This window comes from Geotrypetes seraphini, chromosome 1, assembly GCF_902459505.1.
Source record: "Geotrypetes seraphini chromosome 1, aGeoSer1.1, whole genome shotgun sequence".
NCBI lineage: Eukaryota > Metazoa > Chordata > Amphibia > Gymnophiona > Dermophiidae > Geotrypetes > Geotrypetes seraphini.
The window spans coordinates 338962394-339217489 of record NC_047084.1 but is presented as its reverse complement, the minus strand read 5'-3'; the positions used below and the strand labels follow the sequence as shown (position 1 = coordinate 339217489).

At 41.7% G+C, this 255096-nt stretch overlaps 1 protein-coding gene across 6 annotated transcripts; it reads right to left on the bottom strand.

Moving 5' to 3' along the window:
• Positions 1-25465: 25465 nt before the first annotated feature.
• CDKL2 (cyclin dependent kinase like 2) lies at positions 25466-251963 on the bottom strand. Of its 6 annotated transcripts, none has more exons than XM_033960450.1 (15): positions 251852-251963; positions 220272-220475; positions 219335-219406; positions 185747-185941; positions 182134-182312; positions 172162-172274; positions 148380-148519; positions 125921-126009; positions 84977-85109; positions 47104-47405; positions 42438-42531; positions 37201-37318; positions 35161-35343; positions 28496-28591; positions 25466-25777 (listed from the first exon to the last, which is right to left on the bottom strand). In XM_033960450.1, the coding sequence occupies exons 2-14, from the start codon at positions 220437-220439 to the stop codon at positions 28506-28508; spliced, it is 1872 nt and encodes a 623-aa protein (XP_033816341.1). In that variant the 5' UTR covers positions 220440-220475; positions 251852-251963; the 3' UTR covers positions 25466-25777; positions 28496-28505. The 6 variants fall into 6 exon arrangements, with proteins under 6 accessions (XP_033816341.1, XP_033816336.1, XP_033816365.1 ...); XM_033960445.1 differs by lacking the exon at positions 251852-251963 and adding an exon at positions 251583-251803; XM_033960474.1 differs by lacking the exon at positions 251852-251963 and adding an exon at positions 251583-251801 and having other exon boundaries at positions 35237-35343.
• Positions 251964-255096: the final 3133 nt, after the last annotated feature.

The window sequence follows — 255096 nt, the reverse complement described above, 5'->3', positions numbered from 1 at the left end:
GGGAGGCAGAGAGCCAGTTTGGAGCGGCAGAGAGAGAATTGGGGAGGCAGAGAGAAGGTTGCAGCAGAGAGCAGGTTTATTTCAGGGCAGAAGGGCTGGCAGGACAGTCGGAAAGGATGTGAGCGACTGGTCCCCAGCAGTCGCTTCTTGTTGATCGGCCAGCCCAGTCAGTGTTCAAGATTTTTGTTTAGTGAATCGCTGTTTGCCTACTTTGCATGCCTTTTTCCTTCATTTGCATGCTCGGATTGGAATTGGATCAGCACAGAGGCTAGTGAATCAGGTCGCAGGAAAATCGGGTCGCAAAGCAATTGGTATACGATCGGTTTGCTTAGTGAATCTAGCCCATGGATCTTTACTGCATGCTAAGGCCATTTTCAACTGCTGGAGTAAAATGGTCGAATTTCTTATTTTTTGTATTCATGGCCACACGCTAATTTTGCCATTAGCGTGCAGTCGTTAAAACAGATTAATGCATAAGCCCTTCCTGCCAGTGGCATAGCAAGGGTGGGTGGCGCGCAGGATGGTGGCACAACCATCCTCTTCTCCACCCCCCCCCACCACCACCACATGCACTCTCCTTCCCTTCCCCTGCACCTGGTTAGCATCTCTAATTTGCTGTCCGCGCCATCGTCAGCTCTCCTTCTGATGTCATTTCCTAGTCACAGGAGCTTAGTACACTCTGTTAGCAAAAGGAAATGTAGCTGCACTAACCAACTAGCATAGAGCATGCCCATTCTCTGTCTCCCTGTGTCAAAAAATACATATTTTTATAGCGTGTGGGTAGCACATGCACATGGCAAAATTACCACAGAACCCCTCAACGTGCCTCATAGTATGCCTTTTTTTTTTTTTTTGCTGTGGTCAGTTCCCATTAGCGCTTACTGCAGCTTTGTAAAAGGTAGGGTTACCAAATTTTTAAAGTAAAAATTAAAAGGACCCATGGCTCTGCCTCATTCCGCACCCAGTTACCTGCCATGCCACCCCATCTCACCCGACCCCATCCCATTCTGCCCCCCGTCATGCCCCCACACAGACTGTCATCATCTTCCCTAAACTTGGGGCTGCATCTGGAGGGCTTCAAGTATGCGCAGATGCGACACAATGACATCACACATCAGGCTTTCCAAAACCCAGACATGCTGGTAACCCTAGTAAAAGGCCCCTCTAATGTATGGTTTACCATGTGGTAATTGCTAAATTACAGAAAGCCTCAACACAGCTTTGTACTATCAGCTTCCACAGAAAACAACATGTTATGTGATTAATGCAGTTTAATAAAAGGGCCCCTATGTGTTATAAAATAGGGCCAACACAGGCACTTTTCACTGTTATGTTACCTTTGGTGTGTTGTGCTAAATATTTGACACTGACTGCTTCGCATTGTTCATGTTTTTGTTTCATGAATTTCCCAATTGAAATAAATTAAATACTGGATTTGCTCCTGCCGTGCTCTGTATCTTCATTTGCGCTGCTGTCCTCGTGTTTCATGTTCTCCAATGCCCTTTTGTCTTTTTCCTCCCCCCATTAATTTTTTTTTTAATTTTTAGCAATGTAATCCTACCTGTCTCCCTTTTGTATCCTGTGAAGTTATAGCATATATTCCGTTGTATATTTTATTTGCATATATCAGACCTCTCTGTTTTTAACTTACTTTTACTACTGTATTATGTAAACCACTTAGGAATGTTAAAGCGGTATATCAAGCTTAAATAAAACTTGAAAACTTGAAACTTTGATATACCAGGTTCTAGGCATACAGCATTGTCTATTCCCTTGCTCATGCAATGAAAGGTGTCCATTATGAAGGTTATTTTAGAAACTATTCTTGTTTTGGATCCAGAAAACTGGTATTGCATGAATGTCCAAATCCCAATTTTCTAAAAGCTAGGATATGGACATCTAACACTGGAGGACATCCGCATGTAAGGGGGTGTCATCTGGGAATGTTTTGAGCAGGACTAGGGAGGATCTACAATATGGGCATCTGGCTGCAGTCACAGAAGGGGAAGGGATGTCTAAGTCGAAAAAGATGGATGTTGTTTTTCAGACCCGGCCTTCAAGAACTGGGACAATATTTTAAGCTATCCTGAAGATCGATTACATCTATTGCTCAAGAAGCCTCTGGTGTTCGAGGATTTAGATGAGGACTCTCTCATTGACAGATGGCATGATCTTATTGATCTAAAACATGACATTATGTATTATGTATGATTCAGTATTGTAGAGTACAATGAATGCCAAGGGGCTTCAGGATTCAAAAGGAGTCCCAATTATTCAGGGAGAACAAAATATTTCATGATAAATGTTGTGCGATCTTAAATAAATGCTTGCTGGATCTCATGATCCTACTTATTGAAGCATCTATAGAAAAATTATCTGACTTACGGGTAAATTCAGACAGTAAGCTGTAAATTAGGTCTGCTTCTCAGTTCCTTATGTGAGGGAATCCAGATCTGTATAAAGAGTTCTGTTTTCTCCACTCTCTGGAAGAGAGCTAGTCACAAGAGGTAACTTATCAGTTTTTATTATTATAGAAGGTGTGCAGAGAAACCTATGCGAAGATCCAAGCTACCTTACATCCCAGCATAGACTACCAATTAATTAGGCACCTTCTCCTTAGTTCTCATCAGATGACCTTTCTCTGACCAATCCAGCAATAACACCAATTAGTAGCCTTTCTATATATTTGTGTACCAGCCTTCAGAGAGAGGTGCCTCAGTAGATAAGAGAGACACATATTGATCATGGCAGCTCACCCATCCTCTAACTTTCTCAGGAGCTGAGCCGGGCAGATGTCCTTGACTGAAGAAACACAGAGTTCTTGTAAACAAGTCCAGAATGCACCTTGCAGGCAGCAGAGATGATTTTCTTGCAAAAGATGGTTCATGCTTCTTGACATCAGTGAAAAAGATGGTTCATGCTTCTTGACATCAGGGAGAGGCCTAACCTTCAGATGCGAGGAAGGAACCACCCCTACAATAGATTCCATAACTCCAACTATATCATATGATCCTTGTAGCTATTTCACCTGAATGCGGCAAATAGCACAGCTCGACACAGTGCTATGTTTCGCCAAATCAGTATCTTCAGGAGCTTAAGATGGTCAAGGCTCCACTGATATCATTCTACAACAGATAAATTTTAAAGTCTCACATAATAAATAAATAACAATCCCACTAATTACTCAACCACTACACACTCATTCATAAATATACATCACAATACCTCAGTAATCTTCAAAACATTCATAACGACAGCATTAAAGGATGAGATATTCAAACCAGGATCATTCCTTAGCCCATCGGCTATAGGATCAATTTCCTCTAAACTTTCCATTTTTTCTTACCCATTATACTGTATACTTAAGCCTAATTGTCATAATTCACAGCAGATGCCACTCAATCTCCTTATTCAACCCTCAGGGTTCTACCGTATCCCAAGAGTCAATTAGTTTTTTCTCCTTCTGCAACAAAATCTCAGATACATTACCACCTCTAACTAATTGAACCTTAATTAAAACCACAAATCTTAAATCATCCACCTCATATTTTTGGTGAATCCAGAGAGCCACCAGTGGGAGATCTGCTTTATGCAAATTGCTCATATGCTGAGCAATGAGTAACTTAATCTTTCTTTTGGTCTGTCCTAGGTACCACATACCACACGAGCATGTGATACCATAGATTACTTGACCCGTATTGCAATCAGTCCTTTCATGCAAATAAACTATCCTTTTACTATTTGGAATAGCAATCTGATCAACCTCCAAAGCAAACTGTTACATTTGCGATGACCACCTACATACTGAGTATTTCATTTATTTTCCCGTAGGTTACACCCCCTAGTAAAAGCAAACCTTGGCAAATCCTGCAAACCAGGATGGAGTTGCATGATATGCCAATGCTGTCTGATCACCTGCCTGATTTGCTGAGATTGAAACGAGTGAGGCAATACACAAGTTAAGCACTGGTCATTATGACTCCTATCCTTAGTCAAACAAATAAACCAAAATAAAGGAGAACTCCTTATGTATAGAAAAGAAGACTATCAACCAAAGAGGTGCTCAGAACCTTGAACGAAGGTGATGAAAAACACTAACTGGGGAAAAACCCCTATAAGTGTTTCAATGCTCTATCATTGCATCTTCTCCATTGGAAGAAAGAAATCCGTGAAAAACTTGTGCAAAAACTTAACTGGTGTCAAAAAAAAATATATATATATAATATAAGCAAAACGTATTTCTAATAATGTGCTGAAACTTAGCTTGCATGGGTGGTTAGGAAGCAGGCTCACTCCAGTGAGCCTGCTTCCTAACCACCCATGCAAGCTAAGCACGGCTGCCGACTCCACTGCAGAGAAAGTAAGTCAGAGGTAACGTGACCATTTATTTTTTTCATCAAAAGGGGACATCTATTTAATTGACTGTGTATCCTTTCTTTCATTTCTTTATTTCTGCACTCAGGCTCAACAAGTGTCCCTTTCTATTCCCTCCCTCCTTCCTTCCCATGTCCTTAGTGCCCCCAGTGCCTCCTTCCCGTGTCCATAGTGCCCCCAGTGCCTCCTTCCTGTGTCCATAGTGCCCCCATCCTGTGTCCTTAGTGCCTCCAGTGCCTCCGTCCTGTGTCCATAGTGCCTCCAGTGCCTCCGTCCTGTGTCCATAGTGCCCCCAGTGCCTCCTTCCTGTGTCCTTAGTGCCCCGTGCCTCCTTATGTCCACCCACTACCTTCCAGATTTTGGCCACCCCCAAAGCCAGCATGCCTGTCTACCTATCTCTCTCCCTCCCTGCCGCGCTAAAGCCAGCTAGCTTGCCTGCCTACATCCTGCCCTTCCTGTCACAGAAAAAAAGCGCGTCTCCCCTTCCTTTCCCCCGGTCCACGCCGCTGCAATCTTACCTCCCCCCGCCAAGAAGTCTTTCCGACGTCAATTCTGACGTCGGAGAGGACGTTCTGGGCCAGCCAATCACTGCCTGGCTGGCCCGGAACGTCCTCTCCGATGTCAGAATTGACATCGGAAAGACTTCTTGTCGGTGGGGGGAGGTAGGATTGTAGCGGCGTGGCCGGGGGAAAGGGCAGGAGGACCTGGACCTGGCCGGCTGTACACCTCCCAATGCCGTGCACCCAGGGTGGACCGCACACCCCCCCATGGTACACCACTGCATTGAGCTCCCTGAAAGACACGCTTAATTATTTTCTGTGGATACCCCTTCGGCCAAACCGCTCAATGATATGAGACTGCCGAAAAAAATCAGCTGACTCACTACAGAGACGCTTAACACGCAACCCCAATTGATTTGAAGATAAGAACAGTTGCTGTTCATTTATCCCATTTGGATGGGGGATGCAGATTAACTTTTTACATTGATCTACCTACATGGGGAGGGTTCTGCAATATGTGTTGTGTGAATGATTTGTTATATTGTGTGTTTATTTATTGAGAATATGTATATTTGTTAAGAATGATATATATTGATATGAGTATTATGATATGAGAACAAAAGATATTTAATTAGGAGAATTCATAGTTTCTTTGTATGAGGTTATATAAGTAATTTATCGGGACTATTTATATAGTTGTGATAAGTCCCGCTGGGGCATTGTGTAATGAAAATATATGAGAGATGTGTATGTTTGTCACCTCCATTATATGCAAATGTTTCTCATACATATTCATTAGGGATATCCTGAAAACTATTGACCTTTGGACCCCTTTGAGTACCTCTGATGTAAATAACTAAAAATACTTCCAGTGTGGTACTATTAAAGTACACACACCTTTGCAAAATTAACCTCATAGGGTAGATTGAGATATCTAGATTTTACTTCCATTGAAAGCAATGGAAGTGTGGCAGAAGGAGTTCCTGCCACTAACCAGCAGAGGGAGCCAGAGCAGCAGAAAGAAGGAGCTAGCATGCATAACATTCTGCAAAGGCTGCTGGGAGCTGTCCACTCACCCTGAAGGAACAGAGGTGCTGAAAAAGATAGGTTCAGAACAGAAAGCTAATAAAATTAAGAGGCTCTTTTGGGAGTTAGGCAACCCTTGAGAAGGAAGAATTCTGGTTTCTACCTGCCTGCTAGGCCTTGGGGATTACCAGGAGGGTATCCAAGGGTTGATGACTGGCAGATGGTGGGGGTAGAAACCAGGGGAGTGAATGACAGCAGCAACCTTCCAGAGAGCATCTGAGGAGCTGGAAGAAATCCTCAGGGAGAGCTCTCAGAGAGAGACTAGCTGGGAAAGCATCCTCAGTAAACACATCTGGGAGAAGATGACTGAGAGACTGGGAGAGTCTTCAGTGTGTGCATCTAGAAGAAGATGACTGAGAGAGTGGAAGGGCCTGAAAGGGGTAGCTGCAAGCCTGGAGTCCAGGGAGGGGCTCAGGTTTGACAACCGGTGGTGGGTCTAGTGAAGTTTCCAGGATCTGTGGGGACCCAAGAGGCCAAGAAGTGTAGGGACTAGTGGTGGCCCCACAAGAAAAGCCAGAAGAGTAAAGGTCCAAGGCTGAGGGGGATATGGTAAGCCAGCAGTAGTGACTGACAGAGAGACCAGAAATGGCACTAGAAGCTGTCAAAGAAGCTAAGAGAAAGCAGCTTTTTAGACCTGGGTGAACATTGGCCAAAGGTCTGGTGAGCAACCAGTGTAGGGACCGGCAGGGGCAGCGGTGACTGGCAGAGAGACTGGTAACAGCACTGGAAGCTGCCGGAAGACCCAGAGGGCCAATGAAGAGTCAGGAGAAGACCAGAGGAGTCCAGGGAGGACCCGGAGATGGCATGGAGGGACCTGGTCACAAGTTTTAAGAGTGTATGAATGATGCAATGTGTAACTGTTGTGTTTTAACAGTCACAGTGGGGCAAGAAGAAGACCAGAGGCTGGGGATAGATGTGTGATGGATGTTGACCGCTTGGCCCGATCACATGATCATAGGAGGTAAGGAGGACTGATAGACACACCTGGATTTTACTTCCATTGAAAGCAATGGAAATAAAATCCGGATATCTCAATCCATCCACCTTTATCTGAAGCCAAATGTTAATCCTACCATAGCCTCATATTTTTTCTAAACTGTCACTATTGATGGGAGCTATCATCAAGTCCAGCACTTTTTTCCTCACACCCAGTTCCAAAAAAAAAAAGCAAAGAGAAAAAGGGATAAGGAAATAAAGTGAAGTTGGGACTTTTAAAAACAAGACAGGTCCATTTGTTTTTATTTTGAACCTTATCCGTTTCAACTATTGGTGCAATCTCTTTTATTAAGTATCCTAGATTATTGCAATATAATATACTTAGCAGATTCCTATAAAAATTTCCAAAAGTTACAAATTATCCAAAATTCCACGGTGCATCTGACATTTAATTTGAAGAAATTTGATCATCTTTTCATTATTATTTTTATTATTATTGTTTTTTTTTACCATAAACTACATTGGCTCCCAATATAGACAATGGTATTATTCAAATTGGGATTTGTTTATTATAAGATCATGTTTTATTTAATACATTCTTACTCATATGCTCATCTTTTTTTTTTTTATATACCAAAACAATCTTTGTAAAATATTACTTATTTCGCTTTTCCATCGGAAAAGGAATGCAAGTATAAAAAGATATGTAACCAATCTACTTTCCTACCAAGTGGCCAAATGGGAATCTATAATTTGACCATTAATTTCACTATCATTCTCTTACATGCATTTTAGAAGATTAATGAAAACTTATTTGTTTAGTAAATTTGGGAAATGATTATTGTATGGTTTTAATTGATTGTAAATTCAACAGTTGCATAGGACAGCGAGGTATCTGCAATTCATAAATAAAGTTTTACGTTATGTTTTAAAAATAAGACAGAAGGAATCTACAAACCAAACACAAGTAAAGTAGATAAAGGATGCGAAAGTTATTTCAAGCAAATGAGGTACATGCCTTTCAGCGTTATAAATAAGTAGTAGTACATAGTGAACATGGGACATGTATTGCACTAATTCTTGAAACAGGTTATGTCAACGGGATGTTTATCAAAATGATGGGCTCAAAGAGTAGCCAATGTATTGTAAAAAATATTACAATTTGAGTCTCATTTTACTCATAACGTAGAAATTGGAATTGAGACATCCAGGCTGGAATGTGCTCAATTCCAGTGGTATTTTAGAAAAGAATCAGCCAATCCAGTCTTTTCATAGTAGTACACATAGGGTTGTCAGACATCGGGATTTACTCAGACATATTCTCTTTTTAGAGGACTGTCCAGTCATCCGGACGGCTTTTCTTAACCTGGCACTTTTTCCAGGTTTTGAAAAGCATTGAGATCAGGGCTGCATCTGCGTGCATGCATGTGACATCATTGTGTCGTGCATGTGCAAATGCCCTCCAGACTCATCCCTGAAGAGATGAGTTTTGTTTGGGACTGGGGTTTGGGAGCGGAATGAGGTGGGGTTGGGGCTGGAATGGGGCAGGGCCACGAGTCCTCTTTTTCCAGATCAAAAATCTGGTAAACCTAAATGCATATACATGTGGTGGCATGTACAGCAGGAGCAGCCATTTTACAAACATACATATTGAAAAATGAAAGGCATGAACCCAATAGCTTCCACATGGAGGTGTTAGCATCTGCATGTGTAAGTGACGATTTCACAACTTCCAAGACACCACTTCCACCTTATGAGGTACATAATCGAAATGGAAATACATCTACAAACCCGCCAAAATTGGCACTTGGACAATCAAAAAGACAGGTCGTCCAAGTGCCGATAATCAAAACGGGTTTTAGACGTATCTAAAAACAGCTTAGGCCTTTTCAGTGCTGCTATAGGCCCAGAGTGAAAAGAGGTGTATCTGAAGAAGTGGTGAGGACGGGATGTGGCCCGAGCAATAATCGAAAGTTCAACGAGATGTCCTAGATGGAACTTATACATTGTGACTTAGGCGATCTAAAACCAGATCTAAGTGCCCAGAAGGTATCCAAAGTGATCAGATAACCACTGTAGACACAAAATACAGACCTCCATACAATTCCCCAGTGATCACTGACCCCCTTGCCACACCGCCATAAAAATCAGAATAAAAACATACATACCTGCCTCCAGAACATCGGCACCTGGCAAAAGAAAGCCTAGTAGGATTGCAGAGGTGGCTTATGTAGTCTGGGGGGGGGGGGGGGCTAGTGAACCATAGAGAGATGGACCCAGGCCCATAAACCACTCTAACCACTGCATTCAATGTGAAATCAAAACCCTACTGTACTGCCATATAGATGGCACCTACAGTCATAAAAGCTATTGGGGTGGTAGACAGGTGAGTATAGTAGGTTTTGGGGGGCTCATATGACCTATAAGGGAGTTGTGATGAGATGTTTATGTGGCACCCTTTTTGTGAAGTTCAAAGCAGTACCCTGTAAGGTGCCCCACTACTCTGTTGCCATGTCTGGGTGTCCAGTCCATCACTTTGCTGGTCCCTCCCACATCCAAAAGGTCTTGTTCTAGGCGTTTGGGACTTGGATGATTTTTTGGATAAGAATGGGATATAAAGATAGAGGATTTAGCGGTCTGGATGATCAAACAGCTAGACATCCAGATAGACAATTCTCAAAAAAATATATATTTTGGACGTATTTTTCGAGAATAGACTTTGGACGTTTCCGACTTTGGGTGACTAGCGACTTAGGCCCGAAATTGACTTAGACTTTTTTTTTTATTATGCCGCTCCACGTGTACAACCCTATTTTACAAAGCTACAAGTTTTAAGTGCCACTAATGAAGTTAGTCCACAATTTTAATTCATGATATACTGGAGGTAGAACATGTGTTTAAGGAAAATGACTCCCTTAATCCCTCATATAAAGCCCTGGCTGAAATGAGCACTGTTTAAACCCCCTCCCCCCCAAAAAAAAAAACAACCCAAAACCCCCCAAAAAACAAACAACACCTTATATTCATTCCTTTGAGATGCTGTGGACATTTTTTTCACAAACCTGAATTCCCTTTATAAATGGGGAGCACACATGTAGATTTAATCCTTCCCAAGCCTCACTCAAACCATTCCACATGTAAACTGCAGTTTCTGAAATTGATATTCACATGTATATGTGAAATGCACATGGATATGTTTTTGTAAGCTTACTCCTAAGAACATAAAAATAGCCTTACCAGGTCAGACTAATGGTCCATCTAGTCCAGTATCCTGTTTTCACAGAGGCCAATCCAAGTCACAAGTACCTGACAAAAACCAAAATAGTAGCAGCATTCCATGTCACCAATCCAGGACAAGCAGTGGCTTCCCCCATGTCTGTCTCAACGGCCGACTATGGACTTTTCCTCTATTAACTTTTCCAAACCTTTTTTTAAAACCAGCTACATTAACTGCTCTACCACATCCTCTGGCAACGCATTCCCGAGCTTAATGATTCTGTGAGTGAAAAATTATTTCCTCCTATTGGTTTTAAATGTAGTTCCATGTAACTTCATTGAGTGTCCCCTAATCTTTGTAAATCCTAATGCAGTAAAAAAAAAATCAATCCACTTGTACCCGTTCTACACCACTCAGGATTTTGTAGACTTCAATAATATCTCCCCTCAGCCGTGTCTTTTCCAAGTTGAAGAGCCCTAACCTTTTTAGTCTTTCCTCATACATATAAGAGGAGTTCCATCCCCTTTAGCATCTTGGTCGCTCTTCTATGAACCTTTTCTAGTGCTGCTATATATTTTTTGAGATAAGGAGATCAGGACTGAATGCAATAAAGGTGAGGTCACACCATTGAGCAATACAGAGGCATTATAACATTACTAGTCTTATAGCTCGTTACATTAACGGGTGCTAGAATATATGTGTGTGTGTCTGTCTTTATTTCTTTCTCTCTCTCTCCTTAGCCGCTTTCTTTCTTTCAGTCTTTCTTTTTCTTTGGCTGTCCATCACCACCCCTTGCCTGCTCCCCCTGTCTATTCTCCCTTCCTTTTACCTCCCCTGTGTCCACCACCACCCCTTCACTGCTCTCCTTATGCAGCAGCAGCCCTTCTCCCTTTGTTTTACCTCCCCCTGTCCAGCAGCACCTCTTTCCTTCTCCCCCTGTCCAACATTAGACCTCCGTTCCTTTTTCTTCACCCCCCCTGTCCAGCAGCACCTCTTTCCTTCTCCCCCTGTCCAGCAGTAGGCGTCCCTTCCTTCCCCCCCCATCAGCACCTCTTCCTGCTCCCCCTGTCCAGCAGTAGGCCTCCCTTCCTTTTTATCCCCTTGGCAAAGGATGTTTTCTGCCTCACCCACTCTTTTCTGCTTCTAACAGCTTCAATGTTGCGACCAAATCCTACCCAGCTACAGCCCTACACTGAGCTACTTCAAAGTGCTCAGTTCTTTAATAATTGCCTTTTCTGACGTTTTCTATTGTCATCTCTGTCTTTAATTTTGAAGCTAACTGCAATTGTCTACTCCTTTATGCCTTCTCTTTTTCTCAGTCTCTGTTCTCACTGCTGGTTTATCATTTCAGTGTGTTCTGGTTCTCTGCATGCAGGTCGCTGCCCTTCCAATGTGCTGCTTTCTCCAAGCTCTTGTGCAGGACTTTTGGTGGGTGGGGGCTTTTGTTCTGTTTTGCCTCTGCTCGGCAGTTGTTTGCAGAGCACGCGAGGCCAGCTTTTCAGCCCTTCTCGAGGGGGCGGGACAGGCTGCTGAGGAGCTTCGGGGGCTGCTGCTGTTAGCCCCGGCAGAGACGGAGCTTCCGAGCTGAGCTGGCGACAGAGCCCTCGTGTGTCCCCCCTCCCCGGTGCCAGCGCTGCTCACCCTCTCAGCGGGCTGGTCCGGACCGCGGCTTCTTCGCTCCAGAGCTCGGAAGTGCGGCGGAGAGCGGCCGCAGGGGGATCAGGGCCATGCTGCCAGCAGGACAGCCCCAGCCCTCTCCCTCCTCCCCTCGTGGGCTTGTGGAGGCGATAGGCAGTAGAAGGGGCCGAAGCAGCATATGAAGACTGCTGCACACGCTGCTGGAATCGCCAGGTTTTGTATTCGGACCTGCGGGATAGGAGTGCGCATGCGCGGCTAGCGTTTTATTATATAGGATGTCTTGTTTATCATCCCTTTTCTGATGATTCCTAGCATCTTGTTTGTTTTGGCCACTGCCACACATTGGGTAAAAGGTTTCAGTGTGTTGTCCACGATGACACCCAGATCTTTTTCTTGAGCACCGACTACCAAGCATCCAATAACTATTATTTGGATTATTGTTCCCAATGTGCATCACTTTGCAATTGTCCACATTAAATTTCATCTGCCATCTGGATGCCCAGTCTTCCAATTTACTAAGGTCTACCTACAGTTTTTCACAATCTGCATGTTTTAACAACTTTGAACAGTTTAGTGTCATCTGCAAATTTAATCACCTAATTCGCAGTTCCCATTTCCACTTAATTTATAAATAAGTTAAATAACACAGGTCCCAGTACAGATCCCAGAGGCACACCAAGTTTATTTAGGATTTAATGAATCGCTTAATCAAACTTCAAAGCGATGTACATAGCAAAAATTCATACAACTTTCGGGGGGACAAACATACCACATTTAACCATAAACAAGACTTATGCATAAGGAGGAAAGAGGGAAAGAAATACAATATTTTGAAGAAAATAAGACATTGAGAAAAATGGCCATTTAACCCTACCTTTTGTTTTCTGTCTGATAAACAATTCACCATTGCCTCCTATCCCATGACTCTTTAATTTTCTGAGGAGCCTATCATAAGGAACTTTGTCAAAAGCTTTCTGGAAATCTAGGTACAATACATCAACCGGCTCACCTTTATCTGTATGCTTATTCATACCTTCAAAGAAGTCCAGCAAATTGATGAAACAAGACCTCCCTTGGCTGAACCCATGCTGTCTCATTAAGTCATGTTGGTCTACATGTTTCACAATTTTAATTTTTAAGCTTGTTTCCACTATTTTGCCCAAGGATAAAGAGAAAAGAAGAGGGCTTCTTTATTATGTAATCATCCTACCCAAACCAAGATATAATATAAAGCAAATAGGGTATGTCGTGGCTGACTTGCAAATATCTATCCCAGCATGAGGTCAGGCTTACTGGTCTGTAATTCCCTGGATCTCCCCTGGAACCCTTTTTAAAAATTGGCATAACATTGGCCACCCTCCAATCTTCAGGTACTACAGATGATTTTAATGATAGGTTACAAATCACTATCAACAGATCCACAATTTCATGTTTGAGTTCTTTCAGTACCATGGGATGTATACCATCAGGTCCAGGTAATTTATCACTCTTTAAATTGTCAAATTGGCTTAATACGTCTTCCAGGTTCACCAAGATTTCTTTCAATTACTCCGCCTCATCACCCTTGAAAACCATTTCTGGTTCAGGAAGATTTCTTACATCTTCTTCCATAAAGACTGAAGCAAAGAATTCATTCAGTTTCTCCATTAGGGCCTTATCCTCCCTGAGTGCACTTTTTACTCCTTGATAATCCGTCCCACAGATTCCCTCACAGGTTTACTGTTTACCTAAAAAAAATTGTTACTGAGTTATTGCCTCTTTTGCAAGATGTTCTTCATATTCTTGTTTAACTTTATCAATGCCAGCGCTAATGTTTTTTCTTATTTTCTTCATTGGGATCCTTTTTTCATTCTTTAAAGGATTTTTTTTTTTTGCTGTAATAACCTCTTTCACTTCACATTTTAACCACACTGGCTCTCGTCTTCTCTTTCCTCCTTTTTTAATGTGGAATACATCTATTCTGGGCATCCACGATGGTATTTTTAAATATCCATGTCTGGATTACACTTCTGACCTTTGCAACAGACCCTTTTAGTTGGGTTTTTTAAAACTATTTTCCTCATTTTATCTAGTTGCCCTTGCGAAAATGAAATGCTGCTACAGTAGATTTCTTTAGTGATGCCACTCCAGTTATCAGCTCAAATCTGATCATGTTATGATCACTGTTTCCCAGTGGACCCAACAGTTACCTCCTGTACTATGTTCTGCATTCCACCAAGGACCAAATCTAAAATAGCTCCCCCTCTTATTGGGTCAAGGACCAGTTGCTCCAAGAAGCAGTCATTTATGATATCTAGGAATTTTACCTCCCTAGCCACTCCTTGATGTAACATTTAGCCAGTCAATGTTGGGGTAGTTGAAATCACACTCCCATTGATATTTCTTACTCAATTATTCAATAGCTGAGAACTCCTACTACTTAGAGACACCGCATATATTTATCTTCTGCTCTTAATGTGAAACTTTCACAGCCATAAACTTCATGTAGGGATCCAATGTAGGGATTGGATTTGAATTATTATGGATGAAAGAAACACCACCAGGGTAATCCGTTGCAGTAAAGACGGGGAATGGCAATTCACCATTGACAGCTAAGTGACTGCATTTTTTTTGGCGTTATTTATGTGCCATACAAATAAGTAGATGGCCTTCTCTACAGAGAGCTGTATTTTTGAAAACTTACATTGAATTCGCTACTACAGTAACAGTTTTTTAAAATATAAACTTCATGTGAATAAAAGATGGGAGTTTTTTTGGCCAAATGAAACTGAACTGAGGCCTATTTTCTCCCTCTTTTTTTGAGTTCCATGAGGTTTATGGCTGTGAAAGTTTCACATTAACAGCGGAAGATAAATACATGCAGTGTCTCTAAGTAGTAGGAGGGCTCTGCCATTGAATAATTGAGTAAGAAATATCAATAGGAGTGTAATTTAGAACTTGCTCATTCTCCATAAATTGGGGTAGTAGTTGAACGCACCCATTACTATACTGTTTCCCAATTTGCCAGCTTTCCTAATCTCTGAAAACATTTCTTCATCTGTCTCCTCATTCTGTCCTGGGGGATGGTAGTATAACCTGACCCATATATTCCTTTCCTTCACACATGGAATTTTTATCCATATGGATTCCACTGCTATGTCATGCAGAATGTTTATTTTGTTTGATTCAATTCCTTCTTTAACATATAGCGTACCCCCCTCCAATTTGATCTACCCTATCACTGCGATATAATTTGTACCTAAGTAACACAGTGTCCCATTGATTGTCCTCCTTCATCAGATCTCTGAGATGCCTATTATCTACCTCATCATTCAGTGCTATATACTCTAACTCAGTGTTCTTCAACCTTCTGACACCTATGGACCGGCGGAAATAAAAGAATTATTTTGTGGACTGGCAAACTACCAAGATTGAAATTTAAAAAAAAACCCGTTTCCAACTCGCTCCCCGCAAACCATCTGATCCCATCTGCACAAGCCTCAATTATGATTTTATATTGAATGTATTTTATTAAAGTATAAAAAGAAACAATATTCTGTACAATTGTCATTTTATAAATACAAATACAGAGCAAGGGTCAACAAAACCCCCGTCTCCCCTCCCCTTCACATATATCCCCTCTACTATCAAGAAAACTGAATAAGCCAAATTATTACAGAATGCTACACAGAAATATCATGCTAACAGAATACCGCAATCACACATGACAGGAATAGTGTTAGGGGAATGCAACTAGGGCAACTGGCCCCTGGTCAGAGAGAGTCCTAAGCCAGCTGGAAGCTAAAGAAGCACTGCCTGGTCTTTGAAGTCCCCAGTTATGTCTAACACCAGCTCTAGCAGGATGCATATTTCAAATCAGATTCTAATCGTACAATAGAAATTAAAAAAAAAAATTTCTACCTTTTATCATCTCTGGTTTCTGCTTTCATCTTCTTTTCACTCTCTTCCTTCCAGCATCTGCACTCTCTGTCTCTTCAATCCAGCATCTACCCCTTCCATCCACTGTCTGGAATCTCCCCCTTCCATATGGTATCTACTTTCTTTCTATACCCCTCCCTTATCCATTCCAGCCTGCGCCCCCTCTCTCCTTTTTACAGGATTTATTCCAGCTTCACTGCTCTCATTTTTATCTCTCCACCAGATCTAGCATCTTTTTTCCCTCTCATTTCTCTGCTGACCCCCTTCCCAGCATCAATCTCTCTCTACTTTCATTCTTGTCTCTCCCCTTTCCCTCATCTGATCTCTCCATTTCACCCTGATCCCTTCTCCTCCTCTAATCTCCCTGCCAGCTGTTTCCTTCCTTTTTTCCACCTCCCTTGTCCAGCAGTACCCCTTCTCCCTTCCCTCCTCCCCCTATTCAACAGTAACTCTCCTTTCCCTCCTTCCCTCCCAGCAGCATCTCTCCTTCTCCCCTCTCCAGGTCCAGTAGCAGCTCCCCCTTTATCCAGTAGCTTCCCAGCCTCCAACAGTGGCTTCCTCCCCTTCCCTTCCCTCCACTCCCGTCCCAGCAGCTCTCAGTACTTGCCTGCAGCAGTGATTCACTTAGGCAGCCTTGGGTCCTTTGATGAGCTGCACCGCCTCTGAGGAAAAAGGAAGTTGCATCATTAGAGGCAGTCCGCAACTCATTAAAAGCCCCAAGGCTGCTGAAGTGAATTGCTGCTGCAGGCAAGTACTGAGAGCTGCTGGGAGGGGAGGAAGCTACTGTCGGAGGTCCTCGTTGGCCCTGCAAAGACCGGCAGGAATTTTGTGCACCAATCTCGCTGGCCCTGTGCAGACTGGCAGGAATTTTCTGCAGACCAGCGGTTGAAGAACACTGCTCTAACTCTCCTATTTTATTTTTTAGCCTTCTAGTAATGTATACAGACACTTCAAATTGTGTTTTTTCTTTGTATCTACAGGCTACCAAGAAAATAACAGGATAACTTGACATCTTTACTCTGCTTCCCTCTTAAGCACTCTTGGCTTTCACCATTTTTGAAACCTCTCAATTGGGACTCCCTAAATGTTCTGATTCAACAGTATCCATCAAGGATACTCCACACTGAACCATCTGCTTCTGGCGGAATTCTGTAAAGAAATTCAAAATTATACTCAAAAAATTTCAAAATTCTGCACACAAAATTAGCAAATTGTGCAAGTTTATTTGTCATAATTTAAACAATATTTTTGCAAATTATTAATCCATATTCCATTTAAAACATTTGAAATAAAATGGTTTTCTTCTACCTTTGTCTGGCTATTTTGTTTTTCCATCATGTTGGTTCCAGCTTCTCTTTTCTGCTTTCCTGTTGTCTGCTAATTCTCCTTTAAGCAGCTACTTTCATTTGTCTTTTCTCCTCCCTTACTATTCTTGCCTCTGACATATTAATCATTCCTTTTTAGCTCTTTTCTGCCTTTCTTACCCTTCTCCCTTTTTTTTTTCCACTTTTCAGCTACCTATCAAATTTCCATCTTCTCTCCTATTCCCCATCCCATTCCTTCCCTTTCATCAACATACCTCCATTACTATATTTCTACTCTCTGTAATATCTATCCTCTCATCCATTTCCTTGCCACCTTCTCCTCCCCCAGGGTTCTACCATTTTCAGCATCTTCCTTCGTCCACCCTTATAGCCCATGTTCGCTCTTCCTTCCCTCCCCACCCTAGTAGCCTGACATTTCCCTCTTCTCTTTCCACCTACACATTCCCCATTGTCTACCATGTCTCCCTCTCTTTCCTCATTCCAATTGCCAGGCATCACTCCATCACTCTATTCTGCTACTGGATCCAACATCTTCCTCTTTCTCCCCATCCATCTCCTGTGTATCTCCCCCTCTCTCGCCTCCATCCCCATGTCCAACACTTCTCTCTCCCTCCCTTTTGTCCCTGCCCCCATACAGAATTTTTTTCCTTCTTCTGCCATATCCAACATTTGTCTTTCCCCATCTCTCTCTCCCCCTGCCTTATGCCCTGGGTCAAACCTCTCTATCCCTTTCTATGCACCATTTCTCCCTTCCTCCCCTCCATTATCATGTGAAACATTTCATCCTTTCCCCTCACCATGCATGTCTCCCTCCCCTCCTTCTGTGCCTGCAACTTTCCTTCTTCCCCTCCCCTGTACTTTCTTCTACTCAAAGGTGAGTAGAAACAGCATACATGTCACAAGTACCTGCTGCACTTTTACACAACAAATTTCACTCTGACTGCCATGTGGGCTACATTCCTCCTCACTCAGTGCTGCATCCACACTTCTATGAACCATTACAGCTCCATCACCATGCACTATATTAGCAGCCATGGGACCCATAGCCACTATTCATCAGTACAACCTACAACAGCTGCTAGCACTCCCAATCCAATCCCTCATATGTTCACCCCATGCCATATATTTGCCTCCTGGACTTGCTTCATCGGGTTGTGGTACCAGCAGCGATTCTCACATGCTACCTGCCGCTAACCCAGAAGCTTCCTCTCTGCCACAGAGTGTGGGAATTGCTGCCAATACCGTGATCCACTGAAGCTACTACCCAAGTTCTGCACAGGAAAAAGGGAATTATGTGTGTTGGCGTAGTGAGGGTGAGCAACGCCCAGGGTGGTGGCACTCCTCTCCTGCCTTCTTCCCCATCCCTCCCTCTCCACTGCGTGCACAGGCACCCCTTCCCCATACCTTTTTAACTTCGGAGCGAGCAGCCACCAATTTGCTGCCCATGTTGGCTTCGGTACTCTCTCTGACGTCACTTCCTAGGTGCGGGTCTCAGAAATGACATCAGAGGGAGCACTGAAGCCGATGTGGACAGCAAGTTGGTGGCTGCTCGTGCCAAAGTTAATAAGGTATGAAGGGACAGGTGCACACACAAGTTTCAAGTTTAATAATTGTTTTGATTAATCGCTTTGTCGAATTTCAAAGCGATGAACAAATTAAAATTACAATTTCAGGGGAATAATACAAACAGAACAATACATATTAACTTACAATATTAAAAAAAAAAATATTACGAAAACAAACTTAAAAACACAAGGAAGGAAGGGAGATGAAATACAAATCATTTTAGGAAAGTAGAACAAAAAAGTGAGAATACAAAATGAATAACAAAAAAACAGTGTAATATAATACAATAAAATATTCTAGACTGCAGTAAGTTTCATCAATTATCAAAAGCGTCTTTGAAGAGAAATGTTTTTAAGTTACTTTTGAATTTCTCAAGATTCTTCTCTTCCCTTAAATAAATTGGAAGGGCGTTCCATAACTGAGGTGCCGTAACAGAAAAAATAAATTGTCGTCTTGTATTGATGACCTTAAGGGATGGAATAGTTAATAAATTCTGTTCATTAGATCTAAGGGTTCTGATTGGAGAATATGGTATCAGTAATTTGTAAACAAACGCTGGGGTTTTATTAAGAAGAGATTTGAAGGTGAGTATGCATAGTTTATATGTTATCCGGTGGGAGACTGGGAGCCAGTGTGCGTCTTTTAAAAGAGGTGTTACATGATCAAATTTCTTAGTTTTGGTTATAAGTTTTATGGAAACGTTTTGAATGATCTGTAATCGTTTTATTTCATTTAAGGAGATTCCTTTGAAAAGGGCATTACAGTAGTCAATCCTGGAGATCACCAATGAATGAATTAGGATGTTAAGTGATTTAGAACATAAGAATTTTGAGATTGATCGGTTGTTTTAATAATATTACTAATGTGATCATGAAAATTTAATTTGTGATCAAAGGTCACCCCTAAAATTTTGGTATTACTAACTAATTGTAGGGGAACATTTTTTATAGAAATGGGAGCAGTGAGGGAGAAATCGTCTTTCCAGGGGAAAAGCATCATATTAGTTTTTTTTATATTGAGTGCTAATCTATTTAGGTCTAGCCAACAATAAATTTGATCAAGTTTTTCATTGATCGCTATAATATCTGATGTTTTATTAGCGTCCAGTGGATGTAGAAGCTGGATGTCATCAGCGTAGGCAAAGACCTGGAAACCAACTGATTGACATAAAGTAAGCAGAGGGGCAAGGAAAATATTAAATAATAAAGGGGAAAGAATAGATCCTTGAGGGATACCATGTGCAGACTGTGAAGATTTGGACATTGAATCATTAAAAGAAACAGAGGAAGTACGATTTGTAAAATATGATATAAACCAGGTAAGTACTTGGTCTGTAATGCCTATTGATTGAAGTCTATCCAGAAGAAGTTGGTGGTCAATTGTGTCGAAGGCTGCTGAGAGGTCAAAGGAAATCAATAGAACTGACTGGTGGTGATCTAAAAAGTATTGGATGGAAGTAGTCATACCAATCAAAGAATGCTCTGTGCTATGGTGATTTCTAAAACCATTTTGGTTCGGGTGTAGGACATTGGTTTTTCCCACAAATTCTGAAACTTGATTAAACACGACTTTTTCAGTCAGTTTAGCCAAAAAAGGAATATTTGCTATTGGTCTGCATGGGGGGAGTGGGAAGGGGTGTCAGAGAGGAAGAGGGGAGCCGATGTCTCAAACAAGACAGTACCTGGGGTGGACCGTCCCCCCTTTACTATGCCACTGTCTGCGTGACTGTGCAATTCTGTGAAAATGCTGCATTGCACAGTCATGCAGAAATCTACCAGGATTAATAAACTAATTACCATCAGCAACATAATGATACAGAAAACTATGTACAGTCAACTTTCAATTTAACAGCCCTGATTTAATGGACAGTATATATGTATATATATCAGCACTTGGGACGTTTTTCTCGCCAAAATGTCCAAGTGCCAAGTTTGGAAACCATCTTTTTGAATGTCTTGCAAGGTGTCCTAGCTAAAGAGGGCAAGTTGGAGGCATGTTGTGGGCGGGCTTTGCAGTAATAATCAAACCTTTTCCAAGACATCCTGAATGGAACTTAGACATCAACCCCTCAAATTAACTAATGTCGTTCCTCTGCATAAAAAGGGTTGCAGGGCAGAGGCTACGAATTATAGACCGGTGAGTCTCACATCAATAGTGTGCAAACTCATGGAAACACTAATTAAAAGCAAATTGGACACGATCTTGAATGAAGGGAATCTTCGGGATCCCAGTCAGCATGGATTCACCAAGGGTAGGTCCTGCCAATCCAATCTCATCAGCTTCTTTGACTGGGTAACAAGAAAGTTGGACTTGGGAGAGTCTTTGGACGTCGTGTACCTGGACTTCAGTAAAGCTTTTGACAGTGTCCCACACCGCAGGCTGCTTAGCAAGATGGAATCGATGGGGTTAGGAGAGACACTAACTGCATGGGTCAATGATTGGTTGAGTGGCAGACTTCAGAGGGTGGTGGTTAATGGTACCTTCTCTAAAACATCGGAGGTGACCAGTGGAGTGCCGCAGGGCTCGGTCCTGAGTCCACTCCTTTTCAACATATTCATAGGGGATCTGACTCAAGGGCTTCAAGGTAAAATAACACTATTCACCGATGACGCCAAACTATGTAATATAGTAAGTGAATGCAGTTTACAGAATTATATGGCGCAGGACCTGCTTACATTGGAAAGTTGGTCCTCAACCTGGCAGTTAGGCTTCAATGCTAAGAAATGTAAGGTCATGCACCTCGGAAGCGGAAATCCATGCAGGACGTACTTCTTGAACGGAGAAACTTTAACTAGGACTTCAGCAGAACGAGATTTAGGAGTAATCATCAGAGCAGACATGAAAACTGCCAATCAAGTGGAGAAGGCTTCATGTAAGGCAAGGCAGATATTGGGTTGTATCAATAGAAGTTTCGTCAGCCGAAAGCCTGAAGTCTTAATGCTGTTGTACAGGGCCATGGTGAGACCTCATCTGGAGTACTGTGTGCAATTCTGGAGGCCACATTACAGTAAAGATGTGCGCAGAATTGAATCAGTTCAGCGACGGCCACCAGGATGATCTTGGGGCTCAAGGGTCTCTCGTACGAAGAGAGACTGAACAAATTGCAGCTCTACACTCTCGAGGAATGTAGGGAGAGGGGAGACATGATCGAAACATTTAAGTACCTCATGGGACGTGTCGAAGTGGAAGATGATATTTTCTTTCTCAAGGGACCCTCGGCCACAAGAGGGCACCCGCTCAAACTCAGGGGCAGAAAATTTCATGGCGACACCAGAAAGTATTTCTTCACAGAGTGGTTGATCATTGGAACAAGCTTCCAGTGCAGGTGATCGAGGCAGACAGCGTGCCAGACTTTAAGAATAAATGGGATACCCATGTGGGATCCCTACAAGGTTCAAGATAAGGAAATTGGGTCATTAGGGCATAGACAGGGGGTGGGTAAGCAGAGTGGGCAGACTTGATGGGCTGTAGCCCTTTTCTGCCATCATCTTCTATGTTTCTATAACCTGAATCACAGTTACCGGATGCTAGGGTCCACCTTGGGGATTAGCGCCCAAGAAAAGGATCTGGGTGTCTTTATAGACAATACAATGAAATGTGCAGTGGCAACCAAAAAACCTAGGATGCTAGGAATTATTTAAAAAGGGATGGTTAACAAGACTAAGAATGCTATAATGCCCCTGTATCGCTCCATGGTGTGACCTCATCTGGAGTATTACGTTCAGTTCTGGTCTCCTTATTTCAAGAAAGATATAGTGGTGCTAGAAAAGGTTCAAAGGAGAGTGACCAAGATGGTAATGGGGATGGAACTCCTCTCATATAAGGAAAGACTAAAACGGTTAGGGCTCTTCAGCTTGGAAAAGAGACAGCTGAGGGGTGATATGATTGAAGTCTACAAAATCCTGAGTGGAGTAGAACGGATACAAGTGGATCGATTTTTCACTCCATCAAAAATTACAAACATTAGGGGACACTCGATGAAGTTACAGGGAAATACTTTTAAAACCAATTGGAGGAAATTTTTCTTCACTCAGAGAATAGTTAAGCTCTGGAACACAAGGCCAGAGGCTATGGCAAGTGCAGATAGCGTAGCTGGTTTTAAGAAAGGTTTGGACAAGTTCCTGGAGGAAATGTCCATAGTCTGTTATTGAGAAAGACACAGGGGAAGCCACTGCTTTCCCTGTATCAGTAGCATGGAATATTGTTACACCTTGGTTTTGGTCAGGTACTAGTGACCTGGATTGGCCACAGTGAGAATGGGCTACTGGGCTTGATGGACCATTGGTCTGACCCAGTAAGGCTATTCTTATGTTCTTATTCTGAGCTAGCTCTGTTTAAAAAATATTAGCGCCAAAACTGACTAGATGACCACTGAAGGGATTGTTATACCACCTCCAACACTTTCAGTGGCCACTAACCCATTCTACCCCACAAAAATCTGAATGAAGCAGTACATACCTGTCTCTAGAACAGCAGCATCTGGTATGGGAAAGCCTAATAGAGCATCACACAGGTGTCTTAAGTAGTCTGGTGAGTAGGCTAGTGAGCTTTAGAAAGGAGGACCCAGGCCCATAAGCCACTCTAACCACTACATTTATGGTGGAAAGTGTGAGCCCACTAAAACCTACCAAAATCCTACTATACTGCCAAAAAAGTGCCTCCAGCAGCCATAAGAGTTATTAGGGTGGTAGACAAGTCGGTATAGAATGGGGGAATTTTGGAGAGCTCACCATATATTGTAAAAGGGTTATGGTGAGATGTACTAATGCTACCCTTTATGTGAAGTTCACAGCAGTGCCTTCAAAGGTGCCCCACTGCTCTATTGGTATGTCTATGTGGCCAGTCCATTACAATGTTGGCTCCTTCCTTGTTCAAATGGTCTGGATTAGGACATTTTGAACTTGGGACAGTTTTGAGGTCGAAAATTGCGAATAACGTTTGATGTCTTAAGGTTGGACTTCCTAGTGGCCAAGATGTCTAAGTAGGCAATTTTCAATAACAAAAAAAATCTTATGGTGGTGCCGGTTTCTCCACATCCGACTTTGGATGTCTTGCAGGAATCATCCAAAGTTGGGCTTAGAAGTCCTATCAAAAATGACCCTCTATATATTTCTTAATGCATGATATGTAATGTTCTCACATATAGGAATCTTTGTGGCTTTTAATATGAAAACTGACTGTACTTCACTGCAAAATATAACCTTTAATATTTAGCAGACTTTTAGGGCTCCTTTTACGAAGCCACATTAGCGGTTTAATGCACGTAATAGCGAACGCTAAACTGCCGGCCGCGCTAGCCACTACCGCCTCCTTTTGAGCAGGTGGTAGTTTTTCAGCTAGCGCGGGGGTTGGCATGTGATAAAAAGTCACATGCGATAAAGCCACTAACGTGGCTTCGTAAAAGGAGCCCTTAGTTTGCATACATACTTTTATATGACACATATTCAGGGGGATAATTTGGTTGGATCCTGGACAAAGTTATGAAGCACATATATAGTTTGTATAATACTCCTCATACCTGTGTCTTTATAACCTCAATACAGCTCTTACTTGTCCTCTCAACCTTTGTGACCTCTTATAAAATTATCTCCTTACCATTAGATTCTACATAGCTCGCCCAAAGTTGAGCATCAGACAACTCAAATTGATCAATGGGCACTAACAAGCACCAATTAGGCACTTATTTGGTGTTAACAAGCACTTAAATGGCACCTAACTTTTCTTGCGTGCAACCCAACAGGAGGTGTGGGTATGGGTGGGTCATGGACATTCCCAAAAGTTAGGCATCATGTTATAGAATAATGTTTATGCAAAAACAGAGTGGAATTGTCCTAATCAGAGTGATGTGCACAAATAAAGTGCCTTCAACTCATCTGATAGTTAAAATTTCTTATTCATCCAATAACTCAATGACTCGACCTGTACATGTTTCGGCCAAACAGGCCTGCCTCAGGAGTCTTAAGAATCTTCAACAGTATTATCGAATAGCATTATATGTGAATATACAGTCACTCATATAATTGCTACCGAATAAAAGCTTGTAAAACAGTGCTTGGAGCCCAGAGATGTGCCGGGAGTTCTGCAACTAGTTCCTAGTTGAAGACTCTTAAGACTCCTGAGGCAGGCCTGTTTGGCCGAAACATGTACACGTTGAGTCATTGGATGAATAAAGAAATTTGAACTATCAGATGAGTTGAACGGCACTTTATTTGTGCACATCACTCTGATTAGGACAATTCCACTCTGATTTTGCATATTTGAGTTTGTGGTTTTGTTTCCCCTGTTTTATTCCATAGAATAATATTTAACCATGCCTAATTTTGAGCGCCAGACTTTTATGCCTGATAGAACAAGGCATAAGTCTGATGTCTAAAGTTAGGCGTAACCTGCATGCCAGGCTAATATTCTATAAAGGACAGCTTCCCACAGATCCCTCATGGTGCTGACTTTTGATATCATACACAGAAGTCAGCCCTTAAAGCTGTACTTGGATTTGGAGTATAGTTTACTCTTTCAGCATCTGTACTTATTTTTCTCTGAAATAGCAAGAATCATTTATCTCAGCTGAATAATGCTAATTTTTTTATTCATTAAAATGCAGTGCCAAGGCACTTGCTCAAATCAGAGGTCATACAGAATAAGGCCCCAGGGCATGCCTCCTGATATCCACCCCTACCAGAATGTGCACCATAAGAATCATTATCAACTTGTGCAAGCATAGCTCCCACAATTAAGGACTGGAGAGTTTATTTGAGCATCCGAGACATACAGCACCATTCTCAGGCTCACTGCTTGTGAGCAAACCAACAGCCTACCTATGCTAAATGTGGGAGTCCAATCAGAGAGCCAGTGAGTTTAGAAAGCACACCGACTTTCCTTGATGATCACTTTCCCGTTGACAGATCTGTAAAAAAATGTTTTTTATTAAGTTTCCTAACCATAAATCATTTATTCCTTCAAAATGATTATGAAGGCATACAAAAGTATCAGTTGAGCACAAGTCTGAAGATGGCTCATGTATAGTATGTTCTAAAAAAGCTCTGCTCGTCAGTGCTTTGGATGAAGCCATTTTCCCCGATGTTGATGTCTTTAACTGGGTAACGACCAAAGAGATATAAGTGGATGTGGAACTGTGGGCAGACAACAGAACCACAGAGGAATGATCTTCAACCTGCTGATTGTTCCGCAGCAACACACAGAGATGTGCCAGCATGAACCTATAAGAAAAAAAAATGAAATTAGTTGAGCTTACACATGCTATTGCTTTGATGCAGCTTACCTCCCTTCCCAATCCTTAATGGAATGTTGTTCACCTTGGGGTACTCTGACTGAAAAAGAACATGATCAAATGTGGCAATAAATTAAAAATATATTAGAAGAAAAAGAACAAATATTAACTGAATGTTTGAAAAAAAAAAAATCATTTTTCTTACTAAGAGACCTATTTACTAGGTTGTGTAAAGCAATTAGAATGGGAATTAGCACACACTAACAGCATAGCAGCTTGACAGCATTTGTAAATTCCTGCATAAATTGCCTAATGTAGAATGGTTGGAGAATGGGGCGAAGAATGGGCAAGGATTGCACCTTACAGATTGATTCTGCAACAGATAAACATAGCTACACTTATTGATGTGCACTAACTCTGTTGTACTATCTGCAGTGATATTAATACACAGTAGACATTTCCTCCATGTTGACGGTATGGACAGATGCTGAGAATGCCCCCAATAATTAATACATGGTAACTGCAAAAGCTTTAGTGCACTTTTGTAAATAGGCCCCTAAAATTTTGTAACTAATAGGTTTCTTTTGAGGGACAATTTGTACCCAATCTAAATGATCACAGTGGTTCTGTCTTTTAAATCTGAATATTATAATGTTGACTTTGTTGCTATGTTTGTTGTTTTATTATGGTGGTATACATCACTCAGTGCAAAAAGTGCAAAGAGGGATGTTATATTGGTGAATCAAGGCAAATGCTAAAGACTAGAATTAACTTACATAGATATTATATTAAAAACTGCAATACCAACCAGGCAGGATGTCACCTCTGTCGGACAACACTTTGAAAAAACTGACTACTGCACCAATGGTTTTATAGTGAGAATACTAAAAGGGAACTTTAAGACAATCCAAGAACGTAAAACCTTTGAAATCAAAATGATAAGATATTTTGAGACCAAGGACTTATCAAAGATCTGGGCTTCCTTTCCCACAATAAAGACATTTAAAACTGCTCTGCCACCTTTCTGTTTCTTGCCCAACCACCCACCCTCTCCCTATCCCTGAAATGCTTTCGTATTTTCCTCATGATATTTGTCAACGTTTACTTATTTCTGATCTCTCATCCTCCCCAGTTTAAAATCACCCCCTCTTTTGTCTCAGCCCCTCCCCAGTCCAACAGCATTCCTCCCTCTCCTGCCCCCAGGACCAGCAGCACCCATCTCTGTACTATCTCCAGGACCAGCAGCACCCCCATCTCATCCCTTCCCCAGTTCTGCAGCACCCCTTTCTATCACCCATCTTGTAGTCTGGCCTCATTTACCTGGATCACTGCTACTGCTACAGCTTTGTTAGGCCATGCTCTGCCTCCAAGGAAACAGGAAGATGCATCAAGGAGGTGGTGGTACAGCCTAGCCAAAGGCCCTGAGACAGCAATCCAAATAAATTAGGATGGGGGAGGACAGAATAGGAAAGGGAGTAGCTCAGGGGGGAGAAGGAAGGATGGTGGGAGAGATGCAGCACTTGCATACCCCTCGCTAGTGGTTCAGGAGTATGCGTACAACATGTTGGGATCCTCTGTGCTAAGGCAAACTTCCTTACAGAAAAACTAAGTAAAACTTTAAAAAATGACTCTTTAACTGAAGACTGTCACATAATGGAAATTGAACAGAAAAATGTGCATAAAGATCTAGAAGGAGAAAAAAATCCAGCAAAAATTACTGAGAGAAAAGATCAGCAAAGAATATTATAGGAGATTGAAAATGATATTGAAAACTGCCTTAATAGCATGGAATAAGATCCAAGTAAGGGTTCAGGTGTTTAGAAATTGTATATTTTGGTATTTGCAGTTAATTAGGTGTTCTTTTAGGGTAACTCCCCCCCCCCCCCAGTGTTTAACAATTTTTTTTTTTTTATTAACTACAGGTAATATTGCTGCATATCTTCTCCAGTGGAATCAAATATATACAGTATGTTTAAGTTACCTAGGTAACATCAGCACAGAATGAAGAGGTTGTGATCACCTGGGACATTCCTATTTCAACAAATAGAAAGCTCAGTGCAAAAAAACCAGACAGTGATTGAGGAGAAAAAACATAAGAACAGCACTTATAATCAAATTGTCAAGGCCAAGTGATTATTCTGTACACCTAGAAACCAAGAACACGTGACACAAAGATACAGACAAATTACCTACCTGATTAAAAACAATTTCCAAGTACACTTTGATAAATGGCTTATACATAACATGGTGGTTGGAAAAGTTTGGTAAAAAAAACAAGTTAAACAGCATATTACATCCTATGAAGGAAGTTCTCTTTTGCACAATGCCAGGACTACACTGAGTGTTAGCAGTAAGCTTGAGAGATTGAGATCATCCCCAACAAATTCAGATTTAGCAATGATGTTCATTAATCCAAGTATGCACAAAAACAACCCATTTAGAGACAATCTGAACAGAAAAATATGTTTAAACTATTTTTTAATTAATACATAAAGAATATGTTCATTTGAATTTATAAATAGCCTCTGACTCTGATACCACATGGCATGCTGTATTACATTGTAGTTATTGTATTCTAATGAACTGGAGATCTACAGAATTATTCTTCGAATATCCAAAACAGAAATTCATTTCCCGAAACTCTGTACTTGCATTCAGTATCCAAACACCCTTACCAAAGCACTGAAATAGAGACAGTAATACATACTTGCTAGAGACTAAAGGATGCTTCCTGCTCTGAGCATTAATGTTCCACTCGAGGAAAGTTTGCTTCTGGAACATCTTGCAGTGTATTTCCTGACAGCTAGAAATAAAAATCAAGCTCACAATAAGTGAAATATTACACGAATCTTGACAGGTCAAGAAGACTAGACTGAACAACTCTAGAAAAGAGGAGGGAAAATAGAACACAAGTTTTTCCTGAAACTAGTCTGCAACATATTTTAGATAAAATGCTCCTCATAAATAAAAGGATTTTAGAATTTTAATATTTCATGGCATGCAACATGAGTGAACACTGTAGGAATTAAATATCACCTGTGCAAATACAAATGTCTTTTTCTGTGGAAACAACCATTTCTATATACTATATTTGTCCACTTTCTGCTAGTGCAGTTGTTAGCTATGCTGAATTAATGATTCCCAAGTGCACTTGCATGAATGACAGTCATATTTGGAAATGTAGTTTTACTAAAAGCAAAGTGGATTAAATTATAGAGCAATAAAGTTATTTGGATAAAAAAACTAACATCAGATGTAACTGAGTAAAAGTAGTAACAATTGGTGAAATTATTACTTCAGGAAAAGTAACAAATATTCTGTACTTCTTTACAAGTGACAAAAATTTTACTTAAGTACAGTAACTAATTACATTTACTTACCCCCTTTTACAAAGCTGTGCAGCAAAGGCCCCCAAAGCCCTTTAAATCCCTATGAGCTTCAGGGCAGTTACTGCAGTAGCCTGCACTAAATGGCTTTGTAAAACAGGCCCTTAGTTACCTTAAAACACTGCCACCAAAGTCAGTAAGCCATGGGTTAAGAAAGCTACTGAAGAAAATCACTGTGGGGCCTACTTTTAAAAAAATTACAGAAAACCTCTGGCTTAGACGGGGAAATATTGACTGTTCCAAGTTTCAGTATTATTCTAGAAACGTGGAGGGCCATTTTCGATAGAATCTCTAAGTCCGACTTTGGATATTTCCCGCAAGACATCCACCTGTCTACCATCTCAATAGCCCTTATGCCTGCAGATGTCACCTATGTGGCAATACAGTGGATTTTTGGTGGGTTCACACTTTCCACCAGAAGTGTACTAGTTAGGGTGGCATATGAGCCTGGGTCCACTGCACTGCCCACTAGGCTACTCCAGAGACCTGCTTGCAGCTCTACTAGGACTGGCCATAGTATCTGCAAATGTCATAGAGACAGATATGTACTATTTCATGCAGATCTTGAGGGGGAGGACTGGGGTTAGTGACCACTGGGGGAGAGTGTGTGGGCCACATTATCATCCTTTCAGTGGTCATCTGGTCAGTTTGGGCATCTTTTTGGCCCTTATATGTTTAGATTCAAACATTTTTATTGATGACAAATGGTTTCCACATAACAATCTCAATATACTTGGAACATTACACCCAGAATACAACAACAAGGCTAACAAATGTGTCCAGTCATCAATATATTTTAGCATTAATGTTCCTCAACTCCCTACCATCCTCCCCACTACCCATAGTCCAGTCCTTACATATTAGCAGAAGCAAAATAGAAAATCACTTCATGACTGCAGCACACAACAATCCAGGGCCCTGGTGTCTTATGGTCCCTGAATTGGTGCCACTACAGGATTATCAGATTCTGTGTAATCAAACAAACAAAACAGCAGCCTTTCAACCCAAATCACATTTCCTTCATATATTAAATGATACTCAGTTCCCCAAACAGAATATGCTGAACAGCAAATATTCTCCCCTCTAGTATATTAAATCCCCCCTACTAGTAACCTCCCCCCATCTCCATCCCCAACTCCCCTCCCCTACCCCACCTTCACAATTTGTTACATAATAAACTGTGCCCAGCAGGAGATAAGATATCCAAATAGGGATCCCACACTTTCATATAAGTACATGTTTTTTTATGTCTTCCCTTGGCTTCCCATCCCACCCACCAAAGTATGAAGGGAGGCCCTCCAATGCCACTCGGGTAATTCCTCTGCAATCCAGTGCTGCAAAATGCATTTCCGAGCCATTAAACACATTTTATGACACAACAATCTCTTCTACTTAGGCAAGGCTAAAAAAAGGCTCCAGGTAAATCCAGCACCATTTGTTCCCGTGTAACCACCAAGGCAACCCCAACCACTCTACATATAAATCTAATAATCTCTCTCCAAAAACCCTGAAAGGGTGCACACCACCAAAACATATGTCCCAACGTTTCCGCCTCTCAACTACCTTTCCGGCACGCCCCAGAAAACTGCTCTCCACAATAAGCCAACTGTTTCTGAGAAAGATAGGCTCTATGGAGAACTCTATAAGAGCACCACTCCCCATAAAGAAGTTAGAAGATCCCAAGATGGTAACACCAGATGCAAATCCCTCTCCCAACCCCTGCGGATCAAGCTCACATCAGTCTATTTGTGGGAGTGTGTGGCACAGTGGTTGGAGCTACAGCCTTAGCACCCTGATATTGTGGGTTCAAATCCCTCGCTGCTCCTTGTGACCTTGGTGAAGTCACTTAATATCCTCATTGCACCAGGAACACTAGGTAGAGTTTGAGCCCACTGGGACAGATAGGGAAATATGATAAAGTACCTTAATGTAAACCACTTAGGATATAAGTGGTATATAAAATAAATAATAAATACCTGGGATATACCTATGAAGTTGTTTATATAATTTGGAGACCAATAGATCCTCCCCAGCATCATCTCCAAAGAAAAGTCGTATCATTGCCCCCCATATGTTTACCTAATTGCCCAGGGTCCAATGTTGCCTAGAAGTGTGCAATATGCAAATCTATTCCCCCATCTAACAATTTTTCTGTTAGTGCATTTGGTTCGTAAGCTTACCTTAAAAAAATGTAATGTGTGTAAATTTGATTTAAAAATGTATTAGCCTAAGAATTAACATGTTTAAAGTCAATTTGTGCTTATTTAAAAAATTTATCATGAATGTGTGAAATGAACCAAAATAAACCTTCAAAATTCAGGGAAAAAAAATCTTAAAAATTAGCCAACATTATTTTCCTTCTGCACTCCCTTAATCTTCAGAAATAGAAGACCTTGTTGTTCCCTAAGGACTGAGGCCTGCCTGATAGATCTTTCCATTTTATTTTGTAAGATGTGTCATCACTGGCAGTGGCTAATAAGGTTCCAAATATGAGATGTACATTGTATGTTATTAGCTTTATATTGTGTTGTGTAGTATATATACTGCCTTGGGCAATGATGTTTTTATTAACAAGAATGTGATTTATAAGTAGTTTTAAATAAATACTATACTTTTGAAAATTGAAATGTACATGCCTAAGAGGGTACCAGATCAAAATAGCCCTAACAAAACAGGCCAAACACAAAATAGCTCTGACAATTTATTGTAGTTATACCCTTTTCCTTTCGCATCAGTCTGGTTTGTGAGACTTTGTTCTTGTCTTTATTAGATATTAATAATAATGGGAAGGGGGGTGGGTTATGGGTTTATATATATACAATTGTTGATTTTCTTGATAGATTTACAAGTGATGTTTTCAAGAATATGTATGATATTAATTTGTACACTTGTTGAAAGATTAAAAATGAATAAAGATTTATTAAAAAAAAAAAAGATATTAATTAGCTTTTAATTTTAAGGTGTCTATATTACCCTGGTTTTGCTTTTTATTGTAAAGCTGCTTTGTAATTTTGAAAAGGCGGGATAACATATTTATAATAAACTTGAAACTTGACAACAAAAAGCTCCTGACATATAGCCCCTGACAAAAAGGCTCACCTACAATTTGGCTTCTGATAAATGAGACCACGACAAAACGGCCCGCTCCTGTTTTATCATGCTGCTGCTGTGTCCCGCTGCTGATGGAAGCTGAGGTACTTTGCTTAGAGTCATTCTTAGGTAGACTGTAGGAGGGAAGAGACAGAGACTGGGCTGGGGAGAGATGATAGACCCCTAGATGGAGAGAGGGAGTTATGCCAGACTATGGGTGGGGACAGGGGATAGAGAGGGAGACATGCTGATCCCGGGGTGTGAAAGGAAGGGAAGAGAAGGAAGGGACAGGATTGTTTTGTTCTTAGAGAAAGAGACAAAGTAAAATGCTGGAAAAGGGGTGGATAGGGAAACTAATATGGCAAATGTTGAACAGGGACACAGAGGAGAGATGCTGGACAGGACACATAGGGATGAAGAGAGAAGATGGATGGCTGACATGGAGAGAGAAGAAATATCAAGGGCTATTGTATTACAGGGGCTATTTTGTCAAGAGCTATTAAGTTGGGTGCTGCATAACTGCAACCCCCAACAAACAACAATAATAAAAGTGAGGAAGGAACTGTACACATCAACTACAGATAATATACTAAAATTTATTAAAACAGGTAAAACCAATTTGTATTTCGTGTTGGATCAAGATGTTGAAACCAATCTATGTTACAGACCTGACACAAGTCTGTGTTTCGGCTCAAAAGCCTGCCTCAATTTATTTTTATACATTTGATTCATAATTTATCATGTGAATGGCAAATAATTTGAAATATTAACATTGGTTCTTTAATTAAAATAACACACATGTTGAAATATATGTAAATTTTATTCATTTTTTATGTTTTTGAATGGCATATTTTGATTGTATTGCAAATTTGAGTCTAATATGTTATTAGTGTAAATTCATTCTCATGTTTTTATAGTATTACTAGTTTTTTAGCCCGTTACATTAACAGGTGCTAGAATAGATGTGTAGACTTACAGCATTTCTTTTTCTTTCTTTCTGTCTCTCTCCCTGCCCCCTGTCTGTCTGTCTGTTTTTCTTTCTGTCTCTCTCCCCGTCTGTCTTCTGCTCCCCCCTGTCCAGCAGCACCCCTTCTACTGTCCTTTTACCTCCCCCCTATCCAGCAGTACCCCTTCCCTGCTCGCTGGCCTGCGGTGTACACATGCGTGGTAGCTGCAGCGGTGCCGTTTCCCGGCTCAGTTTGCCAGCTGTTATTCCCCCTCTAAGCGATCGGTGCCGAGAACAACTGGAGGCTGTGGCCGTCTGAGCTGCTGGAAGGGGGAGGAAGTAGCCCGTAAGGGCATTGGGCCAAGGTGAGTTTCTGGGTGGCAGGGGACCGGCATCTGCAATGCCTCTTCCTTTGCCTGTTGCAAGTGGGAAGCTCCTGTTCCGCCCTTTCCTTCCTGAAATGAAATGGAGACCACGGGTACTGTGATGCTGTGGGCTAGGGATTGAGCCTGCATCTAGCTTTTTCTATTGCGGTATTGGGCTCTAGAACTGTGTTTTGGCTCCTTGCGTCCTGAGGCAGGAACATCGCAGTAGTACCCCTTCTCCCTTACCTGCTCCCTGTCCAGCATCTGCTAGGCCGGGCAGCCTCGGGGCTTTTGCTAGGCCGGCCCGCCTCACATTATCGAAGTGGGCGAGTCTAGCAAATGCCCCGTGGCTGCTGATGCTGCTGGTCTGTCAAAAGTCAGCCGGCGTCGTAGATTGGGGCAGGAACGTTGCTGGGGAAACCGCCGCACACATTGCAAACTGCTTCAGGCTCCTACTGTGCATGCGGCACCACGGAGGCACAAATCACGGAGGCAGGGATCACGCCGTTTGAAGTGCGCATGTGCGCTTAGGGTTTTATTATAGCGGATTCATTCTTTCTTTTTCAGTTAGTTTTGATATCAGCATTTAATAGTATTCAAATTTATCATTATTGGTTGTTCTTTAGATGGTAAAACCAGAGGACATAATTTGAGGTTGAGGGGTGGTAGATTCAGGGGCAATGTTAGGAAATTCTACTTTACGGAGAGGGTGGTGGATGCCTGGAATGCGCTCCCGAGAGAGGTGGTGGAGAGTAAAACTGTGACTGAGTTCAAAGAAGTGTGGGATGAACACAGAAGATTTAGAATCAGAAAATAATATTAAAGATTGAACTAGGCCAGTTACTGGGAAGACGTGTACGGTCTGTGTCTGTGTATGGCCGTTTGGTGGAGGATGGGCAGGGGAGGGCTTTAATGGCTGGGAGGGTGTAGATGGGCTGGAGTAAGTCTTAACAGAGATTTCGGCAGTTGGAACCCAAGCACAGTACCGGGTAAAGCTTTGGATTCTTGCCCAGAAATAGCTAAGAAGAAAAAATTAAAAAAAAAAAAAAAAATTAAATTGAATCAGGTTGGGCAGACTGGATGGACCATCCAGGTCTTTATCTGCCGTCATCTACTATGTTACTATGTAAATTATACCCCTGAGGAAGGCTTTTGAGCTGAAACATGGACCGTGTCGGGTCTGCAACATAGATTGGTTTCAATATCTTGATCCAACACGAAATACAGACTGTTTTTACCTGTTTTAATAAATTTTAGTATATTATCTCTGGTTGATGTGTATAGTTCCTTCCCTACTTTTTTTTATTGTTGCTTGCTTACCAACCATGGGGTTTTGTTTCCTTGTTTTGGGTTTATAACTGTAACCCAATTCATTCCATCCCCAGGAATGCCACTTCACGCTGCAGGTAAACTTACTAATGTAGAAGCTCTCCGTACATACATTTACCCACACATTGGGCGAGCAATTTCATTAAAGCCCATTCCCAGGGTAATGCAATATTTTATCCACTGAAATAGCTTTAAAAATCATCTTCCGAGGAACTGAAAGAAAAAAAATGTGATTTTGATGCTACCAGTACATAACCTAATGTTTTCTTGTGGCATCTGTGGATTCCGGCTTTGTAGTAACCTCGACAAATAATATTGGCAGAAGCTGCTACCTGCTGTAAAGCTATGCAGGAATTATGAAGGTCCACTGTGGTAAGTGATGGAATCCAGGACTCAGATGCAATTCTGTTTTCTTTCTTTATCAATTTTGAATTTCGACCTGCAGAGAAACCAGAAATAACTCATTTTCCTCAAAATTCAATTGGTTTCAGCAATGCATCTGAAAGACAGAACATTCTTTCTAACATAGAAAAATGATGGAAGATAAAGGCCAAATGGCCATCTAGTCTGCCTATCAGCAGTAACCATTCTCTCTTCCTCTCTCTAAAAGATCCCACGTGCCTATTCCATGCTTTCTTGAATTCAGACACAGTCTCTGTCTCCACATCTATCACCCTTACTGTAAAAAAGTATTTCCTTAGATTACTCCTGAGCCTATCATCTCTTAACTTCATCCTATGCACTTTCATTCTAGAGCTTCCTTTCAAATGAGAGACTCGAATCATATGGATTTACGCCATGTAGATATTTAAATGTCGCTATCATATTTCCCCTCTTCCATCTTTAAGTTTGTCCCCATATGCCTTATGATGAAGACCATGCACCATTTTACTAGCTTTCCTCTGGACTGACTCCATCCTTTTTTATCTTTTTGAAGGTGTGGTCTCTAGAATTGTACACACTATTCTAAATGAGGTCTCACCAGTCTTATACAGGGGCATCAATACTTCCTTTTTCCTACTGGCCATACCTCTTCCTATGCACCCTGGTATCCTTTTAGCTTTTGTCGTCACCTTTTCAACCTGTTTGGCCACCTTAAAACCATCACATACAATCACACCCAAGTCCCACTCTTCTGTCGTGCACATAAGTTCTTCATCCCCTAAACTGTACCTTTCCTTTGGGTTTTTGCAGCCCAAATGCAAGACCTTGCATTTCTTAACATTAAATTTTTGATGCCAAATTTCAGACCACTCTTCAAGCTTTGCTAGGTCTTTCTTCATGTTATTCACACCATCTGGGGTGTCCACTCTTGAAGATTTTGGTATCATTCGCAGAGGCAAATCTTACCTGACAGCCCTTCAACAATATCACTTATAAAAATGTTAAAAAGAAAAGGCCCAAGAACAGAACCTTGAGGAGCACCACTGGTAACATCTCTTTCCATTAACCACTACCCTATGTCATCTTCCACTCAACCAGTTCTTGACCCAGCCTTTCACTTTGGGGCCCATCCCAAGGGCACTCAGTTTATTTATTAGACATCTATGTGGAACACTGTCAAAGGCTTTGCTAAAATCTAAATACATCACATCTAGTGCACTCCCTCTATTCAATTCTCTGGTCACCCAGTCAAAGAAACTGAACAGATTTGACAAGATCTACCACTAGTGAATCCATGTTGCCTCCGGTCCTGTAATCCACTGGATCCCAGAAACTTCACCATTCTCTATTTTAAAAGTTTTTCCATTAATTTGCTTACCACAGAAGTCAGACTTGCAGGCTTGTAATTCCCTACTTCTTCCTTACTTCCATTTTTGTGTAGAGGGATCACATCTGCCCTTCTCCAGTCCTCCAGTACTACTCCCGACTCTAGAGAAGCATTGAAAAGGTCCCAAAAGTCAGCATTGAAAAGGACCCAAAAGGTCAGTTAATGGAGCCACCAGAACTTCCCTAATTTCCTTCAGCACCCTCGGATGTACACCATCCAGCCCATCGCTTTTTCTACCTTTAATTTAGCTAGCTCCTCACAAACACAACCCTCTGAAAATCTCCCTAAACCCGATGCAAGCAGTGCATGTAGCTTCTAAAATGCTAAGAGCTAATTTGTGTTAAGGGTGAGGATGTGACCATACACGGTCCCAGCAGAACACATTCAATTTAATGTAAATTCACTCAGTTTTGTGCTATGGTAACTTCTGCCTGGGATAATTTAATGAGAGAATACAGAAAAGGAAAAGAAAGGCAAAAGCAAGCAAATGAGAGGACGTGGCAATGAGAAAGAGAGAGACTGTACCATCTGTTCCTTTCAGTTCAGGAAGGTGGCTGTGGTGTAGCCCAGGCAATCGCACATCTCCCCTTGAAAATTCCCATCTCTTTTTATTCGTCTGAGGGAGATTCTTCTCATTTGCAGCCTAGGGCCAGACAAAGTCATTTAAACTACTGATGTGCATCTCCCCTTGAAAATTCCTATCTCTTTTTATTCGTCTGAGGGAGATTCTTCTCATTTGCAACCTAGGGCCAGACAAAGTCATTTAAACTACTGATGTGTTAAGCAAAAACTGTCTACCTCTCTTAGGGTGATAGTTAGAATTACCATATGGCTCCAAAAAAGAAGGACGGATTGAGACATCTGGGTTTTACTTCCATAGTTTTGTAATGTCTCAATCTGTCCTCCTTACTTCCATTGCTTTCAATGGAAGTAAAACCTGGATGTCTCAATCCATCCTCCTTTTTCTGGAGCCATATGGTAACTCTAGGGATAGTTATTAAGTTGTGGTAAAAGCCAGGCTATTACAGAACCTTAATTTGCCATGGAACTGCCAGGGCCGCCATCAGGGCAGTACCACCAGTCCTGCATTCTGGGGCCCGGAGCTGACAGGGGGCCCGGGTTCCCCCAGGGTCCTAGGCCACAGTTCTTCAACCGCCGGTCCGCGGACCGGTGCCGGTCCCAGTGGCGTATCTAGGGGGAGGGGGCGGTCCGCCCCAGGTGCACAGGAGAGAGCTGGACGGGGGACCCGCGGAGTTCAATACATCTGAGCCGCGAGGCTCGTCTTCTGTTCCTACCTGCCCTGCTGCTCACATATAGCCGATCGCAAGTGTTCCCCGATGTCAGCGCTGACATCGGAGGGAGGGCTTAAGCAAAGCATGCCCTCTGACGTCAGCGCTGACGTCGGAGAATACTTCCGGTCGGCTATTTGTGCGCGGCAGGGCAGGCAGGAAACAGGAGACAAGCCTCTCGGCTCGAGCTCCGTTTTGCTGAGAAAGTTGCAAAGATGGGCTGGGAGGCAAACGCGGAACACAAAAGGGGGGAGGGAGTGTGTTTTGACACAAGGCATGAACTTGGGAGAGAGGAAGGGAGGGAAAGAGATGCTGAGGTGGGGGAGGGAATGCGTTTTTGGACACAGAAGGCATGGACTTGGGAGAGAGGAAGGGAGGGAAAGAGATGCTGAGGTGGGGGAGGGAATGCGTTTTTGGACACAGAAGGCATGGACTTGGGAGAGAGGAAGGAAGGGAAAGAGATGCTGAGGTGGGGGAGGGAATGGGTTTTTGGACACAGAAGGCATGGACTTGGGAGAGAGGAAGGGAGGGAAAGAGATGCTGAGGTGGGAGAGGGAATGGGTTTTTGGATACAGAAGGCATGGACTTGGGAGAGAGGAAGGGAGGGAAAGAGATGCTGAGGTGGGGGAGGAAATGGGTTTTTGGACACAGAAGGCATGGACTTGGGAGAGAGGAAGGGAGGGAAAGAAATGCTGAGGTGGGGGAGGGAATGGGTTTTTGGACACAGAAGGCATGGACTTGGGAGAGAGGAAGGGAGGGAAAGAGATAGTTGTGTACACGGGGAATAGAAGGAGAATTTTTGGTCATAGGGAGGGAGTGAGGTACAGATAGTGGCCTTCCCGGTTGGGGCGGTCCGCCTCGCCCCACCCCAGGTTTACGTCCAAGGGGGTGCACAGCTGGCCACCCTCCAGTGTTCTCCCTAGGCCGGCAAACTGCGGCTCTTTAGCCACTTGAGTGCCACCGCCGCTATCAGGAACAGGCCGGCGCCAAGTTCTCCCTGCTTTTCCCTGTGGGGCCGACCAACTCTCGCCACTCGCGTCAATTCTGACGTCGGATAGGACGTTCTGGGCCAGCCAATCGCTGCCTGGCTGGCCTAGAACGTCCTCTCCGACGTTAGAATTGACGTCGGGTGGCGAGAGTTGGTCGGCCCCGCGGGGAAGAGAAGCAGGACGAAATCGGCGCCGGCCTGTTCCCGATGGCGGCAGTGGCAGCGGCAGCATTTTCCCAATAGTGGTGGCATAGGGGAGGGCAGGGAGAAAGAAAGAAAGGGGGGGACAGGAAGCCAGAAAGGGGGCAGGGTGAAACAAAGAAAAATGGGGCACGGAAAGAGAGAGAAAGACAGACATACAGAGCGTAAGAGGGTGTGGAGAGAGAAAAAAAGAAGGGGGCAGTGTGAGAGAAAGAGAAAAACAAACATACAGAAAGAAAGGGGGTATGGAGAGAGAGAAAAAGAAAGAAGGGGTAGGGTGAAACAAAGAAAAAGTTTGGGGAGGGAATGAGGTCTGGAGGAGAGGAAGCATACAGGAGGCTGAAAGAAGGGAAGAAATATTGGATGAACAGTCAGAAGAATAAAGTGCAACCAGAGACTGAAGAAATTACCAAAGGTAGGAAAAATGATTTTATTTTCAATTTAGTGATCAAAATGTGTCTGCTTTGAAAATTTATATATGCTGTCTATATTTTGCACTATGGCCCCCTTTTACTAAACCACAATAGCGTTTATTAGCGCAGTGAGCCTATGAGCGTTGAGAGCAGCGTGGGGCATTCAGCGCAGCTCCCTGCGCTAAAATCCGCTATCGCGTTTTTAGTAAAAAGGGAGGGGGAATATTTGCCTATTTTTGTATAGTTGTTAGTGAGGTGACATTGCATAAAGTCATCTGCCTTGACCTCTTTGAAAACCCGCAGAATATAAATGATAATTAACATTTTCTCTGCGTACAGCGTGCTTTGTGTTTTTAAAATTTTATTGTTGGTAGATCATTTTGACTTGGCCACAAAGGTAAGGGGGAGGGAGGGAGGGGAGCTGCTGAAAGACATCTAGTAATCCTTGCAGGCTTGACTGTGCAGGGAATTATTTTTGTAAAATCATGTTTTGTTATGTGACTGGCATTATTTAGACTTTAATTTCTATGAATGAATAGAATGAAAATGATATAAATTACTTGCTTGTTTTTATGTGCGTGTACTGAAGGAAAGTGGAGAGAGAGTGGGCTGAGGACGCTGAAGGGAAATGGGGAAGAGAATAGGGAGAAGACGCTGATTTATAAATTGACAATTGTACAGAATATTGTTTCTTTTTTATATTCATCCATAGCTGCATGTTAATGATGTGCTCATATGCACTTATTTATCATCATGACATATACATCATCATTAACATGCAGCTGTGGATGTGTAAGGACAGGCTGAGGAGGATGGATGGGAAGGAAGAAAGGTGCACATATCAACTATCGTACATTTTTAACATGCATGATGCAGCTATAGGCAAGCAGAGGATGGGATCATACAGATGTGTATGTTCAGATATGCGCTCAGATGTGTAGTTTTTTCTGATATATTTATTAAGCTTACAGTATTTATAAAAACACATTTAATACTTGTTACAAAAAATATTGTGCAATTGTGATCTACTTCTGGCCTACAAAGGTCAAAAGAAATCCTTAACTGATATTTGACATTCAAAAGTGAATTATAGCTACTAGTACTATTATTTATTAGTTATTTATTATGCAGATGTTTGTTAGTTTGTTATTAGTTCAGTATTAGACATATGTTAGTTTAGAATAGATAGGTATAGATTAGTTTAGTTTAGTTTAGGTTAGGCTAGGGCCCTGCTGAAAGAGTCTACCTTGACGTGGTTGCAGGCTTACAAATCTTTTGGTCAAAGAGTGCGGCGACAGAGAAAAGTATGTGTGTATTCGGCCCATGGAAGAAGGGTGGGGTCGGGGGGGAAGGGGTGCATGGGGGGCGCAATAGGATTGCTCAGTAAGGGGCCCAGAAATTTCTGATGGCGGCCCTGGGAACTGCCAAACCTGAAGTAGCTTAGTACTGCATGGTAGTTACTGCTATGATAGAAGAATTAATGCTGCTTGTGATCAACCTTGAAAGAAGCGTTATTTTACCATCCCAGGAATACTGGGACACAATGCTTGGATCCAGTGCTCCCAGGCCACTTCTACATAAAAGGGACCAATGTTTATTTATTTATTAAAATTTATAACCCACAACATCCTACTATTCTATATGGGGTACAGTAAAACATGCACAGTTAAATACATGCATACATCAAAGACAATTGTTTGTAAGCAGGAGTGCAGGAACTCCCCCCCCCCCAACTCCTGATTGACATCCTCTTGCTCCAAAGAACTTTCCAATGACAACCCCCACTTCCTCAAAGAACCCACTCTCATTTATCCAAAGCAACACACCAACCTCTTGTAGGCCCCCCCCCAGGCCTACCTGTCAACTCCCTGGGGAACTAGTGAGTTTGGGGCAGGTGTGTATACCCATTTGCTCCTGCCCCTTGTGAGTGGCAGGTTCAAAATAGTGCCATCAACCACTACTGGTAGTCTCACAGTAATATTTCTAGGCCTAGGGGGGTCAAGATTCTGTATAAGTACTAAAAGCCTTTATATAGCACTATGATCCCTATCGGAAGGTTTAGAGGAATGCTTTGGGTAACTGAGGAGGGAGAATCTTCACAGCAGGGGGGGTTGTCATTTGAAGGCTCTTGGAAAAAGAGGGCTGTCATTGAACGGCTCTGTGGGGCAGTGGGGGTTTCAATCTACTATCCGGCCTAGGTTTTCATCACTTGCATGACATATAATGAAAGAAGTCAGGAATACTACAGAACTCTACCTCTGGGAGTCGATATTCGGTGGGAAATCCAGATAGGAGAGGCGCTTACCTGGATAAGTCTCGCTGACTGGATCATACCTGGATTTTCAGTAGCACTGAATATACCAGCTGATTGCCAGCACTATCAGGTTTGTACCAGGGCTAGAGCTGTCTCATGGAAGAGTCAGAAGTTATCCAGATACTACCAAAACTCATTGCTAGTGCCTGGATAATTAACAGGGTAGTAAGAGCACATAAAATGCAATCCTAACTATCCAGTCCCCAGCACTGAAAATTGGTGATATTCAGAAAACTTCCAGGTTCTGTTGAGAACCCAAATATTCAGAGCCCATTCTCAGATAAGGACAGGCAATGAATATTAGGGTCTAATTCATCCCGTACAGGGCAGAATTTCAAAAAACACTACCCTCCACGGGCTGCATATCAACCAGAACATTTTTAGGTACCCATCTTCCAAAAGAAAATCTCGATGCATATGTAGCTTGCCTTCTAAAATGACCTTTCTGTATGATCAAACAGAAAATGAGTCATCTGTAAATGATAAGGTATTAATTCATTTCAAATATATCTATATCTATCCCTTCATTAAAAAAGGAGATAAAGAACAATACATACCAATATTGTAGAGCTGATATTATAATGGCTCACAGGAGAGTGCATCTCTTGTTTCTTGAAAGAGTGGACATACTTTTTAGATTTTTCATCAGCTCTAGAATGAAAGAAATTAGCAAAAACACAGCAGTGTGCAAACAGATAGGAGCGTACTGCATGTATTATTCTCTATAGTATAGGTGACAGTAGGTAGAATTTGTCTGGAATATCATTGCAGTGGCACAAGCACTGTTCACATTCTGCAAACTCTGAAAGAATGTGATCTTTTGATCCCCCAGACCTTATGTTGAATTAGAAGACGCAGACTAGTTTGTTGGTGAATAATTAGTCTCTTTATTAGATTAATATTGCTAATCTGCAGTTGTAGCAAGAACCAAAGACAAAAGAATAAAACTACACAAATCACACAAGTGAGAAAAACCAATAGCAGAGATGCCAAAAAATAATCAAAATTTGTAAGCATTGGAATCTTTTTTGACCCAAAACGGGCCATGTTTTGGCTAAAAAGTCTGCATCAGAAGTTGATAAGATTGAGACATCCGGGTTTGAAGTAAAACCCAGATGTCTCAATCCGTCATTTTCCTGGAACCATATGGTAACCCTACCCATGTAGTGCCTTTGTAAATGACCCCTTGCATTTAAAACTTATGCTACTTTTGCATGGACCTTATACTATAGAATAGCACTGACCTGCCTTGCTTCCACCTACTATATGCTTGTCAGCATAACTGGCCCTTAAATGTGGGTACCTTCAAATACATTGCTGCCACTTCTGATACAATTGCTAGTGATATATCTGATAGAAAACTGCTGTTTTTCCAAGGAATGCACCAGAGGAAGGAGACAGAGAAGAGGAAGGGACCCTTGCTGGGAATCATCAGGAGAAAAGAACTAGGAGGGGGAGGGAAAGGTGTGGGAGCTTAGCTATCATTGAGCAAGCCCGGCAAAAGCTGAAACCTTCTGCATGCCAAGGTCTGGCACCTCCCTACCTCTCCCCCCTCCCTGTGCTCAGCTACTTACCCACCCACCAGGTCCTCCATAGCTATAGCCTCAGAGACAACACTAAAGGCTCCCTCTCTGGCCAGTGGGACCTATCCACTGCCACATCCTACATGCTATGCAACTTCCTGTGGGTGGGATGTAGCAGAGGAAAGGTCCCGATGGCCAGAAAGGCTGCAGCTATAGCTGTGGAGGACCCAGCGAGCGGGTAAGTACCTGAGCATAGGGCAGGGGGAAGGTACTCAGTTAAAGCAACAGGCATCGAAAATGTCTGTTTTGTGCAGTGCCTCCGTGGGTATCTTCACCCTCTTAATGAAAGGCTGGCAGCACTAAGGTAAGGATTTGCAGTTACTGCACAGTAATTGCAAAAATTAACGCATGGTAATTGCAAAACTTATGTTAACCGCTGGGAACATTGCTAGAATTTAACAGAGGGCTGCCATAAAGTCACTGCAATAAAGTCATCAGTGCATGTTAACTGCATGGTAGCTAATACAAAATGCAGTTAGCTATATCTCTAGAGGAGGGGCATAGCCAGCCCTCCAATATTGGGGAGCCTAGGGGTAGATTGGAAGAAGCAATGCATACCCTCTTCCCTCTCTCCTTCCTCAATGCATTAAAAATACCTTTACTGGCAGGGGTGCCAATGCCCCAACAGTCAAAGAAATCTGCTGCTGAGCTACTCTCCATCATCTCTTGCTGTTGCAGGAAACAGGAAGTCAGCAGCCAACCTCTAGCCGCTTCCTCCAGGACTTCCCAAGCATGCTCTGTTCTTGCATGAACTGAGCATGCACAGGAATGGCAGATGAAGGCAAGCTAGAGCATGTTTTCTGCAGCAGCAGCAGAAGTAGCTCAGCAGCAAATTTCTTTAGCTAGCAGGGCTTCAGCATTCCCACCAGCTTTTTAATGGGTGCTGCAGATTTGGAGGAGGCCTCAACCCAAGGGCTATACCACTGTTTTAGAGATGCCGTTAACTGCTCTTCATGAACTCTGCACTGCAGTAGATTTATTTTAGCTGTCTACTGTATTAGAAGAGGAACACTCACCATAAATGAATGCCCTTTTAAACTAACAAACGGAGCTCAGAACCATAGATGGTGTGGAAATCACAAACAGGGACAAGCCCTCAAATGTGTTTCCTTAATGTCTATCATTGCTCCATCTAAAGTTAGTTTGAAGGATTTTCTTTTGGTTTCAAAAAGTGCTTGACTATTTAGAAGTCCATTTCAAATGCAAAATAATTTTTTAAGGCTTTTTTTGAAATTAAACTTAAATTCTAAACTTGAATACTAATCTTGAACATATCTGAAGTTGTCTCATTGCAGCGGGTTCTGACGCATTTCGTCAGAACAGCTTCTTCAGCGAACCCACTCGCTGGATGGAATTCAGGAGAATAATTTCATCCTTGCATGACTCTCTCAATTCTCTATCTTCCGGTTTGAATTATTTTGCATTTGAAATGGACTTCTAAATAGTCAAGCACTTTTTGAAACCATAAGGTTCCGGAACTTGGAGGCGAGTAAGATGGCAGCATAGTCTCACTGCTCTTCCCTACCTCACATATTTGAATGTTCTGAAGGAATTCAAAAAGATCCTTCTCTCTTTTTTTTCTGAAGTACGGCATTACTAAAGATCAACTATGGTTTCAGGAAGACAAAATAAGAAGGATGCTGCTTGTACATCAGGAGGAGAAGCTAAGAGGCTGAAAGCTGATCCCTCAGTACCATGTTAAATTCCTCTGCCAAAGGAATCTGATGAACTCCTGGAGCAGGTTATAGCAGACCTACAGATAATAAAAAAAAAACTGCTGAAGGAAACAACATCTAAATTACAGGGTCTGCAGATTGAGGTTTCCAACCTGTCCCAGCAGATGGAAATAAGCAACACCCGTGTTGAACAGCTTGAGAAGAGAATGGAGACTTACTAAATTTATTTGGCTGGGTAAAACTGCTCGAATTGCTTTAGTATCTTTACAAAAACCAATTGCGGAGGGTGAGGTAAATTAAAACCAATTGCAGGGGTGGGGTAAATTTCCCAAACTTTTATAGGTACCATCAAGCCTATATAATGTGCCAAGGTATGTACTGGATCCTTCCCGAGCTTATGGAAAATCTTCCCGATTGGCTGTATTTAGAGTGGCAAATTATGTCCCCGTTGCGATTGTTTCATGTGCTGAGTATCAAGTTTCCTAGATATGCTAAGGACAATAGTATTTTATTTGATACCTGGAAAACATTGAAATTTATTAATAAATTAACAGAGGTTCCAGTAGAGAAATCCACTTATCAATCCTTATGGTTAAACTCCAAGGTTCAAATAGGCAGGTCTGGGATCTTCTGGAAGCACTGGATGCAGGCAGGCATTCGAACATTAGATGATGTTATATCTAATGGGAAACTGCTTGATTTTTCACAACTGCAACAATTATTTGGAATTGCAAAATCTCAAAATTATAGGTGGTTGCAGTTGAAGCAGGCCAGAGTGGGTTCCCTGACTTGCAGACTCTTAAAAATTATTATAGTTTGCAGGTTCTATGCTTCCAGACAGATTTGCTGGGGCATTAATCTGCCTGGTGGTATAAATTAATTTCTGAATTCTTGAATAAGAAACCAAAAAATAGTCTTAGAGACATTTGGAGCACGAATTTGGACTTGGAGGATGAAATGTACAGCGTCAGCATCTATGAGACAAACGTGGTTTTTTCTGTTACATAGATCTTTTTGGACCCCTGTTAGGTTTCACAAGTTGGATAGTTCTAAATCTAATAGATGCTGGCACTGTCATTTAGACACTGGATCATCTGTTGTTATATTGTCCTTTGATACTCAGCTTCTGGAAGTCAATATGGGGATAGATTAACCTCATACTGGAATCAACAATCCCTTTGACATATGAGGCAATTATATGTGGAACATTGCTGCATGTCAAACCTCCCATGGATCGCTAAAAAGGTAGGCTCTTCTTGATTATGACAGGGATAGGTATATAGATGATAACCCGCAATTGGAAGAATTACGATTGCCTCAACTTTCCGTTTTGGTGGGCCAGTTTATGTTTAGGGTACAAATGCGAAAAGATGAATGCAGATATGTTGGGGTATTGTAAATTATTTAATTTGGTTTGGGGGCCGTTGACCTCCTTTGTTAATTCAATATAGTTATCTAGGTTTTGTTTATTTTTATACATGTCCAGGACGGGGAGAGTGGTTGGGAGGAATATTTTTTTGTATTAATTTTTTTGATTAAATTGATGGAGAGGAGGGATGGGATATTTATCTTATGCACTGTTATTAGTGGAATTTAAGTGCTTATATTGATATTCATGTCTGTATAATTTGTGGCACTGTATTTTAGCATAAAAAATCAATAAAGTTAATAAAAAAAAAAAAAAAAAAAGAAACCATAAGAATATCCTTCAAACTAACTTTAGATGGAGCAATGATAGACATGAAGGAAACACATTTGAGGGCTTGTCCCTGTTTGTGATTTCCACATTATCTATGGTTCTGAGCTCCATTTGTTAGTTTAAAAGGGCATTCATTTAAGGTGAGTGTTTCTTGTTTTGTGCCAAGTGATCATACCTTTGGGACACTTGTTTGATTTGATTATTCATCACCCAGTAGTGCGTCAGGGTACTGTATTAGAAGGCCATGATTTCCTTGTCTTCTCACCTGTAATTATGATATACCAGTCCAGTTCCAGCCACAGGGCTTCTGCTCATGTTGGTGGGGATGGCAGAATGGTCAGGAGTGATCGGTGGAATCACAGTGCTGGGATTCCTGAGGTAATCCACATTAGGGTTGGATTCCTTTAGCATGGCTGAAGGGACTGCCTTGGTTGAAGCTGCTCCACTCTCCTGAAGTGAATTCACATTGGGAGACCTGACACGTTTTTCAACCTTCTCTGAGCTGGCTTTCAATAACTTTGTTTTGAATATTTTGGTGTCTTTAATTTTGAAATCAATGTTTAGGTCCTGTTTATAAAAGATAGCTTCAATAAACCAATGATAAAAGTTAGGTGAAATAGTTATATTTGTGAAAAAAAAACATATTTAATGAAAGAATTTAAATAAGAACTATTTTAAGTGTTTGTTAAAAGAAAAAGAAAAAAAAAAGAAAGCACATTTCAAAGGGTTAGCCAGTATCTAAACAAATAAAATCATAGATTATATAGGGAGATGGCTGAACCTAGCTGAGAAATAGAAAAAAATTAATTTCTTCCTGAACAGTGCAAAATATACACAGCAGACATAAATTTTCAAAACTGATACATTTCAATCACTAAATTGAAAATAAAATAATATTCCCTACCTTTGTTGTCTGGTAATCTAATTATCTTTTCCCAGTCTCTGGTTGCACTTCCATCTATCTGTGCTCTTGTGTTTCCAGGGCCTTCTAATCCATTTGCTGTTTTACTCTCCTTCAATTTCTGCCCTACATTCATCTTTGGCATTAACTTTTAACATTCAAGTTTCTTACATTTTTCTGCTTTCTTCTCAAAATCTACTTTTCCGTGTCTTACCTTCCCATCCCATCTATCCATGTGTACCATCTTCTCTCTCTTTCTTCTCCCCTATTCCCATCTATCCCATAAGAAGCATTTCTTCTATCTATCTTTCCTGCCACGCCCATTACTTTGCCCCCATCCCCTCCCTTTCTCTCCTGTGGTCTAACATCTCAGTCTTCCTCCTTACCCCCTAATATGGTCTGGTATCTCCGCTCCCATGGTCTGGCATCTTTCTCTCCTTCCCTCCCCCTTCCATGGTCTAATATCTCTCTTCTATCCTTTCCACAGTCTGGTATCTCTTTCTCCTCTCCTCCCTTTATCTAGTCTGGCATCTCTCTTTCCCCTTCCAGTGGTCTGACAACTCTCTCTTTCTCTCCCTTCTTTGAGTCATCTGTCCTCCCTCCCAGTGTAATATTTCTCCTTCCCTCCTCTCCACCACTATCATGTCCAACAATTCTCCCCTCTTCTTCCTCTCCCCATGTATACCATTTCCCTTTCCCTCCCACTCCATGCACCTATGTATAACAATTTTCTTTTCCTTTCCCCACTGGCAGCATCTTGTTCCTTCCCTTCCCAGCACCCATTCATGCAGCATCTATCCCTTCCAATCCCCCAGCCCATAGAGCATTTGTAATTCTCAACCCCCTCCCAGCCTGAGCAACATCTGTTCTTCCCTGCCTTCGCACCCACCCCCAGCCCATGCAGCATCTGTTCTCCCTGTCTTCCCAAACCCCAATCTCCTATCCCCAGTCCGTGGCATGTAGCGTATACTCCTCTTTCCTTCCTTCCTCCCTCCCTCCCAGAAGGCCCCTGTAGCACGATCTCTTCATCTCCAGACTTTCCCACACCTGCCCCCCCCCCCGGGTCGCTGTTATTTTAAATGTTTTGGCAGCCATGGTGCAGCATCCACAAGATGAGCCTTCTGCCACCGGCCTACCCTGGAACCCCTCATTCAGCAACAGCCCACCTAGGTGGGAACAGGAAGTTGCTGCTGAATGAAGACTTCTGGGGCAGGTGGATGGAAGAAGGCTCATCTCGTGGACTCTGTGCCGCGGTTGCCAGAGCATTTAAAATAACAGCGACCTGAGGTGGTGGGGAGAGCAGGTGTGAGGTAGTCCAGAGCTGAAGAGGTCATGCCTCAGTGTCCTGCTGGGGGAGGGAGGGAGGGAGTAAGGAAATAACAAACAAACATACCCTTCATACCAAAGATTTAAAAATACAACCGCCAGATGAGGAGGTAAGTTGGGGGAGCTGAGCCATCACTAATTGTGGGGGAGGCCACGGCCCTTGTAACTCCCCCATTCTGACTCCTATGAGCTGATGTTCTATTTTGCAAGGTAAATCCTTGTGTACTAGTAGCGCCACCCCCTCTGTGCCCATCTAGTGGTATGATTCTTGCTTTGGGTGCAAGAGGTCCTGGGTTCAATTCCCAGACAAGCTCCCAAAATGTCAGTTTCGTTCTTAGCCCCCCCCCCCCCCAATGTATGGTGGTAGGGGTTAAGTGAAATGTGCACTGACCAACGCCAGGTCCCAGGTTCAGTTCCCTCACAGATGACTCACTAGGAAGTAGAATAAACGAGCACAGCCAGAGGTGATTATATAAAGAATATATTATAGAAATAGGCTTACAGAAAAGCAATATTTATAATCATTACAATTAAGCATTACAATTAAATAAGAGAGCATAGCAGTTTGCAGTTCTAGGGAGAGCCAGAGAAAGAAAGAAAGAGTGAGAGAGGGCCAAGACCGAACCAGAGTGCCAAGCCAAGTGCCAAGAGATAGCTAGATAGAAAGAGAGATAGATTGATAGAGCAGAGAGCAGGCTTTTATACCTTGGAATCTTATTCTGAATAGAGAAAATATTGTATCTCCCAGTATCTTTCTGTTTAGAATTTGTAAACTGTTTGTAACAATGGTTAATTTAATTGCTAAGGAGGGTGTGATACCTGCAAGCATGGTGATGGGATTAGTCTCTGGCTTCTTTGTCCCATTCAAGCAGGCCATTGTCCTAAGCACCCTCTTAATCAGACATTAACACCTTTTAGCTAGTCATGATTCAATCAGGGCATCTTAAAACATATCAGGGATACTTAACACAGTCTCCCTGCCTTACAGAGTCTATCTGCATTCCCATGCCAGAGTCAGATTGATATAATTTCCCATAGGCCTTCGCTGACATAAGTAATGCCAACTAAAAATGCTGAATGGTAGCGATAGCTAGGCTGACACACAGAAGAATAACAAACATCCTTAACTCACAGTCACTGTAATTTCAGTGTTTCAGCTACAGAATGACAGGGGCACATAGTTTGTCCTAAAACTAATGAATTATGCCCTATTGGAAACCATAGGAGGGACCTACCTAGACACTACCAGGTCTACCCACTGCACTCATACAAAGACCCACTCATTCACTTAACACACAAAAAACAAGAAAAAAAAAAGTGGAGAAAAAGCCTCAGTTCATCTTCATATGGCAAAAAACTCCACTTATAAACTACCATTAAGCAAGGTCCAAAATGTATCAGTTCACTGAGCTGCGTCAGGGGAATGATTCCAGCCTACTCCACCAGCAACTGTAGAGGCTCTCCAAGTGCTCCAACTGCTCACATCCTTCTATGCTTGTGTGTGTGTGGATGTGAGCAGTTGGAGCACTTGGAGAGCCTCTATAGTTGCTGGTGCAGTAGGCTGGAATCATTCCTGTGACGCAGCTCAGCGAAACAGGTTTCCCCGTCGGAAAAGAGTGGTTGCGGGGCCAGACAGATTTGCACTTTTTGGATGCATGGAAGACAGCCTGGACACCGTCTGCAGCTAAGTGTTTGTTTGTTTTTCCCTGCTTACCACTGACTGTGTTTGAGACTCATATATGTGCTGCTTGCTTTACTCACATTTTTTGAAGTTTTGTAATTTGGCGTGCTAGATTTTTTTTTTAAAGGTGGTTCCTACGAGGGCTACTATAGTGTTTCTCACTGCTGAGTGAACTGATATATTTTGGACCTTGCTTAATGGTTGTTTATAAGTGGAGTTTTTTGGCATATGAAGATGAACTGAGGCTTTTTCTCCACTTTTTTTCCTTTTTTTTCTTGTTTTTTTGTGTGTTAAGTGAATGAGTGGGTCTTTGTTTGAGTGCAGTGGGTAGACCTGGTAGTGTCTAGGTAGATCCCTCCTATGGTTTCCAATAGGGCATAATTCATTAGTTTTAGGAGTTTTGTATGTCCTTCCTGAGATTTTTTTGGGTAGTTGGACATAGTTTGTCCCCATCCCTCTCCCCCCCTGTCCCCGCAAGGCTCTGTCTCTGTGAGCATTGTCCCTGTCTCTGCCCCATCCTCGCAAGCTCTATCCCTGTCCCTACCCCGTCCCCGTGGACTCTGCTCATGGACTCTGGTCTTCATCATAAGGCATATGGGGACAGACTTAAAGATCTCAATCTTTATACTTTGGAGGAAAGGTGGGAGAGGGGAGATATGATAGAGATGTTTACAGTAAATACCTACGTAATGTAAATGCGCATGAGTCGAGTCTCATTTGAAAGGAAACTGCAATGAGAGGGCATAGGATGAAGTTAAGAGGTGATAGGCTCCAGAGTAATCTAAGGAAATACTTTTTTACAGTACTTTATTAGGGTGGTAGATGCATGGATCAGTCTCCCAGAAGAGGTGGTGAAGACAGAGACTATCTGAATTCAAAAGGGCCTGGGATAGGCACATGGGATCTCTCAGAGAGAGAAAGAGATAATGGTTACTGTAGATAGGCAGACTAGATGGGCCATTTGACCTTTATTTGCCATCATGTGCACGAGCCTTGAACACTTATGATTTTATATTTAAATCCTTTTATTAAAGTATAAAAAGGAAAAATATTTTGTACAACTGTTTTTAAATCATAAATAGAGTCATCCATTTCTATCTGGTTTTGGCACAACCTTCCTAAAAATTCAGTTGCCTATGTCTTTACATCATCTGGGAAGGTATTTGGATTGTATTTAAGACATGGGTGTAGAACAGAACCTAAACTATGTAGTAGATAAACAGGAAAACAAGTGTCTATTACATGTTGGAAATGTTCCTCAATGCCAACAATGATAGGTGAATCTGTTGCAGTAACAGCAAGATGCTTGAGCAGTTGGGCACATGATGGAATGACTTTGCAGTTGGCAGACAAGACACAAATGATGCCATTTAACAGTAGTTTTTTTAAAATCACTAAATTCAGTTGCCAATTGTCTAAGATGTGTTAAGTTTTTACGTATTGATACTAGTCTCAAGTTTTTAGAGAATGACATGGGGACAAGTTTTGTCCCTATCTCTTCCCCATGGGCTCTGTCTCTATCCCCACGGGCTCTGTCCCATTCCAGCCCTACAGGTACCCGTCCCCTGTCATTCTCTAGTTTCAGTCTCTGATAACCAAGTTTCCTGCAAACAGGCAACAGCCCTGTGTTTCTTAAGAGCTGATAAGATTTTACTCCATTTCATAGGGTAGCAGTTCCCAATCTTTTTTGCACCAGGGACCGGTTTCATGCAAGACAATTTTTCCATGAACCTGGGTGTGGGGGTGTGGAGGGATTCAAGTGCATAATCAATAAAGTACATAATATATAATCTAATTATTACACTAAACAGTCCTCAAAATAAAGTACTGTAGTTTAAATAGAAAGAAAAGATAGGATGTTTATACTTACTTTTATTCTTCATCCGTCCTAATGTTCCCTCTCCACCACCACATCCGACATTTCTCCTTCTCATCTCTCTCTTCCCCATGCATCTATACCTCATGCCTCTCCCACCACCATATCCAATATTTCTCAATCCCTTCATATGCCCAACAATTCGCCACTTTCTTCATTTCCCCATATGCACCATCTCTCTTTCCCTCTCTTTCCCTCCCTTTCTATTCCCTCCCCCACCTCAGCATCTCTATGTCCCAAGTTCATGCTCCTCTCCTTTCCTCCATTCTGTGTCCCATGTTCATGCTCCCTCCCTCTTTCTTTCCATCCTTTGTCCGAAGTTTGTGCTCCCTCCCTTCCTTCTCTGTCTTAACGCACCTCCTCTCTCATGTCCCAACGTGCTCCTCTTCATCCTTCCCTCCCTCTATTCTGTGTCCTAAGTTTGTTCCTCCCTCTCGGCGGGTGTATACCTGTTCTGGCCGGCTCCATCCTCCCAGCTGCACTTATCTTCACAAAGCCAGAACTGTGGTTCCTACACGTTGCCCACGGCTGACCCAGAAGCCTAGAGGGTAGGCCTCCGGGTCAGCTGCAGGCAATGTGTAGGAGCAGCTGGGAGGAGGGAGCAAGCCAGAACCTGGGGACTGCCAGTAATATATAAAATGAAATTTTCTGTGCAGCCCAGTTTGGCACAGCCCATGGCCCCGTACTGTTTCGTGGCCCGGTGGTTTGGGATCTCTGTTATAGGGGAAGTAATACTAGGGTTACCAGATTTTACAAAAGGAAAATCCGGACCCATGGCCCCACACCCAGGCATGCTGCATTTCGGCTGGCCAAGGCCCGTTCCGCCCCCAGGAGGGCTCTTAGGTGCCTGAGCCAATCAGAGCATTCAGCCCCACCCTGGTGCATCCCAGGATGCACTGGGAAAGGGAAGACTCATCATTTTGAAGAGGCGGGCCTGCTGGTAGGAGGGAGTAAGCATCCCTCCTGCTGGTCTTCAAGAAATAGGTATGGAGGGGTCGGAGAGGGGGATGGCCTATTAGACCACCAGGCTTGTGGGGAGTATTGTGGGTCCCCGACCCAGCGGCAGGAGAGAGTACGCATCCCTCCTGCTGGTCTTTGCAAAAATGATATGGGGGGTTGGGGGGGAGATGGCCCAGTAGACCACCAGGCTTGTGTGGTGGGAGTTGGGAGGATCATGGGTCCCCGACCCAGCAGCAGGAGAGAGTACGCATCCCTCCTGCTGGTCTTTCCAAAAATGATATGGGGGGTTGGGGGAGAGATGGCCCAGTAGACCATCAGGCTTGTGTGGTGGGGGGTTGTTGGGGGGTGTCAGGGTTCCCAACTCTGTGGTAAGAGGGAATTGTCATCCCTCCTGCTGATCACATAAAAGTACCCTGATGATGGGGGTGGGGGTTATAGGCGCAGCTCTTGTTTGTGTGGTGCACACACAACAGCTGCGCCCATTAAAAAAAAGCAGCCCCTGTTCTCCCCGCTTGCCAGTGCAGGCAGGAGGAAGAGCTGTGCTAGCGATTTTTCTTTTGAGCACACCACCTCCCCTTATATCGGCAATTTTCTGTACACATAGCATGCATATAATTTGAATGCTATTGTGCTGAGAATCGCCTGTAAAACAAAAAATCGCTGCCAGGTGGCTTGGACATGCATGAGGAAGGTTGGGTAGTAAGGGAGCTCCGTGTTAAAAGACCTTAAAAGAATTTAAAAGTCACAGAAAATTAAAGTTTTTGGACTTATTTTATCTAAATAAGGAAATATAGAAGATGGCGTCGGGGAAACAAAACAAAAATGACTTTGCAGTGTCGGGAAGCAGTAAATGAGCGAAGACAGAACAAGAGATGGCTTTAAAAACTGGAGATGTGGAAGTAATGAAGGAATTGAAGGTAATTAAAGAAATTTTATCGACTATAGTAAAAAAGGTTGCTGAGCTGACAGATGAAGTTTCAACTTTAAATAAAAAAATGGATCTGATGGAAATAAAATAAAATTTAGAAGAAAGAATGATAATGGTAGAGGAAGAAGTATGCCATAATAAAACGGAAAGGAAAAAAATTGAGTTACTTACTAGAGAGCTGGAAGATTGCTCAAACAGTGAAAGGAGGAGTAATTTACGTTTGCTTGGCTTACCGGAAGGGGCGGAAAAAGGAAATGCGGTATCTTTTATTGAAAATCTGTTACCCAAAATACTTCCGTTTAAAACAAAGTTCCCTATAGAGGTAGAAAGAGCGCATAGGGTGCCGACAAGAAGATCAGAAAAACAGAAGGGTCCAAGGCCGCTGATTTTTAAATTATTGCGACACCAACAGGTCTTGAAGTATTTCAGCTGGCAAAGCAAAATAAAGGTCTAAAATATCAAGATGCTTACATCCATTTTGTTCCGGATTTCGCAAAAAACACTGCTATTAAACGGAAAAAGTTGTTAGAATTAAGACCGCAATTAAGAGAATTGGGAGCTAAGTTTGGTTTAGTTTACCCTGCAAACATGAAAGTTACTTTAGGAAATAAAACTTTAACCTTTGATGATCCAGAACAGCTGCAAAAATTTATTCAAGATCAAGAACTGCCAATGTCAACATAATTTACATTTTCAATGATATATTTTGTTGTTATGAATCTACTATAATATTTGTTTTGTTAAGAAAGATAACTTTATATTTTCAATTGGAACGTATGCAGTTTTCAAATAGGAATTCTCTCTAACGATCTTTCTACACAGAATATGTAATACAGTAAACATTCTATGTTATGGAAAATGTTTGAATTCAATAAGATGTTTTTTATTTCAAGATAAAATGGAAATCTGTAGGAGGGTTATGATTATTTAGTATTTTGGAAGGAGATATAGGTGCTTTGAAATGGAAGTATGAGTAAAATATTATATTATTTCAGTTAATGGGAAAATTTTTCTAATATGTAAGGAATCTTTATGGAGTTAAAAGCAACGGAAGTATGATGTTTTGATAACTTTCTAGTAGTGAAGTGGATATCCCGATTTCATATACCTAAATTTACAAATATGGGTCTGCTCCTTTGATATATTAAATGTCTAAATGTCCGATATGAAGATGTGATAATAAATGGAATTTATATCCAGTGAATTATATTGGGAAGAATGCGGATTATATGTCCGGGAGTTTTTTGAGGTAGAGCCTCCTTCTCGTGGGGATGGGGCCAAGGGGATGTATGTGGGCTGTGTGTACATGATTATTACATCTTTATCAGTTGATGAAAAAGAGAACGAAGAATGTTTAAAAATTCGTCATAGGAACTGTTGAAACTCGTATTCCCAGAAGTCTATGGGACAGGATATACGTCTTGGGGGGAAAAAAAAGTTACATTAATGAACCGGATGTCATGGAAATAAAGTACAACGCACTGCCATCGGGTGAAGAGGAATGAAGAGAATATCGAGGATTAGAACACTAGTGGGAAAGTTTAAAGAAGAAGTAAGAAAATGAGGAATTACATTGCATATCAATGAATAAAGGAGAAAAGGTTCTCTTTCTTCGTTACAAATCTGGATTGTGGGGGGATGGTGGTGTGCGCATGGCTTGTATGTATTTCTGTGGTGGCGTTCTCATCGGGGGAGAGCTCTGCCTTGAAGACTCTTGGATGTATGTTTGTGTATTCCTGATATGTTACTAGTATACTGGAAATATATAGAGGAAAAATGGGCTCTTACTAGAATGAAGATGATTTTTAAGAAAATATTCTTTATAAAGCATATACATGTAATAAGAGTGGTATGATCAAAGATAACAGAGAGTACAGTTTGAGGGAATATAAAACGGATTAAAATACTTGAAATAGTATATTCAAATATATTTTAAGGAGCTCAACAAAACAAGGAGCTTTCCTTTGATAACTATAGTGAATTCATTAAGGAAGGTTAAGAACATGGTATACGACAGTTTTAAGTAATGGTCTATTTATGATCTTCTTTTTCCTCACATGCTTCAATTCATCATTTTACATGATATAAGCAATACAAATGTGATCCTGTAAGTATAAAGAGTAATAAGAGATGATGGATATTATTAAATATTCAGTGACCGAAATACTTAGAAGGGGTTTTAAAAAGATTTAGACTTCACAGAACAATTTTAATGTGTTTCTAATATAATTATAATTCTATGATATAAGGGGAAAAGATTTGTGTTCTAGATTTGAATTTACAGTGGTTGTGACCTACTTTTAAATATGGAAAGGATTTAAACTGGGAAAAGAAATATAATTTTTTGTGTTACTTAAATATGATTATTATTCAATTTAATTTGTGACTTATTAGAATTTTTTAGTAGAATAAGGTCTTTTTGGAGTGTTCTATTACCTGAACTAATATGTGTGTTGCCAAGTTTACACAACTATTAAATATTTGGGGGGGAATGGGAGGGAATAGGTTATGGGATAGGGGAAATGAAGATTCTAAGAGATATGAATCCTTAAGTAATAAGGAGAGATATCTTAAAAATGTGCTGATGTCTGATCATGATATTTATTATAGAGTTATTTGTCAAAATTTTTTCACAAGTTTAGATGGATATTAAAATTTTCTCTTTAAACGTCAATGGTCTAAATCTCCCAATCAAGAGAAAGAAAATGTTAGCTTTTCTACATAAACAGAATGCAGATATATATCTCATTCAAGAGACACATCTTTCAGTGGTTGAATCTAAGAAGCTGATGGGAGGTTGGATATCTAAATGTTTGTTCGCACCTGCTGTTGGGAAAAAAGCTGGAGTAGTTATTCTTGTAAATAGGAAATGTAATGCTGACTTTCAATTAATAAATTCTGATCCCTTAGGAAGATGGGTACATGTTAAAATGGTTCTGGGAAATACAGCCCTGGATTTATTTAATTTATATGCTCCTAATTCGAGTCAAATGGAGTTCTTCAAAAAAATTCAACAAATACTATTACCACTGGCTGCTTCTAATTTAGTAGTAGTAGATTTTAATGCTGTAATGGATCCGATTATGGATAAAAGGCCAAGTAAAATGATGAAGTCGTTAGGTTTAGACAATTTAGTACAATCTTGTAATTTAGTTGATATATGGCGTATTCTTCATTTTAATGATCTGGAATACTCATTTTGTTCTCAAGTCCATAAGTCTTTTTCACGAATAGATTATATCTTTGTTTCTAATAATATAGCTCAACGTGTGAAGAAGGCTGTTATTGACCTAATTGTAATTTCGGATCATGCTGGTGTGTGGATTGACTTACATAATGATGACCCAGTATATTCTAAATCAATTTGGAGATTTGATAATGCTTTGCTTGTGGACTCGAACTTTCTGGAAGATTTTAAATTAAAAATGAATGAATTTTTTCAAATTAATAATTCGGATGCCAGAAGGATTCTGGGCTGTATAAAGAGAGGCGTAGTCAGTAGAAGGAAGAAGGTGTTGATGCCCCTGTACAGGTCATTGGTGAGGCCCCACTTGGAGTATTGTGTTCAGTTTTGGAGACCGTATCTGGCGAAAGACGTAAGAAGACTTGAGGCGGTCCAGAGGAGGGCGACGAAAATGATAGGAGGCTTGCGCCAGAAGACGTATGAGGAGAGACTGGAAGCCCTGAATATGTATACCCTAGAGGAAAGGAGAGACAGGGGAGATATGATTCAGACGTTCAAATACTTAAAGGGTATTAACGTAGAACAAAATCTTTTCCAGAGAAAGGAAAATGGTAAAACCAGAGGACATAATTTGAGGTTGAGGGGTGGTAGATTCAGGGGCAATGTTAGGAAATTCTACTTTACGGAGAGGGTGGTGGATGCCTGGAATGCGCTCCCAAGAGAGGTGGTGGAGAGTAAAACTGTGACTGAGTTCAAAGAAGCGTGGGATGAACACAGAAGATTTAGAATCAGAAAATAATATTAAAGATTGAACTAGGCCAGTTACTGGGCAGACTTGTACGGTCTGTGTCTGTGCATGGCCGTTTGGAGGAGGATGGGCAGGGGAGGGCTTCAATGGCTGGGAGGGTGTAGATGGGCTGGAGTAAGTCTTAACAGAGATTTCGGCAGTTGGAAACCAAACACAGTACCGGGAAAAGCTTTGGATTCTCGCCCAGAAATAGCTAAGAAGAAAAAAAAAAAAAAATTTAAATTGAATCAGGTTGGGCAGACTGGATGGACCATTCGGGTCTTTATCTGCCGTCATCTACTATGTTACTATGTATATAAATATTGAGATATTATGGGATGCTTTTAAAGCAACAATGAGAGGAAATATCATTTCTTATTCAGCATTTATTAAAAAACAACTTAAAAAACAATTTGTTGATTTGGAAAAAGAAATTAAAGTATTAGAAAATAAATTAATTGAGAAATGGCAACAAGCTATATTACAAAAATTATTAAAAGCAAAAGCAAAGTATAATGAGATTTCTTCTCAATTTGTGAGGAAAGATATGTTCTCTCGGCAAGCTCAGTATTATGGTAATTCAAATAAGGCTGGGAGGTTGCTAGCAAATTTTCTTAAGGCAAAAAAAAGGAAATCTAAGATTGTTGCAATTAAAGATATGCGGGGCAATACACACACTAACACTAAAGATATTTTAATACAGTTTCTTGATTTTTATAAGGATTTATATTCTTCTGAATCTTATGAAAATAAAGAACAAGATGGGTTAAATTTTTTAAATTCACTTAATGGACCAAATATTCCGGATCATATAAAAAGAAGTTTAGAAGGTCCTATATCTTTAAAAGAAATAGAATTGGCATTGAAATCTCTTAGAGTTGGATCCGCTCCAGGGGGAGATGGTTATACTGTTGAATTTTATAAATCATTTCAAAATATTATTTTACCATATATATTAAATTTGTATCAGTACCAAATGAATAATGGGAATATATCAGGTACTACGAACGTGGAGATGATGCGGTATACAAACCTAAGGATTAGATTAGATTAGATTACTATGGCTGATTCTGTAATTATTGTCTTACCAAAACCAAACAGAGATACAACTTTGGTTTCAAACTACAGGCCTATCTCTTTGTTAAATGTAGATAATAAATTGATTGCTAAGGTATTAGCATTAAGATTGGCAAAAGCTCTTCCTTTTATTATTGATGTCCACCAAACAGGATTTATTGCTAAAAGACATTCTTCACATAATACTAGATTAGCACTCCATTCTTTAAATTTAGCAAAAAATATTAATGATCCAGCTTTTCTAGTGTCTTTGGATGCAGAAAAAGCATTTGATAGAGTGGAATGGAATTTTATGTATCAAGCTTTGGAATGGTTTGGTATAGGCTCCGGTTTCATTAAAATGATTCAGACATTGTATAGCTCTCCTGGTGCAAGATTATATATTAATAATAATTTATCAGATAGATTTAACTTGCTAAGGGGGGTTAGACAAGGATGTCCTTTATCCCCCTTACTCTTTGATGTTGTTCTTGAACCCTTGTTAATTGCAATCAATCAAACTAAGGGAATAAAAGGAATCCCATACTCTAATTGGGAATTTAAACTTTCTGCGTATGCAGATGATATTTTACTTTATTTAAGGGAAACGGGGAGTACCATTCCATGTTTACTTACTCTATTAGAGAAGTTTGGAAGATTTTCTGGATATAAAATTAATTGGAGTAAATCTGAAGTTCTTCCAATTAATGTTCATTGTACCGAAGAATTATTTGACTCATATTCATTTATATGGAAAGATGAAGGTTTAAAATACTTAGATGTAATTATTAAGAATACAATTGATGATACAGTGAAAGAAAATGAAAAACTTTTATTAAGAAAAATAACAGAATTGTGTGAGCAATGGAATCCTTTACATCTATCTTGGTGGGGAAGAAGTCAAACAATCAAAATGATGATATTGCCTGTGGTTTGTTATTAAATGAGTATGATACCATTATTTTTTCAGGGGTCATTTTATAAAAAGTTAAACAATATTCTTACAAAATTTGTTTGTTTTGGTAAAAGACCCAGAATTGCTTTAGCATCACTTCAAAAAACAATTGTGGAGGGAGGGGTAAATTTTCCAAATTTTTATAGGTACCATCAAGCCTATATTCTAAGACAGGGTGTGTATTGGATCCTCCCAGATCTCATGGAAAATGTACCTGATTGGTTATATTTGGCGGCTCCAGTTCCCTTTACATTTAGAACATGTAATTAGTATAAAACTGCCCAGGAAATACAAAGATAATAGAATTTTACTTGATACTTGGAAGACACTAAGATATATTAGTAATTTATCACCAGATCCAATTTCTAAATCATTGCATCAATCCATTTGGGTAAACTCCAAGATTAAAATTGGCGGATTTAAAATCGTCTGGAAGCAGTGGACAATTGCAGGTATTAGAACTTTGAATGATGTTATTTTAGATGGATCATTGCTTAGTTTTTCACAATTGCAACATAAGTTTGGCTTAAATAAAACACAATATTTTAAATGGTTGCAATTGAAGCAGGCTATTCAGGTAGGGTACCCTGAATGGAAAGGTCTTAATACTCAACATAGTTTGCAGTTCCTCTGTTTTCAGGCGGATTTTTTGGGACACCAAGCCGCAAAATGGTATAAAATATTATATGGATTTTTGAATAAAAAAAAGAAAACTGGTCTTAGGGATATTTGGAGTACTGAGATTGGACAGACAATTTCTGCCTCTCAGTGGCCACGATTTTGGTCTTGGAGATTAAGGTCTACAAGGTCAGCAGCTATGAGTCAAATTTGGTTATTTTTGTTACATAGTTTTTTGGACCCCTACACGTTTACAGAAGTTAGATAACACTCGATCCAATAGATGCTGGCATTGTAGATTAGAAGTGGGGACTTTAGATCATTTAATTTTCTTCTGTCCATGTGTAAATGCCTTTTGGAAACTAATTTGGCCCCAAATTAATAAATTATTAGAAAACCATGTTGGACTCTCTTATGATACTATATTATTTGGTACAGCAATGAGAGTTCAGAGCCCGATTTCTGCTAATAATAACAAGCTTTTATTAATATTGACAGGGGTCGCCATGCAACAAATTACTCAAAATTGGAAAGATTATACTAAGTTAAATTATACATTTTGGTGGAATTCAGTTTGCCACATATACAAGATGGAAAAGATGATAGCGTTACAACAAGGAAAATTTAATTTAAAAAAAAAAATATGGGGACCATTGACTACTTACTATAATGATCAGATGTCTTAAGCACATGGTTAGTTTATATTTGGGTTAGGGTAGGAAACACATATTATATGGTCATGGGACTATTGATAATAGGGGGGGTATCTATTTTTATTTTATAAGAATATATGATTGTATTTACAAATGATTTGTGAAAATTGTTGTATTATTTATAATTCACTTGATGTAAGATTTAAAAATGAATAAAGATTTATAAAAAAAAAAAAAAAATCGCTCCCACCAAGGTATTTTTTTATGATAGTGTCAGAGCTTAGAAAATCCAGCCCTGAGTCTGACTCAAGGTCAAAGGAAACCCTCCTCCACCAGTGCAGGCTGAGACTTCCCGTTCCTGCATAGGTGGGACACTGCAGAAAGAAGGCTTCCAGGGCAGGCCTAAGGCAGCAGGTTCATGTCATTTACGCTGCTGGCTGCATGAAGATTGAAATTACAAGAGGAGGTAAGTAAAGGGGAAGGCATACTTGACTCCAGGGTGAGGGCTAGAAGCTGAACTGGAGGGAGGGACAAAACCCGGACAAACTCTCCAGTTCAGAAAACCATCCGGACACCAAGACAGTCCTCTAAAAAGAAGACATATCCGGGTAATAATAATAATAATAATAACGGGCGGTTAACAATCAAGAAGGACTGTACAATCAGTGAAACTTACATGTGAACAAGTTAAGACATTGCGAGAATTTTTATCTGACTTGTATAATTTAAATTGGGATGACATATGGTAACCCTACCCCACCCTAGCTGTACTTTGTAGCCTACTTTTTAGGCTCCTAAATTATAAGTCTACTGAAACTAGAAGTTTTAATTTAGGAACTTAGCCCTAGTAAATTTTGCAAAGATACCAATTTAGTCACCTAACTGACAAGATGGGCACTTAAAGCCTTTGAAAACTGGGCCAGGAGTAACTCCACTAGATAAGTTCAGAAAGCAGTAACAAAACAGGGATTCCGTCAAAAATTACAAAGACTAGGGGGACGCTCGATGAAGTTACAGGGAAATACTTTTAAAACCAATTAGAGGAAATTTTTTTTCACTCAGAGAAGTTAAGCTCTGGAATGCATTGGCAGAGGATGTGGTAACAGTGGATAGCGTAGCTGGTTTTAAGAAAGGTTTGGACAAGTTCCTGGAGGAAAAGTCCATAGTCTGTTATTGAGAAAGACATGGGGGAAGCCACTGCTTGTCCTGTATCGGTAACATGGAATATCGCTACATCTTGGGTTTTGGCCAATGTCACACCCCCGGTACCGAGTAGTCAGAATGGCTACCGGGAGGTGTGCAAAACACAGTCCCTGGCGTGCCTTCATGGGTTGAAGGCCCTGCTAGTGTTAATATGAGGAGCAAAATAAAGTTCAGCACAGCCTGGTTCCCCTCAGAATAATAAGTCTTTAATGCCTAACCCAGCTTCCTTCAGCCAGGTGGCTAAGGCTTCAAAGGTCAAGGCAAAACAAAAGAAACAAATACAAACAAAACTTGGTCTTGCCCAAGATTACACTCAGCCTTTCCTCAGGTAAGTATAACAGTCCTTAGTCAGCTTTGAGGACATCGGAAAAGGATAACTGCAAAAACAGGAGTGGATCAACTAGCACAGTCCTTATAGCAGTCAATCCTAAAAGTTCATTGCTCTCAAAGCACACTGTAATTGCCTAGCTGCAATCAGGCCTCTCCACCCAACTTCAGTAAACTGGTGGAGACGGGGAATTGCTGAATCCACAATTAAAGCTGCCAATACTGGCCCCACAATCCCAGCCCAAGGATCTTCTGTGGATTCTCCCCTCAATTCCCACTAACATTCAGTGGTACAGTTCTCCAAACAGAGGAAAGAAAAACAAAACATACTTCCTCTAAAAGATTGCACAGTTCCTCAGTAGTGAGCTTGGTAATGCTCACTCTCCCAGCATAAGTCTCAGCATTCAAAAACAAAACACAGTCAGCAATCCAAAAAGCCAAAATAAAACTTAGCTTAGTTCCATGGGCGCTTCCTCAGGTTCCAGGTAAGTGTCCATCTCTTCCTCAGACTGAGAGCAGACCGGCTGGTTCACCAAGGGGACAGCTTCCAAGTCTTCCATCTCGATCTCATTTGTTGGCCAAGAGTCTCCTTCCACTGCTGGATCCAGACTGACTCTTCCAAGCTTGCTCTGCTGGCTTTGATCAGACCTAAGAAAGCCACGCCCTAACCTGAGTAGGGGATGGGCTGGCTTTTGCTGAGCCTTCTGCTGCTGCTCAATTAGCTTCAGCAGCTGAGTGCTAGCCTGATTAAGAGCCTGCCTACTAGGGTGCCTTTTGCTAGGGGCTGCTTTAGACTTAGGGAAGTTACTAAACTCATCCTGCTTCCCCTCCCCCCAAGGCTCCTGCTCTTGGGCACTCTCATAAGGGCTAGAGTCTGCTGCTGGAAGTGCTGCCACATTGATCAGCTCTCCTAAAGTTTAGGGGTTTTTGTCTTTTTCCTGGCACAAACCTAACTTCAGTGCCGGGTTTGTGACACCAGGTACTAGTGATCTGGATTGGCCACCGTGAGAACAAGCTACTGGGCTTGATGGACCATTGGTCTGACTCAGTAAGGTTATTCTTATTTTCTGAAATCATTTTCCAAAATGACATGTCAGATAGGTGAGTCTCAACTTCCACATCCAGGGGCTGTAATCACACCATGCTGCACCAACAGTTACACAGGGAACTGAAAAGGTATAGACATACCAATACATGTAAGTAATAACATAAGCGCTGCCATACTGGGACAAATCAAAGGTCGATCAAGCCCGAGATGGCCAACACAGGTCATAAGTACCTGGCAAGATCCCAAGGAGTAAAACAAATTTTATGCTGCTTATCCTAGGAATAAGCAGTAGATCTCACCAAGTCCATCTTAATAATGGCTTATGAACTTTTGTTTTAGGAAATTGTCCAATCCTTTTTTTAAACCCCGCTAAGCTAACTGTGGGAGTCAGAAGGAGAAACAAGGGCTTATGCAGGGGAAAGTGAATATAAGGGGGCAGAGGGATGAACACTGGGGCTAAGATGGAGGAAAGAGACAGATAGATTGTGAGCCTGCCAGGACAGACGGGGAAAAATGCTCGAGTACTTGAATAAATTCATGCAAATCGTTCTAAGCTCCCCTGGGATAATAATATAGAAAACTGAATGAATAAATAAAATAAATGAATATTGGAGAAAGAAGTGGGTAGACAGATGGTAGAGAAGGGGATAAGGAAGTGTGGGAGAAGAGGCGATGCAAAGGAATGATGGGGAAAAGGAAAAATGGAACAGGCTGCCTGAATCAATACGTCATGCTCCATCCCTTGTAGTATTCAAATCCAAGCTAAAAGCCCACTTTTTGAAACTGCTTTCAACTCTTAACTCCCACTCATTGCTGCCTGATACCTATACCCACTGTATCATTTCCTCTACCATAATCTCCCCAACCCTGAGATGTACTGTCTGTCTAATTAGATTGTTAACTCTTCTTAGCAGGGACTGTCTATTGTATGTTAAATGTACAGCGCTGCGAACGTCTTTCAGCACTATAGAAATGATAAATAGTAGTAAGCTCAAAGGAAGGGAACAGGATGGAAATAGAGAAGGGAAAATGGGACTGCAGCTGAAGAGATGAGTGACAAGGAAGTAACTGGGGTTGGTATCAGGATAAAAGGCAGAGCCAGGTAAGCTGGAGAGGCAATGAATACAAAGGGTGGAAATGGGAGACTAGAAAATAGGTGAAATAGAGCCGCCAGTGCTGCTTGCAGCACAACTTTTTCCATTGGGGCAGGCAGCCCCTGCAGCAGCCCGATGCTAGCCAGCGTCATGGAGAGGGGTCCTGGAGGACTCCTTAAAAGTCCATCTAACTGCGGTATGTGGCTCGCGGTCACGAGTCTGAAGGGGCGTGGCCCAAAGGGGCAGGCCACGTCCCTTTTGAGCCCCTACGGAGCCTGTGAGTAGTCGGGAGAAGGCACATACTAATCCCTTCCATCATGGGCAAAAAAAAGGTGAAACTACATTCTTTACCTTCAGGAATTGGATCTTTGGACCAGTATCTTTTGGCTCCTTCTTTGCCACAGATGGAAGAGCAGATAACTTTAAGTGTGCAGTCTGTCTCCCTCTCCTACCCAACCATCAACCTTTGCTGGAAGAGTAGAGACACCCTCTAAGGTGGAGTTGTAGCCTCTTCCTCACAATTTTGTGATCAAACTGGACTCTAATGTATTAGATCAGTCTGGGGGTGTGAGATCAAAAGGATTGACTCCTATCCAAATGGTTACGGAGTTAACCCATGATGTTCTCCCCAAGGACAAAGTTATCACTTTAAATGATATACAGTAAAACCTCGGTTTACAAGTAACGCAGTTTGTGAGTGTTTTGTAAGACGAGCAAAACACTCGAGCAAACTGTGACTCGCAAGACGAGTGTTGACTCGATACACGAGTCCTCTAAACCAGTGTTTTTCAACCGCTGTTCCGCGGCACACTAGTGTGCCGCGAGATGTTGCCTGGTGTGCCGCAGGGCCGCCGGGCCCGGAGCTGACAGGGGGCCCGAGGCAGGGGCGCCAGTAGCTCGCCAAGGCAAAGTGAGTCGATCACCCAGGACTCACTTTGTCTTGGCGATCTAGTCTTCTTCTCCCCGATGTCAATTCTACAGTCGGAGAGGAAGTTCGGGCCAGCCAATCGCTGCCTGGCTGGGCGGAACTTCCTTTCCGATTGTAGAATTGACGTCAGGGAGAGCATGCGTCGGCGTTGGCTTTGGGGCCTGTTATCCATTGGTGGATCCTGTTCCCCGATGGCAGCGGCAGTGGCAGTGGCTTGGGGAACGGCAGGGAGAAAGAAAGAAAGAAAGGGGGCAGGCAGGGAAACAGAAGGAAAGAAGAGAAACAGAAAAAAAGAAAGAAAGGTCAGGGAGAGAGGAAGAAAAAGTTGGGGGAGGGAATGAGGTGTGGAGGAAAGCATACAGGATGATAGAAGGGAAGAAAGATTGGATGCACAGTCAGAAGAAGAAAGTGCAACCAGAAATCACCAGACAAGGTAGGAAAAATGATTTTATTTTAAATTTAGCAAAGTGGAGGCAGTATTACCACAGTTTTCAAAGGAATTTGCCCAAATAACTTAATAGTTAACTGGGTAAATTCCCAGAGATGAAAACTTCCCTTCACTTACTATGCACAGTTCTGAATTTATATCTGCTGTCTATATTTTACAATATGGTCACCTTTTACTAAACCGCAATAGTGGTTTTTAGCGCAGGGAGCCTATGAGCGTCAAGAGCAGCGCTGGGCATTCAGCGCAGCTCCCTGCGCTAAAAACTGCTATTGTGGTTTAATAAAAAGGATGGAGGGTATATTTGTCTATTTTTGTATGCTATAAAATCCAAATACAGAGAGAGACTGAGAGCTGTTGACGAAGAGCTACGTGTGTGTCTTTCTTCGATTCCAGCCAGAATATCAGCTTTGTGTTCAGCCAAACAGGCCCAGGTTTCGCACTGAATAAAGTATTTTATAATTTTTATTTCGTAATAAAGTAATTATAAAATACTTTCTTTGTGTTTATTTGATTCCTATTCAAGAGAATTACTTTATATATAGTCAATATAGGCAGAGAGTTAAATTTTTTAACATTTTCTAATGGTGGTGTGCCTCGTGATTTTTTTCATGAAACAAGTGTGCCTTTGCCCAAAAAAGGTTGAAAAACACTGCTCTAAACCACCATCGCAAGTGCAAACTGAACAGCTTCTCTGAAAGACTTATGCGCTGAATTTCCCCAACATGATCAACTCGTAACCAAGGAAACCCCGAAAGATAATGATCCGCAAAAGAAAACTTTACCATCACCCTCCCTCCGAAACCCACCTCCAAATTCTCACGCCCTTCTTTTCAACGGCCTCCGATTGGTGGAAAGCGAGAGCCGGCGTCTGTCCCCAGATGTACCGTAACAGGTGTTATCCAGGGACAGCAGGCAGATATTCTTACGACCCACCCACCTCCCCGGGTTGGCTTCTTAGCTGGCTTATCTTAACTGGAGACCACGCACTCCTCCGTCGGGCGGGAAGGCACTCGCGCATGCGCGGTGCGGCCAACTAGAACTTTCTAGTTAAAAAGGTCCGTACCGGGGCTCCGTCGGTGACGTCACCCATACGTTAAGAATATCTGCCTGCTGTCCCTGGATAACACCTGTTACGGTAAGTAACTGTGCTTTCCGGATAACCCCTCTCTCTGAACCTGTTCATTAACTTATTTGAGGCCTCTCTAAATTCTTCCATTTCTGAGGAGACCCTTTTCAGTCTTAGGAACTGACTCACCGGAAGATTAAACTTCAGATGGTAAGGATGGTAGCTTTGAATGTAATGAGCATAAGTCCCGCATTAAAACTAAATCTTTGCAAGCCCCTATAGTGGAACATTGTATAACATTTGGGCATGAAATAAGTCAATTGAAATGGAGAGTGATAGACCAGGTAGACGTAGGGAGGGTGGGTAGGATAAATTTAGAAGAAAGTTTAAATTACAAGGAACAGCGTTGGATTTACACCTTAAATACAGTTATTCCAAACGGGTTAAATATCGAACTAGAGTGGATGTCTTTGGTTTAATCCTGGTTTAAAATCAGCTAGGGGGAAGAGTCTTAGAAATGATTCAGAGTTACTGTAAGGGGCGGGGCTTGTGATATCAAGAGCCCACATCAGCAAGTGGGCTTGGCTTCCGTGACTTCCCCGGTTATTTAATTGGTAGTACGCTGCCGGCTCCTCTATAGAGTATTCGAGGAGGTTGACAGTGAAAGGGTAAGTGAGTATTTACTTTTAAAGCCTGTTATATATGTTTAAAGTCTGGATATATTTCGGGTTTCTTAAATAAGAGTTGGAACTGAAGTACTGTCTATTCTTTGCATTTCTAATAGGGGTGAAGCCTTGATAAAGCGGTTTCCCGCGAAACATGTCGGCTAAGACACCCTGTTTGCTATAGACATTTACTAAATGAAGAACAGCATACAAGCTAAGTATACTATTTCAAGACTATTTAAAGTTGTTTGAATACTATTTAAAATTATAAATTAAGCTCTTAAAAATAATATAAAATAATACATACAGACCCAGTGACGATTTGCCACATAAAGCTCAGAACAGTGATACGTTGAGTTCTGAGTGGTGACGCTGAGGGTCTAAGAAGATTGTGAATGAGGCTGCTATTTGGAACTAGGAAGAAGTTCCTGTTTCTATGAAACTAGCATATATGAGGTAGCCGTTAGATATTTTTCATGCTACATATTTGATTCATCAATTATATATGGCATTCCTGTGTACAAGAACTTATGTTCAATCGGAAGATGATGTCTGCGCTGAAGAATCAAATCAATGAACAAATGCTACTGAGAAATCCAACTTCGATGCTTCTGCACTTGCTGAGCGACGGTTCAGCTCACCTCGCCATCAACTCCTGCAACTCTGATTTGAACCCGAAGCGCATCTGGAAATCTGTCTCCGTATGTTCTTCAACAGAAAGGTGAACTCCTCCAGGCTGAACCATGTGTAGAACTTCCATAAGGACAGACGCCAATGCTGAACTTAAATCACAAATCTGAACAATACACTCATGAGTCGTCAGCATTATCTCCACATACTTCCCGATGCAAACATCTTGCACAAACATCACTTCATGGGACCCAGTGGGCATCCATCCTGTATAATCATCAATTCAAGGGTTTTAGTGGACATGGCATATCCCCTATGCACGCCAATATGCAAGCAATCACGCAGCTTGACGATGTACTGTGCATAATGTTCCACCACGGTCAAGTCATATCCCGATGTACAAATATTCACAGTCCCGTACTCATAGTCAGTATCATCCTTCATATTCCATGAGATCAACTGTTGTAAAAAAGCTGGTATCATCACAAATTCCTATTTGAATCTTAAAAAAGTCCAAAAGATGGTATCTGGTAAACAGGACATACTTTTTAAACTATCAATCTATTTTAAAAGGCACATATTATAGCCCAATATAAACAACTGGGTATGTTTCAAACAAATGTTCCTTCAGGCTCTTTGATGGCCACATTAGACATTCAGGCTTTATACACCAACATTCCCCAAAGCAGTGCCATCGCAGTGGTGCGTAAATATCTAGATACTCTTCAATTATCACAAGCCAGAGTAGAGTTTCTAGTGTCTATAGCCAACATAGCGTTGCAATATAATTATTTTATGTTTGACATGCAGTTCTACCAGCAAATACAAGGCACTGCGATGGGGGCCACTATGGCTCCATCCCTGGCATGTCTATATGTAACAGATTTTGAGGACACCTTTATTTTTTCATCTATATACATGGCAGACATCTACACTTGGAAACGATACATTGATGATGTTTTTTTAATTTGGACTAACTCTCTGGACAATTTTCATCAATTTTTACATTGGTTGAATACATGTAATCCTCATTTACAGTTCACCGCAAGTATGTCATTCACACATATAGCTTTTTTGGATATCCATATCACCATGAGTGAAGGAACTTTTGCCACAACTATTCATCGTAAGCCTACTGATAGAAACACACTGTTGCACTATGGAAGTTATCACCCTCGCCATTTGAAAAATAACTTACCTGTGGGTCAATTTTTAAGACTCAGGCGTCTGTGCAGCACTAAAGCAGAATACAAATCTCGGGCAGGTGATATGTGGCATCGGTTTAGTGAACGGGGATATCCTTATCATATCATTAAAAAAGCTTACAAACGGGCTTTATATGCCCATCGAGATTACTTGTTACAACCATCGTCTGACCAACGTGACTCCCGACTGGTGTGCACTTTGCCTTACTCCTACCAAGCATTTCACATCAAAAAAATTATTAAAACACATTGGCACATTCTTCAGGCTCATCAGTGTTTGGAACAGCAACCCCTTTTTGCTTTTTCAAGGGGTAAAAATGTTCGGGACTTTGTATCTTCTTCACATTTTGTTAGTTCACCAACCAACATTATGATACATGAGCCTAAAGGTCATTTCAAATGTGGGAATTGTACTGTATGCACACATGCGTTGGAAACTACCTGTATGCAGCACCCCACGTTACCCAAGAAACATGTTCTCCAGCATTTTTCAGATTGTGACACCCAGGGAGTCGTTTACCTTATTTTTTGTCCTTGTAACCTGTTATATATTGGACACACCACCAGAAGCATTAAGACCCGCATAATAGAACATCTGAGCAAAATAAGAAGGGGTGACTGTAATGCCCCCTTGGTTCAACATTGGCAGGCTATCCCGCATCAGCTACAGGATTTAAAATTTGTGGTGTTAGAGGTGGCCCGTAACATCAGAGGTGGCAATTCTCAAGCATGGCTTTGGAAACACGAGCAGAGTTGGATTTACTATTGGCAGACAGTAGCTCCCTCCGGTCTGAATAAAGAAGTCGAGTGGTGGGCGTTCCTCCACTGATTGATTGACATCTTCTTTAGTGCATAAAAAGCCGGGTGCTCAGCTGAGCATTCACGTCATAGGACATTAAAAGATTACAGAAGCAACAGCAGGTATTCCGTCGACAGCGCTGAGAGTTTGGTAAAGTTTTTCGGTGTAGTTATAAGTATAGCCTCTGAAAATTTATAACTTTTCTGCACCTTGTTTCCTTGTGTTGTAGGATTTATATTGAAAATTTGAAAATACAATTACAGTTTGAATGTAAAGGATTGCAAGCGGGTTCTCTGAGGAAGCCTGTGTGGCGAAACGCGTCAGGACCAGTGTTCCCGCTAAGCTGCGCTGGGGTGCGTTGGCGCACAAAATATTACCTCGCAGCGCACATGTTTCTCGTCACAGCGCACACAGTGTAGAGCACAGTTCTTCAACCGCCGGTCCGCAAACAAAATCTTGCCGGTCCGCGAAGGATTCGGTCCCCGCCGCAACGAAAGGCCGGCGTCAGCTGACTTGCAACTTCCTGTTGCAGTCGCTGTGCCGGGACTCCTGCCTTCGCCGGGACTCCTGCCTTCCACCGCGTTTGCCTCCTGCCTGGTCTCCGCACCTCCAGACCAGCAGCGGCAGCTGTGTATGTTTTAACTTCGGCACAGAGCTGCCCATAATCAATAGTTTAGCGCAGTTTCATAAGGCAGCCTCGGGGCCTTTGCTAGGCCGGCCCCCATCGCATCATCGAAGCGGGCCGGCTATCAAAGGCCCCGAGGCTGCCTCATGAAACCGCGCTAAACTATTGATTAGGGGCAGCTCTGTGCCGAAGTTAAAAGCATACAGAGCTGCCGCTGCTGGTCTGAACTCTTGGGCCGCTGAAGGAGGGCAAAAAGCAGCTGTCCTGGAGGTTTCCCTTCCTCTCGCCTTTACAGGTTCCTTTTTTCCACCTTTTTTTTTTTCCTTCAAACGGCAACGGGCCCCAGCATCGACATCAATCAAGTAAGTTCCACTGTTAATCAAGCGGTTCTGCTCGGCCAAAGCTTCCCCTGTGACATGAGCCACCCTCAGGGGAAAGAAAGTGACCCACAAAGGTGAGGGGAAGGGGGGCAGATGATGGAAGTTGGGGGGGGGGAGAGAGAGAGAGAGAGAGAAGGGGCAGATGATGGAATGGAGGAGATGAGAGAGAGAGAGAAGGGGACAGATGATGGAAGTGAGAAGAAGGGAGAGAGAGCAGAAGGCAGATGGATGTCAGTTGAGAAGGGAGAGCAGATGCTGAAGGGAAGTGGGGAAAGAACACATACTGGATGGAAGGAGGAGATAAATAAAGGGGGAAGAAAATAGTAAGATAATGGAGGGGTGAGGGAAAGGGGTGACAAGCTGTGTGTAGACACAGTGAAAAGAGGGAAACGGGACTAAATAGTAAGAAAGAATTTAATTTAGATGGAGGCAGAAAATAGAGAAGGAAGACCAGAGAAGAAAAGGGAAGAGAGAGCAGAGAATGATCAGATCTGAGTGGAGGAAATGAGAAGAGAGATATGCTAAAAACCACAGGGGGGAGGGAAGGATAGAGATGCCAGACCATGAGGGGAACAGAAGGAAGATGATGGATGCTAGACCAAATTGGGGGGTGGGGGGGGGCAGGAGGAGAGATGGCAGGGAAAGACAGACAGTGAATGGAAGGGGCAGATGCTGGACTGAAGAGACAGAGAAGGTTATCATGCTGCTGTACCGGGCCATGGTACGCCCTCACCTGGAGTACTGCGTCCAGCACTGGTACTTTAAGAAGGACACGGTACTACTCGAAAGGATCCAGAGAAGAGCAACTAAAATGGTTAAGGGGCTGGAGGAGTTGCCGTACAGCGAAAGATTAGAGAAACTGGGCCTCTTCTCCCTTGAGCAGAGGAGATTGAGAGGGGACATGATAGAAACATTCAAGGTACTGAAGGGAATAGACTTAGTAGCTAAGGCAGGGAGAACGAGAGGGCACTCTCTAAAGTTGAAAGGGGATAGATTCCATACAAACGTAAGGAAGTTCTGTGGTAGAAAGCAACATATTTATTTGGCTCATAACTTGCTGGCGCCCGATATTTTTAGCTCACAGTGAAAAAAGTTTGCTCACAACACCCGCCCGCTTAGAGGGAACACTGGTCAGGACCCAGCTATTTCATCGCATTCTTTAGATTTCAGCTAAGTGATTTACTTTGGAAGTTCTTAATACACACAGTGAAAATTTTGGATTATCAGTGTTTTGACTTTATGGACTTTCAAGCTTTGAAACATCTTTAACAACTAGGTGCAATGATTGATACCATATAAAGTTTCTCACGGGCTGTATGCCCCGATTGAGTACTTTAAACCTCCATCTTGGAATCTGAGCACCATTGAAAGTTAAAAGACGTTTGAAGTGGTTTTTGTTCCTTTATGTGTTTATACATATTATAGCCCAGCATATCGTATATAAAAATGCATACTGCATGCTTTATGTCACGGTAAACAGAAAGTACTTCTGCAGTAATCTGACTAGGCAATCCAAAAGATAAACATGCATTTGTTATATCTTACTGCAATAAGCAAAGGCAGATAAGATTATTTTGCATGCTGTAAATCCTCCAAAGAGGAATGCTCAATACAATAGGTTACCCCAGGCATTTATAGTGCTTAGAGAACTCAGAATGAAGTTCAAATCCTCACTTTAAACTTGGAAGATTCTTTTACCGTTACATATTAAAATAAAATTTAGAAAAACCAAATCAATTCTTTATAGTATATATACTAAAATAAAATTAAATACAAATTTAAAACATCTGCACAAACCACTCAGTTTCATTCATTCATAAGTTGCTCTCTTTGATTTAAAAATTCCTTAAGTTTCTCAGGGTTATCAAAGCTGAATGTTTTATTGCCCACTGTAACTTTTATAACTGCTGGATACAACAATCCATATTTAGCTCCAATTTCTCTGAGTGACGGACGTAGATCTAAAAACTGCTTTCTCCTCTGTGCTGTGGATTTTCCAAAATCTGGGACTATATGGATCTTGGCATCCTGACACTGCAGATTTTGATTTTCTTTTGCTAATCTAATAATTTCTAGGGCATGCCGATATCTTAACACCTTAAAAATTATCAGGCGAGGTCCAACAAATTTATCAGGTCTTCTGGTTGGGACTCTATGTGCCCTTTCAATTTCAATAGGGTGTTTTGCTTTAACCCTTTCAGGACCATAAGGATCGTAGGCCAATTTTTGTGGTTTTGACGACATTTTTATGGTAAAAAGGGCTTGCAGATGCCAAAAAATTGATTTTTTTTGTGAAATATCATTATTTTTATTTAAAAAATCACACTTCTGGCTTATGGACAGTGTGGCAAGTGAATCTTCTCGTCAATCTGGCAACGACGCTAATGAATGAATGTCGGAACCAGTTTGTTTACATAAAGGCAGTATCATATGGAATCCGTACATATCAAATTTAGAACTGTAGACTATCCCAATCAAAATTTATAGGATTTTAAAGTTATGGGACAAATATGTCCCTTGGTCCTGAAAGGGCTACAAGGCAGGACTTTTATGATGAAATTTTCTAAAAAGGATATCATGTTCCCTTTCTCCACCCCTTCCGGTATCCCTATCACTCTCAAATTCAACCTTCTCATCCTGTTCGAGCAGTCCTCCAGCTCTCTGGTAAGCAAATCAATTTTCTCTCCGTCCTCCTTAAGCTTCTTCTTTATAAATTCAAACCCCTCCACATTCTTTTCTAGTTGGTTAACTTTATTTTCCAAAACCTCCGTTCTTCTATTTAATGTGGATACTTCATCCTGTAAATCGTTTAGTTTTTTGGAGTTTGACAGAACAATTTCTTTGATAGCTTTAATTTCCTTAAACATTTCCTCTTCCCATTTGCTATCCTTCGGCAACGGAGTTTTTGACGGTGTCTCTGGCTCCGGTTTCAATCGCTTCACACTTCCAGCATTTGTTAATGCCGCGTCATTTTTAGTTTATTTCCCGGAGGCCATTCTGACTTCTTAATTTAAAAAAAACTCAAAAAAAAAACAACTTTTAGCTTTTCTGATATTATTTTTTGATAAAATGTCTGTTTATAATGGGAGCTCCTTCCTCACCCGACCATTCGCGTGTACCTCCAAGCCACGCCCTCTAGGGAAAGTTGCTTTGATATACGAGTGCTTTGGATTACGAGCATGCTTCTGGAACAAATTATGCTCGTAAACCAAGGTACCACTGTATGGCTTACTGTGAATAGAATTGAATCTTCACTGCAGAATACTGTTTCAAAACTGTGTCAGTTCTCCACAGACACCTCAGTTAAAGTAAATGAGCATGAAAATCAAATAACAGAGCTAGGAAATAAGGTAGATAAATTGAATCAATCTGTGGGTAATTTACAGAGTACTGCTCTTGCTAATGTTAAAGATAGTATATTGTTTCATGCTAAGATGGAAAGAATGGAGAATTATATAAGAGTTAGGAATCTTCATTTTCTCAATTTCCCTATTACGCACTACCTATCCCCATTGGAACTAGTAAGAATGTATATGAGGAAGATTTTGCAATATGTTAATGTGGACACATTTGAACCTGATAACCTCTATTACATTCCGAGGGCCTCCAAGGAAGAGGTAGATGAAGGGGAAGTTGATAAATTAGTTTCACCTGATAGTTTGGATTTATCTCAATTTTTGGAGTCATCTAAAGACACAATTACAAAACGGGCTACACTCTTGGTAGCTTTCAAAACAGAGCTAGAGAAGCAAACTATTTTGAAGTTATATTTTACTAAAAAAAAGCTCTGTTTTGTGGCCAGCGAGTGATGATTTTCCCTGATATCTCTAAACAGACTCAACTTAAAAGGAAGCAATTCCTAGTGCTTAGGCCTAGAGCTTTAGCTGTGGGTGCGACCTTTTTATTGAAATTTCCTTGTAACAGCCTTATCATATGCAAGTGATAAATATGTCTTCTCAGATCCAGTCCAGTTAGATAGTTTTCTAAAGGATAAATCAGTGCAGACAGTACCTTAGTTTTTTTATTCTGTTTTTCTTATTAGGGAGGATAATTGACGACATATAAAAATATATGCCACACTCTGCCTGCCAAGAAATTTGATAGTTTTAATTTACTGAATGTGATCTGCTAAAAATGGTACTAGTGGCCAGATAACGTAGACTAGATCATTGAATTCTTAGTTTCTTTAGATTGTATTATTGAGCATTTTTTATGCGGCCATTTGTTTTTGGGCTCCCTCACCTTTACCAGCGGTCCACAGAGCCCAGAGCCCAGCAGAGGAGAGGCAGCGTGGGAGCCCTGCTCCGCCCCTCTCCCCGACCTGCGAGGGACCCAACTCCACTTCCCAGCAGCGGCAGAAGCGCGCGGCCATTTGTTTTTGGGCCCCCTCACCTTTACCGGTGGTCCACAGAGCCCAGAGACCAGCAGAGGAGAGGCAGCGTGGGAGCCCTGCTCCGCCCCTCTCCCCACCTGCGAGGGACCCGACTCCACTTCCCACCAGCGGCAGAAGTGCGCGGCCATTTGTTTTTGGGCCCCCTCACCTTTACCGGCGATCCACAGAGCCCAGAGACCAGCAGAGAAGAGGCAGCGTGGGAGCTCTGCTCCGCCCCTCTCCCCGACCTGCGAGGGACCCGACTCCACTTCACGCCACCACAAGCCAGAGATTAAACAAAAAGGTGATTACCTTCACCAGAGAGGTGAGCGAACAGAAACTCTCTCCTTCCTCTTCCATGACAGATTATTATAAAAAAAAAAAATAAATCCTCTCGAAATCACCAACACCATTGCCACAACTTTAACCAAAGAGATACCAGAACCAAAGAATCCTCCACTCCACAAACAAAATGGAAAATCGCACATACAAAATCATACTTGCCCTCCTAATACTCTCACTACTTATTTCAAACTGGCAAACCACAGGATATCACCTATCACCCATCCCAATTCTGACAGCAACCTACAGACAACCACAAACACCCTGAAAAATCCACACCACCAGAACCCTAACATCCTGCCCACTGACCAGCCAAGACCACATTCCCACCGTCTGGGGAAAAAGACCTCCACCAAGGCACAAGACTACCACTCAAAAACAACAAACACCACCAAAAAATATCTTCTACCTTAATTGCAACCTTAATTCCAACACAAAATATACCTCGTTAGCCTGTGCCTACATGAACATAAGATCAATTAGCCCAAAAGCAAATCTAATCAAAGACTGGCTGATTAAAGAACAACTAAGCTGTCTCTTCCTAGCCGAAACCTGGCTAACATCCAACTCGGACCCATGCATAACCGAATTCTGCCCCAAAGGGTACAAATTAGAGCTGGTTTGTCGAGAAAACAAATGAGGGGGAGGACTAGTGATTCTAGTAAAAAACAACCTCAACCTAAAAGTTCTACACAAACACTCAACCCCTCACTTAGACCTTCTTGCATGCCAACTCTCCGACAACACACTCACAGGCACCTTGAACTGTCTGCTATGCTACATCACTCCAGGAAAATGGAACACCTCAAAACTTGAACTCGAAGAATTCTTATTCCAGAACTCTCTAACCTCCACATACAACTTGCTCCTAGGAGACATCAATCTCCACCTCGAAGACCACACATTCAAACAAGTAGACGATATACAGTGGTGCCTCGCATAACGGACGCCTCGCACAGCGAACGCTGCGCACAACGAACTTTATGTCTTGATCCGTACAACGAACTTCGTTTCACACAACGAAGTCGCCCGAGCTGCATCCTTCCGCGCAGGCACTGCGCTTAACTGCCCTCTCTCCGCCTGGTTCCCTCTTGCCCCCCCGACTCCCCGACACGATCGGGGCAAGAGGGAGCTCAAGCCCTCTTGCCCCCCCCCGACTCCCCGACACGATCGGGGCAAGAGGGAGCTCAAGCCCTCTTGCCCCCCCGACTCCCCGACACGATCGGGGCAAGAGGGAGCTCAAGCCCTCTTGCCCCCCCGACTCCCCGACACGATCGGGGCAAAAGGGAGCTCAAGCCCTCTTGCCCCCCGACTCCCCGACACGATCGGGGCAAAAGGGAGCCCAAGCCCTCTTGCCCCGCCGATTCCCCAACTCCCCGACAATATCGGGCCAGGAGGGAGCCCAAGTCCTCCTGGCCACGGCGACCCCCTAACCCCACCCTGCACTACATTACGGGCAGGAGGGATCCCAGGCCCTCCTGCCCTCGACGCAAACCCCCCCTCCCCCCAACGACCGCCCCCCCCCAAGAACCTCCGACCGCCCCCCCAGCCGACCCGCGACCCCCCTGGCCGACCCCCACGACACCCCCAACCCCCTTCCCCGTACCTTTCTGTAGTTGGCCGGACAGACGGGAGCCAAACCCGCCTGTCCGGCAGGCAGCCATCGACGGAATGAGGCCGGATTGGCCCATCCGTCCCAAAGCTCCGCCTACTGGTGGGGCCTAAGGCGCCTGGGCCAATCAGAATAGGCCCGGGAGCCTTAGGTCCCTCCTGGGGGCAGGGCCTGAGGCACATGGTCGGGTTGGGCCCATGTGCCTCAGGCCCCGCCCCCAGGAGGGACCTAAGGCTCCCGGGCCTATTCTGATTGGCCCAGGCGCCTTAGGCCCCACCAGTAGGCGGAGCTTTGGGACGGATGGGCCAATCCGGCCTCATTCCGTCGATGGCTGCCTGCCGGACAGGCGGGCTTGGCTCCCGTCTGCCCGGCCAACTACAGAAAGGTACGGGGAAGGGGGTTGGGGGTGTCGTGGGGGTCGGCCAGGGGGGTCGCGGGTCGGCTGGGGGGGCGGTCGGAGGTTCTTGGGGGGGGGGCGGTCGTGGGGGGGGGGGGGGGTTTGCGTCGAGGGCAGGAGGGCCTGGGATCCCTCCTGCCCGTAATGTAGTGCAGGGTGGGGTTAGGGGGTCGCCGTGGCCAGGAGGACTTGGGCTCCCTCCTGGCCCGATATTGTCGGGGAGTTGGGGAATTGGCGGGGCAAGAGGGCTTGGGCTCCCTTTTGCCCCGATCGTGTCGGGGAGTCGGGGGGGCAAGAGGGCTTGAGCTCCCTTTTGCCCCGATCGTGTCGGGGAGTCGGGGGGGCAAGAGGGCTTGAGCTCCCTCTTGCCCCGATCGTGTCGGGGAGTCGGGGGGGCAAGAGGGCTTGAGCTCCCTCTTGCCCCGATCGTGTCGGGGAGTCAGGGGGGGGCAAGAGGGCTTGAGCTCCCTCTTGCCCCGATCGTGTCGGGGAGTCGGGGGGGCAAGAGGGCTTGAGCTCCCTCTTGCCCCGATCGTGTCGGGGGTGCCAGGGACCACACGGAGTCACCCACCGTACCACCCGATTCGGGTAAGCGCAGGTATCGGTGGGTGGCTTATTTGCGGGGGGGGTGCCTTATTTTACATTTTTTTCTAAAAAGGGGGGGCTGTCTTATTTGATGGCCCTGCCTTATCATCGGGGAAACACGGTAGAAAAAAAAAAAAATGAACAGTTAAGTCCCAGTTTTTGCCGCTGAGACTCTGCCCTCTCACTGTAAAATTAGACTCTACTTAGTCTGTCTTTAAATTTAAAAAATGTGTGTTGTTTTAAAAAACAATTATGTTTTTAGATGTATCTAAATAAAAATAATAACCAAAAATTTATCTTTTTTTATGTCATCTTAGCATATTTTATGCTACAGAACGAATTATTTTTTTTAACATGTATTGTTATGGGAAAACGCGTTTCACACAACGAACGTTTCACATAACAAACTTGCTCCTGGAATGGATTAAGTTCGTTGTGTGAGGCACCACTGTACTCTCATACCTCGACGCCCTATCCTACCAGATCCTCAATCCTGAACCCATGCACGAAAAAGGCCACCAACTTGATATAGCAGCATTCACGTCTCATAACCTCCACACCCCAAATATTCACATCACCAATGGTACCTGGTGATGGTCTTTGGTCAGACCACCACAAATACACTTTCACCATCAACTGGCCTAAAAATAACATAAAATCCAAGCCCCCAAAAAACAACCTTCAAATCTAGACAGAAAATTGAACCAGCCACATTCTGAGATAAAGTGGACCCTATAATCGTCCCCACTGACCCTACAGTCTTTGTAAATCACTGGCGCACCCTAAGTGAAACAACCTTGAACGAGCTAGCCCCAGAAAAAAACAAACACAGAACCTGCAGACCCTCAGACAAGTGGTTCGACTCCGAACTCCTCCTACTAAAAAGGCATTGAAGACAACTTGAAAGATCTTGGAGAAAAAAGAAAAATGATCAAACCAAATCCGCTTGGAGAACCCAAATCAAACTATATAACATCAAACTTAAGGAAAGTGCAAAACATACTACACTAAACTAATTGGCACAAACACCTCCGACACAAAAACACTCTTCAACTTAGTAAAAAAAACTTACGGACACAAACCCATTCCTTGCCACTCAAAGCAATAAAACACCAACAGCTTCCCAACTAGCAGACCATTTCAAACACAAGATCATCAAAATAAGAGCTACCTTCAACAACTCAACTACCAAACTCGACAAGATAATAACAACCCCCACAACGGAAGAAGCCATAACTGCAGACAGAACATGGACCACCTTCCCAACTCTACAATGGCCTGATTTGAACCGACTATACAAAAAATACAGCCACACCTCATGCGACTTGAACTACTGCCCATCGTATCTGCTTACAAATGCCTCCCCTAAATTCAAAACCAGCCTCATGCAATGGATACAAAGCACTTTCATAGAAGGCCAATTCCCACAAGAACTTGGAGAGATTATAATCACACCCCTACTGAAAGACCAAAAAGGTCCTCTAGACACTCCTACCAACTATAGACCTATCGCTTCGATCCCATTATATGTCAAACTGATTGAAGGACTTGTGGCTCAATACCTCATCAACTACCTAGCTGACCATAATATACTTCACTCCTCTCAATCAGGATTTAGATCTTACCACAGCACGGAAACACTACTAGCAACACTACTAGACATAGCCCGACAATACCTCAGTAAAGGACACAGGATCCTAATTATCCAACTAGATCTTCCCGCTGCCTTCGATCTAGTTGAGGAGTGTGTGGCGCAGTGGTTGGATCTACAGCCTCAGCACCCTGGGGTTGTGGGTTCAAACCCCGCGCTGCTCCTTGTGACCCTGGGCAAGTCACTCAGTCCTCCATAGCCCCAGGTACATTAGCTAGATTGTGAGCCCACCGGGACAGAGAGAGAAAATGCTTGAGTACCTGATTGTAAAACCGCTTAGATAACCTTGATAGGCGGTATATAAAATCCTAATAAACTTGATCATACAATACTACTCCAGATACTCGATGCAATAGGGATCTCAGGGGTGGTTTACAACTGGTTCCAAGGATTCCTTAAAACAAGAACATACAGAGTTAAGACAAATGATACGAAATCTAACCCATGGTCAAATCCATGCGGAGTCCCGCAGGGGTCTCCACTATCGCCCATTCTATTCAATCTCTTCATCTCCTCCCTCGGTACCACTTTAGACAACCTAAATGTAACATCATTCAGCTATGCAGACGACATAACTATTCTCCTCCCCTTCGAAACCCAAGACCACACCTCAACAGGACACCTGGAAATAATACTGGAAAAAGTAGAAAAATGGATGACAAACCACAAACTGAAACTAAACTCGGACAAAACCAAATTCTTAATGCTTGAAAGAGACAAAAACCCATCCATAACAGACCTGGAAATTAAAGCAACCAAATACCCAATGCAGACCTCACTCAAAATCCTGGGAGTACTGATAGACAGATGCTGCACTATAAAGACTCGAATCAACAAAACTACCCAAAAAGCATTCTTCACAATGTGCAACTTAAGAAAAATAAGGAAATTCTTTGACAAAGAACACTACAGGATCATTGTACAATCCCTGGTACTAGGTCTTGTGGACTACTGCAATATCCTATATCTACCATGCCCCACAAACATGATAAAAAAACTACAGACTGTTCAGAACACAGCTCTCAGACTAATCTACTCCCTCGGAAAATTTGACCACATCACCAATGCCTACCTAGACTCACATTGGCTACCGATTTAAGCCAGAATTCAATTCAAACTATACTGTCTACTCTTCAAAGTAATTAACGGTACTGCACCTGCCTATCTAAACGATCGCCTAAACCGTAACCTTCCACCCAGAACAAGAACACTGACACCATTCTCATACCCACCACTCAAAGGCACTCATCGCAAAAAGCTTTATGATAACCTCCTAGCAACGCATACAGCAAAACTCGAACCCTCCATCACCAGATTGTTAACCTCAACATCTGACCTCAAAGCATTCCGTAAAGAAATCAAAACACTGCTGTTCAAAAAGTATATACAATCTACCTAATCTCCCTCTCCACTTCCCCAAGAAATCAAAACACTGCTGTTCAAAAAGTATAAACAATCTACCTAATATTCCTTTCCTCTTCCCCACTTACTCCGACCAGGCTCTGCTCACTCCCTGGCACCCTCAATCGACCAATAAAAAATGAAAAAACAAAACAAAAAAAAATAAAAACGAAATGCCAAGAAAGCTACCTGAAACCTAAATCATCCTACCGAAACCGACTATCTACCAACGTATGGAAACAGACTACTTGCTATGTAATGTAATGTAACCTGATTTATTTTCCAATGTTATTAAGTCTATACCCTCAATCTGTATTCTCCAATGTCATGTACCCTCCTGGAAATGGCCAGTTCTCTTCTTATGTAATCCGCTTTGAACCGCAAGGTACAAGCGGAATAAAAATCACTAATGTAATGTAATTGATATTCTTTTATGTTTGTTATATAATTTGTAACAAATTAATAAATAAAAAGAAAATGGGTGAAATACAGGATATAAGAGACTTGAGGAAGAATAAGATAGCAATAGGAGAACTAGGAAAGTAAGAGTAAAACAGCTAGTAAGGAGGGAGACTGAGAAGTGTTTGGAGATGGTTGGAGAAATGGGGGAGGGGGGGAGTCTAATGGTTAGTGCAGTGGGCTGAGAAGCTGGACAAATGGGCTCAATTCTTATGTCAGCTTCCTGTGACCCTGGGCAAGTCACAGGGAGCTGACATTGCCCCAGGTATAAAACCTAGATTGTGAGCCCACTAGGGACAGAAAAAGTACCTGCATATATAAAAACGGTTTTAGTTGCATCTAAAGAAAGACAATAAACCAAGTCCTGTATCCTATCCCCATATCAATAAATCCAGCTACAGGCAGATAAAAGAAGATGAGGCAAATGGAGATAAAAATAAAACAGAAGGATCCGAGTTAGAAATAAAGGAGGAAGAGATGAAGATGGACAATGAAAAAGCAGAAAATAGAAATTAGATAATGCAAAAGGACTTAAATGAAAACCAACAAGCAGAAATAGTAAGAGAGACCAGGACCAACTCAAGTGGAAAAATAAAATGGTCAGAACACAAAGGCACAAAAATTGTTTTTTAATATTTAGAGAATATCACTGATAAAATCTGATGGGCCGATGTTGTGGCTATAAAAGTAATGATTTCATAAAGACAAGTCATTCTTGAAGAACCACGCATGCAAATGAGGTTCATGGAGGTTCACAGATGGTTGCCAAATTTACATGAGATGAGTCACTGGTGATAGTGATCGGAGCATGCACAGAACAGTCCACGGAAAGAGGTATAAATGTGCCAGGAAAAAGCTAAGCTGTAGGCACGCATATCATGGGCATATCTTATTGAGCGCAATATAAGCACATGTCATAGGCATGCATCACATGTGGCTATAGCTGTTAGGCACTCGTGTCATAAAATAGATAAAAGCCCAGCGCTTTTACGGCAGTTTCCTTTTCGTGTTGACTTCTGGTTCCTGTAGTTGAAATACAAGATCTTTCAGCGGTTGATTTCTAGTTGTGGATTTTAATTCATTTTATGTTTCTATCGGTCAATATAATAGCAGGTTCCCCAAAACTATTATACAACTATACTACTATAATTTATGTGAACGGTGGTTTGTTTTTAATTTTATTGGCTTTTGACAACCAAAAATTACCAGCTGATCTGGAGGTGCTGTTTATGTGACAAGCACGTTTCAGGAGTGTGTTTCTAGCTGTGCATACTTACATGAATAAGTGCCAGTACTAACCCTCTATAATATATACACAAATGGTGCCTACTTTTGTGTGCCCTGTTGAATTAGGGGGGTATATGATTTACATAGAATTGACTGCTGCCTCTTGGGAAGGGAGGGTAAAATTGAGGGGCTGGGAGGAGGGAGAGAAGAGATGCTGGACTGGGGTAGGGGAGGGGGTGAGTGGGCACCAAATGATAGTTTGCGGGAGAGGAAGGGCAGAAATCCTAGCAACGGGCCTCTTTTTGACAACAGTGAAGATGAGGCGTGGAAGCAATGCTAAGAATAAATACCAACATATTCAGGGCAACACTACATGAAAACTGATGGCTCCGCTCCCTGACCCACTCAAAGACAGAAGTCAGTACCCTAAAAAAAAAAATACAGCACCTTGGACAATGCCCCATTTCTCTGTCCTAGTTCTGGTCTTGGGTGGGAGCCTTTCAAGATTTCTAGTTAGGGTTATCATGCAGCTCCAGAAAAAGGAGGACGGATTGAGACATCTGGGTTTTACTTCCATTGTTTTCAAAGGAAGTAAAACCTGGATGTCTCAGTCCGTCCTCTTTTTATCTGGAGCCATATGGTAACCCTAGCAATAGAGAAAGAATAAGCATGCCTGAATGTAAAAGGATTCCATGTGAAGCGTGGAGTTCATGCCTTTTCCATGATCTCCAAATATATGGCTTACTAACCTGCACCACCAACAGTTTTTGTTCTGTTCCCAGAGAATCTTCTTTCATCTTCTTGTTGACTCTGAATTTTTTAGGCAATGAGGGATTTTCTCTAGCATCTTTCTGAATTCTTATGCCAAGCTCCAGAGCAAACCTACATGAAAATGCAAATGAGACAAATCTTTTTCATGAAAGCAGCAGTTCCATCTGGATTGCTCCAAATATCAGCTTGCCAGTTTGTTGGTTCCCTGCTGCTGCTGCTGAGTTATTTCTACTTTTGTCTTTCTTCTACTAAACATTATTTAAAATAAGGTTGAAATTCAGCCATGGAATATCCAAAAACATAATAAGTTAAGTCCACCGAGCTGAAAATCAGGGGTAATACCAGTTATCAGGTTAATTGAAAACAGTAAATTTTCCAATCAGATTTAATAGCACTGGATACTGGGGCTTTAAAAGATAACTTTGGCTCTATCATATGCCCAATCCTCATCTTAACCAGTTCTCTAGAAAATAAATAAGTGATCACTGGAGTGGAAAAGTACAAATGAAGATCTGTTCAGTCAGTTACTGAGCTTAATCAAACAAATATTTTAAATATCAAACCCCATGTTGCATATATGTGGGAATAAAAGATGTGTAGTTTTTAAATTTTTTTATTCCTTTTTTCATACTATAGCAAGTGTATCATAAAAAATTATACGGGGGCGTGGCTTAACGCGAACACGAATGGACGGGTAATCGCTAAGCTCCTCTTCATCTAGGCAAAGAAGATAAAAATATTATTCCCTTCTTGAAGATTTCAAAAAAAAAATAATAATTATTATTGATGTTACCCTCTTATGCTGAAGTTGAAGTCTGTGAAATAGCAGCTGAAAGGTCAGAGTGCCGTTTTTCCTCAGTGCTGGAGCGAAGCGGTGTTGAGGTTTGAATCGCTGATTCGTGTAAGATAAAACTTTTAAAAATCAAGTCGTTTCTAGAGTGGTAGGGATCAAGCACTGAGTCAGAGCCCTGGGGTGGAGAATCGGGGAAATCCTGAAAGAGATGAAGGTAGAAGTGCCGGTTTTTCAGAGCTGAATCAGCAAGACAACGGGAAGTTAACCGACGAAAAAAAAAGGGGGGGAAAAATCTATCAACGGAGATTATCTGATAATACTGCTGATATTGAAGAAAACCTGAAAGGAAAGAAATAGTAAGAATGTTTTGAAAAAATAAATTGAAAACCGCCGACATCAAAAGAAAGCTGAGAGGACGGTAATTGAATCTTTTACCGGCTTTTATATGTGCTGAAAAGACGAGGCAGTGTATGAAGGCTGATAAAATTTGAATTGACTAACGGAGGAAAAGTTTCAGTGCTATAACTGTGTAAAAAATTGAAACAGGGGAAATAAAAAGAAAATATATTTCTCAGTTAATGGTTTATTAACTGCAATGACCGCTTATAATGGAGCTGATTTGAAGCCTGAAAGAGAGAGAGCTGAGAATTCAGAGCACCGTTTTTTTTTTTCTCAGTACTGAAACGAAGAGAAGTTGAAAGATATAAATTTAAAGATTGATTAAAAGTATACTGCCTGATAATCAAACAATAGTCTGAAGGAGGAAAGTAAAGAAAGAGGGTTTGTTTCTCTTTATGCTGATTTCTTTCATGACAGGAAGTTGATAGCCAGAGCAACGGGGCATATTTGAAGTAAACTCGGCGTAGGGGACATCAGCCTGATATTATAAACTGCCAAGCCTGGGTAAGATATTGAAAGAGAAGCTTGAAATATAAAAAGTGTTGTTATTTCTCTGTGCGCTGAATAACTGTTGAAAAGGAAGCCGATTTTGATGTGAGGCTGCTGACGGTTGATTGTGGAGCTGTGACAGTTTGATACAGCCTTCTCCTGCCAGCGCTGAAAAAGGCTGATAAAAAACTTTTTCCCTCCGTGCTAAAACGAATAGATATTGGGAGAGAGTAAAGCTGAACGGAGCTAGAGGGAAAAAGAGCTGACAATATATGTGAAAGCCCTTCGGCGACGACGCTGAAAGGGGGGATTGATTGAAGAAAACTGAGAGAAAGGAATACCGGCGTTTTCTCTCAGTGATTGAACACTGAGACGCTGAAGACAGAGAAAGAATATCAACTTACTAAATAAACAAAATACTGAATTGAAATTGCTTTTCTCTTACAAAGCTGCGATTGGGCTTGTATGAGAGGAGACAGAGGAAGGGATTAACGGAACTTTTGGAAAAAAGCTGAAGCGGCAAGACATCGAGGCAGTTGAGAGACGCTGTGAGTGAACAGAAAACAGTTGCTTCAAGTTTGTCAAAACAAGGGAAGAGAATTAGATGAAAGGTTGCTCTCCTCGGTCAGGGCTGCGATTGGGCTTATGAGAGGAGGATTAAAAGAAAGGACTACCAAACAATTTTTTTTATTTTTTTTTTATTTTTTTTATTTATTCAGCGCTGAAGCGGGGTGTCATAAAAAAAAAGAGTGACTGCCAGAGGTAATGAATTAAATCTGTGGAAGAACCCGACAAGTCTGCGAAAAATTTAAGGAAGGAAATGCTGTTGGATTGAATATCCCCCTCTTTCATTGAAACAGTGAAGGGGCTTAAAGGAAAAGAACCATAAAAAAGAATTACTAGTTCTTTTTTTTCTCACATCAATAGAACTGGAAACAAATAACTGACACTTACTTCAAAGAACCTTTTTACCAATATTAAAGAGATAAAGACACTAAAAAAGGAGTATTTAAGATTGAGACAGATAACTGAGAAAGAGAAAAGGAAAAGGAAAAAAGGCAAAAAAGGAAAAGAAAATTTCTACTTTAAAAGATAAAACTAAATTTTGGAAGAAAAGGGATTAAAAACAACAATATGGCAAGCACCAGACAAAACAAAAATGAGGCTGGTACATCTGCAAAAAGACAGAAACAAGACCAAATAACACCAAGCAAGATACCACTTCCTATTGAAGAACCAGACATATTAAGCAAAGCAGAAGTCATGGAAGAACTAAAACAAATCAAACAAATGCTCAAGGAAACTATAACTAATATGTCGGAAATGAAAGAAGAAATTTTAAATATTCATAGACAAATGGAAGTTAACAACAAAAGAACAACTGAACTAGAATCAAAAATGGAAACTATAGAATGTGAATCAAAAAGATGTAAAAACGACAGCCTGGAATTAAATAAATTAAAAGATCAACTGGAGGATTACGAGAATAGAGGAAGAAGGAAAAACATCAAACTTTTTGGAATACAAGAAAATTTAGAGGGAAAAAATACTATCCTTTTCCTTGAAAATTTAATTCCAAAAATACTACAGTTAGACTTGAAACAACCAATTGAAATTGAAAGGGCGCATAGAATCCCAATTAAAAATTTAGAAAACAAAAATAGACCAAGACCAATAATTTTCAAAATGCTGAGATACCAACAAGCACTAGAGATACTAAATGCTGCAAAAAAAGATAAAAACCTAAATTATAAAGGATCAAGATTATGGTTTTTACCAGACTTCGCCAAAAACACAGCAACTAAAAGGAAAAGACTACTAGACATGAGACCTCTACTAAAAGAAAAAGGATTTAAATATGGTCTATACTACCCGGCGAAAATGAGAGTATCATCTGGAGACAAATCCTTATATTTTGAGGATCCCGAAAAACTAAAAGATTTTCTCTCTAAACCAGAACCTATGATATATTAACATAAAACATTAAGATGGTTTTGAAGACTCTATGAAAAATTAGAAAATATAACATATCGAAATATCTAAAGAAATGGAGGAAAACAATACAAAGAAAAGACAATAATAATTATATGAAAGAAAGAACAGAATATAGGAAAATTATTAAATAATACACTACATATATGTTTAAAATAATTATATGTTGAAATCATAATACTAAGGAAATGCAAATTAACATATTGTTAAATGGATAATGATACATTAAAAAAATGTTATGGAAAATGATTAAAGATATAAAAGATCAATATAGATAGATAGAAGGGAAATTTGTTTAAATATTGAATATTGATTGCCTGGAATGGGGAGAATGTTTGGATTACAGTTCAAATGTGTATCCTTAAGCAGCCAATGTATTGGGTGGGAAAGGGAGGGACAAGGAGAATATTTACTAGAATAATTAAGGGAGATACATTAGGGTTAAATATGTGTGTCATGAAGAAAATTTTTTGGATATTAAATATGAAAGATGAGAGGAAGAATAAGATAATGAAAAGTATTAAAATATATAATGTCTTTTAAAATATATTCTATTAATGTCAATGGCCTGAATCACGTAATTAAAAGGAAAAAAATATTAACATTTTTAAAAAAGCAAAATGCAGATATTTACTGTCTGCAAGAGACCCATCTTAATATGAAGGAATCACAGAAATTATCAGGTGGATGGATAAAGGAATGTTTTTTTGCTCCAGCAGTGGGTAAAAAAGCAGGGGTTGCAATTCTTATAAATAAAAAATGTATGGCCAATATAAAGGTAAAAAGTTCAGATCCACATGGAAGATGGATACATATCGATATAGGTATGGGAAATGATACCCTGACGTTATTTAATATATATGCCCCTAATTCGAATCAATCAGAATTTTTCAAAAAGCTACAAAATATGTTATTACCACTGGCTGCCTCTAATTTAGTGGTGGCTGGAGATTTTAATGCTGTAATGGATCCATTATTGGATAAAAAACCAGGTAAAAATATTAAATCTTTAGGTCTAGATAATTTAGTTCGATCATGCGATTTGAAGGATATATGGCGTATTCTTCATTTTAATGATCAGGAATATTCATTTTGTTCACAGGTTCATAAATCATTTTCAAGAATAGATTATATTTTTGTTTCAACAAATAAAGTGCAACAGGTGATTAAAACCTCCATTGATCCTATTATCATTTCGGATCATGCGGGAATATGGATAGAATTACAATTAGATCAATTAGAAAATAATAGACCTCTTTGGAGATTTGATAATGCATTGCTTGTGGATGACAAATTTTTGGAAAATTTTAAAACACAAATTAATGAATTTTTTCAAACAAATTTAGTGGAAGATACATCTATAGAGAATGTATGGGATGCATTTAAAGCAACTATGAGGGGTAATATTATATCATATTCAGCTTTTATTAGGAAACAGATCAAAAAACAATATATAGAATTAGAAAAAGAAATAAAAATATTAGAAGCTAAATTGATAAGTAAATGGGAATATGAAGTTTTACAAGCTCTTTTGAAAACAAAAGGTAAATATAATGAATTAACTTCAAAAATGATAAGAAAAGATTTGTTTTCCAAGCAAACAGTGTATTATGGAAATTCTAATAAGGCGGGAAAATTATTGGCAAATTATCTTAAGGCAAAAAAAAGGAGAACTAATATTAATGGAATAAAAGATGATAATCGTATAATAACAAATCAAACAAATATAATATTAAAACAATTTTTAAATTTTTATAAGGATCTGTACTCTTCCGAACCTTATTTGGAGAAACAAAAAGATGGAAAAAAATTTTTAGATTTAATTAATGGACCCAAAATTCCTGATCATATAAAACGAAGTTTAGACGAACCTATATCATTAAAAGAATTAGAAACAGCATTGAGATCTCTTAGAGTTGGATCCGCTCCAGGTGGTGATGGTTACACAGTAGAATTTTATAAAACATTTCAAAATATCCTTTCCCCACATTTATTAAAATTATATCAGACACAACTTATAAAAGGTAATATAAAAGGTACTATGGCTGAATCAATAATAATTGTTTTGCCTAAGCCAAATAAAGATCCTACTTTGGTTTCGAACTACAGGCCTATATCTTTGATAAATGTTGATAATAAACTTTTGGCGAAAATTTTGGCTTTGAGATTAGCCAAAGCTCTCCCACATATTATAGATATGCATCAAACGGGTTTCGTTGCTAAAAGACATTCCTCCAATAACTCTAGATTATTATTTCACATGCTAAACTTATCAAAAAAAATGGATGAACCGGCTTTTACAGTTTCATTAGATGCTGAGAAAGCATTTGATAGGGTAGAATGGAATTTTATGTATCAGGCTTTAGAATGGTTTGGTATAGGTTCTGGATTTATACAAATGGTAAAAACATTGTATAGCTTCCCGATTGCAAGATTAAATATTAATAATATGATATCGGATGGTTTTCAATTGCAAAGGGGAGTTAGACAAGGCTGTCCTTTATCTCCTTTGTTATTTGATGTTGTATTAGAACCCTTATTGTTAGCAATACAGCAAACGAGGGAGATACAAGGTATTCCATATTCAGATATGGAATATAAAATTTCGGCTTATGCGGATGATATTTTGCTTTATTTGAGAAACCCAGAGTCTACCTTATCTTCTTTATTGGAATTAATTGATAAGTTTGGCAAATTTTCAGGTTATAAAATTAATTGGAATAAATCTGAAATTATACCCTTGAATGTTTACTGTGTAAAAGGATTATTTGATACTTTTCCATTCATATGGAAAGAAGAAGGATTTAAATATCTAGGCATTCAAGTTAAAAAAACAATTGAAGATACTGTAAAAGAAAATGAAAAATATGTATTAAAAAAAGTAACGGAGTTATGTGAGCAATGGAACCCATTACATATTTCTTGGTGGGGAAGAGTTCAAACTATTAAAATGATGATGTTGCCTGTAGTTTGCTACCAAATGAGTATGATACCTATTTATTTTCAGGGGTCCTTTTATAAAAAGCTTAATAGAATTTTAACAAAATTTCTTTGGCTTGGTAAAACACCTAGAATAGCTTTAGTAACCTTACAAAAATCAATTAAGGAGGGAGGGGTAAATTTTCCAAATTTTTATAGGTACCATCAAGCCTATATTCTACGTCAGGGTATGTATTGGATCCTCCCAGAACTTATAGATAATGCACCAGATTGGTTATATTTGGAATGGCGCCTTATGTTTCCCCTAAATTTAGTTCATCTACCAAGTATTAATATACCTAAAAGATACAAAGAAAATAAAATAATAATGGATACTTGGAAAACATTGAGATTTATTGATAAATTAACACCCATCCCAATATACAAATCAACTAATCAATCCATATGGATAAACTCCAAGATCAAAATTGGCGGAGCTCAAATCCTTTGGAAGAACTGGATTATTGCAGGCATTAGATCTATAGACGATGTTATTTCAGAAGGTAAACTGCTGGATTTTTCACAATTGCAACATAGATTTGGTCTTAATAAAACACAAAGTTTTAAATGGTTGCAATTGAAGCAGGCCATTCAGGTTGGGTTCCCTGAATGGAAATCATTAAACAATCAATATAGTTTAAAGTTCTTATGCTTTAAAGCAGACTTCCTAGGACATCAAGCCGCATTGTGGTATAAATTAATATCTGGATATCTAAATAAAAAACCAAAAAATGGTCTAAGAGACATTTGGAGCATTGAGATTGGACATCAAATTAATGCATCTCAATGGCCACTAATTTGGTCTTGGAGAATGGGATGTACAGTGTCAGCGTCTATGAGACAAACATGGTTCTTTTTATTACATAGAGCTTTTTGGACCCCTACTCGTTTGCAAAAATTAGACAGTTCTAAGTCTAATAGATGCTGGCACTGTAATCTAGAACCAGGGACATTAGATCATTTATTATATCATTGTCCTTATATTAAAATTTTTTGGAATTCAATTTGGCCACAAATTAATAAATTAATGGAAAATCATATTGCAATATCATATGATACAATTTTATTTGGAACAATGATGAGAAAAAAAAGTCAAATTTCACCAGAAAATAATAAGCTTTTATTAATTATGACAGGGGTTGCCATTCAACATATAACTAATAATTGGAAAAATTACAACAACCTAAATTACACATTTTGGTGGAATACAATATGTCATATTTTTAAAATGGAAAGAACAATAGCAGTACAAAAGGGGACATATAATAAATTTATAAAAATATGGGGGCCATTGACAAAATACTGTAATGAATAAATAATATGATATTTTCTTCTTCTTTTCTTCTTTTAAAGATTTTTTTTTTTTGTGACACACATAAAGGGGGGATAAGAAAAATCAATTTATACAAAGTATGTTATAATATATTATACAAAATGTAACGTATGAATAAAAGGTAATAAAAGGGTGAGGGGAGGGAAATGGGACAAAAATTGTTTTGATTATATTATATTAGATATAAAAAAGTTATTGAATATTTATCAATTGTATTCTAATATGTTGTATACTTTTTATAAAAATTTGAAAATTAAAATATTATATTAAAGTAATGAAAGGGAGGGGGGAGGGTGAGGGAGAAAATCAAATTCAGATATATAATGTATTAGATATAAAAGTGATAATATGCATTTATCAATTGTAATTTATTATTATGTACACTTTATGAAAAATAAGAAAATAAAAAATAATGGAAAAAAAAAAAATAAAAAATTATACGATCTCATAAAATATACACTTAATTTTCTTACATGTATCATTGTAAATACAATATATCATTCTAAATTCATATACAATGATATCTGAAAATGTATGTATTATATAGTATGTATAACAATTGTTACTAAAATTTAAAGTCCTCCCTACCCTCCCCTCCCATCACAAATTACAATTATAATAAAGATATTGACAAATACATATATATTATGAGATAAAAAACATAAAATTATACCCACCCACCTCCCGTCCTAACATATTTTATTATGGGAAAATGGTATCATTCATTATAGAATTCTGCTAATGGAGAGAGGTTAGAATAAAAGATATGTAATTTTTAGTATCAAACTATAATCACAAGTATACATTTTTAATATATCATATCCTAAAGAAGAGGGGAAAATGTTAACTCAAATATAAACCGAGGATTTACATTTAAGTTTTCCTCTTTCCCTTCTCCTGTGGTATCCCGCATTCCCATTCCCTCCCTCCCAGGTGGTGTTCTGTTCTATCACCTCTGCTGCTGTCCACCCCTTCCTTGAACTGAAAGAGCTCCTGCTCCCACTACCCCTAACCCTCCCAAACAGATGAAGCCCCCTCCCACTAAGCTGATGAAGTCTCCTGATCCACCTGTAATAATAATAATAATAACTTTATTTTTCTATACCGCCATAGTCAGGCGACTTCTAGGCGGTTTACATTGTAAGAAGGCTGGACATTCAGCGAATAACAAAAGGTCTTAATACAATACAATAAGTCTACATACAATACAATACAATGAGTTTAAATACAATACAGTACAATACAATACAGTGAGTCTAAATACAATACAGTACAATAAGACTAAATACAATACCATAAAATGAGTCTAAATACAATATAATAGTCTAATGGGAAACTTAAGTGCTAATTGGAGTTCTATGGGTAATGAATACCTGAATACTTTAGAACTTACATATGAATTGGAGTTCTATGGGTAGAGGATATCTGAATAGATGAGGAGCTTCTTGAGAGAAAGAAAAGGTGTTTACGGAGAGGAGGGTCCTAGTGAGGGAGGGGACAGTTTTAGTCAATGAATTTTGCGAATAGGGCGGTTTTGATCGATTTACGGAATGCACTGTAAGACAGATTGGGTTCGTTTATGTAGTTTTTCAGCCAAACTTGCTGTCTGTTCGCTTGGAACTTAAAGGTTCTATCCAGGAATGATTTGTATCTGCAGCCTGTAATCTTTGGGTATGCAAAGATGTTTTTGTTTCTGGTTGCTCATGTGGGGTTGTGTAGGATGAAGTGAGTTTGCAGGTATGAAGGTGCTAGTCCCCAGGCTTGCCTGAAACAGGTGCAAGCAAATTTGAATAGTATTTGCGCTTCTATTGGAAGCCAATGCAGCTTTTTATAGTAGGGGCTGATGTGACCGTTTTTTCTTAGTCCGAAAATTAGGCGAACGGCGGTGTTTTGTATTAATCTCAGTTTTTTTATTGTTTTTTGTGGGATGCCCAGGTAGATGATGTTGCAGTAGTCAAGAATGGATAGGATCAGTGCCTGTACCAGCAACTTGAATGAAGTTGGGTCAAAGTATTTTTTTATGGTCCTTAGTTTCCATTGCGTGTAAAAACATTTTTTCACTAGTGAATTTGTGTGGTCAATCATAGTTAGATGAGTGTCTAGAGTGATACCGAGTATTTTTATGTTTTTGGAAATTGGGTATTCGTGATTGTTTATTTTTATCGATGTTCTCGTAATTTTGTCATTAGGACTAGCCAGAAAGACTTTTTTTTTTTTATAATTCTTTATTCATTTTCATATTTTACATGAAGTGTACAAAATATTGAGTTACAACTAATGAATACACAATATCACTTTTATATCTATTACATAATATTCTGAACAATTTTTTTTATCCCCTCTCCCACCCCCCACCCTTCAAGTACTTTCCAATCACCTTATACATATTGTATACCATATTATAACATGTTATGTAAAATTATTTTCACTACCCCCCTCCATGTGTGCCATAAAGAAGACAAGAAAAAGAAGAAAAGAAGAAGATAAATCCTATTATTCATTCAGTACAATACTTTGTCAATGGCCCCCATATTTTTATAAATTTAGGATATGTCCCTCTTTGTATTGCTATTACTCTTTCCATTTTGAATATATGACAAATTGTATTCCACCAAAATGTATAATTAAGGTTACTATGATTCTTCCAGTTATTGGTTATATGCTGAATGGCAACCCCTGTCATGACTAGTAAAAGCTTGTTATTTTCTGGTGAAATTTGACTTTTTTTTCTCATCATCATTCCAAATAACACTGTATCATATGATATTGCTACATGATTTTCCATCAATTTATTAATTTGTGGCCAAATTGCATTCCAAAAACTTAATGTAGGGACAATGATATAGTAAATGATCCAACGTCCCAGGTTCCAGATTACAGTGCCAGCATTTATTGGACTTAGAACTATCTAATTTTTGCAAACGTATAGGGGTCCAAAAAGCTCTATGTAATAAAAAGAACCAAGTTTGTCTCATAGATGCTGACACTGTACATCTCATTCTCCAAGACCAAATTAGTGGCCATTGAGATGCAGTAATCTGATGCTTAATCTCAATGCTCCAAATGTCTCTTAGACCATTTTTTGGTTTTTTATTCAAATATCCAGATATTAATTTATACCACAATGCAGCTTGATGCCCTAGGAAGTCTGCTTGGAAGCATAAGAACTCTAAACTATATTGATTATTCAATGTTTTCCATTCAGGGAACCCAACCTGAATGGCCTGCTTCAATTGCAACCATTTAAAACTTTGTTTTTTACTAAGACCAAATCTATGTTGCAATTGTGAAAATTCCAGCAGTTTACCTTCCGAAATAACATCATTCAGAGATCTAATGCCTGCAATAATCCATTCCTTCCAAAGGATTTGAGCTCCGCCAATTTTAATCTTGGAGTTTATCCATAAAGACTGATTAGTTGACTTGTTTATTGGGACAGGTGTTAATTTACTAATAAACCTCAACGTTTTCCAAGTATCCATTAATATCTTATTTTCTCTGTATCTTCTAGGCATGTTGATACTTGGAAGATGAACTAAATTTAGGGGAAACATAAGGCGCCATTCCAAATATAACCAATCCGGGGCATTATCTATCAGTTCTGGGAGGATTCAATACATACCCTGACGTAAAATATAGGCTTGATGGTACCTATAAAAATTTGGAAAATTTACCCCTCCCTCCTTAATTGATTTTTGCAAAGATACCAAAGCTATTCTATGCGTTTTACCAAGCCAAAGAAATTTTGTTAAAATGCTATTAAGCTTTTTATAAAAGGACCCCTGAAAATAAATAGGTATCATACTCATTTGGTAGCAAACTACAGGCAAGATTATCATTTTAATAGTTTGAACTCTCCCCCACCAAGAAAGATGTAACGGATTCCATTGCTCACATAACTCTGTAACTCTTTTCAATACAAATTTTTCATTTTCTTTTACTGTATCTTCAATTGTATTTTTAACTTGAATGCCAAGATATTTAAATCCTTCTTCTTTCCATATGAACGGAAAAGCGTCAAATAATCCTTTTACACAATGAACATTTAAAGGTATAAGTTCAGACTTACTCCAATTAATTTTATAACCTGAAAATTTGCCAAACATATCAATTAATTCCAATAGACAAGATAAGGTAGACTCTGGATTCCTCAAATAAAGTAAAATATCATCCGCATAAGCCAAAATTTTATATTCCATATCAGAATATGGAATACCCTGTATCCCCCTTGCTTGCTGTATTGCTAACAATAAGGGTTCTAATACAACATCAAATAACAAAGGAGATAAAGGACAACCTTGTCTAACTCCCCTCTGCAATTGAAAACCATCAGATTATCATATTATTAATATTATCATATCATATCATTACTAATATCATTATCATATCATATTAATATTTAATCTTGCAATCGGGAAGCTATACAATGTTTTTACCATTTGTATAAATCCAGAACCTATACCAAACCATTCTAAAGCCTGATACATAAAATTCCATTCTACCCTATCAAACGCTTTTTCTGCATCCAAGGAAACTGTAAAAGCCGGTTCATCCATTTTTTAAAATAAATTTAACATATGAAACAATAATCTAGAGTTATTAGAGGAATGTCTTTTAGCACCGAAACCCGTCTGATGCGTGTCTATAATATGTGGAAGAGCTTTGGCTAATCTCAAAGCCAAAATTTTCACCAAAAGTTTATTATCCACATTTATTAAAGATATAGGCCTATAGTCTGAAACCAAAGTAGGATCTTTATTTGGCTTAGGCAAAACAATTACTATTGATTCTGCCATAGTACCTTTAATATCACCTTTTATAAGTTGATATAAATTTAGTAAATATGGGGAAAGGACATTTTGAAATGTTTTATAAAATTCTACTGTATAACCATCACCACCTGGAGCGGATCCAACTCTAAGAGATCTCAACGCTGTTTCTAATTCTTTTAATGATATAGGTTCATCTAAACTCCGTTTTATATGATCAGGAACCTTAGGTCCAATAATTAAATCTAAAAAATTTTTACCATCTTTTTGCCTCTCCAAATAAGGCTCGGAAGAATACAGGTCCTTATAAAATTTTAGAAATTGCTTTAAAATTATATCCGTTTGATTGGTTATTATACCATTATCATCTTTTATCCCATTAATGTTAGTTCTTCTTTTTTTTGCTTTAAGATAATTTGCCAATAATCTTCCCGCCTTATTAGAATTTCCATAATACATTGTCTGTTAGGAAAACAAGTCTCTTCTTATCATTTTTGAAGCTAATTCGTTATATTTACCTTTTGCTTTCAAAAGAGTTTGTAATACATCATGTTCCCATTTGCTTACCAATTTAGTTTCTAGTATTTTAATTTCTTTTTCTAACTCTATATACTGTTTTTTAATCTGTTTCCTAACAAAAGCCGAATATGATATAATATGACCTCTCATAGTCGCTTTAAAAGCGTCCCATACATTTTCAATAGATGTATCTTCCACTAAATTAATTTGAAAGAAATCACTAATTTGTGTTTTAAAATTTTCCAAAAATTTTTCATCCACAAGCAATGCATTATCAAATCTCCAAAGAGGTCTTCTATTTTCTAATTGATCTAATTGTAAATCTATCCATACTCCTGCATGATCCGAAATGATAACGGGATCAATGGAAGCCTTAATCACTTGCTGCACCTTATGTGATGAAATAAAAATATAATCTATTCTTGAAAATGATTTATGAACCTGTGAACAAAATGAAAATTCCTGATCATTAAAATGAAGAATACGCCATATATCCTTCAAATCACATGATTGAACCAAATTATCTAAACCTAAAGATTTTATACTTTTACCTGGTTTTTTATCCATTAATGGATCCATTACAGCATTAAAATCTCCAGCCACCACTAAATTAGAAGCAGCCAGTGGTAACAACATATTCTGCAATTTTTTAAAGAATTCTGATTGATTCGAATTAGGGGCATATATATTGAACAACGTCAGGGCATTATTTCCCATACTTATATCAACATGTAGCCATCTTCCATGTGGGCCCGAATTTACTATCTTAAAATTGGCCATACACTTTTTATTTATAAGAACTGCTACGCCTGCTTTTTTACCCTCTGCTGGAGCAAAAAAACATTCTTTCACCCACCCACCCGTTAGTTTCTGTGATTCCTTTATATTAAGATGGGTCTCCTGCAGACAATAAACATCCGCGTTTTGCTTCTTTAAAAATGATAATACCTTTTTCCTTTTGATTACATGATTCAGGCCATTGACATTAATAGAAAATATCTTAAGACATAATATATTTTATACTCCTTATCATAATCTTCCTCTTCCCTTCTTCCATAACTAAGATCTAAAAACTTCTCCCCATGGCACACATTCTTACCTTCAAATTACCCAATCCCTTATTAATCTTTTCCTTAATCATCCTAGTAATATCTTTAATACCCACCTTCTTCCCACCCCTCCCTCCCCAATATAATGACTGCTTAAGGACACACATTGGACAGTAATCCCAACTTCCTCCCTCCCCCCCAGGCAACCAATATTTATTAATAACCCCTTTATCCTTTATTGAGACAAACTCACTACCTCTCCACAATATATCTAATTATATCTCTCTTCTAATCATAAAACCTTTTTTCTTTTTTTCCATTTTAAAGTAATTAATTTCTCTATTATTTAACCTTTAGTCACATAACCATATTTATTTCCTAACATTCCATTAATGCATTTTTATCATTTCACCAATCTCTAATTCATTCCCCCAACATTTTATTTCATTCAAGAAAATTCTATCATAGTCATATATTTAATAAAAAGTATCATTTTCCTATATCTTATATTATCTAATCCATCTTCTCCTATCCTCCTTTAAATATCCAACAACAAATATCCATCTCTTCATATATTTCTGTTAAAAAAAAACAACTTCAGTTTTATAAGTTTTTATCCTCTATTTGTATTTAAACATTTGTATTTCATTTTCAAAATAATTTTCCCCCCTTTTTATATTTCCTCTTCTCCAAATTAAATCCAATCTTTCTAAAACTATATTATCACAACATCAATCTTTACATTCCTTCAGCTACCAATAAATTCTTATGTATCTTTCTTTTATATTATTCATTTTCCTTTCCTTTACTTGCATTTAAATAACATATAACTTGTCCTTTCTATCATTAGTCCATTCTGCAATCTTTTCCTTATTGTCCTTTCATTCTTTACTTTCTCCTTTTCTGACTTATTAAATAAACTGAACTTTCATATTTATTTCTTATCTCCACCAATCCACTCTTAAAGACTTTTGACTGCCAATTGTCATTCATTTTTTTTTTTTTTATAATATCCTTTTAGTCTATTAGTCCTGCTTTCTTCTTCTTCACATCTATTTATTTTCCTATTCAGTCTTCACTTTTCCTTTTGTGTTAATTTGTCCAGTCCTTTAATAAGAACATAAGAACATAAGAAGCGCCATCTCCGGATCAGACCTTCGGTCCATCAAGTCCGGCGATCCGCACACGCAGAGGCCCTGCTAGGTATTCACCTGGCTTATTTTATAGCCAACCATATCTTTATATGCCTCTCTCAAGGAGATATGCATCTAGTTTGCTTTTGAAGCCTAGGACTGTCGATTCCGCAATAATCTCCCCTGGGAGAGTATTCCAGATGTCAACCACTCTCTGTGTGAAGCAGAACTTCCTGACATTAGTCCTGAACTTGCCCCCCCTTAGCTTCATTTCATGTCCTCTTGTCCGTGTCAAATTGGACATTGTAAATAATCTTCTCTGCTCTATTTTGTCAATTCCTTTCAGTATTTTGAAGGTCTCGATCATATCCCCACGCAGTCTCCTTTTCTCAAGGGAGAACAATCCCAGTGTTTTAAGTCGATCCTCATATTCCAGTTTCTCCATACCCTTCACTAGTTTAGTTGCTCGTCTCTGCACCCTCTCCAGCAGTTTTATATCCTTCTTTAGGTAGGGAGACCAATGTTGGACGCAACCATCCATCTTTCAGTCTCCTAAAAGTTCAGTCTAATAACTTCACTCTAATGTCTTTCCAGTCTATCCTTCTTTCTTCTTTACATTCTTTTATTTTCTTTTTCACTTGTCCATTTTTATTTCCTGTTCTTTGTTGCATATTCTTCTTTTTCCAACAAACTAAAGTCCCATATTTCTTTATATTTAATTTTTTGTTCAATATCCACCAATCCAGTCTTAGTATTTATCCCTTCATTTCAACACCCATTGTGCTAAAATGACATAGGTTCTGATTTTGAAAGAAAGTTCTTTAGTTTTTCCGGATCAACAAAATACAAAGATTTAACCCCACAAGATACCCTCATTTTTGCTGGGTAATATAACCCATACTTATATCCTTTTTCCTTTAATTGAGATCTCAGATCAAGGAATTTCTTCCTAATATTTGCTGTATTTTTAGCAAAGTCTGGTAAAAACCATATTTTGGATCCTTTATAGTTTAAGTTTTTATCTTTTTTGGCAGCATTTAAAATTTCTATTGCTTGCTGGTATCTTAACATCTTGAATATTAATGGTCTTGGTCTCCCTTGATTTTCCAGACTCTTTATTGGAATCCTGTGTGCCCATTCTATTTCCAAAGGCTGTTTGAAATCCAACTGCAATAATCTAGGAATTAAATTTTCTAAAAACTGTATTGCATTTTTCCCTTCCAAATTTTCCTGTATTCCAAAAAAGTTTTATATTCTTTCTTCTTCCACGGTTTTCGTAATCTTCCAGCTGACTTTTCAACTGAATTATTTCCAAACTGTCATTTTTGCATCTTTTTCCTTCACATTCTAAGCTCTCCATTTTAACTTCTAACTCTGTTGTTCTTTTATTAGCTACTTCCATTTGTCTGTGTATATTCAGGATTTCTTCCTTCAGTTCTGCCATATTACTCACAGTCTGTCAGCATTTGTTTGATTTGCCTCAGTTCCCCCATAACTTCAGATTTGCTTAACTCCTCTGATACATCAGCAGGAAGCGGAACCTTATTCGGGGTAATTTGATCCTGCTTCTGCCTTTTCACAGCCCCTCCGGTTTCACTCTTACTCTGTCGGGTGCTCGCCATGCTCCCGCTGTCCTCTCCGATGTTTTCAGCCGAAAACAGTTTAAAAGGAAATCTTTATTTATTCAACGGTTGCCCAGGTAAGAGGAGCGCTGCGATCACACAACCATTTTGTGTGCACGCTAAGCCACGCCCCCAGCCAGAAAGACTTTTGTTTTCTCTGCGTTTAGTTTTAGTTTGAAATTAGTGGTCCATTTATCAATTTCGGTCATTATGTTGTCTACAATTTCTTTTGTGATGTCGTTTAAGGGGATTAGAATGGATATGTCGTCTGCGTAAATGTAGTGTATTAAGTTTAGTTTTTGTAGGAGGTGACCTAAGGAGGCGATATAGATATTGAAAAGGGTGGGCGATAGGGGGGAACCTTGAGGTACGCCTGATGGGTTTTTCCATGGTTTGGAGTAGTTTCCATTGCTGATTACTTGGTAGGATCTGTTTATTAGGAATTCTTGGAACCATTTCTTTGTCTTTCCAGAAATTCCCATTACTTCAAGGCACAGCAGCATGATTTCATGGTCTATCAGGTCGAACGCGCTGCTGAGGTCTAATTGTAGGATCAGTGCGCTTTTGCCTTTGCTAAAGAGATCATAAAGGTGGTTCAGTAAGGAGGCTAAGACAGTTTCTGTGTTGTATCCTTTCCTGAATCCTGATTGGTGTTCACTAAGGATGTTAAATTTGTCCATGTAGTTTACTAGTTGAAGGTTGACCAATCCTTCCTGTATCTTTGTGAGAAGGGGAATGCTTGCTATGGGTCTGAAATTGGATGTCAGAGCTGAAGAGGTTTTCTGATCTTTGGGGATTGGAGTGATTAGTATGTGACCCATTTTTTTGTTTAATGTTCCGCTTGTAAGGGCGGATGTTAGCCATGCGAATAGTTCCTTTTTAAATTCTGGAGGGGCAACTGTCATGATTTTTGGGGGACATGCGTCAAGTAGACAGTTAGATTTGGTGTACTTGTTGAATAAATTTTAGGAACTGATGCCAGTTTGGGTATTCGAGGTGGTCCCATATCATGTCTACTCTGGTGTCTTGGTCATGGGGTTCGAGGTATTGAAGAGCATTTGTTGTGGTTGTGGGTAGAGTTGCTCTTAACTCCGCGATTTTATTTTGAAAGTAGTTGGCTAGGGTTTGTGCCGATGGAGTGGGCTCATTGTCCTTTTTCAGTATTTGTGTTGTATCGATTATTGTTTTTACTAGTTTGAACAATTCTTTGCTGTTTATTTTTGAGGTACCAATTTTTTTTTGCATAATGCTTAGTGCGTTTTTCTTTGATCAGATTTTTGTATATTTTCATTTTTTGTTTCCAGTTTGTCTTGTCTTGTAGGCCCCCCAATGGTAGTGGCAGAAGCAAGCCTCATACTCCTGCCCATGCTGTCTTGCAAAATTGCTGCTTGAGGCTGTGGCAGCCATTCTGGGTTTAGAGCTAGCACATGCAATATGGCCTACCCATGCTGGCTCCAATCCCAAAATAGCTGCCAAAGCCTCCAGCGGCAATCTTGCAAGACTGATGCTGGATGTCACAGAGGTCATTTTCATTACAGAGACCACATGGGCAGGATCATGTGGGGATCATTCCTTCCCCAGCTTGCCTCTAATCTACCAGGGCTATATGGTAGGCCCGGGAGGACCCTATGGCTGGGACTGGGAGGTGGCTTTGTTTGCTCAGTAAGGAAAGGGAGGAAAAGAATAAGGAAGTGGGTGCACTTCTGATTCAGAAGAATTGGAGAGTAGTGGCAACAGCAGAACAGAAGAGGGGTTGCTTCAGCCGTGAAAGGGAACAGGAGGAATACTGGACATCATGTGGAAAGGAAAGTAGGCCCAATTATAAACTAAGATGCAATTTCTGATGCCTTTTTTGTCCAAAACATCTTGGTTTATATTCAAGTATATACAGTATATAAAGATTTAATTCATTATCACTAACAAACAAAAACATTCAATCTCATTATCTGTTTTACCTTTTTTATTTAGACAAAACCCCCTCTCATTACTGTCCTGCAGTCATGACTTTCAAATCAACAGAACAGAATTACTTATTCTGAGTTTTTACTACTGTGGTAATTCAGGATCCATCTTATTCCAAACTATTATATTTATCTATTAGAGCTGCCTGATTCAGGGGAAACATTTTCAATTCAATTTGATTTGGTCTATTGAATCAATTTTTCAATTCAATGTGATTCAATTTTCCCACCCAATCGGGCATTTTTTTTCAAATGTCCTTTCGGGTTTATTTTGTAGTATTTCCAGCCACCCCACCCAAGATCCTTTGCCCTCTCCAACCCCACGCTGGTGCTGTGATGTAAAAAAAACCGAAACTTTTTCTCTCTCTTTTAGGTCCTAACTCATACTCGCTGTCTAACACCTGCTCTGGCAGGATACATATTTCAAATCTGACATAACCTGACTAAGACTAATCAGACTATACTTTCACCAACACCACTTTGCCTTAGTTGTACAGCTGATGATACTTCCACAACTTGACTACTGCAACTCCATCTACATGGGAATCAACACCACTCTGATTCACAAAATGCAACTCATCCAAAACACTGCTGTCAGACTAATCTTCAACCTGAGAAAATATGACTCGATTACAACCTTCATCAGGCAACTGCACTGGCTACCCATCCCGTCACGAATAACCTTCAAAACTTCATGCATCATTCACCATATACTTTATGGAAACTCCGCGGCTCCTCTCATCCAGCTCGTCTCCAAGGCATGGTCTACTTCCCACAGAACCCTCAACAGAATACTTCTAAGTCTCTCTTCCACAAAAAAATCTGCAATACAAATGTGTTTTCCACTCCATGCTCCCTTTCTAGGCGTAAAAACTTGGAATGACCTTACTGAAATGATCAGGACTGAACCTAACCACACCAAATTCCAGAAAAAACTGAAAACTCATCTATTTGACACCTAATCACTTGTATCCTCTTCTCCTCCTGTATCTTCCTGCCCTCCATTGTCCTCCCTACCCTCTTCTAACCCCTTCCTCTGTATTGTCGTCAAGAGCTTGTATAGGTATGTGTGACGCACAAATGGAAGAAATAAATAAATAAAATAATCACAAAATAGAAAATAAAATTATTTTTTTCTATCTGCCATATCCAACAATAGTTTATTTCCTACTGTCTCTCTCCCCCTGCCTTGTGCCCTGGGTCAAACCTCTCTATTCCCCTCCATGCAGATATCTTCTTTCTTCCCCTCCATTATCATGTGCAACATTTCTTTCTCTCTCCCTATGCACCATCTCCATTTTCTCCACTCTATGTCCAACATTTCTCCCTCTCTCTTCTCTATGCATGTCACCCTCTTCTCCATCATATGCAGGATTTCTCCCTCTCAACCCTTTGTTTCATCTCTCCCTTCCTCTCCTCCACCCCAATTCTTCCTCTCTCCGCTCTCCCTCTATATGCAGCATTCCTCTCCTCCCATCCTCCTGAGCAGCAGTTTTCCTCCCCTCCCACACATTCCCCCTGTGTAGCAGCTTTCCATCCCTCCCTCCCATCCCCCTGTGCAGCAGCACCCCCACCGACCCTCGCACCATGAGACCTGACATACCTCCGAGGCCTCCTAAAGCAGCAGCAGTTGCAGTGCTCTGAATGGACTGCTTTGCGGCCTGCCCCACTAGTGCTTCCCTCTGCCACATCAATAATGACATCATCAGTGACACAGCAGAGGGAAGGCCCCAGCGAGGCAGACCACGAAACAGCCATTCAGAGTACCGCCACTACTGCTTCTTTAGAAGGCCTCGGAAGTATGTCAGATCTCACCGGGGGGGGGGGGGTGTCCATTGCTGAATAGTTGAGTCCAATTTTTTCAGACAACAAATCGATTTGAATTGATTCACTGAAGTGAATTGGTGAATTGATTTGAAATGGCGAACCAGCCAGCACTACTATCTATACATACACACACATTGTTAACTTGTCTGTCTTCAACTGTCCCTCTCACTTCTATAAACCAGTCTTCAAAAAGAGAATTCTGCTCAGAAACTCTGAATAGTTCTCATACCCACTATGGCCTTGATACACTAAAGATACAGTTGTCAGTAATGCCGACTGGATCACTGTTGGCCGATTCTCTGGCTGATTCTGAACTAGCAATCAAAGCACTACCAAGTATGCATGCATATGATTTGTATTCCATTTTAACTGGGAGAGCTTGCCCCCATCTGACGAATATATCTAGTGAATGGTAAGACGTTCTGGCAGAGACCTCCTTCTAGATGGTGGAGGGGAGGGATCCAAAAAAAATACCACAGGATTCAGGGGCAGAAAGCTCTGGATCAGAGTAAGTTCTTCCAGACACTGGAGTCGCAGGTCTTCTCATCAACGTCAGTCTGAATCTAAAGACCACTGCTCCAGACATACCTCATCTCCCAAGACGACTGACTTCGACTTGGATCTTTCAGATCCAACTTACTCTGATCCAGAGCTTTCTGCCCCTGAATCCTGTGGTATTTTTTTTGGATCCCTCCCCTCCACCATCTAGAAGGAGGTCTCTGCCAGAGACTCTGGTACCAAACCTATTTCAACTCAGAGGCATCATACTACTCAAACTCATTTGTCACAGTGAGAAGTACTGTAGTGTCGAGGCAAATGAGTTTGAGTAGTATGATGCCTCTGAGTTGAAATAGGTTTGGTACCAGAGTCTCTTGTAGAGCGAAGATCAGGCTGGGTTGGTACCAATGGAGCCGAGGAAGGAACAGGAATTGGTTGAACTTGCAGCAAAAGTGTCAGCTCCCTCTTAAGTAGGTCTTTAATCAGCTCCTGTAAGCACGGCAGTTTTAATTCTTCAAGGGCCCCTAGGCACACAAGTACACTGGGCCCCCCTGCCCCGCCCATGCCCTGCCCCTGCTTTATATTAAATAATTATATATATATATATATATATATCCTCTTTTCCTCATCTTCTTGTCATTCTCTTCTTTCCATCCACTGTCTGCCTCTTCCAGAAACTCTGTCTCCCCCTGCCCCCCCCTTTGGTCTTGCATCCATCATCGTCCCACTGTTCCCCTCATGGTCTGGCATCTCTCGCCTTCCATCTCTCCTTCCCTCCCCACCTATGGTTTTTAGCATCTCTCTCTTCTCATTTCCTCCATTCAGATCTGAAATCTCTGTCTCTTTCCCTGTTCTTTGCCATCTCTCTATCCTCTCTCTTCCTTTTCCTTTTCTTCTCTGATCTTCCTTCTCTATTTTCTGCCTCCATCTAAATTAGGGGTGTCCAACCTTTTGGCTTCCCTGGACCGCACTAGCCGAAAAAAAAATGTTTCTGGGGCCGCACAAATGCGCAAACGCTGCAGCAAGACAGAGGAGGGAGCCAACAAGACGGTAAACACCCAGGGGCAGCAGAAGAAAACACTGCATCGCCCTTGACCGTGGCCGCACAAATTACTTCATGGGGCCGCAGGTTGGACACCCCTGGTCTAAATTAAATTCTTTTTTACTATTCAGTCTTCAGTTTCCCTCTTTTCACTGTATCTACTCACAGCTTGCCACCCCTTTCCTTTACCCCTCCACTATCTCATTAACTCTATCTTCTTCCCCCCATCCAGCATATGCCCCTCATCCAGCATGTGGGAAAGCAGCAGCAGTGGTGAGAAAGTGAGGGCCCCTCACCTATGCTGCTGCTTTCCCATATGCACCTGATGTTGACGGCACAAGTTCTCCCCACTTCCATCATCATCTGTCCCCTTCTTTCTCTCTCCCTTCTCCCCACTTCCATCATTTGCCCCCTTCTCCAGTCCCCCTTTCCATCATCGCCCCACTTCCATCATTTGCCCCCTTCTCTCTCTCTCACTTCTCCTTCTGGGGCCTGGTACCCCTGGTGGATGGTGAGAATGGTGTAGGATGGTGGTGGTTCTCTGGGATCCCGTGGTCCAAGGCCATGCCCAGGGGTTCAGAAGGAGGTGGAGTACAGTCAGAGTGCAGCAGTCGAATAAAAGCCCAGGAGGACAAACCCCAACAACCCATAGTAAGTGAGGACTCCTGTTTCCTACAGCTTTCCTAATGAAGGAGAAAATGCAAAACATCTTAATACTTCACCCACTGCCAATCCTTAACCATCTCCTTCAACACACAAAGTAACACACTGCCAACACCTACCAGGCCTCTACACACACACATACACACCCTCACAGGCAGACAGGGAACAAAAAAGATCACTGAGCAGCTCCAGAGTCCAGAGCAATTCACCTTCTACACCCAAAAGTTATCCAACTTTCACTCTGCAAAAGCATCTCTTATCTTACTGGCTCCCTGTCTCTCTGCTTTCATTTTTCTCCTCCTGGGGAAGAGCTGTGGCAATTCTTTTTTGAAGGCTCCAGTGGCTGCAGACATCCTCTCATTCCAAGGCCCCTCCCATGGGGACTTCACTGATTAAATTCCAGTTCTCTTATTATGTTAGCCCTGTCATCTCACAAGTCAAATTACTTCTCTCTCTTCCTTTATTTTTATTTTTCTTCCTTTCTTCCTCTTTTTTTTTCTTCCTTTTAAGAAAAGCAGTAACATCCCTTGCAGGCTCTAGGCTTGCAGGCCTGAAGGAGAGGATACAAGAGTTTAAGCACAGATAATGCCGTGGGCTGCGACGAGCTGATCCCGCACTGAGCCGGGCCTATAGACCCTGTGAAGTTTCCCAAATCTGCATCCATAGCACATTAACGGGGCCCTTTTGCTCCAGCTGGATCCAAGCCACGCGAGGATCCATGCAGCCCAGGAAGGACAAAAAGAAATGGGGGTGGGCCAGACCCCCACATTCCCTCCATTAGAACTCCTAAGTGGCAGCTAGAGTAGCTTTTCTTGTCACGTGCTCTCAGCAAGAGCCATAACCGGCAGACACTGCCGGCTCTGCTCCAGAACAAGTGGGGTGGACCAGCAGCCGTGCTGAGGTCAGGAAGGTCCCACAATGACTGTGTCTGCCAGTCCATCCCCCTCTGACATCACTTCTTTCAAGCAGAGCCAGCAGATGCTGTAAGCGCAGCTGCTGATCCACCCCACTTGTTCCGGAGCAGAACCGGCCACGTTGCCGTCGATGCCAGGGGGGAGGAGGGGGTCCTGTTGCCGTAAAAAAAGAAAAAGTGAGTCCTCCTTCAATGGGCCCCATGGCAATTTCAGGCCCTAGGCATGTGTCTACTGGGCCCTAATTTGGCCCTGCCTGTAAGGATGGTACGGTACCGCAGATGTTGTCAGTATAGTTGGTATAGCCGGTGCTGCAGTGCGTTGAGCCATTGGTGACTTTGATGAAGAGGCATGCTTCTGAGGAGATACTAATTGCAGAGAAGGAGATTTTGTATCAATGTTTGGCATGCATCAATCTACTCAATGCCTCAGAAGAAGCCGATATTTGTGCAGAGGGTAAAGTATGAGAATTCTTCTTAGCATTTCTAGGAGGTGAAGAAGCTGATGGCAGTGGCGTACCAAGGGGGGGGGGGGAGGTCCGCCCCAGGTGCAGACTTAGGGGGAGTGCACAGCTGGCCTGGTCCCCATCGCGCTCTCTCCCTCCTTACTTCTGCCCTCCTTCGTGGCGCTTTCACACCCCCCCTTACCTTCGTGGCACTTTCACCCCCAGGCCTGGTCCGGTCCGGTCCGACAAACCTCCCTGCCCTGTGGCCGGCGATGTCTAAACTGTCTTCTTACGGCAGCCGCAGTGTTGTAGTTGTATATGGCTGCCGTATAGGTCGTCTCTGACGCAACCGGAAGTTGCATCAGAAACGACCTTTATGGCAGCCATATGCAACTACAACACCCCGGCTGCTGTAAGAAGGCAGTTTAGACATCACCAGCCTCAGGGCAGGGAGGTTTGTTGGCCCTGGCCTGGGGGGGGGTGGTGGAAGCGCCACAAAGGTAAGGGGGGGGGGGAAGCGCCACGAAAGTAATGGGCAGTGAGGGAGAAAGGGAGGAAAGGTGGGGTAGAGAGGAAAAGACGCTGAAGGGAAATGGGTAAAACAGAGGGGGGGAGAAGGACACTGAAGGGAAATGGGTAAAACAGAGGGGGGGAGAAGGACGCTGAAAGGACATGGGGAAGACAGAGGGGGAGGACGCTGAAAGGACATGGGGAAGACAGAGGGGGAGAAGGACGCTGACAGCACATGGGGAAGACAGAGGGGGGAGAAGGACGCTGAAATCACATGGAGAAGACAGAGGGGGGAGAAGGACGCTGAAAGCACATGGGGAAGACAGAGGGGGAGAAGGACGCTGAAAGCACATGGGGAAGACAGAGGGGGGAGAAGGACGCTGAAAGCACATGGGGAAGACAGAGGGGGGAGAAGGACGCTGAAAGCACATTGGGAAGACAGAGGGGGGAGAAGGACGCTGAAAGCACATTGGGAAGACAGAGGGGGGAGAAGGACGTTGAAAGCACATGGGGAAGACAGAGGGGGGAGAAGACGCTGAAAGCACATGGGGAAGACAGAGGGGGAGGACGCTGAAAGGACATGGGGAAGACAGAGGGGGGAAAAGGACGCTGAAAGCACATGGGGAAGACAGAGGGGGGAGAAGGACGCTGAAAGCACATGGGGAAGACAGAGGGGGGAGAAGGACGCTGAAAGCACATGGGGAAGACAGAGGGGGGAGAAGGACGCTGAAAGCACATGGGGAAGACAGAGGGGGGAGAAGGACGTTGAAAGCACATGGGGAAGACAGAGGGGGGAGAAGATGCTGAAAGCACATGGGGAAGACAGAGGGGGAGGACGCTGAAAGGACATGGGGAAGACAGAGGGGGGAAAAGGACGCTGAAAGCACATGGGGAAGACAGAGGGGGGAGAAGGACGCTGAAAGCACATGGGGAAGACAGAGGGGGGAGAAGGACGCTGAAAGCACATGGGGAAGACAGAGGGGGGAGAAGGACGCTGAAAGCACATGGGGAAGACAGAGGGGAAGAAGATGCTGAAGAGAAATGGGGAACAGAGAGTGGGGAGAAGATTCTGGAAGGGAAGAAGACAGAGATGCCAGACTATGGGGGGAGAGAGGAGGGAAGAAGATGAGTGCCAGACCAATTTGAAAGGGGGGAGAAAGGGAGAGGCATAGTAACAGAGCAAATGGAAGACGCAGAGAGAAGAGAGACAGTGGATGAAAGGAATTGAATGAGAAGATGAGGAAAGCATAAACCAGACAACAAAGGTAGAAAAAAAAATTATATTTCTTTTTCTTCTTTTTTTTGCTTCAGGATAAAGTAGTATATTAGTTGCGTTGATAAAAATTTATAAACAAAGCCCTGCCAGTTGAACATCTCTTTCTATAGTTCAGCAGCCAGAACTTTGATTTATAAGGAAGGAATAAGCTAAATATTGCAGTACTGAGGCTTGTATGGATACTGCGGGGACGGTGACGGGATGGGGAAGGGAATGGCGGTGACAGAGCGGTGAAGGGGACGGTACAGTGACGGGGACAGATTTTTTTCCCTGTGTCATTCTCTAGTGCTCATGTCAAAAGCTTCCCTCTGACTCAGCTTCCCGTTTCCACTTTTGACTGAGCACCACGTTGCCGATCTGAAGTTCTATTGATGCCGGGGGTAGAAGGAGGCCTGTTGCCGATCTTAAGTGTCATCGCGGGGGAGAGGGGGGGCGGTGTTGACGATCTTGTTGTCAAAATCGGAAGTGAGGAAGGGAGAAAGATGGGTCTGTGGTGGATGGAGAGATTGAGAGAAGGGGGTAGATGATGGAAGTGGGGAGAAAGGCGAGAGAGAAGAGGGCAGATGATGGAAGTGGGGAGAAGGGGCATATGATGGAAGTGAGGAGAGAGAAGAGGGCAGATAATGGAAGTAGAGGGAAAGAGAGAAAGGGGCAGATGATGGAAGTAGGGGGAAAGAGAGAAAAGGGGCAGATGATGGAAGTGGAGAGAAGGGGGAGAGAGAAGAGGGTAGATGATGGAAGTGGGGAGAAGGGGAAGATGATGGAAGTGAGGAGAGAGAAGAGGGCAGATGATGAAAGTGGGGAGATGGGAGAGCAAATGCTGAATGGAAGTGGAGAAAGAGAACACATACTGGATGGAAGGAGGGATAAAGAAAAAGGGCATATGCTGGATGGGGGAAGAAAATAGAGTTAGTGAGATAGTGGAGGGGTGAAGGAAAGGGGTGGCATGCTGCGGGTAGACATAGTGAAAAGAGGGAAACTGAGGACTGCATAGTAAGAAAGAATTTAATTTAGACGGAGGCAGAAAATAAAGAAGGAAGACCAGAGAAGGGAAGAGAGAGGAGAGAGCGAGATGCCAGAGAACGGGGAAGGAGACAGAGATATCAGATCTGAGCGGAGGAAATGAGAAGAGAGAGATGCTAAAAACCACAGGGGGGAGGGAAAGAGAGATGAAAGGAGAAAGATGCCAGACCATGAGGGAACAAAGGGAAGATGATGGATGCCAGACCAAAGGGGGGGGGTCTAGAGGAGAGATGGCAGGGGGAGACAGGCAGTTTCTGGAAGGGGTAGACAGTGGATGGAACGGGCAGATGCTGGATTGAAGAGACAGGGCAGACGTTGAAAGGAAAAGAGTGAAAAGAAGATAAAAGCAAAAAACAGAGACAACAAAAGGAAAAAAATCATTTAATTTCTATTTTGTCATTAGAATATATCAGATTTGAAATATATATCCTGCTAGAGACATAACTGGGGACTGCAAAGCCCAGGTAGTGCTTTAGCTTCTAGCTGGCTTAGGGCTCTCTCGGACCAGGGGGCAGTTGCCCTAGTTGCACTCCCCTAACACTATTCCTGTCATGTGTGACTGCAGTATTCTGTTAGCATGATATTTCTGTGTAGCATTCTATAATAATTTGCCTTGTTCAGTTTTCTTGATAGTAGAGGGGATACATGTGAAGGGGAGGGGAGACAAGGGTTTTGTTGGTCCTTGCTCTGTATATTTATATTTATAAAATGACAATTGTACAGAATATTGTTTCTTTTTATCCTTTAATAAAATATGTTCAATATAAAATCATAACTGAGACTTGTGCGGATGGGATCAGATGGTTTGCGGGGACTGAGCTTGCGGAGACGGGGCGGAAATGTGTTTTTTAAATTTCAGTCTTAGTAGTTTGCCGATCCACAAAATAAATTCTTTTATTTCTGCTAGTCCACGGGTGTAAAAAGGTTGAAAAACACTGCTGTAGAGCAGAGTCGGCAGCTGCGCTGAGGTGCAGGAAGGTCCCCCGATGACACATCTGCCGGCTTTGCGCTGGAAGAAGAAAGTTATGTCGGAGGGGGTCCTTGCCGCAACTCCCTGCGTCTGCCAGGTCAACCCCCTCCGACGTAACGTACTTCTTCCGGAACAAAGCCTGGAGTCATCGTGGGAACTTCCAGCACGTGGTTGCCGACTCTGCTCTAGAGCTAGTGCATCGGAGTGGGGTGGACCGGCAGCCGGCAGCTACAGTCATCGCAAGAAAAGAGCAGGACTGCTGGAATGAAAGAGTGGTGCAGGGAGAGAAAGAGGGCAGGGTGGTATGGAAGGGTAGTGCTGATGGAATTGATGTACAGGGAAAGGGGAGAGAGACATAAGGGGGAAGGATACTGGATGGAATTGGATCGGAGGGAAAGAAAGGGGGCAGATGCTGATTGAAGAGGGGTGGATGGAGAGAGAAAGAGCAGACATTGGATGGTAGTGTGGCAGGTAGAGGGGGAGCCTATGCTAGATGGAAATTCAGATGGGAGAGATAAGGGAGCAAATTTAGGAAGGAAATAGGAGGAGAGAAAGAGGGGAGCACACGATGGAAGTGGACAGAGAGAGGAGAAGGTACTAGATGGAAAGGGTAGAGAAAGAGGACACATGATGGAAGGAGGGGATAAAAAAGGAGGGCACATGATGGGGGAAAAGGATTGAGTTAGGGAAATACTGGAGGGGGTGAGGGAAGAGATGGCGAGCTGTAGGTAGACAGTAAAATAGGAAATTGATGAGAGGGTAGTAAGAACGTAATCTAGATGGATGAAGAAAATAAATTGAAAAGGAAAATGAGGGAAGAAAGGGATTGCAGAAGAGAGGTGTGGGAGAGGGAAGGCGAAGAGAGAGATGCCAGACCAATGGGGGTGAAAGGAGAGATGGAAGGGGGAGGCATATAGTTTCTGGAAGGGGCATAGAAGGAGAGAAAATGCCATATAGGGGCAGAGAGATGGCAGACAGTGGATGGAAAGAAGACAGTAACAAGAAGATGAGGAAAGCAGAAACCAGAGAAGACAAAGGTAGAACAAAAATTTTCTATTTATTTATTGCTTTAGGAGACATGTGTCACTGTTTCTGTGGTGTTGTATTGTATGCAGAATCCAGCTTCTTGCTGGTTCAATTTAACCTTTGTCTATGTATTTCTATTTTATCCCCCTTTTACAAAACTGTGGAGCGTTTTTTAGCGCAAGCCATGGTGGTAGCAGCTCTGATGCTCAGAATTCTATGAGCGTCAGAGCTGTTACCACCGTGGCTAAAATCCACACTACAGTTTTGTAAAAGGGGGAGGGATTAGTTTGTGATGACATATTCCATACTAGGCGAAGGTGTTTTCTGTGTTGTGTGTGTTCGAAAGACATGGTTTTCTGTTAGGATTGACGGTGTAGGATTTATCTGTACTAATCTGGCTTGTTTAGTTTTACAATGGGTGTATTGCTGTTGTACTGCTCACTGCAGTATGTAAGATGCTGCCTATTCCTAGATACTCATGTGTGACGTGTGGCTTGTTACTAAAAATCATGTTTTTCGTACAGATGGGGGATGCCAAAAAATGATGGGCCCCAGGTGTCACATATGCTAGGTACGCCACTGGCTGATGGTACCGTAGGAGCCGACACTTAGCGGGGTGCCAGTGTTGATGTCGATGCCAAGGCTTCTGGAGAATGATTTTTGGGCTTCGACAGTGAGGAAGACATGGTTGATGCTGAAGAGGGCTGAACAGCTTCTCTGGCTGCAGAAGCCTAGCCTTCAAAGAGTGCTTCTGGAGTATAGAACAGCAGACACAAGAGTCCACCTGATGCTCAGGACCAAGACACTGAAGGCACCAGCTGTGTGAGCACTGAGTACACTTCTTGAACTAGCTTGAAGGCTTGGACATCAATGAAAAAATAGCTGCAGCAGAATCAAAAGAATCAATTGTACCAGATATTGAGCAATCGAGAGCCTGAAAAAGGCTCGATGTTGCTGGCCTGAAAAAAGGCCGAGAAGGGCCCAAAGGCTGCAAAATTTCGTAAATAAAAAAAATTAAAAATTTAGACGGGAAGTACTTAAAATGAAAATTAATGAAGAAAACAATGAATTTAAACAACGGGAAGGTAGGAATAACTAACAACTGATGGTCCCGCAAGCTGATGTTGGTGGGAAGGCATTCGCACATGCACAGTATGGGACTTCTAAAGAAGTTAAAGGGACAGTACACTTTATCACTGTCCTTACCGGGGCTCCATGGGTGACGTCACTCATCTATGAGATTATGCTGCCTAGTTGTCCTGGGATAACACCTATATCTTTATATTGTAATACAGATCTCCCTCTATATCCGCAGGGGTATGAATAATTTTTTCCTTTCATATTCATGAATACTGTTAATTTACGAATAATAAACAATCCCTCCATATTTGTGAGCATAGATTGATTTAAAATAAGCAGCAAAACTCACAGTCACAAACTTCTCCAATGCTGGCCTTTGCCCGACCACGTTGAAGCAAAACTCACAGTCACACACTTCAGCGCTAGACTTCTCTCGACACACAAGGATTATGTCACTCGAGGGGTGGGGGGTGGACTCTGCTCTGTCCCAGGCAAAATGAAACCATGTGAGTAAAGCTGCTTTGTTTGGAGACCAAGAAAATAGCATTCTAAAATGCAGTGCGTACTCAACTTTTTACAAAATTTAATTTCAGTATTTATGGCTGCAAAAAACTCACGAATAACTGAAGTTGCGAATGCCAAACCCGCGAATATGGAGGGAAATTGTAATTGTAAGCTATTTTCCTATGATATAAAAATACTAGAAACTCGCTGGACTAAGTATATAGACCTCGATGGAGACTACGTTGTTTAAATTGCTTTTTTACCAAACTTTTTCAAACCACCCTCATATTGTGTTCAGTTCTGGTTGCTGTATCTCATAAATGTTAGAGCAGAATTAGGAAAGGTTCAAAGAAGAGTGACTAAAATGATAAAGGATATGAGACTATGTTCTGACCATTTCAGTTTTAAAAAAATGTTAAATACCAAGTTGTTTGTAGATGCCTATATGTAGAGGCAATTACAACCTAAGACATGCATGAATCCTATGATACCAGTACCTTCTGTAGTGCCTGTTGAAGTTCATAATGAGCAGTTCTATTATTTATGTAATGAAGACTGTATGTTGAGAGTGAGTTGAAATTTGTTAGGCATTAAAATGTACTTATGAATGTATAGGCGGTATATACATTTTTAAATAAATAAATAACCCTCTCATATGAGGAAAGGGCTAAAGATCTTTATTCATTTTCAAAAATTACAAGTGTACAACAATCATTCATAAATATCTTAATTAATCACTTGACATTCTTATTTGTAATATTCCAAATAGATAATTATACAAGAAGCCCACCCCTCCCACCCATATACTAATAAATAACAATTATCAATTATTATCCTTCATAATCCCACACCCCTTTATCTTGACCAATATTTAGGTGTTTAAGATGTCTGAAATTGGATTATACTTTTTGGTGGAATTCAGTGTGTCATATTTATAAAATGGAAAGGGTATTTGCTCTACAACAAGGCAATTATAATAAGTTTAAAAAGATTTGGGGGCCATTGATGATTTATTCTGATGATCAGACATCTTAAACACCTAAATATTGGAAAGGGCTAAAGAGGTTAGGGCTCTTCAGCTTGGAAAAGAGATAGCTGATCGAGTCTACAAAATCCTGAGTGGTGTAGAATGGGTAAAAGTTAATTGATTTTTTACTCTTTTAAAAAGTACAGAGACTAGGGGACGCTCAATGAAGTTATATGGAAATGTTATTAAAACAAATAGGAGGAAATATTTTTTCATTCAATGAATAGTTAAGCTCTGGAACTCGTTGCCAGAGGATGTAGTAACAATAGCTAGCATATCTGGGTTTAAAAAAGGTTTGGACAAGTTCCTGTAGAAAAAGTCCATTGTTTGCTATTATGAGTAAGAGAGGCATGGAGGAAGCCACTGCTTGCCCTGGTATCAGTAGCATGGAATGTTACTGCTATTTGGGATTTTGCCAGATATTTGACCTGGATTTGCCACTGTTGAAGCAAGATGCTGACTCAGTATGGTTATTCTTATTTTCTTATGCTTTTCAGATTAGCACCCAAGGTGGATATTGAGAATCTCAGGTGAATTATTGCCTAGATTCAAGATAAGTACAGTTCATTATTTCTCTTTTGATCAGACCACAGCTTTGGTCAGGGCCTGAGGGTGGGGGGCCTTTGATGGCTGAACCCAACATTGAATTCGCTTGTAGATTCTTCTTGGTACTTCATTCTAGCTTTATTTTGCTTAGTTTTTCAGTTCAAAGGATCCTATTACTGTCATAACTGTATGTCAATGGGTTCCTCTATTTGATAAGCATATTTTGCACTTTCAGCATTCAGGCACTGGGTTGCAGAGCAGATGGATGGTAACAAGAACATTATTCACTCTCTGAATTGCTGCCTGTTGTTCAAAATTGGCAAGTGAGTCATGCAGCAATTTGTTAGAAGTTTGCTGAAAATTTTGCTGTTTTACTAGCAGTGAAAAAAAAATAGAGGAGTTCACAGAGAAAATACCTATTTTAGAGACTCAGGGGTTTTAAAAAAATAGAAGATACCGGAAGTAACAAAATTAGCTTGGAACAAATTGGCAAAATTGGGTTAGACACTGCCGTGGTTAGCCTAGCTAAAGCAGATACCCTTAGACAATGCCAGTGCTTATTAAGACATTTATGATTTGCCTGTAAGAATAATCCTATCAGTCACTATTCTTCAAAAGATGGCATCTGGTAAGTTGTTAAAGTGTATAGGTGACATGTAGAGGGTATTTCTATAAAGGGGGTTAAAGCACCCTAGTTAAAGCACCCTTTAAGGTATCTATATTTAGCTAATTTTATGTGCAAGGCAATTGATATGCTGTCTTTTACACAAGTATTAAGGCAGTTTACAATAACAAACTGAGATAAAAATACAAAGCCTGATACAAAACATACATAATGCAGCTTACTTTAGCTCCTTTGATGTGGGGACATGCTCTGACATTTTCAAGTTGCCTGTGATATGGAATGATATCGGTGACCATATGTGCCAAACACTGTCCAAAATAGGCACCTGATTGTGACTGCAAGGATGTAAATTAGGACGCCAAAATTTTGTGCAAATCTCTGATGACCATATGTATGCCATGTCATTACTCATAGGTGCTGCACTGTACTGAGATGGTTGGAAACATGGCAGCACCAAGGAGAGGTAGCTTATAGAAAGTATACTTCTTTTCAGCAGAGCTATGGCTTCTAGGGAGGTGTTGAGATGTTATGAGATCTTCTAGGTCTAGGCTCGGTACCAACATCAAGCTGATCTGGTGGAGAGGCATTTGTGAATGCTTTAACTCCATTTACTACCATATCTGGGTCAATTTTTTTCAGCTTACACGTGTTAATGCAAACAATAGCCCACAGCCTGAAAAAGAAATACTTGAAAATGCCCTATTTCCTAGGCATGCTAGAAATGGGCTTAGTGAGCCCATTTCCAAATACCTTTTAGTAGATACAAGTATACCCCGTCAGTGGTCTCAAACTCGCGGCCCGCCAGGTACTATTTTGAGGCCCTCAGTATGTTTATCATAATCACAAAAGTAAAATAAAAGTTTCTTGATCATTTGTCTCTTTAGCTATAAATGACAATATTATTATTAAGACGTGGCCAAAAGGAAAGATTTATAAACTATGAAGAGTTTTATCTCATGCAAAATTGTCATTTCTTTAATAAGACATTAACTATTTTTTCTGAGGCCCTCCAAGTACCTACAAATCCAAAATGTGGCCCTGCAAAGGGTTTAAGTTTGAGACCACTGCCCTACATCTATCTTTATAATGTTCTTTCATCTGGTTTCTAGAAATACCTTATCTTTTATTAAAGTTTCTAATGTGGCATATGATGCCCAATTTTTATATTTTTGAATCATAACCCCATGTTATAATGTTGCCCTTCTTCATTTTTACTTGTGTAATAATTTTTTGTATTTTGTTTTTTTTCTTACTAATTTTTTTGTTTGTTTTTTAATAGATTGCAAGCTCTGTTGAACAGGGATTGTCTTTGTGTTTTGTGTACAGCACTACATACATCTAGTAATGCTATAGAAATGCTAATTAGTAATAGTAGCAGTTGTAGTAGTAGAGCCTAGAGGGAGCGAGAAAGCAAGATAGGTGGCTATCATGGCTATTTCAGGAAAGGGTATATTTAGGTACCATTTCCTGCCAAAGCTGAGCATCCTAAAGTTAGGCAAAAGTGGTGTGGTTGCTGTGTTAGTATTTATTTAGTTAAAAAATGTATATTCTGTTCTATCAACATTTCTAGGCGAATTCTAACAAACATATATAATTTATAACAAGCAAATACATTAAAACAGCAATTACTTAATAAGCTTCAAAACACTTAATGAAAATATATATATAGGAAATCAATATTGATATACCTCCCTAAACAAAAACGTTTCCAACAAAATCTTGAAACAGTCAACATCACCAAGTCCTCGCAGTTGCTCAGATAATTGGTTCCATAACTATGGTCCATGCACATTGAAGAAGACATTAGGTTCTTACCTGCTAATTTACTTTCTTTTAGTCCCTCCAGACCAGCACAGAATGGATGAGTTTACGCTCCTCTACCAGCAGGTGGAGATTGAGAGATTGACTTTTGGCTACAGTACAAGTGGGCTGTGCAGCCCCATTTACAATCAGTCTGAAGAATAACCAAGTAGAAACTAACTACGCTGAACAATAACATACCAACTCCACCCTCACATGGAGAAGACAAAGGAAAATGTCCGAATTGGACTGGAATAGACTGTTGGATACTGATTAGAACAAGATCCTTCCAGCAACGCCCCACAGTTTGCCAGCTAAACCAGCCGAACCAAGTGCCGCTGCTCTAAATATACTCCCCAACAACCAAGACAACAAAAACCCACAGAAAAACCCATAATTCTTTGCGAGAAAATACCGAACAAAATGACAGGGCAGAGTCTTGGCCAGTCTGGAGGGACTAAAAGAAAGAAAATTAGCAGGTAAGAACCTAATTTCTCCTTCTTTAGCATCCCTTCAGGCCAGCACAGAATGGATGGGACGTACCATAGCAGTACCCATCATGGGTGGGACCCCCGAAGGGCCACCACAAGAACATGCTCACCGAACATCACGTCCCAAAGTGCCTGAACATCCACACGGTAACAAACAAACAAAGGAATGGAGAGAAAATGAAATCGCAGCTTTACATATATCCACCAGCGGCACAACACTCAGCCCAAGAGGCCACCTGACCCTGAGTAGAATGAGCTTTGAAATCCAGAACAGTTTTCTTTTGAAGAAGATACGCTGAAGCGATAGCCTCCAACGTGCAATTGTAGCCTTGGAAGCACCGGTTATGAGGACCCACAAGAAGAACAAAAAGACGATATGACTGACGGAACTCCTGGGTCTGCTGAACATTTATTTATTTAGATTTTTATCCCGTCCTCCCAGTAGCTCAGAACGGTCTACAAATAAACATTCACAATGGAGTGTAATTGGACATACAAGATTATACAGCAGATTTAAATGTTTGGACATACACGACTGTGCAGCAGTTTAAATACAGGGACTATACAGCAAATTAAGAGCAGTAGTTTAAATATAAGTAGTTTAGTTTAAATACAAGTTATTTGAGTACAGGCATGAAGGACCCTACGGACATTCAATTTGCGCAATTGTCTCTGCTCCAAAGAGCCCTCCCGACTACCCAAGACTGGGAGGACCATGGACTGGTTGGCATGAAAATGCGAAACCACATTTGGAAGAAAGGAGGGAAACAGCTGCAGCATGACCCACTCCATAGAAAACTCCAGGAATGGTGGCCTACAAGAGAAGGCCTGCATTTTGGAAATGCATCTCGTGGAAGTAATGGCCACCAGGAAGACCGCCTTAAGAGTAAGGTCCTTCAACGTGCAGGAACCAAGAGACTCAAAAAGCAGATGAATAAGCATGGAAAGAACCAGATTGAGGTCCCAGGCTGGTACAAATGGACGAAACGGAGGGCGGAGCAATTTTGCCAACCGCAAGAAACAAATCACATCCGGAGACAGGACAAACACAAACCATGCAACAGACCATGAAAAGAAGACAAAGCCGCAATCTGCACCCTAAGAGAGGACCAGGCCATCCTGCAGAAACTCCAAGATGTGAGGCAAAGAAGCTTAAAGGGGAACCATGCCACACACGGAACACCATTCCTCAAAAAGACGCCATACATGCACATAAGCCCAAGAAATGGGAAGTCTCTGAGAATCCAAGAGGGTGGAAATCATCTCCTCCGAATAACCTTTCTTACTTAGGCACTCCCTTTCAAGAGCCAAGTCGTAAGACAAAAGGGACCTGGATCGAACATTGGAATGGGACCCTGAGTCAGAAGATCAGGTGAGAGGGGCAGCAGGAGAGAATCTGCCATGAGCAGAAGAACCAGATCTGCATACCACAGGCACCTGGGCCAGTTTGGAGCCACGAGAATCACGTGGCCTGCATACTGGGCAATCCAAAGAAGAACTCTGCCCACCAGAGGCCAAGGTGGAAAGAAGTACAGCAAGTCGTTCATCAGCCAAGCCTGCACCGGAGCATCTAGCCCCTCAGCTTGGAAATCCCTGCGCCAACTGGCTTTTGGATAGGTTGACCACCCAGCCTAGTAATTGCAGAAACTCTGCAACCTGAGTCGTAATCCAGGAGCTCTCCTGGAATGACTTGGCTCGAATCAACTAGTTGTCCAGAGAGGGGTGAACCAGAATGCCCTCCTTGTGCAAGGCCGCTGCCGCCACCACCACCATAATCTTAGCGAAGGTCCACGGCACCATGGCTAGACCAAAAGGAAGCACACAAAACTGATAATGCCCTAAATCGCTGATGGGAAGCCTGAATCAGAACATGCAGATAGGCCTCCGTCAAGTTGAAAGAAGTCAGAAATTTTCCAGGCTGGACAGCAAGAATGACGGATTTCAGTGTTTCCAATCGAATAGACGGAACCCGGAGAGCTCTGTTGACACCCTTCAGATCCAAAATGGGCCAAAAGGACCCCTCTTTCTTGGGTACCACAAAGTAAATGGAGTACTTGCCAGTGTGAATCTCCTGTGAGGCACTAGAACCACCACTGCAACCTTAGCAGTTTCTGCCAATAAGCCCTTTTTTCCAAGTTGCCTGACAAGGAGAGGAGAGAAAATGATCTAGCAAAGGACAGGAAAATTCTAGAATATAACCGTCCCAAATCACCTCTAGGACCCACTGATCTGTTGTGATCTCGTCCCACCCCCAGTAAAACTCCTGCAACTGGGCTCTGACTGGCACTGGGGGAAGGACCGGCAGTGAGTCATTGATCTGGGCGGGCCGAAGAGGAACCCCCGGAAGAGTCTTACCTCCTTTGGTGGGCTCCCCGAAAGAACTGCATGCTCTGAAAGAAGTGACCTCTGGAAGGAAAAGGGGCCAACCCCCGGCCAGGATGGTACTATGAAAATTATACAAACACCCATGGGTGGTACCACCCCATGAAGCATGGCAAGGTCGGTCCTCCGGCAGCCGAGACACCTTAGAGTCAGTCAAGGCCTGAACCAGCTTATCCAACTCCTCCCCAAAGAGAAAGGAGCCCCAAAAGGGAAATTTACTGAACTTAGACTTAGATGCTGCATCCACCGATCAACCCCGAAGCCACAGGGTAGGATGGGTCGTTACTCTGAGAACATGGACTTGTCCGAGGCTAACAGATCATACATGGTATCAGAGAGATAAGAACTGCTGAGTTCAATCTCAGCCACCTCCTGATCCACTACGGACCAGTCAGCTGACTCATGGTCCAGGACCTGCTCAGACCACCGGAAACAAGCCCGGGCTACATGAAAGCCACAAATTGCCACCTGAACAGCCAAGGCAGCCACATCAAAACTCTGTTTAAGGAGAGCCTCCATCTTATGGTCCTGAGGGTCTCTCAGGACCAAACCTTCCTCAACTTGCACTGTATGTCTTCAAGTGATAGCATCGACCACAGGAAACTTAAAAGTATGTCTATCCCCATTAGGAATGGGTAGAGCCTGGCCATGGACCGTGCCAAGCGAAAAGGTTCGTCCAGAATCTTCTACTTGCGTACACATCCGGAATATCCTGATGCATAGGGAAAGAGTGGGATGCTGACCGGATCCCTCGCAACAGAGGGTCCACAATTCAAGGGGGGTCCTTAGCTTCCTCCTCGAAGCGCAAAACCGATGACACCTGAAGAATAAGCTCTTGCAGTGCTTCCTGGTGAAAAATGTGCACAATCAGCACATCCTCACCAACCAGCGCCTCCAAAAATCCACCATCCAAATCATCAGACCTCCCTAGAGGATCCTAGAGGTCCACCCCAAGATCCAAGTCCTCATCTGGTGAAACCAGATCAGCCATATAAAGATCCTCATCCAAAGACACCTATGACCGCTTGGATGATGATGGTGGAGGGGGCTGGATAGAGGCAGCCAAAGCAAGAGACTGAATGGGGGTGGCTGTGGAAGGTAGAGACCCCTGGGACAGAAGCAGGACCCCAAGCCACCTGTAAATAAGCCTTGTACAAGGCCAACACAAAATCAGGGCAAAAAAAACACCAGCGGTAATACAGAATTCACAGCAGAAGACACATGTAAGACCTGTTCCTCTCATTCTAAGATAGGAGGAAGGTCGCCTGACACCGCAGGCAAAATGGCCGTGCTTCCTGCCAAAACAGAGGGAAGGCCCACCGACAAACTGTCTCCAGAAAGAAGAAGCGGTAACGAGGCCTGACTAGACCCCACTGCTAAGGCAGGACTGCCTGCAGCCACTGCTGCAGCAGCAGCAAAGGAATCCCCAGTCATTGTCCCCCAGGAAACCCGGCGTAGGAGGCCCAGGCATCTCCACTGCTCCCTGACGACAAGCGGTGCATGTGCGAAGGGAAGCCCTGCACACTGACACCCGAAGCTGATGCTGGTTCCTCTTTGAGGCAGCTGGGACAATTTGTGCACACACCGGCCGCATCCACCTCTTGGTGCTCACAAAAACACACTTTTTCTGCTTTTTAGAAGTGCTCATGACAAAAGTGTCAAGACCCACGCACGCTGTATAAAAATGGCAGCCTCAGGCCTTTTTATGCTCCTTTTATTTCTTGTTCTTTTCGGTGGGGGGGTTAAATCTTCTCACAGATCACCAGCTGTATCAATAGAGCAGACTCCACTGGCTCTTTAAACTGTAGTCTGTGCCTAACAGGTGGCCAGGCATGCAGTTGAGGATCCTGTAAAGCAAAGACATAAGGGGAGATGGGGGAAATGGGGGGAGGGACTCAACCCTTTCAAGTGTGGCACCCCTGAGGTTGGCAAGCTTATCACGCCACCTGCTGGATACTGAGAACAGAGTGATTGTAGACGGGACTGTAACTTGTACTGTAACCAAAAATCAATTTCTCAGTCTCCACCTGCTAGCAGAGGAACGTAAACCCATCCGTTCTGTGCCAGTCTGGAGGGATGCTAAAGAATATAGATTTCCTATATTCCTCGCAGTGAATTACACAAACAGATGGGACCACCAGAGCATTGCTGTTCAAGGAATATAAATTCCATGTTGGTTGATAAATACAAAGGGAATCTAACAAAACTGGAGATTTCCTGCCGGCCTATGTTTTTAAAAACAAGTAGCAACAGTTTATAACGAATACTCAATTGGCAACCAGTGCAATTTTTTAAGAACAGGAGTGATGTGTTAAAATCTAGAAGTTCCATTAATTAACCTTGCCACATTTCAAAAGCAATAAATAGAAATAGAACAAAATAAAATAAGGTGATACCTTTTTTTATTGGACTAACTTGAAAGCTAATCAAAAAAATGTATTAAGTTAGTCTAACAGGATTATTAATTTAAAATGTATTCTGTTCATGGAAGGAAAAGATAAAAGAAGAGAGAGAGAATATAATACTGTTTTGAAAGAGTTGAGATATCTACAAGGAGTGGTGTAGGAAATAAGATACAGCAGTCTATCTATGCTTCCATTCTACACATCATAAGAACATAAGAATTGCCATACTGGGACAAACCGAATGTCAATCAAGCCCAGTATCCTGTTTCCAACAGTGGCCAACCCAGGTCCAAGTACCTAGCTAGATCCCAAGTAGTAAAACAGATTTTATGCTACTTATCCTAGGAATAAGCAGTGGATTTCCCCAAGCAATCTTAAAAAAGACCTTTTTTAAACCCCGCCAAGCTAACTGATTTCGCCACATTTTCCGGCAATGAATTCAGGAGTTTAATTACACTTTGTTTGAAGAAATATTTTCTCCGGTTTATTTTAAATCTACTACTTAGTAACTTCATTGCATGTCCTTCAGGACAGGTTATTTTGTAATAGCCTGTCTAACTTCTGCAGTCAATATGGGCCAGATTCTGTGTAGTGCAACCAAAACTGCACATACAGATCTATGAACATTGCCAATTTGCTTGTGTAACTTGTTTAACAAGCCAATCAGCACTAATAATTGGCAATTAAGTAATATTTGGCACTAATTAGAATTTATGTGCACAACTTTCAAAGGGTGTTCTATAAAGTGGTGTGCATTCTAATGCCCTGCAATAAACGTACAAAAGATTTATTTCATATCATAAGAGGTGCATAATTACATTCATCTGCTATACCTTTCAGCAAATCCATCTGTGGTAAAGATGTCATGTTGCAGTAGGTCATTGCAGGACGGTCTTTTATCAGGATCGATTTGTAAACATATCTGTAAAACCAAGCAAACTGATGGGTAGGCTTGTTTTTTTTTTTTGTGTTGTTGTTGAAATCTGTTTTTATTAACAAGGAAGAACCACAAACAGGGCAAAATGTTAGGCAATAAAGTTCAAATTTTACAAGAAAGGTAACCCTCCCCCCCAAGAGGACTGGACTCTGATGTCCTCCCGGGTTACAAAGGCGCCCCCCCTTTCCCTCCTCCCAAAGATCCTTTCCCCCCAAGTCACCCCCCAACTCCTCCCTCCCCCCAATCCAAGAGCAAAGAAGTGACCAAGGTCAGACAGGTGGGGTAGAATACAATTGCAATTTGTTCAAAATGTCCAAATAAGGAGACCAAGTATGGACAAAGTCTCTGCTTCGGTAGCAAGAAGAGTAAGCCATTCTGGCCTCCCATCCCATAAGTTCATGTAATTTATTTCTCCAATACCAGAAGGAGGGAGGAATATCAGCCAACCAGTAATTCAAAATACACTTTTTCCCCAGGATATAACATTTACTCAAAAACAATTTTTCAACAGAAGTATAACCAGAAAACCCAGAAAAGTGAGTAAACAGCATGTGAAGTGCAGAGAGAGAGAGAGAGAGAGATGGTAATGTGCAACAGGCCCCGAAGAAAGGAAGCCAGATCCCCCAGAAGCCCTGAATACTTTCACAACCCCAAAGGCCATGAAAGTAAGAATTCACCTCAGTGAGACAAGTAAGACAGTGTTGGGTATCCACACAGCCCATGTGGTAGGCCTGAATCTGGGAGGTATACGCTCTCAGCAGGGTTCTATAGTGCCACTCTCGGAGCTCAGCATTATGTACTAAAGTTGGGATATGTTTAAGAGCCCAGAGCAAAAAAATCCGCCCCAAGCTCTCTCCCTAAATCCCGCTGCCAAGCCTCCAATACAGAGGAAAAATCGCAAGGAGGCCCAAGGGCACCAAGCTGCTTGTGAAAGAAGGAGACCGAGACCGAGGCTCAGGATCCTCCCCCCCCTCCAAAAAGGCACAGAACCGAAGCCCAAAATCCAAAGATAGGGAATCCCCAGGTACAGATCGCACATAATGTAACAATTGACAATGATCAAAAGCAAGGCCAGGGGGTGTAAGGCCACGCTGCAGCAACTCATGGCAGGAAAGGAGCCCCCCATCATCGCGCAAAACATGGAAAAGAAATTCAAAGCCCCTAGCCCGCCATCTATCAAAAACGGAAGGGACCATCCCTGGCAGAAAAAAGAGATTACCTGTCAGAGGCAACAACACACTAACATGGGGGTACTGACGCCACAGGGGAAACAACTGTTGCCACGCCTCCCAAAGCGGTCTAAACAACACACTACGTCAACTAGGAGCAGGCACCTCTGCCAGTCGAGCATGGAGAAGAGAGGAGGTGAGCAGGATAAAAATAATCGCGTTCCAGAGAGGTATCTGTATAGAGAGCAATGCCCAAGACCCAATCCCGGACATGTCATAGAAGGCAAGCCTGATTTTAGAGCATGACATTCGGCACCCCAAAGCCGCCCCGGTCCCAAGAGCCCAGCAACAACTGCCACCGCTGCTTAGGCTTCTTGCCCCCTCCAACAAAACTTCAATAGCAAAGAGTATAGGGCCCGGATATTCCTCTGCAAGAGACACAGAGGGAGAGTTTGGAGTACGTAGAGCCACTAGGGAACAAAACCATCCGAAAGATGTGCACTCTTCCCATCAGCGAAATGGGCAAATCCCGCCAAGTAGCCAGAACGGAGCAGGTAGTAGCAAGCAAGCGATCTACATTCAACCAGACATGCATTGATAATTGGATCCCCAAGAAGCAAAAAGAGGACTTGACCCATTTCAACGGAAAATCCCCTCCCCAAGATCGCTTAAGATGCGGAGTAGAGGCCAGGGCCTTCGACTTCTTCAGATTCAGAGTAAAGCCTGAAAAGACCCCATATTTCCAAACGCTCTCCAAGAGAGTGGACAAGGAGCGATGTGGATCAGTCAAAAAGACTAAGAGGTCATCAGCAAACGCCGCAACCTTAAAATGCGTAGCTCTCAACTAAGGGCCGCTAATGTCTACATTAGATTGCAGCTCCCTGATCAAAGGATCTAAGTAAAGCGCAAACAACAACGGTGAAAGAGGGCAACCCTGACAAGTGCCCTGATGAATTGGAAAGGGGGACCCCCATTAACCGAGATCTGCGCCACAGGATCACTATACAATGCCTGGACAGCATTAAAGAAAAACGGTCCCATCTCGTATGCACAAAGTACAGTAAACAGGAACCCCCACATCACACGATCAAAAGCCTTTTCGGCGTCAAAACTAACAATTAAGGCGGGAGTTCCGTCCGCTCCGGCCTTCTCCAAGGCTAACAAGATGCGTTGAATGTTCTTAGACATCGGACCGTCGTGCACAAATCCTGACATCAGGGATGGCAGCACCAGGGCCAAATGATTTGCCAGCACCTTAGCCATCAAGTTTTATTAGCTTTAATATACCGACCATCGACGTGCACCTAGCCGGTTTAAAATGCAAAAAAATTTAAAGGTTAAAAAAAATATATATATATATATAATATATATATAATATATATATATATATAATATATATATATATTATATATATATAATATATATATATAATATATATATATATAATATATATATATAATATATATATATATAATATATATATATATATATATTTATAATAATATAAATATATATATAATAATTATAAGAGGGGGAAGAGTGAACATTAAGGACAATTTACAAATACAAACATGGACTTGAGGGTAAAGAGGGGAAGGGGGAGTCTATAAATACATCATTAAAAACAAAGTAAAAGAACAGGGAAGGGGGGGATCATTTTCATCTCAAAATTCAGCAGGGTTATGAGTCGATAGGATTCCAGCAAGACCAGGTCCCTACCTGGCTTAGGAAGAATGATAATCTGGGCGAGATTCAAGTACCGAGGCAGGAAGCTTTTAGCCACGCTTAAATTACAGATCTCCATTAACATGGAGCAATCTCCTCTATGAGCAGCTTATAAAATTCACCACGGTAACTGTCCGGCCCGGGGGACTTGCCCAACGGGCAAGTGCATATCGCCCATTCCACCTCCTCAGCAGTGATGGAATGCTCCAACATGTCAAATTCCTGAGCAGAGAGACGAGGGAGATCTAAATGATCCAAGTAGACCCTCCCATCCAAAACTTCTGAGCCCGGTGAGTCATACAAAGCCGCAAAATATCCCGCATAATACGAGTAAGATCCGCAGTCCTATGCTGGAGAGCACCCTGAGAGTCATGCAAAGCCGAAATACCCACAGACTCGCAATGTGAGTGAGCCAAACGAGCCAGCATATGACCACTCTTATTGGCAAAGCGAAATAACTGAAACTTGTAAAGATCCCTAGACCGCTGTGCCCCCTATGTAAGAGCTCATTTAATTCCTGCTGCGCTTCCAAAAGTCATGTCTTACGCTCCAGCGAAGCACAGCTGTCAAAGCGCTGCTGTAAGACCTCACCCGATGCTCCAACATTCAGATATTTCTATGGCATGTCCCAGCCTCAAAGGCCACAAAGGCCATGATTTCCCCACATAACACGGTCTTCACCGTTTCCCAGTAAAGGATGGGATCCTCTCTATGTGTCTGATTAGTATACTTAAAGGTCCCCCATTTTTCCAACAAAAAGTCCTGAAAATGGGCATTCTGGTACAAATGACAAGGGAACTTCCAATGGACACCCCCGGGGGCCCCCAAAGCCAACAAAGGCTCAACCAGGCATGATCTGAAATTTCAATGGGGCCGATCATTACCTCCTGTACCACCGGGAGTAATTCCCTGGAAAGAAGGACAAGATCAATGGGAGAAAACATCCCATGGGCCCGAGAAAGGTGAAAATAATCACGCTCCACCGGGCGCAAAACTCTCCAGACATCCAAAAGGCCCAGGGACGAAGCGAATAACGCAGCCCCAGTACAAGTCTTGAGAGCCTCTCTCCCAGAGGAGGCAGAGTTATCCAGCCTCGGGTCAGGAACCTCATTAACCCCCCCCCCCCCAATAATCAAGGGAATAGTCCCAAATTGCAATAAGTGGTTACGCAGCTTCCGAAAAAATTTGGCAGCGGGATTATTACGAGCATACAGATTACATAAAAGTAAGGGTTTCTTATTAATAGTAACTGAGGCAATAAATAGTGTCCCTCAGGATCCCGAAAAACCCTGTTAGTTTGCAGTTAAGGCTTTTACAAAATAGAATTACTACACCTCCCATCCCCCCCCCCCGGGCCAGAGCCTCCAGGTGGTCACCCACCCACCAAGTGCAGAGTTTAGCATGTTCCACAGAGGACAGTCTAGTTTCCTGGAGAAAGGCCAGAGATGCCCTTTTACGATTCAACAATTGTAAGATTTTATACCTCTTAACTGGGGCGTGAATACCTCCCACATTCCAAAAAATTAGTTTATGTTCCAGGGAAAACTAAAAATAGAGATAAAGGCAGATACAAAAAAAAAAAAAACAACCCTTATGAAAAAAACCAGAGGAGTGTCCCAGCCACCACTCCCCCAGTCGCAACCAACCCCAGGGAGACCTCCAGACTCCTGCATGTCTGAACCTAGAAAAGCCCTTCCCCCCAACCAGACCACCCCTCCCTCAACCCACCCCACTCCCCCCTACACCCCCCCATCCCTCCCAAACCAGTCCTTGTACCATACCCCAATGAGTGCCACTTCCAGAAAGCATGGTACACCTGTTGCAGGATCCTTACAGCATTGCCAAATACCGGGACCCCTCTCCCAGCCCATTTCCCCAAACAGCAGAGAACTAGCACAGGAAAGAAATTCAGTCCCCGCCAAATCTAGCAGGTCAGAGCAAGAGGATTGAGAGGTACAACTGGTAGAATAAGAAACAACAAAAGAACCAGCAAAACAGTGAAAACAGCAGCAACCAGAAGCTACAAAGCCCCAAGTCCAGATTCCCCCCTCAAATATAGCCAACAAAGCAGAGGGGTCCCTACCCAAGTCACAACCCCCCAACATGCAGCTCACACACACTTCAAGCACACAGCTACCACGCACTCTCCCAAAGCACCCAGTCAGACCAGAGTAGCCCCCTTCAAACCTCTCAGGTCCATACACGCCCCAGGCAGGCCCTCCCCATACAAGCGTAGAGCAGAATAACTCCTCAGCGCCCCGCATCCTCCCCCAAAGAGGGGAGAAAACGAGCAGGGCCAGGAAAGGGCTAAAGAAAGCCAAAAGTCCCATACAAGGGGGATATACATTGGACTATCAGGCAGCAGATTCAAACTTCAGGGGCCAAGAAAGACGGCCCAGGGAGACCCCCAAAGTGCACAGCAAAACACAAAACACCAGAGTCAGGCTCAATGGGACCAGAGTTCATGGGGAAGCCTCAGGAAGTCTCTCCTCCACAAAACACTGGGCAGCCTCTGGAGAGTCAAAGTGGTGCGCTTTACCCGAATGCATCACCTGCAAACGGGCCGGGTACTGGAGAGAAAAAGGGATGGGCGGCGGACCAAACTGGTACACAGTGAAGAGAATTTGCGATGAGCCTGAGAAACCTCCACAGAGTAATCCTGAAAGCAGAGGACAGCTTGATTGTTGTATTGCAGCTTCTTCCCCTGATGCAGGGCCCAGAGTACCTCGATTTTGATGATGATAATTCAGAATACGGCAAATGACCACCCACGGGTGATCAGCACCATCTCGCCGATGCCCCAGGCGGTGGGCCACCTCAACATGCAGGGGGCCCAGTTTTTGCGGAAGGGCGAGGGAAGTCATCAGCCACTGCTCCAGAAAGTCCCCCAACTCACCTTCCGCCAAAGATTCAGGCAGGCCGATAAACTGGTGATTATTCCGGCAAGAACGGTTTTCAAGGTCCTCAACCTTGGCCCTGAGCGCCACCAGCGATGTAGTATGCACAGCCTTGCAGCCTTGTAGTATGCACAGCATTGCTGACACGTTGCTGGGTGTCCCGCATCTCCGAGGTCAAGGAGGCAAAGCGCTGGTCTAAGGTATCCAGCTTGGCTCCAAGGGTACCCTCCAGGGCAGCATGTACCTCCGTCATCACCTCCGCGACCCAGAGAGAGCTAGGGGATTCCAGAGATGCAGGAGCCACGTGCGCTGCCATTTTGGAATCCAGCAGCTTCCCCCGCTCTTAGCTCTTCATCAGCTGTTTCGCTGCCATCCCACCGCACTCTGCCCCAAGCAATCTGGGAGGTCTGCACCACAGTCTTCACAGCGGGCAAGCTGTTTAGCAGGGTGATATCGCCGGTAAGTTTTCCGATCTGCAGCAGGCGTACCAGAGCCATAAGATACACGACCTACTGCCCCATTGCTTCCGCCAGAAGTCCTGATGGGTAGACTTGTTAAGTGAAAGAGAACAGAGGCCTGTAGTGATGTTTTACATGAAATCAAACTCACACCAAAACAGAACCACAGGGAATAAAGGGTTATAGCTGGTGTTTTTATAATTCTCTTGAAATTAATACTGCTGGGTTAGTTGTGCTGCTTAAAGTCTATAAACAATTTATTCTAACATGTCTACAGGACAAAAAAATATTATTTGGGCTGAAAATAATTGAAAGAATTTTGTTTATTGCTTTCTTTGAATTTAAATATACCATAACAGCTCAGTATGGAGGGGGAGGGGCTGGACTGAGAAGCCTGGAGATTAGAGAATGACATGAGAACCATTACCACAGCAATACCATGGTTACCACAGTAATTACTACTATAATATGAAGAACCCCAGAAAATCTCCTAGGAATGCCACAGGAATGGTGGACCGTTCATCGGTAGTGCCACAGGAATGGTAACAGCATTCCTGCAGTGATGGGGAAGCGTCTGCTGCTGTTTATCCTATCACCTATTGCAGATGTCAATGCCAACCCTGCCACTGCTGCAACCATTGCTGCTTCTCTAGACTAACAGCAGCAGTGATGGAGGCAAAATGTATTTTTATTTATTTAGTTAGTTTTATATTCTGTCCTCCCAGAAAGCTTAGAATAGGTTACCGGTAAACAGATAAAGCATTAAACATACTGGAAGGGATATGGTTACATGCTGGGAAAGTAACAGAAAGTGTACTGGGCTAACAGTTCGTGGAAGTAGGGTTATAGCAGAAAAAAGTTCAAATTATCAGGTAGCTTAGTCCATCAACTTGGCTGTATGTCGTAGCTTATGGGCTGCAGGGTCATTCTTGGGCTAATGTGGATGAGAGTATGGTTGTTTTCTTAGTCTACATCAGTGGGTCGGAAGGCTGTAGTTGGGGTGTCGGAAGAGAAAGGTTCCATGAAGTCCATCATGCTTTCCAGTGTTTTGATGTGTGGGGATTATTGTACTGAGAAAATAATTGTGTTCTCTCTACTCTGTGTATATCTTTCATGTTGGTGAATAAAAAAGTTTATACTAAAAAAAAAAAAAAAAAAAAAAAAAAAAAAAAGGTTTCATAGTTATGGAAGGAAGTGGGTGAAGTATCATTTGTGAGCCATTTCAAGGATTAAGGAACATCCTGGAGGTATGTTGAGTCATTTTTCATCCTTAGAGCGAAGAGGCCGTCTGGATATGTAGGGTGTTAGTTTCGTTGATATGTAGCCTGGCACCTTCTGATGGAAAGCTTTGTGGGCTAGCATGAGGCCCTTGAAGACTACACATTTGCTTATGGGTAGGCAGTATGTTGAGTGTAAGGCAGAGGAGATTGGATCATAAATGTAGAGTTCCTTTAGGAGGCAAATCGCTGCATTTTGGACTCTTTGTAGTCTGTGTAGGTGTTTTGCTGCTAGATCATTGAATAGTATATTGCAGTAATCCATGCGAAATAGGATGAAGACACAGGGGAGTTGTGCGAAATCCAGTTCCGAGAGGTAGGGTCGGATTTTCCAAACTGACGGAGATAGTAAAATGAGGTGGAGACAACTTGTGATATGTGGCTGGCGAATGATAGATTGGAGTCAAGTATTACTCCCAAGTTTCGTACTTGATCTTTAGTTTTAGTACAATGGATCCCCAGGAGACAGATGAGCGGGTGAAGCTTGTATTTTTCTTTCTAATCCAAAGGAGTTCCATTTTGGAGGCATTTAGTTGGAGTTTGTTTTGTGCTATCCAGTTTTTTTTTTTATTTCTGTGAGGCAGTTTGTAGGTTGGTGATTTGGGAGACACAGTTTGTGCCTAAAGGGATATCATCAGCATATGAGTGGATTTTTGATTTGAAATTTATGGGCAAGGTTGATTACTGGCTTGATGTATAGGTTGAAAAGTAGAGGGGATAGCAGGGCTCCTTGTGGGATGCCATATTTGATTGATTTTGGCTCCAATTTGTCAGAACCAAGTAGCTCAGTAGTTCAGGAATGAGAAGAACCAACGTAGTGCACTGTCAATGATTCCTAGTTCAGCAAATGTAAATTTGGAAATAGCCAAATTAAATTCTAGTATTAAGGATATAATAGCATCAGCAAATAACTGAAATAGGATATAATGTCAGCAAAACTAAAACATTTTAATGGTAGCAGAGGGGGAATGTGCAGTTGAGACATATAGATAGATGCAGTGGTGTAGTAAGGGAGGTGCCAGTGCCTCTTCTCTTCTCCATACACCCCACCCTGTACACCCACGCATACCTCTTGAAATGTTCGCTTTCTGACCTCATACCAAAAACCCCCACACCAAAATGTTTTTGCCATATCTTCCACAGAACTTGGCCGATTCTTATGAAATTTAGTGTGTTGTGTCCTGAATGACGTTAATGTAAAATGTAAATATTTCCCACCTCACCACAACACTACCTTGTGAAAATGAATTGTGAACTGAATAAAAACATATCAAAAAGTTTTATGGCATATCTTGCAGAAAAATGTAAAATAAGAAAATGTTTCATTTAAGCAGATGTTCGAAGTGCGCTCCCTTTGCATCAAAGCACACCTTCAGCCTTGGCTGCCACTGATCTATTGACTTATTAACGATGCTCTGCTTCAGTTCAGCCCAAAAAGAGATGAGGTGCAATTTAAAGTCTTTGACGTCAGATATCACTGTCTGATAGACATGTTCCTTTATCAGCTCCCAGTCAACTGGGTTTAGGTCTGGTGAATTTACAGGCCAGAGGTCTGGACCAATGAAGTCTGAGATCTCCCTATGTAGCAGTTCTATGGTGTCCTTTGCCTGATATGCTGGGGCATTGTACTAGAGGAAGACAAAGTAGTCTCCTGACGTGCAATGAATTGCTGGCAACAGCTTCTGCATCAAGAGTTCATTCTGGTAGTATGCGCAATTGATTTTAACCTAGGATCAATGAAGAAAAGATCTGTGAATCTGAGTTTCAAGATTGTAACCAAAACCATGACTGATTGGCTGAAGGTCAGGCAGGTCCCTAGTAGGTGTTTGGCATTAACCTCATGCTTCAGTTTTGTTGAAAGCACATACATAACTTGACTATTTATTTTTTTCATCAAAACGGGACATCTATTAATATTCAGTCCCGCCCCCAATCCCGTCCTAGCCACACACCCAGCTCTGCCCCCAATTTCTTTCATTCATTTTTCATGTACACACAATATCTTTATTAATTCATAATGGTAAACATAAAATTAAAAAAAAACCAAAAAGCACACTATATGCAGAGAAAATGTTAATTATTTACGAGTTTCAGGCTTTTTTCAAAGATGTCAAAGCAGATGACTTTAAAATATGCAATGTCAGTAACTATGGAAAAATAGACAAATATAGTGCAAAATACAGACAGCAGATATAAATTCTCAAAGCTAACACATTTTGATTACTAAATTGAAAATAAAATCATTTTTCCTACCTTTGTTGTCTGGTGATTTCATGAGTCTCTGGTTGCACTTCCTTCTGACTGTGTGCATCCTTTCTTTCTTTCATTCTCTCTCTGCCCCCCTCCCCTTTTTTCTTTCTTTCTCTATCTCTGCTCCCCCTTTCTGTCTTTCTCTCTCCTGTCCCCCCCCTTTGGTCTTTCTTTCTCTCGGGCCCCCCCATGCCGCTGCCTATTTCTCCATGCTACCGCCGCACTAACAGTCTAAAACAGCAAAGGCATTTAGAAGGTGTCAGATTTATTGTAGCCTGTCTCCTTTCCACAAGCAATTGTCTGGATTCCAGGGCTGTGACCTTCAGTGCTCCCTATGGGATTTCTCAGAGGAAACTTTGGCTTTGTCCTTGTTTCACAGGGGATGTAGGGTGCCATTTGTGAAGGCTACATGTCTACTATTTCATGCTTTGACAAACACAACTGTTTCTGCTGGTGGGCAGAAAGGGAGCTGGTGGTCGCTGGGTAAGAAACAGGTCCTGTCCTGGCTTTGAAAATGTAAGTCCATTCTGCCTTCCTCCACTGGACAGTCCTCATCGTGTCAGGACCTGTGGCAAGTATTTCATATCCATTCTCTTCCCTGTATTATTTCTTTAAGAGTTATCAGGCACTGGGCTAAACTGAGGCAAAGAGAAAGAAAAAAATATGCCTCCCTGCCCTCCCACCCCCCCAAAGCCGCCACCGCCACAATACTCCCCTAACTTTTTCTTTCTTTCTCCCTGCCTCCCCCCACACCACCGCCACCAACAATTTCTCCCTGCTTCCAGGGCAGGATTAATTCTTCAAGGGCCTTAGGCACACAGGTACACTGGGCCCCCTAGCCTCGCCCCATCCATGCCCTACCCCCATTTATTTAGCTGTTTTCTTATTTACTTCTTTATTTCCACTTGTATTTCTTTTTTTTCTTTATTATAAAATTCAAAACAAACAACAAATATTACCATACCAGTGCCAGTGTATAGTTTTAGTTCTATGCAAGCCCCAAACATCTCTGAACAAATCCCCCCTTCCTTCCCACCTACTTACCCAGGACTTTAACTCTATAAAATGTTCAAATGCATTGTAAAGCAGTAATACTATCCGAAACATAAGTCTATACTAATAACCAAGTTCGCAACTCCTCTCAACTGCCTCACTCTGTCGTCCAACATATGTATGTATAAACAACCAAATCTGGATCTCCTCTGGTACGTTCAACTCCATGTATGCTAATTTGTAACAAAACAACAAGGCAAGCGGTCCACCAAAGAATCCAATGTGGAACAAAAGAAGATCAGCTGACAATAAGGAGATTCAAATTAGGTTTATTTAAGATGCTCCCAGGAACCATGCCAAACAAGGCTGGTCAATGCTAACAGAAACATGTCTTTCATACACACAGGACACAGAACTACCCTTACCTAGTATGGAATAAGTAATCAAACTAAGCCCCCCACCCCTTTCCAGATTTGGAGAATTGAGATCTGTGTGAGAGAATCTTATTTCTCACTCCTTCCAAACTCTGGAATTCACTAGCAAAAAGGAAGGAGGGGATCCTTTCCTTAAACTTAACTGCAGACATGGATAACAGTATGTCTGATTAAAAGAATCACAGCTCTGTTTCAGATGAAGGACTATAAGAGCTGGCAAAAAGGCACAGCAGAAAAAGCTTTGTGTTTCAATGGTTCTTTTCACCAAAAATCGGTTTAAGCAAGATCAGGAATATGTTTAATATTGCAGTAAGAATCACGGTGCTTCCTTTTTATTTTGTGGAATGCTGAAGGGTAGAATATGGTGCTACTCTCCATTTTTTTTAAATTAACTTTTGGAGCTTACATATGAAATACAGGGTGAGTGAAACCTAGCAGGCTAAAATTAAATTCAGAAATGACCCCCAACCATGAGAAAAGTAGAATAAAATACTTAATTTTCATATTAAAAATGTCACTTTTAGAGTACATAAAGCTGTTTTGGCTCTCCACAATTGTTCTTACGTTACAGATAAATACTGATAGTACCTTTCAGATTTGTTAAAGCTGTAATTTCATTGAAACACATGTCAGCAAAAGGCCTCCAGCCCATGTGCTTCTCGTTGGCCATTCAGATTCTCTGCTTCACCACCATTTTCTGCCAGTCTCTGCCGAGCTATGCTATGACCTGTGAAGGAGGAGCGGGTCTAACAGGTGTGTCGGTTTGGGAGTACTCTGCGACACTCTCTGTACCTGAAGGGCTGCGGGTCGTGGCACAGTAAAAAGACTACCGGTCTTAAAGGAAGTGCTGCAAATCTAAACAGAATAGTCACGTTGGCAGGCAAGTAAGATTGGCAACGCGGGCAGGCCCCCAGTTATGTTGCAAGCAGTGCTTCTGCTCGGCCAAAACTTCCCTCTAACGTCAAACGCCCATGCGGAAACAGGAAGCGGAGGCAGAGGGGAAGGTTTGGGCTGAGCACAGCTTACAACATAACGGTTGCTGATGATGTTGGAGGGGGGGCACCAGGGGGCCCGTTGCAGTTTGGAAAAAAAACCCCAGGGTCATCTGTTACCGTCCTTCAACGGGCCCCCTGACATGTTCGGACCCTGGGCCTACCTGTTAATCCGGCCCTGCCTGCTTCCCCGCCGACGCCACTGACACAGCAACAAGACCGGCCAAGGCAAGTGCAGCGACTGTACAATGGCTGGCCTAGAAGACTTCCCCCAACATCAATTCTGACATCGGAGAGGAAGTTCCGGGCCAGCCAGGCAGAAACTGGCTGGCCCAGAACTTCCTCTCCAACGTCAGAATTGACGTTGGGGGAAGTCTTCTAGGCTGGCCGTTGTGCAGTTGCTGCACTCGCCTCAACCGGTCCTGTTGCTCTGTCGGTAGTGTCGGCAGGGAAGCAGGGAGAGAGGCCAGGTTCCGCGATTGCCTGCCCCGTTGTCCCCACGCACAGCTTTGGGACGCTCTCTGTGAAAACAGGACATTTTGGTGTCCCAAAGCTGTGCGTGGGGACAACGGGAAAGGCGAGCTAAAAACGGGACGGTCCCGTTCAAAACGGGACGTATGGTCACATTACACATACAGGCAATCATTCTGTGTGTTAATCTGTGGAGCTACTGTAAATATCTTTTCATCTGTAAACCAGATGAAGCTGACACCGTGCTCAGGGTACTGGGTCAAAAGCTGCTTGCACCATTTCAGGCGTGTGTCTTTGTTGTGTAAAGTTAACTTTTGGGCACAACGCTTTTTAGGACACTTTAATTTAAGATCGTCATGAATTTTCCTAACCAAAGTTGTCTTATTCCTGCATCATCTCTTGCTATTTAGCGAGTTGTTCTGTGTGTTTGCAGCGCATCCTCCTGGCTCAGTACAAGACTGTGTATAAGGTCAATGTGTTTATATTTATGTTTATTTTTCATTTGATATCCTGCTTAATGCAAAAGGCCAAAGCAGCTTACAGAAATAAAATCAGATTGAAAGGAACGCCAATAAAAAAAGGAAAGATAATACAATCAAACAAGAAACAATCATACAATCAAATAAAACAATATACAAATAAATAATTAAAACAAAGTTAATGATAAACATACTAATGCCTTGAATTTAATTCAGAATTACCCCAAAATATTAAAAGTTTTCTGGAAAAAATAAGTCTTCAAAAGTGATTTAAACTTTAAAAATGACTGCTCAGCTTGGATAAAAGATGGAAGATTATTTCAAAACAGTGGAGAAATTAAAAAGTATACTGAGGAGCAAATAGATTCATAATGGGCTATTCTTGGAGAAGGAAGAAAAAGTCTGTTGGAATCAAGTAAACATAGTGAACGTGATGGAGTATAAGGTAGAGTAACAGAAGCTAAATAAGATGGCTATGAAAGATGAAGAGCTTTAAATGTTATGCAAAAATAGAGTGGAATTGTCCTAATCAGAATGATTAGCACAAATAAAGTGTTCTTCAACTCATCTGATAGTTCAAATGTCTTTATTCATCCAATAACACAATAATTCATCCAATGACTCGACATGTACATGTTTCGGCCAAACAGGCCTGCCTCAGGAGTCTTGAGAGTCTTCAACAGTTATATCGAATAGCGTTATGCATGAATGTACAGTCACTCATATAGTTGCTACCAAATAAGAGCTTATGGAACAGTACCGGATGTCTCTGGGCTCCAAGCTCTGTTCCATAAGCTCTTATTTGGTAGCAACTATATGAGTGACTGTACATTCATGCATAACTCTATTCGATATAACTGTTGAAGACTCTCAAGACTCCTGAGGCAGGCCTGTTTGGCCGAAACATGTACATGTCGAGTCATTGGATGAATTATTGTGTTATTGGATGAATAAAGACATTGGAACCATCAGATGAGTTGAAGGACTCTTTATTTGTGCACATCATTCTGATTAGGACAATTCCACTCTGTTTTTGCATATTTGAGTTTGTGGTTTTGTTTCCCCTGTTTTATTCCTGAGCTTTAAATGTTAGACACAAAATTTTAAACTGACATCTAAACTGTACAGGAAGCCAGTGTAATTGTATAATGAGTTGAGTAACATGATCGTATAACTTTGCTTTACATAATAACCTTGCTGGAAGAGTTTGAAGACGGTGTAGATTAGATGAAGAAATTCCACAGTACACTTCTCCCTCTATATTCGCTGTGAAAGGGGATTAACAGAACCACAAATACAGAAAAACCATGAATAACTTTTTCATATGTTATTCGCTGTTTTCTATTAAAAACCATCGTGAATATAGTGAAACCGCGAATAACATGGTGGGAGACCTGGTCTGTTCTTGAAGGAGAGGCAAAATATGGTGAAGAAAGTTCTGGGAATCAGTGATTTTCTCTGTAAACACTTGAAATCAGTGATTTCTCTATGCAAGTTGATGTAATTTGGGGGGAGGAGCCAGCAAGCTAAAACCCGTGAATAATCGAAACCGCGAATGCTGAAACCACGAATACAGAGGGAGAAGTGTATACTGAATTACAGTAGTTGATTCTTGATACACTTCTCCCTTGTCATTCGCGGGGGATACGGGTATCCGGCTCTGGCCCACCCCCAACTCCCTGCCGCCTTCTCGGCCTTACCTGGTGGTCTAGAGCAGTGGTTCCCAACCCTGTCCTGGAGGAACACCAGGCCAATTGGGTTTTCAGGCTAGCCCTAATGAATATGCATGAAGCAAATTTGCATGCCTATCACTTCCATCATATGCAAATCTCTCTCATGCATATTCATTAGGGCTAGCCTGAAAACCCGATTGGCCTGGTGTTCCTCCAGGACCGGGTTGGGAATCACTGGTCTAGAGGGCTTTTGGGGCAGGAGCGATCTTCCTACGCTCCTGCCCCGTGCAGATCGCCATGAGGAAATGGCTGTAGGGAGTTCCCGATGTAGTCTCGAGTGACTACGGGAACTCCCAGCAGCCATTTCCTCATGGCGATCTGCACGGGGCAGGAGCGTAGGAAGATCACTCCTGACCTGAAAGCCCTCTAGACCACCAGGTAAGACTGGGAAGGCAGCAGGGAGGAAAAAAAGATGGATTTTTTTTTACATTGAGACTTTTTTTTATTTTCCCCCTCCCCAGAAAAAATTGCGATTATATGAAACCGCGAGTGCAGGAACCGCGAATGGGAAGGGGGAAGTGTACAACTACATGAATAAGCATGTGCTAAGCAATCTAAGATGGAACTAATAGATCTAATTCTATGTAACCAATAGTAACCTTTTCTAAGCACTTGAGAAATTTGCAATTCAAAAGAAAGTGATGAATCGAAAACAACTAAATAATGAAATGAATTGACAGGCTGTAAATTGATTCAAATAGATTTATACCAATCTTAGGTTGGGACATCAGTCCAGTAATTTAGTGCTCTTGTGTGCGAATCAAGCATGATCTTCTATTGCCTACGGGCACTGTGTGGCTTACGGTAAACAGTGCCTGTTGCTCGGATCTGGCATCGCAGCACATCAAGGCTGTTTACAAACTATCATCTGTTTCTGCACATATCCCATAGCAACAATTCATTTTCACAAGGTAGTGAAAGGTTGTGGAGAAAGCACCACACTGTTGATTCGTTTCAAAAATGGAAAACTCAGAAGCATTATTATTTTAAAATTAAACTGGTGAAAAAGACTTTTTTAAACTCGTGAAAAAGACTTTTTAATTCATCTCTTGTAAATGATAGTGATAATAATTCTCATCAACTCTTTCAAATTATTAATAAAACTAGTATTTTAGCCTGTTACATTAATGGGTGCTAGGTGCCCTTTCCTATGTCCTTAGTGCCACTTCCTATGTACTTAGTGCCCCAGTGCCTCCTTCCCATTTCCTTAGTACCCCTTCCTATGTCCTTAGTGCCCCCAGTGTCTCTTTCCCATGTCCTTAGTGCCCCCATTGCCTCGGTCCTGTGTACTTAGTAGTGTTGCCCGATTCACGATTTGAAATGATTCACCGATTTGAATCAGGTGAATCGATTAGAATCGATTCAATTCCCCAAAAATTTGGCCTCCCGATTCAATGATTGACCCTTCCCCCGTGCATTCCAAAAGCAGGAGCTGCAGCGCTGCCTTTTGCTGGCCATCCGCTGCCGCTCCTGCTTGAGGGGAAAGAGTCAGTCAGAAAGGCCTCCCCCAGCTTCCCCGCTCTTACTTCCTTAAGGTTAACACGGCAGCTTGACGGCTCGTTGGTGTTATAGCGATCCCTGCAGCTGCCTGTCATCCTCAGCGGCACATTCTCTCTGCTACGTCCTGCCCCTGCTCTGACGTCAGGGACAGGATCACGGCAGAGAGAACATGCCGCTGAGGACGACGGACAGCTGCAGGGATCGCTATAGCACTAGCGATCCTGCAGGCTTCCGTGTTAGCTTAAAAGTAAGAGTGGTGAAACTGGGGGAGGATAAAGGCTTGCGGGGGGAGCAGGCGTTCATGGTGGGGAGCAGGCCAAAGAGTGCCTTCATGGCAGGAGGGCAGGCCATTGCGGAGGGAGCAGTCCGAAGAATGCCTTCACAGCAGGAGGGCAGGCCATTGCGGGGGGGGGGGGGGAGGGGCAGGTCGAAGAGTGCCTTCATGGCAGGGGGGCAGGCTTGTGCAGAGGGAAGAGGAGGAAGAGTTCCTTCGCGGTGGGGAGGCAGGCCTGTGCAGAGGGAGGAGGAGGAAGGAGTAAGAGAGGGGAGGAGAGATGCCAGACCTGGGGTGAAGGGAAGAGAGAGACCAAACAAAAAAGAGGGGGAGGAAAGCAAAGGAGAGGCGCTGGACTAAAAGAGAGAGGGAGAAGAAATGCAAGACCACAAGGGGAAGGGTACAAGAGGGACAGATACTGCTTCAAAGTAAGTGGGCAGAGTGCAGGATGGCAGGAGAGATAGTAGGAGAAAGCCTGTACCTGGGGAAGGGGATACAAGAGGTAAGGAAGAGAGAAAGAAGAAGCTGGATATGGGGAGAGATAAGATGCTGGACATGGAGAGAGCATAGGAATGGGGACAGTACTGGAGAGGAGAATAGGGACAGGGACACAGAAGAGAGATGCTGGATGAAAGGGTAGTTGAGAAAAGGAGATATGGTGGATCTGGGGATGGTGGGGTCCATTGCTGCAGCTGCGGGGGGATGGAGATGAAAAAAAAGAAAGATGCCAGACCTCTGGGGGAGGAAAGGAAAACAGAAGAAGAGCACAGAGATGGAAGATGGATGGTTAGCACAGAGAAAGAAGAAAGAAGGAGAGCCTGATCAGAAGACAACCAGACCAACATGGGACCAACATGATTTGAAAAATAACCAGACAAGAAAAGGTAGGAAAAATAATTTTATTTTCTGTTTTGTGATTACAATATGTCAAATTTGAAATGTGTTGGACCGCGAACGTGAGCTAGGATTTAACAGAGAGAGGAAAAGTATTTTTTGTTTGTTTATTTTGTTTACACCACAGGACCAGTGTGGATAGGAGAGGGCAAAGGGGTTGAAGAGGCCATAAAATAAACCCACCAGGATGTTTGGAAAAAACCATCCAATTAGGCAGGAAAATCGAATCGAAAAAAATCGATCCAATAGGCTGAATTGAATCAAAATTTTTTTTCCTGAATCGGGCAGCACTAGTACTTAGTGCCCCTAGTGCCTCCTTCCCATGTCCTTAGTGCCCTCAGTGCCTCTGTCCTGTGTCCCCCTTACTACCTTCCAGAATTTATTCCCCCCACCCCACCCCCACGAAGCCAGCCTGCTTGCCTCCCTTCTTCCCATCCCCCTGTGCAGTAGAACCCTTGAGCAGCATCTTTCCATTTCTACCCCCCCATCCGCCCATACAGTAGAAGCCGGCATTTTTCTATCCCTCCCTCCCATCCCCCTGTGCAGTAGAACCGTTTTCCCCCTCCCCCCACCACTACCACCGCCATGCAGCCGATCCCACTGGCCCTCCCATCTGACCCTCCCACTGCGAGACGACATACAAACCTCCCCATTCCACCAGCGTCCGCAGCACTGTAAACACGCTGCTTCGCGGCCTTCTACTGCCCCGATTTCCTCTGACTTCGCATGCATGGGAGATTTTGTCCATTCGACGCTGCGGGACCAAGCAGAGTCCGGTGATGTGGAAGCTATGTGGTCAACCCTGAAATCAACCATACACGAAGCAACTGGCCGCTTCATTAAGGCAGTAAATAAACGACAAAGGAACAATAAACCTCAATGGTTCACCGCGGAAATCTCGCAACTCATTAAGGAGAAGAAAAAAGCATTTCTTTCCTACAAGCGCTCCGGGGGAAGAGAAGCTAACGTAGAATATAGGACCAGGTCTACAGCGGTCAAAATGGCAGTTAGGGAGGCCAAACTTAGAGTGGAAGAAACTCTGGCAAAAAACATTAAGAAAGGGGACAAATCCTTCTTCAGGTATATTAGTGATAGGAAAAGGAACACAGGAGGGATAGTACGCCTTAAAAGACCGGACGGAAGTTACATGGAAGCAGATTTCGATAAAGCCGAACTACTGAATGAATACTTTTGCTCGGTCTTCACCTGTGAGGCACCAGGACACGGTCCGCAATTGAAGGCGAAGCAGAACGCGGAAGACCCTTTCCAGAATTTTGAGTTCACACCAGGTGATGTTTACAGCGAACTGACAAAACTCAAGGTGAACAAAGCCATGGGACCTGACAATCTACACCCAAGAGTGCTCAGAGAGTTGAGTAATGTCCTGGCAGAACCGTTGGCCGTGCTCTACAATCTCTCCCTGAGCACGGGGAATCTTCCCCTCGACTGGAAAACAGCTAACGTTGTTCCACTGCACAAAAAGGGCTGCAGGGCAGAGGCTGCAAATTACAGACCGGTGAGTCTCACATCAATAGTGTGTAAACTCATGGAAACACTAATCAAACATAGATTGGACATGGTCTTGAATGAGGAGAATCTTCGGGATCCCAGTCAACATGGTTTCACCAAGGGTAGGTCCTGCCAATCCAATCTCATAAGCTTCTTTGATTGAGTAACAAGAAAGCTGGACTTGGGAGAGTCTTTGGACGTCGTGTACCTGGACTTCAGTAAAGCTTTCGACAGCATCCCACACTGAAGGTTGCTAAGCAATATGAGATCGATGGGGTTAGGAGAGAAAATAACAGCATGGGTCAAGGATTGGCTAAGTGGCAGACTTTAGAGAGTGATGGTCAACGGTACCCCCTCTAAAACATCGGAGGTGACCAGCGGAGTACCACAGGGCTCAGTCCTGGGTCCACTCCTTTTCAACATATTCATAGGGGATCTGACTCAGGGGCTCCAAGGTAAAATAACATTGTTCGCCGATGACGCCAAACTATGTAATATTGTAGGTGATTGCAATTTTAAAAATAATATGGAGCAGGACCTGCTTACTTTGGAAAGTTGGTCCTCAACCTGGCAACTGGGCTTCAACGCTAAGAAGTGCAAGGTCATGTACCTCGGAAGCAGTAATCCATGCAAGACGTACTCCTTGAATGGAGAAACTTTAACTAGGACTTCAGCAGAACGAGATTTAGGAGTAATCATCAGTGCAGACATGAAAACTGCCAATCAAGTGGAGAAGGCTTCATCCAAGGCAAGGCGGATGATGGGTTGTATTAATAGAAGTTTCATCAGCCGGAAGCCTGAAGTCATAATGCCATTGTACAGGGCCATGGTGAGACCTCATCTGGAATACTGTGTACAATTCTGGAGGCCACATTACCGTAAAGATGTGAGCAGAATTGAATCGGTTCAGCGGATGGCCACCAGGATGATTACAGGCCTCAAGGGTCTCTCGTACGAAGAGAGGCTGAACAAATTACAGCTCTACACTCTCGAGGAACGTAGGGAGAGGGGGGACATGATTGAGACATTTAAATACATCACAGGACGTGTCGAGGTAGAAGATGATATTTTCTTTCTCAAAGGACCCTCGGCCACAAGAGGACATCCGCTCAAACTCAAGGGCGGGAAATTTCATGGCGACTCCAGAAAGTATTTTTTCACGGAGAGAGTAGTGGATCATTGGAACAAACTTCCAGTACAGGTGATCAAGGCAAGCAGCGTACCAGACTTTAAGAACAAATGGGATGCCTATGTCGGATCCCTATGAAGGTCAAGTTAAGGAATTGGGTTATTAGGGCACAAACTGAAGGAGTGGGTCAGTAGGGTGGGCAGACTTGATGGGCTATAGCCCTTTTCTGCCGTCATCTTCTATTTTCTATGTTTCTAAGGTAAATGCTCCAATGCCCCTGGTAAGAAGCTCTTCTGCGGTTTAGTAAAAGGAGCCCTATGTTATATTTTCTGCTATTGTCATATTTTTGCTCATACTGTCCGGACATAAGGAACGGGATTTTAACTCCCAAACATCTAGTCATGACCGGGGCAATTTTATAGCTTCATGAGCCCCTTGAACATGTAAATTTAAAGAATACTAGCACTTGCGCATGTGTTTATTTACCTACAAAACTGGCAGCAGGGCTCCTAAGCACTATTTTGTAATCGCATGTGTAAGAGGCATAGCGCATATATGCAAGGGGTGTGACCATGGGTAGAGACAGGGGTGTAGCCACAGGCAGGCCTGGCCCGCCCAGTTTGGTTTCAGGCCCGGCCACCCAGTAGTTATAGGCCACCGGCAGCGGTTTGTACACACTGCTGGCAACTGACCCAGAAACCCTTCCTCTGATGCATTTGTGTTTTGCATCAAAGTGAAGGCTTCATGATCAGCCATGGCAGTGTGTACAAGGGCTGGGGGGGGGGGTTAAGAAAATAGGGAAAGAGAGAATCTGCTGCACAGCAGGGGGGAAGGGTGAGAGAATTTGCTGCATGGGCTTGGAGGTGGAAAATGGGGGGAGTCTGCTGCATGGGCTGTGGGGGAGGGAAAGAAAGAGAGAAAGGTGTCTGCCCACTTTGGGCCCAGGCCCGCTTACTTTGGGCTCAGGCCCGCCCATAATTGGCTGTCTGGCTATGCCACTGGGCAGAGAATGGACGGGCAATGGGCAGGCCTTGAAATTACATGCTGTAAATTATGCTCATCCCTGCTGCATTTACATAACTGCAGTTATCATCAGGTCTATGGTGGGTGCATAAATATAAGATGTGCCAAGTCCAGGTTATATTATTATTCTATAATGGAACCTGTGTTCCCAGATGCTGTTATAGAAGAGGCACTCGGAAGAGAAAGAGGAGTGCACCCTCCACAGTAAGATAGAAAAACAAACAAGGGCAAATACGGCTCAAGAAAGGAGGAACCGCTAGAGTAGTCATACACCCAAGATTATTGAAAAGAGATCTGACTTATCCAAGTTTCAGCTACAGTCTACATCTGAATTCAAGAAAGCTTAGGACATGTACATTGGATCTATAAGGAAAAGGAGGGGATAGTAGAGGGCATGTTTAGGCAGACTAGATAGGCCATATGGTCTTTATCTGCCTTCATTTTTCTATGTTTCGGGGTCATCATGTTCTCAAGAGTCAGTAAATGAATAAACACACAGCAATAATCACTCCTTACTCACATTCAAAGATCAGTGTGTGCAGGCTGTTGCTGAAACTTGGCCAAGTCAAGTCTCTTCAGTAAACTTGGGTGTGTGACCACTCTGGCTGTTCCTCCTTCCCTGGACCACCTCTGCCCTTGTTGGCTGTGTAACAGAATAGGCTCTCACTGTACATCAGAGCACCTAAATGGAGGCATCCGGGTATAGAACTACCCCAAAATGTATTAAGTTAATCCAATAAAAAAAAGTGCTTTATATTGTTTTGTTGTTGCTGTTCTTATTCATGATTTTCTCTGGGAAAAAATGACTAAAGTCTCAGATCCAAAATGTTGAGAACATAAATCCATAAGCAGTTTGAAAAAGTTACATGTCTGAACTTCTATAACTTGAGTTATTTTTTCACATGAAAGGATGAAGTTTAGACTAATGTATTACAAATTATTTGCTCTAACAGAATTTATTAAAACTTCATTTTCTTTTGTTTCTGGTGACTTTAGTCATATTTTCTTAGAGATGGTCACATTTATTAACTTTTAAATCGGACTAACAAGGCACCCAAACTACCTCACACTAGGTAAATAAAATAAATAGAATACAGGCAGTTTTCATGTGTTCTTACTTTTATTGGGAAAATATCTACAGAAATTACCTTTGCTAAATGTAATACCAAAGGGGAGAGTTTAGGATATCGCTTTTCTAGAGGTTCAACTTCATGGATTTCAGGTAACCTCACACCAGCAAACAGAGGATTTTTGTAGAAGAGCTCCTGGTGCCTGGGCGTTAAATTACCTAAAGGAGACAATTGGAGTATTATTGACACTGTACAAAAGTCAAAATTAACCGTAGTCCAGCAATATCAATCAGGTCATCAAAACAGCAGAATGGCTGAATAACCTAGCCATTAAGAAAAAGAAAAGCACGAAGAGCCTTGAAAAAATGTTACAGGTTTTTATTCAAATGACCCGACATGGACTGTTTTTTCAGCACATATTGCTTGCATGAGAGGATGTTATGCTTTAATACCAGGTTAGATAAATATCAATGATTTTTTTTTTTAATTTAAATTGGATTTTTAAAAATAAAATGCTTTTGTGAGGAAATATCTATCTAAAGATAGTTTTCTATTTAAGATACATTATAGTCCAAAAGTTATTCATCATAAAATAATGATTAGTTTAAAATTATGTAGCATGAGGCTCTATATTCATTCAGGTCTGCTTTTACTAAGCCGCGGTACAGGTTTCTACCAAGGCCCAGAGTGCTAAATGCTCCGACACTCAAAGTAATTCTGTGAGCGTTGGAGCATTTAGTGCTTAAGTTCTAAGTTTATATAGCTGCACAAGGAGCTAGGTATGAGGAGGGAGGGGCAAACAATAAAAATTAAAGTGAAACCTTTTGAGCAGAACACTCCACAAGTCTTGGGATCTTTGTGTATGTAGTCTGAGGTTTATCATATTATTCTCTCCTTGGAGGAGAAAACCTATAATGGCAGAAGGTCATAAAATAGACCCAGTTTAAGAATATTTTAATAAAGTTCCTCTACTTATGGATAAGGCAGGCATGTGTGCAAAATGCAAACATTGCAACAAATAATTGCAAGGCTTTTTGGTCCAAATTAAACAATATTATTTGAAATGCTTGGAAGAAGATGACAAAGGGAGCATGTTTGAACAGGCAGGACCATCAGGTTAGTAAATTTTTAATTTCATCCAATTTCTTAAAGACTGCCCTGTGGAACTGCCATATTTTGAGCAAAAATATATTTGATATTATTATTGCATGTTGCATTGTATTGCAAAATCTTACAGAACATAGCAACCTTACATAAATCATAAATCACATTTGTTTAAATGGCATATATCTTATATAAGGTAATAGATATATAAGATATATAAGATGTGCTCACAGAATGCTAGTTCACAAGGCGCCAAGCAGTAAAAAGAAAAATCTTCTACCAGTGGTGCAAAGTAGTAGTCTAATCAAGGCACATACTATTGCCAAAAGATGCTTTTAAATATTTTCCACAAGTATAACACATCAATATGTAACCAGTAGTGAAAGGCACTTAGCTTGGTGAAGCAACCCCGGCTGTTACTCAGCTGGGCGGTCAATCGCCAAGGCGCACTCAGTCCTGTATCCCAGTCCATGACAACTGGTTTCTGAAGACTGGGATACAGGACTGAGTGTGCCTTGGCGATTGACTGCCCAACTGAGAAACAGATAAGTCCTCGGTTATGTATAGTGCAGCAGTAGATAATTATATGCCATGTAAGAAGTGATACTTCTTGTTTTTCAAGTCACTGAGTTTTCAATTCACCAGTTTCAGTTTTTGAATCGATATATTTTGTGTTTTAACATTTTATTGATTTTTTCAAATAACAATAAGTGTGTCATAAATTTTCATACACTTATCTTAAAAATGCACTTGATATCTCTAAAATATATTTTATATAAAACATTTCTTATATTATTCTTATTATAATTTTATACATCATGTAAAATTTAATGATTTTATCAATTATTATTTAATTATGAATCCATTACCCTCCCTTTATTATGTTAGTTTTACATAAATAACATCTATTATGATAAATTGTTTATAATTTATGATAAAGAGACTACAAACCTTACCCCCTCCCACCCTCCCTCTTTTAACCATTATCTTATTATGGGAAAAAATTAAATTAATCATTACAAAAATCTGTTAATGGTCCCCAAATCCTCTTGAACTTATCAATATATCCTTTTTGTGTTGCAAATGTGCGCTCCATCTTATATATATGGCAAACTGAGTTCCACCAAAAGGTATAATTTAATCTGTCACAATTTTTCCAGTTATGTGTAATTTGTTGAACTGCTACTCCAGTCAATATAAATAAGTTTATTATTATTTGATGAAATTTGACTCCGAGCTCTCATTGCAGTACCAAACAAAATCGTATCATATGTCAAGGCTACCGGATTTTCTAACATCCTTTTAATTTGAGGCCAAATTGATTTCCAAAACATTAATATGAATGGACAATAAAATAAAAGATGATCTAATGTCCTTGCTTCTAGATGACAATGCCAGCATCTATTAGACTTAGAGCTATCAATTCTATGTAAACGTGTAGGGGTCCATAAAGCTCTATGTAAAATAAAAAACCAAGTTTGTCTCAAAGAAGCTGACAATGTACACCTTAATCTCCAAGACCAAAGTCGTGGCCATTGAGATGCATTAATCTGATGCTTAATCTCAATGCTCCAAATATCTCTAAGACCATTTTTTTTCTTTTTATTTACGAATCCAGATATCAATTTATACCACATTGCGGCCTGGTGACCCATGGAATCTATCTGAAAACATAAGAATTCCATACTATGATAATTATTAAGGTTTTTCCATTCAGGGAATCCTACCTGAATGGCCTGCTTCAATTGCAACCATCTGAAATATTGTGATTTATTTAAACCGAATTTATTTTGCAACTGTGAAAACTCAAGCAGTTTACCTTTATTCATTACATCCTCTAAAATACGAATTCCAGCAATCATCCAATGTTTCCAGATAATTTTAAAACTGCCAACTTTGATCTTTGGATTGAGCCATATTGTTTGAGTTGTTGATTTAATTATTGGAATAGGAGTTAGGTTACTTATAGACCTTATAGTTTTCCAAGTATCCACAAATATTTTGTGCTCCTTGTATAATCTTGGCATTTGAATACTGATAACATGATTCAGACGTAAAGGAAACATAAGTCTCCATTCTAACTAAAACCAATCTGGTATATTTTCAAGAGGCTCTGGGAGGATCCAATACATACCTTGACGCATAATATAGGCTTGATGGTACCTATAAAAATTTGGAAAATTTACCCCTTCCTCCGTAATTGGTCTTTGTAAAGATACTAGAGCAATTCTGGGGTTTTTGCCAAGCCAAATAAATTTTGTTAAAATCTTATCCAATTTTTTATAAAAAGACCCCTGAAAAAAAATTGGTATCATACCCATTTGGTAACAAACTACAGGTAAAATCATCATTTTTACAGTTTGCACTCTCCCCCACCAAGATATGCACAAAGGATTCCATTGCTCACACATTTCTGACACTTTTTGTAATAAATTTTTTTCATTGAGTTTCATAGTCTCATCCACAGTTTTTGTAATCCAAATTCCTAAGTATTTTAAGCCCTCCTCTTTCCAAATAAAAGAAAATGAATCAAATAGACTTTTTGTACAATGTACATTGAGTGGAAGCACTTCTGATTTATCCCAATTTATTTTATATCCTGAAAATTTTCCAAATTTTTCAATCAAGTCAAGCAAGTGTGGAATGGTTGTTTCCGGATTTCTCAAATAAAGTAAAATATCATCCGCATATGCTGATAATTTATATTCTCTATCCGAATGCGGAATACCCTGTATCTCCTTCACCTGTTCTATAGCTAACAACAAGGGTTCTAAAACGATATCAAAAAGCAAAGGAGATAGTGGGCATCCTTGTCTAACCCCCCTCTGCAGAATAAACCGTTCTGAAAAATTGTTATTAATATACAATCTAGCAGTAGGGGAGCTATACAATGCTTTTATTATTTGTATAAATCCGGAACCAATACCAAACCATTCCATTGTCTGATACATGAAGGTCCATTCCACTCTGTCAAAAGCTTTCTCAGCATCTAATGAAATAGAAAATGCTGGATCATTAATGGATTTTGTCAAATATAACATGTGATGTGCCAGTCTAGTATTATGACTGTTCTTTTCAATCTTTCCCTAAGCACAGGAAGGGTCCCCTTGGACTGGAAAACCGCCAACGTAATCCCACTCCACAAAAAGGGCTGCAGGACAGAGACAGCAAACTACAGACCAGTGAGTCTCACGTCTATAGTGTGTAAACTCATGGAAACACTGATCAAACAGAATCTTGACACAATCCTAGACGAAGAAAAACTGCGTGATCCAAACCAACACGGGTTCACCCAGGGCAGATCCTGCCAATCTAATCTGATTAGCTTTTTTGACTGGGTTACTAGACAACTGGACGCCGGAGAATCACTGGACGTGGTATATTTGGACTTCAGTAAAGCATTTGATAGCGTCCCTCATCGAAGATTACTGAACAAGCTGAAATCGATAGGATTAGGAGACACTCTAACAACATGGGTTGGAGATTGGCTGAGCGGTAGACTTCAGAAGGTGGTGGTGAACGGTACCCCATCCGAAGCATCGGACGTGATCAGTGGAGTGCCGCAGGGCTCGGTCCTGGGCCCTATTCTATTTAACTTATTCATAAGAGATATGACGCAAGGACTTAGAGGAAGGGTATCACTGTTCGCCGACGACGCCAAACTTTGCAACATAGTAGGCAAAAGCTTATTACCTGATAATATGACACACGACCTACTGTTGCTGGAACAATGGTCAACTACTTGGCAGCTAGGCTTCAATGCTAAAAAATGCAAGATAATGCATCTGGGTAAGAGAAACCCGCTAGAACTTATGTACTAAATGGTGAGACCTTGGTTAGGACCACGGCGAAACGCGACCTAGGGGTGATCATTAGTGAGGACATGAAGGTTGCCAATCAAGTGGAGAAGGCTTCCTCCAGGGCAAGACAAATGATGGGGTGTATCCGCAGAGGTTTCGTCAGCAGGAGACCTGAAGTTATGATGCCGTTGTACAGAGCCATGGTGAGGCCTCACTTGGAGTACTGTGTTCAGTTTTGGAGACCACACTACCGAAAGGATGTGCTGAGGATCGAGTCGGTTCAGCGAACGGCCACCAAGATGGTCTTGGGGCTCAAGGATCTCACGTATGAAGAAAGATTAAAAAAATTGTGGCTGTACTCACTTGAGGAAAGAAGAGAACGGGGAGATATGATTGAAACATATAAGTACATCAAGGGACACATCGAGTCAGAAGATGATATCTTCTGGCTCATGGGACCCTCGACCACCAGAGGGCATCCGCTGAAAATCAGGGGAGGGAAGTTTCATGGCGACTCCAGGAAGTACTTCTTCACCGAAAGAGTAGTGGATCATTGGAACAGACTCCCACTCCAGGTGATAAAGGCCAGCAGCGTGACGGATTTTAAGAGAAAATGGGATACTCACGTGGGATCTTTAAGGGAGTAAATTCAGGGGAGGGGATACTTGGAATGGGCAGACTTGGTGGGCTATAGCCCTTTTCTGCTGCTTTTTTCTATATTTCTATGAGATGAATGTCTTTGAGCAACAAAACCTGTCTGATGCATATCTATAATGAAAGGGAGAGCTTTAGCCAATCTTAATGCTAATGCCTTAGTTAAAATTTTCCCATCTACATTTATTAAAGAAATAGATCTATAATTTGAAACCAAAGTGGGATCTTTATTTGGCTTAGGTAAAACTATAGTTATTGATTCAGCCATAGTACCTGTAATACAACCTTTATTTAGTTGTGTCTGATACAATTTTAATAAATAGGGCATTGTGATGTTTTGAAATGATTTATAAAACTCCACTGTATAACCATCTCCACCTGGAGCGGATCCAACTCTAAGGGATTTCAAAGCTGTATCTAACTCTTTTAAGGATATTGGCTCCTCTAAACTTCGTTTTACATGTTCAGGAATCTTTGGTCCCTCTATTAACTTTAAAAAATCTAAACCTTCCTTTTCCTTATGAGGCTCAGAAGAATACAAATCTTTATAAAATTTTAAAAATTGTTTTATAATGGGTTCAATTTGGGACAACATTTCACCATTCTCATTTTTAACAGTAATTATTTTTGTTTTTCTTTTTTTGCTTTAAGATAATTTGCCAGCATTCTTCCCACCTTATTTGAATTTCCATAATACAAAGCTTGCTTTACAAATAAATCTTTCCTAATTATTTTTGAAGAAATTTCATTATATTTACCTTTAGCTTTTAAAAGTTCTTGTTGTGTCAAATAATCCCATTTTTCAATTAATTTTTCTTCTAGAGACTTAACCACTTGTTCCAAATCTGTAAATTGCTTTTTTTCCTTTTTTCTTTGCATAGCTGAATAAGAAATAATTTGTCCTCTAATGTATGCTTTAAAAGCATCCCACAAAGTCTCTACTGAAATTCCTTCTGTTTCATTAATTTGAAAATAATTTTTCATTTTTTCCAGAAGATATGCAAGCAATGTATTATTTAATCTCCATATAGGTCTATTTCCATTCTGATCTATTATTTTAATTTCAATCCACACTCCACCATGATCAGATAGTATAATTGGATCAATGACAGCCTGTGTGACTTGATGTACTAATTGATTAGAAACAAAAATGTAATCTATTCTAAAAAAAGAATTATGAACCTGGGAGCAAAACGAAAATTCCCGACCATCAAAATGAAGTATACGCCAAATATCTTAAATCACAAGATTGCACCAAATTATCAAGGCCTAACGATTTTATAAATCTTCTCGGACTTTTATCCATCAATGGATCCATAACAGCATTGAAATCCCCTGCTACTACTAGATTTGAAGTAGACAGTGGAAGAATCAATTGTTGCAGAGTCTTAAAAAATTCATTCTGATTCGAATTAGGGGCATAGATATTAAAGAGCGTCATGGTGGTATTTCCCATGTTCATTTCCACATATACCCATCTTCCAAGAGGATCAGCTGCCCTAAATTTAAATGAAGCAGAACATTTTTTATTTATTAATATAGCAACACCAGCTTTTTTCCCTATTGCTGAAGAAAAATAACATTGTTTGACCCAATCACCTTTTAGCTTTATAGATTCATTATTTGACAGATGGGTCTCTTATATGCAGCATATATCAGCGTTCTGTCTTTTTAAAAATAATGCCTTTTTCCTTTTTATCGGGTGATTGAGACCATTAACATTTAAAGATATTATCTTAAGACCCATTATACTCTAATATAATATGTAATGCATCAACCCAATCTTCCATATTCTATATAAACTCCATTTTCCCATATATAAGATAAATCAAAGAATTACCTATTTTACCCAAACCCTTCAATTTTAAAACCCACCCATTCCCTCCCTCCCCTCCCCATGCAACTACGAACACTTGGAAACGCAAAATAGATCAGGTATAACATCACTCCATGACAAGCTAAAAAGTTATAATTTTGTATCTATTACTTCACAATAATATCATAACATATTGCTAATAGAATTTAATATTTCTATATCTCTGCTTTCTTTTCCATCCATTCTCACTATCATATTTACTCATATTCTTAAATCAGTTACTCTATATATTTTTCATATATATAAGGATCTTTCTATTAACTTCAATCAGTCATCACATGCATTTTCAATTCCATTCATAAAAATCATTTCTCCGAAAATTAGAAAATAATAAAATATAAAATATTTAAAAATAAAACATAAATAAAATTTTCATAACCCATTCCTACTATCATTCTTACTCATATTCCCAAATCAGTCACACAAAACCTTAGTGAAATATATTAATTGACCCTTCCCTTTTATCTTATTAAAAACTATATCCATAAGAGAATGGGTGAAAATTTACTTCCTAAATCATGCAACCAATATATTTCTATAAAAATAAAATATTATTTTTCCCTATGAATCAGTTTATTTCATTCTATATATTTTTCATATATATAAGAGTCTTTCCATCCGTTTTCTTCCAGTAATACGAACGCTTTTTTTTTTTTTTAAACTTCCTTTTCGAGTTCCCTTCTCTTCTTCCGTAAATGTGACGTGAAAGCAACCAATTCTCTTTACTTCCGGTGTGATCTTTTGCTAAAAAAAAGACTTCCTGCCTTCGCGTAGTTTTTCAGCGTTTACTCAACGACTACAATACTCTTAGCATACTGTCCTTTCTTTTCGAGAGCAGAGAAGCAATAGCGTTGAGGGAATATCTACCAAAAGGCAGTCGCAGTCTATTCCCCAGTCCCTTGTCATGCATAATCTCTGAGGCAAAGTCAACGTTCCGTCCTCTTTCCACATCAGTCAACCATCGACATCTTCACTGGCATGCCGAGTCAATTCCATGCTCGTGACAGTAATCATCGTTATTATTTGAAGTAAGTTGAAAATTCCAGCATTCGAAAGGATGAACTCATTTTTTAATTTTATATATTTTCAGAATTCTTTTGCATTAAAAAATTATATTAGAATAAAATAAAATAAAATCAAAGTGAAATCATTTGGTATCAGATCAATATTCCCATTTTTTCATTTAAGAAGTCATTGGTTGTTCACATTGTTCAAGATATTCTGCTAATTTTTTATAATCGGTAAAGTTCTGTGTTTTATTTCCCAAAGTTACTTTCATAACCGCTGGGTATTGAAGTCCATATCTTGCCCCTAGTGCTCGTAATTGAGGTCTTAAATCCAGTAATTGTTTTCTTTTGAGGGCAGTTTCTCTGGCGAAATCCGGTACGATATGTATACGTGCATCCTGACATCTTAGATTTTTATTTTCTTTAGCCAGCTGACAGATTTCAACAACGTGTTGGTATCATAATAGTTTAAATATTAAAGTTCTTGGACCTTTTTGTATTGCTGTTTTTTGTCCCGGTATTCTGTGCGCTCTTTCGATTTCAAGAGGCACTTTGGATTTCAGAGGCAAGATTTTTGGAAGGAATTGTTCTAAGAAAGTAATGGGATCATTTTTTTCCACTCCTTCTGGCATCCCAATGATTCTTAAATTATTTCTTTTTTCCCTATTCAAACAATCTTCCAAATCTCTCTTCATTATTTCCATCTCTTTCCAGGCTTTTTTATTTTGCATGACTTCAGTATGTACCTCTTCCGATTTTTCTTCTAAATGTGTTATTTTGTTATCGATTAGGTCAACTCTTTTTGTAAGCGTGGCTACATCATCAATTGCCTTTTGAAGTTGTTTTTTAATCTCTAATACGATATCTTTGATCTGTCTAATTTCTGCCATCATATCTGGATCTCCTTCTTAAGGTAACAGAACTTTTGAAGGTGTCCCTGGTTCCGGCTTTGATCTTTTATTACTGCTTGTACCCAATCCTCCGGCTCCTGCATCGTTTTTATTTTGTTTACCTGATGCCATTTCTTATGATCCACCGTTTTTTCAGCGAAAATATCGGTTTTGGAGCTTTTTATTTTGAAATAAGAGCTTGTTTGACATGGAGCTCGTCTATCACCCGACCATTTGCTTGCGTGTCCAAGCCACGCCCCCCTGAATCGATATATTTAAGTCCCTATTGTGGGAAAGATATTTGGACTATAAAAGAGTGGAGTTGGTTTTTTGTTTTACCATATGAAGCATGAGGTTCATATGAGGTTTTTTTCTCCACTTCTTTATTTTTGCCAGTTTATTCTGCTCTGTTTGTTTTGGTGAATTCACTGGTGACTGATAGGAATCCTTCAATTCACTATTTAGTATGAAGCAGGATATATTACAGTGGTGCCTCACACAACGAACTTAATCCGTTCCAGGAGCAAGTTTGTTATGTGAAACGTTCGTTGTGTGAAACGCGTTTTCCCATAAGAATACCTGTAAAACAAAATAATTCGTTCTGCAGCCCTGTTGTCCCATAAGAATACCTGTAAAACAAAATAATTCGTTCTGCAGCCCTACATTTCCCTCCCTCCACCTCACCTCACATGCAGAGCCTGCCAGCCTTCTCCCTCACCCAGCCGCACGATCTCAAAAAGCTGTGCACGCGCAGCTGCTGGAGTTGATCAATGTTCTCTCTCCTGCAACTTCCGGTTTCCGGTTGCGTCAGAGGAGAAGATTGAACAACAGAGCATGCGCGCATGTGCTGCTCTTTGAAAGTGTGTGGCTGGCCGAAAAAGAAAGCCGGAAAACTCGGTTTTTAAGGTAAGGTGGAGGGAGATGATGGAACACTGCATTCAGACAGGAGGGTGCTGCTGTTCCCGGCTCACATTAGAAAGCGGCGAGAGTAGTTCCGCCCCCCCCCCGGGCCCCTCGGGCGACTTCGTTGTGTGAAACGAAGTTCGTTATAGGGAGCAAGACAAAAAGTTCGTTATGCGCAGCGTTCGCTGTACGAGGCGTCCGTTATGCGAGGCACCACTGTACTTGTGTTTGATTTCAACTATCCCAACATTGACAGGATAAGTGCTGCATCAGGGAGTGCTAGGGAGTAGAGAATGACACGGTGACAAAATTCATCAATGTTCCCGTCCTCGCGGATAACTGCGGGAAATAATCCCATGTCATTTTTTAGTGTCTATTTCAGCCTCAGTCCTTCTACACCAGCATTCTTCAAAGCAAAGCTTGAGGGTCAGTAGTTGTGGCCATTCATACTCTGATTCTTCCCTCTCTCCTTAAAGAATGACATGAAGATTGTTTACCGCGGTTATTCGCGGGGACGGGAACGGTGATGAATTTTGTCACCGTGTCATTCTCTACTAGGGAGGTAAAATTCCTAAACGTCATAAATGAAGATTTCTTCTTGGAGCAACTGGTCTGGGAACCAACAAGAGGGGGAGCTATTTTAGATCTGGTCCTTAGTGGAATGCAGGACATAGTACAGGAGGTAATTGTTGGGACACATGCACAACATCTGTGCCATTAAAAAAAACCCAGAAGACCTAACAGCAGTGACAGGAGGCTTCTTCCTCAGTCACTGCTGTTAGAGCTCTGCGCATGTGTCAATCACTCACTGAGCAATTGATTGGTCACGTTTGCATGCAAATCATTTGCATGCAAACTTGATAGCACAGTGGTCACTGCTGGAAAATCAGCCAGAGAATCGTCCAACAGCAATCGAGTCGCTATCGTTAGTGCATCTAGCCCATTATATACAGTTTACAGGTTGTAATTTGCCATAGTTATAGTGCAAGGTTTTTCAATACAAGTTTTTGTCCTAACTCGACACAAACTAGGGATTTAAAACCAATATACATAATACAGTGCTCCCGGTTTGCGGTCATTCACGGTATTTTCCGACCACAAATGACCAGGTAGAAGAAGGTAGCTGGAGAGGCAGGAGAGGGTAGCTGGAGCGCTGGCGAGTGAAGGAAATCACTCGTTGTGTGCTCCGACCATCTCTTCCTGTACTAAATTCAGGCCTTACCAATCAGGAGCTGCATGTCAAAGCGAGTGATTTCCTTCACTCGCGGCGCTCCAGCTGCCCTCTCCCAGCTTCCTACCTGCCTAAAAACCGTATTCGCAGTTTTTTGAAATTCACGGGTGTTCCGAATTCCGGAGGAGTACTGTATACAGTTTACAGGTTAAATTTATCATAGTTACAGTGCAAGATTTTTCAATATAAGTTTTTATCCTAATGCAAAAAATACCAAGGATCTTGTATCAATATACATTTCTTTGTAATCTATCAGTCATGGGCAGGGGAGTTAGGTGAAGAAGTATATTTTTATTGCTTTCCTAAACTTGGGTAGTCCTTCAAGAGATCTAATCTGCGAGGGCAGTTGATTCCAGTGCCACTTTTGCACTTCCTCCTATCACTAATATATGTAAAAAAAAGGTGAGTAGTGGAGTCTTCAGGGATTGGTGCTGGGGCAATCATATTTGATATGTTTGTGAGCAACATTGCTGAAGGGTTAGAAGGAAAAGTTTGCCTTTTTGCAAATGATACCAAGATTTGTAACAGAGTAAACATCAAGGAGGGAGTGGAAAACATGGAAAAGGATCTGCAAAAGTTAAAGGAATGGTCTAATACAGTGATGGCTAACCTTTTTGAGCCTGAGTGCCCAAACTGCCGCACAAAACCAAAGAATTTCCTCAAAGTGCCAGCACGTCAATTAAACCTTAATAACAAGATTTTAGTATCTAAAAACTCTTTATAAAGTTGCCTGAACTATGTAACATCATTTTTAAAGGTTGGAATCTTTGTATTGTCAGAGAATCAATTTGATTCACAATCCTTTGGTTTTCATTTCAATTTATTGGCAATTTATAATGTTTTAATGATTTCATTCAATTTAATGAATTTACACAATATATTTTAAATGTATTATTCACATAACATGTCAAATGTATCCCGAGTAAAAAAAAAGATAAACTTCTTAAAACTGTTAACTGTGTCAAGACTCGGTGTGCATTCCCAAAGAGTCTATACATGTTTTTTTGTAAAATTTACAATCAAATTAGAAAATAGTTAAATCATTACATTTCTAATAATATGATGTAAAGAAAACAAAAGAGCTTTCAATTAAACCAACCGTTTTTATTGGAAATTCCAGATTGGAATACAACAGGGCCATGTAAAGTCCCTTTTTTAAATAACATCTTTAAATAATATTTAAATAACTTAGAAAGTGTCTTAACTGCAAACTGAAAACACTGCTTCATGTAAACATATGCATTGGGCATGCTCTGAAAAAAATTAATGTGATTTTTGTTGTTGCATGCATGCTGATAACTTGTCAATCCTTGGCTCATAGTGCGTTAATTTCAGAGCAACACATGCAGCACTCATGTCATCCATTAATCTGTTTCTAGCATCAGATTTTATTTGATTCAAAGCCGAAAACAGCTGCTCACAAGCATAGGATGACCCAAACAAAGTAAGAAGAGCAATCCCAAGTGCTTTCATGGACTTAAAATTGTCTGGCAGAGAATTCCACGCTTTTAGGATTTCATTTTCAGAACTGCTAGCAGTGATTTCATTTGTCACCCTTTCACACTCAATACGTTCAAGAGCCGCACGCAGGTCATTGAATTTACTTTTCCAGATAGAGCTTTCTTGAAATTCCAGTAGCTCCATTTCCAAATTTTGAATATCCAACCACTGTAAGCAGGAAAGATCAAGATCTTCAAATGTGGACTTTTCTGGGGAAGTTATAAATGAAAGGGTTGTCTCCATCATACGGAACTGAGAAAATCTTTTACTAAAATTCTCCTTTGCTTCGGCTACAATGGTGGAATATGCTTTGTGGATTTCCTGGTGTTTTTTATGACTGTCCACAAATGTTGTAGAATTATCCAAATGTATTTTTAGGTTGGGAAAATATTTTAGCTGTCCACTCTCAAGGTCTTTTTCAAAAACATGTAATTTTCTCTCAAAAGCTTTGATGTCACTAAACATGCTTTCTGCTGTTTTTCCCATGCCTTGTAATTTTTTGTTTAGTACATTAAAGTGGTTAGTAAAATCTCTAAAGAACATGAGGTTGGTAAGCCAGGCCATGTTGGTGAGTTGAGGATAGTCTTCCCCCTTTTCGTTCATAAATAGCCTAACTTCTTCCAAGCAGGCCACAAATCTCTCTAACACTCGTCCTCTGCTCAGCCACTGGACATTATTGTACATCAGTAAAGTGTTATATTGTGCCTGAACCTCATCAAGAAGGGCTTGAAATTGTCAAAAATTAAGAGCACGCGCCATGATGAAGTTCACCATTTTTGTTACATCTTTGAGGACATCGACAAGATTTTTTGCTGCTTTCTTTGGCGCAGAGAGCCTCTTGATGTATTATGCAGTGAAATTGAATCAGTGGATGTTTTGCTTCCTTAGCAAAGAAATGAATGAATCCTGATGTCCCCACCATGCTAGGAGCTCCATCGCTAGTAACTGAAACCACTTTTTCTGGACTTATGTCTAGTGATGAAAAAGCCTCCATCACAGCATTGTGGATATCTATCCCTTGTGTTCTTCCAGGCAAAGACAGCAGTTTTACCAGCTCTTCTCTCATGATGTCACCAGTAGCATAACGCAAAATGGGTGCTAGTCTTGCATGGTTAGTAATATCTGTACTTTCATCCAAGCACATGGAGTAGAAGGGTGCTTTTTGTAAGTCGCAAGTAAGCTGTTGATTAACATCAGCAGCCATTCGCAGAACCCTATCTTTTGCAGTATTTCTGCTTAGCGGCATCTCAGAGATGCGCTGCACAATTTTATCCTTGTTTTGGAAATCATGGAAGAGTGAATTACTCCCAGCCAAAATTGCCTTTTTGATAAAATCTCCATCAGAGAGGGGCTTACCATGTTTTGCCATGCACAGTGAAATTTGAAAGCTGGCAACTGTAAGATGATTAGTTTTTGAAAGATAGTTGCTAAAACTAGAGACTGGGAGTGATATTTCTTTAATTTTCCTACAAGGAACTCTTTTCTTTGAGCTAAACCAAGTTCAGCAACACTGTTATGGTTGGTCTCAAAGTGACGTTTGACACTTGATGTGCGAGACACAACACTTTCATTACACATAATACACAATGCTTTCCCACTGCGTTCAATCACTCCATATGTACTCTGTCCAGGCCTCTTGGAATGGTCTTCCACTATCTGTTTTTGCTGTACTCATTTTCTTTGTTCAAGACTTCAAGTCTACAAAAAGATAAAATTTATATAATAAAAAAAATCTAATGAAGTGCTGTATACAAATCCGTCCCCATAAAAAAATATGTGATTGGGGAATTTTACTAATTGTAGACATCTGTTTTGGTCAAAAAATATACTGTCCGGGTGAAAACCGGACTTGTGCAACCTGAGTGTATGGGAAAAGGACTTTTATTTTTCATTATTGGAGCCTTTGTTATTTTATTATGATGTTTACAAAAGCACTGTGAAGGGCCACATATACACTTTACTGTTTTTTGCTATATTGAGTTTTCCATAAGGTACAGCGCAGAGGATTAGTGTGTTGGTTGTTCACAGAGAGCCCAGCCCTCCTCTCAGCTTACTGAACTTCTCTATGCAATCATCATAAGCAGCTTTTTTATTTCCTCGAATTTAGCATGTCCCCCATGGAAGATACAGAGGTTTTTACAGAGGAGCACATTATTAGACACATTAACTTCCCCCCATATCCTCACCTCTCTAGCATGGGAGCACTATGAACTGTTCCTGATTACAGATGTCACATGTGGAGTCACACTACAGCCTCACTGAGTTCCTGTGACAGACTCAGTGTGAAGCTTCTCTTCCTCCCCCCACTTCCCCCTCACACACTGCCTGGCTCATAGGATACTAAGGGGAAGACAGGCAGGCTAAACATCCACTCACAGGACTGCAGCCAGCACAGGAGGATGGGCCGCGACGGGACATTGCCCGGTCCTCCCAATGGCCAGTCCGGCCCTGTTGCCAGGTGAGCTGCAAAGCAGACACCGGCACACTCGCCTCCCGCCGCGCCGCATATCTTAATTGCGGACTAGAGAGTTGTGCGGGGACAGAAATCCCACCCGTCCCCGCCAAAGTCTCACCCGTCCCCACCCGTCCCCGTGAGGAATCCCACCCATCCCCGTGAGGAATCCCTCCGTCCCCACCCGTCCCCGCGAGGAATGTCCTCCGTCCCCGCGAGGAATCCCCTCCGTCCCCGCCCGTCCCTATAAACTTCAGAAATAGTTATTTCATTTAATTATGCTACTGAATTAAAGGCTCTGGTAGAAACCCATTTACAAATAAGCAAAAAGACTTTATTAATTTGGAAATATTAATTGGGAAGAATACACACTTTGTAAATGGGTTTCTACCAGAGCCTCTTTTGTTTATAAATTTTTATCAACACAACTAATATACTACTTTATCCTGAAGCAAAAAAAAAAAAAAGAAAAAAAGAAATAGAATTCTTTTCCTACCTTTGTTGCCTGGTTTCTGCTTTCCTCATGTTCTCATTCAGTTCCTTCCATCCACTGTCTCTCTTCCTTCTGCGTCTTCCATTTGCTCTGTTACTGTGCCTCTCCCTTTCTCCCCCCTTCCAAATTGTTCTGGCACCCATCTTCTTCCCTCCGCTCCCCCCATAGTCTGGCATCTCTGTCTTCTTCCCTGCCAGCGTCTTCTCCCCACTCTCTCTTCCCCATTTCCTTTCAGCGTCCTTCTCCCCCCCCCCCGTCTTCCCCATGGCCTTTCAGCATCCTTCTCCATCCCCCCCGTCTTCCCCATGGCCTTTCAGCGTCCTTCTCCACCCCACCCCCCATCTTCCCCATGTCCTTTCAGCGTCCTTCTCCACCCCTTTGTCTTCCCCATGTGCTTTCAGCGTCCTTATCCCCCCCCCCGTCTTCCCCATGTCCTGTCAGCGGCCTTCTCCCCCTTCTGTCTTCCACAAATGCTTTCAGTGTCCTTCCCCCCACCCCGTCTTCCCCATGGCCTTTCAGCATCCTTCTTCACCCCTTTGTCTTCCCCATGTGCTTTCAGTGTCCTTCTCCCCCCCCGTCTTCCCCATGTCCTGTCAGCGTCCTTCTCCCCCTTCTGTCTTCCACAAATGCTTTCAGTGTCCTTCCCCCCCCACCCCGTCTTCCCCATGGCCTTTCAGCGTCCTTCTTCACCCCTTTGTCGTCCCCAGTGCTTTCAGCGTCCTTCTCCCCCCTCCTTCTCTCCCGCCCCGGGTGCAGCACAGCCGGCCAGGTCCCCTTACTTTTGTGGCGCTTCCGCGACCGACAGACCGACAACAGCCCCGGTCTGACAAACCTCCCTGCCCTTAACCGCGAATCTAAATTTCCTTCTTACAGCTGCTGTAAGAAGGTAATTTAGATTCGCAGTTAAGGGCAGGGAGGTTTGTCGGACCAGGGCTGTTGTCGGTCGGGTTAGCTCCACAAAAGTAAGGGGACCTGGCCAGCTGTGCTGCACACGGGGCGGGGCGGGGCGGACCGCCCCCCTCCCTTGGTAGCCACTCGAGCCGCGAGGCTACTCCTCCTTACCTACCCTGCCTGCAGCACAGAGCCGAACGGAAGTCTTCCCAACGTCAGCGCAGACATCGGAGGGAGGGAGGGCTTTGTTTACCGACGTCAGCGCTGACGTCGGGAAGACTTCCGTTCGGCTCTGTGCTGCAAGCAGAGCAGGTAGGGAGAAAAGCCGCGCGAATTAGTACATCCAGCCCCGCAGGAACCCCGCGACCCTCGGAGGCGTCCCCACGGGATCCCCGCGACCCGTGCAGCTCTCTATTGCGGACCTTCCCGCGTGCCAGCTGCAAGGCCTTCGGGTGCCACAGGTTTGCCATCGCTGGTCTAATATCTGGCAACTAAAATTCAATGCATAGAAGTGCAGAGTAATGTATTTGGGGATTAGAAATCGGAAGGAGCCGTATGTCCTCGGAGGTGAGAGGCTGATATGCACAGAATTGAGAGAGGGACCTTGGGGTGAAAGAAACAGTGTGACAAGGCAGTGGCTGTTGCCAGAAGGATGCTAGGCTATATATAGAGAGGTGTGACCAGTAGAAGAAAGAAAGTGTTGATCCCCCTGTACGGATCGATGGTGAGGCCCCACTTGGAGTATTGTGTTCAGTTTTGGAGACCGTATCTGGCAAAGGACATAAGAAGACTTGAAGCGGTCCAGAGGAAGGCGACGAAAATGGTTGGAGGTTTGCGCCGGAAGACATATGAGGGGAGACTGGAAGCCCTGAATATGTATATCCTAGAGGAAAGGAGGGACAAGGGAGATATGATTAAGATGTTAAAATACTTGAAGGGTATTAACGTAGAACAAAATCTTTTCTAGAGAAAGGAAAATGGTAAAACCAGAGGGCATAATTTGAAGTTGAAGGGTGATAGACTCAAGAGTAATGTTAGGAAATTCTTCTTTACGGAGAGGGTAGTTGATGCATGGAATGCGCTCCCGAGGGAGGTGGTGGAGAGGAAAACGGTGACAGAGTTCAAACAAGCATGGGATGAACACAGAGGATCTCTAATCAGAAAATAATGGGTTTATATTGACGGAACTAAGGCCAGTAGTGGGCAGTTTAGATTATGAGTGTATCTTAAGTATGGATGAGTTAGGTCTTTCTTTATATAATGGAGTTCCTTTTATTTTATCTCATGCAGTTTATTTTAAGATGTAATATATATTTTTATTCAATACTCAAGTTTACTCCGCTATTTAAATTTAGAGAGCCCACTCTCAATGGAAGAAAAAGCCTCAGGTTTTCTAGGTAGGGCATAAATGCTCAAACCTCTTCCACCAACATCATCAGCAAAAAAACTTCTGGAGAGAATGTGCCTATTACCACAGTCTCCTCTAACTGCAGGACTGAACTTGCTATTGCTTCCAGTTGTGAGGAAACAAGTGTTATTTCAATTATAGCCAACGTTTCACGGTCTAGGACCGTTTCTTCAGGGCTTAAGATATTCCACTTTTCTCCACCACCTTTTCTGTGAAAATAAATCATATATACTATCTGTATCCACTTCACTCGCTCCAATACATATCTTACAAGGTCTCTAAAACGAGTACTCACTGAGCTGCTTGTTCAACTTTTTCAGTGTCCTGTTGCTGTGACAAATACTCCTTCTTAATTTATAGAGAGCTCCACCTATCAGGTCACGCCACGTCTCTTACGTGGGGAACATTGTAAGAGACCTTGCAAGAGCGAGCGAGTAAAGTTGATACAGATAGTATATATGATATATTTTCACACCTGTCTTATTAAACCACACTATGTGGTGCATTAAGCCAATATTTTGTCATGGCTTTGTAAAAGGACTTCCATCTTTTCTGTCTATGGCAAAACTATGGAGGTAGAGCATATGTGGCCCATGACTTCATATGGTGCAGTCCAGCAATGACATTGTTAAATTCCAGGATCTGTTTCTTACCTAATAAAAAAGGATTCAGGATATAACTTTTTTCCAGTGATAGGTAAGATAGTTCATTGTATATAACTCTGCCCATTAAGGTGGCAATTCTAGAAGGTGATACCTAAATTAAGGTGCCACAAAAGTGCATTTTTTGTGCCAATTCCATAACAGTGTTAAGATTCACCTAACCTATTATAGAATAATGGTGCAAATCCAGTTTGGCACACCAAAATGTACTGTAGGCATGATAGCTTTCATCAGGTCAATAGTAGGCATGCATGCAACTGACAGTGTTCTTGAGTTGCTAGGTGGAATACTGATGATACGCCTATGCTCCTCCTGTGAATACACGCCCCTCACAGTTGCACACTAAGGGGAGAGTTTTATAAATGGCATTCAAAATTCAGTGCTGGAAAAAAATGGTACTAAGTGTGATTGCAAAAAAATAGTTCTTAGTGCCGATTCCCACACCTAACTTTAGGCACCAGAATTACACCTGCTGAAACCTGGTATAAATTCTGACGCCTACATTAGGCGTTTCTGAGGCAGTATTCTATAACTACACGTGCAACCTTTTGGAGCACCCTGACACACCCATGGCCACACCTATTGAGTTACATGCTTGAAGAGTTAGTTGCCATGTCTTATAGAATAATATGCAGCCAGATGCAGATCAAATTTTAATGAATGCCAATTAACTTCAGTAATTGGTTATTAGCATCTGATTATTGTTAAGGGATCATTATTCAATTACTTTGTGTGTGCATCTAGGATACATGCACAAATTTGGCTGTGCTAATCTGAGTGTCATAAAAAGAATCTAGGAGGAAATGACTTAGGCACAGTGCAGCTATTCAATAAAGTTTGTGCACACAATTGGCACCTAAATATAAGCACCCTTTATAGAACTGCTCTTATAATGACCCAAAAGAACATTAGAATAGCCATACCAGGTCAGACCAATGGTTCATCTAGCCCAGGATCCTGTTTAACAGTGGCCAATCCAAGTCACAAGTACCTGCCAAAACCCAAATATTAGTCATTTTTGTCCCTACCTATTCCAGTGGGCTCACAATCTATCTAGTGTACCTGGGGCAATGGAGGATTGAGTGACTTGCCCAGGATCACAAGGAACAGCACAGGGCTTGAACCCACATCCCTCAGGGTGCTGAGGCTAAAGCTATAACCACTAGTAGCAACCAAATAGTAGCAACATTCCATGCTACTGATCCCAGGCAAGCATTGGCTTACCCAATGTCTGTCTCAATAGCAGACTATGGACTTTTCCTCCAGAAACTTGTCCAAACCTTTTTTAAACCCAGATGCATTAACTGCTGTTACCACATCCTTTAGTAATGTGTTCCAGAGGTTAACTATTCATTGAGTGAAAAAATATTTCCTCCTATTTATTTTTAAAGTATTAATATGTAACTTCTTTGAGTATTCCCTGGTCTTTGTACTTTTTCAAAGAGCTTCATTCTGGGCTAATTATATTTATAAATCACAAAATGTGATAAAGGCAAATTGTGCTCAAAAAAACTCCAAACCAATAATGATTACAAAATTAAATTGATGGATATAAAAAATGGAAAGGAAAGACCTCAAATGTCCCCGTGCCCAAAGCTCGGTTCAAGGGCACCTCGGGGAGAAAGGGTATTATCATGGGTCAGAAAACCCCATTGTAGTTTTATTTTTTAATGTGCTCTGGTGAAAAAATAAATTTTCAAAAATATATCAAAATTTATTTAGTGCACAAAGGCTCTTTAGCCTACAAACACAAAATTCAAAGTGCTACGTTAAACAAAACTCCCTAGGGTCAACGGGAGACATATAAGAGCTAATAATGGAATGCAAAGGTCAAACCATTCAGTCCAGCATTAGTCCAAACGCACAATTATATTTAAGTAATTAGCAATCTTTACCTCCAACTTTAACTGCAATACAACATATTGGGTATTAGTAGTGGTAATTTGATTTTTATATTAAAGAGCAGAGATTGTGGGTGATTGCCAGGTCCTCTAAGAAAGCTCTGTAACACAGTGTTTTTCAACCTTTTTTGGGCAAAGGCACACTTGTTTCATGAAAAAAATCACGAGGCACACCACCATTAGAAAATGTTAAAAAATTTAACTCTGTGCCTATATTGACTATATATAAAGTAATTCTCTTGAATAGGAATCAAATAAACACAAAGAAAGTATTTTATAATGCTGCCACCGCCAACAACACCGTTGGCGGCGGTGGCACTCAAGTGGCTAAAGAGCCGCAGTTTGCCGGCCTAGGGACAACACTGGAGGGTGGCCAGCTGTGCACCCCCTTGGGACGTAAACCCGGGGTGGGGCAGACCGCCCCCCCCCACCCTGGTATGCCACTATCTGTACCTCACTCCCTCCCTATGACCAAAAATTCTCCTTTCTTCTATTCCCCGTGTACACAACCATCTCTTTCCCTCCCTTCCTCTCCCAAGTCCATTTCTTCTGTGTCCAAAAACGCATTCCCTCCCCCACCTCAGCATCTCTTTCCCTCCCTTCCTCTCTCCCAAGTCCATGCCTTCTGTGTCCAAAAACCCATTCCCTCCCCACCTCTTTCCCTCCCTCTCTCCCAAGTTCATGCCTTGTGTCCAAAATGCACTCCCTCCCCCCTTTTGTGTTCCGTGTTTGCCTCCCAGCCCATCTTTGCAACTTTCTCAGCAAAACGAAGCTCAAGCCGTGAGGCTTGTCTTCTGCTTCCTGCCTACCTTGCCGCGCACAAATAGCCAAACGGAAGTATTCTCCGACGTCAGCGCTGACGTCGGAGGGCAGGCTTTGCTTAAGCCCTCCCTCCGACGTCAGCGCTGACATCGGGGAACGCTTGCGATCGGCTATATGTTAGCTGCAGGGCAGGCAGGAACAGAAGACGAGCCTCGCGGCTCGAGATGTATTGAACTCCGCGGGTCCCCCGTCCAGCTCTCTCCTGTCCACGTGGGGCGGACCGCCCCTCTCCCTATACTGGTGGTACTGCCCTGATGGTGGCCCTGACCGTACGGCACACCAGGCAACATCCGCGGAACAGCGGTTGAAAAACACTGCTGTAACATATATAACATAGTAAATGACGGCAGATAAAGACCCAGTCTACCCAAACATGCACTCTCTATAATTTAATGATTTAATTTAAATTGTTCTTTTTCTTAGATACGTATTTCTGGGCCAAAAACCCAGAGCACTGTGTACAGGCCCCATGCATTGGAGTCTTTGTCATGGAACATTGTTGGAGATGTCAATATTCTAGTACTGTGCACAATTTCTTGCAATTTAATATAAATGGTCACATTTATTTCCTAAATATCCAAAAAATCAAGAAAAGGATGCCCAAAATAAATCACAAAAAATTGCACCCTCCAAAATACAGGACAAAAAAGTCACCTTTCTTTACAAAAAGGGAGAAAAGACCTCAGTGTCTAATAGGGGCTCTTTAAGCTTCCCATATAGACAGGCTAGTTTTAAACAGAATTTAATCCTAGCAGACACATCCTTGGTCAGAAAAACTCCCAATTAGTAAGTGAACCTCTATTCTAATTTTCTAATAGTTTTATATATTTTCTTATAGTTTTATATATTTTTTTAAACTTTTCTTCAAACAACATTATCAAGTGCCCGTGTCAGCAATTGTATGTGGGTCAAACTTCAAGGGCTTTGAAAACACGCCTTATTGAACATCGCTCGTGCCTTGCACGAGAAAGGCTTGAGGCTCCCATGGTACAGCACTGTATGGACTGTAAACATGTTTTTGAAGATTTGCGCTGCTGGGTTTTGGAAAGAGTGTCACCGTCTGCACGGGGTGGTGATTTTAAACAAGTTTTATTGAAAAGGGAACAACGCTGGATATTTTCTTTGCAAACTTTTACCCCTATGGGTTTGAATAGTGGGGTGGATTGGAAAGCCTGGTTTTGATAGTCTGCAATGAGAACAATAAGAATTGCAGTAATATGATGTCACCACGTTTTTTGCATGATTTGCATAAAGATGATGTCATCACATTTTGACGTGGTGTCACTGGGAGGTGCCCATTTAAGGAGAACGCTGAGGGGCCATTTTTATGACAGGAGTGGAAGCTGGTGTGTGATCGCTGTGGGTATAGCTATCCTTTTTCTGCTTGTTTTCTCAAGTTTTTTGAAAACTTTCTACAATGTGTCTTTCATGTTTTACAGCAAATCCCTGATGAAGCATTTTGTTGCGAAACAGGGGCCCCTGTTGGATATTTTGGAAGAATGTTTTGACTGATAGCTTTTTTCCATAGAGCAGTTTTTCCTGCTTGCTTTACTCCAGGACTACACCTGAATATCGAAGTGCTCAGATAAGTGACTTCTATTTTTGACAATTGTTGTTTGAAGAAAAGTTTAAAAAAATATATAAAACTATAAGAAAATATATAAAACTATTAGAAAATTAGAATAGATGTTCACTTACTAATTGGGAGTTTTTCTGACCAAGGATGTGTCTGCTAGGATTAAATTCTGTTTAAAACTAGCCTGTCTATATGGGAAGCTTAAAGAGCCCCTATTAGACACTGAGGTCTTTTCTCCCTTTTTGTAAAGAAAGGTGACTTTTTTGTCCTGTATTTTGGAGGGTGCAATTTTTTGTGACACATTTATTTCCTTCCATGAAAAATGCAAATCTTTTTATATCTTTCTCCACTCATACAATCATTATTTAGGTCTTGGACCACCTGTCCTGAATCCCGATCCCTCCCTAGCAACTTGTTTGGTCTGAGCGACAGAATGAGGGTTTGATCTGTTTGGCTCATATCAACTTATGATGACAGCTAAGGTGAATATATGGCAAAAATTAAAAACGATGAACATATTTTGCACAAAGATTGAATAAGGTTGATAACTGATCAGGCACAGCTCTGCAATCCAGACTATAGATCTGCATCAGATAACTTGCTAATGAACTACAAACAGGACAAGCAGAGGGTGGCACAGGCTAAAAGTCAAGAATTTCCAAGGATGACTAAAGACTCCCACTTTCTTACCCAAGCATTTCATGATGTGATACAACTGATCAATATCAGAGTCACCAGGAAAGAGGGGTTCCCCTGTCAGCATTTCTGTTATCAGACAGCCAATCGCCCAGATATCAACCGCCCTGTGAGAAAAGTTCAGGAGATGGTGTCAGCTGAGTTATAAGGACTCGATGAATGGAAACCATAGAGTTTTCTACTAATAATGCAGAGTTAATAAAGCATTGATAGAAAATATTTTCTGTTAACTTTCTAATTATCATTACAATATTTATAACCCTTAAACCACAGATTCTTAACCTGGGTGTCTGTGGACCCCTAGGGGGTCCATGAATGGGTTTCAGGGGGTCCATGAGGGTCAGCTAAAATTAACATTTATATTCACCATATAGCCCGGTACTGTTGATTTTTCTCACAGATACCGAGAGTAGATGTAGTAGTAGTAGTCATGGTAATAGAAAACGTAGTAGTAATAGATCTGTTTCCATTTGCACAAGAGGATTGTATTTCATAATTATAATGATAATATTGTTTACTGTAAAGTTTAATAATACTTTGTATATGTCATACATGTATGAGGCAATCAAATCTCGATAAATATATTCTTTGCATGCAAAGTTGTGTTTGTGAATATTTCTAGGAAAGGGGGTCCATAGCTTTCATCAGATTCCTAAAGGGGTCTGTGACTCAAAAAAGGTTAAGAATTGCTACCTTAAACGATGTAATATCAACCAAAATTGCCGACTACACTGTTTAAGAATGGCCATTAATGCCCCCTCTTAAATGTTAAATGGATAGGGAACCCATATGATAATTTTAAATGTGTCATTTTGTTTAAGGTATCTTTTTTAGGTGCACCTGGCCATTTGCCCATTGGCATTGCTTTTCAACTTCCATAACTAACTTTCAGTTAAGGCTTTCAGTTAAGGCTTATCCTGACAGTTACAAGCAAGTTATCTGCAATAGGGATGTGCTGTTTGAAACAAAACAGAAAATGTCAGCGACATTCTCCATTTCAAGTTTTCAAGCAAAATGAAAGAAAAAGGAATGAAATACAATTTGTTTGTTGTTTCATGAGACCACACACAAAAAAAGACTCTTTGTCTCACCTCTTACCACCATCCTACTACACACCCTGGGCTCTAGTATGGTACATCTAGTCCAGAAGTCTTCTTTGGGCAGGAGCAACTCCTGCCCTGCCACTGTAAGCTTTCAAAGTGGTGCCAGCCAAGCTGAACCTGCTTCAAGTCAGCCAGTACCATTTTATTAATTAGCAATGGAGGAGCAAGAGTGACTGGTGAGAGAACTGAATTGTCATACTGGGTCAGACCAATGATCCATTTAGCCCATGTTTCCAAGAGTACCCAATCCAAGTCACAAGTGTCTCCCCTTAGAAGTCTTCTGGGCCCCACCACACCACAGAAAAAATATGTCATGGGCTGGAAGATCCTGGGTGAGATGCCCTAATCCATAGGGCAGCTTCATTTTCTTTTTTAAATATTGATAATTGTAGGGGGATGGACCTGACTTTTTTTTGGTCATTTGGGGGCAAGTTGTTTTTTGGTTTTTTTTTCCATTTTGTGTCTTTAAAATGAAACAAAAAACAAGAATATGTTGAGTGTACACCCCTACTTGGTGATTTTTTAAAATTAATGGGTCACTATTCAAAAACATTTAGGACTCCTTCTACTAAATGGCAGTAGAGGTTTCTACTGCAGGCCAGCAAGTTAGATGCTCCGACACTCATAGGACTTCTGCTGTTGCTAGCCCGAAGGGCAATGCTTCAAACTGGTAATGTTTTCCTAGTATATGAAATCTCAGAAATTTACTGTGGTCTGGAAAGATGGGAATATGCAAGTAGGCCTCTGTGAAATCCAGAGAGGCTAGAAATTTCCTTGTTGTCACAACCACAATGATCAACAGATCAACCTCCATGTGGAATCGGGGCACTTTTAGTGCTGCATTTACTGACTTCAGGTCCAGGATTGATTTCCAGTTGTCTGAGTCTCTTTTAAGCATGAAAAAATATAAAGAGTATCTGCCCAAGCCCAATTCTTCTGTTGGAACAGGCTCTACAGCCCAGATATCTATTAGCCTTCTTATTGCTGCTCACACTTTGACCACTTTCTCTGGCTGACCAACCAGGGAGTCCATAAATAAGTCACTCAGAAGACAAAAGAATTTGAGTTTGTATCCTGCTCCAATGATGGCTAATACCCAGCAGTCTGAACATATTTGTGCCCAAGTCTCCCAGAAAGAAGTCAACCTCCCACCTATCAATAGAGGTACAGTTACAGACCTGGCACCAATGGGCTTTTTTGAAAGTGCTGCTAGATGGGAACCAGTGAAACTTTCTTATCTCTTCCATGAACCATGATACGATCTCTGAGCAGAGGAGCCCATCAACTTCAAAAATTTCCACGACTTGACCCTCTTGGGGTCCACAGTTTACTGTCTAGCATAGACTTAGGCCGATGATCTGACACACTGGCCATGAGATCATCCAATCCTTTGCTGAAGAGCATTTGGCCCTTAAAAGGTTGCCTGCTTAAAATGGCCTTGGAAGCTGAATCTCCTGCCCACTGCCTAATCCAGAGAATTCTGTGGGCAGAGACTAAGTATGCAGAAGCCTTGCTCATGACTCTAAAAATGTCATATAGAGTATCTGCCACATAATCCACTTAATAACTGGGGGCAAACATAGTCATCCAATGAAGGAATCCAATGTAATCTGGTATGGCAGGCACATTCAACATAGGAAGCCACTGCTGTTGCCTTCAGACTGAAAACCAAGGCCTCAAACTGCCTTTTGAGGACTAAAGCCACCCAGCGATCCTTCACATCCTGTAATATCACTGCCCCTTCACTGGGGAGCTAAGTTCTCTGGGTAACCCGTACTACCAAAGAATCCACCTTAGGTCTCTGCTGAAAGTCAAGAACTATTGGATACATTTTTGCTATGGGCTTGGCAACCCATAAGGGCTCCTCCATCAGCATTGTGGTAATATAAAGGTTGCGTGGGAAAGAATGCTCCAAGGTTGCGTGGCTCCAAAAGCTGGTATCTTCAGGCTGTCAGTGAAACCAATAAATGTTGCTTAGACTTCAAATCCCCTAGCTCCACGTACGTTAATGGGGGGAAGGGAAATGCAGCTGGCACCTGGTAAAGCCCTCAGGCCTTGCACAGGACCACACAGCCTACACTCAAGTTTTGAATAACGAGTGAGCTATGCAGGCTGGCTAGTTAGGTTCCCCTGAGGGTTGCCCTGCTAGCTACAGACTCAATCCAGACAGTTAGTGTCTTCTCACAGTCAAAGCTGTCCCAGGAGCACCAGGAACCTCTGCAGCACTGAAAGCCTCAAATATGGATAAAATAGCTAAAAATACAGTAGAACCACCCAAAGGACTGTTAACAAACTGGTCAACATACAGAGGTGGTCAATATAAGGAATAAGACCTACTGTACTGAAACCTACATGTATTTTACTTTCTTGTGCAGCTTTTATTAGAGAATATCGTATGAAATCATACAAAATCAATACATTTACTGTTTTCTCATGGTTAATCATTCTTTCTGAAGAAAAGAGTCAATCTTGGTCTCTTTCTAATTCTTATTACAAAGTTAAGTTGAGAAAGCACTCTCAGTGCTGGCTACACCACTCAACATTCCTGGGCATTTTTCCACAACAAATGACTTCAAATGCATTATCAGATGCCTGACATCCTCTTCTTTTGGAGTCTCTGCAATTTCTGTGTCATCCTCACTTGCTTCTTCCACTTCATCAGCTGCTTTATGTACTTTTATGCTAGTCTATACTTTGGTTAATATCACTTGGAAAATTGCTTCTGGGTCAGGTCAGTGACGTACCTAAGGGGGGGGGGCGGTCCGCCCCGGATGCACGCCCCAAGGGGGTGCACAGGAGAGAGCTGAACGGAGACGATGGGGGACCCACGGGGTTAAATAAAACTCGAGCTGCGAGGCTCGTCTTCTGTTCCTACCTGCCCTGCTGCGCACACATAGCCGACGGGAAGTCTTCCCCGATGTCAGCGCTGACGTCAGAGGGAGGGCTTAAGCAAAGCCTGCCCTCCGATGTCAGCGCTGATATCGGGGAAGACTTCCGGTCGGCAATGTGTGTGCGGCAGGACAGGCAGGAAATGGAAGACGAGCCTCGCGGCTCGAGCTCCATTTGGCTGAGAAAGTTGCTAAGATGAGGACTGGGAGGCAAATGCGGAACACAAAAGGGGGGAGGGAGTGCATTTTTGGACACAAGGCATGCATGAACTTGGGAGAGAGGATGGAGGAAGGGAGGGAATGAGGTGGGGGAGAGAGTGCGTTTTTGGACACAAGGCATGAACCTGGGAAAGAGGATGGAGGAAGGGAGAGAAAGAGATGCTGAGGTAGGAGAGGGAGTGCGTTTTTGGACACAAGGCATGAATTTGGGAGAGAGGATGGAGGAAGGGAAGAGGTGGGGGAGGGAGTGCGTTTTTGGACACAGAAGGCATGGACTTGGGAAAGAGGAAGGGAGGGAAAGAGATGGCTGTGTACACGAGGAATGGAAGAAAGGAGAATTTTTGGTCATAGGGAGGGAGTGAGGTACAGATGAGAGGGAAAAATATTGTGGTGGAATGGACAGATTGAAATGGATGCAAGAGGGAGGAATGTTGGAAATAGTGGTGAAGGGAATGGAGGGAGAGATGTGGCATGGTGCTGGAGAGGGGTGATAGAAGGAGAAATGATGGGCATGAGACTGGTGGGCAGAGGCAAAAGATGAGAAAGGGATAAATGCTGGACCATGGTAGTAGGAACCAATGGACAGCAATAGAAGAATTTACAGAAGATGGGAAAGCGGAAAAAAGAAACTGGGACCAACTTTATGGAAAAATAAGTCTCCAGACAACAAAGGTAAAAAACAGAATTTATTGACTAATAATATGTTAGCTTTGGGAAATGTATATAGCAGAGGTCTTTGTATTGTGTTCAAAAGAAAAGGAAATGCATTTCTGGTTTTATTTCTACAGTGTTGAAGTACTTGCTGACCCTTGCTGTGACTGGTGGGAATCCCCAAGCACCGCCAGCAGAGGACCTCCTCTAGAGACGGCCAGAACTCCCCTCCACCAAGCACAGCAGTCACTGGCAACATCCATGAGCCACTGAGGTGCCAGCATCTGTGATTCAGGGACGCTACTCCTGCCTGCCAAGCTTGGCAAAAGGGACCCCTGGCCAACTGCAAAGGAAGTCCTCAGCTGACAGCTTGGGGGTTCTCATCAGCTGAGCATTTATATTTTATATTTACATTAGAGGCTCTGGTAAAAACCCGTTTTAAAAGTATGTATTCTTCCCAATTAATATTTCCAAATTAATAAAGTGTCTTTGCTTATTTGTAAATGGGTCTCTACCAGAGCCTTTAATTCAGTAGCATAATTAAATGGAATAACTATTTCTGAAGTTTATAGGGACGGGCAGGGACGGGCGGGGACGAAGGGGATTCCTCATGGGGACGGGTGGAGTTGGGATTCCTCACATGGACGGGTGGGGACGGAGGGATTCCTCACACGGACCGGTGGGACTTCTGTCCCTGCGCAACTCTCTAGAGCACAGCCAGCCACCCTCCCTATTCTGCCGCTGCTGCTTTCCTTAACCAGCATCAGCGGCAGTAAACAGGGGTGTCCGCGGGTACTCACCAGCGTTTCTCATCTTCTGGCCGGCTCCCCTGCTGAAAGCTGCGGGCGTACGCTCATCACGCGATCATTAGCTGCATCGGAAGCGTTCCCTCTAACATCACGATCGTGCGAGGGGCGGACGCCTGCGGCTTTCAGCAGGGGAGCCGGCCAGACATGCTGGGCAGGGAAGGAGGGAGGGTAGAAATGCTGCACAGGCAAGGGGGGAAGAAATGCTGCAAAGGCAAGGGGGGAGACATGCTGCTGCTGCTGCACAAGGAAGGGAGGAGGGTAAAAATACTGCATAGACAAGGGGAGGAGACATGCTGCTGCAGCACCCAATTGGGGAGAGAGAGGGAAGGAGGGAGAAGGGAGAGGAACCAGAGATGCCAAGTCCATGGGAGGGAGGGAAAGGGAAAAAGGAAAGGAGATACCAGAACATGGAGGTGGGGAGGAAGAGATGCCATAGTATGAGGGAAGGGAAGGAGATAGAGATACCACACCATGGTGTGGAGTGGGAAGGAAGGAAGGAAAGGAGAAGAGAAAGAGAGAGATGCCAAAGCATAGGGGAGGGGGTGGAGACAGAAAAATGGAGAGGGGTGAAGCTGAAATTAATCATGTGCAAAGGAGAGAAGGGACCCCAGATATACAGTTTATTGAAGGGACATAGAAAGAGGGAAGATGCCATTTGGAAGAGAGAGAGAGGGTGGACAGTAGATGGAAGGGGCAGAGAGAGTGTGGGCAGTAGATGGAAGTGGTAGAGAGAGAGGGCAGAAGCTTGGTGGAAGGGGCAAAGAGAGGGCAGATGTTGCATGGAAGGGAGAGAGGACAAACGTTGTATAGAAAGAAGAGAGCAAAGAGAAGATGATTAAAGCAGAAATGACAAAAGGTAGAAAGATTTTTTTGTTGCTTTACTTAGAATCAAGTAGTATTGTAACTGTTTTGATAAAAGTTTATAAATAGGAAATGGAAATAAGACAATTTTTTGGACTAAACCCCTTTCCTCAGGCCAGGATACCATAACAGCAGTGTACTGTACTGTTCTGAAGAAAGATTTGGCCTCTGAAAGCTAATTGAAAAATGGATTAGTCCAATAAAATGGTATTTTCTTATTTCTCATTATTTGTTTTATTTTTATTTGTTAATTTGTAAAGTGGTGATTGTTATGTATCAGTTTTTTCAAATTTACATCTACTGTCTTTATATTTTGCACAGTATTAGGGGACATGTGTCACTGTTTTTGTGGTGTTGTGGTGTTACATTGTATGCAGAGTCTGGTTTCTTGGTGGTTCAGTTTAATTTTTGTCTACATACTTCTATTTTTAGTTTGTGATTATTCCATATTGGGCGACGGTGTATCTCTGTTCTGTGTGTATGAAAAGGACATAGTTTTCAGTTGGCATTGACTACAAGATCAATTGACTGTGCGGGATCTGGCTTGTTTAGTTTTACAATGTATGTGTTTGGTGTTCTAGTGCTCACTGCAGTGTTTAAGATACTGCCTTTTCCTAGGTACACTCTTGTTGTGTATGGATTGTTATTAAAAAACATATTTTTGATATAGATGGGGGGTGTCAAAAAATGATGGGCCCCAGGTGTCACATATGCTAGGTACGCCACTGAGTCAGATTCATTACAGGTTGCCACCTCAAAATCCATTGCAACAAAACCTTCAAAATCTACTCCTTCGAATTCTGCCATGGGAGATGGACTGTCTGATGGGGCCAAAACATCATGCTCTTGAATTGTGACAAATCTACCTTTCCTGAAACACTTCTGTATCGTTTCTGGCTGAACTTTATTCCAAGCAGAACTGATCCAGAGGACACATCCAGAGTGTTAACTGATGCAGTGGATGAAATTGCTTCCATAGGCAGACCACAGGTTTGTGTTTTAGTAATGACCCTCTGCAGGAGCTGGACTCGGTAGTGCATTTTAAATGTTTTGATGATGCCTTGGTAAAGAGGTTGCATTTTAGAGGTAGTGTTTGGAGGCATATACTACACCAATAGTTTCACAAGTGGCACGACATGTCATTTTTGTTATTTTCCTCCCAGGTATGCAAATCTGATCTCCCTCATATATCAGAGGGCAAGCTGTACAGTGATTACACGATTATGTGGGCACGATTACGTGGACATGATCTGGCCCAAAGGTCTCAATCAGAAATTAGAATGGTGCGCATTTTACAAATTTTCATTTTGTTGGAGTTTTGAGTGACCGATTTTTGAAATTAGTTTGAGTCTCGACGGAAGTGACATCATGAGATTGGAACCAATTGCAGTTGTACGTCGACGACTACCTGTACTATGTTTTTTCCTTCTTTTGAGTGTGGACGCTTATAGAGTTTAATGTCAGTTGCCACCTTGAAAGGGTTTTTTTTGCTGTTGTTGTTGTTGTTTGGGCGGGAGAGGGAAGAGTACAGATATATATATATAGGACATGGATTTGAAAGTCCCTCCTCGAGGGCCACAATCCAGTCGGGTTTTCAGGATTTCCCCAATGAATATGCATTGAAAGCAGTGCATGCACATAGATCTCATGCATATTCATTGGGAAAATCCTGAAAACCCGACTGGATTGTGGCCCTCAAGGAGGGACTTTGAGACCCCTGATATAGGATGTCTTGTCTATTTTTTTTTACATTGTTTTTGCTATACTACTTGGAGTTGTATATCCCATTGTTATGTCGAGCACCATACTGTGCTCTTTTGTTGTTCTATTTGCTATTGTTTATTCTTAATAAAAAAATTAATTAAAAAAAAACAAACAAAACAGGCCCAAGAACAGAGCCTTGAGGCACACACTGGTAACATCCCTTTCCTCAGAGTGATCTCCATGACCACTACCCTCTGTCGTCTTCCACTCAACCAGTTCTTGACCCAGTCTGTCACTTTGAGGCCCATCCCGAGGGCACACAGTTTATTTATTAGACGTCTGTATGGAACACTGTCAAAGGCTTTGCTAAAATCTAAATACACCTCATCTAGTGCATTCCCCTCTATCCAATTCTCTGGTCACCCAGTCAAAGAAATTGATCAGATTTGTTTGACAAAACCTACCTCTAGTGAATCCATGTTGCCTCTGGTCTGGTCTGTTGCCTCTGGAATCCACTGGATTCCAGAAACTTTACCATTCTCCGTTTTAAAAGCACTTCCATTAATTTGCTTACTACAGAAGTCAGACTTACTTCCACATTTGTGTACAGGGACCACATCCTCCGACACCATTGAAAAGGTCAGTCAGCGGAGCCACCAGAGAGATGCAATGAAAAGGTCAGTCAGCGGAGCCACCAGAATTTCCCTAAGTTCATTCAGCACCCTCAGATGTACACCATCCGGCCCCATTGCTTTGTCTACCTTTAATTAAGCTAGCTCTTCAGTAACACCAACCTTCTGAAAATCGATCAAGGTCTATCACTCCTCCATCCCTATTTGCATTTGTCTTCTGCGGTTCTGCTCCCAGTGCTCAGCCGCGAACACAGAACAGAAATATTTGTTGAGCAATTCAGCCTTTTCTTTATCAGCATCTACATATTCCTCCCCTTCGCTTTTGAGTCTCACAATGCCACTTTTGCTCGGCTTTCTATCACTGATATATCTAAAAAATGTCTGGTCTCCATATCTGCTATTTTTTTTTCCATTTGTATCTTTGCTTTCCTGACTATTCGACCAGCCTTTCTTAACTTTTCCAAATATTTTTGCCTGTCTTCCTCTTTCTGTGATCTTTTGTAGTTTATGAAAGCTGACCTCTTATTCCTTACCTTCTCAGCTACTCATTTTGAGAACCAAAGCGGCCTTCTTTTCCTCTTACTTGCCTCACAAAAAGGTTATTTATCTCAATGGTTCAAGAAATCTGCTTTTTTTGTTTATTTTCTTATTTACATGTCAAATCAGGAGCTCCATTTTATTCTGACACAAGTCAGAAACCAATTTTTGTTGGCTACAGTTTGAGAAGTACATTCCATTTATCCCAATGCAGCATGAACTTTTCAAGTAAACATAGATTATAACTGTGATGCCCTAACTAAGGAATGCCTGGTCTCTGCACACAGTGGACTAAGGTACTTTACATTTTAAACATTTCTATTATGGGCTATTAAGGCTTGCATTTGGGTGATATTAGTCAATTCAGAGTACAATATTGAACATGGAACAGCAATACAGAGAAAATTCAAATTTTTAATTCTTTTGTAGACTTTTCTTTTTTGGAGGGGGCCAAATTCTGTAATCAGTTTTCCATAATTATCTTGTAACAGTAGTAAAATATCTTCTCTGCCATTACCACTTACTCCAAGCTATGCACTTTTTTATCCTCTGTTGTTCTTACTTGCCATACTTGATGTCTCCCACCAACAGCTCAGGAGCTCTGTACCACCGTGTGGCCACATAATCTGTGTAAACTTCACCAGGTGCGGCAAGCGTTCGAGCAAATCCAAAGTCACATAACTTTACTACACCAGAATGAGAAACCAAGATGTTTTCTGGCTTAATATCTCTATGAATGATCTGGAAGAGGAGGCAATTATGAAGGTAAAAACAAAAAAATAATGTTTTTCATAGTTGCATCTGAAACATTAACTCACAGCACAAAACAGACAGGTTGGGGACCTATAAACTAATACACATAAGCATTAACATCTGGGTTAAATGCACATTCACACATTAATGGGGTGTTCGACAGTGGTCATGTATGAAGTATAACACGAATCACTGGCATACATTCTAGAGTTACCACTGGTTCCAAATGGAAATAACTAACAAGAAATTAATACAAGAAGAAAAAAAACATGCAGGACATAGCTTATGGAATTCTTTCCGACCCCTAGTGTATGTGTGTGCTTATGTGTGTTTGGTCTGAGTGTGTTTGTCTGGTTTTATGCTTGTTTCTATTTTGTTTGTTTGGTTTTATGTCCATATTTATTGTATTTGCTATACTACCTTTTGACTCACAAGTGCCACAAGGAGGTTTACTAAAGAGAAATATGGACAGGAATTCCATGAGAACAGAAAAGGAGATCTCTCATGGGTATATTAGTGTACTCTGAAGTCACCAAGAACAATCAGATTGGTCAAGGGAAATGTAACATCAGATATGGTAGAGTGGGCATTGCTGCAAGAGGAAGCATCCAGGGATAGAGGGCAATTAAAACAGAAACAATGAACCAGTGTATGAAGATCCAAGTGGATCAGGAAAGCTTAAGACTGCATCAAGCTTCTTAATGGGAACAATTGAAGAAAAGAGTAAAGCCAAACCCCCATACTCCACCCCACCCATAAATCTACTAACAAACAGGGAAGGAAAATCACAGCCATGATTCAGTAAGGCAAATTAGGTCAATATGACTGTCAAGAATGAGATCATGTATCAAAGTAGTTTTGTAGTGCACAGACCTAGTATTCAGTAATGCAAACCGCAGATTAGATGATAATATAAATGTAGAAGATATAGGAATATCAAAATATGTAGTGTCAATCTGTTTTTTGGTGTCTGTGTGAGTATATCTCTGTATTATTTCTGTAGAGGTGAGCTGGGGGTAGTGGAGCAGTTGCAGGGAGCTGGTTTATGGGAGGGGGAGTTTGCAGGATGATGGAAAGGTTGTGATAGGTAGTCATTAGAAGTGAGGCAGTTGGCAGTGATGAAGTTGTGAGGATAGTTTTTGAGAAAAGGGAAAGGAACAGTTAAGGTGGTGAGGCAGTTGTGGGGATAAAGACAGTTTGTAGTGTAATGGAGAAGTTGCAGGGGTAGATTTTAAAAGTGGTAGCAGTTTGCAGGATAATGGAGTAATTGTTAGGATAGTTTTTCAGTGGGTAGTTTTGGGGGGTTGAAGTCAATTTGCAGGGTTAGGGTAATTGCTGGGGGTAGTTTTTGGAGTTGGAATATTTATTTATTTATTGGGCTTTATTTACTATCTTCTTGAAAAAAGTCACCCAATGAGATGTATAGCAAGAATAAGTTGAATATAAGCAAAAGACAATTTCACCAGTAAAAATATTCAAATAACAGGTAGTTTTGAGGAGTAGGATTAACTTAAAGGATGAGAGGGATTTTGGGGGATGAGGTAGTTTCAAAGATGATGGAACAGTTCCAGGCAGGCACATAGCTAGACCTCAGATTTTGGGAGGTTCTGAGTCCGAGGTGGGGGGCACAAAATTTTGTCCCATCCACACTCACACACATATACCTGAGCTGGTGAGGATCCCCAAGCCCCACCAATGGAAGCCCTTTTCCTTGCAATGCTGGCACTTTTCCTGGGCCACTTTCACCATGCCGGCCAAACATCCTCCCCCCCTCCCCCCCTGCTTTTCACATTCTTGGTTTTCTGTGAAACAGCATGCACAAGGGAAGCCCTTTCCCCACACATGCATAGAAACCAAGCATGTGTTGAGGGGGGATAGGCGGTGTGACAGTATCCCAGGAAAACTGCTGCTACCTGGCTTTGCCAGAAGAGGGCTTCTACTGGTGGGGTTTGAAGAACCTGCTTCAATTTTTCAATTTTGGGAGTGCTTGAACAGAAATTGGGGGGGGGGGGGCAGACCCTCAAGGCCTTTTTTGTGGCTATGCCATTGGTTCCAGAAGCTAAGAACATAAGAGTTGCCATACTGGGATAGGCAGAAGTTCCACCAAGCCCAGTATCCTGTTTCAACAGTGGCAAATCCAGAACACAAGTACCCAAAGAGTAAAACATATTTCATAACACTTATTCTAGAAATAAACAGTGGATTTTCCCAAGTCCATCTTAATAATGGCTTATGGACTTTTCTTTTAAGTTGAATACTGGTTAACTGGGATTCTACTGTACATGCTTTTAATTACTGTATTATGGAGCCCTTTTACTAAAGCTTAACATGCACTAAATGCTAAGAAGTCCATAGGTATAAAATAGGCTTCTTAGCATTTAACACACACTAAGCTTTAGTAAAAGGGTCCCTATGTTTTTAATTATTGGAGCTTAACTTTGTATACCGAGTCATCATTCTAAGAAAGCTCGATTCGGTTTATAGCAATTACATAAACAGGGAATGATTTACAAATGATAAATAGAAGATAATAGCAAAATTTCAAAAGAATTCGTTTTCAAAATGCTTGGCAAATAGAGTAATTTTTAAAGATTTACGGAAAAATTGAACGCCTTAAAAAAAGGGGAGATCATTCCAGAGTTGAGAGAATTTAAAGACCAACGATTGACTGAAGATCTTGACTCCTTTTAATCCCTTTTTTAGAAGGAAGGGAGAGTTAAAATTGGTGGATACCTCTTGCAAAAGAGAATCGGTAAACATTCCAAAATAAAGGAATAGGAAGATTAAAGATACCAGGTAGAATTTTAAAAGAAATACAAGCGCATTTAAATTGAATTCTAAAATAAACCGGGAGCTAATGAAGACTCTGAAGCAAAGGGGTCACATGGTCAAATTTACATTTTCCAAAGATCAACCTTTGCAGGAGTATTCTGCATTAAATGTATTTGTTCAACCCTTGATGCAGCCTGATTGCGAAACGTGTTGGATTTCATGTGACCTCTCAATGTCAATAAATATCTTTTAAACATAGAGCTCTGTTGTTTAGTTTTCATTTTAGTGCACACTGGGGGGGGTTTGTTTGGTTTTTTTGTTCCAAAATTATTTATGGCATATTGTTTATGGCAAATTATGGCATATTGTTTATGGCAAATTTATGGCATATTATTTATGGCAAATTGTTTTTGCAGGGGGATGTGCTACAGTATATTTTTGCCACTAACTAGTTAACTCCCTTCTACCACTGCCAGTCATCTTGAAGTCAACAACACAAACTAGGACTATCAATTTTCCCCTGCATTATCTCCTTAAGAAGCACACAAAAAATTAATACTAGCACCTCAAACTCTTAAATGTCAATTGCATGCATTTTGTCTGCAGGGAACCTTTCAATATAATAAATTCCATTTTGCACGCCTACTCACATTGTGATTATGACAAAATCCAATTCCTTTCATGATCTGAAATAAATACTTCCGCACTCTGTTGTAATCCAAACCATTTGGAAACTGCTCAAGGTCGTCCAGAACAGTACGATCCACAAACTCAAATACCAGATACCAGCGCTTCCTTTTCTTACATACTTCTAGAAGGTTCACCAGGTTTTCATGTCTTAGTTGCTATAAGAAAATAACATAATAATATTATTATGATAAATGTCATGATAGGTACATCTCCAAATAACTGATTCCATGATAAGGAATACCTCTGGTCTATGAGAAGGTAATGGAAAGAAGGAAATAATGTGATGGATACATTTATTTTCTTTAATTTGGAAGGGGTCAAACAAAAAATGATATCTATTGTAAATCTCAGCTCTATACTATCTGCCTCAAAGTTTGTTTACACCTCAGCAACTAACTAGCCTACTAAATCTTCTGTCACTGATCATTTTAGTATCTTCCTCTGGACCAACTCCATTCTGTTTATATCTTTTTGAAGGTGCAGTATCCAGAATTGTACACAATATTCTAAATGTTGCAAACTAGACTAGAGTAGGTGCTTTTTCCTGTATAGGTCCTAATAAATGGAATAATATTCCGTGATATGTAAGAGAGATTTGAATACTTTCAAAAGATTGCTAAAAACGATATTTATTCAGTAAAATGAAATATGGGTGTTCAACGCTTTCATTCTGCGGTTTGATGCTGGATGTTGTGAATAAGGGGAGAGTTTTATAACTGTTGCATTTATATGTGTGCAATTTTGTAACCCACTTTGTTAAAGGTGGGCTATAAATGAATAAACTATAAACCAGAGTCTTATACAGGAGCATCAATATCTCCTTTTTCCTACTGGCCATAACTCTCCCTATGCACCCAAGCATCCTTCTAGCTTTCACCATCACCTTTTCAACCTGTTTGGCCACCTTAAGATCATCACATACTTTCACGCCCATATCCCACTCCTTTCATGCACAAAAGTTCTTCACCCCCTAAACATGTACAGGTTTTTGAAGTCCAAACGCATGACCTTGCATTTCTTAGCTTTAAATCTTAGTTGCCAGATTCAGACCATTCTCCAAGTTTCACTATGTCGTTCCTCATGTTATTCACACCATCAGGGGTGTCTACTCTATTGCAGATTTTGGTATCATCCGAAAAGAGGCAACAGCTCTTCAGCATTATCACTAAAAAAAAACATTTAAAAGAACAGGCCCAAGAACCGAACCTTGAGGCATACCACTGGTAACATCCCTTTCCTCAGAGCAATCTCCATTGACCACTACCCTCTGTCATCTTCCACTCAACCAGTTCTTGACCCAGTCTGACATTTTGGGGCCCATCTCGAAGGCACTCAGTCTATTTATTAGACGCCTGTGTGAAACAATGTCAAAGGCTTTGCTAAAATCTAAATATACCACATCTGGTGCTCTCCCTCTATCAAGATACCAGGGAACAGTTATGGGTTTTCAAGGACCTGACTTTCAAGATTGTTGGACTTTCCAGTTTGCAGACACTGATAATTGTAAAGGAAGCACAGACTTGCTATCTACACCAAATTTTTTGTGACATACCTCCCACTTTTTGGGGACACACCAGAGTGTCTCAACATACTGGTTGAGAACCACTGACTAAACAGAATTAATATTCTACAGTGCATACAAGTGGAATACAATTCTAAATTTAAATTAATTAAAAAAAAAATAACTGTAACAGGCTATTAGTTATAAATGGATAGAGTGTTTGAAATTGAATGGTCTTGAGCTTGGGAGTCACCCGATTGGGTCCTGTTTGTTAATAAAAAATGCATTGTTTTTCACCTCTAACAGGTCTTTTCTACAGAGCTGCATTCCTTTTTGAGTTGTAGAACTAACTGAGGGAACTAAAGAGACCACTGTACCCAGCAGAAGCTGCAGGGGCTCAGAGCTTTGCACTTGGTCCTGCACTCTGGGACTCTCTCCATACCATCAGATGTCACCTGCTTGTGTACCTGATCACTTGGTGTCTATTTAAACACCTGATATAGGTAGGAAACAATGCTTTATCAGAGCTATAGATTCTGCATGACAAGAAAGACATTTGAATATCAGGGCTGCTTTAGTCTTGTCAATTTTAATTCTGAAATCAATGTAGAATTTAAGAGAACTGTTCCACTTGTGCTCTATGCCACAGTTCTTCAACCGCCGGTCCGCAAAAAAATCTTGCCGGTCCATGAAGGATTCGGGTCCCTGCTGCAGCAAAAGGTGCCGGCGTCAGCTGACATGCAACTTCCTGCTGCCGTCGCTATGCCGGCACTCCTGCCTTCCACCACCGACTCCTGCCATGTATGTCTCCTGCTCCAGCCTTTGTCTCCGCACCCCCAGACAAGCAGCGGCAGCTTTGTGTGCTTTTAACTTCGGCACACAGCTGCCTCTAAGCAGTATTTTAGCGCGGTTTCATGAGGCAGCCTTGGGGCTTTTGGTAGGCCGGCCCACATCGCATCATCGAAGCAAGCCGGCCTACCAAAGGCCCCGAGGCTGCCTCATGAAACCGCAGCTAAAATACTACTTAGGGGCAGCTGTGTGCCAAAGTTAAAAGCACACAGAGCTGCCGCTAGCCTACATAGAGGAAACATTTGCTGGAGAGGGAAGGGAGAAGGGGTACTCCTGGACAAGGGAGGGGAAAGGGGTACTGCTGACAGGGGAGAAGGGAAAGGGAAGGGATGAGAGTTATTGTTGGATAAGGGGAGGAGGAAAGGGAGAAGGGGTACTCCTGGACAAGGGAGGGGAAGGGGATACTGCTGACAGGGGAGAAGGGGAAGGGAAGAGTGTTACTATTGGATAAGGGGAAGAAGAAAGGGAGAAGTACTGCTAGACAGGGAAGGAGGAACATTGGAAGGAAACAGCTGGCAGGGAGATTAGAGGAGGGGAAGGAATCAGGATGGAATGGAGAGATCAGATGAGGGAAAGGGGAGAGATAGAGGAATGACAAAGTGGGGAGAGATTGATGCTTGGAAGGGTGGGGTCAGATGAGAAATAAGGAAAGAGGGACAAAGATGCTAGATCTGGTGTAGGAGAGAGGGGCATAGAAAGAACGCAGATACCATATGGGAGGGGGAGAGGGCAGACAGTGGATGGAAGGGGCAGATGCTGGATGGAAGAGAGTGAAAAGACAATGAAAGCAGAAACCAGAGACGACAAAAGGTAGAAAAAAATAATTTTATTTCTATCTTGTGATTAGAATATATCAGATTTAAAATATGTATCCTGTGTCTTATAAATTACCAATAAAATAAGTATATTTTCTTTGACCCAGAACAGCTGTGCTTTTTCCTAGAAGGGAAAGGGATTTTCGATGCTCCTTAGGAAGTACAGGATCACTCATATCTGTTAATATTTAGCCGAGGTTAACTGCTTTATTCTTTATAATATATTTGTATTTAACCCCTTTTTCCTGGAAGGGATTATTTACTTACTTTGTTCTCCCAGTTGTGGACTATATATTAAGTTGAAAATTTTATTTTTTTTTGTGTTTCAATGGTATTGATGGTATTTTTTCTAATTTTCTTTTCAAAGTTAATTTTTTGTTTGTAATTAATAATAAATAAATAAATAAATAAAAAATATGTATCCTGCTAGAGCTGATGTTAGACATAACTGGGGAGTACAAAGCCCAGGCAATGCGTCTTTAGCTTCCAGCTGGCTTAGGGCTCTCTCTGACCAGGAGGCAGTTGCCCTAGTTGCACTCCCCCTAACACCATTCCTGCCATGTGTGACTGTGGTATTCTGTTAGCATGATATTTGTGTAGCATTCTGTAATAATTTGACTTATTCAGTTTTCTTGATAGTAGAGGGGATATATGTGAAGGGGAAGGGAGACGGGGGTTTTGTTGATCCTTGCCCTGTATTATTTATATTTATAAAATGACAATTGTACAGAATATTGTTTCTTTTTATACTTTAATAAAATATATTAATATAAAATCATAACTATTTGAGGCTTGTGCGGATGGGATCGCGGGAACGGGGCGGCAATGGGGTTTTTAAAAATTTCAGTCTTATTAGTTTGCCGGTCCACGAAATAATTATTTTATTTCCGCCGGTCCATAGGTGTAAAAAGGTTGAAGAACACTGCTCTATGCAATATTTTAAAAGTAAACAGAGGGAGTAATATACATCTTTCAAATGTTAAAATATCATTGCTGTCGTTGTAATTCAAGCTGTTCCACACCAATTTCCATTTATCCCAGGAATAGACATGTTTGTCATAATGACGAATTTTAATGAATATGAAAGATAGCCAGTCTTAAAGCTATTATTTAATTTATTTTAAAAATTTATATTCCGCTTATACCTAAGCAGATTACAGGAAAAGAAAAAAACTCCAAACATAATCATAAGATAAAAACACACAAAAACCCCCCCAGTATAAAATACAAGAAAACAAAACAATACACAGATAAAATTTCCATTAATCACTTCATTCACTCACCTCCCTCTTTTACTTAGGTGCACTATGCTTTTTAGCGTGCGTTAAATATTAGCAGGCGCTAATCACATGCTAAAAGTTAACACGTGCACGATCTTAAGGATTGACGGGGCTGATGTAATGTCACAGCAGGTGAAAGATACTATGGTATCCCTTGGTAAATAGTTTGAAAAATCAATACCAACACCTTAAACACTACTCAAGATTTAGAAAGTAGCCAATGCAATTTTTGTAGTAAAGGTGTCACCAGCTCATATTTACTGTCACTAAAGATTAAACGCGTTGCAGCGTTCTGAACCATTTGTAAAGATCTATATTTGGGTATTGACATACCCAAATACAGTGTATTACAATAATCCAACCTTTGTAATACAGCACTCTGAATACAAGACGAAAATCATATGGGGACAGCATTGATTTAATCTACTCAAAAGCTGCATCTGAAAAAAAAGCAGATTTAAAACCTGATCCTTCATGGTAACATAGTAACTAATGGTAACAATTTATTTGCAGTACATTGAGCTTTAAAGCCCAACTTATGAAGGTAATGAGATGCAGCAGCATTCCTAAGTCCATAGTAAATACAGTGTGGCCATGCTGCTACACTACCACATTTGTCAGCTCAAGTTTCCCCTTTCTAATTGGCTCAAAATGAATGGGCTGGTTAGTATAGGAAATTATCTACCAATAGCCCTCCGTCCCCTTCCTTCAACTCAAAAATAAGCATAAGCATCCCTCTCAACAGCTTTTGCATACCTCTGAAGACATGGTTTACATTTGTGAAGAAATGCTGTTAGAATCCACCTTGTTCTTCCTGTGGATTATAAGGGGTAAATTCTATAAATGAGGCCTAAAAGTTAGGCGTCATGTAGTTGTCCAAAAGCACAACAGTCAGCGCAATTAATATGCATAGATGCACAATAGAGAATTGCGCAGCACTGCTCAGCGAATTTAAGCGCGTCTATATTGTTAGACGTCCTTTACAGAATCGAGTGTATGTGCATGCTTTATAGAATTGATATTTAAGCGGTGTACTTTGTAGAATCACTTTTTTGGCGTCGCATAGACGTTTTCATGACATCGAAGAATGTAATTTTGTTTTAGCATCATGACATCATTCGAACGACAATTTTATATTGTTCTACTGTACACAAAGAAATGATATGCAAGAGGCAGCCAAACTTTACAGAGCCTGACTCCAGGCTGCTGGCCAGACTCTTCCTCTCCAAGGAGCACCACTATTTTGTCTTCCCAGGCCAGGCCAGAACATACCTACAATACAGAAGGGCCTGGGAAAGACCAACACAATTATATAATAGGCTTGTATCAGTGTAGCTATGGTGCTACAAATAATAATGTAAATAATACCTTCTTGTTTAAACATGTATAAAATAGTTCACAGATATCCTTTTTTATAAACACTTGCCACTATTGGGATTTGATCTTGCAATCTCATACTCTTGAGGTAGCAGCTCCAACACTGAGCGATTCCTCATAGACAAATAACAATGTGCTCTGCCTTCTGCCTGCCCTCTTTCTCCCATCCCCAACCCAGGCATTAAAACATGTCATTTCAAAAGCCAAGCCAAGCTTATATCCTTTTGATTCACAAGCAGTCATTTTTCTAGGATAAATATCAAATATGTACCTTTAACAACTGTCCATTTGGCAATCCTAAATAAGTCTGCCATAAGCTGAGTAAGGTGCAACCTTAGCGGTAATCATTGGGGAGTTCCTCAAAATTTCTGGGCCTGCCATGTCTAATACCAGCTGAAGCAGGATACATATTTCACCTCAGACATATTTTGCCCAACTTAGCAGGCAATTACAACATGTTATGTTAGTGAAATAAGCAGAGAAACACTACTCACAGTGGCGCAGAGCAAGTAGATATGTTTGACGCACAATCTTGACATCATTGTGACATCATCAATATGCATCTAGATGGCAGAATGTCACAAAAAAATAGGAATATGTGCTGGAGCACCTGACCCTATTTCAGTTTCCTGTGGATTTGAACCTATGATCTCTGGAAGATGGAAGAAGTGCCTTTAACCACTGAGCCACAGGAGCTTCCGTTTAGGTGGGGGTTCCTGCCATGTAAGATGATACCTTAGGAGATCACAGCCATCTCAGGGTAAAAATAAGTTTCCCTCTGGATCCTGGAAACAAGACAGTGCAAATGTAAATGGCAAAATCCTCTTGATACCTCTCTTATGAGACCAAAAATAAGCTGTTAAGAGTACTGGGAGGGATTTGAGCCAATAACCTGTGGAAGATAAGAGGAAGTGCCTTTAACCACTGAGCCACAGGAGCTTCCTTTTAAGCCTTGTGAGATGATACCTTAGGAGATCACAGCCATCTCAGGGTAAAAATAAGTTTCCCTCTAGACCCTGGAAACAAGACAGTGCAAATGTAAATGGCAAAGTCCTCTTGATACCTGTCTACAACCATACTCTCTTAGGAGACCAAAAAGAACCTGTTGAGGTACTGTGGAGGGTTGTGTGGATTTGAATCCATGCACTGTGGAAGATGGAAGAAGTGCCTTTAACCACTGAGCCACAGAAGCTTCCTTTTAGGCAGGGGTTCCTATTATTTTTTAGTGACATTCTGTTATCAAGGTGCATATTGATGATATCACAATGATGTCAAGATTGTGCATCAGACATGTCCACTTGCTCAGAACCACAACCATTGTGAATAGTTTCTTTTCTTATTTTCTTAACCTTTTGGGAATGAGGTTTAGTATGCAATATATTTATTCATTGATACATTATTAAATATCATTTCCCTTATTATCAAACTTGAATACTCTTTACCCCCAAAAAACAAAACCTTTTGGGAATAAGGTTTAGTATGCAACATATTTTTTCATGTGCTTTGCTTGAGTAATGCATTATTAAATATCTTTTTATTTGGGGGCGTGGCTTAACGCGAGCACGGATGGAGGTGTGATCGTGAAGCTCCTCACCATCCAGGCAATGAAATAAAAAAAAAATTATTTTTCCTTCAAAATAATTATATAGAAAATATATATATAAAAAGCTGAACAAAAGATACAAGATAAAATCCTAAATTGCGGCATTTAAAGAGAGGTATGTGCTGACAAGAGTCGGGAAATAACTCCCTATACAGCACTGCATCGGGAAAGCAGAGAGCCGTTTGTGTTGGCGGTTACATAAAATTGAATACAGCGCTGAAGTATATATTTATATTCCGATCAGATATAACAAAAAACTGATAAGAGTCGGGAAAGCAGTCTGTGTTTTCGGAGGTTTTAAGAGACTTGAAAGCAGTGCTGAGAATACGAGATGAACGTGAACTGAAAAAAAAAAAAAGCTGATAAGAGTCGGGAAGCAGAGAGCTGTCTGTGTTTTCGGCGATTTCAAAAGACTGCGAGTTGTATGTTTGATTGAGAAAATGTAAAGAAAGGTTGTGTTCTGACAAGATATAACTAAAAAAAAAAAAAAGCCGAATTACTATAGTTGAAGCGTGATATGTGCTGATAAGAGTCGGGAAGGCAGAGAACCGTTTGTACTGGCGGTTTATTGAAGTTTGAATGCAGCGCTGAAACCGCGAAGTAGATGTGATTAAACAGTTTGGCGAAATTGTGAAAAAAATAGGAAAAAGTTTATATTCTGAACAAATATAACTGAAACAGGAAAAAAAAAAAAAAGCTGGTAAGAGTCAGGAAAGCTGAGTGCTGTCTGTGTTTTCAACGGATTCAAGAGACTTGAAAGCAGTACTGATACTGCGAGATGAATGTGAAAGACTATATAATCTGATTGGGAAATTGTGAAGAAAGATTGTGCTCAGATCAGATATAATCAAAAAAAAATTGAATTATTACAGTTGAAGTGAGAAAAGTGCAGACAAGAAACGGGAAGGCAGAGAACCATTTGTATCTTTGGTAGTTTCATTAAACTTGAATACAGCGCTGAAAACGTGAAGTACAAGTGAGAGATCAAACAGTTTGATTGGAAAAATTGTGAAAGAATTTTGTATTCTGACCAGCTATATTGAAACCAAAAAAAAAAGGAAAAAGATTATTCTTTGATAAAAAAAAGGGGATTAAAAAAAAAAAAAAAAAAAAAAAATTTGAGAAAGAGGAATACTTGCATTTTCTCTCAATAATTAAGTGCTGAAGCACTGAAGACAAATAAATATCAGCTTACTAAAATAAATACTGAATTGAATATTAATTTCCTCTGACAAAGCTGCGATTGGGCTTGTGAGAGAGGAGACAGAGAAAAGGTTCAACGGAACTTTAAAAAACTGGAACAGTAAGACATTGAGGAAATTGAGAGACACTGAGAAAAAAACAGAAGAAAATTGCTTAAAGCTGGTCAAAATAGGAAAAATAACTCTAAAAAAGTGTTGCTCTCCTCAATCAGAGCTGCGATTGGGCTTGTGAGAGGAGAAAAAAAGAGTTCCCCTACTTCAATGAAAAAGTGAAAGTGAGAAAAGAATTTTCAAACTGACATAGGTAAAGGAAAAAGAAAAGAGCTTAAAAAGAAAAATATCTACTTCAAAAGATAGAACAAAATCTTGGAAGAAAAGAGATTAAAAACCTAAGAATACCAAATCTAAAAGACTAAATACAAGAAATAAGAATAACCAAGAAAAAGAAAACAACAACATGACAAGTACCAGACAAAACAAAAATGAGGCTGGTACATCTGCAAAAAGACAGAAACAAGAACAAATAACACCAAGCAAAATACCACTTCCTATCGAAGATTCAGACACATTAAGCAAAGCTGAAGTCATGGAAGAATTAAAACAAATCAAACAAATGCTTAAAGAAACTATAACTAATATGTCTGAAATGAAAGAAGAAATTTTAAATATACATAGACAAATGGAAGTTAACAACAAAAGAACAACTGAACTAGAATCAAAAATGGAAAATATAGAATGTGAATCAAAAAGATGTAAAAACGACAGCCTGGAATTAAATAAATTAAAAGATCAACTGGAGGATTACGAGAATAGAGGAAGAAGAAAGAACATCAAACTCTTTGGAATACAAGAAAATCTAGAGGGAAAAAATACTATCCTTTTCCTTGAAAATTTAATTCCAAAAATTCTACAATTAGACTTGAAACAACCAATTGAAATTGAAAGGGCGCATAGAATCCCAATAAAAAATCTAGAAAATAAAAACAGACCAAGACCAATCATTTTCAAAATGTTGAGATACCAACAAGCACTAGAGATACTAAATGCTGCAAAAAAAGATAAAAACTTAAATTATAAAGGATCAAGATTATGGTTTTTACCAGACTTCGCCAAAAGCACAGCAACTAAAAGGAAAAAACTACTAGACATGAGACCTCTACTCAAAGAAAAAGGATTTAAATATGGTCTATACTACCCGGCGAAAATGAGAGTGTCATCTGGAGACAAGTCCTTATATTTTGAGGATCCCGAAAAACTAAAAGAGTTTCTCTCTAAACCAGAACCTATGATATATTAACATAATATATTAAGTTGGTTTTGAAGACTCTATGAAAAATTAGAAAATATAACATATCGAAATATTTGAAGAAATGGAGGAAAACAATACAAAGAAAAGACAATAATAATTATATGAAAGAAAGAACAGAATATAGGAAAATTATTAAATAATACACTGCATATATGTTTAAAATAATTATATGTTGAAATCATAATACTAAGGAAATACAAATTAACATATTGTTAAATGGAAAATGATACATTAATAAAATGTTATGGAAAATGATTAAATATATATAAAAGATCAATATAGATAGATAGAAGGGAAATTTGTTTAAACAATTGAATATTGATTGCCTGGAATGGGGAGAATGTTAGGATTACAGTTCCAATGTGTATCCTTAAGCAGCCAATATATTGGGTGGGAAAGGGAGGGATAAGGAGAATATTTATTAGAATAATTAAGGGAGATACATTAGGGTTAAATATGTGTGCCATGAAGAAAATTTTTTGGATATTAAATATGAAAGAGGAGAGGAAGAATAAGATAATGAAAAGTATTAAAATATATAATGTCTTTTAAAATATATTCTATTAATGTCAATGGCCTGAATCACGTAATTAAAAGGAAAAAAATATTAACATTTTTAAAAAAACAAAATGCAGATATTTACTGTCTGCAAGAGACCCATCTTAATATGAAGGAATCACAGAAATTATCAGGTGGATGGATAAAAGAATGTTTTTTTGCTCCAGCAGTGGGCAAAAAAGCAGGGGTTGCAATCCTTATAAACAAAAAATGTATGGCCAATATAAAGGTAAAAAATTCAGATCCACATGGTAGATGGATACATATTGATATAGGTATGGGAAATGATACCCTGACGTTATTTAATATATATGCCCCTAATTCGAATCAATCAGAATTTTTCAAAAAGCTACAAAATATGTTATTACCACTGGCTGCCTCTAATTTAGTGGTGGCTGGAGATTTTAATGCTGTAATGGATCCATTATTGGATAAAAAACCAGGTAAAAATATTAAATCTTTAGGTCTAGATAATTTAGTTCGATCATGTGATTTGAAAGATATATGGCGTATTCTTCATTTTAATGATCAGGAGTATTCATTTTGTTCACAGGTTCATAAATCATTTTCAAGAATAGATTATATTTTTGTTTCAACAAATAAAGTGCAACAAGTGATTAAAGCCTCCATTGATCCTATTATCATTTCGGATCATGCGGGAATATGGATAGAATTACAATTAGATCAATTAGAAAATAATAGACCTCTTTGGAGATTTGATAATGCATTGCTTGTGGATGACAAATTTTTGGAAAATTTTAAAACACAAATTAATGAATTTTTTCAAATAAATTTAATGGAAGATACATCTATAGAGAATGTATGGGATGCATTTAAAGCAACTATGAGGGGTAATATCATATCATATTCAGCTTTTATTAGGAAACAAATTAAAAAACAATATATAGAATTAGAAAAAGAAATAAAAATATTAGAAGCTAAATTGATAAGTAAATGGGAATATGAAGTTTTGCAAGCTCTTTTGAAAGTAAAAGGTAAATATAATGAATTAACTTCAAAAATGATAAGAAAAGATTTGTTTTCCAAACAAACGATGTATTATGGAAATTCTAATAAGGCGGGAAAATTATTAGCAAATTATCTTAAGGCAAAAAAAAGGAGAACTAATATTAATGGAATAAAAGATGATAATGGTATAATAACAAATCAAACAAATATAATATTAAAACAATTTTTAAATTTTTATAAGGATCTATATTCTACCGAACCTTATTTGGAGAAACAAAAAGATGGGAAAAAATTTTTAGATTTAATAAATGGACCTAAGATTCCTGATCATATAAAACGAAGTTTAGAAGAACCTATATCATTAAAAGAATTAGAAACAGCATTGAGATCTCTTAGAGTTGGATCCGCTCCAGGTGGTGATGGTTACACAGTAGAATTTTATAAAACATTTCAAAATATCCTCTCCCCACATTTATTAAAATTATATCAGACACAACTTATAAAAGGTAATATAAAAGGTACTATGGCTGAATCAATAATAATTGTTTTGCCTAAGCCAAATAAAGATCCTACTTTGGTTTCAAACTACAGGCCTATATCTTTGATAAACGTTGATAATAAACTATTGGCGAAAATTTTGGCTTTGAGATTAGCCAAAGCTCTCCCACATATTATAGATATGCATCAAACGGGTTTCGTTGCTAAAAGACATTCCTCCAATAACTCTAGACTATTATTTCACATGCTAAACTTGTCAAAAAAAAATGGATGAACCGGCATTTACAGTTTCATTAGATGCTGAGAAAGCATTTGATAGGGTAGAATGGAATTTTATGTATCAGGCTTTAGAATGGTTTGGTATAGGTTCTGGATTTATACAAATGGTAAAAACATTGTATAGCTTCCCGATTGCAAGATTAAATATTAATAATAAGATATCTGATGGTTTTCAATTGCAAAGGGGAGTTAGACAAGGTTGTCCTTTATCTCCTTTGTTATTTGATGTTGTATTAGAACCCTTATTGTTAGCAATACAGCAAACGAGGGAGATACAAGGAATTCCATATTCAGATATGGAATATAAAATTTCGGCTTATGCTGATGATATTTTGCTTTATTTGAGAAATCCAGAGTCTACCTTATCTTCTTTATTGGAATTAATTGATAAGTTTGGCAAATTTTCAGGTTATAAAATTAATTGGAATAAATCTGAAATTATACCCTTGAATGTTTACTGTGTAAAAGGATTATTTGATATTTTTCCATTCATATGGAAAGAAGAAGGATTTAAATATCTAGGCATTCAAGTTAAAAAAACAATTGAAGATACTGTAAAAGAAAATGAAAAATATGTATTAAAAAAAGTAACGGAGTTATGTGAACAATGGAACCCATTACATATATCTTGGTGGGGCAGAGTTCAAACTATTAAAATGATGATGTTGCCTGTGGTTTGCTACCAAATGAGTATGATACCTATTTATTTTCAGGGGTCCTTTTATAAGAAGCTTAATAGAATTTTAACAAAATTTCTTTGGCTTGGTAAAACACCTAGAATAGCTTTAGTAACCTTACAAAAATCAATTAAGGAGGGAGGGGTAAATTTTCCAAATTTCTATAGGTACCATCAAGCCTATATTCTACGTCAGGGTATGTATTGGATCCTCCCAGAACTTATAGATAATGCACCAGATTGGTTATATTTGGAATGGCGCCTTATGTTTCCCCTAAATTTAGTTCATTTACCAAGTATTAATATACCTAAAAGACACAGAGAAAATAAAATAATAATGGATACTTGGAAAACATTGAGATTTATTGATAAATTAACACCCATCCCAATATATAAATCAACTAATCAATCCATATGGATAAACTCCAAGATCAAAGTAGGCGGAGCTCAAATCCTTTGGAAGAACTGGATTATTGCAGGAATCAGATCTCTAGATGATATTATTTCAGAAGGTAAACTGCTGGATTTTTCACAATTGCAACATAGATTTGGTCTTAATAAAACACAAAGTTTTAAATGGTTGCAATTGAAGCAGGCCATTCAGGTTGGGTTCCCTGAATGGAAATCATTAAACAATCAATATAGTTTAAAGTTCTTATGCTTTAAAGCAGACTTCCTAGGACATCAAGCCGCATTGTGGTATAAATTAATATCTGGATATTTAAATAAAAAACCAAAAAATGGTCTAAGAGACATTTGGAGCATTGAGATTGGACATCAAATTAATGCATCTCAATGGCCACTAATTTGGTCTTGGAGAATGGGATGTACAGTGTCAGCGTCTATGAGACAAACATGGTTCTTTTTATTACATAGAGCTTTTTGGACCCCTACTCGTTTACAAAAACTAGACAGTTCTAAGTCTAATAGATGCTGGCACTGTAATCTAGAACCAGGGACATTAGATCATTTATTATATCATTGTCCTTATATTAAAATATTTTGGAATTCAATTTGGCCACAAATTAATAAATTAATGGAAAATCATATTGCAATATCATATGATACAATTTTATTTGGAACAATGATGAGAAAAAAAAGTCAAATTTCACCAGAAAATAATAAACTTTTATTAATTATGACAGGGGTTGCCATTCAACATATAACTAATAATTGGAAAAATTACAACAACCTAAACTACACATTTTGGTGGAATACAATATGCCATGTTTTTAAAATGGAAAGAACAATAGCAGTACAAAAGGGGACATATAATAAATTTATAAAAATATGGGGGCCATTGACAAAATACTGCAATGATTAAATAATAGAATACTTTTTCTTCTTTTCTTCTTTTAGAGATTTTTTTTTTTTATGACACACATATAGGGGGGATAAGGAAAACAATTTATATATAATATATCATAATATATGATACAAAATGTAACAAATGATTAAAAAATAATAGAAGGGTGGGGGGAGGGAAATTTATCCAGAATATATTGTAGTAAATATAAATATGTTATTGAATAATTATCAATTGTATTCCAATATGTTGTATACTTTTATAAAATTTGAAAATATTATATTAAGGCAATAAAAGGGTGGGGGGAGGGTGAAGGGGAAAATCAAATTCAGACATACATTGTGTTATATATAAAAGTGATACCATGCATATATCAAATGTATTTTATTATTATGTACACTTTTTGTAAAATTTGAAAATAAAAATATAATGGAAAAAAAAAAAAAAAAATATCTTTTTATTTTATTATCAAACAGGAGTACACCCCAAAACTCAAAACCCATATCACTATACCTGGATGCCTCCAGCACGCCTAACTCATTCCTAGCTAGCGCCCAACTCACACCCAAAAGTAGATCTGGTTTTGCAATGCCTACATTTTAGGTGAGAGTATAGACTTCTTAGAACACTTAAGAATGCTGAGCACCATACGATTCTGTAAATAGCTATCCATATTAAAACCACGCCCACACCTATCCCGTTAGACACGATTTTTCCTGATGTGCGTCTTTGAAATTCTGGGTGCCTATTCTGAGAATCGCACACAGCCTATAGACATTTAACTTCTAATTATTGCTTGATAGTCATTAATTGTGCTTATTATTCAATCTATTTGGACCCCTAAGACACTGGACGTCTACATTGTGGATACCTAACTTTAGATATCCTTTATAGAATTTGCCCCTAAATGTGTAATGATTGCTGCAATAGTCCTGGTCTTGCTGTGCTGAGTAAGTGAAACCAGTTCAGCTATCATGCTGTGACTTTCTTTAATTCCACTTGCTCGGATGCGGCATGACCTGGAAAATTGCAGCCATCATGACACTGTACAATTGTAACAATATAATGATGTTCCCTAACAAAAAATATAGATTCTTTTGAAAAATTTCTATTTATTGTTGGTTGTATTTTCATCAGTAAAATGCCCCCTCCTTTGGGATTTAACAATACAAGATACACATTTTTCATTTACACAGATAATTTAAATCTAAGAAATTAATAATGGTAAGACCAAAATAAGGACATATGGAAAGAAAACCAACACAGGCAAAAACAGAGACAAGGTAAGAAAAATGGATATCCCTAAGACTTTAAGGCACAAAGACCCTTAGAGAATGACACAGTGACAGAATTCATCACCATTCTCATCCCCACGGATAACTGCGGGAAACCATTCTGTGTCATTCTTTAATGTCTATATCAACCTCAGTCCTTCTACACCAGCATTCTATAATGCAGTGTATCGCAAACTGTGTGCCACTGCACACCAGTGTGCCTCCTGAGATTTCTGGTGTGTCACGACACACTAGTGAGGAGAGTCAACCATGCCAGCTGCCTGCCTATAGGACATGCCTCTCGTGGCAAGAGGCATGTCCTGTAGAAAGTCAGCCGGCGCAGACTCTCATCCTGGCTGGCGTCTCTCCTCTTCTCCCTGCATCTCCTGGATCCCTCCACTGGTGGGTCGTGGCCAAGTGGGCCTCCGCACATACATGGCTGTCAACACGATGACGTCATGCATGCACATGATGTCATCACGTCAACATCCACGAACTTCCGGGTGCCTTCCGGCCGGGGCACTAAATTTAGTGCCACCGGCCAGAAAGTTTGTGAGACACTGCTTTAATGCAAGGCTTGAGTGTCAGTGGTTGGGCCCATTCTGATTCTTCCCACTCTCCTTGAATAGTGACACTGATTCTATAAAGTTTGCCTAAAGTTAGGCACCGCTGAGCAATAGGCTTAATCAGTGCCAATATTGCCACTCAACATGTCACAATCATCTTTAATTGGACTTAATTGAAAGTTAGGTGCCTAACTCAAAAACCTCGATTCTATAAAAAAGTAGGTGCCTAGCCCAAAGTGCCTACACTAAAATTGGGAGTGTTTAGGGCGTAGATCATAGGCATGTTTTCAAGTTAGGCACCTTTTTGTGAATCAGGTGCCATTAGGCTCTTATATTGGCGCCTAACTTTAGGCATAGAAAACCCTGTCATAAACTGGAGACACCTAAATTTTAGGATATTGAGTGTGATTCTATATTGGATGCCTATTTTTTGTAGAATCAGTGCCAATATCGGCACTCACCTTTAGGCGGACATTATAGAATCAGGGCCAAAGTCTTTCAGAGACTGTGTGCACTATCAGAAGGGATTTTTTTTCTTAGTTTCACACAATATGAATTATTCACTGTTCTTACTTGCACAATCAAAAGTTTCATCAGACTATGTCACTTGCAGTAGAAGGTCACTGCCAATGAGACCCAATTAACTAACAAGCTGGTTGGTTTGCCCAGTGTCATTCCTAAGGGATTTCAGGAACAGATGATCAGACCTGCTTATTATTATTTTTTTTTTTTTAGCTGTTTCATCAGCTCTCCCATTAAAATAATTCAAGGCACCAAAATGAACAAAAAGAAGCCCTTTCCCCATCTGCCCCAACTCAGTTTATAGTAAAACTGGATACACAAAAAGTGCCAATTAGTGAGGTTCAAACAAGGTACTAAGGTTAAGTACTTGACAGAAGATAGATGTGGGTTTAATAAGGTGCTAACAACACAACAAAGAGCTTTTAGGTGTAGTGTAAAGATTAACCACTATTGGCAAAGCAAATAGAACACGATTTTGCTATTTAAATGATGTATAAATGAGTTAGGTTAATGGCACTGTAGACAGACCTGTAAACAAATCTGGGTTTATTTATGGTGGAAAAATTTTTAACTTTCCCCGTCTTGTTAATAATTAAGCCACCTGAGGCAAGGATGTGAACATGCAGGTTGAACCATTAACAACTACATGTCAAATCTAGTTAATCTGTAATCATTCATCGTATCTGGAAGACAAGGCGTTCACATAAAATAGTTTGACCAGTGAATTAGAAATTTAATTCACAGATATTTAATTATGAGTTAATAAACCTGACTTTGACCGCACTGCATTATAGCATTCCTTGGTGTCCTTTCAAGGACAGAGACCGTGGAGCAGTGAATGGCCTTGTCTCCGCAGTGAAGGTAGGGAACGCACATAGTCACCGATCGCGCTCCCTCCCTCCATCCTGATCGCCACCGCCGAAGCATCTCCCTCCCTCCATCCTGATCGCCACCGCCACTTGAGACCGATTGCCGCCCAAGCATCTCCCTCTCTCCATCCTGATCGCCACCGCCGCCACATGAGCCCAATCGCATCTCCATCTCTGCCTTACCTTTGCAGCAGGGAATTTCTCTAAATGTGCTTCTTTACCAGCAGCCGGAGCATTGAAATCACGTGTGGCTGCCGTAAAGATCAACTCTGATGCAACCGGACCGTTGCATTAGAGGTGACTTTTCCTGCAGCCACATGCGATTTCAACACTCCAGCTGCTGGTAGGAAACATATTTAGAAATTGCCTGCAGTGAAGGTATGGGGCAGGGAGGGAGAAAGGGAAGAAAGGTGGGGTGGAGAAAAACAGACGCTGAAGGGACCTGGGGAAAGTGGGGTGGAGGAAGTGGGGAGAAGATGCTGGGAAATGGGGAAGAGAGAGTGGGGAGAAGACGCTGGGAAATGGGGAAGAGAGAGTAGGGAGAAGACGCTGAAGGGAATGGAGAAGAGAGAGTGGGGAGAAGACGCTGAAGGGAATGGGGAAGAGACGCTGGAAGGGAATAAGACAGAGATGCCAAACTATGGGGGAGCAGAGGGAAGAAGATGGGTGCTAGACCAGTTGGGGGGGGGGTGAAGGGAGATGCACAGTAACAGAGCAAATGGAAGGCGCACAGAGAAGACAGACAGTGCATGGAAGGAATTGAATGAGAAGATGAGGAAAGCAGAAACCAAACACCAAAGGTAGAAAAAAAATTATATTTATTTTCTTTTTGCTTTAGGATAAAGTAGTATTTTAGTTGTGTTTTTAAAAATGTATAAACAAAGCCCTGCCAACTGAACATCTCTTTCTCCATTTCAGCAGCCAGAATTTTGATTTATAAGGAAGGAATAAGCTAAATATTGCAGTACTGAGGCTTGTATGAATGTTGTGGGGACGGGCACGTGAATGGGATGGCAGTTACGGTGAAGGGACGGCAAAGGGGATAGTGGTGACTGTGATGGGGTGGTGAAGGGAATGGCGGTGATGGGGTGGTGAAGGGGATGGAGGGTTGGGCGGGGACAGATTTTTTCCCCGTGTCATTCTCTACTTCTGACTGTACGTCCACTATTTCTTTCTTTCGCATCCAACATTTCTTTCACAATCCAACCCCATCCCCTTTGGGTCCAGGGCCCAGGTCTCTCTCTTTTCCCTCTGTTACCCTCCCCAGATCCAGTGTCAGTTCTCTTTTGTACCTTTGTTCCAGGTCTCCCTCTCTCTTCCTCCTCTGTTATGATCTTGATCTCTCTGTTCTTTCTCAGGGTCTCTCCCCCTCTGTCTGAACCTCCCATAGTCCTGCCTCCTGTCTTTCCCCTTTGGTCCAGGCCTTTCTTTTCTAGACTTTCTTCTGCTTACAACCCCCCCCCCTTACTCTGCCTCTTTCTCTCCTTCCTTCCTCCCTCCTTCCTATATCCCCTTCACTGCCTTCCAGCTTTTGTCCCACCCCCTCCTCCGAAGCCAGCCAACCAGCCTATCTCCCTGCCGTGCTAAAGCCAGCCTGCCTGTCTGTCTCCCTCCCTCTCTCGCCAAAACCAGCCAACCAGTCTGTCTGTTTACCTCCCTCCGAAGCCTGCCTCCCTCCCTCTGAAGTCTACCGATGATTCTTCTGCTCCCCCCACCCGGTCCGCCGCCGCAGCCTGCTGCTGCTTCCCACCCCCTGTCGCCGCAACAACTGTAAGAAAGGAAGGTCCAGGCGCCGGCACAGAAGCCTTCTTCCCGACGTCAATTCTGACGTCAGAGAGGAAGTTTCGGGCCACCCAGGCAGTGATTGGCTGGCCTGGAACTTCCTCTCCGATGTCAGAATTGATGTTGGGGAAAAGGCTTCTGGGATGGCGCCTGGACCTTCCTTTCTTGCGGTTGTTGCTGTGGCAGGCAGGGAAGCAGGGAAAGAGCCCATTCTTCTGCGATCACCTGTCCCATTGTCCCCACACACAGCTTTGGGACGCTGTCTCTGAAATCGGGATATTTTGGCTTCTCAAAGCTGTGCATGGGGACAACGGGACAGGGGATCTGAAAAAGGGACAGTCCCGTTCAAAACGGGACATATGGTCACCTAAGGCATAGAGCCTGACATCCTCTTTCAGTTTCTCTTTCAGGGGAGAGAGAAGGGGATAGTAACTACTGGAGGATTAAAGAGAGGCCATGCCTTAATCCCTCTGGATGTAAATAAAACATGTCTAACTTAGGAAATCCTTCTTTTTAGACTTGAACATTTCTTTCCATTCAGTAAATGCTGTTGGACATCCTGATTCTGAACCTTTCCTGGTCCCGCACACAACACACTCCCAACATGCCTCCTTGCTATTGGATTACTGCAGTGTTGGACATCCTTATTCTACCTTTGCAAAATTGGGATTTGGACGTTTCAAGCACAAGGACATTTTGAGATATCCATATGCTTCAAAAATAAGTTCTAGAGACATCTATGGGGCTAATAATTAAAAAAAAAGTCTAAATAGTGGCCTAAATGGGTACTTGGACGATCAAAAAGCCTGATTGTCCAAGTACCCATAATCAAAGCTGGTTTTAGATGTATCTAAAACCAGCTTAGGCCTTTCCCCTGCCTCTAAACGCAGAGAGAAAAGAGGCGTTTTTAGAGGCGGGGAAAAGGCGGGGGGTGGGTGGGAGGTGGGCCGACCTACACCTAGGCATATAACAGGTATAACCAAAACTTTAGGCAGGTTGCCTAGTTGGAACTTATAAGTTTTGACTTAGACCAAGTCAAAACAGGTATAAATGCCGAAAAGGAGCCGCTGAGCTGATCACGGCTGGCGCAATCAGCTCAGCGGCCCGGCAACCTACCCACCCCCACCGCCACCATCGGGGCAGGAGAGATGCCTCATCTCCCCTGCCGCAATAGCGATACCACCAAGTGCCGCCAAACGCGGCACTTGGGATCACTAAAGCTGCAGAAGAGATGACCCATCTCTCCTGCAGCAATCCATCCCTCCCCCCGATTGGGACAGGAGAGAGCCTAAGCCCTCCTGGCCCCGCCGAAACAATCGGAGCAAGAGGGAGCCCAAGCCCTCTTTCCCCTGCAGCACCCACCTTCCCCGACATGATCAGGGCAAGAGGGAGCCCAAGCCCTCTTGCCCCAGCAGCACCCACTTTCCCCCGACTCGATCGGGGCAAGAGGGAACCCAAGCCCTCTTGCCCCGACGACACCCACCTTCCCCGACACGATCGGGGCAAGAGGGAGTCCAAGCCCTCTTGCCCTGGCAGCACCCACCTTCCCCCGACTCGATCGGGGCAAAAGGGAGCCCAAGCCCTCTTGCCCCGGTGGCACCCATCTTCCCCCGATTCGACTGGGGCAAGAGGGAGCCCAAGCCCTCTTGCCCCAGTGGAACCCACCTTCCCCCGACTCGATCGGGGCAAGAGGGAGCCCAAGCCCTCTTGCCCCACGGCACCCCGACACCCCCACCCGCCAATCATGATCGGACAGGAGGGAGCCCAAGCCCTCCTGCCCAGCGGCACCCCCACCCGCCGATCACGATAGGGCAGGAGGGATCCCAAGCCCTCCTGCCCAGACAAACTCCCCCACTCCCACTAAGATATGGGTAGGAGGGATCTCAGGCCCTCCTGCCCTCGACGCAACCCCCCCACGACTGCTCCCCCAAACCCCTGATCGGCCCCCCCCGCCGACCCCTCGACCCCCGATCCCCCTCCCCATACCTTAAAAATCGTTGGTTGGACGGACAGGTGCCAAGCCCGTCCATCCGACAGGCCAGCCATCCCCGGAATGGCTGGCCTTAGGGCCTGATTGGCCCAGGCGGCTCAAACCCTGACCACAGGTAGGGTCTGAAGCACCTGGGCCAACCGGAATCGGTCCAGTAGCCTTAGACCCCCTCCTATGGGTGGGGCGTTTGGCACATGGACTCAACCGGTTACAGAATCCGGTTACAGAATCCAGCTTTTAGGCGAAGGACTGGCTCCTCCTTCGCCTAAAAGCCCTTGTTTTGGGTGTTTGGGACTTAGGGCATTTTTTAGGTTAATTATATGGTGTAAGTTTAGATGTAGTGGTGGTCTGGGCGTTTAAACAGCTGAACGTAAAGGCAGGCCATTATTAAAATAAAATTCCTTTTGGACGTTTTTTTTTATAACGGACATTTTCCCTGCTTCTACTTTCAACGTTTAAGGCCTTAGGCCAAAAGGGGACTTAGACATTTTATTTGATTATGCCCCTCCACGTGTCTTTATAAAATAGGTTAAAAATAGGGGGTTTGGCCTCTCTCAATTTGCGTCAACTTGCTATAAAAATTATCCTCCAAATGGATAAACAGGCAAGATATAATTCTATGTAAAACTTCAACTCAACACCAACTCACATCGTTTGAAGAACTACCCATGAGTTATCAGCAGCGACTCTTTTCACACACGCACACAGGCTTTTATGTGTTCTTTTAAAAGTCATCTGCAAGACTAAACTGCGTACTTGTCTAGGCTTGTTTTTCCACATGACTGATCATTAGAGAAAAATAAACTGATCTGACATTCCTTTGTCCATTTATTAACCACACTAATAATGAAACCAAGAATTACTACTGTAACAAGTTTTTAAAAACCCTCAATGTGCAAAAGTTAAAGCAGCAGATTCTGTGTACTGAATTATTTAGCAATTGTCATAAATTCATCACATAGACCAGCAGCTTTGTCCAGATCCTCTGAGCCTCCAGACTAACTAGAGCCACACTACAGTGGGCAATAGAGAATTCTTTTACAACTGTTTAGAGTTTTCTCTCTATTTTATTTCCTCCCTCTCCTTCCAAAACTCATTTCAGTCAAGCACTGCAATGATGGTCCCCAGTCAGAGACCATGAACCAAGACTCTGCAAACCCTAACTCCATCAACTAAGAACACAAGTTATAGTATTAATGTGGGCTACTATTAAGATATGTTATTTTACCCCTAACCTAGGCAATTTTAACACAGGATCCATTTTATGCAATGAGACCTAGTTACTAATAACTGGGGTAAACAATAATAGCAACTAAATCTTATTTTATAAAATAGGACCTATGCTAAAATAGAATGAGGTAATGCAAAATAGCATATCTTAACGGTAGTCGATGTTGATAATAATAGGAACGGGATTTGGGGGTCTCTTGAGAAAACATGAGAAGCATAGTGTTGGAATTATTTTCTTTTACAGTAATAATATAAAAAAACCCGAGTTAAAAGAGTAAACTGTCTATATCTGATGAAGAGTGGCGGTATATCAATTATGCTCCAAAGTGTTACTATTCCAGTTTTGAAACTCCCTCCTTCCCAAAGTAAATTACGTAAACCTTGCATGAGAAGCAAAATAGAAGGGATTTTAGATTTACAACAGCTCATGCCTTCTTTTTTTTAAACTGTAGCTCAAGATCTAATCTAGTCTAATCTTCCATTTCTGAGTAGCACAAACCTATACAAGCTCAAGATGACAGATCAAAGAAGAAGAGGAAAAAGGAGTAGGAAAGAGGGCTTGGAGAAGCAATGGGAGGGGCCTAGGAGGGGTGATATACAGAAGCTGAAACAGTTAGGTGTCAAAGAGGTGAGTCTTCAGGATTTTCCTGAATGCGGTATAGTTGAGTTACACTCAGGTGCAGTAGGTATTTTCTTGTCCCTGGAGTATTTGCTGTCTAAGGGGCCCTTTTACTAAAGTGGCTACATGCTAATGTGTACTTAACATAGGTAAAAAAGCTAAACAAAATACACATTAAGGGCTCCTATTACTAAGTCGCGTTAGCGGCTTTAGCACATGCGACTTTTCATCACGCGTTAACCCCCGCATTAGCCGAATAACTACCGCCTGCTCAAGAGGAGGCGGTAGTGGCTAGCACGGCCAGCAGTTTAGCACACGCTATTATGCGCATTAAACCGCTAACGCACCTTCATAAAAGGAGCCCTAAAGCATTTTGTTGTAATCTTCCTGTCAGTGTGCGCTAAGACCCAGATTCTGTATAGGACGCCCGGGAGGGCAGCAGCAGAATCAGGCCTACACTAACCCCAATTTTGTAACTGATGTCCAAGTTACAGACGCCGATTACAGAATCGGGTTAGAGTAGACATGGCCGCTACACATCGTGGCAAGTGATCTTCCTGCCACGATAGGTATAGCGGCTGCAGCCACCTGTCCCCCCACCCCTGACGATCGCCAGCAGGAGGATGCCCAACCCCTCTTGCCGGAGGATGCTCCCCAATGCCTCCCGATCACCGGCAGTAGGGTGCCCATCCCCTCCTGCCAGAGGATACTTCCCAACATCCTCCGATCACAGACAGGAGGGTGCCCAACCCCTCCTGCCAGAGGATGCCCCCCCTCTGTGCTAACACCCCCTGTGGATCCCCCAAAACCTCCCCCCCTCACATCCACCGCTTATAATTAATACAAAACATGGCCATAAAAATTATAATTAACAAGAAAAAATTTGCCCACATCACTCCTTTGCTAAAAAGTGCACACTGGTTATCAATACCACCATCACATTACTTATAAAATTGCCTTAATCTCCTTTAAAACTATGGACTCCAAGGAACCTTCTTTTATTCATAAGTTCTTTATTCCTCATGATCCTCCAAGATCTGCCTCTCAGCACCTTCTTCATGTCCCATCCTTAAAAATCGTTAGTACACATAGGGCAACTTCATTCACCACAACAGCCCCTACAATAAGGAATTTGTTACTATCACATTTAAGGTCTGAGAAAAATTTAGATAAATTTAAGGACGGTCTTAAAAGCTTCTTATTTAAAGATGCGTATGATTGCTACATGTTCTCCGGGTCCTTCCCATGCCAAATTCTGCTTTACTTATATTCAACACTGATATGATCCCTCTCATTTCCTTCTTGTTTTTAACCTTAATTGTTCTCTTTTCTTTTAAAATTGTATTTCTCCCTACCATCCTGTTGTTTCCATGTAAGTACTGTCATGTCACTAATAAGTTTGTTAATTGTCCCCCATTTTAATTTTTTAATTGTCAAACGCTTAGAATCTATGACTAGCATTTTATCAAATTTTAATAAAACTTAAAACCTCCCTCCCACCCACTAACCCTTAATCATTGGCTGGACAGACGGGTCTTGTTACCGGCCGGCCGGCAGGCCTGCCTCATCGAAATGAGGCGGGCCTGTCCCTTTCCGGTCCATCCCTGCTAAGCCTAAGGTTTGATTGGCCCAGGCTCAAGATCTCAAAGATCAACAGTAGAATTTGAATTGAGCTTCCCTCTCAGCCTGCTGCTCTGACCATGTGGCCACTCCTCCACTCTGAGAAGCCATTCCTGAGAATCAAACTTAGATACCCTTGCCACTACCAGACCAACTCCTCACTTTTTAGTTTAATGGGTTTTTTTCCCCAGGTACTACATGTTTTCTTTTTTTTTGAACATTCAACTTTTATTGAGCATACGAAAAAAAACTCCTATATTTGTTGCAGGTACTAAAGTTTGCTGTTCCTGTTTTCTTTCTACCCATTACACTGGTCAACAAACATTTTGCTACTGGAGTTCTGTCACCTGTACCTTAACAAGGGCCACATGCTGACTAAATCTGAAAACAGTTTTTGTTTATCACATCCTGTTTTTAACTTATGCGTCAGTTTGTGTTTATATCATTTTTGTCAATAACGCTACCATGAAGTGTCAGTATTTTACTGTTTCTGTAACACAATATCAAGCAACAAAAGAAACCCAACAGTGTCTGCAGTATAAAAACAGCAAGCAAAAAACAAAAAAGAAACTGCAGACTGATATGTACAAGATGCAGGCAATGTTTATTTTACCCAATATTAAGGGCTCCTTTTATCAAGGCGCGCTATGGGGGTTAGCGTATCGAACATTTCATCACACGCTAACCCCAGCGGCAGCCTAAAATCCTGCTGCTGCGCCTTTGTTAAAGGACCCCTAAATGCAGTAAGCAATACCACCTTTTTAGAAACCAAAAAACCAACACAGTCCGTGTTTCAGAAAACACGCCTTCTTCAGGGTCCTAAGAAAATAAATAACAGACCTAAGAAATAGAAATACAATAAATACATTTCTAAAAATATATATGGTGTGCATAAATAATCATGAAAGTTTAATCCTTAAGAAGTGTGAGTGCTCAAAGCCATTTCAGGGGTCCCTTCCATCTACTGTCCACCCTCTTTCTCTTCCATAAGGCATCTTCCCTCTTCTCCTTTTCTTCCTTCCTTCCCACTCCACACCATGGTGTGGTATCTCTATCTCCTTCCCTTCCCTCATGCCATGGCATCTCTTCCTCCCCCTCCATGGTCTGGTATCTCCTTTCCTTTTTTCCTTTACCTCCCTCCCATGGACTTGGCATCTCTGGTTCCTCTTCCTTGTCTTCCTTCTTCCTCCTTCCCTCTCTCTTTCCAATTGGGTGCTGCAGCAGCAGCATTTCTCTCCCCCCTTCCCTGTGCAGCAGCAGCATTTCTCCCCCCCTTGCCTGTGCAGCAATAGCATTTCTCTTCCCCTACCCTGTGTAGCATCAGCATTTCTCCCCCCCTTGCCTGTGCAGCAATAGCATTTCTCTCCCCCTTGCCTTTGCAGCATTTCTACCCTCTCCCCTTCCCTGTGCAGTATTTCTACCCTCCCCCCTTCCCTGTGCAGCAGCAGCAGTATGTCCCCCCTTGCCTTTGCAGCATTTCTTCCCCCCTTGCCTTTGCAGTATTTCTACCCTCCCCCCCTCCCCGTTGCAGCATTTCTACCCTCCCCTCCTTCCCTACCCAGCATGTCTGGCCGGTTCCCCTGCTGAAAGCCGCGGGCGTCTACACATCACCGATCTGTGGCAGCGTCGGAAGCCTTCTCTCTGATGTCGTGACATCAGAGAGAACGCTTCCGATGCAGCCACAGATCACGCGAGGAGCAGACGCCCGCGGCTTTCAGCAGGGGAACCGGCCAGAAGCTGAGCAACGCCGGTGAGCACCCGCGGACACCCCTGTTTACTGCCACTGCTGCTGGTTAAGGAAAGGCAGCAGCAGCAGAATAGGGAGGGTGGCCGGCTGTGCAACCCCTTAGGACATGCACCCAGGGCGGACCGCCCCCCCCCCCTTGGTACGCCACTGGAGTGAGTTATGAGAGGCATAAATATATGCTGTAATATGTCTCCTGATTGTCTTCGTGTTTGTTTTCAGAGTTAACTCCTTAACACAAATTTGGTGGGACACAGTTCATATTCGCAATATTGTGCCGATATGGCAAACTGTCTAAAAAATCAGTAACATGTATCTCAATTTCAATTACAGATCTGAAATCAGCATCTTTAAATTAACTAAGAATACTTCTTAAGTTCTCAGTAGCAAAGAAAACTTTTTTGTTGTTGACCAGTGTTATTGAGTAATCAGAGCACCACCATAGTGCTTGTCAGGGTATTTGCTAGACAAAATGGCACCCCAAGCAAGAGCCAGTTCCAGCACCCACTTCTCTTTTGGGTTCAGATGTTGGCAGATTGACTGAAATGGATAGGATAGGGAGGGGAACATAAGGCCCAATTCTACATAGTCTGCCTAAAAAATCAGCGCTGACTAGTATGACACTAAGCACGATTTTATAAGAGTACACTGTACAGAATCATGTTTAGAGCTGCCTAAGTGTGCTTAGGTGTTGCTAGTTTTAGGTGTACCCAATTTTCTTTGCTTAAATACTTGCACTTAAGTCCTAATAGTGCTTAATTTACAAAGAGGCGCCTATCTCGAAAACATGGCGATGATCCACCCCCTAGCCACGTCCACTTTTAAGTAAGTGCTTTGAACATTTATAGAATTATGTTTGAGTTAGGTGCCTAACTTTCAATCAAGTCCAATTAAAGCCAATTGAGAGGTGTTAAGTGCCAATTTTGGTGCTGATTTAGCCTATTAATTAATTAAGGTGCCTACATCGACTAGGTGCACCAATGTAGGTGTCTAACTTTAGGCTGACTATATAAAATTTGACAGATAGTGTCCACTGGCTTGAAACCCAGGACAGTCACTTTTCTTGCCCACTCCTTGCAATGGCCCTGGTGTCTATTATCTTCTGCAACCTGCAGTGACCGGTCTGCCCTGGTGACCTTCCAGCCAGAGATCTAGAATGTTCAGGCTTTCTGAGTCCTCAATTGCTGGAGAATGCAAGTTCTTACCATTCAAAAACTTAATTTAGCTTGCATTTAAATATTATTTTAAAATTAAACCAGCCGATATGGAAAACAATTTAGCCAGCTGATGACTAGTTAAATTGCTTAGTTGGGACTAGCAGCTAATTTTCAGCAGTACTTAACCGGCAAAGTGCCACTAAAATTCATGGTTAGCACCTAACTCAAAGCTGGCTAATTTGGAGGAATTCCAGGGGTGGAGTCAATACTTGGTCACTTAAAGGGACTGCATGAAAGTCTGTCCTATCTTTATGCGCTATCCCATGGCCACTCAAGTGCTGAATATCAATTTAAGCGGCTATGTGTTAGATGGCTCTTAAATAATTGGATATTCAAGGCTGAAGCCCAGGCAGGGCCCATCTTTGAATATCCAGAAATATCTCCATCAACAGTGAGCAAAATGCTCATTGCAGCTGGCTGAATATCAGTCCCAAAGTATTTAGGGGAACTTTTATTAAACCATGTTAAGTGTCAATATGTACCTAACGGGGGAAAAGGCATGCCATAAAGCATGTTGCGAAAAATTGCCTGTCAATGTATGCTAATCATATGTTATTTATTTGGGGGGAATTTGTGGGAGGAAGCGTATCATTGGTGGAGAACGGATATGGAAGCATTAACTAGCTAGTGTTAACTGGCTAATGTGGATTTAACGCAGGAGCACTTACTGACAGATTCTATAAAAGATGGCTAAAGTTAAGTGACAAGATTGATGTGTCTTGCCGATCTAGGTGCCTAACTTAATTATTTAAAAAGCTTAATCAAAGGACTTTCTTAGAGATCAGACTCCACAGGTGACCCTTGGGGGGAAGGAATGCTGGCTTTGTGCATAACCCTCAATAAGCCTGGTTCTAAGAGAGAGGTTGTAGAGGCTCAGTATTAAAGATAGGTTTTCACAGCAACCTGTGAACTACTGGGTTTTCTTGGCCTAATATACTGGCACCTAAGATAGAAGTATGCCAGTGCCTAACTCAATGCTCAAACTCTGCCCCTAACCATGCCTACTTTCTATGTAGGCGCCTCACTGTAGACACCTACTATGAGGTGGTAGGCGCCTAGCAGCTAATTAATTATTTTTTTGTTTTTTAATGGCACATTCAATTGTCAGCACCAATTAAGCCAAATAAAAAATTGTTAGGTACCTAGATCGGTGGGTGTCTTTTATTGAATCGGGGCCTTAATACTGATTTATGATTAATTTGTTTTATATCATTTTCATAGTTGTTTTCTATGTTTATCATTATTATGTATGTTTGTGTTTTGATTTAATTATTATATATGCCTAGTGTAAACTGCCTAGAACCTTTGTAAGTGGGCAGTCTAGAAGTATTTTAAATTAATTAATTAATTAAAAGAAATATGCAACCTAAAGCAGTAATAATTTCATTTTTGGATTGTCACTGCAGTCTGACAGGAGAAAAGGGAGGAGAAGCAGAGCTCCATTCATCCAAATTCATATAGGCCTCAGAAGCAGAATTAGAGCAAATATACAGAATGCTGATATAGGAGAAAATTATCCAATAACCTGAGGCTGCAATTTACTGACTGATTTTTTTGCAGCCATCTCTAAATATGTTCTTTGTTTAAAATGATACCCTAAAAAACAGAATCCTGAGGGCATCCCAGCACTATCAGGACTGACATTTTTACCTGCATTTCTTCTTACATTCTTCCCTTGCATTGTCACCTTGGGAACATATTTTGCAAGAGCTTCAGAGAGCCAAATATAAATACACTGCACCAAGAATAGTCAGCTGAATGGAAAATATCTCCCAAGTGACATGGGGCAAAGTAATCTAGCAGTAGTGGAAAACAGGTAGTGCACTACCGATGTCAGGATCATCAGCCCTCGAGAGAGCAGCACAATGGTTAAAAGGAAGTGCTGGCTCCAAGAGTCACTGTTCTGCATGCAGACTCTCAGAACAAGTGACTGCAAAAATCAATACACGACCAACAATGTAGAAGTACTATGGTCGGCTTTGGAATCTACCCTGCAAAAAGCAACCAACATATACGTAAAAACCGTGAGTAAAAGACGGAGAAAAAACAGACCATAGTGGTTCTCCGCGGAGATCTCAGAACTAGTAAAGCAAAAGAAAAGAGCTTTTGATATCTACAAACAAACACAATGGCCGGAAGCTAAAGAAACCTATCTGACAAAATCTAGAAAAGTTAAAACGACAGTCAGTCAGAGAGGCCAAACTCCGGATGGAAGAAAACATAGCTAGGCAGGTAAAGGAAAGGGAGAAATCCTTTTTTAAATACGTTAGCGACAGGAAGAAGAACACAAGCGGTATTGGGCGCCTGAAGAAACCCGACGGCAACTTTACAGACTCGGATGCAGACAAAGCAGAACTACTCAATAACTACTTCTGCTCAGTATTCACCTGTGAAGCGCCAGGATCCAGTCCTCAGCTACAGACAAAGGGGAGCTCGGAGGACCCATTCCAGGACATGGAATTTACCGCGAGTGACGTCTACCACGAGCTATCAAAACTAATAACAAACAAAGCTATGGGCCCAGATAATCTGCACCCCAGAATACTTAGAGAATTGAGAGATGTCCTGGCAGAACCGTTAGCCGAGCTCTTCAATCTTTCCCTAAGCAAGGGAAAAGTGCCCCTGGACTGGACAACTGCCAACATTATCCCACTCCACAAAAAGGGATGCAGGTCAGATGCTGAAAATTATAGGCCGGTGAGTCTCACATCAATAGTGAGTAAACTCATGGAAATGTTAATTAAAAACAGATTGAACGCGATTCTGGATAATGAGAGGTTAAGGGACCCCCACCAGCATGGCTTTACGAAGGGAAGGTCTTGTCAATCCAATCTGATAAGCTTCTTTGACTGGGTAACAAAAAACTGTATGGGGGTGAGTCCCTGGACATCGTTTATTTAGACTTCAGCAAGGCTTTTGACAGTGTCCCACACCACAGGTTATTGAACAAGATGAACACGCTAGGACTAGGAGAAACACTGACAGCATGGGTAAAAGACTAGCTTAGTGGCAGACTTCAAAGGGTAATGGTAAACGGTGTACCCTAAAAAACGTCAAGAGTGACCAGTGGAGTGCCACAGGGCTCGGTCTTGGGCCCAATACTGTTTAATATCTTTGTAAGGGATCTGAATCAGGCAATTCATGGCAAAATTACATTATTTGCCGACGACACTAAACTGTGCAATGTTGTGGGCAGGGCAAAGGAACCTGACAGCGCAACCAGGCCCAACACTATGGAGCAGGACCTGCTTCTGCTGGAAAAATGGTCCAGTACTTGGCAACTAAACTTTAATGCCAAAAAATGTAAAGTAATGCATCTTGGAAACAGTAATCCATGCAGGACATACACCTTGAACGGTGAAAACTTAGCAAAAACTACTGCGGAAAGGGACTTGGGAGTACTCATCCGGGACGATATGAAAGCTGCAAATCAAGTGGAGAAAGCCTCAGCAAAAGCTAGACAAATGCTGGGTTGCATAAGGAGCTTCATCAGCCAAAAGCCTGAAGTCATACTACCATTGTACAAATCCATGGTGAGACCTCACCTGGAGTACTGTGTCCAGTTCTGGAGGCCACAATATCATAAGGATGTGAAGAAAATGGAGTCAATCCAGAGAATGACCACTAAGATGGTCTCAGGACTTAAAGATCTCCCTTATGAGGAACATCTGGCCAAACTGCGCTTATATTCTCTCGAAGAGCGCAGAGAAAGGGGGGACATGATAGAAACATTCAAATCATCACGGGCCGCATTGAAGTGGAGGAAGAAATCTTTTTTCTCAAAGGTCCCACAGCAACAAGAGGGCATCAGCTAAAACTTAAAGGGGGGAGATTTCATGGTGACACCAGGAAATACTTCTTCACTGAAAGGGTGACTGATCGATGGAATGGTCTTCCACGCCAAGTGGTCGAGGCCAGCAATGTGCCAAACACATGGGGTTGCTATAGAGTTATGCTTAAAAGATGGATTCTCGTGGGAGAGGGGATTCTAGAGTGGGCACATTTGTTGAGGGAGGGTTCTTGAGTGGGCAGACTTGTTGGGCTGCCGGCCCTTATCTGCCATCATACTCTATGTTTCTTTTTTTTTCTATAAATCTTTATTCATTTTCATATCTTATAACAAGTGTACAATAATTAATCAGAGAATTCTTACAAATCACTTGATATTCTTATATATTATTATCAGTAAGCATAAAAAAGAAACCCTCCTTCCCCATCCCTTCTATTAGGAATCAGCCAATGAAACATATATCATACATCCCAATCCCACACTAATCATATTCCTATATAATAAAAAGGTGTTTAAAGTGTCTAGTCATTAGAATATGTAATCAATGGCCCCCAAATCTTTTTAAAATTATTGTAATTTCCTTGCTGTATAGCAAGCACTCTCTTCATTTTATAAATATGACAGACTGAATTCCACCAAAAGGTATAATTAAGTTTAGTATAATCCTTCCAATTCCCAGTAATATGTTGAATGGTAACCCCCGTCAGTATTAGCAAAAGTTTATTGTTATTTGCTGAAATTTGACTCTTCAATCTCATTGATGTACCAAATAAAATAGTATCATAAAATAGGGCAACATGATTTTCTAACAATGAATTAATTTGGGACCAAATTAACCTCCAAAAGGCATTTATATAGAGACAGAAAAAAAGTAAATGATCTAAAGTCCCAGCATCTAAATTACAATGCCAGCATCTATTAGACCTAGAGCTATCCAACTTCTGCAAACGTACTGGGATCCAAAAAGCTCTATGCAACAAAAAGAACCAAGTTTGCCTCATAGATGCTGATCTTGCAGTTTTTATTCTCCAAGACCAAAGTCGTGGCCATTGAGAAGCAGAAATTTGATGCCCAATCTCAATGCTCCAAATATCCCTAAGACCAGTTTTGTGTTTTTTATTCAAATATCCATACAACATTTTATACCACTGTGCGGCTTGGTGACCCAAGAAATCCGCCTGAAAGCATAGAAATTTCAAACTATACTGAGTATTAAGAACTTTCCATTCAGGGAACCCCTCCTGAATAGCCTGCTTCAATTGCAACCACTTAAAATTTTGTGATTTATTTAAACTATATTTATGTTGCAACTGTGAAAAACTAAGCAGTGAACCATTTACAACAGCATCATTTAAAGTCCGTATACCTGCAATAATCCAATGCTTCCAAACGATTTTAAATCCGCCAACTTTAATCTTGGAGTTTAGCCAAATGGATTGATTTAATGATTTAGAAATTGGATTTGGTGACAGATTACTAACATAACGTAAAGTTCTCCAAGTATCAAACAAAATTCTATTTTCTTTATATTTACATACTCTATGTTTCTTTGTTTTGGATGTTTAAAAAATAGGTCTGAGATCCACTGAATACTGCCTGATGGCAAGTGCTCAGATAGCTAGCATGCTGTAGGACTGTAAGTCTGCATCTAAAGCAGTGCTTATCAATCTTTTTGTGGCTATGAGTCCATGATCACAGCCAAATAGAATTGTATGACCCTACAGAGCTGCAGAATAATTATGCACCCATGGAAAACCCACCCATTTGGGAAGCTCTGATCTAAAAAGGGTGGAGCATTCACCGTATCAGTGAAATAAGAGGTGCAGTTAGCTTCTGCTGTTTCAGAAGCTCTGTAATGGTCACGGTGCCTTCAGTGAAAAAGAGAATGAGGCCTTACTCTAGTCCTTCTGTCTCTATGGCCTCACCTTGAAAGGTTGTGATAACCTTTAATGAGTGAGATTTAGGGTCTCCCCCAGCAAGTTCCTCTGATATGCTTTTGGTTAATTCTACTTTTTGATAAATGAGACCACATGTCTCTCTTATGCCACATACACCAAAAGTAATGATAGAAATGCATACCTGCCAGGAAACTAACATACTCACTTGCAAAATATATCCTTTATAATTAAGGTTTCTGAATTTAGGTTTCAACTGATAAACATTGATAAAACACACCTGTTGCAATAAAATGAAAATAGGTGCTTATTGGACAAATACCAGAAAAATATCACTTCCCCCCTAATACTCTCACCCCTCCCAGGACTTTTCTTGTATCCTTCACTCCGATTTTGTGTCTTTTCTGTGCTGTTCTTAAAACCTATATATTTGATTCCACAGGAGAATCTAGCAAACAATAATACTTGTACAATGAAAACACCAATAAATACAGAGAAGTTGATACTTAAAATGGTTTAAGCAGGCAGGATAAGCTCATGGTCAGTGGACAAGCTGTTGATATACAAGTACAATGGCAGCTAATTGGGAAGTGCTGCTAAATGTCAGTATTAACTCAGCATTTGGAAAATAGACAGTACACTTTTCCCTCTGTATTCGCTGTGATAGGGGATTAACAAGACCTGCGAATACAGAAAAACCACAAATAACTTTTTCATATGTTATTCGCTGTTTTCTATTAAAAACCATCATGAATATGGTGAAACCGTGAATAACATGGTGGGAAACCTGGCCTGCTCCTGAAGGAAAAGCAAAACACTGTGAAGAAAGTGCTGGGAATCGGCAATTTCTCTATGCAAGCTGACATAATTTGGGGGGGAGGAGCCAGCAAGCTAAAAAACGCGAATAATCGAAACCGTGAATAAGGAGGGAGAAGTATAGAGGGATGTTACGGGGAAAAGTTAGGGCGTCTCTATTATTGCGATATCTACAGGTGTTTTTGATGAGAATCAAGCAGAAAAGCAATCCTAATACTTAGTTCCATTCATAAAATCTGATCTGGCTAAATACCATTGCTGCAAGAGGCATACACCAGAAGTAATGCACCTCATTTGGCATTCACCTATGAGCTCAGGCGGTAACTCACCTTTAGTAGTTTGATCTCCCGCATGGCAATTTTTTTAACCATTTTGTCATCTTCACTTTCCATAAACTTCTTGACGGCCACTATTCGCCCGCTGTCCTTCTGTCGGCACTTCATCACCATGCCATAGCTCCCTTCTCCCACAAGCCCAAGGTTTTCATACTTTTCCATGATAGGTGGGAATCCAATGCGGCTTTGTGCCGGAAGCTGTAAGATAAAGAAGATGAGCTTTAGCGTGAGTACAGAGATGTGCCCTTCAATGGCAGTGGTGGTGGTGACAAGCCTTTCAGTCATCTCACAAAATTGTCTACTGCTGGCATTCACCTTTTTCTCTGAAAAGTAGTCAGTTCTTTAATTAGCCCACAATTTGGATGATATTCCAAGGAATTGTTCCCCTCTACATGCTTAGTTTAATTCAATATCTTTACTTTACATTTCATTAAATGCCCCTTATAAGCATGGTACTAGGAATCAGTTTAAATCATGGATCTCAAAGTCCCTCTTTGAGGGCCGCAATCCAGTCGGGTTTTCAGGATTTCCCCAATGAATATGCATTGAAAGCAGTGCATGCACATAGATCTCATGCATATTCATTGGGGAAATCTTGAAAACCTGACTGGATTGCGGCCCTCAAGGAGGGACTTTGAGACCCCTGGACCTTAAATTGACTTTCACAATGTGTAAGGGTATAAAATCTTCTAGAGCTTTATCCATTCAATTTTTTTTTTTTTTTTTACTAAGCTGCAAAACTATGGAATACGTTACCAGCAAGATAACCCAATTGAATAATTATGAAAGATTTAAAACTTGTATCAAAACCTCTCTCTGGGGTCGGTGGTGGATCCCGACTCCCAGAGCACTATTTGGATTCTATGATATAGCCTCTCCCAAACCTAAAGGGCCTTTCAGCTTTTGTGGCCCGAGCGATGTTGCTTGGCAAGAAGGCAATTTTGACACAGTGGCTGGCCAGTGACGCCTCGACTTGCAGTCAATGGAGGTCATTGATGATTATTCATGCCTCTTTGGAACGTAGACATTTTACTGATTTTGAAACTGGGCCTGGCCAACGATTTAGTTTAATTTGGGAGCGATTTTGGCTGAGCCTCACTCCTATGGCCCGGAGTAGACTACTGAATTTGTAACTTGCTTATTTCTTGGCTCTCTGCGCTCAGGGATTATTTCATTTTTGTTTCTGTTTGGGGGATGGGGTGGTAGGGGGGGAAGGGTTTTTGTTAGTGCATAAATTTAAGTATCCAGTTGTGTTTTGCTACAGTTGTTTACACGCATGTTGAAAATTAATAAACATATTTAAACATAAAACTTGTATCAAAGCAATTTTGAAAAATATGTATTGGATGATAGGACATAATGCTAAGTTGGTGTAACCAACACGCTCTGTACAAGTAATCCTGCTCTCTTCAATTTATTTGTAGTTGTGAATTCACTGAGATATCAACAGGACTCACCCATAGAAGTGAAGAACACAATTATAATAAATCTTTACCTTCAAATACAATAACAAAAACAGGTGAAATTTTAGAAAACAAGGGGCTCATAATCAAAAAATAAAAATGTCTAAAAACCCTCCTAAATTAATCTTCCGGGCCTTTGCTAGGCCGGCCCATTACAATGATGTGACTTCTGAGGCTGTTGATGAAAACCGCATCTAAATTAATCCTCGCAGCAGCTCCGTGGCCAAGTTAAAAGCACACTGAGCTGCCACTGCTGTTTCCGTGGTGCGGAGAAGACGCGGAAGGCAGGAGTCCAGGGAGATACGTGGCGAGAGGCAAGTCAGCTAGCCAACTCTTCTCTTCCTCCTCTGTGAGCCGCAGCACACTTGGAATCTCAGGAGGCACACTAGTGTGCTGCGGCACACAGTTTGCGATACACTGGCCTAGTGACTTAGGCAATCTAAAAACAGGTCTAAATGCCACAGATATCCAACGTGACCAAATAACCACTGCAGACACAAAGTACAGACCCCCACACACTCCCCCAGTGATCAATGGCCTCCCCCACACACGGCCATAAAAATCAGAATAAAAAAGTACATACCTGCCTATAGAACATCAGCACCTGGCATAGGAAAGCCTAGTAGAGCTGCACAGAGGTAACTTAAGTAGTCTGGGGGGGGGGGGGGCTAATGAACCATAGAGAGGAGGACCCAGGCCCATAAGCCACTCTAATCAGTGCATTCATGGTGAAACGTGTGTACCTACCAAAAAAACCCCAAACCCTATTGTACTGCCAAATAGGTGCCACCTGCAGCCTTGAGAGCTTTTGGGGTGGTAGACAGGTGGGTATAGTAGGTTTTGGGTTTTTTTTTTTTGGGGGGGGGGCTCACCATGACCTATAAGGGAGTTGGGGTGAGATGTTTATGTGGCACCCTTTTTGTGAAGTTCAAAGCAATGCCCTGTAAGGTGCCCCACTACTCTGTTGCCATGTCTGGGTGGCCAGTCCATCACTTTGCTGGCCCCTCCCATGCCCAAAAGGTCCTGTTCTAGGTGTTTTTGACTTAGGCAAATTTTTGGACAAGAATGGGGTATAAAGATAGATGACTTAGCAGTGTGGACGAACAAACAGCTGGACTTATAAGTAGATGATTCTCAAAAAAATGTTGGATATATATTTCAAGAATGGACTTTTAGCGACTAGCAACTTAGTCCCAAAACAGACTTAGATGTATTTTTTTTATTATGCCCCTCCACGTTAATTACCAAAGAATCAATATATTCTACAATATAAGGTAGGCATAGGTAAAGATGCAAAACAGAAGGTTTTATTCTCAGAAGTTCAAAGAAATCCATCTATCATTTCAAAGTGCCAATGACATTTAACATTTCACATAACTGGCCAGTTCTGATTTTACTATCTAAATTTGTGCAAAATTTCAAACTATAACTAATTTGCCCAAATAGTAATAGTGTCTAGGTAAATATAGTTCTTGTATTGGTAAACCAGCAGCCTGTTTACAGTCAAGAATAGGCTATCAAATACTCTTATTTTAAATTGACAGTTCTGCAGTTCTGAGGCTTTACTTATCTTGAGGGTCTCTTGAATAATCTTCTTGTTTCATCTGTCTTGGCTCTAGAATTCTGCTTCTTGTTCTCCCTTAACCTGACTTAAAGAAGAGAGGCTTCCTCCCTAAATGTGAGTTACTAGTATGTGCCTGCCTATCAGGATGCCTAAAAAACCCCTAAGGTTTTCTGGCTTTCAAACCAAAATTAAAATTAGGTTCCCTAATTAGATTTCCTTTCTACTTAAAAATCACTGATCCCTATCTGACTTTGTGAAAGCTAGAGTTCTTCAGCTGCTCAGGAACCTTTACACACCACACTCACTCTGACACTTTCTGAGGAAAATTTGATGACCGCTCAATGTATATTTTCCTAAATAATCCTTACACTCGAATAGAAAATACAGCAGTTTCTCAGCACAGTACAAAACAATCTACTTGTTGGCAGAATTTAATAATCTAATTCATGTGTTGAAAATTCATATATGGGCTAGATTCACTAAGCAAACCGATCGTGTACCGCTCAGTTTGCGCTCACTTTCCGACTCCGGCTCAATTCACTAACCTTCCTCCAGACCCCATCCACACCCGATCCAATCTGCGCATGCAAATGAGTAAAAAGGCATGTAAATTTCTTAACGTGTCGATTCATGAAACCATTTCGTCCAAACCGACTGGCCTTTCCTGTCCAAAAAGTTCCGACTGCTGAGGACCAGCCGTTTACATCCTCGCCGACTATTTCTGCCTAGCAACTGACGCATGCATGTTAAGAACCCCATTAAAAATATATATGTACCCCTTCAAAAATCCAAAATATATCAAAACTTTTAAATATATGTAAACGTTCATGTACATAAGTGTTAGAAATATATTTTTTTATTTTTTTGGAATGTGCATAGTGAGTGCGGGAGTGAATCTCAGATTTGTAATGCGCATGGCGAGAAAATCGCTGATTAACCCCCGTGCTCTCCTTGCGCATTGTACATTTCAAATATCAATGGCAAATAACAAAAAGAAATCCAAAATCAAATAAAACTTTTATGGGCCAGCTATCCCTCTTCCTTCCAGCTGGATTGTCGCGTGTATGTGACGTCAGGGTGTCACTAGTGGTTGCTGCCTGCTTCACGGCTGATAGAGGCACACAGCCTCCTGTGATTCGTAGGCTGTATATAACAGCGCGTGATCCCAGCGCATTCAACAGCTGTTAACTGTTGTGCCTTCTAGCAACTTAACAGTACTTTTCGTCGGCTACACCATCTGCTTCTTTTGGAACATGAGTATGCTGCGGAAGATGAGGCTACAGCTAGAGAAACGAGAAAATAACAGTTGGTAAGAAGACTTCCTTATATTGCCTTTTTTACGACAACAATGCTTTGCAGTAGGCGTATTCGGAGCCCGCTGATGTCCGTGATTAAACCACACCCCATTTCTACGCAGTGAAATCCTAAAGAGCTAGCGCATGCATTATGAGCTTAAAAACCAACAAGGTTACAGTGCACATGTGCGTTAAATCAGTGTTTCAGTGCTAATAGCAGCGTGTTTAAGATTGGATCATTTGCATGGATAAGCTTTACTGAATCGATCGCCTACAATGACTCGGAAATGAATACGACACGAAGCGGATAGATTTCAGGACTTTAGTGAATCCTGCCCATAGTTCTTAACTGTGGCGTACCAAGGGTGGGGTAGACTGCCCCAAGTGCAGATCATAAAGGGGGTGTTCCCCTTCCAGCAGTGGCAGCCTCAGCCTTTACAACTCACTGCTCTGCTTGTTTGGCCTTGATTTCTGCCAGATCTTGTCTTCAAAGAAGCAGGAAGTAGGTGGAACCCAGCAGAGGAAGGCCTGATGCCAGCACAGAGCAGCGAGTTGTGAAGGCTCCTGACAATGAGAGAGAGGTACCCATGGAGGGGTACAGAAATGCTGTACTATGCACCCGATTGGAGGGAGGGAAGGGTAAGGAAGAAAGTCATCAAACTGGGGGGGGAGGAAGAAGGAATAGAAGGGAGAGGAGAGAGTGATGCCAGACCATCGGGAAGGGAGGGAAAGGAAGCAGAAGAGATGCCAGAGCATGGAGGGGGAGGGAGAGATGGAAGGGAAGGAGAGGAGGGAAATACCAGGGCATGGGTGGAAGGAAGGGTAGGAGAATTAGATGCTAGACCAGGGGTGGGCAAACTTTTTGACTCGTGGGCCACAATGGGTTATTAAATTTGGCAGAGGGGCCAGACCCGTCCCGTCCCCACAAGCTTGGTCCCCATCCCCGTCCTGTCCCCACAAACCATCTGATCCCATCCACACAAGACTCGAATAGTTTTATACTAAACTTATTTTATTAAAGTATAAAAAAACAATATTCTGTACAATTGTCATTTTATAAATCAAATTTCTGGCTGCTGAACTAGAGAAAGATGTTCAGCCATCAGGGTTTTGTTTATAAATGTTTATCAACACAACTAATATATTACTTTATCCTAAAGCAAAAAAAGAAAATAAATAGAATTATTTTTTTTTTTCTACCTTTGTTGTCTGGTTTCTGCTTTCCTCATCTTTTCCTTATTGAACTCCTTCTATCTACTGTCTGCCTTCTCTCTGCCAGTTCCCTTCAGTGTCTTCTCACCCACTCTCTCTTCCCCAGTTCCCTTCGGTGTCTCTTCCTCTCCTCCGCCCCTCCCTCCAGCACCCTTCACACTTCCTGCCCCTGATCGCGGGACCCAGATACATCAGTCAGGCTACCAGCTGAGGCAGCCAAGCTTCCAGCCGCCCTCCAATCCGAGAAGTTGCCAGACCCGTTGCAGCTTTTCTTGCAAAAGAGGCGGATCTTCAGGGAACCATTTCTACAGCAGCTTCTCAGAGCAGCTGGTGTTCTCCAGGCTCTCTGCCTCTGACTCGGGCCCTTCCAACACCAGCAATGTGTCACTGGTCTTCTCGGCCAGACAAGGATAATCCACGGAGACGGGCAGCGACTCCTTTGCGCTCCACAGCTCCAGGGCCTCCAACTGCAGCTCTAGTCCGAGTCAAGGTCTAGCGCACAGCAGTGCTGGGCACAAAACTCAGTCTCGGCCTCCTCTCCCCCTTCCTCATGCAACGTCTTGCGGAAAACCATCAGCTGCAACCGAGAGCCGCAAACCCGGGCCAGGAGAGGGAAACACTGAGCAGCAGGAGCTCCCCCATCTCCACCAAACAGGTGGCTCAGGGCCCAGTACGTGACAGCTTCAGAATCCCGGAGCTCCATTGGTTGCATCAGCTTCATGAAAGGAAGGGAGGGGGGGGGGAAGTAAACATCACAATGGCGAGCTGGTTTAAAACACTAAATGGGCCGGATATGGCCCATGGCCGTAGTTTACCATGTCTGTGCTAGACCATTGGGAAGAAGGAAAGGAAAGAAAGGAGATGCCAGAGCATAGCGAGAGAGGGAGAGGTGGAAGGAGAAGAGAGGAGAGAGATTACAGGGTATGGGGGAAGGGAAGCAGATGCCAGACCATGAGGTGAGTTGGGGTGGGAAGAGGGAAGGAAAGGAGAAGAGATGATAGAGCATGGGGGAGGGAGTGGAGACAGAGAAAAATAGAAGGGCCAGAGAAAGAGGGCAGATGCTGGATGGTATGGAGTGAGGAAATGATAATGAAAGCAGAAACCAAAGATGACAAAATGTAGAAAAAATTTATTTGTTGTTGCTTTAGTATAAAGTAGTATTGTAGCTGTATTGATAAATATAAAATGGAAATAAGGTAATCTTTTATTGGACTAATTTAACTTTTGGAGACCAAAATCCTCTTCCTCAGGCAGTGGCATACCAAAGGCGGGGGGGGGGGGGGGTGTATTAAAAATATTTTTTATATGGGCGGGTTTTAAAAAATGATCGGCCCCAGATGTCACATACCCTATGTTTATTAAAATTTGATGCAAAAGCTTATAACAGTTTCAAAGCGAATTGCTAATTAAAAAAAAAGGCAACAGGAACATTTTCACACATATGGGAGAGGGGGGTGGAACTCCAAAATTTTTAGAAAAAGATAACAATGAAGGGTCACATAATAGGGAAGGGCTAAAAGCAGAAGCAAATATGTTCAGCTCAGTTAAAAAAAATAACTTTCTTCTTTGTCTCAAACAGAAAGGCGACCACCACCAACCTCAGAATTAATTATCCCTATGGAGAATAATATAGACATCTTTTAACAATCCAGCTTTTAAAGAGCTGGTATTAGTTCCTCAAAGGAAACAAATAAATGCATCCAGGAAGCAGTTTGAAACTATTCCTTTCTACAGTTAACCAAAGAGACTTTGCAACAAAATTTCCTTTTCAGGTTCCACCCACTTCAGTGTTTATTGTGGCCACATTCAGCTCACTTTTTCTCTCAATAAATTTTCCCATCAGATTCAATCTCAGCAGCCCTCAGAAACCTTTTCAACTGTGTCCATGGCTCTCTCTCAACTGTCACCAGAACAGATTCCTGTCTTGACCTGTGCAGCCAATCAGAAGCCTCCTTACAAATACACTTGAAGTCCTATACATTCCAATGGGATTGGGACTTGTATAACACCTTCTTGTACTGTAGTTTTACGACCACACTCAAAAGTGGTTTACATACGTAGGGTTAACATTTGGCTCCAGAAAAAGGAGGACGGATTGAGACATCCGGGTTTTACTTCCATTGCTTTCAATGAAATTAAACCCAGATGTCTCAGTCTATCCTCCTTATTCCCATTACTTTCAATGAGAGTAAAACCAGGATGTCTCAATCCGTCCTCCTTGTTCTAGAGCCATATGGTAACCCTACATACAGGTACTTCAAGCATTTTCTCCATCTATCCCGGTGGTCTCACAATCTATTTAACGTACCTGGGGAAGTGGAGGATTAAGAGACTTGCCCAGGGTAGGGTTACCATAGTTTGAGCAGCCCGCCCTGTTCCGCTTCCGGTCCCGCTCCAGCCCTGCCCCCACACACCCTCCTCTCATCTTCCCTGACGAGCTCTGGCTGCATCTGGAGGGCCTGGAGCATGTGCAGAGGTGTATGACGTCATCTGCACATGCTCAGAGGCCCTCCAGATGCGGTCGGAGCTCGTTGTGGCTTTACAAAAGCCAGAGCCAGACAAACTGCTGGGGTAAAGTCTGTCCATGAACCTGGACAGTCCTCTAAAAAGAGGACGTCTGTGTTTTCCTGATCATCTGGTAACCCTAGCCCAGAGTCACAAGGACCAGCACGGGTTTAAATCCACAACTTCAGGTTGCTGAGGCTGTAGCTCTAACCACTACACTACGTAAACTCTCATCACTCTATTTTAATCTAATCTAATCTAATCTAATCTAAACCTTAAGTTTATATATCGCATCATCTCCACGAATATGGAGCTCGACACAGTTTACAAGAACTTAATAGGTAGAGAAGGAGAAAGGTTTACATGAAACTTATGTGTAGAAGGGAGGAGAAAAAGGGGGGAGGATAGAGTTACAATTTGGTAAAAAGCCAAGTTTTCAGTTGTTTGCGGAATAATTGGAGGGAGCCCAATTAAATAAAATTTACTATTAATAGCCCTCATTTTCAAATTCTTCCCAGAGAATTCAAGGGTGCTAACATCCAGAATTAGTATTCTGTTAAAATGTCTCAACATTTAACTTGCAGGAACTTTATTTTTGGCTCTGACCAAATTCAGCATTTTCTGAGCTATGGGTTAACAACATTTTTTCAGAGCTGCAACCACTAAGGCTTGGATGCACTAAACATAATTGCTAATACCGACTGGATCACTGTTGGCCAATTCTCTAGCCAATTGTGGAAGAGCAATCAATGTACCAAAAAGACTGCATGCAAATGATTTGTGTGAAGGTTCATTGTAATCTCTGTCTCTCTCGTCCGAGCAACTCTCACATATGTGCAAAGCTGGAAAAGGTAAGACAGAGCAGCTGAGAGCCAGGGGAAGCTTCAAAAGCAGCCTCTTTCTCCTCAGCTTTTTGTGGCTGGAAACCTTTTATTCTTTTTTAATGGACAGATGTGCGTGTGTTACACACGTGAATACCAATAACAATAACGAAGGTGACTAATTGGTGCTCAGTCTCTTTATTGCGATGGACTCAACACGATTGTGTTTCGACTCACAAGGGCCTGCCTCAGGAGTCTTATAGTTTAATCATGATAGATAATTTGTGAAAATTCGTATAATTTATTCATTCATTGTGTCATGAGAAACACCACTGCTGACTTTAATTTTGTTGCTGCTAGGAGTATACGCCGGTTCTTACTCCTCTCTGATGACTGGCATTGCTATCTTCCTCCCCCACCCCAATGACCAACACTCCTATCCCTCCACTACCCGCTCCCCCGCCCTAGACTGACACTGCACTTACAGTTCCAGGACTCAGAAAGCTGATGCCGATGCCAACACTCTGTGCTGGTGAAGGGCCTTGAGCATCTGCATGTGCTCAAGGCCTGTTGACTCCTGCCTTCTCTGGGATTCTCGAAGGGAGTCCAACAAGCCTTGAGCATGTGCAGACGTTCAACTTCAACTTCAATAGAGCGTCAGTGTCGGCATTGGCTTCCTATGTTCTAGAACTGTAAGTGCAGTCTGGGGCAGGGGGGAACAGGTATGAAAGGACAAAAGTGCATCACTGTTCAATTCTCCAGCGCTACAGTGGCCTCCTCTGTACCTTTCTTTTACTGTGGTCCACCCCCTTTCAAAGCAATTTCCTGTTTCCACTTGGGCAGACCGCAGCAAAGAAATGGTGCAGAGGAGGCTGCGGTAACGCAGGAGAATTACTCCCATGCCGGCGACCATGTAGTTTTCATGGTGAGGGGGCCTTCAGAACTGGGTGGGGAGAACATTTGGTGGAACCGGGGGAGTGGGGAAGGAGAAAGAAGGGAGAGATGCTGAATGGGAGGGGCATAGAGGAGAGGAAGGAAATGGTGGTACAGGGATGGAGGGAAGGGGAAGAGATGGTGCACATGGAAGGAGGGAAGGGGAAGAGAGGGAAAATATGGTGCACATGGATGGAGGAGAGAGGAAGAGCTGAAAAGATAGATTTGAGGTGGAGGCAGAAAAATGGAAGAAAACTGAATATGAAAATCAATGCCAAAGATGGATCTTACCTTAATACTTATATCTTCAACCTCCCTGATGATGGACTCAACTGAAACTCAGCTGGAGTTGGAGGCTTATGCTGATTGAATATAAGTAATTAAAACTGGAAAACTTAAGGATTAAGAAGAGAAAACCTCAGAACTGATTAAGCATTTCTAATTGGATCATTAATATAAGGAATAACTGGTCTGGTAAAGCCTACAGATTACTACTCAAGGAAATATTGGGGCTTTAATTGATTCATCATCAAGTTAAGTGAGCTTCATTGGGCCTGAATGGCTTCAAAACTTGACACCATTAAGAACCTTGAAGATTGATTGATGGACTCTACTTTAAAGCTTTAGATAGTACCTATAGCTTTCCCCAGCCTATGATTTTGTTATTAGTAGAACTTTGTATTACATGTTATTGTAGATTTTAAATGTAGATGAAATAAATTTTGTTCGTTTTTAGAATATGAATTGAATTAAAGAAATCAATAAATTAAATATTTAAGAAATTTTATGTTATGGTATTCTTGGTATAGCATTTTAATGAATTGAATATCAGTAATTGACTATATTTACCCTACTTTGTATAGTTTTATTATTGGTTTTAACAGCATTAAGGGCAATTCTGATGGTCCCCAAAAACTGGTACCAAAAAGGTTGGTGCTCAGTGCTATTCTAAAGGATACTTAAAGATAGTGCTATTCTATGATGTACCCATATATTCTGAGTGCCAATTTCAGCACCAGGACTTACACCTGCTGAAACCAGGTATAATTACCGGTGCACATCCCTGGTATTCAAGAACACTGTGCACAAGTTTTAGGAGTGCACCTCCCATGGCCTCACCCTTTTGGATTGCATGCTATAGAATTTGGGTGCAAATTGTTATAAAATAGCACGTAGCAAGATGTGCACGCAAATTTAAATGGGTGCCAATTAATGCCAAGCAGCAACAATTATTTGCACTATATAGAGAACCCAGGGGTTAACCCTTCACCGACTCAGACATTAACTTAGATTATAAGTCCTCTAGCATAGGCATCAATCTATTGTAACTCATCTTGAGGATGGATCTGGAAAGATGAGTAATCAAATCCAAATCCAATCCCCCTCCTTCAGCACTCCCCCCACCAAAATGTAAACTAAACTAAAACTTAGGGCTCCTTATACGAAAGCGCGTTAGGGCCTTAACGTGCGGAATAGCGTGCGCTAAATTGCTGCACGCGCTAGCCACTACCACCTCCTTTTGAGCAGGCAGTAGATTTTTGGCTAGCACGCGCTAATCTGGTGCATGTGCTTAGTTTATAGACCGAGTCATCAACCAAGAGGAACTCGACTTGGTTAACAATAATTTAAAACATAATACATAAATTTGACAAGAAAAAGTAGACTGAAATAGTTAATTTCCAAAATGTTTAGCAAACAAAAAAGTTTTCAGAACTTTCCGTAATAAAGCAAAAGAACCAAAACTTCTTAATGTAAGCGGTAAATTAAAAGCAAAAGAATAACTAAATCTCTTAAAGGTTCTGTTTTTACCACTGAGAGAGCGAAATGTAAGTTTTAATTTTTGAGAACTTCTGGCAAGATGAGATCTATGAACATTCCAGTCTCAAGGAATCAAAGTGGCAAAAATGACAAATAGGACCTTAAATGCAATACAAACGCACTTAAATTGAATTCTGAGATACACTGGAAGCCAATGTAATTCCTTGAGCAGAGGGGTTATGTGATCAAATTTACTTTTACCGAAAATAAGTTTAGCTGCAGTGTTCTGTATTAATTGAAGTTTCTGCAGACTGACCTTTGAAAGATCCAAATACACTGAATTGCAGTAATCCAACCTTGACAAATTGATTGCTTGAACCAATACAGAGAAGTGTTGTTGGTGAAAAAGTGCTCTCACTCTTCTCAGAGCACGGAGGCTGAAAAAACACTTTTTAATAAGCGAGTTTAGTTGGTCCTTAAATGTAAGTGAAGAATCGATAACAATACCCAATATTAACGAGGAAAACTCAATTTTCAAAGATTCTCCTGAGTCTAAGATCACAATAGAAGGGAGGGAATCTAACTTTGGGCCAAGCCATAAAAGCTTAGTCTTGGCAGCATTTAATTTCATCTGTACCATTGTCGCCCAGGACTAAAGTTTGGTAATACAATGGTTAATACTGGATATCAGATTATCGAGCCGTGGATCAACCTCAAGTAATATGAAGATATCATCAGCATATGTTAGTAAAGTTTCTCAGGTATTCAAATCGTAATGTTTCAATGAACTCATGTAGATGTTAAATAAGATCGGAGACAATGGAGAGTCCTGATTTTGAATTGGAGCCTTTCATATTGACTGAATAAGAGCGAGAAGATAGAAAATTGTCACACCAGTCTAGAACAATTTGATCAAGGTCTATTTCTGAAAGCAGGTAATGCAGAATATTGTGATTAACTACATCAAAAGCTTAAAAGAGATCATAAGAACATAAGAAGTTGCCTACACTGGGTCAGACCAGAGGTTCATCGCGCCCAGCGGTCTGCTCCCGCAGTAGCCCATCAGGTCTATGACCTGTGAAGTGGTTCCTGACCATTTCTATAACCTACCTCTACTTCTATCTGTACCCCTCAATCCCCTTCTCCTTTAGGAACCTATCTAAACCTTCCTTGAACCCCTGTAATGTGCTCTGGCCTATCACTACCTCCGGAAGCGCGTTCCATGTGTCAACCACCCTCTGGGTAAAAAAGAACTTCCTAGCATGTGTTCTAAACCTGTCCCCTCTCAGTTTCTCCGAGTGACCCCTTGTACTTGTGGTTCCCCACAGTTGAAGAATCTGTCCCTGTCTACCTTCTCTATGCCCCTCAGGATCGAATTGAAGTAAGATAGCATGCCTCTTACTAGACTGTAGCTGTTGAATCTTAGAAAGAAGTGAAACCAGAAGAGTTTCTGTACTGAAATTTGGGTGGAACCCATGCTGTAAAGGCAAAAGAATAGAAAATTTATCCAGATAACTTGAAAGTTGGGTGGCAACAATTGATTCCATAAGTTTAGTTAAGAGAGGTATATTAGCAATTGGTCTATAGTGGGAGGTAACAGTTGGATCGAGATCTGATTTTTTCAGAAGGGGAGTATGCCTTATACCCATATCATGCGAGAAAAATTCTGTTTCCAAAATGTAATTTATAACATATGGATCTGGAATGGTCAAGTTGTCGTCCCATCTCACCCCATCTAATAATCAGGCCGCAGCTTTGTTTCTTGGTACAACCAATAAGCAATGAACAATTGCTTCACCACCTGAGCTACAAACATTGCAATTTGACAAAAACTCAAAATTGTATTCCCTTGACCCTGCCATATCAGCAAGATCCTAGGAGGGGTCATGAACCTCCATGCTCCTATTTCGTACCACGTGCCTCAAGGCATATTTGCTCACTTGAGCTCGCTTCCCCTTAACTGCTCATCTCCTGATGAGTCTGGGGGGGGGGGTAGGCATGGACCTCCATGCCTCCCTTTCAGGGTCATCTGACCCGCAGCATCTCCACTTAACTGAGCCGACTGCCCAAATACCCGCTTATCTTCCGATGAGCCAAAACCTCGTACCTTGGGTTACCACTGCTGTGACAACCCTAAACCATATCACCCGAGCGAACTCTATAGCCTAGGGGAGGGTAGGAGGGACAGTTGCCTCCAAGGGACAGGGAAGCGCACTGTTCCTCGGAGGCATGAAACCTATAACTCCCACCCATCATGCCCTGCTTCCCCTCTTGCAGCCAATCCACTCTCAGCCACTTGGCAGGAGCAGAGTCCCTCTTTATCTACCTCTGACCTCCCCTCTCTTAATCCAACAACCTCCCCCATGCACCTGCAAGCCATCTCAGCCTGGGCGACCAACTTAGACCATCCAGCCCATTGTTATTGTCGCCCAGCGAGACTAGCTCTTGGGCTCTTTTATAATATAGTCAGCCAATTGTTTGCCTGAGTTGGAATATTGGCAAAAAGATAAGAGGGAAAAGGATCAAGAATACATTTACATCTCATAAATTTTGCACAAAGTTTTGAGACTCAGATACTGAGTCAAATGAATACCAGAAGCGATCAGCTGGCGTCAGCATAGAATTATCCTTAGGATCCCTTAAAAAGAGATCAAGGTTCACTGCAGAAAAAGAATTCCTAATAGTAACAATTTTATCTACTAAAAAAGAAGCAAGAGTCTGCAGTGGGTAGTATGATCATAATTGGTCAGTTTGCGCCAGAGTCTAAATAAGATACTACTTTGATGATTAGAATTAGCAATTTTACCACCATAATAGTTTTTTTTTTGCTTTCCTCAGCTCAGAGTTATATTTTCTTACAGTAAGCCTCCAATTAAGTTTATCTAAATCTGAAGTAAATTTTTTCCATTTTCGTTCAAGTTTCCTACATGTTTGCTTAAGTTCTCTGTGATATGGTGTGAACCAAGGAGAATTCCTGGAATGAGAGATGGATTTAGTAACAAGCGGAGCAAGAGTTAAATATGTACTCTTGGAAATTGTACTCCAGTTAGCCCAACTACCATTTACAGAGCCTTCTCTAGGAGAACAAGGTAACTTTAAAGTTTGAGTCCAGAATAAATCTGGACTAATTTTCTTTTTAAGACTTACAGTTCTTTTGTGATGAACCCTTTCTGGTATATGAGCCATAAAAATAGGCAATGTAAATTCACCAAGATAATGGTCAGACCAAGGGACCCGCTGCCAGCGTACGTTATCGATAACAGAGCTCTCTGTGGGGTAAGATCCATAAAGGAGATAATATCAAGAGAATGACCTTTCTCATGAGTAGGTGTTATCTGGAGCAAGGATAGCTCCAGAGAGTGAAGCATGGAGATGAAATCAAGAGTATCCTCGAGATGTAAATTGATGTCACCTATTACAAGTAATCTCTGAAATTTTACTGAAGAATTTGCAATAATTCCAGTAACAAGAGGGCTAGATTTATTCCATGGAATTGGAGGACGATATAAAAGGAGGATACCAAAAGGATAATGAGCCAATTCATCCATGACAGAAACCAAGATATATTCCAGTTCTGGGAGGCTGGCCTTGTCCACTAATTGCACCATGAAAAAAGATTTATAAATCAATGCTAGTCCACCTCCTCTTTTATTGCTTCTAAAGGACATGTGGCTACTAAAGCCATAAGAACAAAGTTCACTCTGAGAAAATGTATCTTCCTGAGAAATCCAGGTCTCAGTGATACACATTAAACCGGGATCTAAATCATCTACATAAAACCCAAAATGAAATATCCATATTTAAAACTCTGAAGACAGCTTGTTTGATTTAAAAACAAACAAACTAAAATTAACTATCTCAAAGGAGTTGCAATAAACAGAGAGCCAGCCGTGAAGAATAAAAATTAAGCAAACTTAGGAGAAATATCCAAAATAAAACATAAAATAAAAAACACAAGTTGTGCAAAAGGTTGGTTGAACTACTATCTAAATAGATACTTATATGAAAAGTTGTAAGAAGCTTCTAGATAAGGACAGCTTCCTAAATGTCTTATAAAATAGGCAACATACTGCTTAAAAGCAAGTAAACATAATGCTACTAAAGAGTGAGCTGACCTAATGCAGCTAAAAAGTAAATAGATGTAATGCTGCTAAAAAGCAGTATTCAAACAACAGCACATAAGGTTGAACTTAAGAGGCAAACTAATACTATAAACAAGGCAAATAAAACAACTTATAAAACAGGCTTAAAGTGAAAACCATTGTAAAGAAGCAAAGCTGCTAAGATAAGCAAAACTAAAAAATAAACAGAGCAACTAAAATAACTGATAGAACAAGATTAAAGATAAGCATAAACAGTGAGTACATTTGTAATTGCAGGAAGGTAAACATCAAAGGAGTTACAGAGTCTGACGCCTCAGGCAGGGACGGAGCAAGCTCACACACCCAATCAGAATCAAGGCCAGGATTCACTAAGCAAACTGATCGTGTACCGATCGGTGTGCGACCTCGGCCCGATTCACTTACCTGTCTTCCGACCATCCTCCGATCCGCGCATGCAAATGAGGGCAATGGCATGCAAAATAGGCAGGGACGCGATTCACTAAAGAAAACCCTGCAACACCAACTGAGCTGGCTGATCAAAAAAAGTGACTCCTGAGGACCAGTCACTGAAGCCCTTTCTGGCAGCTCTGCCTTCTGCCGCCCTGCTCTCTGCCCTGTCAGTCCCTATCCTGCAGCCCCGAACACGCTGCCTGCCTGCCCCGAACATGCTGCCTGCCTGCCACGAACCCGAACGCCCTGCCTGCCTGCCCAGACTCTCCCACCCTTCCCTGCACTGCAAGCCCGTGGTTTTAACCCATGGGCTTAAGCGGGTTAAAACCACGGGCTCCCAAAAGTTCCTTGATCGCCTATTATTTATTTAATTTAATATTTTTAAACTTTTCCACGCGCTTGCAGTGCAGGGAAGGGTGGGAGAGTTGGGGCAGGCAGGCAGGGTATTCGGGTTTGGGGCTGGAAGGCAGGCGTGTTCGGGGCAGGCAGGCAGCACTTTTAGGTTCCCTGGGTTTCTTGCCCATTAGAAGAAGAAGAAGAAGGAGAAAAAAAACCCCCAACTCCGATGGCCCGGAGGTCCCGCGCATGCTCAGACCATCTACAGATGGTCTGCGCATACGTGGGGATCGCTATAGCTGGATCCATGCCTGCTGATGGGGGCGTTCCTCCGATCGCCCTCATCTCCATGTTGGAGTTTGTAGAATTCATCGGACCTGCCAGATTAGGCCTGGATCGAGCCCGATCGGGCAGGTTAGTGAATCCTGGCCCAAGTCAGTAGATGGTAGAAGACTTTTCCCAGGCTTTAAGCTGTACACACAAATTGGTGCACACAGCCAATCTGTGCACACAATTTAATTAACAAGTCTAATTGGTGCTGATAATTGACATTAAATGGCATTAATTAGAAGTTAAGCCACAACTCAGTAGGTGTATTCTATAAAGTGCTGCACACTGGTTCTAGTGCATAAATCTGAAAAGGAAAATTAGGGTTAGATTCACTAAAGTCCACAAATCGATCCTATACATGTCCTTTCTGTTTCCAAGTCATTTTGGCCGATCGATTCAGTAAAGCCTGTCCATGCAAATGATCAAATCGTAAACACGTCCCCATTCATGCACACATCTCGCTATAACATCAATCGACGCACGTGCACACTGTATCCTTGTTGGTTTTGAAGCACATAACGCATGCGCTAGCTCTTTAGGACTTCGCTGTGTAGAAATGGGGCGGGGTTTAATCACGAACCTCATTGACAGGCTTCGAATGTGCCTACCGCAAAGCATTGTCATATAAAATGCAATATAAGAACTGTAGTTTTTAACCAACCTCTCCTCGGCATGCTCGTGTTCCAAAAGAAGCAGATAGCGTAGCCGATGAGCGCCATCCATTTCTCTCAGGAAAAGAACTGTTAAGTTGCTAGAAGCACAACAGTTAACAGCAGTTGAATGTGCTTGGCTCATGCGCTTATATACAGCCTACGAATCCCAGGAGGCTGTGCGGCTTTCTGTCGTAAAGCACGAAGAAACCAAAGGTGACACCATGACGTCAGATGCATGTGACAATCTAGCTGGAAGGAAGGGGGGAGGGTTAGGTGGCCCTTAAAAGTTTATTTTTGATTTTTTTAAAAAAAATTTGGCATTGATATATGAAATGTACAGTGTGCAAGGAGAGCACGGGGGGTTATTTTCTTGCCATGCGCATTACAAATCTGAGATTCACTTCTGCAATCGCTATGCGCATTTCAAAAAAATCAAAAAAATATTTCTAACGCTTATGGACATAAAAGTTTACATATATTTAAAGTTTAGATGTATTTTGGACTTTTTGCGGGGTAGATATATATATTTTAATGGGGTTCTTAACATGCACGTGGCAGTTGCTAGGCAGGAATAGTCGGCGAGGATGTAAAGCGACTGGTCCTCAGCAGTCAAAACGTTTTGGATCGGAAAGGCCAGTCTGTTTGGACGAAATGGTTTCATGAATCAATGCCTTAAGAAATTTACATGCCTTTTTACTCATTTGCATGCGCAGATCGGATTGGGTGCAAATGGGGTCTGGAGGAAGGTTAGTGAATCAAGCCGTAATCAGAAAGTGTGCGCAAACCGAGCGGTACACAATCGGTTTGCTTAATGAATCTAGCCCTTAGTTAGAGGAAGAGCTTAGGTGGATTGTGGGCATTCCTAAAATTTATATGCAGTTATATAGCACAGTTACTTACCGTAACAGGTGTTATCCAGGGACAGCAGGCAGATATTCTTGACTGATGGGTGACGGCACCGACGGAGCCCCGGTACGGACAATTTTAGAGTGATTGCACTCTAAGAACTTTAGAAAGTTCTAGCTCGGCCGCACCGCGCACGCGCGAGTGCCTTCCCGCCCGACAGAGGCGCGCGGTCCCTCAGTTAGTATAAGCCAGCTAAGAAGCCAACCCGGGGAGGTGGGTGGGACGCAAGAATATCTGCCTGCTGTCCCTGGATAACACCTGTTACGGTAAGTAACTGTGCTTTATCCCAGGACAAGCAGGCAGCATATTCTTGACTGATGGGTGACCTCCAAGCTAACAAAAAGAGGGATGGAGGGAAGGTTGGCCATTAGGAAAACAAATTTTGCAAAACAGATTGGCCGAAGTGTCCATCCCGTCTGGAGAAAGCATCCAGACAATAATGAGATGTAAAAGTGTGAACTGAGGACCAAGTAGCAGCCTTGCAGATTTCCTCAATAGGAGTGGAACGGAGGAAAGCTACAGAAGCTGCCATTGCTCTGACTCTATGGGCCGTGACAGAACCTTCCAGTGTCAGTCCGGAGTGAGCATAACAGAATGAAATGCACGCTGCCAGCCAATTAGACAACGTACGTTTAGAAACGGGACGTCCCAATTTATTTGGATCAAAGGACAGAAAAAGTTGGGGAACTGATCTGTGGGGTTTCGTACGCTCTAGATAGTAAGCCAGAGCCCTTTTACAATCCAAAGTATGTAAAGCTTGTTCTCCAGAATGAGAATGAGGTTTTGGAAAGAAAACAGGTAGAACAATGGATTGGTTGAGATGGAATTCAGAGACAACCTTAGGGAGAAACTTTGGATGTGTACGCAAAACCACCTTGTCATGGTGAAAAACCGTAAAAGGTGGATCTGCGACCAATGCATGAAGCTCACTGACCCTCCTGGCAGAGGTAAGAGCAATAAGGAAAAGCACTTTCCAAGTGAGAAACTTGAAAGGAGAGGTAGCCAAAGGTTCAAATGGAGGCTTCATTAAGGCGGAAAGAACCACATTGAGATCCCAGATAACAGGAGGGGCTTTAAGAGGTGGTTTCACATTGAAAAGCCCTCGCATGAACCTGGATACCAGGGGATGAGCTGAGAGAAGTTTTCCATGGACTGGCTCATGAAAAGCTGCAATGGCACTGAGGTGGACTCTGATGGAAGAGGACTTAAGGCCAGAGTCAGACAAAGAAAGAAGATAATCCAACAATGTCTCCACTGCCAGAGAAGTTGGATCAAGATGATGAAGAAGACACCAGGAGGAAAATCTCGTCCACTTCTGATGGTAACATTGCAGAGTGGTTGGTTTCCTGGAGGCATTCAGAATGGAACGAACAGGCTGAGATAAAAGAGTATCATGAGATGTCAGCCCGAGAGATACCAAGCTGTCAGGTGTAGAGACTGGAGGTTGGGATGTAGAAGGGTTTCCTGCTGTTGCGTAAGTAGAGAAGGAAACAGAGGAAGAAGAAAAGGTTCCCTGGAACTGAGTTGAAGTAGAAGGGAGAACCAATGTTGCCTGGGCCACCTCGGAGCAATCAGAATCATTGTGGCTCGTTCCCTCTTGAGCTTGAACAAGGTTCTCAACATTAGAGGCAGAGGAGGGAAGGCGTACAGGAACAGATTCGACCAGTCGAGGAGAAAAGCATCCGCTGCCAGACGGTGAGGAGAGTAAAGTCTGGAGCAGAATAGGGGCAGCTGGTGATTGTGAGGAGCTGCAAAGAGGTCTATCTGAGGAGTGCCCCATTGAGTGAAGATAGACTGCAGAGTTACAGGATCGAGTGTCCACTCGTGAGGCTGGAGAATTCTGCTGAGTTTGTCTGCTAAAGAATTCTGTGCTCCCTGAATGTAGATAGCTTTCAGGAAGAGATGGTGATCTATGGCCCAATTCCAGATCTTTTGGGCTTCTTGGCATAAAAGGCGAGAGCCTGTCCCACCCTGTTTGTTGATGTAGTACATCGCAACCTGATTGTCTGTGCACAACAGAAGGACCTGAGGAAAGAGAAGATGTTGGAAGGCCTTGAGGGCATAAAACATCGCTCTGAGTTCCAGGAAATTGATTTGATGCTTCTTTTCCTGGGCTGTCCAAAGACCTTGAGTCTGGAACTCGTTCAAGTGAGCTCCCCATGCATAAAGAGAGGCGTCGGTGGTGATGACCAGTTGATGAGGGGGCTGATGGAATAGAAGACCTCTGGATAGATTTGAGGATACCAACCACCATTGAAGAGACTGACGAAGAGATGATGTCACAGATATGTGTCGTGAGCAAGGATCCGTCGCTTGGGACCACTGAGTAGCAAGGGTCCATTGAGGAGTGCGCAGGTGAAGACGTGCGAGGGGCGTGACATGAACTGTAGATGCCATGTGCCCCAGGAGTACCATCATGTGCCTGGCTGAGATGGAAGGTAGCGAAAGCACCTGCTGACATAGAGACTGAAGGGTCTGAAGACGATTGGATGGTAGGAAAGCTCTCATGCGGAGTGTGTCCAGAATCGCTCCAATGAATTGAAGTCTCTGAGTGGGGGTGAGATGAGATTTGGGTAAATTGATCTCGAACCCCAGAATTCGTAGAAACAAGATGGTTTGGTTGGTGGCCAGTAGAACTGCTTGAGCGGATGTGGCCTTGATTAACCAGTCGTCCAGGTAAGGGAAGACCTGGAGGTGGTGAGAGCGTAGAAATGCCGCTACCACAATGAGACACTTGGTGAAGACCCTGGGAGAGGAGGCAAGGCCGAAGGGCAGCACCTTGTATTGGTAATGACAATGATTGATCATGAAACGGAGATACTGTCTTGAGGTTACATGGATCGGTATGTGAGTGTATGCCTCTTTGAGATCGAGGGAGCATAGCCAGTCGTTTTGATTGAGAAGAGGATAAAGGATGGCTAAAGAAAGCATCTTGAATGTTTCTTTTACCAGGTGTTTGTTGAGATCGCGGAGATCCAAAATTGGTCTGAGATCTCCTGTTTTTTTGGGGACTAGAAAATAACGGGAGTAGAATCCCTGCCCTTTTTGATCTTGAGGAACTTCTTCTATAGCGTTTAGAAGAAGGAGGGATTGAACTTCCTGAATGAGGAGGGCAGATTGAGGACTGTTCAAAGCAGACTCTTTTGGCAGGTTTTGGGATGGAAGAGTCTGAAAGTTGAGAGAGTAGCCGTGGCGGATGATGTTGAGGACCCATTGGTCCGAAGTGATAACTTCCCATCGGCTGAGGAACAGAGAAAGTCGACCTCCTATAGGTTGAGGCAGGAGAGCAGGAATAGGAATACTGGCTATACTGTGGAGAATGAAGTCAAAAGGGCTGTGACTTCTGCTGAGGAGGTGGTTTCACAGGTTGCTGCTGTGGCTGCTGTCTGGGAGGCTGACGTTGCTGCTGCCTCTGACGCCTGGGTTGCTGAGCAGTGGTAGGTAATGGCCGAGCTGTGAAGCGGCGTTGATAGGCCGACTGCTGCCTATATGGTTTTGGCGGAGGAGGCTTCTTTTTATTTTTAAGCAGGGTATCCCAGCGTGTCTCATGAGCAGAGAGCTTTTGTGTGGTTGAGTCCATGGATTCCCCAAAGAGCTCATCCCCTAGGCAAGGGGCGTTGGCTAACCGATCCTGATGATTAACATCAAGGTCGGATACCCGAAGCCAGGCCAGGCGACGCATAGCTACCGACATTGCTGTCGCTCTGGATGTAAGTTCAAAGGTATCATATATGGATCTAACCATGAACTTACGTAATTGAAAAAGAGACGACAAGCAGGTATGAAAGGAGTGATGTTTTCGTGAAGGAAGGTACTTTTCGAAGGAAGCCATGGTGGTAAGGAGATGCTTCAAATAAAAAGAAAAATGAAAAGCATAATTGCTAGCTCTATTTGCTAACATAGCATTTTGGTAGAGCCTCTTACCAAATTTATCCATGGCTCTACCTTCTCTGCCAGGAGGTACCGATGCATATACACTGGCTCCTGAAGATTTTTTAAGGGTGGATTCGACAGTTAAGGATTCGTGTGGAAGTTGAGGCTTGTCGAACCCAGGAATGGGAATTACCTTATATAGAGAATCCAGTTTACGTGGGGCCCCTGGAACAGTTAAAGGAGTCTCTAAATTCTTATAGAAAGTCTCCCTCAAGATGTCATGAAGAGGGAGTTTCAAAAATTCCTTTGGAGGCTGGTCAAAATCAAGGGCATCCAAAAAAGCTTTGGACTTTTTGGATTCAGCCTCCAAAGGAATGGACAAGGAGTCACACATCTCTTTCAAAAAGCAGGAGAAAGAGGAAGTGACTTGTTTGGAGGATGGGTCAGGGACAGTTGAATCCTCCTCCTCTGAGGAACATTCGCCTTCAGAAAGAAAGGGTTCCTCTGAGTCTCCCCACAGATCAGGATCCCTAACATGGGGAGTATGGTCCCGAGACTCAGGTGTCGATGATTGTAAGTGTCGGGTTTTGTGTAACGACTTACCCGACCTCATCGATATCGAGTCAGGAGATGTTATCGGTCGCACCGGTGCCGAAGTCTGCACCGATTGATGGTGAGCTCTCGGCTCCGGCGCAAGAACTGGCATCGATACCAATGAGGTTAGTTGAAGCGGTACCGAAATAGTGGAAGCAGGTAACACAGGCTGTTGCACGATCGGTACCGGTAGCTCGGTGCGGACCGGCACCGGAAGGTTCGGAGCCAGGATAGCAGGAAGGAGCTGTTTCAATTGGTCCTTAAGTTGCACCTGAAGGATGGCCGTGATGCGGTCATCAAGGGATGGCACCGGTACCGCCTTTTTCTTCTGCGGTACCTGCGGTGCCGTTCGACGCCCCGGAGATGAGGAGCCCGATGTCGAGGGACTCACCTCTATAGGGGCGGAACGCTTCCGCTGGCGTCTCACAGTCGGCAGGATTGGACTCACTGCACTCGAGACCGGAGGACGCTCCAGCGGGGAAGGCTTCTTAGCCGGCTTACCTGACTGGTGAGACGCCGGTGCGGAATCACGCGGCGTCGAAGAAGAGGGTGCCGACTGAATCGGTGCCGAAGCTGGAGTCGATGGAACGGGGTCGGACATCTCGGCACCGAACAATAATCGCTGCTGGATTTGGCGATTTTTTAATGTCCGTTTTTTTAGAGTGGCACAGCGGGTGCAAGTAGAGGCCTGATGCTCAGGACCCAAACACTGTAAACACCAGTTGTGTGGGTCCGTGAGAGATATAGGCCGAGCACACCGCTGGCACTTTTTAAAACCCGGTTGAGGGGGCATGAAAGGAAAAACGGCTTCAGCCAAATCGAAGGCCGAGGCTTCGATGGTGGCAGAAGGCCCCGCCGGGGAAAGATTAAATTAAATAATCAAAAGTTTACGCGAGCGGGAAGGCAAAGAGAAAAAAAGTTTCAACAGCCGTTGAAAACGCGTCTTCTTAGCTCCGCGGAAACTAAGAAACTGAGGGACCGCGCGCCTCTGTCGGGCGGGAAGGCACTCGCGCGTGCGCGGTGCGGCCGAGCTAGAACTTTCTAAAGTTCTTAGAGTGCAATCACTCTAAAATTGTCCGTACCGGGGCTCCGTCGGTGCCGTCACCCATCAGTCAAGAATATGCTGCCTGCTTGTCCTGGGATAAAGAATATTTCTGATGCGTACACAAGTTAGGCACAGATATTTAGGCCTGGCTTCCCTTGGCACAAATGGGTGCACCTAAATGTTATGTCACGCTTTGGTGCTTAGAGCGACTATATAAGGTGCACGTACCTTTTAAAGACTCATGTCAAGAATCATTCTACTTGATACCAATTTGTTTGGCACCATATACAGAATTGGACCCACACTGAATAAATGTTTTTAGGCCATACTGCATGCTTTATTTTCATACCTAATATCTCCTGAATATTTGCTTCTATGTCAGATGCTATTTCATTTATTTTTTAAATCATTCACTACTCTTTGCAGGCCAAAGAGAGTGGTAGAAGAATTAATCCTATTGTGATTAAAAGCTATTGTTTTGCATGTGGAGAATAAAACCTGTCCTTGCCCAATGATTTCACTGTGCTGCTGTCAGCAGGATCAGGGCATTTTCCAGAATTTCTCCAGTGATCAGTACAGACAATCCACAATCAAGCATCCTTCAACTGCGATGCAGTATGCAGTCTGAAAACTACAAAGACAATTCTTTAAACTAGTGCCTTATCAGGATGGTTCAGAATACGGCCGTTCCTTTTATTTTCGGCCTGAAGAAATGGGAACATGTTACCCCCTTCTATCAAAAGCTATATTGGCTGCCATTGGAATCCAGAGTTCTGTTCAAGTTCTCATGCATTTGTCATAAAACAGTATTTGGTATGTTATCGGATTACCTCAACCCCCACTTTACTTTCAGTTATAACAATAAGAGCTCTTGTAGAATACACTTGTTTGCTTTTCCCTCATTAAAATTATGTCATTATAAAAGGTTCTTTGAAAGAACCTTTTCTTTACAGGCGGCCAAACTGAATTCATGGCTTGCCAAAATTGTGCTGGATGCCTCTTCTTATCTTGATTTTAAAGAAAGCAGATAAAAACTCAATTATTTAACAGGCTGGGTTCTTAACATATTTTATCATTATAACTTTTTATTCTTTTTAAGATTGTTGTACCTTTTTATATGGCATATATGTATTTTTCCTATATTGTATGCACATAACTTGTTGATTTTCAATGATTTGCATTGTATCTATTACAATTAACTATTATGAACCGCCTAGAACTTCTTGGGTATGGCAGTATATAAAATAAAATTATTATTATTGACACTTAGACGCTACCTTATAGAATAGTGCCACAGTGCCTAATTGCAAGAACACATGGGCATAGGCATAGCTAGTTACATGCATAGTTTATGGAATATTATAAATTATACACCTCACTTGACACATTTAGGTGCATCAACTGACATCTGCCAGAGTGGGCACCTAAACATGGGCACACCAATGCTGACTTTATGTTGATATTCTATAATGGAATCTTGGCACCAAGATGCCATTATAGAATTGGACTAAGGCCTGATTCTATAAATGGCACATGAAAACAAAGATGCCTAGGGATTCAGCACTTAGAGCAAGTCAATCACACATTAGGGGCCATTTATAGAATCACACCTAAAGTGGACTTAGGCGTTGGCAAGTGTTTGAACCTTAGGTGCCCCCGGCCCTGCTTATACCAGGGTTTTCTTGGCCGAAATGCTTGTGCCTAAGTTAGGCTCCTACCGATGCCCAAAACAGGTGCCTACACGTAAACACACTGCCACAAACTAACCATGCCTACTTTCTGGTAGGTGCCTACCATCCAAATTAATTTTAATTTAAGCTAATTATGAGTTGCTAATTTCTTGTTATCGGGCAACAAACAAGTTTATCAAATAATTATGTTAGGTGCCAATCTAGGCGCATAACTTAAGCATCTTTTATAGAAGCTGCCAGAAAGTACATAGCATTGGGATGCCTAGTCTGAGGTACCAATTTTTAGAATTTCTGCCTGTAAGAGTACTACCTATAGCTCTTAACCTGTTTCCCCTTCTAATTAGACAAAGAATCATTCATGAGTCTTTTCCATTACTGATGAAGCTGATTGGGCTTTTCCTACCAAAACCTTAAAAGCAAGATGAATGGTTTCTTTTCCCTCAATATAACGAGAATCTCAAGTTTGCCTGGTTTTCTTTCAGCAAGGGTTGTTTTTGAAGAAAACCTTCACTCATTGCCAAGCTTCATTTTTTTTAATGTAAACTAAAGTTACCTGGCACTACACATAGCCCCAAATCATAAACATGACAATTAACTACTTTTTAAATAGCCTCCATTAATATTCTAGCTATACCAGAACGTCAGTGAACTTTCACCTGAAAATAGTTTACTGCCTGGAAAGAAACCAATCATAGGCAACTGTAATTGAGCTGCTATTGAATAGTCTGGGCAGAGTACCGATAACAGCAAGATGCTGGATGTCCTAGCCTAGAAGGCTGTACGCCTTCTGATTGTGTTGCAAAAGCAGCTTGAATTGTTGTGGAACTAAAGTGAATAAATGTTTCAGAGAGTAAGAAATCAGATCACAGCCTGTGAAGGTGTTTACATCATAAGGACCTCATGATCCAAGCACACTGAGTGTAGTTTCATAGTGAAATGAGGCAGCTGGAGGCAGGTCCAACAAGCTTCACTATAGGCTCATTTAACAACTACTACTGATCATTTCTATAGCGTTACTAGACATATGCAGCACTGTAGACAGAACACAGAAGAGACAATCATTTTGTGCAATGTCTGCTCCAGCTTTGAGTACCATATATTTGTATGCACCAGCCAGCCCAAATAACTACTCATTTCTGCCTCCTCTACCAGCTTCAGAATGGATGAATTGACCTCAAAGGTTCCCCACAGAGCTATAAATCTGGCTTGTGTTATTGTAACTTGAAATACCTTGCCTGCATCCAAAGGATAATCAGCAGTGTAACTAATACAAAATGTTAAAACCACCAAAGCCAAAATTAACAATATACAGTACCATAATAGCAGATTAAAATAAATAAACCCCTGCCATACTCTTTTTCAATCTCAACCCAGGCAGCAGCCGAGGCAAGAGAAAGAGAGGAAGATGGGGGCGAGCTAGAGGTGTAGGAGAAAGGGAAGATGATGGCCACTGGGGGATAGGGAGATGCTGAACTATAGTGTAGGGCCCTGAACCACCTAGGGAGGAGGAGGGGGGGGGCAAAGCCTTGAACCACCCCAGGGTGGGAGAATGTGGAAGACCTTGAGTTGCCCCTGGGGAAGAAGGTACGTACCTGAATGTTTGTCTAGGACAGTTCTTCATTACAAGACCTAGGAGCCAATGGTGATGTCCATCAACTCTAAGTGACCCTAGAGCTAGATTAAGGCCAATTGATGTCCTAAACACAATCCAACAATAGTGCCTCTTAGCCCTTCCATTACTTAACTAACAAGACATTAAGATTCAATATTGTATGAAACAAAACATCATTTATATTTATAAGGGGGAAAGGGAATGGGACTTGTATACTGCTTTTTTGTGGTTATTCATTCAAAGTGGTTTACATATACTGCATATACAGGTACTTATTTTGTACCTGGGGTAATGGAGGATTAAGTGACTTGCTCAGGGTCACAGGGAGCAGTGGTGGAATTTGATCACACAGCCCCAGAGTGCTGAGGCAGCAGCTTTACCACAACGCCACCCCTCACCTTCTTGATTGGAAAAACACTGAAATTCATGTTTGATAATGAATGTGGCACATGACAGTAAAAGAGTTAAGGGTATGATAGCTAGGGGGGAGAAATAATCTGTGATGTATCCCTTCCTTTAGTGTCCTATGCATGTGCTTACTTTGCTTAATGATTAATCCAGGGTTAAGAGGCCCTCTGATTCTTCTCTACTCCTCCCCACACCAGAGTCTTACTGCTGGTACTACATCCTTATTAGTTGTTCTGTTTTCAAGATCCACCATTCAGCTTTCTAAATTTGAGTCTTATGTTGCAAACTCTTACTATTCTCATAACGACTGAGAAATGACTCTTACTATTCTCATAATGACTGGGAGAAATTCAAACTTGCTGAGAGCATGTGGTGCAAAAAAAAAAAAAGGTAGAATAGCTATCCAGAAGTGGTACTGCCAACAAATCTATGGAGCGAATAGTGGAGGATTAAAAAAGCAAGGGAAGAGGGTGCTGCTTTAAGGGACTGAAGTGGAGACAGACTGGTGGGGATTAGCTCGAACAGAGCAGGAAAAGAGTTTGCAAGGACGAGAAGTTGGGGAACAGAAATAGAGAATGGGTGAGATGAATTTAGGTGAAAAGAAAATACCCTGAAAATAAGCCCTAGCATGATTTTTAAAGATGCTCCTAATATAAGCCCTACCCCCAAAATAAGCCCTAGTTAAGATCCACCCCGACACTCCCCAACTTCATCCCTGACACTAGTGCTGCCCGATTTGCCAATCATCTTTCCTTTCCTCTCCTCCACCCCAATTCTTTCTCTTTCCTTTTTTTCCCCCTCCCCCATCTTTCCTTGCCTCTCACCCATCTTTCCTTGCCTCTCACCCATCCATCCTCTTGTGCAGCAGCTCCCAGTCCCAGGCCTCCAAAAACAGCAGCAGTGTGGGCTGCTTCACGTCCTTTCCCTCCGGGGCTGGGTCTTCCCTCTGCAGCTATTTTCTATCCCCCCCCTCTGTGCAGTGGAACCTCAACAATCCTCCTACCATGAGCCTGACATACCTCCACTCTGAAGCCTCCAAAACAGCGACGGCAGAACTCTGAACGGGCTGCTTTGGGGCCTTCTCTCTGCATCGTCACTGATGGGGGGGGGGGAAAAGACATTCTCCAAAAATAAGCCCTAGTGCATTTTTTAGAGCTTAAATTAATATAAGACCCTGTCTTATTTTGGGGGAAACACCGTATGTGAGGGTTATAATTTATTTTAGTTACACAGATTACTCAGAAAGCTTCTGGAGCTGGCTGGAAATGCTGAGGGAACACCTACTGGCCAGACACAGAAAATACACATAGGTGATAATTCTATAAAGTGGGCACCGACATTTATGCACCAGTTATGCATGGATAGATACTAGCATATGTGTGTACATGCACATATATGCCATTATACTGCCTAAACAGTATTCTATAAGTATGCACATATCTCCAACAGTTGTAGTTAGCAGGCAAAGCATGGATGAGGCACACATTTATACATGTAGGGAGAAATTCTTTAAATGACACTTAAAAATAGGTGCCTAAAAATATAGAGGTGCGTGGCCTAGTGGTTAGAGTTGTTACTTCAGTTGAGGTTATGAGTTCAATCATAGCTTGCTCCTTGTGACACTGGGCAAGTCACTTAACTTGCCATTGTCCCAGGTGCAGTTAGATTGTAAGCCTGCCAGGACAGACAGGGAAAATACCTGGATTACTATTCCGTTGTATCCTAAACGATTTGTACTGTATGTATCATGCTTGACTGTTGTGAACCACCTAGAACTCTTGGGTATGGCGGTATATAAAAAATAAACTATTATTATTAGAAACTGATAGTGTGGAATATAAAGTCCTATAGATAAAATAGAATGTTACATTGTGCTGATTCCAGGACCTAACTTTCCTGCGGAATCCTGGGGTCAATGCTGGTACCCAGGTTAGATACACTGAGATTGTATTCTATCACTATGCATGCATCTTTTCAGAATGCCCCTGACACACCCCTCTTATGGAATAGTGCTTGGCCAGATGTGTGTGCAAATTTTAATGAGTGCCAAATAACATCAATAATTGGTTGTTGGCACTCAATTATTGATGGTTCAGAGCTCATTAACCTGCACACACACCTGGCCAGTACTCCCAATTAAGTTGGGCACCAAATATAGAATCCGGATGGGGGAGAGGTTATTTATAGAATATTCAAAATACACAGCTTGATTTTAATTGGGGGGGGGGGGGGTTTCCAGTGATAGTAAAATAAGATGATCTCCCAGTGTTACACAGAGAGGCAATCCTTCATAACAGTGCAAGGCCCTCAAGAATTCCATAACACAAAGGAAATGTAATAATTTTGTCACCAAGCGTGCAATAGTAATATTCTGTACGGGCAGGTTCTCAAAATAAGCATGTGATCCTTTAATTATAAAATCACCAGACTATAAATCTAGTTTGCACAAATTGGAGAGAACAGCCAGTCTCAATTCCATAAATATTTCAATTTCAACCAAAAAAAAAAAAAGCAAGGAACCTCAGCACTCCGAAGAGGCAACTAGTTTGGTTGTTTTCATACCTCTAAACATGGAGTTTCCATTCTTATCATGGGTTCCAATCACTCTTTCAGAAAAATTTAAATATTGTATATAGGAATATTAGCAGATGTGAAATTGGCAATTCTCCCCAATTTATGCAAACTCTGTAATGGTTTGCTCCCTTACTGGTGAATTCAGACCCTTTCATTATAAGCATATTCTGTAGTTAAATATCCACCTCCCTGAGTCAAACACCTTCATTTTTATCATTCTTCATACATATTTTACACCAATAGGAGATATCAGCATGGGCTTCTGATGAAGAACAGGACAGCAACATCCTGACCTGTCTAGCAATCCTAATGATGCTTTTGCAAACCAATTTCTCCTCAGACATGACCCAAACATTAGGACTGAGAGCAAACTGTAACCGTCCGTTAAGCATCCCGTGACAATAATAATAGCTGAAAACCTACTCGATCGCGCTCCACTCTCTCAACTTCTAACAAGCCTTCTCAGTGGGGCCAAAGGACGGGCGAGCCTCGCCACTGCCAGACACTTTTCAGAGGAGGGCACCGTTGAAAAAGGTCGTCGCTTCAATGAGCTGCACCTCGGCGAGCAAAGCGGCGGGCATGACAACTTGCTGTGACACAAGAATCGGCCGCTTTTGACAACAGCTGACGCACAGCGTCCGCTCAGCCCCGCGCTCTTCACACAGGCCGCATCATTCCACTTCCCGCCAACTCCTGCTGCTCCCCCTTTGCAGGGCGAGCGCACAAGATTATTTCTTTATTTAAATTCGCTTCCTATCTCACCCTCCCCAAAAGAGCTCAAGGCGGGTTACAGGTTAGCATACAATAATATGCTGTTAACAGGTTACAATTTGCCAGGTTGTTGTTTTTTTTTTTTTTCCCCGGTACAAATGAGTCGATTTCAGTTGCTTATAACTTTCAAGGATATAGTCACGCCAGTCACAATAAGTCAAACGCACGCACGTTTTCATGCCTACAAACTTTTTAAAACGTGGCATAGTCAGTTTCACAAGGCCTTTTAATGACACGTGGAAACACTAAAACGAGCAGTTCGCTGTCTTAAGCTTCCGCTCCCCCGACTCACTACAGGATAAACAAATACTCAAGCATCCAGATATATAGAAGTGAACCCTGTTCACACTGCACCTTTTCATTCAACTGCGATCCAAACCCATTAAAATATGAAATGAATGTAATTACCTATTCTAAATACCCCCGATACTACTGCCACGTTCATAGTTGTTTACTCAAACGCAAAATATACAGCAACCGTTCGGCATGCTTTAAAATGGTCAATAATCTCTAGAATGGAAAGCGGAAACATCACACTCGGGCAGCACCTCCCAATCCAGCCAAGGCGCCCAGCTAGAGCGTGCGAAATAAAGCACGTGCGCTCTTGCCTGCAACTCTCACAAAGCAAGCGCGCAGCCGAGGCGCGTAATGTGCGCGCGGCGCGATCAGTGCCTTACCCGAAAGACGCAGCGCTGTTCCCTCGCTCTTCTTCTTTTCCACCCCCCCCCCCCCGGCGCCTTTTCAGCACTCGAAGACGCCGCGGAGAACAGCGCTTGGTTTACGCAAACAGCAGCATTTTATGGTTTCCTCGGAGAGTACGAACACAACTGAAAAGAAAAGCACCAGAAAGACAAATGTCTCCGAGACACTGCGCTGGCGGATGAAGGTGAGCCGCTGCGAGGCTGCTGGCCAAGAAGGGGGGAGGGGGGCAGAGTGGCGCTGCTCTGGCGTTCCTCCTAGCAACAGCTCCTTTGCGGCCAGGGACACACCTCCACTGCCCCTTGGGCAGCGCAGCTCCACCCCTGCTGCAGTTTCGCAGCTCCTGAAGCGCCTCTGCCCTGGTATGTAACCCGCTTGATAAATAAACAGCAATAACATTTATATACCCTTATAGGAGCATACAAAATGGGTAAGAAAGCCAGGATCCCACCCAGTCTAGCCTTCACTAATATCTAGACCAGTGGTTCTTAACCTTGTTGGAGGTACTGAACCCCACCAGTTTCATATGCGTGTTCACCGAACCCTTCTTTATTGGAAAAATAAAATATGATTTTTACAAATTCAAAACATAGGTATACAGTGAGGGAAAAAATAATATCAATTTTGAAAACAAAAAAGTTCTCCTATATTTCGAATAATAATAACATAATAATGAAATTTACTGCAAATCAGTGTGACTTCTGCTGTTGCCTCTCAGAGACCAGTTCAGAAATGCGCAGCTTTACCTTGGCAAGTGCCACTCTCATGTCATTTTTGCAATAAAGTCTGTTCCTTTTCTTCGTTTTTATTTCCAGCATCCTCAAAGGATTGCTCGCAAAGATATGTTGTAACAAACGGTATGAAAATTTCCAGAGCTTTCTTAGCAATAACAGGTACGTTACCAATTGTTGACACCAAAACGTTGAGAGCGTTGTTGTTCTGAAGAGTTGCTGTTGAACCTGGCTCTGCTGAATTTCAATGATTTCATCGAGGTATTCATCATTGACATCTGTTGTCTCAACACTAAACGTGAACGGCTGTCTCACCCATGCTGTCTTGTAGGGAAGTATCCGTCGAGAGACTTTGCAAGCTCATTTAAGTGCGTGGCAATAGTTTGCTTCAGTTCCGCGGGTACAGAAATGTCTCCGATTCCAGATACATCTTCGATCTTACTTACACAGTTGTCTAGCAGGGGAAAGTTTGCAAAGTTATCGTTTTCTGTTCGTCGTTTCCATAATGGTAGCTTTTTTTGAAAAGCTTTCAGGTTTTCTTCCACTTCGATGATGTTGACTCCACCACCCTGCATCTGCTTATTGAGATGATTGAGAGCTGCAAAGATATCAGCCATGTACGCTAAAATGAGAATGAACTCAGAATTTTTGAAGCAATCTGCATGACAATGTTGCTGCTCTTGCAAAAACAGAGCTAATTCCACACACATGGCAAAAACACTATTCAGCACCTGTCCCCGGGATAACCACCGAACATTAGAATGGTACAGAAGTACCTCGAATTCAGATCCCATTTCTTTACACAGCTCCTTGAAGATGCGGTGCTTCAGAGCAATATTTCGCACATAGTTCACGCATTCCACAACAATTTTTAAAACTTCTGCCAGTTTTGGAGGCAAGGTTTTTGTTGCCAACACATGCCTGTGCAGAATGCAATGCGTAACAATGATGTGTGGTGCATCGGCATTCACTAGTGCACCAAAACCGGACTTTCTTCCGAGCATGGCTGGAGCTCCGTCCGAATAAACTGCAGAAACCATATCCCAAGAAAGATTGTTGTCTTTGAAGAAGTCATCCACAAGTTTCTTCACATTAGTTGCCTTAGTTGTTGTTGTAAGAGGCTTACAAAATAAAAAATCTTCCTTTATCACGTCGTCTTTCACATAGCGCACGAATACTTCATGCTGGCCTAGATTGGAAACGTCTGTGGTCTCGTCGAGTTGAAGGCTGAATTTTGCCGGGCTTGAAATCAGATCTGCAACTACTTGAGCCAAGATGTTTTTGCTCATGTCCTCTTTTCTGTTGCTGATGTCATTTGAAAGAGGAATTTCAGATAACTGAACTTCAGCCGCTTTTCCCAGCATGATATTCGCCATCTTCAACACAGTTGGTTTTATGAGTGTTTCACCAATGGTGTGTGGTTTGCCCTGCTTTGCGATCAGGTAAGCAACTTCGTACGATGCTGTGAGGATCGGTTTGTTGATGGGTACAAAGCCGAGCACAGGCAGAGTAGCCTTTTCATCGAATCTTGCTCTCTTCACCTTGAATTCAGCGAGCGTTGTGTTCTTGTATTTTCCATCTCCATGCAGCTTAAGGAATTGTTCCCTTAGTTTTGCCGGAGCTAGACTAGAATTACTCAACTTGGCATTGCAAATCATGCAATTAGGACGCTGACTCCTATCACGTTCTGTTATACATGTGAATCCATATTGTACATATTCGTCCGACCACTTTCGTATTTTGCTCGACATAGTTAGTAAGGGATTAAAATATTAAGATAGGTATCACACGACGTACCATCACAACAGTTACAATTCGACTACTGTGCGCATCAAATCCCCTGCAGCACTGATAGGCCAAGCGATGTTGCATGATCACCTGCAGCCAATTATGGACAAGCGGGGCGTATCATCACGAATCATAAGCGCTTCGATCACCTTCAATCATCTATCAGTTAAATCACAAATTTTGATCAGGAATTGATTGCTGTATATAAGGCGTTAGTTACAGATTGATAGATCAAGAAACCGAGTACACGATCAGTCTTGATCAAAATCACTGAATAACTGATAGATGATTGAACGTGACCGAAGCGCTATATGAGTCGGAGGTGTGTTTTGACCTCCGCCGAACCTGTGAGACTGACTCACTGAACCCCTGGGGTTCGGTCGAACCCAGGTAAAGAACCACTGATCTAGACTCTAGAGAGCACGGGTTCTCAGGTTACCACTACTACTTATTATTGACTCAATCAACAACAACAACCTCTGGGGGAAAAAAAGCTGAAATCACCTCCTCTCCAAAAGCTGGAAAGCATTCTGCTGTGGGAAGGGGTAAAACACGGACCTGATGGATCTCGTGGATCTAAACTCGCACGTCCTTAAAAATCTGAGGTCCTTGCCGCTTGTAGTTAGTCTCTGGCTCTGACAGACCTCGGTGTCAATTTAGTGCTGATGGATCCGTCTCAGCATAGGGAGGGAGAAGTATTAGGA

What these genes read in the sequence shown, in the direction of transcription:
- CDKL2 (XM_033960450.1), bottom strand. Translation starts at nt 220,439, where the DNA reads ATGGAAAAGTATGAAAACCTTGGGCTTGTGGGAGAAGGGAGCTATGGC. An exon ending in ATAAAGGATATATTTTGCAA is followed by an intron (nt 185,942 to 219,334) that starts GTGAGTATGTTA and finishes ATTTTCTTATAG; the next exon opens with CAACTAAGACATGAAAACCT. An exon ending in ATGCCACAAGAAAACATTAG is followed by an intron (nt 28,592 to 35,160) that starts GTTATGTACTGG and finishes TTTTATTTCTAG; the next exon opens with CTGTCAGGAAATACACTGCA.